Source organism: Eubalaena glacialis, chromosome 1, assembly GCF_028564815.1.
Source record: "Eubalaena glacialis isolate mEubGla1 chromosome 1, mEubGla1.1.hap2.+ XY, whole genome shotgun sequence".
Classification (NCBI taxonomy): Eukaryota; Metazoa; Chordata; class Mammalia; order Artiodactyla; family Balaenidae; genus Eubalaena; species Eubalaena glacialis.
This window is the reverse complement of record NC_083716.1, coordinates 178,836,420-179,124,777: the sequence shown is the minus strand read 5'-3', so window position 1 is coordinate 179,124,777 and position 288,358 is coordinate 178,836,420. Positions and strand designations below refer to the sequence as shown.

The following is a 288,358-nucleotide window of genomic DNA, read 5'->3' as shown; positions in this document are numbered from 1 at the left end:
CCAAGGAAAATGGTAGATACTCTTTTTTTTTTTTGGAAGCTCTTTTCCTTTGAAGACAGAAAGTTTTATGGGCTGACCTGTGGAATATAGCCTGCAAACTGAGTCCAACATAAACTTTGAGGGGACAAGTTATAATACCATCAAGCTTAGTGAGAGAAATATAGTGGCAATTTTTCAACATGCAGATCCTCTCTTCTAAGGAGAAACCAGCACAAATGGAACCAAATCCACAGGAGGAAAGCAGCTAACTCCTTGCCACCACACGACCACTGCTGTCCCTGATCTGCCTTTTGTCTCCAAGTCCCTTGGCAGACAAAATCCACTAAACATTTAGTTTGTCGGATTAAAGATTTGTCCCATCCAGCAAAACTCTTTTTAGAGATATCTGTTGAAAGATTAACATGTTAAGAGAAAATCTACTATTGACATCTTGGTGAGGCTGAGTTGATAGATTCTTTCTTCCTTGAAAGCTATCCAAGAGCAGGGCACAGAGAGAATGGGAATGTAGTTGGGGACCACAGAAAAGAAAGGAATCAGTTTTGAGTACAGGGCAAGGGCTAAGAGGGGAGGTCTTATATAATGCCAGGAGGCAGGGTTTTGGCATCAGGGAGGAGAATAATGACAAAGAGAGCCTGGGAGAGGGCCACCCAAAGGACTTGTTGAGAGGACCTGAAGACAAAGCCATATGTCTTGGTGCATTACTACCTTAGTCCCATGGACATAAGGCCTTTTGCTCAATGATCTGTGTGGTCTCTTGAATCTTGCTAAATAATTTCACATATGCTTTTCTACATAAAGCAAAGAAGTATGGAGGAATACACACAAAGTATAAATGTTGATATACATTGGTTATGTCTAGGGAATTTTTATGTTCTCCACTGTTTATTTCTTCATGGTCGAATTTCTACAGTGACTACAGTCATCACTTCTTAGGAAGCTGCTTAACTCCCCCAAATTTCTGCTTTTCTAAGAATAGCCCCAATATGTAGAGGAAAGTACCTGGAGATTTTGACTGCGTCATGTAACACTGTCTCTTTTCCACTGCTGATGGATCCAGGGGTGAAAATTAAATTAAGCTCCCTTTCCTTAATTATCTGTTAGGAGTATCTGGGCTACAAATAACAAAAAAATCCAAATTCACTGCTTTAAATATGAAGGGCAATTATTATCTCATATAACAAGATATTCAGGGCTTCCCTGGTGGCGCAGTCGTTAAGAATCCACCTGCCAATGCAGGGGACACAGGTTTGAGCCCTGGTCCAGGAAGATCCTACATGCCGCAGAGCAACTAAGCCCGTGCATCACAACTATTGAGCCTGCGCTCTAGAGCCCACGAGCCACAACTACTGAGCCCACGTGCCACAACTACTGAAGCCCATGCACCTAGAGCCCATGCTCCACAACAAGAGAAGCCACCACAATGAGAAGTCCGTGCACTGAAACAAAGAGTAGCCCCCGCTCACCACAACTAGAGAAAGCCTGCGCAGAGCAACGAAGACCCAATTCAGCCAAAAATAAATAAATAAATTTATTTTTAAAAAAAAGATATTCAGAGGTAAGGTACTACATAATGACATCAAGGAGGTATAAACATTCCACAGTGACATCAAAGACCCAAGTTCCTTCCCATCTTCAGTTTGGACATGGTTATGTTCTCTTTGATTTTGGTTAGCATTCCTCATGGCTGCAAAATAGCCACTATAGCTTCAGGCATCACATGTAGACATGACAACATCCAGTCCAGTATAAGAAAATAAATGATTATTTCTTCTGTTTCTTCTTTCCAAAGCCACTCAGCAGACCTCCTCTCACATATCACTGGCCAGAACTGTGCTCTGTGCCCACCCATAAACCAATCACTGACAACCAGCAAGGGATTATCATGACTGGTATGGACAAATCAGGATTTACTCTTGAGTCAGGCTGGGAAGAGGGGGACAGCCAAGTAAAATTAGACTCTGCCATTATAGAAGAATTATTTTGCAGCCAGTGCTCTAAAGACAATGTCCACAAGTATTTGCTGTTGAATCCCTGGAGTACCCCTGCTTCTTACATTGCTCAGGTTTCACTGTTAGCTCTTCCTTGAAATCCAGAAACATCCTTGGAATATCTCTAAGAGATTCGTTCTCTCTGATGCTTAAGTTAATTCATGTTGATTTCTGCTCTTTGCAATCAAAAGTACCTTACCTCATTCACTAAGCATTTTACAAATTAGGCATATAAAACAAAAAGCAATACTTTGTAAACAGACAAAACAAATACAGAAACAAAAACTTTTATTCAGTTATAGGTTATCAGATAACATAGATTTGGAAAGGACCATTTATTGTTCCAATGCATAATCTATTGTCTGAACCTAAAATTGGGCCCATAATTGACAAATCATAGACGCATTTATAAAACAGAATATTTGAAATCATGACGGACTTGGCAAATGAATATATGGTTGCTGTACTTAACCAAGATTGATTGTATACTTCCTAGAATGGTGCGTCTTAAAATTTAGAGTAATAAGAAGCATGGGCATTGTTTTGAAAATGTAGATTTTAGGCCCAATCTCAAGAGATTCTCATTCAATGAATATAAAAGGAAGGCCTAGGAATGTAGGAATTTTAAATCAGCACTGACCTGAAATGTCTGGGAACAATGGATGTCTGCATTACTGTTATGTAGAGTCACACAAAAGGGTATAGACAATTGTATACATGATCCTAGCTTGCAGCTAAAATCCAAAATGTGCTGCAAACCAACTCCTTCTGAGCACCTTTAAATACTATACAATATGGGTCAATCCTAAAATGGTGTGGAACATTTTCCCTCTGAACCACTTCATTAAGTTACCAGCAACTGACCCATTAATAAACCAATAACAGAGAAAATACTCCTATTTTATGTAGGCAAAGCATAAAAATCTTTGGGGGAAATTGGCAACTGAGTTTCCACTTGGCTGCTCTCAAAGTTAATTCACTCATACACATAACTTTAAAGACTGCACACAAAAAAAGGAAAATATTTTTCAAAGGGTTCTTTTAGAATAAATTTTAAAAGTCACTTTTGGGTGTTTTTCCAATTTTCCCAGAAACTTTGGCCCTCAAAAATAAAATCTGGAAATGTAGGTAAATGATTAATATGAATAAAATAAGCCCAGCTTTAATTGTAAAGGAGTATTAGAGCCTAAAACAAGCCTTATTGGGGTGGAACCGAGATGGCAGAGTAGAAGGACATGCTCTCACTCCCTCCTGTGAGAACACCAGAATCACAACTAGCTGCTGGACAATCATCGACAGGAAGACACTGGAACTCACCAAAAAAGATACCCCACATCCAAAGACAAAGGAGAAGCCACAATGAGATGGTAGGAGGGGCACAATCACAGTAAAATCAAATCCCATAACTGCTGGGTGGGTGACTCACAGACTGCAAAACACTTATACCACAGAAGTCCACCCACTGGAGTGAACGTTCTGAGCCCCACGTCAGGCTTCCCAACCTGGGGGGCCGGCAACGAGAGGAGGGATTCCTAGAGAATCAGACTTTGAAGGCTAGTGGGATTTCATTGCAAGACTTCGACAGGACTGGGGGAAACAGAGACTCCACTCTTGGAGGGCACACACAAAGCAGTGTGCTCATCGGGACCCAGGGGAAGGAGCAGTGACCCCAGGGGAGACTGAACCAGACCTACCTGCTAGTGTTGGAGGGTCTCCTGCAGAGGCTGGGGGTGGCTGTGGCTCACAGTGGGGACAATGACACTGGCAGCAGAAGTTCTGGGAAGTACTCCTTGGCGTGAGCCCTCCCAGAGTCTGTCATTAGCCCCACCAAAGAGCCCAGGTAGGCTCCAGTGTTGGGTTGCCTCAGGCCAAACAACTAACAGGGAGGGAACCCAGCCCCACCCATGAGCAGTCAAGCAGATTAAAGTTTTACAGAGCTCTGCCCACCAGAGCAACATTCAGCTCTACCCACCACCAGTCCCTCCCATCAGGAAACTTGCAGAAGCCTCTTAGATAGCCTCATCCACCAGAGGGCAGACAGCAGAAGCAAGAAGAACTACAATCCTGCAGTCTGTGGAACAAAAACCACATTCACAGAAAGATAGACAAGATGAAAAGGCAGAGAGCTATATACCAGATGACGGAACAAGATAAAACCCAAGAAAAACAACTAAATGAAGTGGAGATAGGCAACCTTCCAGAAAAAGAATTCAGAATAATGATAGTGAAGATGATCCAGGACCTTGGAATAAGAATGGAGGCAAAGATCGAGAAGATGCAAGAAATGTTCAACAAAGACCTAGAAGAATTAAAGAACAAACAAACAGAGATGAACAATACAATAACTGAAATGAAAACTACACTAGAAGGAATCAATAGCAGAATAACTGAGGCAGGAGAACGGATAAGTGACTTGGAAGACAGAATGGTGGAATTCACTGCTGCGGAACAGAATAAAGAAAAAAGAATGAAAATAAATGAAGACAGCCTAAGAGACCTCTGGGACAACATTAAATGCAACAACATTCGCATTAGAGGGGTCCCAGAAGGAGAAGAGAGAGAGAAAGGACCAGAGAAAATATTTAAAGAGATTATAGTCGAAAACTAACCTAACATGGGAAAGGAATTAGCCACCCAACTCCAGGAAGCGCAGAGAGTCCCATACAGGATAAACCCAAGGAGAAACACACCGAGACACATAGTAATCAAAGTGGCAAAAATTAAAGACAAAGAAAAATTATTGAAAGCAGCAAGGGAAAAACGACAAATAACATACAAGGGAACTCCCATAAGGTTAACAGCTGATTTCTCAGCAGAAACTCTACAAGCCAGAAGGGAGGGACATGATATACTTCAAGTGATGAAAGGGAAGAACGTACAACCAAGATTACTCTACCTGGCAAGGATCTCATTTAGATTTGATGGAGCAATCAAAAGCTTTACAGACAAGCAAAAGCTAAGAGAATTCAGCACCACCAAACCAGCTCTACAACAAATGCTAAAGGAACTTCTTGTGGGAAACACAAGAGAAGAAAAGGATCTACAAAAACAAACTCAAAACAATTTAAAAAATGGTCATAGGAACATACATATCGATAATTACCTTAAACGTGAATGGATTAAATGCTCCAACCAAAAGACACAGGCTTGCAGAATGGATACAAAAACAAGACCCACATATATGCTGTCTACAAGAGACCCACTTCAGACCTAGGGACACATACAGACTGAAAGTGAGGGGATGGAAAAAGATATTCCATGCAAATGGAAATCAAAAGAAAGCTGGAGTAGCTATACTCGTATCAGATAAAATAGACTTTAAAATAAAGAATGTTACAAGAGACAAGGAAGGACACTACATAATGATCAAGGGATCAATCCAAGAAGAAGATATAACAATTATAAATATATATGCACCCAACATAGGAGCACCTCAATACATAAGGCAACTGCTAACAGCTATAAAAGAGGAAATGGACAGTAACACAATAATAGTGGGGGACTTTAACACCTCACTTACACCAATGGACAGATCATCCAAAATGAAAATAAATAAGGAAACAGAAGCTTTAAATGACACAATAGACCAGATAGATTTAATTGATATTTATAGGACATTCCATCCAAAAACAGCAGATTACACGTTCTTCTGAAGTGCGCACGGAACATTCTCCAGGATAGATCACATCTTGGGTCACACATCAAGCCTCAGTAAATTTAAGAAAATTGAAATCATATCAAGCATCTTTTCTGACCACAACTCTATGAGATTAGAAATGAATTACAGGGAAAAAAACGTAAAAAACACACACACATGGAGGCTAAACAATACATTACTAAATAACCAAGAGATCACTGAAGAAATCAAAGAGGAAATCAAACATTACCTAGAGACAAATGACAATAAAAACACGATGACCCAAACCTATGGGATGCAGCAAAAGCTGTTCTAAGAGGGAAGTGTATAGCTATACAAGCCTACCTAAAGAAACAAGAAAAATCTCAAGTAAACAATCTAACCTTACACCTAAAGACACTAGAGGAAGAAGAACAAACAAAACCCAAAGTTAGCAGAAGGAAAGAAATCATAAAGATCAGAGCGGAAATAAATGAAATAGAAACAAAGAAAACAATAGCAAAGATCAACAAAACTAAAAGCTGTTTCTTTGAGAAGATAAACAAAATTGATAAGCCATTAGCCAGACTCATCAAGAAAAAGAGGGAGAGGACTCAAATCAATAAAATCAGAAATGAAAAAGGAGAAGTTACAACAGACACCGCAGAAATACAAAGCATCCTAAGAGACTACTACAAGCAACTCTATGCCAATAAAATGGACAACCTGGAAGAAATGGACAAATTCTTAGAAAGGTATAACCTTCCAAGATTGAACCAGGAAGAAACAGAAAATATGAACAGACCAATCACAAGTAATGAAATTGAAACTGTGATTAAAAATCTTCCAACAAACAAAAGTCCAGGACCAGATGGTTTCACAGGTGAATTCTATCAAACATTTAGAGAAGAGCTAACACCCATCCTTCTCAAACTCTTCCAAAAAATTGCAGAGGAAGGAACACTCCCAAACTCATTCTATGAGGCCAGCATCACCCTGATACCAAAACCAGACAAAGATACTACAAAAAAAGAAAATTACAGACCAATATCACTGATGAATATAGATGCAAAAATCCTCAACAAAATACTAGCAAACAGAATCCAACAACACATTAAAAGGATCATACACCACGATCAAGTGGGGTTTATCCCAGGGATGCAAGGATTCTTCAATATACGCAAATCAATCAATGTGATACACCATATTAACAAATTGAAGAATAAAAACCATATGATTATCTCAATAGATGCAGAAAAAGCTTTTGACAAAATTCAACACCCATTTATGATAAAAACTCTCCAGAAAGTGGGCATAGAGGGAACCTACCTCAACATAATAAAGGCCATATATGACAAACCCACAGCAAACATCATTCTCAATGGTGAAAAACTGACAGCATTCCCTCTAAGATCAGGAACGAGACAAGGATGTCCACTCTCACCACTGTTATTCAACATAGTTCTGGAAGTCCTAGCCACGGCAATCAGAGAAGAAAAAGAAATAAAAGGAATACAAATTGGAAAAGAAGAAGTAAAACTGTCACTGTTTGCAGATGACATGATACTATACATAGAGAATCCTAAAACTGCCACCAGAAAACTGCTAGAGCTAATTAATGAATTTGGTAAAGTTGCAGGATACAAAATTAATGCACAGAAATCTCTCGCATTCCTATACACTAATGATGAAAAATCTGAAAGAGAAATTATGGAAACACTCCCATTTACCACTGCAACAAAAAGAATAAAATACCTAGGAATAAACCTACCTAGGGAGACAAAAGACCTGTATGCAGAAAACTATAAGACACTGATGAAAGAAATTAAAGATGATACCAACAGATGGAGAGATATACCATGTTCTTGGATTGGAAGAATCAACATTGTGAAAATGACTATACTACCCAAAGCAATCTACAGATTCAATGCAATCCCTATCAAATTACCAATGGCATTTTTACGGAACTAGAACAAATCATCTTAAAATTTGTATGGAGACACAAAAGACCCCGAATAGCCAAAGCAGTCTTGAGGGAAAAAAATGGAGCTGGAGGAATCAGACTCCCTGACTTCAGACCATACTACAAAGCTACAGTCATCAAGACAATATGGTACTGGCACAAAATCAGAAACATAGATCAATGGAACAATTTAGAAAGCCCAGAGATAAACTCACGCACCTATGGTCAACTAATCTATGACAAAGGAGGCAAAGATATACAATGGAGAAAAGAGAGTCTCTTCAATAAGTGGTGCTGGGAAAACTGGACAGCTACATGTAAAAGAATGAAATTAGAACACTCCCTAACACCATGCACAAAAATAAACTCAAAATGGATTAGAGACCTCAATGTAAGACTAGACACTATAAAACTCTTAGAGGAAAACATAGGAAGAACACTCTTTGACATAAATCACAACAAGATCTTTTTTGATGCACCTCCTAGAGTAATGGAAATAAAAACAAAAATAAACAAATGGGACCTAATGAAACTTCAAAGCTTTTGCACAGCAAAGGAAACCATAAACAAGACGAAAAGACAACCCTCAGAATGGGAGAAAATATTTGCAAATGAATCAATGGACATAGGATTAACCTCCAAAATATATAAACAGCTCATGCAGCTCAATATTAAAGAAACAAACAACCCAATCCAAAAATGGGCAGAAGACCTAAATAGACATTTCTCCAAAGAAGACATACAGATGGCCAAGAAGCACATGAAAAGCTGCTCAACATCACTAATTATTAGAGAAATGCAAATCAAAACTACAATGAGGTATCACCTCACACCATTTAGAATGGGCATCATCAGAAAATCTACAGGGCTTCCCTGGTGGCGCAGTGGTTGGGAGTCTGCCTGCCAGTGCGGGGGGCGCGGGTTCGGGCCCTGGTCTGGGAGGATCCCACGTGCCGCGAAGAGGCTGGGCCCGTGGGCCACAATTGCTGAGCCTGCGCGTCTGGAGCCTGTGCTCCGCAATAAGAGAGGCCGCGGTGATGAGAGGCCCGCGCACCGCGATGGAGAGTGGCCCCCGCTTGCCGCGGCTGGAGGAGGCCCTCGCACAAGAAACGGAGACCCAACACAGCCAAAAATAAATAAATAAATAAAAATTAAAAAAAAAAAAAAGAAAATCTACAAACAACAAATGCTGGAGAAGGTGTGGAGAAAAGGGAACCCTCTCGCACTGTTGGTGGGAATGTAAATTGATACAGCCACTATGGAGAACAGTATGGAGGTTCCTTAAAAAACTAAAAATAGAATTACCATATGATCCAGCAATCCCACTACTGGGCATATACCCAGAGAAAACCATAATTCAAAAAGACACATGCACCCCAATGTTCACTGCAGCACTATTTACAATAGCCAGGTCATGGAAGCAACCTAAATGCCCATCGACAGATGAATGGATAAAGAAGTTGTGGTTCGGAGAGGGGCAAGATGGCGGAAGAGTAAGACGCGGAGATCACCTTCCTTCCCACAGATACGTGAGAAATACATCTACGCGTGGAACTGCTCCTACAGAACACCCACTGAATGCTGGCAAAAGACATCAGACCTCCCAGAAGGCAAGAAAATCCCCACGTACTTGGGTAGGGCAAAAGAAAAAAGAAATAACAGAGACAAAAGAATAGGGACGGGACCTGCACCAGTGGGAGGGAGCTGTGAAGGAGGAAAGGTTTCCACCCACTAGGAAGCCCCTTCGTGGGCAGAGACTGCGGGTGGCAGAGGGGGGAAGCTTCAGAGCCACGGAGGAGAGCGCAGCCACAGTGGTGCAGAGGGCAAAGCGGAGAGATTCCCGCACAGAGGCTCGGCGCCGAGCAGCACTCACCAGCCCGAGAGGCTTGTTTGCTCAGCCGCCGGGGCGGGCGGGGGCTGGGAGCTGAGGCTCGGGCTTCTGTGCTAGCCGGGAGGGAGTCCGGGAAAAAGACTGCAGCTGCCGAAGAGGCAAGAGACTTTGTCTTGCCTCTTTGTTTCGCGGCGCGCAAGGAGAGGGGATTCAGAGCGCCGCTTAAACGAACTCCAGAGACGGGCGCGAGCCACGGCTATCAGCGCGGACCCCAGAGACGGGCAAGAGACGCTAAGGCTGCTGCTGCCGCCACCAAAAAGCCTGTGGGCGAGCACAGGTCACTCTCCACACCGCCCCTCCGGGGAGCCAGTGCAGCCCGCCACGGCCAGGCTCCCGTGATCCGGGGACAACTTCCCCGGGAGAACGCACGGCGCGCCTCAGGCTGCTGGAACGTCACACCGGCTTCTGCCTCCGCAGGCTCGCCCCGCCTCCTCCGTACCGCTCCCTCCCCCCGGCCTGACTGAGCCAGAGCCCCCGAATCAGCTGCTCCTTTAACCCCGTTCTGTCTGGGCGGGGAACAGACGCCCTCAGGCGACCTACATGCAGAGGCGGGTCCAAATCCAAAGCTGAACCCCGGGAGCTGTACGAACAAAGAAGAGAAAGGGAAATCTCTCCCAGCAGCCTCAGAAGCAGCGGATTAAAGCTCCACAAACAACTTAATGTGCCTGCATCTGTTAAATACCTGAATAGACAACGAATCATCCCAAATTTAGGAGGTGGACTTTGGGAGCAGGATATATTAACTTTTCCCTTTTTCCTTTTTTTGTGAGTGTATATGTGTATGCTTCTGGGTGAGATTTTGTCTGTATAGCTTTGCTCTCACTGTTAGTCCTAGGGTTAGGTCCGTCCGTTTTTTTTTGTTTTGTTTTGCTTTTTTTTTACTTAAAAAAAAAAATTTTTTTTTCCTAATAAATGTTTTCTTAATAATTTTTTCCTTATTTTCTATTTTTAAAAAATTTAAAAAAATTTATTTTAATAAGTTTTTTCATATTTTTTATTTTAAAAAATTAAAAAAATTTTTCTTAATAAATTTATTCTTAATAATTTTTTTCTTATTTTTTATTATAATAGCTTTATTTTATTTTATTTTATCCTCTTTCTTTCTTTCTTTCCATTTTTTCTCCCTTTTATTCTGAGCCATGTGGATGAAAGGCTCTTGGTGCTCCAGCCAGGCATCAGGGCTGTGCCTCTGAGGTGGGAGAGCCAACTTCAGGACACTGGTCCACAAGAGACCACCCAGCTCCACATAATACCAAATGGCGAAAATCTCTCAGAGATCTCCATCTCAACATCAAGACCCAGCTTCCCTCAACGACCAGCAAGCTACAGTGCTGGACACCCTATGCCAAACAACTAGCAAGACAGGAACACAGCCCCATCCATTAACAGAGAGGCTGCCTAAAATCATAATAAGGCCACAGACACCCCAAAACACACCACCAGACGTGGACATGCCCACCAGAAAGACAAGATCCAGCCTCATCCACCAGAACACAGGCACTAGTTCCCTCCACCAGGAAACCTACACAACCCACTGACCCAACCTTAGCCACTGGGGACAGATACCAAAAACAACGGGAACTACGAACCTGCAGCCTGTGAAAAGGAGACCCCAAACACAGTAAGATAAGCAAAATGAGAAGACAGAAAAACACACAGCAGATGAAGGAGCAGGGTCAAAACACACCAGACCTAACAAATGAAGAGGAAATAGGTAGTCTACCTGAAAAAGAATTCAGAATAATGATAGTAAGGATGATCCAAAATCTTGGAAATAGAATAGACAAAACGCAAGAAACATTTAACAAGGACGTAGAAGAACTAAAGAGGAACCAAGCAATGATGAAAAGCACAATAAATGAAATTAAAAATACTCTAGATGGGATCAATAGCAGAATAACTGAGGCAGAAGAACGGATAAGTGACCTGGAAGATAAAATGGTGGAAATAACTACTGCAGAGCAAAATAAAGAAAAAAGAATGAAAAGAACTGAGGACAGTCTCAGAGACCTCTGGGACAACATTAAACGCACCAACATTCGAATTATAGGGGTCCCAGAAGAAGAAGAGAAAGAGAAAGGGACTGAGAAAATATTTGAAGAGATTATAGTTGAAAACTTCCCTAATATGGGAAAGGAAATAGTTAATCAAGTCCTGGAAGCACAGAGAGTCCCATACAGGATAAATCCAAGGAGAAACACGCCAAGACACATATTAATCAAACTATCAAAAATTAAATATAAAGAAAACATATTAAAAGCAGCAAGGGAAAAACAACAAATAACACACAAGGGCATCCCCATAAGGTTAACAGCTGATCTTTCAGCAGAAACTCTGCAAGCCAGAAGGGAGTGGCAGGATATACTTAAAGTGATGAAGGAGAAAAACCTACAACCAAGATTACTCTACCCAGCAAGGATCTCATTCAGATTTGATGGAGAAATTAAAACCTTTACAGACAAGCAAAAGCTGAGAGAGTTCAGCACCACCAAACCAGCTTTACAAGAAATGCTAAAGGAACTTCTCTAGGCAAGAAACACAAGAGAAGGAAAACGCCTACAATAACAAACCCAAAACATTTAAGAAAATGGGAATAGGAACATACATATCGATAATTACCTTAAATGTAAATGGATTAAATGCTCCCACCAAAAGACACAGACTGGCTGAATGGATACAAAAACAAGACCCATATATATGCTGTCTACAAGAGACCCACTTCAGACCTAGAGACACATACAGACTGAAAGTGAGGGGATGGAAAAAGATATTCCATGCAAATGGAAATCAAAAGAAAGCTGGAGTAGCAATTCTCATATCAGACAAAATAGACTTTAAAATAAAGACTATTACAAGAGACAAAGAAGGACACTATATAATGATCAAGGGATCGATCCAAGAGGAAGATATAACAATTGTAAATATTTATGCACCCAACATAGGAGCACCTCAACACATAAGGCAAATACTAACAGCCATAAAAGGGGACATCGACAGTAACACAATCATAGTAGGGGACTTTAACACCCCACTTTCACCAATGGACAGATCATCCAAAATGAAAATAAATAAGGAAACACAAGCTTTAAATGATACATTAAACAAGATGGACTTAATTGATATTTATAGGACATTCCACCCAAAAACAACAGAATACACATTTTTCTCAAGTGCTCATGGAACATTCTCCAGGATAGATCATATCTTGGGTCACAAATCAAGCCTTGGTAAATTTAAAAAAATTGAAATCGTATCAAGTATCTTTTCCGACCACAACGCTATGAGACTAGATATCAATTACAGGAAAAGATCTGTAAAAAATACAAACACATGGAGGCTACACAATACACTACTTAATAACGAAGTGATCACTGAAGAAATCAAAGGGGAAATCAAAAAATACCTAGAAACAAATGACAATGGAGACACGACGATCCAAAACCTATGGGATGCAGCAAAAGCAATTCTAAGAGGGAAGTTTATAGCAATACAAGCCTACATCAAGAAACAGGAAACATCTCGAATAAACAACCTAACCTTGCACCTAAAGCAATTAGAGAAAGAAGAACGAAAAATCCCCAAAGCTAGCAGAAGGAAAAAAATCATAAAGATCAGATCAGAAATAAATGAAAAAGAAATGAAGGAAACAATAGCAAAAATCAATGAAACTAAAAGCTGGTTCTTTGAGAAGATAAACGAAATTGATAAACCATTAGCCAGACTCATCAAGAGAAAAAGGGAGAAGACTCAAATCAATAGAATTAGAAATGAAAAAGGAGAAGTAACCACTGACACTGCAGAAATACAAACGATCATGAGAGATTACTACAAGCAACTCTATGCCAATAAAATGGACAACCTGGAAGAAATGGACAGATTCTTAGAAATGCACAACCCGCCGAGACTCAACCAGGAAGAAATAGAAAATATGAACAGACCAATCACAAGCACTGAAATTGAAACTGTGATTAAAAATCTTCCAACACACAAAAGCCCAGGACCAGATGGCTTCACAGGCGAATTCTATCAAACATTTAGAGAAGAGCTAACACCTATCCTTCTCAAACTCTTCCAAAATATTGCAGAGGGAGGAACACTCCCCGACTCATTCTACGAGGCCACCATCACCCTGATACCAAAACCAGACAAAGATGTCACAAAGAAAGAAAACTACAGGCCAATATCACTGATGAACATAGATGCAAAAATCCTCAACAAAATACTAGCAAACAGAATCCAACAGCACATTAAAAGGATTATACACCATGATCAAGTAGGGTTTATTCCAGGAATGCAAGGATTCTTCAATATACGCAAATCAATCAACGTGATACATCATATTAACAAGTTGAAGGAGAAAAACCATATGATCATCTCAATAGATGCAGAGAAAGCTTTCGACAAAATTCAACACCCATTTATGATAAAAGCCCTGCAGAAAGTAGGCATAGAGGGAACTTTCCTCAACATAATAAAGGCCATATATGACAAACCCACAGCCAACATTGTCCTCAATGGTGAAAAACTGAAACCATTTCCACTAAGATCAGGAACAAGACAAGGTTGCCCACTCTCACCACTATTATTCAACATAGTTTTGGAAGTGTTAGCCACAGCAATCAGAGAAGAAAAAGAAATAAAAGGAATCCAAATCGGAAAAGAAGAAGTAAAGCTGTCACTGTTTGCAGATGACATGATACTATACATAGAGAATCCAAAAGATGCTACCAGAAAACTACTAGAGCTAATCAATGAATTTGGTAAAGTAGCAGGATACAAAATTAATGCACAGAAATCTCTTGCATTCCTATATACTAATGATGAAAAATCTGAAAGTGAAATTAAGAAAACACTCCCGTTTACCATTGCAACAAAAAGAATAAAATATCTAGGAATAAACCTACCTAAGGAGACAAAAGACCTGTATGCAGAAAATTATAGGACACTGATGAAAGAAATTAAAGATGATACAAATAGATGGAGAGATATACCATGTTCTTGGACTGGAAGAATCAACATTGTGAAAATGACTCTGCTACCCAAAGCAATCTACAGATTCAATGCAATCCCTATCAAACTACCACTGGCATTTTTCACAGAACTAGAACAAAAAATTTCACAATTTGTATGGAAACACAAAAGACCCCGAATAGCCAAAGCAATCTTGAGAACGAAAAATGGAGCTGGAGGAATCAGGCTCCCTGACTTCAGACTATATTACAAAGCTACAGTAATCAAGACAGTTTGGTACTGGCACAAAAACAGAAATATAGATCAATGGAACAGGATAGAAAGCCCAGAGATAAGCCCATGCACATATGGTCACCTTATCTTTGATAAAGGAGGCAAGCATATACAGTGGAGAAAAGACAGCCTCTTCAATAAGTGGTGCTGGGAAAATTGGACAGGTACATGTAAAAGTATGAAATTAGAACACTCCCTGACACCATACACAAAAATAAACTCAAAATGGATTAAAGACCTAAGTGTAAGGCCAGACACTATCAAACTCTTAGAGGAAAACATAGGCAGAACACTCTATGACATAAATCACAGCAAGATCCTTTTTGACCCAGCTCCTAGAGAAATGGAAATAAAAACACAAATAAATAAATGGGACCTAATGAAACTTAAAAGCTTTTGCACAGCAAAGGAAACCATAAACAAGACCAAAAGACAACCCTCAGAATGGGAGAAAATATTTGCAAATGAAGCAACTGACAAAGGATTAATCTCCAAGATTTACAAGCAGCTCATGCAGCTCAATAACAAAAAAAACAAAAAACTGAATCCAAAAAATGGGCAGAAGACCTAAATAGACATTTCTCCAAAGAAGATATACAGATTGCCAACAGACACATGAAAGAATGCTCAACATCATTAATCATTAGAGAAATGCAAATCAAAACTACAATGAGGTATCATCTCAGACCGGTCAGAATGGCCATCATCAGAAAATCTAGAAACAATAAATGCTGGAGAGGGTGTGGAGAAAAGGGAACACTCTTGCACTGTTGGTGGGAATGTAAATTGATACAGCCACTATGGAGAACAGTATGGAGGTTCCTTAAAAAACTACAAATAGAACTACCATACGACCCAGCAATCCCACTACTGGGCATATACCCTGAGAAAACCATAATTCAGAAAGAGTCATGTACCAAAATATTCATTGCAGCTCTGTTTACAATAGCCAGGACATGGAAGCAACCTAGGTGTCCATCATCGGATGAATGGATAAAGAAGATGTGGCACATATATACAATGGAATATTACTCAGCCATAAAAAGAAATGAAATGGAGGTATTTGTAATGAGGTGGATGGAGTTAGAGTCTGTCATACAGAGTGAAGTAAGTCAGAAAGAGAAAAAGAAATACAGTATGCTAACACATATATATGGAATCTAAGGAAAAAAAAAAAAAAAAAAGGTCATGAAGAACCTAGTGGCAAGATGGGAATAAAGACACAGACCTACTAGAGAATGGACTTGAGGATATGGGGAGGGGGAGGGGTGAGATGTGACAGGGTGAGAGAGTGTCATGGACATATATACACTACCAAATGTAAAATAGATAGCTAGTGGGAAGCAGCCGCATAGCACAAGGAGATCAGCTCGGTGCTTTGTGACCACCTAGAGGGGTGGGATAGGGAGGGTGGGAGGGAGGGAGATGCAAGAGGGAAGAGATATGGGAACATATGTATATGTATAACTGATTCACTTTGTTATAAAGCAGAAACTAACACACCATTGTAAAGCAATTATACTTCAATAAAGATGTTTAAAAAAAAAAAAAAAAGAAGTTGTGGTTCATATATACAGTGGAATATTACTCAGCCATAAAAAGGAACGAAATTGGGTCATTTGTAGAGACATGGATGGATCTAGAGTCTGTCATACAGAATGAAGTAAGTCAGAAAGAGAAAAACAAATATCATATATTAACGCATGTATGTGGAACCTAGAAAAATGGTACATATGAACCTGTTTGCAGGTCAGAAATTGAGACACAGGAGTAGAGAACAAACGTATGGACACCAAGGCGGGAAAGCAGCGGGGGTGGTGGTGGTGGTGTGATGAATTGGGAGATTGGGATTGACATGTATACACTGATGTGTATAAAATTGATGACTAATAAGAACCTGCTGTATAAAAAAATAAATAAAATTAAATTTAAAAATTAAAAAAAAATTAGAAATCAAAAAATTAAAAAAATAAAAAATAAAACAAACCTTATTTTAAAAACACAGAAAACCCACAAAAAACTAGATGCAGTAAATTTACGTAACTCTTAAATGCATTTGGCAAGAATAAACATCTACCCAAAACCTATGTAGAATTCTGTGAGGTGCTTTTGTTTTGGTAATGTCCCATCCCACCCACTCACCCTGGAGGCAGAAAAAGTCTATTCCATTAGCAAAGGCCTGGGCTGCTCTTGAACATTTGATAAATAATCGCTGGAGTCATGGCAAAGTAAGGGTCAGTGATGTGGCCTCAGTCATGTTAGCCAACATTCATTTCCTGTGGTCCTCGGCACACCGCAGTGTGGTCTCATCTCACTGCACAACAGCGGGAGTGAGTGGAGGGGAACAATGCACAGGCCCTGAAAAAGGCACAATTCACATACTGCAGCCGGGCCACCCAGAGGCTCTCAAACACGACAGTCCCTAATCCAGGTGAGTGCAACGCTACAATCTGTAATCTAAACACTTAAACGCTACAGTCTGCAATCTACGTGAGTATAACATGAAGGCCCTATAGATGCTGGTGCAAAAGGCCACTCCAGGCAAATACTGTTCAGCAAACCAACAAACAGAACCAGGAGTGAGAGACCACTCAGACCAGGGTGCTGTTTCCCATTTCTGCCCTCAGCAGTTTTTCCAGCCTGAGAGACCTCACAGAACTGCCATTCTGCAGGGGAGTGGAGGTTTCTTCTTGGGTTCCCCGGTTTCATTCTGGTATGTCACATAGCACTCACTTTTGGTTCCAGGTCAACATTTTCTAACTTGACCTATACATCCAATCAGTGATTTATCCTGAGTTGCTGACCATTCACAATCACTGTTGTTATCTGCTTTGTATTATAAATCATCACTGTTTCTTCTCTTTTGCAAAGAATGTGGCTACACGTAAGAGAGCAACTATCATTAAAGCAACATATATTTTTAAATAACACTAAATTGGCGTTTAAAAAGAAGCTAAGGCACGTCTTGGCTGAGGCGAGAAGTCAGAATTATCAATGTCACTGATAAAGGCTCAGCCTTTGCACACATTCTCCCATCTCTCCCCACCACCCTCACAAAGGTTGTTAAAAAAACACCTCTCAGATTGCTGGGGTTGGTTATAGTGCCCTCTTGTGTCTCTGCCTTGCAATGTCATTTTAAACCTTTCAGAGGACGTATTATTTTCATTCATATAAAATATAATTAGTAATGGCATTTTTAAACAGTAGAAGCAAGTCAAAATTCTCAAAATGTACATACAAGGTTAGACAGCTTTGAAGAGCCATAAATGGCTCAGACTGGTCACCCCTGGTCTCATGGCAAATTTTAAATTTAACGACAGAAAATCAACAAAGATTTGACACCAAGGAAAAATATATCTAAGGGGCAGATGATGAAAATATTACATCCTCCTTAAAAATAAACTTAAAGCCCCTTTAAACCTTGAATTTTTATGGTTTTGAAACCAAGTTGCCTTTATCATCTCTGTTCAGATTTTGAAGAATTCTAATTGTACATTTTGTGAGAAAATGCACGTTTGACAGTAGCTTACTCTTCCACTCCCCAGCAAAAAGTCAGAACTACTTATTTCAGAAAGGTTAATTTCAAGTCAAACTTCACTTTTTGTTTTACAATAGGTCTTAAAAGAGAGTATTTAAGCATAGCCTCAATTTAATTGGTTTAGCACCCGGAAACTCATGTTAAAAATAAGGACATTTATAACAAAGAGAAACTGCCATGGCAGAGAAATTATTACATTCTCTGCTCCCTTCAGATTTTTAACTCATTGTTTTACAAGCCCACCTCACCTTAATTGCTTTTCTTTTTTTTTTGTCTTTTCTCCTCCATAAGCTTATAGCGTGGTCTCAGCCCAGGAAAACTGCTGCCATTTGCTGAAACTGGCAAGTAGGTCATCCTAGTCAGTAATAGCAACCAAGAGCAGGTATCAAAAGACTCAATTTCAAAAACATAGCTTTTAAAAGAACATACATAACATTTTCCTCCTTGCTGAGAGAGCCAGTAAGTGTTAGAAACAACATTTAAATTGAAATTCTCTGTGGACATCATCCCTATTCTTCATCCCACAAATTTTGGAAGAGAGAATTAAGTCCCAGGTCATTTAACAAGGATCAATCTTGGGAAAAAGAAAGATTTATCTCTGACCTTACTTTTTAAAGGACAAGTTCTGAACGACATTACTGCCTCTCTAGGAAATCGCCCTTCTGGCTCTTGGTTTCAGGTTTTATTTCATTTCCTATGTTACTCTCCAGATGACATGGGGATGAACCAAGATCAAAGTCATTCACAGTCTGGAAAAAGGTTTAACCTGTGATCCGAGGAAGAGAGACAAGAAGTAGAGACAAGGAGCAGCCTCAAAAGTTCATGAAGAGACTCTGACAGCTTAGCAAGAAGGTAATGAAAGCCGTACTCCAACAAAAGTCTGAAAGAACACAGTCAGATATCAAGCAACAAATATGTGTTTCCAACCGTAGTCGGAAGCTTACAAAATTTTGCTGAATGGCATTGGACCTGGGAGAACTCCAGAAACTCTTGGCACAGTGACTTCATCCAAACCCTGACACTAAGAGACTTGGCCAAACTCTACCACAGCTGCTAGCAGCTTAAGACCCAAGGAGACTTAGTGATAATTCAGAATCCAAAACCAGACAAACCAAAAACCAAAACAAACGAACCCCATAATGTTTAATTTAAACATTACAGGAACTCACAGCTGAAATAAATTTCAAGGCTTTCCTTTTTGAAAGTCAAAGAAAAGCCTGGTAAATATACAATGAGACATGAGGAAGAGGGATAAATAACTTTTTGGCAAAACCACTGAAGTTCCTCAGACATTGTAGTTGTCAATTATATTCAAATGGTCATAGTGTTGGCTGGAATGAAAGGAATATTTGTTATCATGATGCTAAGAAAATTCAGTTTTAATAATATTGAGGTTCAAAGTTTGGATACAAAACAAGACAAAACCATCTAAAGAATTACAACATTTTTTTCTAATACTTTTTCCGGTGTTAACTTTCCTAGGAAACTTGTCTCAACACCCAAAACTAAAAGCTAATGTGAAGAAGATTTAGAACTGCCTATTGATGAAATGACCTGGAATTCAGTCTAAAGCATTGAATTCATTTGAGGTAGGGGTTGGTGGGGTGAGAATGTCATGTTTGAACACCACGAGGTTTAGAAGAGTATGCTTGGGTGTATATGTTGGTCCATATCCAATCCAGAAATCGATAGTCACATGAAATGGAATATAAACTGTCTTGGGTCTTGGCTCTCAAATGTCTAAGAAGCTCAGCTATGGAAGGTCTGCTGCTTGAACAAAGACTGCAGAATCTGCAGAAATATGGGTGCCTTGGAGAATTAAGAGAAAGGGAAAGGAAAGAGAAACACCAACTCAGCCCTTCAGATGGCTTTTCAGGCATGGGGCTAAATGTTTACACTTAGGTATGAATAAACAAATATGCTGAAATCACCCCTCTGTAAAGTTGAGGTTTTTGTCCTGAGAGAGAAATTTAATAAATTTTAAGCAAGGGGACTTTAGTTTTAGAAATATATTATCCAGGAATTTATTAGTTATTAGCATTTCTAAAGCTACCCCAGAGGTCTACGTCTTGGTGTCTTATTCTGAGAAATTGGGACTAACTGGAGAAGAAAAATGGAAGTAGTTTGAAAAATACAGAATTCTTTAATCTGGCTACTTCTACGTACAAGCTATCCCCAGAAAGTGGTACAGATATACAATTTGACTCCCGGTTTCCTTACTTTAGGTGTTTACATTTTTAAAATGATATATTTAATTTTTTGTGCTCAGGCAAAGAAATTCAGATCTTCTTTAAAATAAAAAAACAAAACACTGTATGGGTAAGGAAAATGTTTAAATGGTAACATGAAAGTAATAAGCTAAACCAAAAGCTATGATTTATTTAATAAATATTTATTGAGCTTCTGCCATGTAAATGGCACTATGATGATTAGCCTAATGACCTGAATAAGAAAATGTGGAAGTGCTTATAATATCAGTGAGGACTCTCAGGGTTAAAAGGGATAGACATAACATTCAAGCCAGCTTTTTTTTACCAAAAGTGATAAAGGGAATTTATTGGCCACTGTTACTGAAAGTTCAAGAGCTGCTTCAGGGACTGCTGGATCCCGGGTCTCAGTGTCTTATCTCTCTCTTTATCTCTTGGCTCTGCCCTCCTCTAAAAGGAGTTAGATGTTAAAAAAAATAAAAATAAAAAAATAAAAAACGAAAAAAAAATACACTGTAAAAAAAAAAAAAAAAAAAAGGAGTTAGAAGAGCCAGAAAGGAAACCCACAATTTAAAGACTTTAAGGTCACGTTTACAATCACCATTATGGAAAATCTCCGTTGAGACTCATATGTCTTGGTCCCACTTTCTTTTCCTTATAATGAAAGATGTGAACTATCATTTCTAACATTTCTTCCAGTTTCAACATTTAGATTTAGCAAATAAAAATACGCACATTTTAATTTCAGATCAACAAAGTAATTTTTTAGTCCAAGTATGAACTGAATATTGTGTGGGACATACAAATACTGAAAAGTTTTCTTTGTTTATTTGAAATTTCAAATTTAACTGGATTTTACCTGGCCACCCTAATCTAGACCTAAATTTCCATCCATTCACCCATTCACTCATTCGTTCATTCATTCATTCATTCATTTCATCCATCCATCCATAGATTTATTCAAATAGCTAGTAACTGAGCACCTGCTATGTGGCCAGATAGGTGCTAGGGATACAGTGAAGAACAAAAACAGACAAGATTTCTGCTCTCATGGAACTTTCAACCTCTCTAGCTGGGAAGAGTGACAATAATCATATAATTGACAAGGTGAATGGATAATTGCTAGCCGAGTTAAGTGTGCTGAAGGAAAGGCGAGCACATTACAAAGGACCAGAGGTCAGAGAAAGCTTCCCTAAGGAAGTGGTATTTGAAATTAAGAGCTGAAGGCTGGGGGAAGAGCATTCAAGATGCAGGAAATAGCCAATATTTCTTGTCTATGTTAGTGACTGCAGAGTTGGATTGAAAGATTGGTTGGCCTGTTATTGGGCAGAGTTGGAGAAAAACATGAGTAGAGGCACCCTCTCACCTCCTCAGTCATTCTGGTTCCTGTTACACCCCCAGCCTTGCTTTGTGACCATAATAGGACACTTTCCATGAGTAGTACCACTGTTACCCTAGGTAACCCTTTTTCGGATGTCATTATAAGGAAACATGGGCATTAGAAGATACAACTTATGATGCCAGTCCTGAGAACACATTACTGGTTCTATTTCACTTCTGCTTATTAATGATGAGTAACAACACACGGAATTGTTTTCTAAGTCAGGAGACCTGGATTCTGGCATTCACTCTGCTGCTAGCTAGGTGAGTGTGGGCATGCCATTGAATCTCCCTGTGCCTCAACTTCCTCAGCTATCACATGGGATTCACATCATGAATTCAGCCTTGCTCACTGGATTGTTGTGAGGAGTAAAATAACATGGAACCTTATGTTTGAAAAATGAGTTTTATTGTTCCTCTATTATTGGTTATACTGAAATAGTTACTACTATTGTTTCTGGTATGGAATAACTTCCATACGATATTCAACAAAATATGTCTCCAGATGTTATGCCAGGTATATTGAAACTCGGACACATATAAATGTGACATGAATAAGTGCCTTTATAGGTTTTTCATCAGTTTAATGAGAATACTAATATAGTATTTGCTAGGTTTCCACCAATGTGGGGTTGAGAGGGTTAATGTGCTTAGAACTTTTTGAAAGTAGGTTGCTTCCTGAACACAAATATAAATCTCACTTGTTATTATTACTATCATTATAGCTGATGTTTCTTTTTTTATAAATTTATTTATTTTATTTATTCATTTTTGACTGCATTGGGTCTTCGTAACTGCACGCGGGCTTCCTCTAGTTGTGGTGAGCGGGGACCACTCTACGTTGCGGTGCGCGGGCTTCTCATTGTGGTGGCTTCTCTTGTTGCAGAGCACGGGCTCTAGGCGTGTGGGCTTCAGCAGTTGCAGTGCGCGGACTCAGTAGTTGTGGCTCACAGGCTCTAGAGCGCAGGCTCAGTAGTTGTGGCGCATGGGCTTAGTTGCTCTGCGGCATGTGGGATCTTTCCAAACCAGGGCTAGAACCCGTGTCCCCTGAATTGGCAGGCAGATTCTTAACCACTGCGCCACCAGGGAAGCCCTGATGTTTCTTTTTTTTAACACATTAACTTCCCTCCACTGAGCAAACTGCTCAATTGTTGGGAAGACTCATGTCATCATTCATCTCTTCTTGATGTGTCTCACTGCTGTTGAGCTAGACAGTTCTTTAGCTCCCAGGGTGCCTATTTAATAAATGATGCTGTGAATTTCCCAAAGAAAGACTTTCAAATTTTCCTCTTGTGTGATGGCTGTGATCAAGCTCCAACACCCTGTGGTCTGGTTCAATGGGAATGTATACTTGGAACTCATTCACTAACTTGCTTGTTGTATTTAATCTGTTAAGTTCTATAAACTGTAGAAGTACCTAATGCTTTTCTTCTTCTCTTGACAATTTTCTCCTTTACTTTCCCCCAAACTTGGAAAAAAAAGGTTAATTGCTATATATTTTTGAGCTAATTTTCTCTGACTTCTATAAGACATTGTGAAATAAGAAGGTTATCAGTATTTTACGTATCTCTTAAAATGCACACACACACACACAATACATCCTGGCTAGAAGCTGAGTGGAAATAATAGCCGATGCACTGAAGTTGCAGAATCATGGAGTTATCAGAGATTTTGAGATCAAGTTCAACTTCTTCATTTCAAAGGTGAAGAAACTGAGGCTCAGAGTTTACATGTTGGTGCCAAGAGCACATGACAAAGGCAGCACTAAAATGTGACCTGAGGACCAAATCCAGCCTGAGGACCAAATCCAGCCAAATCCAGCCATCATTGTATTGTCTATGGCTGCGTTTGCACTCCAATGAGATGAGTAGTTTCCTTTTCGTTGTTTTGTTTCTAATTTTATTTGATAATTGATTTTTTGTTTTACTGAGGTATAACTGACATACAGCATTATATTAATTTCAGATATACAACATAATGATTTGATATTTGTATATGTTGCAGAGTTGAGTTGAGTACTTTCAACAGAGACAATATGACTCACAAAACTTAAAATATTTACTGTCTGGCCCTTAAGGTAAAAGATCGCCCACCTCTGTGTAGGCTTTTGGAGTCTTCTGCCTCCAGCTGGCAGAGGGGGGAGGCAAGCATGAAGCATACATGAAGTGGGGGCTGGGAAGGCGGTGAGGGCAGCCAGGCCTGGAGGCGTGTACATCGTTTCTGCTCACATTCCACTGGGGAGCATTCGTCATACGGCCCCACTTAGGAGCAAGAAGGGTTGGGAAATGTAGTCCTGAGCAGCTGATTCCCAGTGCAAATTCTACTCTATGGAAGTGGGATCATGACTTTTGATGGATAGCTGGTTGTCCATGCCACAGGTGGTCAGAACCTGTTGGTCCCCCATAGTGTAGTAGATACAGTTTGTGGATATCTGCTCAACACTTGGCCCCCATCCCTGAGAACTATAGCCTCCCAGAGGGTGGGCCTCTTTGGCCATGTCTTTACTATCTGACCCCATGCTTGTCATAGCTAATTACTGAATTAAATGATGACACTTGGTCCAAAAGATAATTCCAGAGATTTGGATCAGATACTAAGAGACGATAGTCGGTCTCTGTGGTTTTGTTTGTTTTTTTTAATGTTCTTCATTTACTAAACTTTTAACTGGAATGATATATACAGACTCTCAGTAGAGGCCATGTTTTGCTTTAAATCTATTCCAAATGTTACATATTGCTGGACCTTTAAAAATAATACACATAGCTTATTCAGCTAAGACGGGAGTACAGCATCATAATTATAATTAGTAATACAAAATCTACAGAGGAAAGGCAAAAGATTAATATCTTTCAGTATTCAAGACAATAAAGCATAATAAATTATAAGTATTTTAATTAGACACAGAAGCTGTGGGGCAGCCACATTTAGCCCCCATAGAAAAGCAGAGAAAGCCACACTGCAGAGCAAGTGAAGGATGAAGCAGATACACAGAGAAGAGACAAGAGACCATGTGGCTCCATGAAGAGCATAGATTCTTTAGCTCCTGATGGTTTTTGGATCCCTGGTTCTTGTTTTGCATGAGGCCCATCTGTACTTCCTAACTTTGAGACTTTTCAGATACCCATTGTAGTGGACATATATGGTTTTGGTCTACCCTGCACCTCTTCCTTTACTTAGGGGAACAACTCTTCATCCACCCCATACTTGTGACCCAACATGTGATCATATGACCTTGCTTTTTTATTCATGGTGATTAATACAGGGGAGAGACACATGACCCAAGTCAGGACAATCACAGTCTCCTTCTGGGATGTTTTTGAAATGGAAATGGGAGAAAGAAACACTTTTCTCCAAAGAAGGAGTCAGAAAGCTATGTTCCAGCCAAATTCAGCCTACTACCTTCTTTGCTTTTGTTTTTTGAAATGATTATAGATTCACAGGAAATTGCAAAATTAATAGGGAGATTCCAGTAGCCATCACTCAGCTTCCCCCAATGACAACATCTTATATAACTTTCATACATTATTAATACCATGAAATTGATGCTAGCCCAATGCAATTAACTAGACTAGAGACCTTACTCAGATTTCACCAGTTTCACTTTTTAAAAATGTCTTTGTGTATAGTTCTATGGCATTTTATCGTATGTATAGAATCCTATAACCACCATCACTATCAAGGTACAGAACTGCTCCATCACCACAAAGGAGGGCCCTCTTGCTACCCCTTCATAGTCACATACTCCCCACTTCTTCCCTAATGTCTGACAACTACTAGTCTCTTCTTCATCTCTATAATTTTGTCATTTCAAGAATGTTACATAAATGGGATCAACAGCACATAACCTTTTGAAATTGGCTTTTTTTCACTCAGCATAATACCCTTAGAGCCATTCGAGTTGTGTGTATCAACAGTCCATTCCTTTTCATTGCTGAGTCGTATTCCATGGTACAGATGTGCCACAGTTTGTTTACCATCCACCTTTTGAAAGACATTTAGGTTGTTTCCAATTTGGGGCTATTACAAATAAACATTCATAGACAGGTTTTTTTGTGTGAAAAATTTCATTTTCTAGGGTAAATGCTCAGGAGTGCAATTGCTAGATCATATGTCAGGTGCATGTTAAACTTTTTAAGAAATTGCCAGACTGATTTCCATTTCACATTCCCACAAGCAATGTGTGAGATCCAGTTTCTTTGCATCCTTGCGGAGTTTAGTACTGTATTTTTATTTTAGTCATTTTAATAAGTTTATGATAATACCTCATTGTTGTTTTAATTTGCATTTCTCTAATGGCTAGCAATTTTGAACATCTTTTCATGTGCTTAGTTACCATCTGTATATCTTCTTTGGTAAAGTGTCAGTTCAAGTCTTTTGCCCATTTCCTAATTGGATTGTTTGTTTTCTTACAGTTGGGTTTAGAGAACTCTTTATATATTTTGGATATGAGTCCTTTGTAAGATAGGTGTTATGCAAATATTTTATTCCATTCCATCCGCCACATGTTTTTGTAAACAGTTTTATTGGAACTCTGTTTCATTTTTGTAAATGAAGTTTTTATTGGAACGTAGATAAACTTACTCATTTATTGAAGTATTGTCTGTGGCTGCTTCTACACCACATTCGCAGAATTGAGTAGTTGCAACAGAGACCATACGAGAGACACCAGAGACCAGCAGAGGCCTGCACAACCCACAATATTTACTATCTGGATCTTCACAGAGTTTGCTGACCCCTTCTCTAAAGTGGGGAAGGTGGAAAGATGAAAGCTCAGAACTGCTAGAAGTCACTCCTCACTTAGAGAAAGTCAGTGTAGAGTAAAAGGGAATAAGGTGGACTTGAAGAGAAACTAGAGAAAAGACCAGGACGTGAGAAACCAGGTTCCAGACCCTGGATTCAGTCCATTTACTCGACACTCCAGCACTTGTACGAGAACTAACAAATTCCCCCTCTTGCTTAAGCTGGCTCAAGTGGTGTGAGGCAGAAAGGGAACTTGCCATATGGCATAGGCAGTATAAAGGAAAGTCAGGATGAAGACCACTGACCAGCCCCAAAGAGTCACTTCAGGATTTTTTAAAAAATCTGTCCTTAAAACCCATCAAAGCAGATGACAGCTTCTGATTTCCCGTGTCTTCTCATTTAATAGGAGATCTACTTTTTTTTCATTTACCCCTTTATAATGAGTCTTTTTATAAGTGAGTGATAGTTATGTTTCCTCTGTGTTGTATAGACCTGATAGTAAGTGTATCTATCAGTCAGCATTCTCCAGAGAAACAGATCCAATAGGAGATACCATATATATCCATATTTATAAATATGAACCTATACATAGGGATATATAGATATATATATATAAAGAGAGATTTATCTTAAGAAATTGGTTCATCCGATTGTGAGGCTTGGCAAATCTGAAATCTAGGGCAGATCAGTAGACTGGAAACTAGGCATAAGTTGACGGTACAGTCTTGAGTCTATAGTGTATAGGGCAGGCCAGCAGCCTGGAAACTCAGGCAGAATTTCTATGTTATAGTCTTGAGGTGGAATTCCTTCTTCTTTGTGAAACCCATTTTTGCTCTTAAGATGTTCAGCTAATTGGATGAGGCCCACCCACATTATCCAGGGTAATCTCCTTTTCTTAACGTCAACTGATTGTAGATCTACAAAATACCTTTCCAGCAACATCTAGTGTTTGACCAAACAACTGGGCACCATAGCCTGGCCAAGCTGACACGTAAAATTTAACGATCACAGTAAGATATGACAAAATCACTGCTTAATTCATTTTTTTATTGAAAGCCAATATAGGGATTTTCAGTCACATTTATTTACTAAATATTTATTTAACACTAACTATCTTCCCAGCTGCATTAAGGTATCCACATAGCCACTTCCATCTCAGGTGCTGCTTACAAGTAGGTCCCAGGAGTACAACACTCACAGAAACTCCTATAACCCCAATTCCTCTCCTTTTCCAGTGTCAAGAAAGCTAACACTCTCCATTTTGCACCACCTTCTTTTTTCTAATCAATTAATTTATTTTTATTAATTTATTTTTGGCTGCATTGGGTCTTCGTTGCTGCGCGTGGGCTTTCTCTAGTTGTGGCGGCAAGCAAGGGCTCCTCTTCGTTGCAGTGCACGAGCTTCTTATTGCGGTGGCTTCTCTTGTTGCAGAGCATGGGCTCTAAGAGCACGGGCTTCAGTAGTTGTGGCCCGTGGGCTCAGGAGTTGTGGCTCGTGGGCTCTAGAGCGCAGGCTCAGTAGTTGTGGTGCACGGGCTTAGTTGCTCTGCGGCATGTGTGATCTTCCCAGACCAGGGCTCGAACCCGTGTCCCCTGCAGTGGCAGGCAGATTCTTAACCACTGCGCCACCAGGGAAGTCCCTGCACCACCTTCTTTAACTCACATGTCAGCTACGACCCCTTGCGGGAAGCAGCTTTAGCTTAGCTCCTTCAAAGGCTAACATTTACAACCCTGAGTAGTCCCTAAAACACAGAGAAGCTCTTAACCACCTTCCCTGAAGTGGGGAGTGATGGAGCATGAGGTTGTGGGGTGTCAGAGCTGGACCAAAAGAGGCTGGACCCAAGAATTAGAGGGTTTGGCTCTTCTTGCAGGAGGCAGGAAGAAAGGAGAATGATCGTTTTATTCTTTTGAATCCCCTACAACTCCAAGACAATGTAAAGTTAAATATCTCAATCAATTGCCCTACCCATGATTTTGATTCATTTCTTGAGAGGAGCAGAGCTGAATCAAATGGTAGAAATAGAATGTGGCAGAGAGTTGGGCATTTGAGTTCTAATCCCAACTTTGCTGTTATCTATAAATATTTGTTGAATGAATATTCAAGTTGCTTCAGTGATGTGGGGTTTATCACCACCTCTTACTCCTTCTTGCTTCATTTGTACCTCTCACTTCTCTCAGAGACTCTTTGTGAAGATTTTTAAAAGAAGGGAATGACAAAGAATTTTGAGTGAGTACAGACTGGTTCCTGTGGTGACAGAATAATGGCCTCCTGAAGATGTCCATGTCCTAATACCAGACCTGTGAATATGTTAGGTTACACCATAAAGGGGAATTCAGATTGCAGATGGAATAAATGTTGCTAATTAGTTAACCTTAATTTAGGGTTACCCTGGATTATCCGGATGGGTCCAATATAATCACAAGGGTCCTTGAATATGGAAGAGGGAGGCATTAGTGTCAAGGTAATGTGATGTGAGAAAAATTCAACCAGCCAGTGCTGGCTTTAAAGACTGAAGAAGGCCCCAAACCAAGCAATGCGGGTGGCCTCTAGCTGGAAAAGGCAAGGAAATGGATTCTCCCCTAGAGCCTCCAGAAGGAACACAGCCCTGCCAATGCTTTGATTTTAGCCCAGGGAGACCCATTTTGGATTTCTGACTTCTAGAATTGTAAGATAATAAATTTGTGTTGTTGTAAGCCTCTAAATTTGCAGTAATCTGTTACAGCAGCCATAGAAAACCAATACAGTTACTTATAAACCTTTTAGATGGCATTGGTCCCTAACACCCTAGAATGAAAATGGGTCTCTCTAGATTATTAACCATAGTCAGATGTTTGTCATGCAAACTAAGGTATCCATGGCAAAGGCTCTTGGTTCCCAATTAATCTGAACCGTCAAGTACATTATATTGATATGCATTTTACTTGTTTGTGTTTGCAGTGGATAGCAGTGTTCCTTAAAGTGAAGTGTGAGGGTGCATTAATCTCCTAGGCCATAAGAAACTGGTGTCTTAAAACAACAGAAATTTATCCTCTCACAGTTCTGGAGGCTAGAAGCCTGAAATCAAAGTGTCAGCAGGGATAGACTCCCTTTGAAGACTTTAGGGAAGAACCTTTCCTTGCCTCTCTAGCTTCTGGTGGTTGCTGGCAGTCCTTGGTGTCCCTTGGCTTATGGCAAACTATGCCTCCATCTTCACATGGCCTCCTTCCCGTGTGTCTCTGTCTTCATCTCTTTCTCCTTCTAAGGACACTAGTCATTGGATCTAGAGCCCACTCTAATCCAAATGACTTCAGTTAACTTGATCACTTGCAAAGACCCTATTTCCAAATAAGGCCACATTCGCAGGTACCGGGGTTAGGACTTCAACATACCTTTTAGGGGGACACAGTTCAACCCACAACAGAGGGCTCCTTCCTCAGAATTCCCTGTTGTGCTCGTTAAAGATGCAAATTCTGGGGGCCTACCCCTGACTACCTGATTCGGTTTCTCGGGTTCAGGCTTAAGAATCCGCTTATATACCAAGCTCTTCCCATGGTAAATAAAGTTTAGGGTGACTCAACTTTATTTAGTCACCCTAAACTTTGAGAACGATTGATATGTTTAATGGTTTTATTTTTCATAGTCACCCTAAACTTTGAGAACGATTGATATGTTTAATGGTTTTATTTTTCATAGTCACCCTAAACTTTGAGAACCATTGATACGTTTAATGGTTTTATTTTTCATAGTTTAAAAATGGTAAGGGAAGACAATTTAGCTTAAAGCCTCTTTTTGTCTTCCAAATATTTATTTTACATATTTATTGAGGTGAAAAAAAATGCAGGGAATCCCTCCACCTGTGTACAGTGGCATCCACAATTTCCACAAGATACTAAAGGAGCCCAAGAAAAACATCAGGTGTGCAAATGCTTCCATAAACACAAAACTGACGAGTTTTCAAGCTTTCCCCAAATGACCTCCAAGGTGGGCAATTTCTTGGCTTAAGAACATAAGAGGTGCCCAACAAAAACACTGATCTGAAGGAAAAGAGAAGGTGGCTTTCTAGAGCCCCTGAAACACAACATGGTCCCAAGAGAAGCCCTGCCATGCGTTCTGACAGTGAGTCGGGTGCCTATAGAGGAGGTGGCCCGGGGAGAGGGGAACAAAGGAACGGGAGAAATTCTGGGGAATCTGGCAGAGGCAGTTCAAGTCCCCAGGGAAGTTCTGTGTTGTGCTGTCTCTCCTCTTAGACTGGTAGCTATAAGCCAACACAAGTGGATGGATGTGTCCTAAATACGTAGCCACCCCCAACTCCCGCTTCTGTTTTCTCTAGCCAAGATTTATTCTAACGTTAAAGTATGAGGTATATATAGAAATATGGGGAAAGATGTTTGCCAAAATAGAAACAGTGGCTATATCTGGACAGTAAGATTTCAGGTGGTTCTTATCTTTATAATTTTTGTATTTGATATTTTTCTTCAATGAGCATGTATTATTCACAAAATCAAAAGCGATTTAAATCACTATAACTTTCAAATAGTGGTGCATATAAGTACTTTAAATGTGCATGTGAGACGGTAAATAAAATAATAGCAAATGATTGAGTTGGTGTTGAAAAGAAGTCCAGGCCATTAATTAAGATTCCTTTGTTCTTTGTAGCTGACCATTGTATTGTGAAGTAAGTCAGGAACAAAGAGAGGGAAAAAGAAGGGCCTGTAGCTCCCTAACAAATGGTTTTCTTTTCCCCCTCTTCCCCTCCTGCTTCTCAAATCTGAGGATGAGGAAGAAGGAAGGGAGAGAGGAGGAGGAAGAGAGGAGTGGGAGGTAGCCTGCTGGGCCAGGGTGTAGCTGAGATGGAGGGCAGACAGTGGAGGAAGATGGATGGAGGGCCCCAACACTCCTTCGAGTCGCTAAAGGGGCTTGTTGAGGTTTTCATTTACTCATCAAGTGTGAACCAGACAGAGGGTATTATATTGAGAAACAAATGATTGAACTTATTGGTCTAGGTTTGGGGTCACCCTACTCTTTTTCTACACAGAACCCCATGCCTTATCAGATGTTTTTACTTAACATGGCCGTAAAGGTAATTTTTCTCCAGGTATTGTCGCAGCTCTAAATCATGGCTTCTAGAACATTTCTAGCTAACGGGGAGTTTAGAGAGTTTAAAGTTTTAAAATATAAGCCTACAAAATTTAACATATTTTTATTTTCTATGTTTCCTTCTGACAGGTAAAAAATAACTTTGAAAGCTTCACCACATAGCAATATATACCCATAGTCCACACTTCCAACCACAACATGATTTTCGCTGGGGTAGAGAGATGCCGGAACTGACTAGAGATTTTCTTCAAAACTCCTCTTTACCACAAAGACCCTGTGGAATTTAGAGCATGTGTGGAAGGGAAGGGAAAGAGTTGGGGAGAAGCCAAGATGAAGCGTGATAGAACAACAGAAAGGAGCGGATTTTACTTAAAGATTTTAAAAAAGAGAAAGAAGCAAGCTGGTTAAAACTGGGAGTAAGGGCCTTCCCTGGTGGCGCAGTGGTTAAGAATCCACCTGCCAATGCAGGGGACACGGGTTCGAGCCCTGGTCCGGGCCTCAGATCCCACATGCCACAGAGCAACGAGGCCCGTGCGCCACAACTACTGAGCCTGCGCTCAAGAGCCCGCGAGCCACAACTCCTGAGCCCACGTGCCACAACTACTGAAGCCTGCATGCCTGGAGCCCATGCTCCGCAACAAGAGAAGCCACTGCAATGAGAAGCCCACGCACCACAAGGAAGAAGAGACCCCGTTCGCTGCAACTAGAGAAAGCCCGCGCGCAGCAATGAAGACCCAATGCAGCCAAAAATAAAAACAAACAAATAAATAAATTAATTAATTTAAAAAAAAAAAAAACTGGGGGTAAGCAAGCAGCAGAGCATTTGGAAGCGTAATATGGGCTGGAGGCAAAGAGGAGCCATTCCAGAGCAACATGAAAATTCCAGTGAGGTGAGGAGGAGGAAGAGAGGCTTTGCCAACACAGGCCTGGGTCATCCTGGCATGTAGTTCTGAGCCTGAGCCTGGGGCCCATGTTTGGAACCCCGATTAAGTTCATCCCTCCATTCCTCAGTGTCAGGAACTAAGAGGGCAGTGGCTGGGCCAGAATACGTCAGGGAAAGGGAGCCTGCAGGAACAGGCAAGAGAAAAATCAACACTTTCCACTCTGCTTATTCTAGCAGAGTGTGTGACTCATCCTAGAGCAAAGTTATTACTTGTCACCTAACAGCTGAACGTGATGCTGCTAAGTCTGATTGAGGGGATATGGGAAGGAAACTAACAGTTGGCAAGTTCCCACCATGTGCCAGGCACTTTGCTAAATGCTTTTCACCTTATTTTATTTAATCTTCAAAACCATACAGGGAGACAGCACTGTTGTGCATATTTTGCAGATGAGGAAACTGAGGCACAGTGAACTTACATAACTTGGCAAAATCACAAAATTAGCAAGTGGCAGAACTTGTAGGATCTATCTGGCTTGCAAAATCATTGCCCTTTTTGCTGAATAGAAACACTATGGCACACCAGAGAGTTCAAATCTCTACTTTTGTTTTTGCTTCTGGTCGTCACTGCCACCCATTACAGAAGGATTTTTGGCCTTGAATTTTTAAATTCTTTCTTTAGGGTAGGGGCTGCCAGTGCATGGTGTGTTAGTCCAGGTCTTCCAAGAAGCAGACCTCAAGACAGGATTATATGTGCAAAGATTTTATTAGGGGAAATGCTGATGTGAGAGAATATGCAGCAAGAATGGGAGAAGGCTGAGAGCTGTCAGACTGCGATGCAAGTCTAATCCCGATGAAGAAGAAAAGGAAGGAAGATTGGATGGAAGCATATGAGACCACAGAGCAATCTAAGGAAGGTTTGGTAAAGCCTTCAGGGATCCTTGAGACAAAACCAGCTATGGGAATAATGACTCTTGAGCCAGAATCACCTTGTGCCAAAGTTGAGAAGTCCCACATCTCCTAGGAATGAGCCTGCCTCAGTATCCTTTCCTGATTCAGCCCTTGGCTGGGAGCAGCTATGGGTATCGTGGTCTCTGTGCAACCATTATGATGGACAAAAAAGTGAAAGACAACCCATAGAATGGGGAAAATATTTGAAAATCATATATCTGATAAGGGACTTGAATCCAGAATATACAAAGAACACAATTCAGTAATAAAAAGATGAATAACCCAATTAAAAATGGGCAAGCTATCTGAATAGAAATTTCTCCAGTGAAAATATACAAATAGCCAGTAAGCATGAAAAGATGCTCAACATCATTAGTCATTAGGAAAATGTGAAAACCATCATGAGATATACTTCACACCCAGTAGGATGGCTATGATTAAAAAGATGAACAATAACAGGTATTGGCTATAATGTGGTGAAACTGGAATTTCATACATTGCTGGTGGGAATTCAAGATGATGGTGTTCCTTTGGAAAACAGTCTGACAGTTCCTCAAAAAGTTAAACATAGTTTTGGCAATTCTACTCCTAGATATTTACTCAAGAAAATTGAAAACATATGTCCACATAAAAACTTATACACTAATGTTCATAGCAGCATTATTCATATTAACCAAAAAGAAGTGCTCATTAACTGGTGAATGGATAAACAAAATGTGGTATATCCACAAAACTGAATATTATTTGGTCATAAAAAGAAATAAAGTGTATGTGTATATATATATATATATACACACACACACACATACATACATACATATATACACATATATAGTTGACCATTGAACAACACAGGTTTGAAATGTGTGAGACCACTTATATGTAGATTTTTCAATCAATATACAGTTAGTCTTCTGTATCTGTGGATTCAACAAACTTCAGATCATGTACTAAAGGGACTTGAGCATCCGTAGGGGGTGGGAGGGTGTCCTGGAACCAATGCCCCATGGATATAGAGGGACAACTGTATATATATAATGGAATATTATTCAGCCTTAAAAAGGAAGGAAATTCTGTCATATGCTACAGATGAGGAACCTGGAGGACATTATGCTAAATGAAATAAGCCAGTCACGAAAAGACAAATACTGTCTGATTCTACTTATATGAGGTACCTAGAGTAGTCAAATTCATACAGACAGAAAGTAGAACTGTGGTTACCAGGGGCTGGGGCTGGGGGTGGGAGCTGTTGTTTAATGGCTATGGAGCTTCAGTTTTACAAGATGAAAAGAGTTCTGGAGATTGGTGCACAACAACCTGAATATACTTTACATTACTGAACTGTATACTTGAAAATGGTTAAAATGGTATTCTATGTTATACGTATTTTAATACAATTTTAAAAAGAGGGGGGAAAAAAAGGAATGAAGTAGTGACACATATCATGACATGGATGAACCCTGAAAACATTATGGGAAGCCAAAGAAGCCAGATACATGTTGTATGATCCCATCTGTATGAAATGTTAAGACCAGGAAAATCCACGGAGACAAAGAGTAAGTTAGTGGTTGCCATAGCTGGAGGGAGTGAGGAATGAGGAGCGACTGCTGATGGGGACAGAACTTCCTTTTGGAGTAATTAAAATGTTATGGAATTAGACTGGGAGGGAGGTGCAAGAGGGAGGGGATGTGGGGATATATGTTTGCATATGGCTGATTCACTTTGGTGTACAACAGAAACTAACAGAGTATTGTGAAGCAATTATACTCCAATAAAGATCTATTCCAAAAATGTTATGCAATTAGATAATGGTGATGGTTGTACACCTTTATGCATATAATAAAAACTACTGAATTGTATACTTTAAAAGGATGAGTTTTACAGTATGTAAATTCTATCTGAATGAAGATATTATTTTTTTAAACACTGCAATAGATTTCAGAGCACATCAGTTGCTGGGGCCCCCCAGTCAATTACACTCCCTGTAGTTACAGACCTACAAGGTATATTTTCATGGCTACCACACATAAAGCTCTCCCACAAGTACATTTTTGGTGTTGATCATGATAATAGTTACCTAAGATGCATTAAGTGCAGACCTGAGCAGCGTAATGGACTAAATTATTTCCCCAAATGATTTCTTTTTCCAGGATTCAGCAAATGCATGGTCCTGAATTTCTCACTGAAGGTATATGAGTTCTGATGCTCCTATTTCACTGTTGCAACCATTTTGATTCTGAGAGAACAAAGAGTATATCAGCAGAAAGTATGAAATGGTTTCAGATCTCCTTTGTGACCCTAACAAACATAAAAAGAAGTTTGAAACAACTTGGCATTTTCGACTGCTGACCAGAACCACGCTTATGCAAACTGTCACTAAGTTGTTACTGCCATCATCCTCACTTTGGGCAAATCAAATGCAAAAAAGGAAGAATGGGACAAGCCCTGCTGAAATAAGATGGGAATGCTCGTGACTCGAGGTACATGGTAATTTTTTTAAGTTCCAGATTTATTAGTTTAAGTGGAAGATAAACCAAAATCTAATTTTAAAAAATTTCCCAGAGAGATGGAAAGGACAAAAGGAGGGAATAGTGATAGGAGCCAGACATTTCTGAAATTACTTTACTTAGATATTTGACTTTGGAATTATGTAAATGTTTTATATGATTAAAATAAAGTAACTATGAAAATCAAATATGAAATTAATAAATCCAATTATGGATTGAGTGGGTGGCTTAACTACACAGAGAACTATTTCAAGGTATTTTAAAAATAATAATTTGACTGAGATGTATCCTAAGATAAAAAGAACTGCAAAAATGTACAAACTTGAATTTTTTCCAGTAGTCATATTGCTAATAATAATATTGATATAGTTATTCTAAACTATTAAGTATGTAATAGGATAAAGCAAATAAGTAATTATGTTCATTAGATGCCAAGATTTTCAACATAAAAGAATTATAAATATAAAATAAGAGAAGTATAAAACATGCAATCCTAAATTTGAATTAGAAGTATAAATGCACAATTCATTTTCCATTAAAAAATATTTCCTAGTTCTATCTACTGGAAAGGCCTAGGAACAATGATGAACCCACTCTCATTGATCTACTCTGGCACTCAGACTACAGTCTCTAAATACAACTTCCCACCAAAAGCAACCAAGGCCGCCTGGGGAAATAGCTAATTAACTGGGGCAGGAAATGATTATGACAAGTTTGGAATACCTTGTCATATTAGAAAATCAGGAAGCTATGAAAAACTACTGGAGTCATGACAAAAGGATTCAGAAGCCAATATGAAGAGTCTCCCACGGGCCAAAATTGGGACAATTCAAGCATCAAGATGAATAACTGCAATGAAATGAAACACACTAAAATAAATGAGTTTCATCTTTGGAGAATGCTAGCAACCAAATCATTTTTCTGAAAAAAAAGAAAAGAATCAAGCATTTATTCTGCCTTTCCTGTATAAATTATACCTCAGGACAATCAAATTGTTGATGAGAGGAAGTTTCTCTTGATAAGATTTAGGCTAGTAAATGAAGAAGGAATGATAGAAATAGAATATGATCATTTTGCGACCCTCTAATGAATTAGTGGATATAGGCAACGATCTCATTGGGCTGCTAACATTACAGAGACAACCAGACATTTTTCGCCCCCTAGTGGAAGCTCACCATTATGAAGTATTCTTGATAAACAGGCAAACCTGAATCCAATAAAGTAGCAATTAACAATTTCAATTAACCTAATTCAAACTTCAATTAACCTCTTTGTGCTATCCGATATGGTAGGCACTAGCCATTTGTGTCTAAGTAAATTTAAATTAATTAAAACAAAATAAAATAATTCAGTCCCTCAGTCACATCAGTGCAATAGCCACATGTGCAGATATAGAACATTTCCATCATCACAGAAAATTCTGTTGGGCAGGGCTGAAAATGTAACTACTAGTTTACAGGAAGTACAGGAAACAGAAGAACACTATTCACACAGTATGAGGATTCAATCACCAAATCCAGGATGCAGGAAACTCTATTGGACGAATGACCCAAGTCTTTCACCCAATAAATTACAAGGGGAAAAGCGGGGGTGGAGAGGAAGAGCCTATAGTTTAAAAGAGACTTAAGAAAAACATCAACCAAATGTAAAGTATGGACCTCATTTGAACACTGACTGGATATTTGATGATACTATAAAAGTAGTATTACCTTTTAGTGATAGTGATATTTCGGTTATATCTAATACATAATTATCTTTCAGAGATATATCCTGTAATAGAAGGAATGATTTGATGTCTAGATTTAGCTCTAAAATCCAGTAGGGAGAGAAAGCAGACCGGGGCATAAATGGCATAAGATTTGCCATATGTTGATAACTCTTGAAGTTAGAGATTCCATTAAACTATTCTATTTTTTTGTATAGGTCTGAAGTCTTCCATAAGAAAAGTTTAAAAAATGACTGGTTTATCTTTTAGATTCATAAAGCAGGTCTGAAACCATTTGGTACTATCTGCTGTTGTATCTTTTTTATTCTCCATGTCAGAATGCTTGCAGCACAGAAATGGTGGCATCACATCATGCCACTTTGTTCTCTGACGAGCTCTCTCACCCTTTGACAAGTTACGTGCTTTCCCATTATATTAGCTGTTAAGACCACTTGGGTAGGTGTCCAGCAGCCATTTGACATTCAATGTACACTACGAAGTGATCATTGCATCCAAAGAAACATGTAAGCTGCTGGAATTACAAAGATGAATAAACTATAGTTCTTGACTTCAGGGAAATTACACTCTCACGAGGAGGTGGTTATATAATTCATAATACATAAATTACTACAATAAAGTAGTCACAAAGTTTAGAGAAGACTGAAGAAGGGATTGGTCTATTATATCTTGGGGTAGTGTTGAAGAAAGGCTGTATAAAGAAGGTGGACTTCGCACAACTTTTTTTAAAAATAAATTTATTTATTTATTTTGGGCTGCATTGGGTCTTTGTTGCTGCGTGTGGGCTTTCTCTAGTTACGGCGAGCGGAGGCTACTCTTCATTGCGGTGCGTGGGCTCCTGATTGTGGTGGCTTCTCTCGTTGCAGAGCACGGGCTCTAGGCGCCGGGCTTCAGTAGTTGTTGCATGACGGCTTCAGTGTTTGTGGCTCATGGGCTCTAGAGTGCAGGCTCAGTAGTTGTGGCACATGGGCTCAGTAGTTGTGGCTTGTGGGCTCTAAAGCGCGGGCTCAGTAGTTGTGGCTTGTGGGCTCTAAAGCGCAGGCTCAGTAGTTGTGGCACACGGGCTTCAGTAGTTGTGGCTCACGGGCTCTAGAGTGCAGGCTCAGTAGTTGTGGCGTGCAGGCTTAGCTGCTCCGCGGCATGTGGGATCTTCCCAAACCAGGGCTCAAACCCATGTCGCCTGCATTGGCAGGTGGATTCTTAACCACTGCGCCACCAGAAAAGCCCTCGCACAACATTTTGAAAGAGTGAAAATATACTTTAGAGATTGACAACAGGAGCAAAGACAGGCATGGAAGGGGCTGGCATGTTTGAGAGACTGCACACAGCGTGCCTCACTGCTCTGGAGGTGTTCATTAGTAAAATTCAAGTAATTACTGTCTTACTAATGGTAAATTTCAATTCAGTTCAATAAATTCAATTCAATAAACTTTTCAGTTCAATTTAATTAATACCTAGCAAAGCAAGTGAATAACTGAAAATATTCGATCATTTAAGCAGTTTCTATGCACTTAACACTCCCCCAGAGTCTGTGGAGGGTCCAAAAGAAAAATAGGAAAAATTCCTAAAGGATTTTCTGGTCTTGATAGAGAAGTAGGATTTACATGTGTGGAATAATCACAGAGAATGATGAGAGAATTCCTGAGGAAGGCAAAAAAGCAGGGTTTCAAAGAGACAAAAAAAATAGGCCAGGGTTTTGTTCTAATTTGAGCTAATTTTGTTGGTAATGGCAGCCAACAATGAGGACTCCAGGACATGTCAGGTCTTGTGTGAAGCTCTCATACTACCTCATTTAAGCTCAGATTCATGAACAGAAAAATCGAGGTCCCAGTGACTTGTATAATGGATCTTTTTATATCCATTATATTCAGAAAAATATAATGGATATTTTTCTCCCATGTTTGAACTGTAGGTACTGGGAATGTCATCCCCCAAGTTTGCCTCACTCAACTTTAGTTGGTCTTCATGTATACATGGGGCTTGGGGAGTGCGGGGAGGATGGGGCTGTGTAGCATGGGATGAGACTGACACAGGGAAGTCTTTGGCCTGCCTGACTATGGTGAGACTTGCTATGAACAGATGAGCTGGGCCAATGTGATTCCTTCTCCAGGCAAACTGGTCTGCAAATGCAGAAAGAATCTGCTAGTTGGACGAGGAGGGAAGGGAGAAGGGAGCAAATACATGAAGAGCAAGAAGCTCAATCACATTAATGGCCAAACACCAGTGAGAAGCTCCTATAGCCCAACCTAACTGCCCTTCTGATTTTAGTCTAGATATTTGGATTTTTCCAAGGTCTAGATATTTGGATTTTTCCAAGGTCTCTTTGCACATTCATCCTTTTATAGGTGGTATGAACTTGAGGTCTTAGGACTCAGATGTGCAAAGATGTTTTTCTAACTCAACTGTCGTTTCAACTTTGGTTTCAACTCAGTCTCTTTTGGGTAAATACACATCAAATATGGAATTCTCCCTCCCCCTCTTCTTCCTTTCTCCCTGGAGGGATATAAATTCCCACAATGGAGAGGAATGGGCCCTGGCAGAAAGAGGGAACTCTGGCCTGTGCAATGTTCACCCTCCCCGAGGCCCACGTGGTCCTGGGTGATCTCCTTCCTTTCTACGGCATCCCTGGCTGATGACCTAACCCTGATAGCTCTGAGGCTGGTCCTACACTGTGCCTCTTCCTCCTTCAGTGGCCAAAGTTGTCATCCCCACTTTTTCTTTGAGCGTCAAAGACTCTTGGTTGTGTTCCCTGAACCATGCAGGAGTACACTGGACCTGAGAGGATGCCCTAATCTATGAGACTGACATGCTGCCTACTGCACTAAGGAGGCAGGTTGGGGATGCCCTAATCTAGTCCGAGACAATCTAGGATGTGCCTGGACCCCACCCCCAGCATCACAGTCTACTCAGGAACAGTGTTGGATGCAACACTTCTCTGTGAGGCTTGCACTCTCCCCAGCTACAACCCTGGGCCCAGGCACAGCCCCTTCTGTCCTTGGAGCTCCCCAAATGCTAGCTTTCATTTGACAATCTGCACTCTGCCACACATGATTTAGTCAGGCTGAATAAAACCCAAGTCCTGGATGAGTTCTTCTAGAATCTTCTTTCCCATTCCCTGCTCAAAATTCACTTTGGAAAGATAGGTACCCTGCTCTTGTATGTTCATGCATGCTTATCCTCTCTGGGGGTTGTTGCTTCATGTTCTCAGTACTGAGCCCTTTCAGGGAACACAGACTTGCCTCTCTCAAGTGGTCTGGCTCCTACATTAGAAAATTTACTTACAAGATCAGTTTCGTTTCTCTTCTTAGTTTTAAGAATCTAAATTTGAACTCAGAGGTGAACAATGATTTCTTTTTTCTTGCCTTCACACACTCTCTTCCAGTGAGCATGTAAAGTTGCCTGCTGTCTGAAAGGGAGAGGGAGTGTAATGGTTACAAGAAAGCTTGAGGAGAAAACCTTAATGGTATTGCAAAGCGTTATCTACTATATAACAATACTTGAGTATCTTGGTGAAGTTTCTTACAACCTGTGCAACACACCACCGGAATTCCCTTTAAAATGCTGATATTTGTGCTCCAGGATAATTTACAGTATAGACTTCCTGAATTACAGTACAAGGTTTGCATGACATAATTCTGTCCACGGGAAAGTGTCCAACCCACAATACAACCAATTCTTTTTTTTTGTTTTTATAAATTTATTTATTTATTTATTTTTGGCTGCATTGGGTCTTTGTTGCTGTGTGCAGACTTTCTCTAGTTGCAGCGAGCGGGGGCTACTCTTCATTGCAGTGCACAGGCTTCTATTGTGGTGGCTTCTCTTGTTGCAGAGCATAGGCTCTAGGCACGTGGGCTTCAGTAGTTGCAGCACGCAGGCTCAGTAGTTGTGGCTCATGGGCTCTAGAGTGCAGGCTCAGTAGTTGTGGCACACGGGCTTCGTTGCTCCGCGGTATGTGGGATCTTCCTGGACCAGGGCTCAAACCCGTGTCTCCTGCATTGGCAGGCGGATTCTTAACTGCTGCACCACCAGGGAAGTCCAGATACAACCAATTCTTGAAATAGCTTCATTACTAGATTTTTCTACATAACTAGTTCTTTCAATTTTACATGTAAGATATGTGAAACCCACAGATAATCTACTAAATTCATTTTCACCATTATCTCCAACATCAATCTAAACATACTCTTTTTATGGGCATGAGCAATTACATCTAGTAAAATAATTAAAATACAAGTTTGGAATTTTTCCTTTCCCAATCCTTGAGGAAGATACTAAGGAAGAGGAAACAGAAAAAAAGGCAGGACATGATAAAATGGTAGAGATTTTTAAAACCCACTCCATTTGGAACAATTAATATTATTAAAATGGCCATACTACCCAAAGCAATCTACAGATTCAATGCAGTCCCTATCAAAATACCCAGGACATTTTTTACACAACTAGAACAAATAACCCTAAAATTTATATGGAACCACAAAAGACCCCAAATTGCCAAAGCAATCTTGAGAAAAAAGAACAAAGGTGGAGGTATAAGCCTCCTAGACTTCAGACTATACTACAAAGCTACAGTAATCAAAACAGCATGGTATTGGCATAAATCAGACACATAGATCAATGGGACAGAATAGAGAGTCCAGAAATAAATCCACACAGTTATGTTCAATTAATCTATGACAAAGGAAGCAAGAATATACAATGTATACAAGAATATACAAAGACAGTCTCTTCAACAAGTGGTGCTGGGAAAACTGGTTAGCTATATGTAAATCTATGAAATTAGAACACTCCCTCACACCATATACAAAAACAACTCAAAATGGTTTCAAGACCTAAACATAAGAGCTGAAACCATAAAACTCCAAAAAGAGAACATAGGTGAAATACTCTTTGACATAAATTGGAGCACTATTTTCTTGGATTAGTCTCCTAAAGCAAAAGAAATAAGAGCAAAAATAAACAAATAGGACCTAATTAAACCTAAAAGCTTTTGCACAGCAAAGGAAACCATCAACAAAATGAAAAGACAACTTACAGAATAGGAAAAAATATTTGCAAATGATGTGACTGACCAAGGGTTAATATCCAAAATATACAAACAGCTCATATAACTCAATATCAAAAAACAAACAATCCAATCAAAAAATGGGCAGAAGACTTGAATAGACATTTTTCCAAAGAAGACATACAGATGGCCAATGGGCACATGAAAAGATGCTCAGCATTGCTAAATATAAGCGAAATGCATATCAAAACTACAATAAGGTATCATCTCACACCAGTCAGAATGGCTATCATCAAAAAGTATATAAGTAACAAATGTTGTAGAGGATGTGGAGAAAGGGGAACTCTTCTACATCATTGGTGAGAATGTAAATTGGTGCAGTCACTATGGAAAACAGTACAGAGGTTCCTTTAAAAACTAAAAATAGCAATTCCACTCCTGGGTATATATCCCCAAAAACACTAATTTGAAAAAAATGCATGCACCCCAATGTTCATAGCAGCATTATTTACAATTGCCAAGATATGGAAACAACCTAAGGGTCCATCAACAGATGAATGAATAAAGAAGATGTGGTATATATACACAATGGAATACTACTCAGCCATAAAAAAGAATGAAATTCTGCCATTTGCAACAACATAGATGGACTTGGAGGGTATAATGCTAAGTGAAACAAGTCAGACAGAGAAAGACAAATACTGTATGATATCACTTAACATGTGGAATATAAAAATAATATAAATGAATGTATATGCAAAACAGCATCAGACCCATGGATATAGAAAACAAACTTCTGTTTACCAAAGGGGAGAGGGAAGGGGGAGGGACAAATTAGGGGTATGGGATTAACAGATACAACTACTATGTATAAAAAAGATAAGCAACAAGGATATATTGTATAGCACAGGGAATTATACCCAGTATCTTATAATAACCTACAATGGAATATAATCTGCAAAAATACTGAATCACTATGCTCTATACCTGAAACTAACACAATTATTGTAAATCAACTATACTTCAATAAGAGAAACAAATTTTTAAAAACCTAATCCATGCTAGGATTATGACTATGTAAAATGAATGCATGCAAATTCAGAGCATAAAGGAAGCCTGGAAAATGGAAACCCAGCTGACTTTTTAGTGAGGTGGGATTGTGATTTTTTAAATCTTTAAAATTTTTAGCTAACATTATTGTGTTAAATAGAGGAAACATTCTAAAGCACACAATAATTTGGATTTACAACAGAAAGATCATTGTTAAAGATTGAGAGGAAATAAAAGAGTAGAAAAATAAAGTCTAAATAATCTTAAAATCCTGGTGAATTCTAACTAATCAATTCTCCTCATCTGGGAAGAAATGACAAGAAATCTATGATATTTAGAAATCACGTTAAAACAAATCTCCACCGTCTCTCACATGTAGGCGTTGCGTAATTCAGTTCATTAAATGGGTGTGCAGAATGGAGATAGTTTCCCTCCAACTGAAAAATTTAGATGTCTAATTTGAGGTCGGATCCCTTTTAGCAGAAGATGTTTTTTTTTTTGTTTGGCAAACACAGCAAACGCAGAGCCTCTCCTATGTGTCCTCTCTCTGGATTATTTGCTTACTCTGGGAAATGAAAGGATGGCATGGTTTGTGAATCAGGAGTTGTTATTCTTTGCCTGCATATCATGTTGGCTTTTTTTGGTAAGAAAAATCACAAGAGTATATAAAAAATTTTGATGAATAGAACCCTTTATTTTTAGGAGAAAATGGATGGAACGGTTTGGGGCTTTAGGGCCGCCTGTTGCTCTTGGGTGAGCGCCTCCCACCGCCTTGACTTTCTATTCTGCCGCGTACTTGGTGCCAAGATTTACATGGCCGCGGTGGGGAACAACAGGATTTAGCATAAGTAAGAATAATTGCTTTTCCCCTGGGGAGAGACAAAAAGGATAAGTGCACAAGGTGCAAAGACAATATTATCGGGAGTTATATTCCTGTTCGGCTCTTTTATTCACTCTGAATCCTGGATTCTGTTGCAAATAATAAAAGCAAGCCAGTTGGCTTGGAGCCAAGGTCTGGGATTAGCAGAAGAGACTATTTTATTTGGGGCTAAAAATATGTTTGTCGGTGATGGTTCTGTACATTACAAATATGGCCATTTGGATTAAAAATTGTTTCTTTTTTCTGCAAATTGAGACATTTCCAGGAAAGCACAAATTAATAACGACTTGAATTAGGCAGGGAAAGACAGGTTTCTATGAGTACCTGGGAACCCACACGCTATGCAGGCACACCTGTTACTTCTTGCCACACTTTCTCAGTTTGCACCCGTGTTCTCTGAATTTAGGTTGGATTGTCATTAGTCCCTTAATAACCTGCATCTTGTTCTCTCCGTTAATTCAAATTGTGAGATACTTTTTACGCTAGCACTCTGAAATCAAATGATATCCATAAACAACAAGGTGCTGCTGTAGAGCCCAGGGAACTATAGTCAATATCCTGGGATAAACCAGAATGGAAAAGAATATGAAAAAAGAATGTCTATATGTGTATAACTGAGACACTTTGCTGCACAGCAGAGACTGGCACAACACTGTAAATCAACTATACGTCAATTAAAAAATTGTTTAAAATAAAATGATGTCATTTTTTCCTTTTTACCCTCCTTTCAAATATCCCCCTGTTTTCCCCCATAAAATACATTGAGTTAATTGCAAGAACTCATTTTGAATTCAGGCAAACCTGGGTTGGAATCCTAGTTTCCCTGCATGCTACCTATCTTTGTGATCCTGGGGAAATTAATTTTTTTTCATTTTAATTTCCTCATTGATAAAATGAGGAATCATAATAATACACATCTCGCTGAGTTTTGTGAGGATCAATGAAATAATACATAAAGAGCGTTTTGCATTGCACCTATGCAATAATAATGTTGCATAGTAATGGTAAATACTCAACAAGATTTTATCTTGATTGTTATTGTGGGGTAAAGTGGTATTCAGAGGGAAATTTATAGCTTAAAAATATAAAAAATATGAAAGCCTTAAAAATGAGGTAAGCATTCAACTTTAAAAGTTAGGAAAAGACAAAGAAAATGTTTGTTACAAATATAATGACTTCCATTTCTGATTATATGGAAGACTAGATGTCCAGAGAAGTCTTCCAGTACGGAACTAAAAATTCTGGATAAAACATACTTTAAAATTTTTTAAAAAAATACTTGGCTGGCCTATCAGGAAAAGAAGGAATACCCCTGCTATAGATAGTAAGAAAGTAAAAATTCAGAGAGGTAAGCCTATCCGATGCTGATGTTTGCCATGGAGGTGTCTGGCTGTCTTAGGTGGCGATGTGCTGAGGAGGACAGACAAAAGCATGAGGCCTGTAAAAGCTGAGATGATGGGCTGGAAAACATCCGCATGAAGCCAGGATTCCAGAAAGGTTATACTAGGTACATTCAAGAGCACTGATCTGGGATGTGGTGGTGAGAGTGGGGTGCCCTAGAGAGAGAGATAGTGGAGGGAATTTACCTATCGTCCTTGCATCTGAATGAAACGTAAAAATGGGGAAAAATACTTGGAGAATATCTAACCACAAATTTGTCATCACATGTGTTTGAGGCCAGAATTTATACCATCTGTGTTACCCACACCCCAATCAACCTGAGCCAAATATTTGGTTAAAAGTGCTCCCAAATATTTGGTTAACAGGAACAGAATATCAGAATAAGCCTTAAGAAGGCAGAAGGATGGAAATAATAAGAGGAAAAATTAATGAAATAGAAAGTGAAGAAACAGTACAGTCTTTCGAAAAGACTAATAGTAGTGATAAACCTTCAGAGAGTTGCCCAAGAAAGAGGAGAAAACACTAATAACATTAGCAGTGGAAAGAGGACATAATTTGCCAATAAATTTGAAAACAGGTGAAATGCACCAATTCCTACAACAGTGTTTCTCAGATTTCAGCATGTATGAGAATCACCTGAAAGCCTTTTAAGACCACTGATTGCTGAGACTCCTCCCTAGAGTACCTGATTTAGTAGGTCTGAGATGGAGTCTGAAAATTTGCAGTTTTAGTAAGTTCACAGGTGATGTAACATTGAGAACACAGTCCTAGGAAATATAAATTACCAAACACATTCTGAAAGAAATAGAAATTATTTTCTAATCCAGTGATTAGAAATCTTTCCTACCTTTTTCACATCATGTCACATACACACAAAACCCAATAACACTGTATGGCACGCTGGGGTCAACAGCTGAGGCTGCCCTTGGCTGGGGATAATATGCTCTTGAACTCGGCTTATCCCGGGCCCGCCTTGACCTACCTGTTCTCGGCAGCCCCAGTGATCGAAGGAGCAATATCTGGGCTTACCTGTAATCCATGCTCCATATACCAGTGTGCCTTGCTGCACCTGCTGGGAAGCGCTGTGCTAGGATTTATACTCAGACGTACTAATTATCTATCGCAGCATTAAAATTTTCCCCCGATTCAAACAGCTTGAAACAACATACATTTATTATCTCACAGTTGCTATGGGTCAGGAATCCAGACGTGACTTAGCTGGGTCCTCCGGCTCGGGGCTCTAACGAGGCTGCTATCAAGACGTGGGCAGGCGCCGCAGTTATCTTCTGGGGAAGAATCCGTTACCAAACGCACTCACTGGGTTGTTGGAGGGAATCAGTTCCCCCGGGCTGTTGTGCTGAAGGCTGCTTGGCTCCTCTCTGGTTGCTGGCTGCAGCCCTCAGTTCTTGCCCTGTGGGTCTCTGCGTTGGTTCAGCTTTGCTCCAACAACTTGCTTCTCGCGAGAAAGCAGGAAGCGCTAGCGAACGAGAGCTACGCAGAAGTCAGTTTTCTGAAACTTAATTTCAGGGTGGCATCCCACCACTTTTGATATATTCTATTAGAAGCAAGTTACTAGGTGCAGGTAACCCTTCAGGGGAGGGAATTACACGTGGGCATGGAAACCGGGAGGTGGAGATTATTGGGAGCCGTCTTAGAAGCCTGCTTACTACACCAGAAGAGAAATCACTGGGTGATAGGGTTAATGCACACGCTCAGCTTTACTGGATAGTTCCAGATTACTATTTAATACTGTGTGATGGTTGCCATTATTACAAATTCTCACCAACACTTGCTGTTGTCGGACTTTTTAAATTTGTCAACCTGGTGGGTATGAAACAAGAACTTGTATTTCTCTAGTAACTAATGAGGTTGAACACAGTTTCGTATGTTTATTTATCATCCAGCTATGTTCTTCTGTGCAAGGCTATTCATATTTGTCGATTTCTATATTAGATTTTTATCTTTTTCTTATTGATTCAAAGGAGCCCATATGTCTGGTTATTAACCCCGAGTCCACTCTATGTGTAATGAGTATCTTCCTCCAGTTTTTGGCTTCTGTTTTCCCTCTCTTGATAACTTGATATTCTTTGAGGAACAGCAGTTTTATTATAATGTAGTTGAATCTGTGCTTCCGGTTTTATGTTAAGAAATCCTTTGTTACCTCAAAGTGAGAAAAATACTGTTCTACATATTTTTCTGAAGTTTTAAAATCCTGTCTTTAAGGCCTTTATCTATCAAGAATTGATTTCTGTGTACAGTTGTGAGATAGGAGTTCACTTAACTTTTCCCCTCACATGGTTAATCAATTAACACTTATCGAATAGTCCGTATCCCTCCTCCTAATCTGCAGTGCCATAGATAAGTTTTCCTTATATTCATCTGTTCATGGGTATTACTCTGGACTCTGTTTTGGTCCATTGATCTATCTCAGAATTTATAACATGTTCTTAGTTTTTAATGACTTAATAACAAGTCTTAGTATCTGGTAGTAAGACCATTGCTTCTCCTGGTTCTTCTCCAGGATTGTTTTGGCTATTCTTGGCTCTTTGCTCTCCTGTATCTTAGAAGCAGCTTGTCAAGTTCCATGAATAGAATGTCATTAAATCTATAGGTCATTTTAGCAAAATATTGTTTACATCCTCTTTAATGTCCTTTACTGATATTTTATGATTTTTTTTCCATAAAGGACTTGTACATCTCTTGTTAGATCTATTCCAAGTTGCCTTATATAATATATTTTGTTGCCATTATAATTAGCATTTTTCTTTTAATTGTGTCTTCTATATATTTATTGCTAAAGGGTAGATTTGCAATTATATTTTGTCTGTTGATCTTACAGTAGCCTGAAAACCTCTTTTCCCAGTTCTTGTCTGGTTTTAGTGTCAAGGTTGTGCTAGCCTCAGTTAATGAGCTGGACGCTATTCCCTTTTTTTTTCTGTTCTGCAAGATTTCATGTATGATTGGAACCATCTCCATTATTTGGCTGTTCTTGCCTTTAGAAATAGCTAGGCTTAGCGTTTTCTTTGTTGCAAGATTTGTTACTACTAATTAAATTTCTTTAATGGTAATAGCAGAGTTTTCTATCTGGTGTGCCATGTAAGCAAACTGATGTGTTCTGAATGGGCTTCAGGGTTTTTAAACCCTCAGCCCTGACGAGGCCAAGGCAGATAGGTGAGAAGTGGACGTGGGCTGCAGGAGCCCCTGGACCAATTGCCTCTGGTCATGAGCATCCTCATCCCTTTACCCCACTGTACCTTTGATGTGTATCACTGAAGCTTTTTGATTTCTCCATAAAGATCTTGCACATGTTTTGTTGGATTTATTCCAAGGTGCCTTATCATTTGTTGCCATTACCATTAGCATCTTTCTTTTAATTGTGTTTTCTAATTATTTGTTGCTAAAATATAGATGTGCAATTTTATTTTGTTGACTGCTCTTATTTATGGCAACCTTACTAAACTTTCTTATAAATACTCACAATTTTTCTATATAATAGCTTTTGCATGTATGCCACGATGGGAAAAAGGTTGGTAAGCATTGCCTCAGAGAAAGTTTTGCCTTGGTTTCTTCATCTATAAAATGGGATTGAAAAAGTGTCTGCTTTATAAGATTGTTATGAGGATTAAATGAGTTAATCCAAGTTAGGCAACAGAACAGTACCTGGTAAACAGTAAGTGTTTAATTATTCTTCCTTTACTTAAGACTACATGTTCCCCTCCTGCCAGGTTCATCCTGATACCTTAGGCTTTCAGCAGTAGTTTTGACCTTTTTTGCGTCTTATACCCACTTTTAGAACCTGAGAGAAGCTTTGGATCCTTACCCCAGGAAAATGCAAAAATACATAATTTTGCATATAATTTGAGGAAGGTCAAGATCCCCTTATCTTTGTGCTTAGATCTTCCCCTGCCTCCAAAAGATTTAAAGAACCAGGTTGAGAATCCTGCTATAGAACAATCTTCCTGGATTCCTAGAGGAATTTAAACTGTTCTAGGGGGATACCCTGTGGATTTGGGATTAATTTACTTCGCTCCTAGTTCTGGTTGTGACATTGTGCCCCCATCTGATAAATGGGATTCAGTCCTGCTCCTCTGACCTGCAGCCTAGCTTTGGTACTCAGGGCCAGGTCTTACTTTCCTTCTCGAGCCTGTGCCTTGGCAGACAGCTCAGAACCCCTGACATTCCTGCGATAGGGGCCATGCCCTGTAAATGTTAGTGTCTAAGGCAGGGTTTCTCCACATTGGTACTATTGACATTTATGCTGGATGATTTTCTATTGTGTGTGTCTGTGTGTAGGGGCTGCTCTATGCATTGTAGAATGTTTAGCAGCATCCCTGGCTTCTGCTCATTAGATACCATTAGCATCTCCCAATTATAACAATTAAAAATGTCTCCAGACATTGCCACATATCCCTTGGAGAGACAAAATCGCCTCCAGTTGAGAATCACTGTTCTATCCTGTCCTGTCCTTAAACTTCTGCCTGTTGCCTGGAGTCCTGCTATCTGCTGACAGACTTCCCAAATACCAACTACAAGCTGAGTTCTCCAAATACAGCTTGCTCCTGGATTTCCCAATGCCATGTTCTGCCTTCCTGTAAAGAGGCCACTGTACTTCTTGCAGCATCTTGCTGGTGCCAACAGCTTGCCTGGACTACCAATTGTTTTGTTTCAAGATACAGTTTTCTCTGGCTTGAGTGAATGGCTCTCCACCCATCACACCTGCTAGCTTTCCCTCAGGGATGCGGTGGGGCTGATTTCAGTCTTTGGATCCAGTTGAGATCCAGTTAGTTCTTCTAAGAGTGGCTGTGTCATGAGATATGGCAGTGAGAATGTGTTTGTTTTCCTTAGAAAAGTAATCTTCGCAGTGGTTTTACATGAGAGAGCCTGTCCTTTTACTATGTAAGTGGTGGTAGGGTTTTCTGAAGGCGATAAATTGCCCCATTCCACCGTGCAACAAGTCAGCTGGGAATGAGCAGTAGAACAACAGAATTGCAGCCTTAATAGATGCCAGCAGCACAAAGGTGGTGAGCTTAATAACACAGCCTTAGAGACAGTGAGGAAGATTGATTGATTGACTGAAAGCTTAGAGCAGAGAACAGAATGAGAGAAAGAACATTGTGTAATGCTTTTCAAAGAGAACTTATCTAAGAACCACAGGAGAGAGAGAGAGTCGAGAAAGAAAGTACAGAACAAATCATACCTTGCAGCACCCTAATCCTGCCCTAGTTCATTACAGTGGGGCAGGGGCCGCTGGGAGGGCCCAGAGCCTGAAAGGTGTACTCCACGGGCTGACACTGACATTGACATGGGGAGAAAATCTATTCAAGCAGGTAAGAAATGGTATCCAATGGCTTTAACAAGTTAGAAGTTTATTTCTCTCTCATGTGGAAGTATAGTGGCTTTCCTTTGCAAAGTAATCAAGGGCCCAGGTTTTTCCCTCTTGTTGCTCTATCATCTTTCGGATGTTGCCCTCATCTTTGCAACCAAGATGGTTCGTTCCCCCACCCATATTCCTGCTAGCAGAAAGAGGGAAAGAAGGGAAGACACACCCCTTCCTCTTAAAGGCTTAACCCAGAAGTTGCATACATTACTTTGGCTCACATCCCATTGGCCAGAACTTAGTCATATGGCCACACCATATGGCCACACCTAGCTGTGAAGGAAGCTAGAAATTCTGGAAGGCCATGTGTCCAGAATCAGGGCTTCTCCCTGAGAAATTTCTCTACCACCATTAGCCTGAGTGCTTCTTGGCCTCAGTCTTTCCTCCAAATTCAATTTTCCAAATGCCCGAAGAATCTGTCTGGCAGATCCACCCTTGGAAGACAAAAGATGGAAAGGAAAAAGATGGAGTCCTCTTGAACAAAAAGGGGTTGCTAAGCACTTAGATTTTGTTTAACTCCTAAAAGAATGGCGACTATAAGTGTAACGCCATCAGGCAGGTAAAGTGACTTCATCTTGTGCTAGGGCCCCACTTCTATCAGAAGAGTTGCTGGCTAGTAATTGTGGCAAAGTTCCAGAGAAGCCTGAGGCAATGACATGGGCTCTTGGAAGGCGAGAGGCACCTGCTTGTTGAATTGGGATCTGAAATACACCCAGTGTTCTAAGGCAATCATCCTTAGTAATGCTCATCTTCCAAAGGAGTGAAATTTAATTTGTGGATGCCAGCACATTTCTGAGACTGAAAGAATTAGAAACCTAGAAGGGAAATGTGTCTTTGGCCACACTGGAAAAGACGCTTCATTATACTGACAGCCTCTGGATTATGCGGAATGTGGTCTCTTGGCTGGAAAATCTCAGCAGTCTAGTCGTCAATGTCAAGAGGGCCAGAGGTCTGTGGTTACAGGACACCACAGGATTGTAAAGCAGTGAAGGCAGAAATGGAGATTAGGAAAGAACTATTTATATAAAAGATATTCTGATATGATGTATGTTATTTTAGAAGATTATCTTTTCTTACATTTAAATAAACTTTTTTAGAACAGTTTTAGATTTACAGAAAAACTGAAAAGAGAGTTCCCATACATATCTTACATTTTAATTTAATTTTATTTTCAGAGATAAAGGAATTTATTACAGCACAGCAGGAAGCAAGAACATCTGCATATTTGTCTTGTATTTTTACATGAAGCCTTTTTTATTCTGCAACATTTTAATAAGGAAATTAAGGACAAGAATTGGTCAGTAGCAGAAAGTCAAAAAAGGTAACATTTTCTTTATTCTGCCACTCGCTGAACATGAGATTTTTTAGCAAATCACTTATCATCTTTGAGCCTCAGTTTTGTCACTTATAAAACAGAAATAAAACTAATGTTTCATAGAGTTGCTATGGTGACAACACAATAAAGTACATGTGAAATGTCTGTATATGGACCTATTGTAAACTCTGAAACACTGATCAAATCGTAGTTCTAGTAATTATTCTGCAGCACCCTATGATATTTTAAGTGATTGAATACGGTATGTGAGCTGACACGCAGGGGTTAATGTAGTTAATTAGCTTGTCATAGTATGGGCAGCTGACTCAAGGAAGGGTTGCTAAACTGATGTTGGAAAATAGCTAAAATCATTAAACAATTGAATTTCCACTTGTAAGAACAAGTGGAAATTTTTCACTATGAAAATATGTATCATAAAATTTTAGATGACCTAATAATCATTTTCCCCAAATAAAACATTTAATATGATTGATGAAGGATGTGAAGAAGAAATAGTTCTTAAGTGTCTCGGATTTACTGTCCCTACCTCCTAGGATAAGGAGCAGAAAAAATGGACAGGATTTGTATCTGGAGGGGTTGTATGAACCAGAGAGGAAATGAGGGTTTTCCTAACTTGCTGAGGTACTTGAGCATGTTTGTAATATCCATAGATTATTATCAACGGTTATCTCTGAGTGATGGGATATAGGGGTAATTTTTTTTTCTACTTTTTAACTTGTCCAAATTTCCTACAATGAACATGCATTGTTCTTTTGTAATAAAAGCTGTTTAAATGCTAAGTGTTGTCAATGTTCAAAGTAGATGTTGAGGACTTCCCTGGTGGCCCAGTGGTTAAGAATCCACCCGCAAATACAGGGAACATGGGTTCAATCCCTGGTCTGGGAAGATCCCACGTGCCGTGGAGCAACTAAGCCTGTGCACTACAGCTACTGAGCCTGCGCTTTAGAGCCTGCAAGCCACAACTACTGAGCCCACGCACCACAACTACTGAAGCCCACGCACCTAGAACGCATGCTCCACAACAAGAGAAGCCACCACAATGAGAAGCCTCTACACTGCAGCGAAGAGTAGCCCCCACTCGCCACAACCAGAGAAAGCCCGAGCGCAGCAACGAAGACCCAACGCAGCCAAAAATAAATAAATAAATAAAAATAAATTAAAAGAAAAAAAGTAGATGGTAGGTTAGCTCACCTTGTTAAAACAAAAACTGTGAAGCATTTGCTTAGTTTTTTCTGGTTAAAAAAAAAAAGTCATGGTTCCTGGAAAATCCCATCAACCACAAAGCATGTTCTTTACACTTCATGTTTCCAAGATAAGCCACCCATGAAGGTGGAAAGATTCCTATAACGAGTGGACGAAAGGGTATGCTGCCTTAGTCACTCTTGGGATCCATTGTATGCCATCAGTCCCAGCTATAAAACCTTGAATTTTCTCTTTCATATAATGACTAACATTGAAAGAAAAGCTGCCTAATAGTCACCTGGAAATTAGAGCACTAAAAATCACAAACAAAAAATTTTTTCTTTCAAAAGCAAGGTCCAAGAACTGGCCTGAATCAACACATTACAGTATTGAAAGTAGATACTCACTTCAACCCTACCCTTTATTTGTGAAGTCATCGTGTGTTAGGTAACTGGGAAAGAGGAGACAGGGGGGTCCTCAGTAGTGGGGAATGTAACCTTGGTCTTTGCTCTTCAAGTGTGGTCCACTGACCAGCCACAGCATCACCTAGGAGCCTGTTTGACAATCAGAATCTCGGCCTCCACTCCAGATCTGCATACTGACAGGCTCTGCATTTGCCAGGTGATTCGTAGGCACATTAAACCTTGAGAACCACTGATGTGTTGAATGTCAGGCTATTTTGAGCTGCCCTGACAGTATTGGCTAAGAGATTCAGCTGTTCTGGAGGCACTTATAGAATGTGGAGGTAGGTCACTGGTGTCAGCACTTCCAAGAAGCTCATCTTCGCTGATTCATCGAAAAGCCTGTCCAAACTGGTCAGGAGTAAAGATGAAAGGTGGGGTAATTATTCAAAGAAATTATCAGGGCATTGTGCAAAAAAACATGTTACAGGAATTCGTTGCAATATTTTTTAATACAATAGAATAATTGAAAAGAATCTAATGTTAAACAACAAGAGATTAAAGAAATTATGGCTGCAAAGTAGCCATTAAAAACCATGTCACAGAAGAAAGTTTACTGGCATGGGAAAATGTCCGCATTGTATTCCTGAGTGAACAAAGCTGGCTACAAAACATGGCCTGATTCCATTTTTATGTTTTAAATACACATATACGCACAAGGAAAAAAACCTTCAAGGGCATGCTCCAATGTGTTAACAGTGGTTACAGATTTAGAGTGATTTTTTTGTTTTATTTTCACTGTACTTTTCACATTTTCTGCATCAAAGCAATTTTTATTTTGTACAAAGAGCAAGAGTGTTATAACCAAAAAAAGTGATCAAGACACAACCCTGTATTTCTGGCTGTAAGTGGTAGAAATTTTTATCAAATAGAAACTCATTTCTACTATGAATCAATTATAGCCAATATTCAAAATGACACTGACTTTTGCACTAGAGCCATAGGTCTCAATCCTGGCTACGTGTTATTATCACCTGGGGAGCTTCAACCAACCAGCCAACCAAACAACAATACAAAAACAAGGTCTGGTCCCCCCCCCGACCCCCCGCAAAAACCCTGGGCACTGGGAATTTTAAAAAGCTTCTCAGAGTTGAGAACCACTGCTAAGTACGAATGGAAGGATATTCATAGTCAGTTCATTCCTGAAAACAATTCCTACATTGTCTGTTTCAGTTATAAAACCCTATGGTTATATATTTTGGGTTGTTTATGAAAGTACAGTTTTTAAAGTCCTCCCACCACCATTTAGTTTTATTTATTTATTTTTTTGGCCATGCCGCACGGCTTGCAGGATCTGATTTCCCTGACCAGGGCTTGAACCCGGGCCCCGGCAGTGAGAGTGCTGAGTCCTAACCACTGGACTGCCGGGAATTTCCTCCACCATCATTTTATTTAACAATATTTAACAAACATTTATTGAGCATCTAGACTATTTGTTCCCTGTGAGTCTCACAATAACCCAGGAGGTCAGTAGGAGAGATATTAAGATAATGGTATCCCCATTACACAGAGGGCATAGCTCAGATCCCACAGTTCCTTAGGGAAAGGGCTCAAATCTGTGTTCCCAGAAGCAAAGCCAGTGTTCTTCCTGTCACCACATTGCTCCTAGTGTTCCACATTTATGTTCAGTTTAGAGAAGGCACTTTTCTAGTTCATTCATTCTTTTTCTTTATACATCTCAAGCATACTTAGAATGTTTACATCTGAGGGATGTGCAAGAGTCTTCCTTTACACTACTTTGAAAATTAGGCAGTGCCAGCTCAGAAATTTCTGAGGACCACTCTTATAATCATCATTTTGTTGCCAGAGCTGGCACCAGATCCTTGCTCAAAACTCACCAATCCCCACCTTTAACAGAAGTTAATATAAATCTTTAAATCACAGAGTCTGAAGATAAGAAAGGAAGCTATAGGAAGAGAAAAACAAAAACCAGATGGAACCAGCTGGAACCAAGATGGCAATGAATCTGACCTCCAACAGACCCTGAGTCTCATTATATGCTGATTTTACTACATTAGCATATTAAATGACACACTTACTGGTGACCATAACTGGAAGTCAAGGACCAAAAAAGGATAAAAAGAGGGTGTCACCCCACTCCCTCAGAAAGCCCTGTCCCTTCCCTGGAAAACTAATGCATATGCCTCCCCATCATCAGCCTCACTTCTCCTCCCTCTCTCTTTACTCTTTAAAATCAAATCCCTCTCCCCAGGTGGGTGAGACTACTAAATTCCCACTTCTCCATTCTCTGGCCGTTGAATAAGCTTGTGCTGTTTTAATCTCGGCTTTGGTTTCATTTTTGGCTGCACCAACCCTAACAGAAAAAGAACCTTCCCCACCAAAGCAGAGGGCCATGGCTGGACTAGGGTCTGAGCAGGGGTCCATAAGACTTAATTTGTTAACACTTTGGGGCTTAGGTGCTAAAGGGTTCAGAGCTTCCGGATCTGGCAATGTAAGACTGAGTAAGAAAGCTAGAGACTTGGTGTGACATTTCCTAGCTGAATCTGGATTTTAGCAATAGTGTCCTACAAGAAGAGGCCACTGGAACCAGCTGTAATTTACCTGCTGTCAAATGATTCTGCCCTTTGTAAAATGCAAATTGTTTGAAAGACTCTTTCTCTGAATATTTTAGCTGTTGACTTCCACTGTACCTTCACAATATAAATGTATGTCTTATTATGTGAAATTATTCACATGACTGGTACGCTTTGGGAAATAGGCGTGGTTTTAAAATAGTAAAGCATTTCACCAAGTATATTGAAAAAAAGAAAAAAAAGGAAAGAAAACAAGGTGAGGCTGTTTATACTAGATATCAAACTATTGTTTATGTTACTTGTGATTAAACTTGAATAATTTTTAATTGGAAATGGTCACAATGCTTTTCTAAATCCCAGCACTAAAAGAAACAACCAAATCTGACAAACTACAACCGCCCTGTTGGTGGTGAGGAAGTCAATGGCAGCCTTGGTTGCCCTTGGAGGCCGCTGGTTGACAGCCGTGCAGTTGCTGCCACCTCGTGGACAGTCCAGATAGCACAGCCAGGGAGGCGGCCTCAACCACCCAAGGGAGCAAGGGCTCCACAGCCCAGCTAGTCAGTGACACTTTGATAATGCTTCAGCTGAGCTCACTTATTACCTTGGAAGAAGAAGGGCCTGTGTGGTTTATTACGGATTTGTGGTGTTTATTAATCCACAACACTATTGTTTTTGATAGACAACCTAAGATTAAGGCCAATAAAGGACTCGGAATGTGGACTCAATAATTTTGTTGGCTTGAGAACAAAGAAGAAAGTCAGCAAATAGTACCTGGATCCTCCAATAATTACTCCATCTTATAAATTACTGTTTTCTCTTATTCCAGCCCACAGTCTGTCATTCTAGAAAGTGTGATATATTAATTTTTAGCTAAACAATATCCACAGGGAGTAATCAGAGTTGACACTGTACAGGTGTTTTTCCAGTGAAAAAGGTTACTATTGGAATTATTTATAAACGACATCAGAACACTGAATATTAACGAAGTGATTTTCATCCATTTATTAAGTATCTGCAGATATATATGTACCAAATCATGTCCTGGCTGACATTTGAAAGGTCATGTGTTATCCAAGAAAGAAGCTCCTGCCTTCAAGGTGCCATCATCGACTTTCCTTCTTGTCGTTTTTCCTTTTCCTTTTAAATTTTATTTAAAATTTAATTATTATTAAATAGTTAAGTCCTACACAACAACATAAAAATATGAAATTGATCATGCCTGACTGTAATACTCAGCTTAAGAAACACAATGTTATCAGTACAGGTGAAGCCCTCTGTGAAACCCCATTGTGTCCCCTTCCTTCCCATCACTTCACACTTTCCACTCCCCTAAATTTGGTGTTTGTCATTCCCAGTTGCTTCTTTATGGTTTTGTCAATATATATGTATCTGTAAGTACTATAAAGCATCAGCTTTCATGTTTCAAAAACTTCATTTAAATTTTTTTTTCCTGTAACTTGAATCTTTTTTCCTTCAATGTTATGATTTGTGAGATTCATCCATTGCATTACTTTCCTAGGGCTACCATAACAAATTACCACAAACTTGGTGTCTTAAAATAACAGAAATTTATTCTCCCACAGTTCTGAGAGCTAGAAGCTGTAATCAAGGTGTCCTCAGGGTTGTCCTCCCTCTGGGGTCTAAGGGAGAATCCATTCCCTGCCTCTTCCAGCGTCTAGTGGCTCCAGACGTTTCTTGGTTTGTGGCTACATAACTCCAGCCTCTGTTTCCACCTTCACATGTCCTTGTGCACTCTGTCTGTGTCATTGGATTTAGGGTGCACCCTTGTAATTCAGGATGATTTTCTCTCAGAATCATTACTTACATCTGCAAAGACCCCAGGTATTATATGGTGGAGGCAGACTCCACCATATGCATTTTGACAGGCTCCCCTGATCATTGGATTACATGCCTCTAAGCTCAGATAGCTGGGACTGCCGGTTATTTAAATACAGGGCATCTCATGTGGCATTGGTTCTAATGCTTAGCCCACATAGATGAAAGTAGTACTGAGGTTACAGGTGGAAGAAATGGCACGCTAACTGGGGAGGTAAGAAATCTGGGTTCTGGAGTCAATCCTCTATTGACCCCCAAACTCTAAGGGACGAGAAGCCATTTTGTCCCTGTTCCTCTTCCTAACCATTTACCTGATTTAACTGGCAGGGAGGTTGAGAAGAAATAACCACTGACTGACTCCCTGGGTTTGGGCTGGGAGTGCACAGTGGGATTTTTGAAAATACTTTTTTTTAAAATTATTATTACTGAAGTAAATAATCTTATGGAAATTTGGAAAATGGAAGGAAAAATGACTTTTAAGCCTACTAACCTAATCCATCTATTTCTCATCTGCACATTTTTACAGTTGCAATCATTGGAATCTAGTTTTATAACCTATAATAACATATCATCATTTTCTTTGTTGCTATATAATCATAAATGATTTTTTTTAAGACATGTATTTTCATCTCCATTTTACAGTTGCAGAAACTGATGCTCAGGAGACTGACTTACTAAAGGTCTCACAATTAGTAGGTGATAAAAGCTGAGAACCATAAAGAAATTGTAGTTTATAATGCCTAAAATCTTGTAACTGTTACAAGGTTGTATTTACATATGTGGATATTTCTAGTAACCATTTACACGTCAACATCCCATTATCTCTTGCCACGTGACAAACCACCCCAAAACTTAATGCCTTAAAACAATGATTGCATTTATTTTTCTCGTGAATTTGTAATTTGGGCAGGGCTTGGCAGGGACAGTTTGTCTTTGCTTCCCAGGGCATATCTGGGGTGGCTTGAGACTGGTGGCTGGGACCATCTGCAAACTCGCTTACTCACAGGTTGCCAGGTGATGCTGGCTGAGAGCCAGGACAGCAGCTGGGCTGTGGCCAGAACACCTCCACACGGCCCTTCCCTGTGGCTGCTTGGCCGCCTACCACAGTGGTGGCTGGATTCCAAAGGCAAACATGCCAAGAGAAAAGAAACAAGTCAAAAGCTGCCTCTTCTTTTGTGATCATCTGAGAAGTCATACAGGATTGCTTCTGCCACATTCTATTTGTTAGAAGCAAGTCACTGAGGCCAGCCACTTCCAAGGGAAGGGGAATTAGGCTGCATCTTTTGTTGGCAAGAATATCAAAGAATTTGTGGACATGTTTTAAGACCTCACAATCTGCCCATTGAACATGAATTATTTACATCTCCCCCTACATGTAAGATATACTTACTCGCCTCTCTCTAGATCCCTAAAACATTGTACCTACAGTAGCATCAGGCTTGAGGTCCATGATCTGGACACGTAAATCAGGGCCAGGGGTGGCTGAGGCTCCTTGGGTCCTGTCCCCTGTGTGCAGCTTCTCCCAATCTGAAGACCTGTGAATCAAGAGACAAGCCGTCTGCCCACCACACCCAATACACGATGGCATGTCAAGCTATAGACACTTTTGTTCAAAAAGGAGAAAAATGGGACGCACACGGCAGTCCCCGGTTCACAGCTATTCTGAAATCCACCTGAGTGTGTGTTGCCAGTTCCCTGATTTGGACCCAGTCTTCCTTCCTGGAAGTTGTTCACCATAGCCGGACTCGATTCCACCCTTTGAGTCATTTTTCCTTTTCCACTAAAAGTAGTCCATCTTTGCAGCCAAGTAGTTCTCTTAGACTGCTTCGTGCCCTTTGGGAATTCAAAGGCCTGAATGTCCCTCTTGGTCTAAGCTGATTATAATTCTTAAAAAAAAAAATTTTTTTTTTGTAGGTTTCTTATGAATCAATTTATAACCAACTCTATTTGGCAAAAGCCACACCCACAAATCTCATTTAGCCCTTCTCTACCTCAGTGTCTCCAAAGCTGCTGAGGACATCCTTACGGTTTGCAGGTCTTTTGTATGCTTGAAAGGGTCAATGAAGCAACACCTTAAAACTTCCTGAGGTCTTAACAAAGAGTTTTATAGTCACAACTCTGACTTCACCTTTGGGCCGTGTTTCATGACAGGACTCTGGATTTGATCTTCACTTGGAAGCCATTTATTTTGCCATATGAAGAGATGAGGAAGGAGAAACTGTTACTTCAAACCTAGCAATTCTTGCCTGCTATATATGTAACAGTTCTTTCTTTAGTTTCTCTCTCTTCTTGCATTCTACTGTAGTCAGTAAGAATGACCAAGCAGCACATTCAATGCTCTTCCTGAAAATCTCCTTAGATAGGTCATTTGGGTAATTTGGTATATTTTTTATCTTCCATGTTACCATAGGTGACACTGTTGCTAACTTTCTACCACTGTATGACAGCTCCCAATAACATTTCCTCACTTTCCTGTCACCCCTAACCAATAACATCTTCAAGAACCATAAGGTTTTCTTTAACAGTCTCTTGAAGACCCTCCCAAATTCTGCCTGCTGTCCAGTCCTGAAGTCATTGCTGTATGTTTTCAATTCTCATCGTGATACCAAAATCTGTTCCAGTTATCTGTTGCTGCATAACAAACCACCCCAAACCTTCATGGCTTAAAACAGTAATGACATTTATTTGCTCATTAATCTACAATTTTGGAAGAACTTAGAGAAGACAGTTTCTCTCTGCTGTACTCAGTGTCAGCTGGGCTGGCTACAGGACTGGGGGCTAGAATAACCTGAAAACTCACTCACTCATTCACATGTCTGGTGGCTAATGTTTGGCTGTCCGCTGGGAGCTCATCTCTAACTGTTTTTGGAATACCTACACTTGACCTACATGTGACCTACATGTGAACTTTCCCTGCAACAGCTTGGCTTTGTCACTAAATGGTGAAGTGATTAGGCTCCAAGAGCAAGCATTCCAAGAGAGAGAGCCAGGGGGAAAGTTGTCTCCTCAGAAGTCACATAGTATTATTTCTGCCACATTCCATTCTTTAGACGTGAGTCACTGAGTCTGGCCCATGTATAAGGGGAGGGGAATTGGACTCCACCTTTTGATGGGAAGAATGTCAAAGAATTTGAGGACTTGTTTTAAAACCACCAATAAAAAGGTATTCTTAGCTCCATTTTACAGATGTAGAAGCTATAATTCAGAGAGACTGACTTGCAGAAGGTCTTACAATTAGTAAGTGATAAAGTTTGGAACCACAGAGTGTACTTTCCATATTTAATTACATAATATGTAATGTACAATCTGTAAAGCATTATAATGCTACAACATTTTACTTAGGAAAGCAGAGCTGTAGATGTCTGAAGGAGAGGGAGGCAAGGGCCAGAAGCTTTCTAGTAGGTCTTTGCACACATAAAATACTCCAATAATGTTAGAAAATACACAGAGCACTAGGCCATGCATGTAATATCTGCAAAAATCCTCAAATGGCACATTTCTGGATTCATATGATCTCAATTATTAACTGAGTGAACATTAAGATGATCTCAGTTGAGCTTTTTCTAGCTTCTTAACACAAGGATGAGAACCCATCAGCCATACGGGTTATTAATCAAGGAACTTGATTATTTCTTGTGTGTAATGAAACAGGAATTTATTTTGCTGTTAGTGTTCTTTTAATGAATCAAACTGTCATAATGGCCAGAAACATCTTCAGTCCTGACGTCAGAGCACCTAACTAGGTTCTACATTTCTATCAACCACCGTCTAGTTTGACATACAGTACACTGGCTCCATATTTAGTTAAGATAACTGAGCACAGGGGAGCCCTTTAATGTAACATGACATTGGGCTTTTGGGATTCTCATAAAGAGGGAATATGCTCACCAACTTTTGCCCAAAGTTATTTTTGGTCTCAAAGTGAAAGTCTGATTAGTGGTCAGTTTTCCTTGCTGAATGCCTCGTATTTCTTTTTCTCGATGGCCTTTATTCATGTCTGTGTGTGTTTGCATTTGAACGTGAGTGCATGTCCTTATGTGAGCGTATTCCAACTAGTTTGTTTCTCAGTTGTTAATTACTGATAGGCCTTTGAATTTTCTTGGCAAGCACCTTATTGTGCAATGAGGAAAAACAATCAAATGATGATATATTAAAACCAAAATAAAGTGCTGTGTCTAGCAATGTAACTAAATATCTTCTGAGAAGTATAAAAACAACTTTCCATGACCTATTATGTCCTTTATGATCATGGTTAGTCTGTGTAGTTTTTCTGGAACAAAACACCAGTTCCTACTGATTTTGGCACATGTTCCCTATATTGGTCAAAATCTATGATCTTACCGATTAGGTACAGTATTTAATCTCCAAGGACAAAGATGTTTAGCTTAATCTCTCCCTCTCCTGCAGTAATTGCAAACACAATCAACATTGTTTGGTTCAGATTGTGGTTGCCTGAAAAGAATAATGTATTGTACTTCAAGGAAAATAAGGCATTTAGACAATCATGCTTAGGAATTTACCACCATGATCTGCAATTTTCCCCCGTTGCTTTGGCTCAGGGTTTCTCCCTTTTGCTCCCTTCCCCCAGGCTGTTCTGAGCCACGTGGGTTTGGTTCTGGTCCATCTCCAACTCTTTCCTACATTTATCCCTTACCACAGTCTCGCCTTTTCGTTACAAGGAGCCACTCACTTCCTCTCCTTTCTAGAGTCCTCCATATCTAGATTACAAAGTTTTACTCCACCCTTAAACCTTGAGAATTCTAGATAATTCCATTGCAGAAAGATGGAAATGGTGGTGTAAATTAAATTGAGTGCAAGTCTGTAAAATAACATAGACTCACAGCATTCCAGCATGAGCCTAGGTCAGTGCCTGTGCACACAAGAGAGCTTCAATAAATAATTTTTTTTAATAACTTTATTTATTTATTTATTTATTTATTTCTGGCTGCGTTGGGTCTTCGTTGCTGTGCGCGGGCTTTCTCTAGTTGCGGCGAGCGGGGGCTACTTTTTGTTGGGGTGCGTGGGCTTCTCATTGCGGTGGCTTCTCTTGTTGCAGAGCACGGGCTCTAGGCGTGCAGGCTTCAGTAGCTGTGGCATGCAGGCTCAGTAGTTGTGGCTCACAGGCTCTAGAGCGCAGACTCAGTAGTTGTGGCGCACGGGCTTAGTTGCTCCGCGGCATGTGGGATCTTCCTGGACCAGGGCTCAAACCCGTGTCTCCTGCATTGGCAGGCGGATTCTTAACCACTGCGCCACCAGGGAAGCCCCAATAAATAATGACTGAGTGAATAAGAAGGGCCTGTTTTTGGAGAGGATAGAGATCAAGGAACTTTTTCTTGGCTACACTCCTGGACAATGATAGCGTTCTTACCAGAATCCAGATCTTCCTGTTTTGTCCAGTTCTCACGCTTCTACATTGCCCAGATTCCAGTAATTTGCATTACCTTCGGAAACTTTCAACATTTATGCCTCTGGGGATCTGGGGGATCAACAGTGCTGCAAAGCACGAGGATCCTTGGGCCAGTCTGGTGTCTGACCAAGTTGGGCTTTTAGCGGATGCTTTGGTTCCTCTTTCCTGATGTTAACAAAGCATTTATTTTGATTTTAAAAATATTGTCTTTGATTTCTTGTTAAATTAGACTAAACCAAGATTTGGATGATGTCAACCAGGCAGATGAATTTCTAATAAAACATAATTTTAAGTACTTGTAAATGTTTATCTTAGTACAAAAGTAATGCATGTTAATTATAGGAAATACAGATAAAACAAAAAGAGGTAAATTTTAAATGCCCATTATCCTACTCTGACCCAAAGAGAACCATTATTAACTAATTAACTCTTTGGTATATTATGCTTTCAGTTATGTATATATGCATATATATATACACACACACATATATATGCACATTCACATTTACAAATTGTTTCATATATTATTTTACTTAATAATATTTTTCCATATTGTTAAGTATTCACCTACAACACAATTTTTGACATAATTTTTTTATAGCATAACATTGTATTTGTCCATTCTATTGGACATTGTTTCCAAAGACAAGAAATCTTTAAAGATGATTTGCCATACAGATAGTCATGACAAGAATGATTCTCAGTCTCCACTTGCACCTGCTTCCAATCCAGTGCTCTGGCAATATGAGAGCGCAGCGGCCAAGCACTGGGTTGCCTCTGGGAGCAAGGATCTAGCAGATTGCCAGAGGAAAACGGCTCTCGACCACGGATGCTCTGGGCTCCTCTTCTCGTCCTCCTTGAAGGACCAGAGATTTTCACAACCTGCAGAACTTGTGGGCTTCCTTCTTGAAATCAATCAAGTATTTGTACTTGGGAAGGTCATGAACCCAAGAATTGAACAGGGAGTGAGGAGGACAACTTTATACATTTAATATAATTATGGAGGGTGGAAATAGAATTGTTAAAGTCTTTTTAATGAAGCAAAGAAACATGTATGCAGGTTTTTGTTGTTGTTGTTGTTTGTTTGTTTTTTATTTTTGGCTGTGTTGGGTCTTCATTGCTGCGCGCGGGCTTTCTCTAGTTGTGGTGAGCAGGGACTACTCTTCGTTGTGGTGCGCGGGCTTCTCACTGCGGTGGCTTCTCTTGTTGCAGAGCACGGGCTCTAGGCACGCAGGTTTCAGTAGTTGTAGCACGCGGGCTTCAGTAGTTGTGGCTCGCGGGCTCTAGAGCACAGGCTCAGTAGTTGTGGCGCACGGGCTTAGTTGCTCCGCGGCATGTGGGATCCACCCTGGACCAGGGCTTGAATCCGTGTCCCCTGCATTGGCAGGCAGATTCTTAACCATTGCGCCACCAGGGAAGCCCACATGTATGCAGTTTTGCATGCTGATTTAAACTGACAAACTGCAGGTTAGGGAGACGTGTATGTGTGTGTGTGTGTGTATGAGAGAGAGAGACAGACAGAGACAGACAGACAGAGAGACAGAATATGGGAGTGGAAGGCTAGGTAAGGAAGGAATGATTTTCTATCTCGTGGGAACTGAATCTTAATCACCACTCCACACTCTTGCACACACTTGAGTTGTGTTTGTACTTTTGCTCTCCCTGGGATGAATAAAGTCACTTAAAAGTTGTCACTACTCCCCTTGCCTCAGCCCTCTTTTACTTTCCTTCCTCCTCCCTATCTTGCCACATATTAGTGTGAATGGCTTTTGATGAGAGAAAAATAGAAGGGTTAGGGCACTGAGAAACTAGGGAGGGAAGACACTAAGAAAAAAGGTAAGTGAGGACTTCTCTGGTGGCGCAGTGGTAAGAATCCGCCTGCCAATGCAGGGGACACAGGTTCGATCCCTGGTCCAGGAAGATCCCACATGCCACGGAGCAACTAAGCCCGTGCACCACAACTACTGAACCTGCGCTCTAGAGCCCGTGAGCCACAACTACTGAGCCCGTGTGCCACAACTACTAAAGCCCATGCACCTAGAGCTCGTGCTCCGAAACAAGAGAAGCCACCGCAATGAGAAGCCCACGTACGCAACAAAGAGAAGCCCTGGCTCACTGCAACTAGAGAAAGCCCGCGCGCAGCAACGGAGACCCAACAACGAAGACCCAACGCAGCCAAAAAAAAAAAAAAAAAAAAAAAGGCCAGTGAGCCAGGAAGGGAAGTTTAATTCAGCCTAGGACCAGCCCCACAATCCCACTGTCCAGGCACAGAGGGAAGCAGCTCTCAGCAATTCTGCGGCCCCACCCCAGCTTCTCTTTCCCACCACTGGCCATCTCTCTTGCTATCTGCTTATCTTGGTGATTAACCCTTCATAAACATTCAACATCTATCTATCTATCTGGCCCTACCATAAGCCTGGGGATGCAAATTCAAACTCTCTACACTTACAGAAATCAGGAAGGGAGAGCCAAAGAGCAACAGGTACAGTCTGATAAGAAGGGCTCGTGGCAGGAGCAGGGTTCTTTGAATGCTCTGAGGAGAAATGCTCCACCCAGACCAAGGGGTGGTGGGAGCAGGAGCCAGAGAGGGGTTTTCCTAGGTGATGCCTGATTCGAGTTTTAGAGGAGATGCTGAATTTAGCAAGGCGCAGAAGTTGGGGCAATGTTTGGTCTGTTTTACCAGCTCCCGACCATCCTGTAAGCTATTTCAGGGAGGTGCTTGGTCCTAAGCCTCGCAGGCAACCACTACTTAAAGCAGTTAATTTGCCATGTCAATGTAGTATTGTAAACCAGAATAGAATTGCAGAGACTATTATGCTATACAATAGGACCTTAGGTACTGTGTGTACTTTACATACTAGTAACCAGTATTAGCTTCACAAGATCTTTTCCACCCTTTTTTCCCTCTGTTTCCCTCTTCTACTTCACAATCTTTCTCTTTCTGAAAAGGGATATGATTTCTGTACTAAGGAAGGAAATTAACTTATCCCAAAGACATTACCTGGGACAAGATCTATAAGCTTTTCTCAAATGGATATTAGATGATATTATGCAATTAATTTATTTTTAGGAGATGCAAGCTGAAGTATCTATGGGTGAAGTCTTATGTTTGCAACTTACCTTAAAAACTATGGTGGAGAAGGAGACTGGGAGCGACACAGAGAGAAAGAGAGAGAAAGCAAATGTGGGAAATGCAAAATGTAAATCATTATAGAGGATATATGTGTTTACTATACTATTTTTCAATTATTCTACAGTTTAAAATTAAAAAATAAAAAGTTGGGAAAATACAAATGGGTTGCTCACTTGGAACAAAGTACTGAATTGGTCAGTAGTAGATTCCTTTCAGAGTCCATGTAAAAAATGCCTTTGCCTTCACATGGTGCATATCACCTCATGTACCTATCTCTGTACATATTTGTTTTGTCTGTATTCCCATCTCTAAGTGTCAAGCTGCCAGAACACAATCTCATATTCAGAATTTTTCTCTTGTCCAGTGGCACAAACCTAGATGCTCAGACATTTTTAAGTGGTGAACACAATCACTTAATATTACCTTACAATTCTTACCTTATAACGAAGGTCAAACTCATCTTAATTGCAAGGTATTTAAAGCAGGTATGTTTTCTACAGCATTTAATTAAGTGAGGATTAAATCTAAGTGGATGATAAGCAAGGTCTGGATTTGGCAAGAAGTTGTAAGGGCACCTTGAATAAGGCTGTCGTCTGAGCAGCTTTTCCCAAAGCAAAGCAGTCATTCTGCAGCTGTTCCATTAAAACAAACAAACAAACAAACAAGATCTTTCTGGTCAAAATCAGTTAGTAAAATACTGCACATTATATTGTCTGTCTTGGAGATTCATATTATATATTAGCAATTAAAAGTGTTGCAAAGTTCTAGTTTCTAGTAATGGAGGAGTAGCTTTAATTGGATAAATGCTTCCACAGATAACAACTAAAAGTTCTGGAAAAAATATTTTTTTAAAACTACCTGAAGACACTGGAAAGCAATGAAAACCAGACAGAAATTGGAGTACAGCCTATGCTCGGAAAAAGGGAATGGCACTAGATAAGTTTCCATTTTTAGCTTTTTTGCTGAGGGAAGGCCCTGGCCTCTGTAAAGCAAGGCGGCTGAAACTCAACAGAAAACTCTGTTTTACTTGGTTGAAGAACCAGAGGACAAAATTCAGTGTGACCACTGGAGCTTGAAAGAAGGGGGAGGATCCTGGGAAGAATAGAGCCTATAAGGGAGAGCCTTAAATTCTGCACATAATCTCTACTCAAATCTTTGGCTGCCCTTGAACTATATATGCATGGGTAGATTCCAAGCAACTCATCTAAGCTAAAAGAATTGAGCAGAAACTTCAGCTGCTGCTTGCTGCAAGATAAATAGTGCATAGTATCAGTCTGACCAAGTTAACTGCCTATTAAAACACAAGGGCAATACTCTTTAGAGGAATATAACAGAACCCAGAGTCTCTTCAACCATTCACAATGTCTAGGATACAATAAAAACTGGTAGACATACAAAGAAATACCTAAACGTGTCCATATTCAAGAGAAAAGGCAATCAATGGGAACTCATTTCAAAATGATCAAGACATTGGTATTAGTAAACAAAGATTATAAAGTGGCTATTGTAGTTATGCTCAGGGATAGAAATGGAAACATGCTTGTAATAAATGGACAAAGAAATTCATGCCAATACACATCACAATCAAACTTCCAAAAACAAAAGACAAGGGAAAAATCTTGAAAGCAACAAGAGGGAAAACAACCTGACCTATAAGGGAAAAACAATTCAAATGACCACAGATTTCTCATCAGAAACCTTAGAGGCCAGAAAGGAATGGGGTAACATTTTCCAAGTGCTGAAAGAAAAAACTGTCAACCCAGAATTCAATATTCCCTGGGAATATCCTTCAAGAATGAAGAGGAAATAAAGTCATTCTCAGACAAAGGAAAACTAAGAGAATGTGTTGCCAGCAGACATACCCTAAAAGAATGGTTAAAGAGTGTTTTCTAAAAAGAAAGGAATCTTGGAACATCAGGAAGGAAAGACTAACAATGGAGAGAGTAAATATATAGGGTAAATACAATAGATTTCCTCCTTATCTTGGGTCTTCTAAACTTTGTTTGATGGTTGAATCAAAAATTATAATACTGAGGGCTTCCCTGGTGGCACAGTGGTTAAGAATCCACCTGCGAATGCAGGGGACATGGGTTCGAGCCCTGGTCCAGGAAGATCCCACATGCCACGGAGCAACTAAGCCCGTGCACCACAACTACTGAGCCTGCGCTCTAGGGCCGGCGAGCCACAACTACTGAGCCCGCGTGCCATGACTACCGAAGCCCACGCGCCTAGAGCCTGTGCTCTGCAACAAGAGAAGCCACCGCAATGAGAAGCCTGCGCGCCACAATGAAGAGTAGCCCCCGCTCACCGCAACTAGAGAAAGACTGCGCACAGCGACGAAGACCCAATGCAGCCAAAAATAAAATAAATAAATAAATAAATAAATAAATTTATTTAAAAAAAAATTATAATACTGTCTGATGTGATTCTCAATAGGTAGAGGAAATATTTAAAACAACCATAATAAAAATGGGTGGGGAGGGAAGGTAGAGAATATAAATGGTGTGGGGGGAGAGGAAGTGGATGAGAATATAAAAGAGTACCATGAAAGATCTTTGTGGTGTTGTAATAGTTCTGGATCTTGATTGTGGTGGTGATATCATGAATCTACACATGATAAAGTGGCATAGAACTATATACTCACATTGTTCCAACACCAATTTTATATTATACTATAATTACGTAAGATATAATCATTGGGGCAAACTGGGTCAAATACCTCTGTACTACATTTGAAACTTCCTGTGAGTCTATAATTATTTCAAAATTAAAATTTGGGTTTTTTTTTTTAGTAGAAGAGGGGATATAAAATATAGAAATGTAAAATGACTTAAACTCTTATTTACTAAAAATGTATATAATTTTAAAAAATGAACAGAGCCTCAGTGACCTGAGAGCAATATCAAAAGCTCAAACACATTGTAAATGGAGTTCTAGAATGAGAAGAGAGAATGAGGCAGAAAAATATTTTAAGACACAGTGGCTAAAAATTTCCCAAATTTGATAAAAGATGTAAACTTATAGATTCAAGAGGCTCAGTAAACGCAAAGCATAATTAAAAAAAAAAAAAGTACACGCAGGTATATCATAATTAAACTGCTGAAAAGCAAAGATAAAAAGAAAATCTTGAAGCACTGAACTGATCTCCCTGTGCTATGCGGCTGCTTCCCACTAGCTATCTATTTTACATTTGGTAGTATATATAAGTCCATGCCACTCTCTCACTTCGTCCCTGCTTACCCTTCCCCCTCCCCATGTCCTCAAGTCCATTCTCTACATCTGTGTCTTTATTCCTGTCCTGCCCCTAGTTTCGTCAGAACCATTTTTTTTTTTTTTTTTTAGATTCCATATATATGTGTTAGCATACAGTATTTGTTTTTCTCTTTCTGACTTACTTCACTCTGTATGACAGACTCTAAGTGGCCAGGAACAAAAGACACATTACCTACAAGGAAACAATAATACGACTGATTATTGTCTTCATTTGTTTGTTTGTTTGTTTTTGGCCACGCCTCCTGGCTTGTGGGATCTTAGTTCCCTGACCAGGGATCAAACCCGGGCCCCAGCAGTGAGAGTGCCGAGTCCTGACCACTGGACCACCAGGAAATTCCCCTGACTACTGTCTTAACATTATAAATTATTGAGGCCAAAACACAGTAGAATGACATCTTTAGGGTGCCAAAATGAAAAATCTGTCAACCCAGAATTCTACGTCTAGTGAATATATCCTTCAAAAATGAAAATTATATAAACTATTTTTAGAAAAATGAAACCAAAGAAGAATTTATCATCAACAGACCTGCACTAAAGAATTTCCAAAGGAAGTTCTTCAGGATGAGGCTAAATGATGCCAGATGGAAACAGACTTCAGGAGGGGATGAAGAACACTGGAAAAGAAAATATGTGGGTAAGTTTTAAAAGGTTATTTTTTTACTTCTGCATTTCTTCTTTCTTTCTTTCTTTCTTTTTTATTTGTAAGAAGATTTTTAATTTGAAATATGGTCTGAGCAACATGAGTGTAGTATGTCTTCATTTCTTTAAAATACTTACGATTATATAAAGCAAAACTTTTAACACTATATTGTGGGTTTATAATATATCTAGTTGTAATACAGATGACAAGAGTGCAAAGTTGGTTCAATATTCATAAATTCATCAATGTATTTCACCATGTTAACAGAATTAAGGAGAAAAATAATATGATTATTTCAGTTGATGCAGAAAAATCATTTGACACAATTTAACAATTTCACTCATGACTTTCAAAAAAAATTAAGCAAATTAAAGTTCATCAACTGGATGAAGGTCATACATGATATATTTAATGATAAAATATTGAATATTTTCCCTTTATGATAGTGAACAAACTAAGAATGTCCCCCACACCAATTTACTGATGTTTGCAACCTTTTGAAATGTATAAAAATTTAAGATTGAGTATTTGATGAATAAAGGGATGGATACATAGAAATATGATAAAGCTAATATAGCAATTGTTAATTATAGACTCTAGGTGGTAGGTATGTGAATGTTGTTCACTCTGTAATTCTTCAACTTCTCTGTATGTTTGAAAATGTTGAACAACAAGGTCTTATTTTATAGCACATGGAACTATATTCAACATCCTGTGATATATATATGAATAACTGAATCACTTTGCTGTACACCAGATACTAACACAACATTGTAAATAAACTATACTTCAATTAAAAACAACAACAACAAAAAAACACAATAAATTTTGGCTTGCCTGCCCCCGCAAAAAAATGTTCATAATAAATGTTGAGGGAAAGTCTGCAAAGTCTTACATTAGAGGAATATGTTTGTTTGTTTAACTCTGTTTCCCAAACTTCTTTTTTCAACAAAACAAAATAAACAAAACCCCTAAGGAGAATGTAATTAGCCCTGCAGAACATACTCTGGAAAACACTTCCTATTTAAATTTAGTTTACACCCATTTAGATTTTTAAAATAAGAATGGTGTTTCACATCCATTGATCTGTAACAAACCACCCCAAAACATAGTGGCTTAAAATGAGGACAATTTGTTATTTCTCATGATTTTGTGGGTTGACTGGAGCTCACCTGGGTGGTTCTGTTGATCTCACCTGGAATCTCTCATGCATCTGAGCTCATCTGAAGCTTGAACATCCAAGGTGACTTCTCACCCTCCAAGGTCTCTCTTTGGGTAGCCTTCAGGTGGTCTAGTCTAACCTTCCTCAATAGCATAATGGCTCAACTCCGAGAAAAGAAAACAGAGTTGTGAGTTCAGTAAGATTTTGTGGATCTTCACTCTAGTACCTACCATTAATTTGAGTTGGCCACCCCCCTAAGACTCCTCCACTGTCCACTTGTGTTTCTTGTCATCTACTATCAATTCTTCCTCTCTACCATCAGCATTGTCTCTTTACCACATTGTTCTTGATTTCTCATCATTTCAGCCTGCCATGAAATATCATGGCCCTACCTCATGATCTAGACCAGGGATTGGCAAACTTTGGGCCTATGGGTCCAATATGACCTGCACTGCTTTTGTAAATAAAGCTTTATTGGAACACAGTCATATTCATTTACTATTGTCTGTGGTCTCTACTGGCTACAATGGCACAGTTGAGTAGTTGCAACAGAAACTGTGTGGTCCACAAAATCCATCTGGCTCTTTATAGACTTTTTCCTGATCCCTTATGGTTCCTGTCTCTAGGCATTCATTTAGCTTCCATTCTCACTGACTTATTCTTGAAATATTTCCAAGTTCCTAGAAGAGAGAAAACCAAAATCCTCTGAAATGCTTATTCCTCAATCTGGAATGAAATGAAAGAGAACGTTCTCATTTCATGCCAGGCCACTCCATAGTGTGTTGGCCAGCTACGGAGAGGCTGCATGTCGGCAACGTGTTCTGTCCCCACCTCATCCAATTAGCTGTGACTGAGGAAATGCAGGTAATATGTAGTCAGTAAAATGGAGCTGCCTGGAGGGGTCGGGGCATGGTGGGCACTATTACATGTCTAGCACAACTGCAAATTGAACTGAATGAGCTGATATATATAAAATTACATGACAATGTGCTTGAGCCATACATTTAAAAATGTCAAAAGTACTTGCCAATTAAGATCAATCTGAAATGAAAGAGTACCCCTGAAATTAATAATATAAATCCGTGACAAAATATGATGTAACTTATACAAATTCAATTCACACAATATCATGGCTCTATTGCATAACAGGACATATACTATTATGGTGTGATTATACCTACACATCATAAAATACCATTAACATTTCCCAGGTGGCAAAAAGTAGGTGAAAAAAAGACTAAATGAGGGACATCCCTGGTGGTCCAGTAGTTAAGAATCCGCCTTCTAATGCAGGGGATGCAGGTTCCATCCCCGGTCTGGGAACTAAGATCCCACTTGCAACGGGGCAACTAAACCCGCGTGCTGCAACTACTGAGCTCGCGCGCTATATGGCCTGCAAGCCACAACTAGAGAGACACCCACACTGCAATGAAAGATCCCGCATGCCACAACTAAGACCCGATGCAGCCAAAAATAAATAAATAAAATTTTTAAAAAAGACTAAATGAACAGTTAAATTAAGGTTCGATGAGTATTGGCACTACTTAGATGCTAATTATCATTTTTTATTTGGAAAAAAAATCCAACAATTCATCCATTATGAATTATGTATTTTCTCAAGGATACATTACTATGAACACAGAGTTCTGTAATAACCAGCACTTTTAATAGGTTTTTTCCCAACTTAAACTGCGTCTGCTTTGATTGCCTACATCTTGGCTCCCTTCCACACTACAGAGTATAGTTCCAGCTCAGATCCTATATGGAGAACACCATGACAGTTTTGAAACAGTCCTCTGATCCTTCTAGCAATGTAAAAGGTATGGTACTCAGAGTACAATTTATAGAGAAATCTGACAGCATTTTCAATAAGCAAACTTTTAAAAAAAATTTTCCCCATTGAAAAACAAACAAAAAAACCTGGGAAAGAGACTTTCAGAGCAACGCCTACAGGGACTTCCCCGGCAGTCCAGTGGTTAAGACTCCGTGCTTCCAATGCAGGGGGCATGGGTTCGATCCCTGGTCGGGGAACTAAGATCCCACATGCCGTTTGACGTGGACAAAAAAAAAAAAGAACAATGCCTACAACTTCTTTAACTTCTTGTCTGGACAAATTGCAACATACACAAATAGCTTCCAAAATAACTTTTATTACTATATAAAAACAAGTCAAGAAAAAATAGATGCATTTTTTTCTACAAAATTATAAAATATTCAGGCTATTTAATATTTTTCCATAAATGTGTTGAGATAAAAAGGCAAATTTAAACATAGAAATCTTTTCCACTTAAAGTTTTCAGGTACCTTGTAGGGGATAAAGAATAGTTTTTCTTCTATACTTTCCTATGTGTAGCTCTAATACATAGCAGTTACAGCTTTCTGTCAGAGTTATCTAAAAAAGGACATACAAAGATAAAAATTCCATCATGTTGCAATAAAATTAGCAAAGTCTTTACTTTGGGCTTTCAGATTTGGCAGTTGTAGTCAACCGGTATTGCACTGGAATTTCCAACTCAGCAGGGTAAAGAGCCTAATTAAAAACAAGGCATCCTCTTAATTTTTGTCCTTTAGAAAAGCGGTCCCCAACCTTTTTGGCACCAGGGACCAATTTTGTGGAAGACAATTTTTACATGGAAGTGGGGGGGTGATGATTCAGGCGGTAATGTGAGAGATGGGGAGCAATGGGAAGCGGCAGATGACGCTTCGCTCGCTCACTCGCCTGCCGCTCACCTCCTGCTGTGCAGCCCGGTTCCTAACAGGCTGTGGAATGGTACTGGTCCTCGGCCAAGGGGTTGGGGACCCCTGCTTTAGAAAACAGAAACCACTTGTCAGTATTCCTTAAAAAGTGCAATTACCTTCTTTGTCATTTGATCGTAAGCTCTGAGATGCTGTTTCCAACCCACACAGCTTAAATGAAACCACGAGAGGAAAGGGAAGAAGGTGCTTTGGAGGGTGGATTCAGTTTGACACAAGGAGCACAGGAAGCTGTACACTTTTGATAACATTAATTCAAAAAGTATATTCATCTGAGTTTCTCAATAAACCCTTTGAGACAAAAGGCTTTAGTGTTGATTTAGATGAATGTTAAAATAAAGCGTTTTTTTTCTGAAATTAGATTATGGGGTAAGCCAAGCCATACTATCTCTGCAGGTGATATAAGCTATAATTATTTGGGAAGATTTCAATCACTGTTTTAGAACTGATACCTAAGGCTTCCTTCTCCCCTGTTCTTTTTTTTAATGAGATATTCTGGGGGGAGATGCTTTAGGCAGGACATACCAGCTTTTGAAAGATAAAGGTACAATTATCATTAGAATAAAAAGCCCATTAAAAGAAGAGTCTCAAACAGAAAGGTTTTCTAGATATATTTGACTATGCATTGTTTTCATAAAGGTTGAGAAAGAAAGAAAGGAAGTGTCTGTAATATCTGTAAGATTACCCTCACGTTAGCCCACAAGAGGGATAAAATAAAGGGCTGAGATGAGGGGTGTTCAGATACTTCTCAGTGGAGCAGAATAGTCTAGTGCCAAATCCATAATTAACTTTTAACTAATAACCTCTTTCTTGGCCTATGTGAAATGGAATGGCAGCTTCAATCCTTGGGGCCGTCACTATTCCCTTCCCCCTAAAAAGCCCTGGAATTTTGTGCACCTCTACGTAATGAAATATCCATTCACCAAAATATGTTTGTGTGTGACAATGCAATTATTCCTTCCACTTAGCACCCTAATTGTAGCATGCTCTACTTATACTGAATTTATGTGTCTACTATGTGCCAGGCATTGGGCTGGGCACTAGGGATTCTTATGACACTATTGCCAATTTTGGAAATAGAATTAAGTAAGAAAACTGTGTTTTGGTGAGGGACTCTTGAATGGATATTGTGAAACTTCAGGGATGTGACGGAGTACAGCTTGTACTCAGTCTATGGAAGTAATTACCAGTTACCCTAAAAGGAAATTCACTAAGCACCAAAAATGTTAAGTTTATTTGGTGTAAACTGTATGGTTTAAAATTGCAGGGAAACCAAAAATCAATCCCAAATGAAAAGCAACATTTCAGCATAGGCGCCACTCTAGGTTTTAATTTAAGTCAGCCCAGAGCCTAGACAGAGGTCTCATGCATGAAAATTGTCATCTCTGAGTCTTAATTCGTTACTGAGAACCAAAGCACAAGATGTCCCCTAAAATTCCACCCAAATCAGGAGGGACCCTAGCTTTTGCCCCAGGGAAGGGCAGACCATGAAGTCCATATCTCCTATCTCCAAACCCAAAGCTGTTCAGCAGCGATGTTCTCGCCTAAACCTTTCTTTGTTACCAAGACAGTTTTAAGATCAAAGGGTCATCAAGGTAAGCCATGACTTGTTGGCCGTGGCAGGGTGCCCATGATGAATTTCCAGGTAAGGGTAGGCCTTTTTCCTTGGTTATTTGGGAAATCTGCCTTGGAAACAGAGCCAGAAGGTAAATTTTAACAACTCTACTGCATTCCACCAAACGAGGTTTATCCAGGGGTGGGTCAAAACAGGTATAAATTAGCATATAACAGAAAAAACAGCATAGTGAGGTGGTTAGGATCATGGACTGACCTGAGATGCCAAACTGCCAGGTTTTGAATCTCAGTTTCACCACTTATGAGCTGTGTGACCTTGGGCAAGTTACTAACCTCTCCAAGCCTCAGATCTCTCATCTGTAAAATGGAGCTTTTAATGGTGCCTACCGCAAAAGTTTTGTCTGGGGATTGAATTAGCTAAGATTTATAAAGTGCTTAGAATAGTGTCTGACACTTAGTAAGTTCCATGTTTAAAAAAACCAGAAACTTGGGGAAAAGTGCTCTTTAGGGTTTGTGGAGTAGTTTATACTGCTTAAGCATTCAGGCATATTCTCATCATAATTAAGTTTAGAATCTGGATCATAAAGTATACCAAACCCAAGGAAGCCTTGGGATTAAGTCAGTTTCGGAAAAACTTCCAGGTCCGACCAGGCAAGATCTTCAGCTACCTACAGCCCTATCACTGCTCCAAAACGCCCTAATATAAACCCTGGTCTCCAGGGCCAATCTAAGGATAAAACAGCTGGGGAGGGAGCAAAGGGTAGGCACAGGGAAAAGGGAACCAGTTACTTTCCTAAATTTTTTTCTGTGCTCTAGTCATGACATCTGTGTAGCATTAACCCTGTCCCACATATTCATGATCTGATTCCAAAACTTTACAACTGGACTCCCAGAATTAACAGAAAATGACTGCATGACAAGAGGCCAGGGAAGCTGCCAGTTTATCAAATTTACCAACCGATAGATACATTTTGATCATTTGTTCTATGCAAGGCACTGTGCTAAATGCTTTGGTCCTCAACAAGAACAAGGTAATATAACCACAATTTACACCTGCTGTTATTTACATTGATCATCTCCCTTCCAATTCAGGTAAGTTCATAGGCCTCAATCAATACAAACGCTTTCAAGAAATCCTACTTTATGATTAGAATAAATATTGACTCTGTGGAGCTCAATCATCTTACGGCTAAATAAGAGAAGCTAAACTGTAGAACTAATTGAAGTTATATGGCTACATCTCTACCCCATTTTACATGGTGGATCTCTGTCCAGCCTCATCAAGGGTGATGTTTCTTTTCCTTGCTGCTGCTTCACTGTTTAACTCTGAATCTGATTTGTCCATATTGCCAAAGTTCACTGCCATGGAACTTTCCATTCCCTCTGGAGCGCCTCCGTTTGGCTGAAGAAGGACAGAATTTGGTTCTTTAGGACGTTTCCATTGTGGTCTGGTGACTATCCAAAAAATGAGAGCCCCAAACACCAGAATCAGAAGGCCGAGGGTATTTGTGAAAACACCTTCTGGTGGGAATGTACTGTATGCAGGATTTTTCCTACAAAAAAGGAGAGAGTGTGTCCAATTACAAATAGGGTGATACACCAAGGGGGGAAAGCTGCGGGGGGGGGGAGGGGGGATGAATTGGGAGATTGGGATTGACATATATACACTAATATGTATAAAATAGGTAACTAATAAGAAACTGCTGTATAAAAAAATAAAGTTAAATTTTTAAAAATTAGGGTGATACAGCAACATGCCAAACAGTCTTGAATTTATCTGCTCAAAATGCACACTGGTACAGCTTCAATGTAAATTCCCTTAAAGCTTGACATTAAGAAGAAATTTAAGATATGCTATAATTCACTCAATGGATTAGTATGAAATTGTTAAAAATCATAAGTATGAAAATAATATAGCATCTAAAACACCTGTATCACTTAAAATTTAAAAAGTGATACAAAAATGTAGGTATATCATAATTACAGTTAATATAAAAACATACACATCAAAACGATTGAAAGGGCATGCATAACTTCAATAGCTGTTTTGTAATAGTACAATTTGTTGGACTGTTTGGTTTTTCTTCCAAGCATTATTAATGTTATATCACATGTATAATATAATACATTTTTTAAAATAAATATTTAAATTTTTTATTTTCAACATTTAAAAAATTTTGTTACATTTATATTATATTTGTCCAATGAACAAGTATTTAACATTTTGTAGCTTAAGAATTGCAATTAGGAAAACTATGCAACTTACAGGGCAAAAATCAGTTTCTCCGTCACTCCCATAAGTACTGTTGCAATCACTGTTCCAAAGACGAGAAGTCCAGAATAAACATGTATGGGCATGAGAAGTGCTCGGAGAGAAAGTGGAGCCCAAGGAAGCAGAAAGACAAAAAAACCTAGGAGAAGCTAAACATCAAAAAGTACAAAAGTTATCAATTAATTGTAAGTTTTAACTAATTTTAAAATTATTATAGAAGCAATATGTACAAAATGAGAAAACATTTCATATAGAACCAAGGGCATAAAATGAAAGGTTTCCCCATTCCAGTTCCACTCACTCTCTCGAGTATCCTTCCAGAAAATTTCTATGACTAAACAAGCATGTGTGTGTGTGCACATGTGTGTTTAAAGAGAAAGTCAGACATAGAAAACAAACTTATGGTTACCAAAGGGATGAATTAGGAGGTTGGGATTAAAATATACACACTACTGTATAAACAGCACAGATAAACAACAAGGACCTACTGTATAGCATAGGGAACTATACTCAATACCTTGTAATAACCTGTAATGGAAAAGAATCTAAAAAAGAATATACATATGTGTGTGTATGTGTATATAGTGTGTGTGTGTATATATACATACATATACATATATATATATAAAACTGAATCACCTTGCTGTACACCTGAAACTAACACATTGTAAATCAACTATATTTCAATAAAAATTTTAAAAAAAGAGTGAGAGAGAGGGACAGTTTTTTAAAGTACAAGTGGGATTTTACTATACATATTTGTTCTGCATATTGCTTTTTTCCCTGAATAGTGTATCTTGGAGATCTTTTCATATCGATGCATGTATCTAGTTTATTCTTTTTAATGGCTGACATTCTAAGACTGTAACAAATTATTCAGTTCCCTATTAATGGACATTTCTGTTTCTAGTTTTTTGCTATCATTAACAAGGCTACAGTGAACATTCTGATATTTATTTGTTTTTTTATCAATTTCCTTAAGGTTGCCAAGTAGGAAGGGAAGTAAAAGATTTTTAAGTCACTAAATCCAAATACAATAGAACACATTTATTCAGTTCAACCTAAAAAACTATGTGGAAAAAACCTGGCAATTTTGTTTTATGAGGAAGAAATGAGTTCTGCAGAAAATTCTCTCCATTTCCTTGATAATTAAATCCCTAGTGGGATACTTCTCTGCAGAGAAGACAACAAGATTATTACGTAAACTAAAGTCTGTTAATGCTTTCACAGTTTTGTTTTGTTGCCCCAGACCCCTGCCCATTAAGTAATCTCTTCTCCTCCAGAAAATAAAGATGACTCAGTGACCACTGAGTTACTGAGTTTAAAGGGACTTTTTTTTCAGGTGTCTCTTTGGTATCTACCACTCTAACAAAACAACTATGAGAATGAGGAGAAACACTAGCATCACTGTTCATTTTTCCTGATTGATAACAAAGGACTAATGGGGGACAGAGAGGAATGAAGGCAGAAGGGGTGTGATGCCCTAAAACACACTTAGAATCAGATTAAAGGCAACAGTAATGGATGGAAAGTAACTGAAAATGCATGCAATAGGCTGGTTTGCATATTTTATTGTCCATTAATACCATAAATGCCTGAGTATATTAGAAATGGTTCAGAGAGTCCCCTTTGGTGGTTCAGTGTTCCTAATTCTCCTTCAGTGATCTTTAGTGATTCTTTTAGTATCAAAGGGTAAGCATCCTGATGTACAGGTTGTGCTTTCTATACAAAAATGGGGCTCAGGTGAGTGACTGTCAAGGATTTAGCACAAATACATTTCTACGAGTAAGTCACCATATCTTTTCTGTGACTTACCCATGTAAATATATTTTTTTCCCATATTCCTGTTCTCCTGCCTCTTCTATTCCTAAGATTCTTATTGTTTTGAATGATTCTTACTGTTTCCTCTTATTTCTTTCAGGATTTATCATGTGTGTCTCTTGTAATCCCATAAAGCTTAATGATCTAAGTAGATGGGACACCAGAAGTTTGCGTACAGGACCCCAGGACGATTTAACTCTCCTAAATCTTACTTTCACCATGAAAACATTTTTTTTTCAACAACAGAAAATTACTTTTAAAAGGAAAGGAAAAAATTACAGAATACTTAACTTTGATTAAAAGTGTTCCAAATTATGCAAATGTATAACTTATAAAAAGTTAAAATTTATATTAATCATTCTTTATTTCCTTTTAACCATCTTAGCCTTACTATCTTACAAGTAATATGGCAACTTAAATCCTAGTGGACTGAATATTACAAAATCCTTAAGTCCCTTTAAGTCAGTGTTTCTTGAAATGTTGTTCATAGAAGACCTGTATCAGAAACTCTTAAGGTGTTTATTTAAAGAGATCCCTGTGCCACATCCAAATCTGCTAAATCAGAATTTCTGGAAGTAGGGTTTAGGAATCTGCATTTTGATGGAATGCCAGGGTGATTCTTACTACATGTTGCAGTCTGAAGACCACTGCTTTTGATTCGCTCAAATTATTTCAGAGATATGGGTTAAGTGCATTCTGGAAAATCCCTAAAAGTGAAGGCAGTAGACTGTTACCTTCAGTCTACAAACACTTACTAAGTGCAAACGAAGTGCTCCAGAGTTTAGGAACCATCACCTACAGAAAACTGTTCTTCACCACTATGGAGTTCTTAGGAGAGCTAAAGAAAAGTAAAATCTCATTTAAAAAGCTATTATTTAGATATGAAAGTGAAGATGTAGTATGATTCTAATTATGCTTAAAATTTTTTCTTAACTATATATTCATGGGCATGATAAGAGCCTAAAGGAAATAAACCAAAATATAATGATATCTCTAGATTATGGCATTATCAGTGATTTGAGGATTTTTCTTTCCATTTTTCTGATTTTATAAAATTTTAAATAAATGTATATTACTTTTATAATTAGAAATAGACAATGAACGTTTACTTTAAAGTTCCTGTGTTAGATATCTGGGCTTTTCTCAGTTAATTATTATTGTCCTTTAAAGATACAAATGTATTTTACTATGCCAGTTTTATCTCACTTTATGAAACGGATGAGTTTTTAAAAAAAAGATATGTGTAAACTTTTAGACATAATAAAAGCTTTTATTTGCAAAAGTCATTAATGAGACCAGGAAACATCTGCTTAGCTAGCTTTTGTATTAGGTATGATTTGCTTTTTTTTAAGGGTAGAGGTGGATTTAATGAGAATCAAGTGATTTATAGATTATTATATGGAGGCTCCTCCCAGCTCCTCTTCATTTTTCTGCTATTGTATACACAGCCAGCAGGGATTCAACCAACTGCTGATGGAAAATATTTTTTAAAATTTCCAGAAAGTTCCAAAAAGCAAAATTTGAATTTGCCAGGCAATTTTTTACATAGCATTTACATTGTATTAGGTATTACAAGTAACCTAGAGATGATTTAAAGTATTCAGGAGGATATGCATGGGTTATATGCAAATACTACACCATTTTATATAAGGGACTTGAGCATCCACAGATTTTGGTATCCATGGGGGTCCTGGAACCAATCCCTCGTGGATACTGAAGGATAACTATATTCACTCATTCCTTCATTTAAAGCACATATTTCTGGGCCACATCCTTAGAGTTTCTGACTCAGTAGGTCTGGAGTAGAGCCTAAGAATTTATTTCTAACTCCCCTGGTAATGCTAATGCTGCTGTCCTAGGGACCACTCTTTGAGAAGCTCTGTCTTAGGTTATTTGCAAGCTGTGTTTTTCAAACATAACGGCACGTTTCTTCTAGGGGTAAAAACATCTAATCAGAACCAACTAGAATATGTCCATAGTTTTTTGTAAAAAGAAATGACAGACATTCAAATTGAAGTCTCCTGTCAATATCCTACATTTTCTTGCTGCACTGTCTTTCATCAAGTCCACCTGGCAATACCTCAACCTGGCTCAGACATCCTCAGGACTACCCCTGGTGTGCTAGGTCCCACTGGAGTAAATCACGCAGTCAAGGGGACTAGCATTGCTATAAATTCATGGTTATGATGCTCGTGGCTATAAGCACTTCAGTGCTGCTCAACAATCCTTCTACTGTCTGATTTATCAACTGGCCCTCCATGTTTCTCCCATGCGCAAACCTCTGGCTCTCTTGTGTGCCTCCCCACTATTGGCAGATGGTCCTACTACCACCTCATGGGAAAACAGAGGCAACTTCAGAGAAGAGCCTCATTTTTCTGCCACCAAACGAAACAAACCAAAAATCCATCCCAAGCGAACAATTCCTTTCCTTCTTCAATTGCAATGGAGTTGGTGTCCTCCAACTTTCCAGCAGTCTCCACAACCTACTTCTTGAAGACATAGCTACAAATTATTGCATCTCTCCAGTATTCACTACCTTTCCTTCTCTATGGTCCTATCCAGTGAGCATTTTAACATGCCCAAAATTCTCACAACAAAATGAAGTAAAAAAGAAAGCACCCAAGCACCTGACTTGACTCTTGTCTCTGACCAGTTACCACCCTCTCTCTCTTCCCCTTCTTACCCAAACCTCTTTATTGAGTTGTCTCTATTTTCTCACTGTAAACAAAGGAAGAAAAAAGAGAATTTTGCTCAATACCCAATTTTACAAGGATTAACCTGCTGCAGTCACTGACCAACAGACAGAGGAAAGGAAGACATAAACAGGATGCTCTGTTCTTTGGACAAATAGCCCCCTTAGATAGTTAGATGTACATCTCAAGAAGAATTCTAATGAGCTCAGACTCTTGCATCTTCCCATACACTAGAAAAACACTAAAGTCATAAACTTGAGATATCTGTTCTTTGGGACTGGCAGTAATCTTTTACCAAGATGTTACTTGACTGCATGTATTCCCAAGCCCCAAATCACATATATACTTACTGGCTTCTCTCCTACCTCTTTGGAGCAGTTTACTCAGAGCTACTGAGTGATTGTCTCCCACACTATAGTCCTCAGTAAGACCGTGAATAAAACTTAAATTCACAGCTCTTATGTTGTGCATTTTCTTTCAGTCAACATCACCTTCTATTTCCTGTTCAATTTACTGAAATCTGGCTTCTGCCCACCAAGAAAACTGCTCTCCAGGGTCATCAGTGACTTCCAGATCACTAAATCCAATGGATAGTTTTTAGACCTTATTTTCCTTGACTTCTCAGTAGCATTTGGCACTCCTAAAGCCCTCTCCTCCCCCTCTAATGTTCCCTTTCTCATCCCCCCCTCACTTTTTCAAGCCTGAAAGTGACTCTCTCTCATCCCCTGTATCACTGACTTTCCAAATCTCATTAATTCTACCTCCTAAATATCTTCAGGAACTATACACTTTGCTAACTGCTATTGCTACTCCTCCAGGCCACCATCATTTCTCATCAGAACCTTTGTAAACATCTTGAACCTAGTCTCCCTAAATTTACTCCTGTCCAGCCTCCAATTCATCTTCCATACCCCACTCCAGGCAGCTCAAACTCCTTCCTGTTTCTCAAATAAAGCAAATTTTTACCCATATACTATTCCATTCATAGAATACTCTCTCCACTTTGACCACAGACCTCATGACTCCAGTTCTTGATCTGACTTCCTTTATTCTCTATATCATATGAGAGCTCTCCTAGAACACTCCATACCCATCCAATCTACCAAATACTCAATGACCTGTCTTCCCCTGTAAGCTTCATGAGGGCAGAGAGCATATCTCTTTGGGCCCATGTGTGTCTGTGGAACAATGTATCCCCCATAACCTAGACAGGTATCTGACGCATAACAGGTATTTAACTCTGTTGAATAAATGGATGGATTTAGGAATAAAATTTCAATGACATAAAATGCATATTCTCAACCATGAAGGTGTCTATGATCTATAGTTGAAATGGAAAATGCCATCTTCAGGTCATAAAGGAGCCTACCACAAGACTTACACTTCTAATAACAACAGCTTACTTGTGTCATTCCAGTATGCTAAGCCCTAGGCTGAGCCTTTCCATGCATTATTTGTCTTTGGTTCTTATGATGTTGTGAAGGATGTATGAAAATCTTAATTTCTAGGTGAGCAAACTAAGTCCAAAAAAGTTCAATAACATGTCCAAGGTCACAAATTACAAATGAATGAAACTGATTCAAACTGAGGTCTTCCTGGGTCCAAGTCCTGTGTTCTTAAATACTACCAGCTCTCTGGATCTGAGCAAGGAAGAAGCCAGGGACCACATTTTCTCCTGCTAAACAAAAGTCAGAAAGTTGTGACATGACATTTCTGAGAAGCCTAGTTAGCACACAAATAAAACAACTGGAGATAAGAATCTGAATATTTCAGAGGGCAAAAGAGAATCTTGAAACAATCAAAGATGTTTTCAGGGCTTCCCTGGTGGCGCAGTGGTTGAGAATCTGCCTGCCAATGCAGGGGACACGGGTTCGAGCCCTGGTCTGGGAAGATCCCACATGCCGCGGAGCAGCTGGGCCTGTGAGCCACAATTACTGAGCCTGCGCGTCTGGAGCCTGTGCTCCGCAACAAGAGAGGCCACGATAGTGAGAGGCCCGCGCACCGCTATGAAGAGTGGCCCCCGCTTGCCACAACTAGAGAAAGCCCTCACACAGAAACGAAGACCCAACACAGCCATAAATAAATAAATAAATTAATTAATTAATTTAAAAAAAAATGTTTTCAATTCACCCAAGTTTAATATTAGAAAATCTAATGATGTGATTGACTACATTAACAAATTAAAGAGGAAAAACCATATTCATCTCAACATACACAAAAAATATTCAATAAAATTCTACATCCATTCATGATTTCGAAAGAAAAACAAAATGGTTTCACAAACTGGAATTAGAGGAAATGTGAAGCATCTGCACTGAATAGTGAAATATTAGAAGTATTCTCTTTAAAATAAGAACAATTCAAAGATTCTTATCTCTACCTCTATTCTATACCTTGTAAATACTTCTATATACTTCAATACTTCTATACTCTTCAATTCCACTGGCTAGGATGCAGAGGAAAAGACATACGACAAAACTGGCAGTGCAGATAAGTGGCAAAGACAGGGACGATTCAATAAATGGTGCCAGGGAAAGAGTTTATCAATATGGAAAAAAATGAAGTTAGATAACAACATCACATCATGAACTAAGTTAATTCTAAATGAATTAAGTACTTAAATATCAAAGACAAAACTTTAATATTCTTAGAAAACATAAGAGAAATTAAAATTTCCAATAATATTACTGTAATGTAACCTCTTGGCTATTTGTAGGCTTTTCTCTTAGACCAATTGTTCTCAAATATCACTGTGCCTCTGAATCACCTGGAGGGCCTATGAAAGCACATACTGCTGGGCTCGCCCCCCGCCCCCAACCCAGAGTTTCTGATCCAGGAGGTCTGGAGTAGAACCTGAGAATCTCGTTTGTTTTGACCTCAGGGTAGGGAAGGATTTCATACACAAGGCATCAAAACAAAAAATAATAACCTTAAAAGAAAAGATTAATTCGTTTCATTAAAATTGAGAATTCCTATTTGTCAAAAAGTACTAACAAAAGAGAAAATACAAGTTTCAAAAGCTTGAAGATATATGCAATACATATAAATGAAAAGGAATTTGACACAGAACACCTATAAATCTTTAAGAAAAAGGAAAACAAACTCATTTTTGAAATGGACAAAAGACATGAACAGGTTTTTTTTAGAGGTGAACCATAAGTAATCAGTGAAATAAACAATAAAACCACAAGAAGACACACTTTTATACCCACTAGTTTGGCAATATTTTAAAAGTTTGAAGAGGATGCACGTTGGCAAGGATGTGCCATATGGGAACTCTTATTTGCTGCTGGCAGGAACATACTTGGGTCATCCACTTTGGCAAACAAGTTGATGTTACTCTTTTAGACTGAGTATATAACTGCACTCCTAAGTATACCGCCAGAGAAACCTTTGCATATGAGGACCAAGAGATGTGTATATGAATGTTCAGTGCAGCCTTGTTTGTAACAAAAAACAACTGAAAATTGCCCAAATGTCTAATAGCAGGAGAATAGATAAGTAAATGTATGGCTTATTTATACAGTGGAATACAAAAGTAAAAATGAAGGGCTTCCCTGGTGGCACAGTGGTTAAGAATCCGCCTGCCAATACAGGGGACATGGGTTCGAGCCCTGGTCCGGGAAGATCCCACATGCCACAGAGCAACTAAGCCCGTGTGCCACCACTACTGAGCCCAGGTGCCACAACTACTGAAGCCTGCGCACCTAGAGCCCGTGCTCCACAACAAGAGAAGCCACTGCAGTGAGAAGCCTGTGCACCGTGACAAAGAGTAGCCCCCGCTCGCAGCGCACAGCAACGAAGAACCAAAGCGGCCAACAATTAATTAATTAATTAAAAAAAAAATTCTTTGAGGAAAAAAAAAAGTAAAAATGAATAAACTACACCTAGAGGAATCAATATAGTTGAATCAGTAGAAAGAAAAAAAAAGCTGTAATTGAATACATTTGATACTGCTTTTTAAAAAGTAAAAAATAAAAACTAAACATATTGCTTGGGAATTTACAGTATGTGGTAAAATTATAAAGAAAAACAGGAATGAGAAAAAAACTTCTGGAGAATGGTTACCTCCAGGGGTTGGGATGGGTAGAAAGATGTGGGATCAAGTTGGGGGTGAGGAGGTGTCCTATGTTTTCTAAATTAAGTTGGATGGTGGAATCATGAGAGTTAACTTTATTATGATTCATAACTTCTACATACACACAATGGTTTGTTATTTTTTTTAAAATCCCCCAGAGGCTAGATCTCACAAGTAGAAAAAATACCTACAACTTAAAATGCTTTGCAATTCATAGACAAACACGAGGAAGGGTGAAGACTTTTCAGCTTGTATGGGTTGTATTGCTTTGTTGCTAGCCCCCTTTCTTTCCTCCTTTTTTAAAAAAAATTTATTTATCTATTTATTTTTGGCTGCGTTGGGTCTTTGTTGCTGCGTGCGGGCTTTCTCTAGTTGTGGTGAGCAGGGGCTACTCTTCGTTGTGGTGAGTGAGCTTCTCATTGCGGTGGCTTCTCTTGTTGCGGAGCACAGGCTCTAGGCGTGTGGGCCTCAGTAATTGTGGCACGTGGGCTCAGTAGGGTAGGCTCTAGAGCGCAGGCTCAGTAGTTGTGGCTCACGGGCTCTAGAGCACAGGCTCAGTAGTTGTGGTGCACGGGCTTAGTTGCTCCCCGGCATGTGAGATCTTCCTGGACCAGGGATCGAACCCGTGTCCCATGCATTGGCAGGCAGATTCTCAACCACTGCGCCACCAGGGAAGTCCCTGATTTCACTCTTGATCAGTAGATGTAGTTACGTTCTTTGTAACAGCTGTATAATATTCAACATGGATTTACCACAAATTATTTAGCCATTCCCTTATTGATGGACATTTAGGTTGCTTCCCGTTTCCTGCAAACATTGCCGCACTAAAAATCCTTCTTAGTTCCTTTTGTGACAGTATTTTATTTCCACTCTCCCCAAATGTGGGATCGCTAGGTTAAAGAGTAAGTATATATATATATACTTTAAATTTTTACTGGAGTATAGTTTATTTACAATGTTGTGTAAGAGTAAGTATATTTTTAAAAAAAATAATAGATATTAACAAACTACTTCCCTAATTCGGTGGCAATTCACTTTCCCACCAGCAGGGCAGAAGTGCATCCTTACCTCACATCTATGACAGCAATGGATATCACTATTGTTGTTCTGTCAGTCTCATGAGAGAAAATGTTACTTTATTGTTGTTTTAACTTACATTTCCCTAGCTTCTTAGTGAGGTTGGACATTTTATCATATGCTCATTGGTGATTTAATTCTTCTTTGAACTGCCTGTTCAACTCTTTCGTTCATTGTTCTATTAGGTTGACTTTTTATTATTAATTTTTAGGAGCTGTTTTGTATATTAAACACATTAACCCTTAACACATGACATGATTATTCCCCATATCTCCTTGTGCAGTTCCTGCTGACTTGAATATCTTTTGTCACATATACAGTCAGCCCTCCATAGCCATGGGCTTAGCATACATAAATTCCACCAACCACAGATCAAAAATATTTAAAAAAAACAAATTCCAGAAAGCTCCAAAAAGCAAAATTTGAATTGGCCGCGGATCAGCAACTATGTATATAGGATTTACGTTGTATTTACAGAGCATTTACATTGTATTAGGTATTATAAGTAATCTAGAGATGATTTAAAGTATACGGGAGGATGTGTGCAGGTTACATGCAAATACTACACCATTTTATACAAGAAACTTGAGCATCCTCGGATTTTGGTGTCCAACGGGGTCCTGGAAACAATCCCCCAAAGATACTGAGAGATGACTATAATTTAAAAAAAAATTTATGTAGTCATAAATGTCTTTCTTTTCCTTTATGGTTTCTAGATTTCTTGTCAACCTTATGGCCTCCCCTATCTCAATATTATACAGATAATATGCTTCTTAATTTTCTTTTTCTCTTTTCACTGATTTTGGATTTTTTATACTCATACCTTTAATCTACTGTATCTGGAATTTTTTTTTTCTTTTGTGTGATGTACAGAGTCTTTTTGTTTGTTTGGTTTCTTCCAAATGGATAGCCAATTATGATGGTAACATTGATTAAATAAGCATTCGTTCCCTGGTAAATTGAAATACCATAGTGTCATAGAAAAAGTTCTTATACACACTTGGGCTGTTTCTGTCCTCTCTGTTCTTGTCATGGATATATTTTGTTTATTCCTGTATGAATACCTTGTTTTGAATAAAGCAGGTCTCCCTTCACGTCTTCAAAATTTTCTTGGTTATCCTTGGATATTTGTTCTTCTGCATAAAGTTTAAAACTCCCATTGGGTTTAAAATTAGAATTATATTAACTATAAATATTAGTTGAAGAGGGCAGGATGTTTCTATATTAATTTTTCTCTTTCAGTAACATGGTATCCTTCTATTCATACCATGTTTTCTGTTTTTCAATAAGATTTTATAGTATTCTACTATAAGATTTACAGGATTCTACTTCTTATTCTAAATGGTTATTTCTAGTATGGGCAAAAGTTATTGGATTCTGCATGGCTATCTTATATCCAGATACCTTCCCAAATTCTCTCATTATTTTAGCCATCTCTTAGGTTTCTAGACATGTATTATATGATCTGCAAACAGGAAAAAAGTCACAAATTTTCTATTATTTATACAGATTTTTTTCATTATCTTATGCATTAGCTAAAACAAAGTTGAATGACGAAGGTACCAAGCATCAGTGTCTTGTTTATTTAATGGAAATGTCTTCAGTATTTCACAGTTTAACCTGATGTTTGCTGTTGGATATTGGTAACGGTGTTTATCATCAGAACTGCCACCTTAGATGTGAAGTATGTAGTGCACAATGGGGCAACATCTAAGAGGAGTTTGTTTTCTCTCAGTGTACTGGATCAGCTTAAAGTATCTGTTCCTTGTAGGTCAAAGGTATAAAACAATCTGGACCTGATGTCTTTTTTAGTGATAGATTTCAAATGACCTTACCAGTTGCTTATAATGTTATTGGTCTGTTTAGGTTTTCTAGTTCCTCTTGGGTCAAATTTGGTAGCTTACATTTGGCAAGAAAACAATCCTTTTTTCTTTCTTTAAGATTTTTAAGAATATTACCATATATTAATAATTTAATAAATTTAATAAACTGTCCTAATTTTAAAATATTTTTTATATCTATGACTATATTTCTTTCTTATTCTGAATGTTGTATATTGTGCTTTTTCTCAATCAGATTTGCAGTGGTTTATCTATTTTATTCTACTTGTTTTAAAGAACCAGCTTTTCACTTTATTTGTAATTTCTTCTATTTTTAATTTATGGTTGTGATAGGCTAAATCATGCCACCTCCCAAAGATGTCCACAACTTAATCCCTGCAAGCTATGAATATGTTATGTCACATGGCAAAAGATGCTTTGCTGATGTAATTAAGGTTATGGATTTTCTGATTGGGAGAAAACCCTGGATTATCTGGGCAGCCCAATCTAATTACATGAACCCTTTCAAAAACAGAGAACTTTGGCTGGAGGAAGAAGAGATGAAGAGGATAAAGAAGGAGAAGTCAGAGAGATTCCAAGCCAGTGAGACAGAGGGGGCCATGTGCAAGGAACAGAGAGAGGAGCTAAGGACAACCCTCAGCCGACAGCCAGTGAGAGTATGGGGACCTCAGTCTTACAACCGCAAGGAACTAGATTTTGCCAACAACCTAAATTAGCTGGGGAGCTGATTCTACCCCAGAGTCTTTCCATAAGAGCCCAGGCCAGCTAACACCTTGATTTTGACCTTGTGAGACCCTGAGCAGAGAAACCAGCCAAGCCAATCTGGACTTCTGATGTAGAGAAACTGTGAGGTAATATATTTGGGTTGTTTTAAGCCACTACGTTTGTGGTAAATTGTTATGGCAACAATAGAGAATTAATACAACTGTTCATGGATTTTTTTTTTTTTTTTTGGTGTTTACTTTTCCTTGTATGTTTTGCTGTTCTCTTTTAGTTTCTTTTTTTTTCTCCTGGTTTTATCGAGATATAATTGACCTTCAGTTTCTTAAGTGAATACTCCATTTACATATTTTAAGTTTTTCTTTCAATAAATAAAGGCATTTAAGCCTATATTCCTCTGAGAACCATTTTATCTAAGACCCATAGATTTTCCAATAAATATTCTCTTTTTTGCTAATTCCTAGATATTTCTTAATCTTATATATTAAGATATAGAGCACAGTATAAATTGGTTTTTAGAAATTCCAGATTAAAAGGTATATCTAGTATAGGAAACTTTTTTTTTTAGCTTTAAAAGCTTTTATTGTTATACGGAAATGCATGTGTATTTAGAAGATACAAAAAGTGAAAAGAAAAATAATCAACTGGAATCCAGCCACCTAGAGATCATTTCTGTTAACATTCTGATGCACATCTTTCCAGATGTTCAGAGAATGCCTTGGCATATAACTAACGCACTAAAGGCATGTTATCTAACCCATTTTAACTACTGTACTCAGAACCATAGAACCCTCTCACAGGCAAGCTACATAAAGTTTTGGGTAGTCTCCATTCTGTTCCTCAGAAATATGGCCGTCCACTGAGGATGATCAAACACGGGCTGAGTGATGGTGGGGATGTTGTGGAAACAGCAGGACCATGTGGGGAGAGCTCAGGATTGGAAAGACCAGTGCCTGAGTCCCAGCTCTGCCACCTGCTGTGTAACCTGTGCGTCCTCAGCATCTGTAAAGACTATCTCACTTGAAGGACTACGTGAGATAAGCAGAACGCTTCACACTGCGCTCTGGCTCTAATATCCTGCATTCTGGTGTGGCACAAAGGAGGTGAGGCAAAGTGAGGGGAACAAACCGCTGAAAGCAGAACAGAAAGCTGGGAAAGTCCCGAAGAGATGCTAGTAGACCAAGGGGGTCCCCAAAGCAACTGGCAGCATCTCAATGGCCCCTGCTCTTGCCATCCTACTCTCCGAAGGGAGAGGGTCCACCAGCTGGCAGCAGAGGAGGACGCTGTCTCCCAGATGAGAACACTGAGGGAAAATCAACTTTGAGGGCAGGAGATCTGGGCTAGGCTCAGCCACCCAATTTGAGATATTTTCCTTGTTCCTTCTTGATCAGTAAGATCATGTTTGATACAGGGTTCTCCCTATGCTCCCCTTCTGGCACCTTTCAATCCGCCAATCCCTACCTCCAGGCATGCTAATGCAAACTTAAATTATTAATAGTGTCCATATAGATATCAACTTTTACTTAGTTAAAATTCAAAAAGGCTTAAGGGTTTAAAAACCTTACTTTAAGAAGCGGAAAAATGACAAATAAATGTCTGCTAAGAGATCCTTTTTTAAAGAGGTCATACATTCATATATTCTAAAATATGCCTTGAGGTTTTATGAACTCACTGCAGTTTCTTCTCCTATATCCACAGAAAAGTAAGTTCACAATGATGTCCCAATCAGGAGTTGGATATATGTACTAAGGAATGGAAGTGAATTGACATAGTTTGTCAAAAAAATTGACAAAGATTTTTCAACAAAATGGTTAACACCAAAAACATTAAAAATTAACCTTTACTTTTGTGATCTAGAACAGCCAAATTCCTATCTCACTCCGTTAACTTACATTTAAATATAGTGCTCTTAAGAGTATGTGTTTTTTGGGGACTTCCCTGGTGGTCCAGTGGTTAAGACTCGTGCTCCCAATGCAGGGGGCCTGGGTTCGATCCCTGGTCAGGGAACCAGATCCCCCATGCCGCAACTAAGAGACCGCATGCGGCAACAAAGACCTGGTACAGCCAAATAAATAAATACTTAAAAAAAGAGTATGTGTTTTTAGTAAATGAAGACAATTTAATAAATGAAATGAAAATAAAATAATCACTGAGCCTTCAAAATCTAACAAAGACGTAAAAATTCATCTCTTTACTCATAAAGTTAAACCTAGAAAATAGAAGTGACGGAGAATGTGAGAAAGAAATCTATAGCTCTTGCCTATGCTAGTTTATCCAGCACATGGAATTTAAAGTCCAAACAATGGCAGCCTAGATATTATGAGATGGCAATTTCTCTACATACATATGTCCATATTTAAACCCTTACATTCAAGCTCATAACTGAATTCTGCAGTTCTGATGCCCCCTCAGGGGGAAATACTTATAACGGAAACAAATGGAACAGTGACTAGTGGGAATGAGATGATTTCCAAGAAACTATGAATGAATGGAAAACATCGAAAGTATCTGAATTGTTTTACTTTTTGTATCTTGTTTAGAAATACACTGAGATACTGACCTGTAAGATGTAGAGAATGACAGCTGTCAGTCCAACCCAGCTGTGCAGACTATACATATTGGGGATGTTCCTGGCATTGTGGAAATCAAAAACAGCCACCAGAGAAATAATTGCAAGAATGGCAGCAACAGCGTTTAACCCTGCGTGGATGGATTTCATCAGGAGCTTGCTGCATTTCCAGGTCCATGGCAGTCTGTATACGATGATGGCTAAAAAGAGACAAAAGGGGACAGAATGTAGTGGTGCTGTTTTTTCAATCAACACAAGATGAACAGTTCGACACAGTGAACACCCCCTTTTGTGAAACCCTTTTCTCTTGGCTTCTGCTTCCCCCCTCTTCCCTGCCTCTCAGTGGTTCCTTCTTGGGCTCTTTGCTGGCATCTTCTTTACTCCCAACTTATGAACGAACCTTGCTGCCTCTCAGGCTCAGTCCTAGGTTTTTTTTCCTCTCTCTGCTCTCTCTCTGCGTGATCTCATTCACTCTTTCATTAAAATGCTACCTGCATGGTAGGGACTCCAAAATTCTCATCTCCAGCGCAGAACTTTCTTCTGAACTCCACACCCACATAATCCAATGGCTTCTTGACATCTCCACATAGATACCTCTCAAATATCTTAAACTCAACATGTCCAAAATGAAATTCTTAATCTTATGAACTGGTTTCTTCATATAAGTATCTTAATTTGACAAGAAAAAGACAAACTAAACAATAGAAAAATATGCGCAAATATTTAAATAGACAAAGTATATCCAAGTATTTCACAAAAGAGTATATCCAAGTGACTAATAAACATAATAAAGATATCAACTTCATTGGTCAACAGAGAAATGAGAATACCTCTACCACATATCTGAATGGCTAAATATGGAAAATACTGAGTATTGGAGAGGTTGTGAAACAATCAGAACGCTCATGTTCTGCTGATAAGAGTTTAAATGAGAACAAACACTTTGGAAAACTAGCAGCACCTACTTAAGCAAAACGTATTCATACCTTATGATCTAGTAATTCTACTCCTGAGTATATGCCCCAAAGAAGTATGTACATAAGTTCACCAAAAGACAAGTACTAGAATATTATTACAGCACTATTCATTGTAGCCAAAACCTGGGAACTTCCCAATGTCCATCATAAGAGATTGAATAAATAAATTGTGATATATTCACACCATGGAATAATATACAGCAAAGAGGATGAATAAACTAAAACTAGAACTTCACCCAATGATATGGACCAACCTATAATGTCAATGCCAAGAAACCAGACATAAACAAGTATATACTGTATGATTCAATTGATATGAAGTATAAAAACAGGCAACACATATCTCTGCAATAAGAAAAGTCAAGATATTGGTTGCCCTTGTGAGGAAGGGTTATAGCAACTGGAAAGGAATGCACGAGGGATTTCTGGGCTCCGGCTAATAATCCGATTTTCAAACTAGGTGTTGGTTACGTAGGTAATCACTGAGGGAAGATTCATTAAGCTATACATTTATATGTATACTTTTCTGCATGTAGATTAAACTTCAACAAAAAGATACTTAAAAAGCTTTTTTTTTTTTTTAGTGTCCTGGCTTAAGCAATAGGTTATATACCCACCTTACCCAGCATGCAATTAATTTTTGTTCTGAAGACAATATCCTGCCCCAACCCACCCTCATTCCACTGCTTCAGTCCATGTCAGGGAAAATTTAGATATCTGGAAATATATGGCGGATTGAAAATGTTCCTTGAAACTTCCTTGGAAAATGGATTCTATTATATCAGCAGTGAATCATGTATATTTCTTAATTCCAGAAAAGAAGAAGCAGACACTGCTGCTGCCTTTTCCCTTCAAAGACATTTATAATTTGAATATATGAAACTTAATTGGATCATAAAAATGTAAAAGATTATCTAGTCCATTTTCAGGCAGAAACACAAAAAACCTACAAAGATAGATGTGAATTCAGCCTCTTTAGAGCTTTCAGCACAAGATGTCAATCTTCCTATTATTTGGTTCCATTCCAACACTTGACAGGCCTCACCATTCGGACAGTATTCCTTTTATGTAATCCAAATTCTGAAGGACTACCACTTACTAATTTTAGTGCATATATGGCTATCTTATAAATGTTGATTGATTATATTTCCTTGAGGATATGGAAACTTTGTAGACAATCATTTCTATATTCAACAAATTTTTTCAAACCATTTAACACAACACCTTAAAAGGTACACTTTGCTTTTTTTGGCCGTGCCGCACATCTTGCGGGATCCTAGTTCCTCGACCAGGGATCGAACCCTGGGCCCTGACAGTGAAAGTGCCTGAGTCCCAACCACTGGACCACCAGGGAAATCCCAAAAGGTACACTTTTAAAAGCTAGTTCAGGGAATTCCCTGGCGGTCCAGTGGTTAGGACTCAGCACTTCCACTGCCACGGCCTGGGTTCAATCACTGGTCCGGGAACTGAGATCCTGTAAGCCCTGCCGCATGGCCAAAATAATTAATTAATTAATTAATTAAAAATAAAAGCTAGTTCAAGGCCCCTTCTCATCCCTACTTCATCCTCTTTGAAGGCAAAAATGTGTCTTGCTGTTTCTCCTTGTATCCCCAGAGCCTAGGACAGCCCTGGGCTCAAAATATGTATGCAGCTCCATTAGTATTTTTTTTAAAATTATTTTGAGATACTGTAGATTTACATACAGTTGTAACAAATAATACAGAGAGATCCCATATACTCTTCACACAGTTTCCCCCAGTGGTAACATCTTACGTAACTACAGTATAGTATTACATCCAGGAAATTGACGTCAATATAATCCACTGACCTTTTTCGGATTTCAGTAGTTTTATTTGTGTGTGTGTGACCCTTAAGTATTTTTTAAATAAATAAATGTAAAGCACTTTCTGCAGACTGATCAAAGTCCAGAAATCAAATTGATGTCAACTGTAACACTATGGTTTCCCCTTCTCATGCTTTTTCTCCTCTGATAACTCAGCGGCACACTCAACGGCACCCTATATGATCTAGTGGGTTTTTTGGTTTTGGTTTGTTTTTTGCATTTTAAATTATTTTTATACTTAAAATTATATCATGAACATTTCACATATCATTAAATTATCCTTGAAGACATGAATTTAAGGACTGTACAATATTCTCATACATATTGGATTTTCTAGATAATAATCAATTGTATGTTGACATACAATTGACATACAGATTATTTCCAATATTTACTAACGTCAACAAAAAGTTGAAGTAAAATAAATTTCACTGTCATAATTATATGATTCTTTAGTTTTTAAGGAAAGCAAATGCCTCTTTACCCAATGACTTAGTAACCTTTTATCTACACAATCGAGTTTTTTGCAATCAATCTGTGATCAGGCAGCAGTAAAATAAAAATCTACAAAATATTAAAACCTAATAACTTCCCTGGTGGCGCAGTGGTTAAGAATCTGCCTACCAATGCAGGGGACACGGGTTTGAGCCCTGGTCCAGGAAGATCCCACATGCCGCAGAGCAACTAAGCCCATGCACCACAACTACTGAGCCTGCGCTCTAGAGCCCGTGAGCCACAACTACTGAGCCTGCGTGCTGCAACTACTGAAGCCCGTGCGCCTACAGCCCGCGCTCCGCAACAACAGAAGCCACCGCAATGAGAAGCCCGCACACCGCAATGAGAAGCCCACACACCGCAACGCAGAGTAGCCCCCGCTCGCCACAACTAGAGAAAGCCCACACGCAGCAACGAAGACCCAACGCAGCCAAAAATAAACAAATAAAATAAATTTATTAAAAAAACCCAAAAACCTAGTAACGCATTTCCCTTTCTCCTGGTTTAGCCTCATTTATTACACACACACACACACCTGAGCCCTTGCAAGGTAGTAGGCACCATGCTAAGTGCTTTACATGTTTACATTATAATCCTCGACTCAACTGTGTGAGGAAGGTATGGTTATTACTACCATTACACAGAGCAGGAAGCAGAGGCACAGAGATGTGAAGTAGTTTGCTCAATATCATTTAGTGTTTTTAAATTAATATCACATTGTTATCATCATCGTGGTCACCATCATTATATCCTCCAGGCACCACCCCAGGGGAAGGAATCTTAGATGAGGGAACTTGAACATCCACATGCGAAAAGGAAATACTCAGGATGTTTGCTCAAATAGCAAATTATAAGCAATAAATCAAAACAGCTTTTCCTCCCCAATCTGGGTCATATTATATCAAAAACTTCCAAAATCAAAACTAACCTCGGATATTAGAAATCAAGAATAGTTATCATGACTGAGGAGAGTTACAGGGGTTACCAAGGGGATTCTGGGGGTGCCTGGAATGTTGTTTCATGATGGGTACATGAGTGTGTTCATGTGATGAAAACACGTCACTTATGATTTAGGTACTTTTCTGCATGCATGTGGTTCTTCAATAAAAAGTACCTTAAAAAGGTTGCCCAAAATTCAGAGACAACTATGCTCCCAATGAAGAATTTTCACTCTTCTCAATACTATGGGCACCACAGAGAAATGTGTCAAATTTTCCAAAAAACTGAAGTCTACCCTCTTTGAGTGCCAAAACTTGATTTTTAAACTTTTCACATTTACTCAAATGTTCTTCAAATTGGTTGCACACTAGCTTTCCTTCTCTAGCAGTAGCATGAGTGGAACACAATTTAATCTTTTATTGATGGTTTGGGGGTTATCAACAAAACACAGTCCTATTACTATAAGAGAAAGCCCCTAGGGACTTTTGAAGCAGGAGAGGTAATTGCCTCTGATCCAAACGGGCCCAGACAATTACGTTTCTCTTTTAGTCCCTGGGTCTAGTGTAGAACTTTTCTATCTCCTCTTTTAGTTTCTTGCTCAGGTTAGGGTGCCTGCCTCCAACCTCTCCCCTCCATCAGCCTGCATTATCTATTATTCCTACCAGTTTTAAGTTCTATTTAAGTTTATAAACTTTTATGATGGCAAAAATCTTAACATCTGTTAAATCTGGGCGATGAGTACATGGGGATCTGTTATATTATTTTCTGTATGGTTGAAAGAGTTCATAATAGTTTTAAAGTTAGAACAATATTTCTGTAAGCTTGCAAACCCAGTAGCCAATTAGTCTCAACTGCTAAGTAGGCAGCTTGTGGAAATCTCAGCAGCTCTCATAGGAGTGAGGCATGGAGTTTTCAGCACCTATCCTGGCAACAGAGAAGTTCTGCGGGGTAGCTGACTATGTTTCAAAACGCTCTCTGGATAGATGGAGGATAACTGCAAAATGCTGCATTTGCATAAGGTGTTTACATGCTTTTTAAAATGCGTAAGTAACCAAAATACGGTGGACTTCAGGAGAAAGGGCAACCTTAGCAAATCAACCACATTTCTTAAACAAGTAGCTCTTCTCAACAGTAGTATAAACTGCCTGGAGAGTGGAATTTAAATATTTCTTGCTTCTTTGGCTTGGCACTTACCTAGACACCATTCCTGAGGTTCAGTGAGAAGGAAGAAAAAGGTCTCATAAGCCCATGAGGAGGGAAAATGCTATCAAACAGCTACTTGTGACTGAAACAAGGGTTTTTCTGTTAGAGGCCCTAGTTGGCAAAAGGGCCAGAAAATGAGGGGAAAACATGAACACATATAATGTGAAAAATACATTTTAAATCTTTCTAAAAGAAAAATTATTGGTGGTGGAACATGCTATTGTGATAAACTTAAAAAGGAAGGAAGGAAGGAAGGGAGGGAGGGAGGAAGGGAGGAAGGAAGGAAGGAAAGGGAAAAGAAATCAATATCTGTGTACAATTATTTTTTCAACAATGAAGGGAAAAATGAAGTAACTTGAATTGAATTTAATTATTAGAAATTTTCTCAGTTCCTAGCAGCATAATCAACTCAGGAATATGTGAAATATATATTCTTCAAGATGTAATCTCTGGTTTGACACCAGCTTTCCGTCCATATACCATTACAAAACAGCTTTCCATCCATATACCATTACAAAATCCACATATACAAATTTGTCTCACAGCAGGCAATGCAAATTTAGAATTTGTCAACGTGAATGTGGGGAGAAGGGCACTTGGAGGGAGAGAAATGTCCCCAAACATAGAAAACAATTTGAATCCAGTTCTTCTGTGTTTAAATCTTGTGATTTACGAAGGTAGGAGTACGTCAGTCTTGTTCACTGTCAGATCCCAGCATTTAGCACAGAGCCTAGCACATAGTAGGAATTCAGTAAGTATCTGTTGAATATACAAATCTTGATAAAGTATAGTAATTTATTATTTCCCAGAAAATGAGCAGATCCTCTTTTAAAACGCACAAATCAAAACCTCAACTGCTGACCCAAGTGTTAGTTCATATAAAACCAAATGGTTGGGCTTCCCTGGTGGCGCAGTGGTTAAGATTCCTCCTGCCAATGCAGGGGACACGGGTTCGAGCCCTGGTCCAGGAAGATCCCACACGCCGTGGAGCAACTAAGCCCGCGCGCCACAATTACTGAGCCTGCACTCTAGAGCCTGTGAGCCACAACTACTGAGCCCGCGTGCCACAACTACTGAGCCCATGCACCGCAACAACTGAAGCCCACGCGCCTAGAGCCCGTGCTCCTCAACAAGAGAAGTCACCACAATAGAAGCCCGCACACCACAACGAAGAGCAGCCCCCGCTCGCGGCAACTAGAGAAAGCCCGCGCGCAGCAACAAAGACCCAACGCAGCCAAAAATAAATAAAAAAAAATAAATTTATATAAAAAAAATGGTCCTTTCAAATAAGTAAAAAGTATTCTGCACTCGGCCCCACTTAATAGCTTTAGGTAAGCTTTAAGTGAACCCCAAAATAAAATAAGAGTAAGTTATTGAGACTGAAGTACACTGGAATTTTAAAACACTTATAAATTCTACTTAAATATGGTGTGCCCATTACACTTTTCTTAACACTTTGAATAATGTATTACTTTGACCTCCTTGGTAGAATGTTCCAAGCACGATTATCAAGATTTACAACTTATTTCCCTGTGCACCTAAGAATTCACCTGACTCAGTCCAAAGGACCTCAAGTTTAAATGTAAAAGCAGAGAACCCTCTTTAAATACACTTCTTGAAAAGATTCCTGCAGTGGCTACCAAAGAGAATCTGAGCTCTGAAACATGCCTGTGCTCTCAGACTGTCTCACAGCATGAATATCATGAAACTGAAAACCTTTGGAGAATCCAAATGAAAGAAGTGATCTGGATGATTTGGAAGATTTGTTTCAGCAACTTGGCACTAGAAGCATCTCTTTGAAGTGACTAAAACCCTCACAAAGGCACCTACTTGGTATGAAATAGTGTATGAAAAGAGAAAAATTCAATTAATTGGCTAGACGTTTACAAATACCCAGAAACACCAGCTATATTTTCTTATGCCTCATATCAATATTATGACATTAGAACTAGTATTGGCTATGAAATCATTGGTGGTTTAACCCTGGTTAGGCATTTGATCTCTAAAATTAGGAGTTGAACTTCAAGTCCTAGACAGCTCTAAATATTTAGGGCTCGGGCTTCCCTGGTGGCACAGTGGTTGGGAGTCTGCCTGCTAGTGCAGGGGACACGGGTTCGAGCCCTGGTCTGGGAGGATCCCGCGTGCCGCGGAGCAGCTGGGTCCGTGAGCCACAATTGCTGAGCCTGCGCATCTGGAGCCTGTTCTCCGCAACAAGAGAGGCCGCGATGGTGTGGGGCCCGTGCACCGCGATGAAGAGTGGCCCCCGCTTGCTGCAACTGGAGAAAGCCCTGGCACAGAGGCGAAGATCCAACACAGACAAAAATAAATAAATAAAATAAAATAAAAAATTAAAAAAAAAAAAAATTTAGGGCTCAGGTTTTCTAAAAGAAAACCATAACTCGCCTCTAACAAACTCAAATGAGAACAACTTGTAGATAGGGCTACATCTTACTTATTTGTTTTACACTGTCTGGCATACAGTAAGTGCTTAATAAATGCATGCTAATTAAATAAATAGGATAATATATGAAGAAATCGAATGAATGAATTAATGAACAGACTTAGAAAAGTACAACTGGGACTTCCCTGGTGGAGCAGTGGTTAAGAATCCGCCTGCCAATGCAGGGGACACGGGTTCAAGCCCTGGTCCGGGAAGATCCCACATGCTGCAGAGCAACAAAGCCTGTGCGCCACAACTACTGAGCCTGCGCTCTAGAGCCTGTGAGCCACAACTACTGAGCCTGCGTGCCACAACTACTGAAGCCCACGCACCTAGAGCCCATGCTCCACAACAAGAGAAGCCACCGCAATGAGAAGCCCATGCACCGCAACGAAGAGTAGCCCCTGCTCGCGGCAACTAGAGAAAGCCCGCGCCCAGCAACGAAGACCCAACACAGCCAAAAATAAATAAATAAATAAATAATTAAAAGAAAGAAAAGTACAGCTGAAGTCTGCAGTCATTTCAAAGCCTGTTTTGATCTTTGAAGAAAGTTTCTATAGGAAGAAAAACAGTTATAACAAAGATTTCTGGTTTATCTTTCTTAAAAGGGAAGATTGTTCTACTCTTTAAGGGAAAAGTTTAAAACCCCACCAAGTCAAGATAGAAAACTCTAGAAGTCACTGGAAGATATATACTGGATTTGGTCCACAGATGTGTTTTGTTTGATCAGCACGATTTGGGGGTTATATTTTGGTTTTGTGGCTTGTTTACTTTTAGACTGAACCAGTTTTTTAAAATCTAGATTCTCCTGGATAATGAGAAACTCTGGCCACTGTGGGCATCCCCACATAGCCACAATCTGCTGGAGCTAAGAGGTTCCTATTTTCCCAGAAGTAGGCAATCTCTGATTCCCTACCTATACCCTGCTGCACGAGGATCTGACCTTTGGTCAAATGAGCTAGTAAACAGAGAGGTTTCTCACCAATGCTATTAGGCAACACTGCTTATAATAAAATTGGCCTCTGATTGGTAAACTGTGTCCGGACTGGGAAGAACAACAAAAAGTCTGTAAAAACCTGATGGAAATACCATACTTTGGGCTTCCCAGAGTGCAGTGGTAACTGTTATATCCTGTATTGGTTTCCTAGGGCTACCATAACAAAGTACCCAAAACTGAGTGACTTAAAACAACAGAAATGTATTCTCTCACAGTTCTGGAGGCCAGAAGTCTAAAATCAAGGTATTGGCAAGACTGGTTCCTTCAGGAGGCTCTGAGCGAGAATCCATTCCATACCTCTCTCCTCGCTTCTGGTAGCTGCCGGCAATACTTGGTATTCCTTGACTTGTAGACAGATCACTCCAATCTCTGCCTCCATCTTCACATGGCCTCCCCTCTGTGTGTCTGTGCCTCAAATCTCCTTCTCTTTTCTCTTACAAGGACACCAGTTATTGGACTTAGGGCCCTTCCTGACTCCAGGCTGATCTCATCTTGAGATCCTTAATTACATCTGCAAAGACGCTAAGGCCCTATTCACAGGTCATTGAGATTAGGACTTGAACATATCTTTTGGGAGCCACTGTTCAACTCACTATATATCTTTTTCAGGGATAAGAAAACCAGGTCCATAGAGTATTTGCAAGAGATACACAACTAAGCTTGTGCGCTACAACTACTGAGCCTGTGCTCTAGAGCCCGTGAGCCACAACTACTGAGCCCACATGCCACAACTACTGAAGCCCACACACCTAGAGCCCGTGCTCCACAACAAGAGAAGCCACCGCAATGAAAATCCCATGCACCGCAACGAGGAGTGGCCCCTGCTCACCACAACTAGAGAAAGCCCGCGTGCAGCAACGAAGACCCAACGCAGCCAAAAATAAATAAATAAATAAATAAATAAATTTTTAAAAAAAGATGACAGAAATTATAACACATTGAAAATAATCCAATGGGGGAGAAACTTGATGCACAAGGAAAAGGGGAGAATTGATGGAGTGAGGAGGCACAGGTGGTAGTTAGGCAGTAACATTCTAATGAGCTTGAGGCCTTTAGAGTAGAGATGTGCTTCCAATATAACATGATGCCCATTCTCCCCTGAGGCTGACTAAAGCAGTGCTTCCAAACCGGCTGTAAACAGCAGAACCACTGAGGGGAAGGGAGGGCACTTTTTCTTTGGACGCTACTATTATCACCACAAATGAGTGGCTGTAAAATTGCATTTTGTTACTAACAATTGATGAAGGTACTGAAATAATCACTCATTTATTCAACAACTATTTATTGGCCTACGTTGTGCCAGTTCCAGGTGTTATTCTAGATGCTGGGGATACAACAGTGAGCAAAATAATCATGTCTAAAACATTTTTGTTAGTTGTATTACAAAGAGATCTGCACGTACTTATTTATAACAAAAAAAAATGTGCTTGGGGTTGTCTTGAATTGCGTCTTTATGCTTTGTAAAAACCCTCGTTTCTTTATGAATGATAGGTTTAATTATCTATGGTGTCCCAAAGGCTGGTTTTGGAGTAGGTATTTGGGGCACTTTCTCCATTCTATTCCTTGCCAGGTTTTACCCCAAGAGCCTTTCCAAATATATTTAAGTGGTCTTGGAATTTGGTCACTTTTAGATACATTAATAGGATATCCCATTTGCTTTTTAAGAACTACTCTTAATTTCTTTTTGTTATTCTTTTAAATGACTTAAATGAAGTTATATTCTCTCACAAAACCAACTTGAGATCATTATACTATTGAATTTCTCTTCCTTCAGTTTATACAGTCAAAAGACTTCTACATGTGGAAAAGTAAGGAGTATAGAATTGCTGAGACTTCTTCTCTCTAAATTTATACACTTGAATTTTCTACCTTTTCCTAAAGAACACATTCCACCTTGCTGAACCTTTTAAAAGATCAACAGCCACTTTGAGAGCATTTATTTGTTTCAGTCTTTTCTGTGGCCTTTTCAAGTTTTGTTTCTCTGATTCCTGGCAGTATACTTATTTCATGGGAAACAGTCCTTTCAGAGAAGCACTAAGCTCTTCTAAAGTTCTCTTTGAAACTTCCTCATTCATGTTTGCTGGATTTCCTACTAGTTTAAAATTTTATTTCAGTTTTAACTATCCTGTAGTCTCTTATACTTTATTTTAGAACACATATATTTTCCAAAAGACACATAGATATTTATTTTGTAACTTCTATGTTACCCTTGCTTTCTTCAGCGCTTACTTCTTAAAGGTGTTTCAAAGGACACATATTTATTCTCACATAGTTTTAAATATCGTTTACTGTTTGCATTTGTAAAGCATTTTATGTTCAGAGTAATAACGGTACTTTGGCCTTCCCTTCTCATCTCTGAACATTTGTGTATCACAGAACTCAATTACATCACGTTCACTATTAGAGATCTGAAATAACATAGCCTAAAAATTTGCTCCCTGAAGCAATTATACACAGTAAAAAAGCTTTTATAACATGGCTAGTCTGTAACATGTGTGTTTGCCCCGGCCTATAAAGTCAACTATTTACTCTTCTACCGGAGGCTTCCTACTGCTGGATGTGAGGACATGCAGGTGGGCCAAGACTTGCCAGAACTCATGAGTGCTATGCATGTGCCTATATGTACAAGAAAGCTTACGTTCATGTCAATTAAATGTGTCACCTACATAGAGAACAGACTTGTGGTTGCCAAGGGGGAGGGGAGGTGGGGGAGGGACGGATTGGGAGTTTGGGGTTAGCAGACGCAAACTATTACATATAGAATGGATAAACAACAAGGTCCTACTGTATATAGCACAGGGAACTATATTCGATATCCTGTGATAAACCACAATGGAAAAGAATATGAAAAAGAATGTATACATGTATTCCTGAATCACTTTGCTCTACAGCAGAAATTAACACAACATTGTAAATCAACTATACTTCAATAAAATAAATTTAAAAAATAAGTGTGTCATCTGATTAAAGTGCTTTTCATATCTGGAATCCAAATAGTAAACAGGATGGGTAATGTTGACTGAGAAAAATTCCAAAACTAATACAAATACAGTAGTTAAGCTCAAATAAAAGCAGATGAAAATTTCCAAAATATCCATGCACACATTTTTGCCCCAAAGTGAATATAACCAGATTAAGAAAAGTCCAAAGTTTAGACAAATTATAAATTCTTTTAGGAAAACTGTAATGGACTCTAACATGAACGAAGAGTTTCAAAGTGTATTTTACATGAAGCTTTTTGCTTCTCTAAAAAGAATATCTTACAGAAAATAAGCGTATTGCCATAAAAGCAGAGAAATGAACCTTGAAAATAAAGCCCCTGAAACACACGTCTGTGTAGTAGTGCTACACAGAAGTAGCCCCTGCTCTGTGCCTCAGTTTACTCTTATATATCTGTGAAATAGTGCACTTAGTGGGCACACAGAAGGCACTCAATAAGTGTTAGACCGTCTCCTCTTTAGAAGTCAAGAAACAAGTATTATCACCTGTGTTTCCCTTACCCTCCATGGTGCGGAGAAGATATTCTAGCCCCTCCGGAAAGTTTCTTAGTATTAGAAGCTACTCTGAGGAGTTGGCTTGAAGAGACTGCTCCTACTGCTGTGAGCAAACAAAAGGTGTTGACAGCTCTGGCCAAACTTAAGGGCTCCACCACAGAGGAAAGAGTGCTTCTGCCAACAGCGACTTCGGAACTTGAGTATGTTTTTCTCATTTTAGTTTAGTGGCAAAACACGCAACGAATAACTTAGCCAGCCAGTGGTACTCACACCCGGGTGCCAATCTCACACCAGGGAAGCCTCGGAACCACAGCTGGGCCTTGGCAACAGCTTCCAGTACCTCCCAGAGTGGGAGGATGCCAGCCACGCCAGCCACACTGGCCAAGGCTGCTGCCCACGTTTTAAATGGAAACAAAAATCTTTTCTTCAGGAACGAGGTCGGCGCTTTTTTGTTCTCTTGTTTGTTTGTGGAAAGTTAAATACTGGTGGAGAAAAGGCAGCTTGCTCAGAGGCAAGGCTAGAGGTTTCGGCTGGTGGGCACCTCTTTCCCAAGTCCTTTCCACTCCTCTCTATTACTTTCTACGACATAACTCCAGTCCACTACTTTCTGCCTTGTTCTAAATACTTTCTCTGCCAAGGCCTTGACTTCACTTTTTGGAGAGCGGTTACAAATAAATGGCGCTTGCACCACTAGCTAGAGGTTCCTCCAGCTCAATAGCAGCTGAAGGAAAGGAAGCTGTCAGGACATAGTGAGCAGCACTAGACAAAGACAACAAAACCGGACACTGACGGAGAGAGGAGGTAAGGGGGGAAATGCGTGAAGGTGGTCAAAAGGTACAACCTTCCAGTTATAAGTCCTGGGGATGTAACGTACAGAATGATGGCGGCAGTTAATAATACTATACTGTAGATTTGAACATTGCTAAAGAGACTAGATCTTAAAAGTTCTCATCCCAAGGGGGGATTAAATTGTAACTATGTGAGGTGATGGATGTTAGACATTTCCACAGATAATCATGTCATACACCTGAAACTAATATGTCAATTATATCTCAAAAACAAGAACAAAAACTGCCATCCGCTGAGCGCTCCCTCCGTGCCAGCCTCATCCCAGAGGCTGCAGGCCGAGGCAGCAAACCCCAAAGATGTTCCAAGCAGAAGCATCTCTCCCAGCCCAGCAGCCGCGGGCCCCCCTCGGGCATCTCTGGCCCCGCATTCCGGGCTAGCGCCCAACAGGAAGCCCCGCAGGGGAACTTTCTCTGGGCAGCAGCCACAAAAACAAGTCGGGCTCAAGACTGTCCAATAACCAGGCAGGGCAGCGAAACACCCTTCTGAGTCTTGGCAGCTTCTCGGCTCGACTGAGTTTAACGCTCTGGGAGTGAAACCAGAGCTGATGCTTCCTTCACTCACCCCGGCTACCCGCTGACGGGCCCCTTTGCTCAGGGCTGAGGATGAGACAAGAAGAGGCAAATTCTCGCCCCTCCATTCTCACCGCACCACCCTTCGCCCCCGTTGCCTTCCTCTCCTAACCCGCAGCCTTGAAGCAAGTTCAACGAAAAGGGTCGCCTAAAGAGGCCTCCGCGCCTGTGATGGCGCAGGCTCGGTCCACAGGGGGCGATTTTCGGGGTCTCGTGGGCTGCCGGGCCGCACCACGCTCCCGCATCTCTCCTCCGCTCCCGCGTTTGGTGTCGTCTGGTGTCGCATCGCAACCACTCGCAGCAAAGAGTTAATAACCAAGCCGGGCCGGCGCGTCCGGCCAGCCCTCCGCGCCGCGGCAGTGCCCAGCCGACCCCGCCACGCGTCTCACCGCAAACCCCGGCCCCGCGCGCTCCGCCCCAGCGCTGCAGCTCCCGCGCTCGCCCAAGTCGGCCCGGCCCGCGGCCCCCGGGCCTCGGAGCCCGCCCACCTCCCTCCAGCGCCGCGCCCCGCCGACTCCGCTCCCGGGCCGCCGCGCGCTGCTCCCTCACCCCCTCCCTCGCCCAACCCCACTCGGTTGGAACTCGGTCGGGAACTCCCGGCCCCTGCCTCCCCGCCTCCTCCCAGGAGGTGCCAGTACCGATGCCCTGGATGAAGACGAAGCCGGTGACCACGAGCACAGGGTGCCAGTTAAACTCGAGCGCGGTCCCGTCCCAGCCGAGCCCCTCCCGGTAGTGGAGGACCCAAATGAGGGTGAAGATCACAGACAGGAAGCCGACGAGCAGCGCCGACACCAGCAGCCCCAGGAAGCCCCTGTAGCCCTCCATGGCCATCAGCGCCCCATACTCCGCGCGGTGGTAGCCACAGGAACTCCGCGACGGGGCAGCGGCGGCGGCCTCTGGATACTGGCACAGCAGCGGGACGCGGCGTCGACTTCTAGGAGCTGTCTCCGCCCGGGGGAGGGGCTTTCTCGCGTGCCTGTCTGGGAGGCGGGGCCTCCAGGGGGCGGGCAGCTGGCCGGTGCTCAGAGACTAGCCCCACCCTCGGGCTCTAGTGGCAGCCCGGAGCTCTCCCTGCGGGGTGGCCGCCCCTGGCCCGGCGTCCGTGCTTGCAGAGAGCTCGAGTAACCGATCCGGTTACTTGTTGAGAGCGAGAGTCCTGAGGGTTCCATACCCACCACTTTCTTTTAACTCTTCCCGTGTCTCTTTCCTTATATGAGGGGAGGCAGTGGTGCGCACTCTCGGTGAACAGAAGAGAGGGTTCCGTTGGGTGGCTTTGTGTGTGTGATTTTGACTAACGAAGCCTCATGAGCCGCAGTTCTAGAGGACTGGCTGTCTTTGATGCCAAGGAGGAAACTGTGGGACTGTGTGGACCTGGCCTTACCTAGCAAGGAAACTACTGGCAGTGTGTGCTTAAGAGAGAGAGGCAGATACCTCCTGGACCCTGGACTTGTCCATATGTGATAAAAATGGATCTTAAAAGTGCCACCTGCTCAAACCTATTTGAACTAAAGCCCCACCTTGGTGGAGTGAAGCTCACTCACTCCCTGCCTTCTTTCCAACATTAAGTTCACCCTTCTCCATTGGACAAGAAAAGTGTCAGTGTTATCAACTGCTGTTAAAGAAAATGGGGCTCTGGCTGTTAGGGCTCCTAGAATGCACTTGGGAACGTTCACTTCTAGCTCTCTCCTGTAGCTCACCTCCAAGGACTAGTTTACCAAATTGTCATCTTGCCATTTTGAAAGGCCTTAGAATATGCAGGAGGTGTATGGGAGTGATTTTCAATGGAAAAGACAGGTTTTAGGCAAGGAAGTAGGAGTGTCAAGCACTGGTAGTGGGGCAAGATTGAGGTCTAAGAGTAAGGGGCTGCAGACTTCACTGATGTCACTATTTTTCCCTTGTTGGTAAAAAGAAAGGGAGAAAAAGAAAGAGTAAACAAGTAGAAAAGAAGGACCCCTACCCACAGTATAAGGCTTTCTACAGTCTGGCCCTGATGTCTATGGCTTCTCTCCCATCTCCTCACCACTCCCTACCCATATCCCTGCCTCTAAAATTGTCCAACCCCATCTCCACCAAGAAACCTTCCCTGAGTCTGCCTATGCCCCTATTTTACACTTCCACCCACCTCCCCATCCAGTGCCTCTCTGCATCACTTATCAAGATGTGATATAGCCATCTGTTCCTGTGGCTGTCTCCACTCCCCAGACAGCCTCCTTGAGAGGAGTAACTGTCTAATTTATCATTTTATTCTTCCTTGAAATATAGTAGCTACTCAGTAAATGTTGGGAGAAGAATGGGACTGAGTGTGTCAGTCAGGGTGCTGGCAGGAAACAGATGGCTCATTCCAGTTGGGCAATTTAATAACAAACAGGGCTACTTACAAAGTTGCAGGCAGGATGTGGGAAACCACAAGGGTTTTGCAGTGCCCAGGCCTGAATGGGAGAGGGTTACTGAAATCCAGAGAGAGAAAGAGAGACAGAGAGAGAGAGAGAGAACAGTGTAAAAAGGGCAGGCTGACTGAGGCTATGGCCTTGAGTTGAGGGATGCAGTCAGCCGGCAGGGACCCCACAGGGAGGAAGAACGGGAGGCAGCATGAATATTCCAGCCTTACTCTCTTCCCCTCCAATCTCCTGCCTGGTCCCAAATGGCTGAAGCTAATCTGAAACCCAGAGGGAAGACGATGTAGCTCATATAGGTCAGCCTCCAGGACACAGCAGAGTGGAGAAGGGTGAGAATAGGTCCATAGGAATAAACAGAAACTATCACTGAATCTTCCAGTTTTATTTTTTCAGACCTTTTGGGTTCCTGAGTGCTACAAAGATTCCCTGTTTAATTTTATGCTGTTTCTCTTCCTCTTCGACCTTTAACTAGTAATTCTTTAACAACAATATCATTGTGTCCCTATTCTTCTCCCTAAAAGTATCTATTTCTTGTCCCCAGGTAACTTCTTCACCCCCTTAGCCCAACACCTTCACTCCACCCTCGAATTGATTTTACTCTGCAGCAGCAGCAAAGAAGAATCTGTGGGATTCCAGACTCCATTTAATAAAACACCTCAGGAGAATGAAAACATGGCCAAATAGTACGGATGATGTTGAATCATCTTGAAGTTACCAGCTAAACTGAGAAAAATTTCAACTTTTAAGTTGTCCTTTAAGGACCTAACTTTGATAAAACTTGTCACTTGAAAGAGGAAACTTTTTAATAAAGTTTGTTGTGGCTTGGTATTAACAACTTTTAAAAAACAGATTTGTCATACAAGTTTCCCTCAGGGGGTGGTAACCAATTTGCCACCAAAGTACTTACTCAGATACTTTGTGAAGTACTTTGTAAAGTTTACAAAGTTACTTTACTCAAGTACTTTTTACATCAATGCTATCAAAGGGCTGCCTGATGTGTGGGGATGGGGTGGGGCATTGAACAAGATAGCCTTCTGAAAAACCTATGATTCTAGAAACATGTATATATTAGCACAGATTTTTATTGTCCCTGACAGACACAAAATGCAGAGTGAGGAAAGTTGTGAAGGGCCAGGGAGAGAAAATCTAAACCCCACTCATCAAGAGATCAGGAACCAGGGGCCCTGTTTGCCATTTATCTGCTGATCTTCCACGAGGCAGTGTTGCATTTCTTTGGCGCGTACAGAAGTCCAGTATTCTAATGTAAAGTCTAATAAGTTGTACTTAGTGGTTTGCTTTCTGGAATAAGTGGACCATTTTTTAAACATTCAAATGTTGACTGTGTGTTGGCTACTCTGTTTGCCCCTCCACTCTCCACCCTTCTTGGCCTTGCCCTGTGCCCTGACAGACTCCTAGTCCTCTGGCTTCCAATTGACTTTGGTCAGTGGGTGGTGCTGGAAGATCAGAGGTCAGGAAGAAAGAGGAGTCATCGACCTATTTATCCCACCATGCCCCCTTGCCAGACCATGGTTTTTACAGTGGTTGTGCTCCTCTTTGCATGGGGACTTTTGAGTGTCCCCTCTTCCCCAGCCACAGCTCTCCCTGGGACCAGTAACACCATGCCCCCTCCCTTCTACAGGCCTGCGCGTGGTATCGGCTGCCAGCTCGTGCTTGTCCCTGGTCCTCACCATTCCTTGTGGGGTTCGTAACCCAAACAGACAGAAGAGTCTGTTCGCACCCCTGTAAATAGTCCCCTTATTAAACTCTCTTGAATGAAAGACCTTGTGCAAACCAGCTGTTTCCTGCAGGACCGTGACAGAGACAAGTGGAAAAATACTCTTGCCTAATACTACTGTTTCCCCAGCCTTGTCTGTGCCTTCTTAGGACATACTATGAAAGGAGGAATATATGAAGCAAGAGAAAAATCACAAGCAGGAGAAGTGAGCTCACACATCTTCCTCTCTGCTCTTCTACTAGACCAGAGATTTGGGGATCAGAAAGCTGTCTCAGATGACTAAGATAAAGTGACTCACAGCTCACGTCGTGACTCATGCTGTAATCCAAGCCCAGGCAGTGCTCAAAGGCTCCTTAGGGAAAGAAAACAAGGGTTACAGTTTTGAAAAGAACACAAATCCACGTTAATGGGAGGAATATTCTTTCCTCCTGTGTTGTCTTCAGGGCACAAACCAAATGTCTGCTTTGCTGAGGTGTTTCTCCTCCGAGGGAACTGCTGAGGAGATTGGCCCCCCGCTCTGACGGTGGAGCCCACCTCTACCACCTCCCTCACCTGAGGCTCCCAGAGTCCAGCCGCCCTAAGAGGGCAGCGAGGAAAGATTTCATCTGTATCTGGCACAGCCTGAGGAGCCCCAGTGTGGGAAGAGGCAGGAAGTAACTCTCTTCCAGACTTTACCAGACTAGGGACACCATCCCCTGCCCCATCACTACAGGGCCAGGTGCCAGCCAACTGAGGACACCCCTACAAGCAGAGCCCGCCGACATTATTCAAACAATCCAATGGTAAGTTTGTTCCACCTGCTTGTCTTGCTTCGCTCATTCTTTCTCTTGAAAACCACAACAAAAACTCCTGCCCGCAGTTCCCTCCTCTGCCTGCTCATCTGTGGTGCTTCCCTGTGTGGCCCCGTGTGGCGCTGCATGGCGTGCTGTGCCTCTTGCTCCTAGGGCACTGTGAATACAAGAAAATAACTTCTTCCTTCGTGGCAATCATTTTTGTGTCTGTGTGTCCTACTACACCTGCTCAAAACAAATCCCAGCACATTTTTAGAACACAGACCTTGGAAGAACAGCAACAAATAAGACAAAATCCTCACCTTGAAGGAGTTTATGTTTTAACCTTGGCTTTATAAATTTGCATGGGGAGGAGGGCTCTAGAATAAACAGAACCTAGGTGGGATCAAGCCCCTTTCCTTTCTTCTTCACCTGGTTATTTCCTGCTAACCTATGGAATAAAGGTGGTAGATGAAAATTGGGGAATTGAGGAATTTATCCTATTTCTCTTCTGTCTGGATGAATGCCTCAGCTAAATGCCACTCCTAATGTCTGGGCTGAGGAGATAGGGCCATTGTAATTTTATCTTGCCAGATGATTAGGGAGGTGCAAGATGATTAGGAAGAGATACCAATCTCTTTCCTAAGTGATTCCTGTTTCACCAAACTTGGATGGGATGATGATGGAAGCGATTTCAAAAATTAAGTTGGGGGGGCTTCCCTGGTGGCACAGTGGTTGAGAATCTGCCTGCCAATGCAGGGGACACGGGTTCGAGCCCTGGTCTGGGAAGATCCCACATGCCGCGGAGCAACTAGGCCCGTGAGCCACAACTACTGAGCCTGCGCATCTGGAGCCTGTGCTCCACAACAAGAGAGGCCGCGATAATGAGAGGCCCGCGCACCGTGATGAAGAGTGGCCCCCACTTGCCGCAACTAGAGAAAGCCCTCGCACAGAAACGAAGACCCAACACAGCCATAAATAAATAAATAAAAATTAAAAAAAAAAAAATTAAGTGGGGACTTCCTTGGTGGCGCAGTAGTTAAGAATCCGCCTGCCAATGCGGGGGACACGGGTTCGATCCCTGGTCCAGGAAAATCTCACATGCCGCAGAGCAACCAAGCCCGCGCGCCACAACTACTGAGCCCATGCACTCTAGGGCCTGCGGTGCCTCAACAACTGAGCCCATGTGCTGCAACTACTGAAGCCTGTGCACCTAGAGCCCAGGCTCCACAACAGGAGAAGCCACCACAATGAGAAGCCCGCTCACCGCAACAAAGAGTAGCCCCCGCTCGCCACAACTAGAGAAAGCCTGCGTGCAGCAGCAAAGACCCAATGCAGTCAAAAAGTAAATTAAATTAAAAAAATAATAATCAAAGGGTCAGAAAGATCTTACAAAGCAGTGTAGTGGGGAAGGAACAGAAGCAATGCCTTGGTCTAACCTACGCCCCCTCCCCTGACATGGGGAAGAAGCTCTATCAAGCTGGGCCTTTCCTTGGGCACCTCTCAAGGTGCTCTCCACACTCCCTCTGCTCTCCCCACACCTTCCTCTTCTCCTGGGTCTAATAAAAGGAGCCGAGTGGAGGGATAGACTCCAAAGTGGTCAGTCTGCACAAAAAGGCGTGCTGGCAGGCAAATTATCTCCAGGAATTACTTAACCCTGGGAGGGGTGGTTTCCAGTCCACAAGGCCCCAAATGCCAGAGCACTAAGAATACAGAAAAGATGCTCAACATTGCTAATTATTAGAGAAATGCAAATCAAAACTACAGTGAGGTACCACCACACACTGATCAGAATGGCCATTGTTAAAAACTCTACAAAGAACAAATGCTGGAGAGGGTGTGGAGAAAAGGGAGCCCTCCTACACTGTTGGTGGAAATGTAAGTTGGTGCAGCCACTATGGAAAACAGTACGGAGGTTCCTCAGAAAACTAAAAATAGAAGTACCATATGATTCAGCAGTCCCACTCCTGGGCATATATCCAGACAAAACTATAATTCGAAAAGATACATGCATCACTATGTTCATAGAGGCATTATTCACAATAGCCAAGACATGGAAACAACCTAAATGTCCTTCAACAGATGAATGGATAAAGAAGATATGGTACATATATAAAATGGAATACTACTCAGCCATAAAAAGGAATGAAATAATGCCATTTGCAGCAACATGTATGCAACTAGAGATTATCATACTAAGTGAAGTAACTCAGAAAGAGAAAGACAAATACCATATGATATCACTAATATGTGGAATCTAAAATATGACACAAATGAACCTATTTATGAAACAGAAACAGACTCACAGACATAGAGAACAGACTTGTGGTTGCCAAGGGGGAGGAGGAATGGACTGGGAGTTTAGGGTTAGTAGATGCAAAGTATTACATATGGAATGGATAAACAACAAGGTCCTACTGTATAGCACAGGGAACTATATTCAATATCCTGGGATAAACCATAATGGAAAAGAATATAAAAAAGAATGTATATATATGTATAACTGAGTCACTTCACTGTACAGTAGAAATTAGCACAACATAGCACTTTGCTGTACAGTAGAAATTAGCACAACTATACTTCAATTAAAAATTTAATTGAATAAAAGAATACAGAAAAGAATACAAACTTCCAGTTATAAGATAAATAAGTACTAGGGCTGTAATGTACAACATGATAAATATAATTAACACCACTGTATGTTATATATGAAAGTTGAGAGCAAATCCTGAGTTCTCATCACAAGAAAAAAAAAATTTTTTCTATTTATTTAATTTTAGATCTATATGAGATGAGGGATGTTCACTAGACTTGTGTTAATCATTTTACGATGCATGTAAGTCAAATCATTATGCTGTACACCTTAAACTTATACAGTGCTGTATGTCAATTACATCTAAATAAAACTGGAAGGAAAAAAAGAATATGGAAAGGAAGAAAATATAGTTAATACAGTCTAGAACAGTCATTGACAGAGAAAAGGCGTTTAAAAACACACTCCTGGACTGACTGACAGACTGACAAGGTTAGAATAGAGAGCCTAAAATCAAGTCAGAGAATTAGCAAAGGAAAGAATGCTCTGGAACACTTTTCTTGTGACCAAGCTTTCTTCCACATAAATCAAATTTTACAAGCACATTGGACTATTTGGATGGGACTTTATAGTACGTGAAGAACAGGGTTATACTATTATTAACGAGTAGCCAAAAACATTGTTTACTTTTGGAGAACTTTTATGGAATGCTTCCTTGTTTGGCTATGTAATAATAGGAATAAGTGCTCTAATTACAGGCTTCTCTGTCACTGATGCATTTTTTTAAAGGGTGTTCACAGACGGAGTGTCTCAGAAATATATTTCCAGAATTTTGGCTCACAGATGTCAGGATTTTATTAAAGTATGAAGGGATCGTGTCCAAAAAAGAACTCTGAAAGCAGACCAGAGAGGCTTTCTTAATTGGCCAAATATTTCACTAAACAAATTTTATCTGCAAACAGCTTAGACAGACCTCACTGAATCTTGGGAAACCTTGATTATAATTTCTGGTAGCAGGTAAAGCTCTTTTTTAAAGAGAAAACCCAAATGGTATAAGTCCAAATTTTACTTTTGTACCAAAATAAATTTAGCATGGCTTCTGTCATTTATATGTTGCTCCAAGCCTAGAGCCTTGAGATTCCAGTCAACATGAAGCAGTTTGGAATAAGTGAACATACATTGTTCCAGGATTTCAATCTGCTGTGTAATCAGACAATTTACACAGGCCCAAAACTGGGAGGCAGTTTGCTGATCTGTGACAGGACGGCTTCAGACTAGTCTGGGGTTCTTAACCTGATGTCTATGGATAAAACCTGAATGGGAGAAAAATTGCACCTATATTTTCATTAACTTGTAACTGAAATTTAGCAATTTCTATAATTATGAATGCAGACAACAAGCTCCACTACTATTCGCAGTGGCTGTGATTTTGTCACCAAGAGAAATCACTGATATTCTCATGTCCCATGGAGAGCTGTTGCAGGTATCTCAACTTTCCATTTGTGCTCAGCACCTCTTCAGAGTAACAACAGTTATTAAGCCTGCAGCTAGATCTTGTAATGCAACAAGAATGAAGCACATATACTATTGTATCACAAATTGTTCTTTTTTTAAATTTTGATAACTCCTCTTCAGTGTAGCTGGTTTCCTTTGTAATCCCATGTTTTAAAAAAGATTGAGAAGGCCAGTAGTGACTATGGATACTATAAGGAAGAATCTTCAAATTATTTAGTATAAACCTAACCCTTTTTTATTTTTCAGTATTTCCACATTATTTTGAACACATAGAACTAGAACTCCTAATAAAGATAAAATGATGTGCAAATGACTTTTTAAAAATTGAAGTATAGCTGATTTACATTGTTGTATTAATTTCTGCTGTACAGCAAAGTGATTCAGTTATAAATACATATACATTCTGTTTCATATTCTTTTCCATTATGGTTTATCCCAGGATATTGAATATAGTTCTCTGTGCTATACAGTAGGACCTTGTTGTTTATCCATTCTATATATAATAGTTTGCATCTGCTAATCCCAAACTCCCAGTCAATCCCTCCCCCACCTCCCCTCCCCCTTGGCAACCACAGGTCTGTTCTCTATGTCTGTGAGTCTGTTTCTGTTTCATAGATAGATTCATTTGTGTCATATTTTAGATTCCACATATGTGATATCATATGGTATTGCAAATGACTTTTTTTTTCAGGTTTGTTATATTTATCCAGAGGGTGAATCAACTACAGAATAAAGCATTTTTAGCATTAAGAAATCCAATGTTTTAAAATCTTTTTTCCTTGCAATTCTGTTTATTACAATTTTGTAATCCTGAAGAGATTCTCTTATCTGAAGTTTTTCAGGAATTCAGGTATTTTGCATGATGTCTGATGTGATTGGTAATAAAGTAGTAGCTATGCAATGAAGCTACTTTGCAGTGAAGTAGTAGCTATGATCATAACCCTCTTGCAATCTGAAAACAACAGGGATTTTCTTTTCTGTACAGGCAGCTATGAAGTTTTCAGGTAGTAACTGTCCATCTGAAGGGAACTGGTCATCTTTTCCTTGATCAATTAGTATATCCAGCTGATAACGTGGATAGGACTTCACAAGATGGGTAGCATCATTAGCCTTCCAGCAAATGACTTTTGAATCCCATTTTTTTAACTTTTCTGTTCTATATTTTATTTATTTATAATTTATTTTTTATTCATTTACTATTGATATGTAACATTGTATTAGTTTTAAGTGTATAATAGAATGATTTGATATATGTATATAATTACAATATGATTACCACAAGTTTAGTTAATATCCATCACCACACATAGTTGCAAATTTCTGTTGTTTTTAGATGTGTCTTTTGTAAGCAGCATATAACTGGATTTTTTTAAAAAGTCAGTTTGTGGAGAGACAAGTGATGAAGCAATTACAGCAAATGTTAATTGCAGAATCTAGGTGGTGGGTATATGGGTGTATACTGTAAAAGTCTTTCAACTTTTCTGCATGTTTGAAAATTTTCATAATAAAATGTTAGGGAAAAAGTCACTCTGCTAGTCTTTATCTCTTAATAGGTGAGTTAATCTATTTATATTTATTGTGATTATTGATATATTAGACTGATTCCTACCGTTTCCTTTTGTGATTTCTGTTTACCACATAGGGTGGAGAAAAGTACCTTATGTAGATAAGCTACTGAGACATTTGGAAGGCTCATTTCCTCCTGAAGAAAAGGACTTTACCTGTAATATTATTTTTATCAAAAAAGTGATTAAACAGAGGCACAGAATGTTTAAATAGTTTACCACTTTCAAAAATTACTTTTTCTCCACTATCATGGGACAAAAGCACCTCCTGCATGTGGAAAGAGAGGTCAGTGTTCTAGGTCCTTGCTACTCAAAATGTGGTCCTTGGACCAGCTTGTTAGAAATGCAGAACTTCAAGCTCTACTGCAGTCTTCCTGAATCATAATCTGCATATTAATAAGCTTCTCAGGTGGTTAGTAAGAAATTTAAGTTTGAGAAGCGCTATCCTAGGACAAAAGCACTACCTCAAGATGCTTAACACCTGACAATCACAACCTAATGACCACAGCCTGGCCAGCTGTGACTCTCCCAGATGCTTATCTAGTGCCAGGGACAGGGGTCTGTGTTTCTCCAAGGATCTGTATCTCAAATCAGTGAGATTTTAGGAAGGCTAGCAGCTATCCTGATAGGCTTCCTTTAAGAAGTCTGACTACATTTCTTGTATAAATGCTATGGCTTTTTTAAAAAAATTGACTCATGTTGGAAAACGGTGAGATTTGGGGTTCTTAAATGGTTTTATCATCACTGGAGACCCTGGTAAAACTTTAAGGTTCTTAGTGAAAATGTATGCACCGGACAATGACCAACACATAGAAGGTAAAATGGAGTTTTACAATAAGCTGATTATGACCCAACACCTCAAAGTAGAAATCTGGTATGCTGAGCTAGAATCATGTGGAAGTCTCCTTTGTCCTAAAGTATGCTTTGAGCTCTTTCCACATTCATTCAATCAAAACAACCTCTCTCTATAGAAAGATTTAGAGATTCTCTCTCTGTATATCTGTCTATACCTACCTATCTACATCGATCTGTCTCTATCATCATTATCTATCTATCTATCTATCTATCTATCTATCTATCTATCTATCTATCTATCTATCTATCTATCTATCTATCTATCTATCTGAGAGATGCCAGACACTATGGTAGGTGCTGAGAATATAACTGAGCAAAAATTGACAAAGGTCTCTGTCCTCAGGGAACTCACAGTCCTCTCCAAATACTAAACTTGAATTCTGGACCTGAAATCAGTTCAGATATGAGGAAAAGTAGATCCAGTGCCTGCTTCTAGCAGCAGGGGAATGGAGCCACAGGGTGAGAGAGAATGTGGAAGGGAGATACTTGGGCAAGGGTCATTCCTCAAGAACTGACCTTTTACTGAGCTTTAAACATATGAAACCTCTATCTCTAGAAAACTCAGCCCAGTCACTGTTCAGGTTTCTGACTAACCAATCAGCAACTTCTCCTAGGGGATGAGATAAAGATGGAGATTGAGGGAGAAAGCATAGGAGACGTCCTTGTCTAGAATTTAAAAATAAGAGATTGCTGTGTTGTCTATAAAAGACTAAGCCATTTGCTATACAGAAAAAAATTAGTTCAATGTTCTAAGAGTCTATTATGTGCCAGGACCTTGGGACCACATCTGTGAACCAAAACAAAAACAAAAACAAAACAAAACAAAAACCAGTCCAGTGCCCTTTTAAAGCTTACATCCTAGCTTACATCTTAGTGACGAGGATTGAGGGAGTGCAGGTTTCCCCTAAAGAGTGAAATATGTTATGTTAACCTCCAGGTTCCTGCCAAATACCTGGAGAGAGGTCAGTCTCTCGGACGAAAGCCAGGGTTATTGCTGTAAGGCAGTCCCAAGCAGACAATGTCATATTCAAAGATATGGAGCCTTGAGTTTTATATTGGAGTCCAGTTCCCATCTGGCAGGTCACAAGAGAGTGCCCTCCATGTGGGTACAGAGTAGAGACCAGAGAGTGAGGAATCTGGGCCAGGTCCCTACTAAGTTATACCCATCCTTTTAGGCTCAGGCCTTCTCACAGAATGTGATAGGGACAAGACTTGTGAACTCAGAACGTAAGATAGGTAGGATCATTATTGTATAAACTCAGGTGATTTTTTTTTTCTTGCTTTCTTTCCACAGTTTTAATTTTTTAAAAATTAATTAATTTATTTATTGGCTGCGTTGGGTCTCCATTGCTGCGCACGGGCTTTCTCTAGTTGCGGTGTGCGGGCTTCTCATTGCGGTGGCTTCTCTTGTTGCGGAGCATGGGCTCTAGGTGCGCGGGCTTCAGTAGTTGTGGCACTCAGGCTCAGTAGTTGTGGCTCACAGGCCCTAGAGCGCAGGCTCAGTAGTTGTGGCGCACGGGCTTCGCTGCTCTACGGCATGTGGGATCTTCCTGGACCAGGGCTCGAACCCGTGTCCCCTGCATTGGCAGGTGGATTCTTAACCACTGTGCCACCAGGGAAGCCCCTACCATAGTGTTTTAATCAAAACTTTGTATTTATACAACCGGGTACAATGATAATTGTGTTGTGAACATAGGTTTATGGACATAAATATTCTTTTACATCCTTCGTAATATATTCTAATGTGTGGATATACCATAAAATTTTAACCATTTCTGTACTGTTAGACAGTTAGGTCATATTCTATTCTTTATCGTTATAAATAACACTGCAGTGAAAATCTATGTAGTTAATTTTTGGCACACATTCTATGGTGACTTTGTACTGTGTCAAGTAATCTGGACTTACATTTCCCAGAACCCCCTGCCCTGCATGGTTCTGAGTTAGTGAGAGCCATAAAATTTTTTTGCATGAGATTTAGACGGTGGGAATGAAGCAGCAGTCATACTTATACCTGGAAGACTGGTGTAGGGTCAGGCACTGTCAGAGCTCATGCACACCGTCATGGATCGTCTTGTTAGAGGGGCCAGCAGCCAGGCCTGTGGCAACTCCAGCTAGTTCTTCATGGGATAGTACCTGGGCCTCACAGATCCAGCTCCCACCAGATCTCCTCTTTCAACTTCTCCAGATCTTGGCCCAGGCACATGTGCAGCCCTGTGGTGAAGTGCAGTCGATCTTCTAGAAGTCTTCCACATCACTGAAGTTGGATGTTTGGAAGCAGTGAGAGGCAGGTGCAAGTTCTGGTTCCATCCTTTTGGTTTTAGCTCATCCTGTGGGTTCCAGTTTGTCCCCCCTCTCTCCTACTTCACACGCATCTTCCTGTCCTAATAGCTGCCCTGCCGACTTCAGGCTTGGCACCAGATGAAGAGCCGCAGTCTTGCACAGACTGCACAACCAGCTTCCACAACTGTATAAGGTCTAATCTCTATACAGATCTCACTATATCACTCATAAGTGGTTCTGCTTCTCTGATCAAACCCTAATTGACACTCATTCATAACTATTTCTTTTGGATAAATTCCTAGAAGTGCAAAAGCTGGGTGGAGATAGTTCTTTTTATGTTCCTTAAATATTTTTTTTGTTCATGTTTTTTATTTAGTGAAATCTTTTTTGGAAAAATTCTAGCTTGTTTCTACTTTATTGGGAAGACTCAAAATAAGGTATTTTTGTCCACACTTGCACCAGAACTTTAATGGCAGAGCACTGGACCAGTGGGCTACAGTGCCCATGGCAGTAGCAAGAATCCAGAGGAGGTGAAATTCAAAAGGAGGTGGTCAGACCCACTTGCTGAATCACCTCCTGATGACACCCCAAGGTGACAAAACCTTTAAGATTCTCTTTTTCGTTAAAGACATGACAATTTCCTTTATGGTTTATCTTCTTAGGCTGGAGACCTGTCTCTGAATCCTTAACCATTGGTAGACTTTGCCTGTTCCACTATCTCCATATACCTATTTGGACAACCATTTATTTATTATTCCTGCATTCCCAATATCTATGTTTGGTCCACCTGCTGGGACATACCATCGATGCAAATGGTATCATCTAGGTTTGTGCAGTGCATGATCTGAACAGCTATATTCACGAGTTTTACATTACCCCAGGTTGCATCTTCCTGTTGCTGACATAATCTTTCTGTAGTTTGTGGCCATAGCTTTTGGATAACATGTGCTGTCTGCTGGCTGGACATCCACCCATAGCCATCATCAGGTCAGTTCCCTCAGTGTTTCCCCCAGTGTTTCCCCAGCTAGGAAGGCAGATTAACTCTAGGAATCAGCAACTATAAAAATCAGTGCATCCCAGACCATCGTGGACCAGGCCACTCCAGGTCCAGCTGTGTTCCAAGCTGCAACAAACTTAGCTTCTAGAAGCTCCTCCAAACCCATCTCTTAGGTAATAAATTTGCATTTGAGGTACATCAAGATGATTACTTAAGTCTAAAGTGCTAAAACAAGATTCTAGTAACTTCCTGGCTCCCCTCCTGTGACATCATAAAGGCTTTCCTTGCTTATGTACAGAGTCATAAAAGCCACTGGGTTTGAGGACCTTGATTTGGGCAATCTCCCCTATAACAGCAATTTCTGGCAAAGACAGTACCTGCCAACGATGAAGTGAGTATGGTATTTCTTTTTCATGTTTCTCATGTTTGCTCTGACTCAAATTTTGCCCATATCTGTCTGTGTGGGAACAGTCTTTATTGGGGGGGGGGCAATTAGGTACTAATAATTTTCTTTTAATTTGCATGATTCACCCAGGCTAAACTCATGGGAAGGTGTTTTATGGAAATATATAAGGATCTGGAAGTCCAGCCTTAGCTCTCTAGTTTGACATAGACATTAAAACTGAGAAGAATAACTCCATTTACTCTGTCCCGAAGTAGTTTTCCAAGATTAAACTTAGAACACTATACATTGATTCTAGAGTGGTATGGTTTGGAGGGCAAGGATATTTGCCATCAAACTTAAATTTTTGGTGGGAACCTTTTAAGTGATGCTTCTCTGTAAGCACTAGAATGACTATTTTAGTTATTCAGAATGTCCTCTTTATTACTAAAAGCTAGCTCCAAAGAATGAGGGGCTAGTTTCTTTGGATGGTCTCCATCACTTGCATCTTTCATACATCAAAAGTGAAACTTAGAACAGAATGATAATTCTATTAATATCCTGGAAGCAGACTTAATCAGAAAGTTTTGTACATTTGAGCTGCTTTTATCTGTTGGGCAAGCCACAATCTTTCTGTGCCTCACTTTTTATCTAGGATGAAGTAGGGGAATAAACCAGTTATTCTTTGCAATTCCTCCAATCCTAAAATAACTTCATCTTTAAAAAATGGTATTTACCTGTGGCCCAAATGTTTAAAATGTCTGTTAGTGTTTTCCAAGGGCAAGTGCTAAGGAGTACGTATATTGCAAAGTCAATAACTTTAGATTAACTGTCAGATTTTTTAAACATAGTGTTAAGGCTATATGCTTAGTTTGGATATATTCTATAGGAGAATTGTTAAATGCTTGTGCAGTTTAATTAAATATAATTTAATCAGTGGCTCAAAAATAGGAAGTATAAGAATATATTCTACTGGTCAAATACACATAAATTATCAAGTCCCCAAAGACACCAAAAGTCTTTGAAGTAATGTGAGAGTGTGAACTTGCTTTACTTTGAAGATATTCTGCATTAGATATGCTAGCGTCCTAAATCAGAAAAACTGGATGACATGAAAATCCTTTTCCCTTGTTTGCTTCCAAAGGAATTTACTACTATTATTCGAAAACAAGAACAGAGTTCAGTTTCAATTAACAGTGTACTAAGTTAATGATTAGTGTTTATATTCTTAAATTTCAGCTATATTAAAGTTTATGAATGCTGAAGAAGCTGGGCTAATATTCTATCATAAAAATATCATTGAAAGTGCAATTAGCTTTAAGTGCAGAGGAAATAAGATAATGGAATCTGTTGCCCATTTTAGCTGTGGACCTTCAATTCCATGACGTCTAATCTATTAAAGGACTTCAGATTTGCATACTTATTTAAATTAATTTACAAATTCGCAAATTAATTGAGTAGATTAAAATTTCAGCAGTAATAAATCTTTGTAAAGCTTGGTTCTTCATAGAGAAAGAAAAACAACATAATCTTTCATATGTAAAGAATAACACTTGGGACAGTTCAGACTTGCATTATGGTACAGCACTGAACAGTTTTACTTAATATTCCCCGTGTACTTACAAAGTTCTACTTTTTCTCCAAACCCCATAAAATCTTCTTTTTAATGAGTTCAGTAAAATATCTAAATTGCAACACTGCATTTATATACTTTGTCAAAGAACATTGTGGTATATTTCCTTAAAGTTGCATAAAGCAAATATTCTATGCACATTTCAGTACAAGACCTTGCAAACTTTTGGATTCTTAAAAACTACCTGGAAAACCCAACAGAATAAAAAAGGCAAAGACTAGGAACATTATAGTTCCAAGAAAAGGAAACACAAATTTCTCTTAGATGTATAAAAAGGCACTCAATCTCACCCATAGTAAAAGATACAAATTGAAATTATGAGATATTATTTTCAACTATCAGATGGATAAGTATAAAAGTTTTATAATGCATTTGGTGAGAATGTGGAAATATAGGCATGCTCCTACATTTCTGGAGTTTAAATTGATACAAACTCTATGCTGGGGGTTGGGGGAGGGTACAGGATCTAGTAGTTCTATCTCTAGGAATTTATAATACAGATATACTCAGGTGTGAAATGACACTGCAGTATTGTAAAAATAAATAATTGGATAGGATCTAAAGGTCCACCATTGGGGACTGGTTAAATAAATTTCATACAATAGATCATTATGCAGCCTTTTAAAAGAATGAAAATGCTCTATATGTACTGACCTGGAACAATATGCAAAATATATCGTTAAGGATTTCCAAATGGTGTGGTGACTGATTAGGTGCACAGAGGCGCCCTTCTGCTAAGGAACAACTAGACCTTGGATAGGACCTGTCTCTTTGAGGCATTGTTGGTCTCTCAAGAGATAGGGGAGGTCTCTGAAGGCCCTCTCACTCCAAAAATCAAAATAAAACCAGAGTTGTTCTGAGGTAAATGAAGATAGTGGTAATACTGCTATCAGGATACTGAGGCTTTGGCCAACACAAGGTTGGGAAGGATGAACTGAGCCAAGACCCTGAAGTGATCCCAGAATGATGGCTTCTTTGGCTACACAAAAATCAGTTCCAGATAGATTAAAGCCTAGATAAGAAAGGCAAAACTATAATGCTCTTAGAAAAGAATTGAGGAGAGTATCTTCATAGCCCCAGGACAGTAAAGAATTTATAAAAGAAGATGCAAACAGTAACAACTATAAAATAAAGATTGATAAATTTAACCACATTAAAATTAAGAACTTTTGTTCCTCAAAAGACTCCATTATTATTAGGTATTAGAGTAAAAAGAAAAAGAAAAAATAGGAGAAGGTATTTGCAATACATATAATCAGCAAAGCCTAGTAAGCATTACTATTACAAACTGACAGCACAAATCAAACAGAAAAATGGGTAAGACTTTAACAGATACTATACAAAAGGTGATATCCAAATGATCAATAAACAGACATCCTCCTTAGTAATTAGGGAAGTACACATTAAAACTACAATGGGATACACACCTATCAGATTGGGAAAAAAGTTAAAAGTCTGACAAAATTAAGTGTTGGAGAGAAAAATGGAACAACAGGAACATCCAAACAATGCTGGTGAGATTGTAAACTGGTATACTCTTCCTGAAAATATCATGTGGCATCCAATAAAGTTGAACATATATGTACCCCCGACCCAACAATTTAAATCCAAGATCTATACCTTAGAGAAATACATGCAGATGTGCATCTGGATGTATGTACAAGAACGTTCACAGTAGTATTGTTATTAATTGGCCTAAACTGGAAATCACCCCAAAGCCCATCAACAGTAGAACAGGTAAGTAAATTTTGACACACCTGAATGTTATACAGTAATAAAAATCAACTGAATGCAACAAAAGGAACAAGCTGGAGATACATAAATGAATCTTATATACCTAATGTTGAGTAAAAAAGCAGAACACAGAAGAGTATATACAATGTGATTATATACTTAAAGTTCAACAAGAGGCAAAAGTAAGCCCTTTTGTTTCGAAATGCACACAGAGGTAGTACATTTATAAAGAAAAGCAAGGAAATTAATCAGGATAATGGTTACATCCTGGGGAGAGATACAATTGTGATCAGAAAGGCACACACATGTGGTTTCTCGAGTGCTAATAATATTCTATATCTTGACCTGGAGGATGGGTTTTGTTGTTTTGTGGTTATTTTTTGAATTATGTTTTTTTCCACGATGCATGTTATACTTCACAGTTTAATTTTTCAAAAAAGGAAGTAAAGGAAACCACTACTAAGATAAACAAGCCACAAGAGAGTGCCAGGAATGAACAGGCAAATTCCAGGGGAAAGTAGAACTTTTCAAGTATACATGGAAAATTAAGCAAAACTGACCAAATGCTGGACCACAAAGCAAGTCTCAACAAATTTCAAAGAACTGAAATGATACTGAGCATATTCTCTGACCACAGCAGAATTAAGCTAGAAATAAATAAAATTTTAAGTAGAAAATTCACACAATTGTAAATTAAGAAATACATTTCTACATAGTCCATTGTTCAAACAAGAAATCATTAAGGATATTAGAAAATATTTTAAGTGGATTAACACTTGAAAGTACAACCTGTCACAAGTTGGGAGATGCAGTAAAAGCCATGCTGAGAGGGAAATTTACAGCATATAAAATGCACATATTAGGAAAGAAGGAAGACGGAAAAACTTATGATCTAAATATCTGTCGCATGAAATTAGAAAAACAGCAGAGGCAGGTGCGGAGCACCTGGCGGCAGGCACGCGGTTCCAGTGGGCCAATGGCGGCCAGGCGAGGCCAGGACGCGCCCGGGGTAGCCTTAGCGTAGGGTTGCACCGCGACAGTCCCGCTGATCGGTTCCTTGAGGAGACTTCGTCTTGTTTGAGACCTGATGGCCAAAAGAGAGGAAGAAAACTTCTCTCCTAAAAAGGCCAAAAGACTGAGACAAGAGCTAGAGGATTTTGATAAAGTGCGGAAGATGAATGTACAGTTTCTTTCACTAATGATACTTCTACTTTGCAGGAGAAATTGGGATAATTGAGAGTATTCAGGTAATAAACTTCATGTGTCATTCCATGCTTACACCCTTTAAATTTGGTTCTAATATCAACTTTGTTGCTGGCAACAATGGAACTCAGCAGCTATCTCAATAACATTAAGGAACAGCGGAGGTGATGCCTATAAAACAAATGTGTATGGTCACTCTACAGCTGTGCGACGTCTCATCAGCATGGACGGAAGTTGACCTTATAAACTAAAAAGTGAAACGGAAACGTGGCTTCTACTAGGAAAGAAGAGCTAATTGCAGTTCTTGATCATTTTAACATGCAGGTGGATAATCCAGTTTCTGTTTTAACACAAGAGATGAGCAACCAGTTATAGCTGTCTAAAACTGAGGGAGACAAATACAAATTCTTCATGAAAGCAACCCCACTTGAACAGATGAAGGAAGATTATTTATACATTATGGAAACAAAGAACAAAGGAGTAGATAAATCAAGAAAGAGTAATTTACTGAACTAAAGTGCCAGTGTTTAGAGAAAGAAGACGTTTACAAATTATTGCTAGTGTAAGTACAATGAAGGCTAATTTAACATACTTGAAATGTGAAATGCCTTGGGCAGTGGTCAATTAAACTGAAAAACAACTGAATGCTATCAGAGATAATATAAAAATTGGAGAAGATCGTGCTGCTAGACTTGACAGGAAAATGGAAGAACAGCAGGTCAGACTTAATGAAGCAGAAAAAATACAAGGATATTCAAGATAAAATAGAAAAGATTAGTCAAGAGACAAATGCATGAACACCAAAACGTATGGTATTGAAAGGAGATGTTACTCCTAAGAAAAGGGCCTATAATGTAGCTGAAGTGTTATATAACCATTCCCTAAATGCATATTGAACATTAAAGAAAGATGATGAGTAGCTTTGCAAAAGAATTGAAGAACTAAAAAAAAAAAAAAAAAAAGCACTAATCAATCTTTGGAACTTGAGCAGCTGAAAAGGCAAAAAAATTATCTTAGTTAAAAGAGAGTGTAACCTAGAGATTGTCATACTGAGTGTAGCAAGTCAGACAAAGACAAATATCATATGCTATCGCTTATATGTGGAATCTAAAAAAATGGTACAAGTGAACTTATTTGCAAAACAGAAATAGTCACAGATGTAGAAAACAAACTTATGGTTACTGGGGGGAAGCGGGGGAGGGATAAATTGGGAGATTGGGATTGATATATAAAATAGATAACTAATAAGGACCTACTATATAGCACAGGGAACACTTCTCAATACTCTGTAATGACCTATATGGGAAAAGAATCTAAAAAAGAGTGGATATATGTATATGTATAACTGATTCACTTTGCTGTACAGCAGAAACACATTTTAAATCAACTATAATCAAATAAAAATTATATATATAAAAGGAGAGAGTGTAAAGGCCTTACAGGATCAAGAAAGTTCAATCAAGAGATTGAACAGTTTTAGCCATAGAAAAGAACAAAGAGGAACATACTAGAATTAAGAGAGAAGAATTAGATGTGAAGTATATGCTGAACTATAATCAGCAGCAACTGAAAGAACTGAAAGTAATACAGATTGACTAAAAGGATTTGGCCCTCATGTTCCAACTCTTCTCGAAGCCAGAGATGATGCTTATAGATGTGGACATTTTACCTATAAACCCATAGGCTCTTCAGGAGCTTGCATTCATCTTTGGGACCCTGAGCTTGCTCTGGCTATTGAATCTTGCTTAAATGGACTTCTGCAAGCCTACTGTTGCCATAATCATGCTGAAAGAATGCTTCAGGCACTGATGAAAAGGTTTTATTCACCAAGCCACAGATAATATTTTCTGAGTTTTGGAATAAGACGTATGATGTTAGACACAGAGCTGCTTATCATCCAGTTTCCAACAGTTCTGACAGATTTAGAAATAGAAAATGCAGTTGTTGCAAATAGCCTAACTGACATGAGAGGCATAGAGACAGTGCTACTAGTCAAAAATAATTGTGCAGCTTGTGCAGTAATGCAGTCCCAAAGCTAGCCAAGAACTGTAGCTTTTACTGCTGATGGTGATCAGGTTTTTGTGGGACATTATTATTTATCTGAGAATATAAGACCTAAGTTTCTAAGCAGAGATGTGGATTTATTTCAAACTGACTTGGAGAAGGAGGATGAAAATAAGTAAGCCCAGATATTAAATCTTCAGCCCATTTGTCTACCCTTGAAAAGCATATTAAACACAATGAAAACTTTCTTAGAAGGTGCCAACTACATTATAAAGAGTTAAGATAAAAATAAGAAAAAGTATTTCTAAAATGTGGGAACTTGAGAATATAGAAGAACTCCAGTCTGCAGATGTTGCAACTTTGGAAGACGAGGCTCAAGAAAATAAAATAAAAATGAAAATAGTTGAGAAAAATATGGAACAACAAAAAGAAAACATGGAGCATCTTAAAAGTCTGAAAATAGAAGCAGAAAACAAGTAAGATGATGCAATTAAACTGAAAATTAATCAGCTAGCAGATCCACTTAAGGATGAATCAAACCCTGTTGATTCTGAAGTGGATAACCAAAAACAAGAGAAATGGCATTTTGAAGAAAAACAAAAAGAACACTTGGATACTTTAACTAAAAAGAAACAAGAGCTAGATATGAAAGAAAAAGAACTAGAAGAGAAAATGTCACAAAAAAGGAAGATAAATCTGCCCAGAGCAGACAGAAGAAAAAAACAGTGCAACAGACGATACCATTTACCCTTTCTTTACCTCTTACTTGAAAGCAGAATCACAAAATGTTTAAATGGCTTTTCTCTACTAGTCTAAAGGTGGAGCTCATTTACCACGGAAGCCTTATCAAAAAGTCTATTTCGTAACAACCTCATAGATACTGTACCTAACAAAACATGATTTGTATTAGCTCTGTATGAAAGTATTTGTGGCTTAGGATTTTTTATACATATATCTTTTTATAACTTTCCCGGAACTGAGCACATTATCTGATACTGTTGTAAATTTTTTTTCTGTCAGTGCTTTGGTTCAGGATTGGCAATAAACTATTTCTACAGGAGGTCTGAAAGTGGAAAGAATGGTTTGATTTGATAAAATGAGTTGCTAGTCATCCAGGCTTTTTACTTCTGTACATATTTTGCAAAAATTTTGCCTCTTGCTATTATTATTTGCTTTGTAAAAATTACTGACGTTTAATAAACATTTATAAACTAAAAAAAAATCTGCATCGATTCTAGACAAAGAAATTAATAGATTAAGACAAAAGATATAGGCAGAACATGCTAGTCATGGAGATCAAGAGGAAATAATGAGGCAGTACTAAGAAGCAAGAGAAAGGTATCTTGATCTGGATAATAAAGTAAGGACTTTCGAAAGGTTTATTAAATTACTGGAAGAAATAAGAACCCATAGATATGAAACATATCAACAGTTTAGAAGGTCTTTGACTTTACAATGCAAATTGTACTTTGACAACTTATTATCTCAGCCAGCCTATTTGTGGAAAAATGAATTTTGACCACAAGAATGAAACTGTTACTATATCAGTTCAGCCTGGAGAGGGAAACAAAGCTCCTTTCAATAACATGAGGGCCTTCTCCAGAGGCGAATGTTGTTGTTGGTGGTGGTGTTTTGTTTTTTCCATGGCTTGCTTCATTCTTTCCCTGTGGTCCACTGCTGAATCTCCTTTCAGATGCCTGGATGAGTTTGATGTCTACATGATACGGTTAACCAAAGAAGTGCAATGAACATGAGACTCAAGACAGCAGACTCCCAATGTTTCAGTCAATTTATCTTGCTTACCCCTCAAAGCAAGAGCTCACTTCTGTCAAGTGAACCGATCAGAATTCTTTGAATGTCTGATCCTGGAAGAGGACAAATCACATTGCCTTTTTAACCTGTGACTCAATAGCAAGAAGACCAAAGTTGATTTGTAACTTAAATGCCATGTCCTCATGTTGAAAGATTTGCAAAGGGAAAAAAATTCAGGATTATTTGATGAAATAAAATGAAACCAAAGATATTCTAAAAAAAAAAAAAAAAGCTCCTTTATACATCTGACCACAATAAATTATGTAAATAAGCCTAGAAAACCAACTACAATCAGCAATTTAAAATTATTTTTACTTTACTTTGAGAAAATCAATTTCATAGTACTGGTTTTAAATCTTTTTGGTTTTTTAAACTGTCTACTTTTATAGATTTTTTTTCAGAAGTAAAATTTTGTACATACTTACATATCTGTTTAGTTTGGGTTCATTTCTATAATATTTTGTAAGAATTAAAAGTTTGAGCACCTGGGGGGAAAAAAGAAAGAAAAATAGCAGAAATAAAACCGAAAGAAAGTGGAAGAAAGGAAAAAATAAAGATAAAAGTAGAAATTCATGCAATAAAAACATACATACGATGAAGAAAATCAACACAGCTAAAAGATAGTTCTTTGAAAAAAGCTAACGAACATAATAAACTTCTTATGAGACTGATCAGGAAAAAAGAAAATATCTTACCTTACCACAGCCTGGATCAGCTGTGAACTGAACTTTCTGGCGTTTTACATGTGCTTACCATTATTACAAATCCTTTAGATATTAAAAGATCACAAAAGGATATTATAAACAAACTTTATAATTTTGAAAAATTAGATGAAAAAGATTTCTAGCAAGACCCAATTCTCCAAAATTGACACAAGAAAGAGAATACCAGATAATCCAGTAACTCTTAATTAAATTGAATCTGTAATTTAAAGCCTTCTCAATGAAAGGAAGGGTTTGCTTCTATTATTAGTATTTTGTCTTTGTCATTGGTTACCTTTTTCTTCTTTACAGGTCTAATAATCTTTTATTATATGACAGACTTTGTGTGTAAAAGAAGAAGGCTCCAGCTGATATCTTCCATTAGTGAAGGGTCCCCCTTTCCTCAGTTAGACAGATAGATTGAAGGACAGATCACCTCAATCCAATCAGTGATTGAGTTGGGTCAGGGCTTTTAATTGAGAGTTTATAAAGTCTCTGATTCTTCAGCCCTGTAGTTCTGTCCTTCAGAGGTTTGAGCTTAGCTCCTTGCATACAACCCCATTGTTATGGGCTAAATTGTGTCCCCCATCCCCTCTCACCTCCAAATTCACATGTTGAAGTCCTAACCCCCAGTAATCAGCATGTAACTGTATTTGGAGATAGGGTCTTTAAAGAGGTAATTCAGTTAAAATGAGTTCATTAGGGGGGGCCCTAATCCAATATGATGGATGTCCTTATAAGAAGAGGAATTAAGACACAGACACATATATAGAAGGAAGACCATGTGAAGACACAGGGAGACCACCATATCCCAAAAGCCAAGGAAATAGGCCTCAGAAAAAACCAACACTGCTGACACTTTGATCTTGGACATATAGCGTCAGGAGTTGTGAGAAAATAAACTTTTCTAGGCTACCCAGTCTGTGGTACTCTGTTATGGCAGCCCTAGCAAGCTTATACACCCATGTACGTATACATGAGGGAGAGACTAGTTGTGAATTTGTGAAAGCCTCCTTTCCCTAGTAGGATTTTTTCCCCCAAGCACCACAAGACAATGGGAGATCACAATCTGCCTTTCTGGCCAGCACCCAGCCTCACATCACCCTCAGGAAATGTCTCATGGGGAAAACCAGCCTTGCATTTGGGCTCTTCCAGTTTCTAATAGGTCACACCAGCTCTGTGTGATTGTCAAAAATTCTGCTGGCTTCTTTTTCTTCTAGTACAGTCTCCCTGTTTAAGTCAAGCCCACCAGGGAAGAAAACAATCATTAGCTCACCTAGGATGGGTTCTTACTGTTCTGGAATTTTAGTTCACCCATTCCTCTTTGTTCCACGACTCTCTGATATCTTTACAAATATAAATTTGCAATTTATCCATGTTATTTTCTAGTTGTTGCAACAAAACATTGGAATACTGCAAATTAATATATCCTACCGAGAAGTTAAGGTTTTCATTAAACAAACAAATTGAATCCAGCAAAATATAAAAGGATACATCACAACCAAGTTGAGTTTATTTCAGGAATATGACTGTTTCAACATACAAAAATTAATCAGTGCAATTCACCATATTAACAGAAGAAATGAGGAAAAATCATGATTATCTTAATGATGTAAGCATTGATAAAATTCTACATGTAGTCATGAAAAAAAAACTCTTAGCAAACTATAGATAGAAGGAAACATCTTTAAATTGTTATAGGGTATCTACGGAAAACAAAACTACAGGAAACATAGTACTTAATGGTGAAATGTTAAAATTGTTCACTCTGAAATCAGGAACACACTGGCGATCCTAGCCAATACAATAAGGCAAGAAAAATAGATAACAGTGTTAAAGACAAAGGAAATAAAATTGAATTCTTGGGACTTCCCTGGTGGCGCAGTGGTTAAAAATCTGCGTGCCAACACAGGGGACACAGGTTCGAGCCCTGGTCCAGGAAGATACCACATGCCATGGAGCAACTAAGCCCGTGCGCCACAACTACTGAGCCTGCACTCTAGAGCCTGCCTGCTGCAAACTACAGAGTCCACGCGCCTAGAGCCCATGCTCTGCAACAAGAGAAGCCACCGCGATGAGAAGCCTGCGCACCGCAACAAAGAGCAGCCCCTGCTCGACGCAACTAGAGAAAGCCCGCGTGCAGCAACGAAGACCCAATGTAGCCAAAATATAAATACATAAATTTTTTAAAAAAAGAAAAAAGCAGACAATTATGTTAAAAAAATTGAATTCTTTGCATTCTTAGAAAATAAAATCCAGATATTAGAATTATTAGATGAGTTTAACAAGTTTACAGGATACAGATTAGTATGCAAAAATCAATGGAACTTCCCTTGTTGAGCATCAAACCATTAAAAAACAAAATTTAAAAAGATACCATTTACAATAGCATCAAAACATACCAAACAGCTAGTAATAAATCTAAAGAAAGATGTGCAATACCTCTATACAGAAAACCTAAAAACATTTCTAGAGAAATTGAAAATGATGTAAATAAATGGAGGGATATACTATGTCAATGTATTAGAGGACTCAAAATAGTAAAGATGTCATTCCTCTCTGGGTTTATCTATAGAGTCAATGTAATCCCAATCAAAATTGCAGTGAGTTAATTTTTGTGGAATTGACAGGTGGATTCTTTTATTTATTTATTTATTTTTGGCTGCGTTGGGTCTTCGTTGCTGTGCACGGGCTTTCTCTAGTTGCGGCAAGCAGGGGCTACTCTTCGTTGCGGTTTGTGGGCTTCTCACTGCAGTGGCTTATCATTGCAAAGCACGGGCTCTAGGCGCACGGGCTTCAGTAGTTGTGGCACATGGGCTCAGTAGTTGTGGCTCGCCGCCTCTAAAGCGCAGGCTCAGTAGTTGAGGTGCACGGGTTTAGTTGCTCCACAGCATGTGGGATCTTCCCGGACTGGGGATTGAACCCGTGCCCCCTGCATTGGCAGGCAGATTCTTAACCATGGCGCCGCCAGGGAAGTCCCTGACAGGTAGATTCTAAAGTGGAAGAGTAAAGAGTATGTCAAGGGTCAAGAATAACCATGACACTCCTGAGAAAGAAAAATATGTGAGGACATACTCTACTAAATATTAAGATATAAATCTACAGTAATTAATACAGTATGATATTGGTGAAAATATTGACAAATAGACCAGTGGAATGGAGTAGAGTCCTTATATAGACACCTGATTTATGACAAAGGTGTCATTACAAAAGTGGTGCTGGATTAATTAGATTTTTCTATGAAAAGGGAAAGAAAAGAGACACCCTGCCATCTCACCCTATAAGCAAAAATCAATTCCATGTGGATTTTAGCTCCAAACGTAAAAGATAACGATTAGAGACAGCCCAGACACAGACTCAGAAAGTGCATGAGAGATTGATTTACTTCTCACTTTTGAACATGTTTAAATTCATACCTGCAATGGAACAGTGAGGTGCCCTGTTACAAAATATCTGAGTGACACTGAGATATAGAGGCTGACAGTAACTGGTTCTTTGAAGAGATCTAGACCCCTTTCTTGAAATACAGACTCAGATTTAGGAGAGACACCATCAGAAACTACTTCAAACTAAGTTCCTTCCCTTGTGATAAGGACCTTGAAGCCAAGGAGCTTCAGTGAGCTGGGATTCCCAGGTTTCCTGTCCTCAGTCATATACTGACACAGACCAATCCCAAACAGGGCATTTCCAGCTTCTTCCAACACCTTGGATCCTACTTCACTAAGGACATTCCCTACTCCTCATAGTGTTTCGTGAGTCTGTACTATTTTGCTGCTAAAAAAGGAACTCGGCAAATTCCCCTCCCTCCTGATTAATCTGTTGATTTTCCTTGGAACACCAATATATTTTTCAAAACTTCAAAGATGAGTAAATGTTCTAGGTATTAACTCTAGTACTATACCCCAAATGATATTGTTTATTAGAATGACTGTCAGTGACTATGCACTTTTGAACTCACCTAAATATAGCATTTTCCATCATTAGAATTTTAGATTAACATCAGCAGACACAAAGTCTTATTTCATGAATCTGTATGCAATTTTAGTATTCATTGACACGGACATTTTATTATTACCTGCACTTCCTTGCCTAACATACGTTTCTTCTAGCAGGTATCAATAGCTGTTAAAATGCATCTTGTTTTATTCCTATGTCATTAAAAGCACAATTAACAATGCTGTTCTTTGAGGATAGAGCACCTAATGAGTTCAATGATCAAACTCATGAGATAGCCACAGAAACTGCTGTGTCTCAATGTTTTAGTCCTTATTAGCAGTCACGTCCCTGCGATGACTCAAACGCATTCTTAGATACTTCTGTGTAGTCTACTAAGTTTAAAATGGGTAACAGGGGGACTTCCCTGGTAGCGCAGTGGTTAAGAATCCGCCTGCCAATGCAGGGGACACGGGTTCGAGCCCTGGCTGGGGAAGATCCCACATGCCGCGGAGCAACTAAGCCTGCATGCCACAACTACTGAGCCTGCGCTCTAGAGCCCGCGAGCCACAAATACTGAAGTCCATGTGCCTAGAGTCCGTGCTCCTCAACAAGAGAAGCCACTACAATGAAAAGTCCGTGCACCACAGCAAAGAGTAGCCCTTGCTCACCGCCAACTAGAGAAAGCCTGCACACAGCAACAAAGACCCAATGCAGCCAAAAATAAATTAATTAAAATAAATAAATAAATAAAATGGGTAACAGATATTTATCATAATACATTATCAAAATTCTAAGATAGATTCTGAGACAGAAAAAGTTAATAATTGCTCAGAAAGTCATACAAGCTTATATCACAGACACTATTTTGTTGTCACCTATTAGAGTCAATATTTATAAAACAACAGGTGTTAATCTCACTGATCATAGAATGTGTATTCACTCACTGTAGGAGCATGTGAAAACCACAACCACCTCAACTTTGGGGAAGTAAAAATATTTAAGATAACCCACCAGTGGGCCTGAACTGATATGTTGGCAGTACCTCGTTTCCCCCGCACTTCCTTTTAGGAGTGGATGAAATCTTATTCCTCTAGCTCTAAGTGAGGCCAGTGGCTGGGGCCTGTTTCTCTCACCAACTCCTACTGGGAATGGACTCCCAGCAACATCCCTCCTAGCCCTCATGTTCACCCCTCCCAGGGCAGTCCCCCGCCTCGAGTTTGTGAATAAACTTAGAATGAAACTGCCATTTGTTTTCCAGGTAATAGATGGAGGAATAAAAAAGTAAGTAGTGTTGGGGCTTCCCTGGTGGCGCAGTGGTTGAGAATCTGCCTGCCAGTGCAAGGGACATGGGTTCGAGCCCTGGTCTGGGAAGATCCCACATGCCGCGGAGCAACTGAGCCCGTGAGCCACAACTACTGAGCCTGCGCATCTGGAGCCTGTGCTCCGCAACAAGAGAGGCCGCGATAGTGAGAGGCCCGCGCACCGCAATGAAGAGTGGCCCCCGCTCGCCACAACTAGAGAAAGCCCTCGCACAGAAACGAAGACCCAACACAGCTTAAAAATAAATTAAAAAAAAAAAAAAATTTTAAAAAAACAAAACAAAAAAACCCCCAAAAAACTAGAGTATCATTTAAAAAAAAAAAAAGTAAGTAGTGTTAACATTAAATTCCATTCATCCCAAGATTATAGATTTAAACAGTCAACTTAAATGATGAAAAACTCTTGGAAAAAAAATAGGAGTAAATTTTCATGACCTTAGATTAGGCAATTGTTTCTTATGACATCAAGAGCAAAAGCAACAAAAGAAAAAACAGATAAATTGGACTTCTTCAAAATTAAAAACTTTTATGCTTCAAAGGACACCATCAAGAAAGAGAAAAAACCACCTACAGAATGAGAGAAAATATTTGCAAGTCACACATCTGATAAAGGACTTATATCCAGAATATATAAAGAACTCTTACAACTCAACTATAAAAAGATAATCCCATTAAAATGGGTAAAGGATTTGAGTAGATATGTCTCCAAAGAAGATATAAATGGCCAATAAGCACATGAAAAGATGCTCAACATCATTAGTCATTAGGGAAATAAAAATCAAAGCCACAATGAAACACCACTTTACACTCACTAGTATTGCTATAATAAAAAATGGAAAATAACAATTGTTGGCAAGGAGGTGGAGGAATTGGACCTCTTGCATACTGCTGTTGAGAATGTAAAATGGTTCAGCTGCTGTGGAAAATAATTTGGCAGTTCCTCAAAAAGTTAAACATAGAGCTACCATATGACCCAGTAATTCTACTCCTAGGTATGTATCAGGAGAATTGAAAACATGTAGCTGTAAAAAAAGTGTACATAAATGTGTATAGCAGCATTACTGAAAATAGCTAAAAATTGGAATCAACTCATCCATCAACAGATGAAATGATAAACAAAATATATTACATTTATACAGTGAAATGTTATTTGGCCAAAAACAGGGATGGAGTACTGATACATGATACAACATGGATGAAATTTTGAAAACATTACACTGAGTGAAAGAAGTCATATACAAAAGGCCACATTTTGCATGATTTCATTTATATAAAATGTCCAGAATAGGCAAATACACAGCGACAGAAAGTAGAGTAGCAGTTGCCAGGGACTGGGGGAAAGGAAGAATGGGAATCACTGCAAATGTGTACAGGGTTTCTCTTTGGGGTGATGAAAATGTTCTAGAATTACATAGTGATGATGGTTGCACAACTTTGTAAATATACTAAAAATCACTGAATTGTACACTTTCAAAGAGTGAATTTTATGGTATGTGAATTATAGCACAATAAAGCTGTTATTAAAGATCAATACCTTACTGTACAGCACAGGGAACTATATTCAATATCTTATAATAACTTATAATGGAAAAGGATCTGAAAAATAATATATATATTTGTAACTGAACCACTTTGCTATATACCTGAAACTAACACGTTAATCAACTATACTTCAATTTAAAAAAAATCAGTATCTCCCAACTATTAAAATCAAAGAACTATCCAAAAAATCAATAAGGCTTAATCTTTTAGAAAGAATAAACAAGTTCTATTATCTGACATTATTGAGGAAGGCTGGTCAGTTAACTTAAAAAGTTAATTAAAAAGGAAATCATTGTATAAAGATATATACAACTTGTAAACATTTTATTCCAACTTAAAATATAAAAGGGTACATTCACTTAACTATCTTAGATATAAGGCCAAGAAGTTTTCTTTAGGTTTGATTTTGCTGATTGGTGTTCTCTGCCATCTTTCTGGCATAAACCACACTCACTGGATATCATTTCCAGAACTGGTATTTTTAAAGCAGACCAGAACCCAGAGATACAAGTGAAGAAATCTGAGTCCAGAATCCTTCCATTTTTTTCAGTTCCCCCTTTTATCAGACACCTTGTACAAAATCAAATTCTCTTGGCCTCACCCCTCTTTTTTTTTTTTTTTTTTTAATTTTTATTTATTTATTTATTTACTTATGGCTGTGTTGGGTCTTCGTTTCTGTGTGAGGGCTTTCTCCAGTTGCGGCAAGCGGGGGCCATTCTTCATCGCGGTGAGCGGGCCTCTCACTATCGCAGCCTATCTTGTTGCGGAGCACAGGCTCCAGACGCGCAGGCTCAGTAATTGTGGCTCACGGGCCCAGTTGCTCCGCGGCATGTGGGATCCTCCCAGACCAGGGCTCGAACCCGTGTCCCCTGCATTGGCAGGCAGACTCTCAACCACTGTGCCACCAGGGAAGCCCCCCTCACCCCTCTCTTGTTCCAGCCACTGCTACCAACACCATTCTGTGTGGACTCTGCAAACTTCATGCTGGCACAACCTGCCTAACGACCTCACTCTTCACGTTTCTCTGAGTTCCCCTTGCTTTCTGTCCATTGATGTCAAGGTGAACTCAGCCTTGTGCAGTCTGGAAATTCAGGGGAATGATGTTCTGGGGGTGAGCTTTGAAGAGTGGCAGATGATAAGAACTGGGGGATAGATTATTCTCCATTTTTCCCCATCTTGTCCCTCACATACTGCCCAGGGGCAGTTCATGTGCCTTCTCAGAGGTTGATCCATGAGATTAAGCATTTAGTTGCACTTAGCCAGCTTGATAGTGGATTTCCTTCTGTATCTGCTTCATTCCTCCTGCTCTTCATTCCTGCAGGGATTTCACTCCTTATCACAGAAGTAGCACATACATACGCTTTGCTTCAGGCTCTGTTTTTGAGGGAACCCAAGGCTAAGACATCTCTCAATCTTTCACAGATACTTTGTCCACTCCTTATTTGACAGAAATTTTTAATGACCTGATTATAGCAAGTCTTTCAAAGCATTTAACTTTTTAATAGTAAAAGCAAACTTTTCTTTTTAATACTCATATTTCATGGATTAATGTAATAAATTATATAATGACAGTAAAACATGTAACTGGCAAAAGAGGTTCTTTAGAAACACTGTTGGCCCTTGGTATGCTGAAAGCAGTCATGAGTTTGCAGATTTTTTTTGGTCTTTGTCCACAGCAATTTACATTAAAAAAAAATAGAAATATAGTTGATTTACAATATTGTGTTAGTTTCAGGTATACGGCAACATGAGTCAGTTATATATATCTTTTTCAGATTACTTTCTATTATAGGTTATTACAAGATTTTTTTTTAATTTTATTTTTTTGGCTGTGTTGGGTCTTCGTTGCTGCATGCAGGCTTTCTCTAGTTGCGGCGAGCGGGGGCTACTCTTCGTTGTGGTGCACGGGCTTCTCATTGCAGTGGCTTCTCTTGTTGCGGAGAACAGCTCTAGGCACGCGGGCTTCAGTAGTTGTGGCACGCGGGCCCTAGAGTGCAGGCTTAGTAATTGTGGAGCACAGGCCCAGTTGCTCTGCGTCATGTGGGATCTTCCCAGGCCAGGGATCGAACCCGTGTCCCCTGCACTGGCAGGCGGATTCCTAACCACTGCACCACCAAGTAAGTCCTATTACAAGATTTTGAATATAGTTCCCTGTGTTATACAATAAATCCTTGTTGTTTACTTTATTTACAGTAGTTTGTATCTGTTAATCCCATACTCCTAATTCCTCCCCCCATTTCCCCTTTGATAACCATAAGTTTGTTTGTGAGTCTGTTTTGTACATAGATTCATTTGTATTATTTTTTAGATTCCACATATTAGTGTTATCGCATAATACTTGTCTCTGTCGGACTTACTTCACTTAGTATGATATGTTCTAGGTCCATCCATGCTGCTACAAAAGGCAATATTTCATTCTTTCTTCATAGCTGAGTAATATTCCATTGTATATATACTACATTTTCTTAAACCAATTGTCTGTTGATGGGCACTTAGGTTGCTTCCTTGTCTCGGTTATTGTGAATAGTGCTGCTATGAACACTGGGATGCATGTATCTTCTTGAATTAAGAAGATTAAATTAATTTTGTCTTTTCCGGATATACGCCCAGGCTGCCCCAATTTACATTCTCACCAACAGTGTAGGAGCGTTCACTTTTCATCACACCCTCTCCAGCATTTATTACTTGTAGACTTTTTGATGATAGCCATTCTGACTGGTGTGAGGTGATACCTCATTGTGGTTTTGATTTGCATTTCTCTAAAATTAGCAATGTTGAGCGTCTTTTCATGTGCCTATTGGCCATCTGGATGTCTTTGGAGAAATGTCAGTTTAGGTCTTTTGGCCGTGTTTTTTTTTTTTTTTAATTGAGTTGTATGAGCTGTTTATGTATTTTGGAAATTAACACCTTGTCAGTTGTATTGTTTGCAAATATTTTCTCCATTCCGTAGGTTGTCTTTTCATTTTGTTGATGGTTTCCTTTGCTATGCAAAAACTTTTAAGTTTGATTAGGTCCCATTTATTTTTGCTTTTATTTCTATTGCCTTGGGAGACTGATCTAAGATAATATTGCTACGATTTATGTCCCAGAATGTTTTGCCTATGTTCTTTTCTAGGAGTTTTATGGTGTCATGTCTTGTATTTAGGTCTTAAAACCATTTTGAGTTTATTTTTGTATATGGTGTGAGGGAGTTTTCTAATTTCACTGATTTATGTGTAGCTCTCCAGCTTTCCCAACACCACTTGCTGAAGAGACTGTTTTCTCTCCATTGTATATTCTTGCCTCCTTTGTTGTAGATTAATTGGCCATAGGTGTGTGAGTTTATTTCTGGGCTCTTACTCTGTTCCATTGATCCATGTGTCTGTTTTTGTGCCAATACCATGCTGTTTTTTTGTGTTTGTTTTTAAAGGAATTCCTTTATTTATTTATTTATTTATTTATTTATTTTTGGCTGTGTTGGGTCTTCGTTTCTGTGCAAGGGCTTTCTCTAGTTGCAGCAAGCGGGGGCCACTCTTCATCGCAGTGCGCGGGCCTCTCACTATCGCAGCCTTTCTTGTTGCGGAGCACAAGCTCCAGACACGCAGGCTCAGTAGTTGTGGCTCATGGGCCTAGTTGCTCCGCAGCATGTGGGATCTTCCCAGACCAGGGCTCGAACCCATGTCCCCTGCATTGGCAGGCAGATTCTCAACCACTGCGCCACCAGGGAAGCCCCCTTTTTTTTTAAAATTACTTATTTATTTTTGGCTGTGTTGGGTCTTCGTTTCTGTGCGAGGGCTTTCTCCAGTTGCGGCGAGTGGGGGCCACTCTTCATCGCGGTGCGTGGGCCTCTCACTGTTGCAGCCTCTCCCGTTGCGGAGCACAGGCTCCAGACGCGCAGGCTCAGTAGTTGTGGCTCACGGGCTTAGTTGCTCTGCGGCATGTGGGATCTTCCCAGACCAGGGCTCGAACCCGTGTCCCCTGCATTGGCAGGCAGATTCTTAACCACTGCGCCAACAGGGAAGCCCTACCATGCTGTTTTGATTACTGTAGCTTTGTAGTATAGTCTGAAGTCTGGGAGAGTTATGCCTCCAGCTTTGTTCTTTTTGCTCAGGATTGCTTTGGCAAATCTGGGTCTTGTTTCCACATAAATTTTAGGATTATTGGTTCTATGTGAAAAATGTCCTGGGTATTTTGATAGGGATTGCATTAAATCTGTAGAGTGCTTTAGGTAGTATGGCCATTTTAACAATATTAATTCTCCCAATCAAAGATCATGGGATATCCTTCCATTTCTTTGAATCATCTTAAATTTCTTTTATCAATGTTTTATAGTTTTCAGTGTATAGGTCTTTCACCTCCTTGGTTAAGTTTATTCCTAAGTATTTTTTTGATGCAATTTTAAACAGGATTTGTTTTTAAAACTTTCTCTTTCTGATATTTCATTGTTAGTATAAAGAAATGCAACAGATTTCTGTATATTAATCATGTATCCTGCTACCTTCCTGAATTCATTTACTAGTTCTAATAGTTTTTATGTGGAGTCTAATTTAGGGTTCTCTATATAGAGTATCACATCATGCAGATTAATTTTGTTTGGCCATTTTGGAAAAACAGTTTGGAAGCTTCTTAAAAAGTTAAGCTTATACCTAAACATATGACTCAGTCATTCCCTCCTTGGTATTTACCAAACAGAAATAATGTATACATCTGTCCATAAAAATCTGTACGCAACTGTTCATAGTACCTTTAGTTGTAGTAGCCAAAAAAGGGAAATAACCCAAATGTACATTAACAGGTAAATGTATTAACAAATTGTGATTATATACATATAATAGAGTGCTACTCAGCAATAAGAAGAAATGAACTATTGATACATGCAACGCAGATGGATCTCAAAGTAACAACACTGAGTGAAAGAAGCCAAAAAAAAAAGTACTTACTATGTGACTTCACGTATATAAAATTCTAGAAAATTCAAACTAATCTAAAGTGACAATAACAGATTAGTGGTTGCCTTGGGAAGGGGGAGGGGAACAGAGAGGCAGGAGGGAGGGATTACAAGGAGCAAGAGGAAACTTCTTGGGGTGATGGATGTATTCATTATCTTGATTGTGGCAATGGTTTCATGGATGCATATATGTCAAAATTATCAAACTGTATTATTTAAATATGCATAGTTTATTGTATGTACATTATACCTCAATAAATTTGTTAAGAAAACTAAAAATTTACACATGGCAAGCAAACACATAATGTGCTTACTATCATTAGTTAATAAGGAAATATAAATTAAAACCACACAGAGATCTAATATAGTTACTGGGGAAAGGATAAAGGTTGTTTAATATGCTTTCCTATTAGCATCAAAAATTCACCTGATTTAGAAATAACATGAACTCATAATCATTATAGGGAAAGGTCATATACTGTTTTATTACAATGTTTTGGGGCCATCCTGCCCAGCTCCAGCAGTCATGTGGAAACAGTCTGACATGTCCCTTTAGCAACCCAGGTTTTTCCTCGGATGTTGGTCTCCATTAAAGGCAAAAGGGTTCCTTGGTGAGCAATGTATTCCATGTTTGAGAAAGAATAACTCAACCTGAGTTTTAGGTTACCTTAACTATTATCACAAAGAAAGAATGTTTTCAGCAGTTCCTTGTGGGGGGTGGTGTTAAAAAAGATGAAGGGATATAGATCTGACAAGAGGGCTACTAGGCACAAGTATTATAGAAACAATCTAAGTATCAACTGGAAATGATTACACACCCACCAAAAATACTAAGATAAAAAAGACAAACACAAATGTTGGAGAAAATGTGGAGTAATGGTTAAGTCCCCATTGTTGAAGGCATGTAAAATGGTACAATCCTTTGGAAAAAAGGTCTGGCAGTTTTTTTATGAAACTAAACATACACCTACCGTAGGACCCAATGATTCCATCCTTAGATGTTTCCTCAAGAGGAATAAAGACATGTGTTCACAAAAAAATTTGTATAAGAATGTTCATAGCAGCTTTATTCATAACGGCAAAAAAAGAAAAAAAAAAAAAGAGAGAGAAAAGTGGAAACAGCCCAGGTGTCCATCAACAGGAAAATGGAAAAAACTGACATATTCATACAAGAGAATACTCAGCAATAAAAAGGAATGAACCACTGATACAGGCAACATGAATTAATCTCAAAAACATGCTGAGTGAAAGAGGCATTATGCTTTGCATTATTTCATTTCTATGAAGTTTTAGAATAGAAAAATTTAATCTGTGAGGCAAAATAATCAGAACAGTAGTTACATCTGAGAGTTGGGGTAGGGAATGACTGAGAAGGGGCATGAGGAAACTTTCTGGCATGATTGCAATGTTCTAAATTTTGAAAAGGGTTTGGGTTACACAGGTGTATGGATTTGGGAAAAATCAGCAAATTTATACTTAACATTTGTGCATTACACTGCATGTGAATGTACCTTAAAAATTAAAAAAATGAAACCATACTAAACCCTACTTAATGATATGCCTTTTGAAGTATTAGGGGGATATATACTGATGTCTGCAATTTGTTTTGAAAAGCATCATAAAAATAACATGGATGGATAAGTAATAAAACATGTAGAATAGAATGTAGAATCCACGTGGTTGGTATTTGGGTATTTACTGTAAAATTCTCTCAATTTTGCTGTATGTTTGAAAATTTTTATAATAAAATGATTAGGAAAAGCCAGTTGGTCTTATCTTTCTATTATCTATCCTTGGCCTGAAATAAATTATTCTTTCTATAGGATAGAGACTCTATAGAAACACAGGGACCGGAAATTAGCCCTGCATAATCGCTGGGATTCTAAAAGGTAAGTCATACATGTAAACATTGTAAGAAAGGTAAGAAAATATATTAATATTGAAAAGAAAGCCAAGTTACATTAAGAGTAATTACTAATACTGGTGTTTATTATCACCACAAACAAGAGGAGAGTACCATTTTTTTGTACCTTTTTAAAAACTGACTTTTTTCAGCCATTGCATGAAGAGCCATCTTTTATGTCAAGTTATATACATGAATAGGCCAATTGTGTCTCATCCAAACTTTGTCCAAAATTTGGATACCTAATCATTTTTTAAAAAGACTTTTAAGCATTTTCCTATATACCCAATGTTATCATTGTTAATATGCTACATATGGGATAAAATAACATCCTTTGCCTTTGAGAGCTTTACAGGAAATTTGGCATAAGTTTGTGTCAAACAAATCTGAATGTGTTTTCCATCTCTGCACTTATTAGTTGTAGGCCCTTGGGCAAATTAACTTCTGTAAGCCTCACTTTCCTCATTTTACAAATGAGGAAGAAAAATGGTAGTTCATACCTCATATGGTTATTTTGAATTTTAAGTGAGACAATTCATTTTACATGTATCACAGTGATTGGCAGATAGAAAGCACTCAATAAATATGTTATCATTAAGAAAAAAGTATGGGGGGATTAACCAAGATGGCGGAGTAGAAGGACGTGCTGTCACTCCCTCTTGCGAGAGCACCAGAATCACAACTGGCTGCTGGACAATCATCGACAGGAAGACACTGGACTTCACCAAGGAGGATACCCCACGTCCAAGGACAGAGGAGAAGCCACAGTGAGACGGTAGGAGGGGCGCAATCAGAGTAAAATCAAACCCCATAACTGCTGGGTGGGTGACTCACAGACTGCAAAACACTTATACCACAGAAGTCCACCCACTGGAGTGAAGGTTCTGAGCCCCACGTCAGACTTCCCAACCTGGGGGTCCGGCAACAGGAGGAGGAATTGATAGAGAATCAGACTTTGAAGCCTAGTGGGAATTGATTGCAGGACTTCGACAGGACTGGGGGAAATAGAGACCCCACTCTTGGAGGGCGCACGTGGAATAGTGTGCGCATCGGGACCCGGGGGAAGGAGCAGTGACCCTGGGGGAGACTGAACCAGACCTACCTGCTAGTGTTGGAGGGTCTCCTGCAGAGGCGGGGGCTGGCTCTGTTTCACTGTGGGGACAAGAACACTGGCAGCGGAGGTTCTGGGAAGTACTCCTTGGCATGAGCCCTTCCAGAGTCTGCCATTAGCCCCACCAAGGAGCCCAGGTAGGCTCCAGTGTTGGGCTGCCTCAGGCAAAACAACCAACAGGGAGGGAACCCAGCCCCACCCATCAACAGTCAAGTGGATTAAAGTTTTACGGAGCTCTGACCGCCACAGCAACAGTCAGCTCTACCCACCACCAGAGCCTCCCATCAAGCCTCTTAGATAGCCTCAACCACCAGAGGGCAGACAGCAGAAGCAAGAAAAACTACAATCCTGCAGCCTGTGGAACAGAAACCACATTTACAGAAAGATGAAAAGGCAGAGGGCTATATACCAGATGAAGGAACAAGAAAAAAACCGCAGAAAAACAACTAAATGAAGTGGAGATAGGCAACCTTCCAGAAAAAGAATTCAGAATAATGATAGTGAAGATGATCCAGGACCTTGGAATAAGAATGGAGGCAAAGATTGAGAAGATGCAAGAAATGATTAACAAAGACCTAGAAGAATTAAAGAACAAACAAACAGAGATGATCAATACAATAACTGAAATGAAAACTACATTAGAAGGAATCAATAGCAGAATAACTGAGGCAGAAGAACGGATAAGTGACTTGGAAGACAGAATGGTGGAATTCACTGCTGCGGAACAGACTAAAGAAAAAAGAATGAAAAGAAATGAAGACAGCCTAAGAGACCTCTGGGACAACATTAAACGCAACAACATTCGCATTATAGGGGTCCCAGAAGGAGAAGAGAGAGAGAAAGGACCCGAGAAAATATTTGAAGAGATTATAGTCGAAAACTTCCCTAACATGGGAAAGGAAATAGGCACCCAAGTCCAGGAAGCACAGAGAGTCCCATACAGGATAAACCCAAGGAGAAACATGCCAAGACACATAGTAATCAAAGTGGCAAAAATTAAAGACAAAGAAAAATTATTGAAAGCAGCAAGGGAAAAACGACAAACAACATACAAGGGAACTCCCATAAGGTTAACAGCTGATTTCTCAGCAGAAACTCTACAAGCCAGAAGGGAGTGGCAGGATATACTTAAAGTGATGAAAGGGAAGAACCTACAACCGAGATTACTCTACCCGGCAAGGATCTCATTCAGATTGGATGGAGAAATCAAAAGCTTTACAGACAAGCAAAAGCTAAGAGAATTCAGCATCACCAAACCAGCTCTACAACAAATGCTAAAGGAACTTCTCTAAGTGGGAAACAAAAGAGAAGAAAAGGACCTATAAAAACAAACCCAAAACAATTAAGAAAATGGTCATAGGAACATACATATCGATAATTACCTTAAACGTGAATGGATTAAATGCTCCAACCAAAAGACACAGGCTTGCTGAATGGATACAAAAACAAGACCCACATATATGCTGTCTACAAGAGACCCACTTTAGACCTAGGGACACATACAGACTGAAAGTGAGGGGATGGAAAAAGATATTCCATGCAAATGGAAATCAAAAGAAAGCTGGAGTAGCTATACTCATATCAGATAAAATAGACTTTAAAATAAAGAATGTTACAAGAGACAAGGAAGGACACTACATAATGATCAAGGGATCAATCCAAGAAGAAGATATAACAATTATAAATATATATGCACCCAACATAGGAGCACCTCAATACATAAGGCAACTGCTAACAGCTATAAAAGAGGAAATTGACAATAACACAATAATAGTGGGGGACTTTAACACCGCACTTACACCAATGGACAGATCATCCAAAATGAAAATAAATAAGGAAACAGAAGCTTTAAATGACACAATAGACCAGATAGATTTAATTGATATTTATAGGACATTCCATCCAAAAACAGCAGATTACACATTCTTCTCAAGTGCGCATGGAACATTCTCCAGGATAGATCATATCCTGGGTCACAAATCAAGCCTCAGTAAATTTAAGAAAATTGAAATCATATCAAGCATCTTTTCTGACCACAATGCTATGAGATTAGAAATGAATTACAGGGAAAAAAACGTAAAAAACACAAACACATGGAGGCTAAACAATACGTTACTAAATAACCAAGAGATCACTGAAGAAATCAAAGAGGAAATCAAAAAATACCTAGAGACAAATGACAATGAAAACACGACGACCCAAAACTTATGGGATGCAGCAAAAGCAGTTCTAAGACGGAAGTTTATAGCTATACAAGCCTACCTCAAGAAACAAGAAAAATCCCAAGTAAACAATCTAACCTTACACCTAAAGAAACTAGAGAAAGAAGAACAAACAAAACCCAATGTTAGCAGAAGGAAAGAAATCATAAAGATCAGAGCGGAAATAAATGAAATAGAAACAAAGAAAACAATAGCAAAGATCAACAAAACTAAAAGTTGGTTCTTTGAGAACATAAACAAAATTGATAAGCCATTAGCCAGACTCATCAAGTAAAAGAGGGAGAGGACTCAAATCAATAAAATCAGAAATGAAAAAGGAGAAGTTACAACAGACACCGCAGAAATACAAAGCATCCTAAGAGACTACTGCAAGCAACTTTATGCCAATAAAATGGACAACCTGGAAGAAATGGACAAATTCTTAGAAAGGTATAACCTTCCAAGACTGAACCAGGAAGAAACAGAAAATATGAACAGACCAATCACAAGTAATGAAATTGAAACTGTGATTAAAAATCTTCCAACAAACAAAAGTCCAGGACCAGATGGCTTCACAGGTGAATTCTATCAAACATTTAGAGAAGCGCTAACACCTATCCTTCTCAAACTCTTCCAAAAAATTGCAGAGGAAGGAACATTCCCAAACTCATTCTATGAGGCCACCATCACCCTGATACCAAAACCAGACAAAGACACTACAAAAAAAGAAAATTACAGACCAGTATCACTGATGAATATAGATGCAAAAATCCTCAACAAAATACTAGCAAACAGAATCCAACAACACATTAAAAGGATCACACACCACGATCAAGTGGGATTTATCCCAGGGATGCAAGGATTCTTCAATATACGCAAATCAATCAATGTGATACACCATATTAACAAATTGAAGAATAAAAACCATATGATCATCTCAATAGATGCAGAAAAAGCTTTTGACAAAATTCAACACCCATTTATGATAAAAACTCTCCAGAAAGTGGGCATAGAGGGAACCTACCTCAACATAATAAAGGCCATATATGACAAACCCACAGCAAACATCATTCTCAACGGTGAAAAACTGAAAGCATTTCCTCTAAAATCAGGAACGAGACAAGGATGTCCACTCTCACCACTGTTATTCAACATAGTTCCGGAAGTCCTAGCCACGGCAATCAGAGAAGAAAAAGAAATAAAAGGAATACAAATTGGAAAAGAAGAAGTAAAACTGTCACTGTTTGCAGATGACATGATACTATACATAGAGAATCCTAAAACTGCCACCAGAAAACTGCTAGAGCTAATTAATGAATATGGTAAAGTTGCAGGATACAAAGTTAATGCACAGAAATCTCTTGCATTCCTATACACTAATGATGAAAAATCTGAAAGAGAAATTATGGAAACACTCCCATTTACCATTGCAACAAAAAGAATAAAATACCTAGGAATAAACCTACCTAGGGAGACAAAAGACCTGTATGCAGAAAACTATAAGACACTGATGAAAGAAATTAAAGATGATACCAACAGATGGAGAGATATACCATGTTCTTGGATTGGAAGAATCAACATTGTGAAAATGACTATACTACCCAAAGCAATCTACAGATTCAATGCAATCCCTATCAAATTACCAATGGCATTTTTTACAGAGCTAGAACAAATCATCTTAAAATTTGTATGGAGACACAAAAGACCCCGAATAGCCAAAGCAGTCTTGAGGGAAAAAAATGGAGCTGGAGGAATCAGACTGCCTGACTTCAGACTATACTACAAAGCTACAGTCATCAAGACAATATGGTACTGGCACAAAAACAGAAACACAGATCAATGGAACAAGATAGAAAGCCCAGAGATAAACCCACGCACCTATGGTCAACTAATCTATGACAAAGGAGGCAAAGATATACAATGGAGAAAAGACAGTCTCTTCAATAAGTGGTGCTGGGAAAACTGGACAGCTACATGTAAAAGAATGAAATTAGAATACTCCCTAACACCATACACAAAAATAAACTCAAAATGGATTAGAGACCTAAATGTAAGACCGGACACTGTAAAACTCTTAGAGGAAAACATAGGAAGAACACTCTTTGACATAAATCACAGCAAGATCTTTTTTGATCCACCTCCTACAGTAATGGAAATAAAAAGAAAAATAAACAAATGGGACCTAATGAAACTTCAAAGCTTTTGTACAGCAAAGGAAACCATAAACAAGACGAAAAAACAACCCTCAGAATGGGAGAAAATATTTGCAAATGAATCAACGGACAAAGGATTGATCTCCAAAATTTATAAACAGCTCATTCAGCTCAATATTAAAGAAACAAACAACCCAATCAAAAAATGGGCAGAAGACCTAAATAGACATTTCTCCAAAGAAGACATACAGACGGCCACGAAGCACATGAAAAGATGCTCAACATCACTAATTATTAGAGAAATGCAAATCAAAACTACCATGAGGTATCACCTCACACCAGTTAGAATGGGCATCATCAGAAAATCTACAAACAACAAATGCTGGAGAGGGTGTGGAGAAAAGGGTACCCTCTTGCACTGTTGGTGGGAATGTAAATTGATACAACCACTATGGAGAACAATATGGAGGTTCCTTAAAAAACTAAAAATAGAATTACCATATGACCCAGCAATCCCACTACTGGGCAGATACCCAGAGAAAACCGTAATCCAAAAAGACACATACACCCGAATGTTCATTGCAGCACTATTTACAATAGCCAGGTCATGGAAGCAACCTAAATGCCCATCAACAGACGAATGGATAAAGAAGTTGTGGTACATATATACAATGGAATATTACTCAGCCATAAAAAGGAACAAAATTGAGTCATTTGTAGAGACGTGGATGGATCTAGAGACTGTCATACAGAGTGAAGTAAGTCAGAAAGAGAAAAACAAATATCGTATATTAACGCATGTATGTGGAACCTAGAAAAATGGTACAGATGAACCGGTTTGCAGGGCAGAAGTTGAGACACAGATGTAGAGAACAGACATATGGACACCAAGGGGGGAAAACTGCGGTGGGGTGGGGATGGTGGTGTGCTGAATTGGGCGATTGGGATTGACATGTATACACTGATGTGTATAAAATTGATGACTAATAAGAACCTGCAGTATAAAAAAACAAACAAACAGAACAACTAATACTAAACTTTCATTGGGTTATTTGTATGGAAATATGTTAATATAAATGTTTCAGACATTACATGAAATTTCTAAAAATCTTATATGTTCTGGTATAATGTTATAAGTCATAATCCTAGTTATTACTTTAAAATGTATATCTCAGAAATAACTAATTTTCTTGTCAACTGCATTATTATGAACTTTCATCAAATCTTTAACCGTGGTCATTTTTAAGTCTTTTGTCATTTACAGACAGTTCTGGGTGTACTCTGATGCTTTTGCAAATATGTTCCTATAAAAGGGTTTCACCTTCAAGAAATTCATGGAAAAGACTCTGACAAGTACAGGTTTCTGGTACCTGACTATACTGCTGAACTGAATGAATAAGCATTTTCAGAACTCTAATGAAAAACTGATGAACTCATAAAAGTGCTAACAAAAGATCAAGATGAAAAAAAAAATTAATTACATGGGACTGAGTGAACTGATGAGGATGAGTATAATTTTTGTGACTTTCTGTTTGAATTAAAAAAAGAAAAAATCCCACAAGGACTCAGAGGCAAAGAATATACAAATCAATTTTCACTGCAAAGTAAAGGAGCTGTTACAGTGGAGGATTACTGGACTGAGTGTCAATATTATGACATAGTATGAGTGTGTTTCATGTTTGGTAATTGCAATCATTGTTGCTTTTGTTGTGGTCTTCCATGTACAATGCTTGGTGTCAGTCTATTTATCTCTTGTAAAAATAAAATACAGTGTGTGTGTGTGAAAAAAAAAATAATAAATTACTTAAAAAAACCCCATAAAACAAAACAAAACAAAACAACAAAAAAAAAAGAAAAAAGAAAAAAGTATGTACAAGAAACAAAACATTCAATTGATGGAAAAATGTGGAACAAAACTTTAGTTTTTTTAAATAGAACAGTATCATTTCCTCACATGGTAGTTCAAATAGCAACTACGATAGGGTTTGTTTTGTTTTCTGAGTTGTGAGAAATGTTTTAGAAAGTCAAAGAACAATAATCTTGCTGCACTGATACTGTGAAAATTCAGACTCTTAGATCAAAGAGAGAAATGCAGAAATATACCTCTCATCAGCTTAATATCTGGACCTACTAAAAGAAGCTACCCTGTTTCACCCAATCTTGCATTAAACATTCAGAAATGTCACCCATGATGTTTTATGCCTGTTACTAGCACCTGTTAAGTAGGCTGGCACATAGTTAAAGCCTCTAAAATAGTCAGGTAGAGAGGGGGGTTAAGGAGGGGCAGGAGGATATTAACTACCACTTCCATATACCCTCAGGAGAACAGCAGTCTCATGTCTGGCAGGCGGCGGAATGAGCAGCTGCATGTCACTGTGGGGAGCTGGGAAGCCAATAATTTTGGGGGAAGCATGCTCTATTGTTTCCTGCTATGTCTGTTACCTGTGCATTTCCCACATTCTTTGCTATCTTCTTTATCTTTTGGCACCCTTTTTATTAACCTTCCTGTTAACAATCGTGCAGTCCACATTCCCACATGGTGTTACAACTGGCTGAAACTAAGCAGTAGCAGCTTAATTCACTAAGCAGTAGCAGCTTGTCCCTTTAGTTGGGGCATAGCTCTCCTATTTGTTACACTGTCCACAACTCCCTATTGTTTTTCACACTAGGTGCATTTCCTGCCTGGCCCATATGGCATGTGGATCCAGGTCTAGTTTGATTTGGGCAGCAGTGAGACAATAGGCATTTCTTAGTGGTCAGTTCCTGTCTTGACTGGAAGTATTCCACCCAACCCTGCCCCCACCAAAAAAGCAGCCAGGAATCTCAGATAGTTCTCAGATGCCTTTCTGAACAGATGAGTTCCTTCGTCAAAAGAAGGCAATGACTTAGAGAAAGGTAAACTCAACAAACCTGCTTTTTTAAAAAATCTGACAGGATTTAAGTCTTAAGACATCCTTTTCTGAAACACTTTTGGAAATGGAGAGCAGGCTTTCTGCCTTTACATAGCACTGCATCTGCTTTGAAACCCACCATACTGGTTTCTTTTCTTTTCTCTGATATTTATCTATTTTCTCTTATCGAACTTGTGTTTCAAGATATAAATTCACTGGGCAGGACTATTTAGATATAGCTCATGTCTAGTTGGAAGTTTGGGGCAATATCTAGCACATCATAACTATTCAGCTATTCATAACTGTGCTTTGTAATCACAATCATGTCTCCAAAATACTCTGACTTCAAATATTATATTAAATAGTACTATTAAATATGCATAAAACGAGAATGGATTTTTCAACTAGTAGATATAAAAGTATTAGAATTTAATATATGAAGACAGTTTTATCATCTTGCTCATGAGGTAATCACTTTTACTTTCCCAAGTGGTTATTATACATAAGTGCAGATTCGGAAAGATTTATTTTTAGCCAACATATAAATATTTTCCCTTATTCTAAAATGTTAACAATCTTCTTTTCTATTGCACAAAAGACAGTTTTAGGTTTGTTCCCTTTACTTTTTTTTTATTTATGGACTCTGCTACTAATTTCTAGACTTTTGGAATAGCTAACGCCTTTCTCTCATCAGCCCTGTTGATCATAATTAGCTTGAAATTTATCCGCAAACTTTAAGGGCAGAACAGGGCAGAATTCACATTGTTCTTAACATGGGATCAGGCCAAAACTGAAGGAAAAACTGGAGGATTTTGATGTAACTCATCCAAGCTAAAATCCCGTATTTTAATTTTAAATTTGAATCAGCAATGATTTTTACTGCTGTCTCCTCCCCTTCTATTTTTACTAGTTATTCTTTTGAGCCTGAATCAGAGAAATGTGCTAAACATGTGGATTGCAAGCAACTGGATTTTTCAAACAGGAACCACAAAGAAACATTTTTCTCCCTTTACTTGGGTTGCTTTTATTTAACATTCTGAAGAATGATTATCTGAGTTCAAGGATCATATTTTCATCAGTTCTAATAAAGAAGAAAAAATACTCATCTCACAGCTAAGATAGAGCCAAAACCTTTTTCTAGCTGCCAGTCAGTTTCCAAGCTAGTAAGAACTCTTGGGACTTTATCTACTCTTCTACAGGGAGCAGAGCTGGTACAACCCAGGATACCTTTATCTTATTGCCTACGTATGAAAATATTGCCTAAGCAGAATTGGAAGACTCACCAAATAAATAGAAGAGTGAAATGAATACAACACTCTTAGATGTATTAACAGCTAAACAGCCTACATATGAGAAAAAAAATTTCACTTACAGTTTGCTTGAAATCTTTTACATTAGCCTAACAGAAACACAAAAAAAACAATGGGAACATCAAACCAAGAGAATAAAACCATGGAAGAAAAGATAATTGGGGAACTATAGCCAATTCCTGATACTATATACAAATACAGAAGATATATACATATATATTTTTTTAAAACTGTGATGACACATTTTTGGCTCAAAGTATGCTTTCATATTATAGATCTCATTTTCCATCCTTAAAGTTTGGGTGAGCGGATACAGGATTTCTTGATTTCTTTCTGTATCTTTTGTATCTTTCTTTTTATCTCTCCCCCTTAGTTTTACCAATCAAAATCCCAGGCCATCCTTTAACAACCACGTTAAACACCTACTCATCAATGACCCTCTCCCAATAATTAGAATTAACCTCCTTCTCTGTTCTTCAATGTTTTATATTTGCATCACCACCCGCCTAAAAACTGCAAAATGCTAGACTTCTTGGGATGTCATTGTAAAAAATCTCTACATAAAATGAAGTCCTCACCACCTTGTATGGCAAGAGTTTAAAAAAGAAGTCACAGTGATCTGAAGTCAACACAAGACCTTTTCTGGAAAATACTGGAGAATACGCTATGCAGATAATAAAAAGGAGGACTGGACACGGCTGCTGAGGTGTTTGGCTAGAAGTCTCAGAAGTTACATCTCAAAATTTAAAACTATTGCAATCTTTTTTACAACTTCTGTTTGTGGTTTCTTCTTCTTCCCCAGGGTCACATACCATCTGGTAAACATAGCAGCTGAAGACCCTGCTGGGTTTTTGTTCTATGTGTAGTACCAAGTCTCTGTCAAAGTAAACTTCGTGGCTATATGTCTGTAATGAAAACACAGGCAAATGGAATCTCCTCTTCACATAATCATATTCACTACTGGGTCATTAAAATGTCACAGCGTCTATGCTAGGGATGTTCAAATATACACTTGGAGGCAACACAGCTGCCAGAAACAGTTTATTTTTCATTATTTGTGGATATGCAGACGACTTATGAGAAAAGCATTACACAAAATGTTGAGACTGAAAAGAGCCCTGGACTTAGGAGTCTGAACACCCAGATTCTATTGCCAACATTGCCACTATTTCACTTGTGACCGTGGGCAAGTTGCTAAATCTTTCAGGTTCTCCATTGATAAAACAATGATTGGGTAAAGTAACATCTACTGTTCTTTATAACTTTTATATTCTATAATACTTAGAAGAGCAGACAAACGCTTCCAAGAGTGCTTAAAAACCCTACATGCTTAGATTTGTCTCTATTAAATAACTGTGGGGATTCGATACAGTGTATTTTTATTTTTAAAAACATTACCAAACTTATGGGAGAAAACTAGACTATGGTAAGGAAATAGACAGCATGTCTCATGAAAAAAGCATAAAGCTTTATCTTTAAAGCCACTGGTAAGGAGGCATCCTCTGCTCCCTAGAGGAGAAAGTCTAAAGAAGTACTCATTTTGTCCTGCATGTAGGATGATAACCTCTTCCATGTGGTCACTGGTATAGGTGAATCTGGACTGACATGAACACAGTAACATCTGTTCCAATAAATGTCACCTATAAAGGAAAGTCTTACAACTTTGTATTCCATGGACTCTACTCACCACATCCCATGACTCCACGAGTGGAATGCTTTTAAGTAAAGTTCCATATTCATTACAGTGGAAATCCAGGTGAGCTTTTCCTTCAGCATCTATTTGAGTAACAGCTACCACAGAAAGCAAATCCAACTCATCTTCATAGTCCACAATTTTGAAAGTCTTGGGGAATAGATGATAAGGCAAAAGAAGAGGGGCAAAATCCAGTTAGGATTATTTCTACATTTGTGGCTTAACTATTATTTATAAAAATATGTAGAAAGAAAAATGAATGGGTGGGAGCATAGATAGAAATGTGTCTCCACTTATCTGCCTAGTAAAACATCAGTCTCAAGATTTTTAAGACTCAAGAAGTATCCTACAGATTTTGATGAACACAACCAAGTCTATGCAGGTCTCAGCCAAAGTATAACTGAAATTCTCTATTATGACAGCAAGCCAGAGTGTCTCCAAATGTGAAAGAGGTATTCAACTGCTGACACTGATAGGTGTGTTCACTGGTTTCCAGATAGGACTAAATATATGAAACTCAGTTCTGAAACCTGAAGACTGCCCACTGTGCTCGGAAGGTTCTCATACCAGAAAAACACAAGTCATTTCAAGAAGAACTGATAGCCCATCATATACTATTTATGACCCTATTTGCCATCCTTTTTTAAAAAAACCCTTTCTTAGGGAATTCCCTGGTGGTCCAGTGGTTATGACTCTGCGCTTTCCATCCCTGGTCGGGAAACTAAGATCCTGCAAGCCACGTGGTGCAGAAAAAAAAAAACCTTTTTGGTTCCCTAAAGAAAGCAAAAATGGCTGCTTATACTTGAGGGAGAATATTAGGAACAGAAATCCAACCCACAGAACAGGACTGGGATAAGAGACGTTAGTTAGAAATGATTAATGATGGTAAAGACATTAAGAGAGAAAAATCTAACCCCAGAACTCTGTCTCAAGGAAGAAAACCTGGGACTCCAACAGCCTCATGGGGAAGCAGATCTATGCTCACCCATCCAGGGATGGCACATCTTGACAGGCACAGCAAGTTTCTCTTAATCACCAAATACTAACCCTTCACTCACACTTGGTCAAACTGCTTTTTAATCCATTTACATTTTCTGCCTTTACCACCTATGACATAAAAATTTACGTAGATTTATTACCAGTGATTCCTTTTAATTTACTTTTTGCCTTTATCTTACATTGGTCAAACTTCAAAAGGTGACTTCTTGCCTGAGTGTCAGTAATTTTATAGATTTTAGTCACAACCCCTTTCAACTTTTCCTTTACAGGTGAAAAGTTTTTGTTTCGTAATCTCACAATGTAGAGTATCTTTCTCTTTGCTACTACCTTCTCCCTTCTTAATTATTCTTGCTACCTTTTGGTAATTTTGGTATGTTTTTCTTGAATACAGTTTTACATACAGGGTAGGAAGCTTTCTGCTTTGTTCTCAATGGTTCAAAAGAATAAATATATATTTGGTTCCAAAGAATATGTATTTTTTCTTTTTTGAGAGTAGCCACATACTGTGCCACCTCCAACCTATTTTAAGAGATTTTCAAAAACTATCCTTAGAGGGCTACTCAATATTTCTACCTAGAAATGGTCATACGAACTATATAGTTATATAGAGTCTAAAGGGATTCAGTATTTACGCAAAGGCTATATATTTGAAGTACGAACACTTTGAGTTGATTTCATAAGTAATTCCAGTGCTTTTTTTTTTTAAAGAAAAGGATAAAAATGTATTAGCTTAGTGACTGGCAACGTCAAGTTGAGGCCAAAGGCTGAACTGATTTACCACACCCTTACACCCTCCTCCTCTGGCTCATGAACATTAACAAGTACATCTATGTCTAGTAAGTGAAAAACAAGGCAAAAGCCATAGTTATCAAGATATAACTCAATAATTTTCTATTAAGAGATTTCCCTAGGAAGTGTGCACATCAACAAAACAATAAGCTAATAATAGTGTTTTCAAATTATTTCGGTCCTATGAAATCTTCTGCAAACAAAATCTTAACAATAATTCCAATATGAAAAGAGAGGAGACAGAGACACATCGGTTCAAATAGCACACACAATCCTACAGACTAAGGTTGCATGGAGCTTCCCAACCTCTACCCCAGGGCAAGTTCATACAAGCTTGGTTTATTATTTCTGGCTAAAGTAATACCTCTTGTTCTGGGTCATCATCCAGAAGGTTAAAGCTTTTTTTTACCACCCGTCCAGAAGCTGTAACAGTGGGTAAGTTTTCATTCTATCATATGGAGAGAAATAAAAATATATGACAAGTCCTATTATGTAGTCAATGGCAAAACTGTATTAACGAATTTGTTAACTAACCAACCCTTCTCTAACATCCACAATTCTTTCCTCAACTGAGAAAATTCTGAACCAGATTTTGGATCCTCCAATTAATAAAAATACTTTATTATGATAAAGTTTTTAATGGATAAAATACCAAAATAGAAATACAAAGGTTACAGATTTGCTATTTCACCTGCCCTTCTGATTTTTGCCTTAGTATAGTACAGCAAATAAAGAGTCGATCTGCTTTTGGAAATTTCCCTCTGCATGATTTTCTTCAGGCTCTTAATTTGTATGCTAAAGGCAAAGAACCATTTGGAGTTAAAGAATGGTGTGTAATTTTTTAAAGTTTATATCTAACCTTTCTTACCCTAAGTTTGCACAATTAATTAAACCCAAAGGTTGATAATTCATCAATAAAAACTTAAAGAGAAATCCAGAAAGGAAACAGAAATAAGCAAAAGATAAAGTCAATATAATCAACTCTCTTCAAATCTCATAGATATTATACATGGGGCTAAGACTAGCTACCCATGTAGACAAACTGAACAGACTTTTATAGGACTGTGCTTTTCTTTTCTGCCACACTAAAAGATAAATACATTTGCATATTATATTCTTATATAGAAAGACAGTGATATACAAAGGATTTTAAAGTACTCCTGACTTACTTTGTTCTTCTCCCTGTTGGCCAAAATGACAAAATCTTCAGAGATCTGATGCTGGGCACTATTATTTTCTACTTCACTTAGCTTTAAAACTCTGAAAAGGTAAAAAGGATTCTAAGAACCTAAGACCTCAACACACCATCAAAGTGTCAAAGTTGAACTACTGAAAAGAAACTTAACAAATGAAAATTGAGTAACAACACCGAGTTAGTTCTCTTCTCCTCCTGATTAGTCCAAAATATTAATGTCTGATAACTTAAGTGTCCATAAATTTCTTCAAATTTAGAGATTCTGTTAAACAGAAAAACAGGATATGTGACAACAGGTGCTATTGAAGTAGGTAATGCAGCAGCTTGCTGATAGTCCTTACACTATCTTCCAAACTGGCTTAATAAAAGTGACTCTAAAGAACCTCCTCTCTACCATCCTGCAGCAGGTCTTCAACATTTCAGCTTTAACAATGGCATTATAGTAGATATTTACATTTTTATTTCTGAAGATAGAATGAGGTATCAATGAACAACACTCAGAGTTAAATATAATATAGACTGGATTAGCAACTAAGTTCTAAACCGAGAGTTTTCATGGTAGAGTAATATTTTAAAACTGCAAATGACTTAATACTTTTCTTTTTAAAGAATTTACATTTTAGGGCTTCCCTGGTGGCGCAGTGGTTGAGAATCTGCCTGCCAATGCAGGGGACACGGGTTCGAGCCCTGGTCTGGGAAGATCCCACATGCCGCGGAGCAACTAAGCCCGTGAGCCACAACTACTGAGCCTGCGCGTCTGGAGCTTGTGCTCCGCAACAAGAGAGGCCGCGACAGTGAGAGGCCCGCGCACCGCAATGAAGAGTGGCCCCCGCTCGCCGCAACTAGAGACAGCCTTCGCACAGAAACGAAGACCCAATACAGACAAAAATAAATAAATAAATAAATAATTTTTTTAAAAAAAGAATTTACATCTTAAATTCCTTAATTAGTTATCTTAATTAGTGCCAATATTTAAGAGTGCCTATCTTTTAAAACCTAGCAAAAGGGCACACACTCTTTGTGGACCTTATTTTCTTAAACTCAAACTAATATAAAAGATGTGTGGTAACAAACATTAAGAGTAAGGTTTATTAAAGCTGACCATACTTTTTATGACTTTTTATAAAAGTTCATAATCTTTTTTCATTAAGTCCCTTCATCCTCCTTATAACTGATCCAGAGTAGACTAATTATCATGAAGCATACGAAATAAAGAATGCAGACACTACTCTTCTTATTCAACAAATACTTACTGAGCACCTACTCTGTACTAAGACCTGTGCTCAGTGCCAGGGTTACAGGTGTCAACAAGACAGACTCTTTCCCTGTCATGGAGCTCATGATTCCCAACCTAGATATTTAAACAGATAATCACACAAATAATTAATTTAAATTGCTGTAAGTGCTACAGAAGATTACATAGTTGGTACAGTGAAAATATGATGGGGCAGCTAATCTAATGAAGGGTGCCAGGGAAGCACTCTTTGAAAAAGGGACATTTAAGGGGGCATAAAATATGAATAGAAATTAGGCAAAACAGGTAGGGGAAACAGACTTCAAATAGAGGGAACAGGTCCTCAGCTTTGTGAAAAGACAGCATGACTGAAGTAAACTGAGTGGGAGGAATCTTTTAGACCAGCTAAGTATGTTGGTCTTTATCTTAAGTGCAATACGAGGTCATAAAAAGGTTAAAGCAGAATTCACTTGGTTAGGTTTTTGTGTTTGTTTATGTTTCTAAAAATCACTCTAGCTGCTGGGAAGAAAACAGACTTAAAGAGTAAAAAGTATATTCTTGGAGTCCTGTAAGAAGGCAACTATTATAGTCTAGGCTAGTGATGACAATGGTCTGACCAAGGTGGTGACAGTGGCCAAGGGCAGAAAGAGGCAGATTTAAGAAATGTTTAGTAGCAAAATAAACTGGATTGATGGGATATATGGTGCGTGTGAGTGTGTGTGTGTGTGTGAGAGAGAGAGAGAGAGAGAGAGAGAGAGAGAAAATGCAAGTGAGTGTTTAAGTACACGTATACTGATGAAAGACAAGAAGGTAAGAAAGTGTCAAGAATGATTCCAGACTTATGACATAAGCTTAGATGAGAGGTTTGTGCTAAGAAAAATTTTGGAGTTTTGGTGTATACATGATCTTTAAAGTCAAGGGAATAAACAGGAGAATCAAGCAGACAGGGAATGAAGGGTGAGAAAAGAGTGTCTAAGTCCTGAGGACTTAAAGTCTGAGTAGAAGAGGAAGAACGTGAATGGATACTAAGAAAGACAGATCACAGAGGGAAGAAAATATTCAGGAGCACTGTGGTGTCAGGAAAGCCAAATGAAGAGTGTTTCAAGGAAGGAGAGGTCAACTGTGTGGAAGATGTGGGTAAACCAAATATAACAAGATTTACTTCAAACAACCTGCTGCTTCTCCAGCAGTAAGGCTGTCTTTTAGAACAAAGATAAATCATCTCTCTCATTAATCTTGGAGAATGAATTAAGACCTGATGAGGATGAACCAATATGTAATCTCCTTTTCCTCACATGTCATCAATCATCCAACAAAGAACTTACTCAAATGTAATATTTACAAACAGTAATGATGAGGTTGAAAGAATAAAGTCAGGTTTTCTAGATGCCATTCTCTGAGGAAGCACCCTACAACAAGCTAATTATTTCCACAATTTGCTCAGTAGTTAGCTGGCAAAAATAAAGATGCCAATAAATACTACCAAAGGCTACTTTTAACTTTAAAGTAACTAAGGAAATACTCACTTGACCTGATTTGGGCCAACATGTATTATTCTACCAGAAGCATCAGGATGGAAATAGATCCAGTCAGATTCTAGAGAACAACACTCCATTTCTTGGACCCCGTTTTTTGCCTGAAGTTGGAAAAAAATATTGAAAATAAAAATTAAGGAAAAATAAAATAATTTTTCAAATCCAGCATCAGTGATAGATCAGTAAGTCAAAAGTGAAGGAAGAGAAAACATTAACCAGCTGAACTGGGATGTGTATTAGGGCTGAATTAGGACACTCAAACTTGAGAAATCCAGAACATTTAAATTCAGAAATTTCATAGATGCACCATGCACTATATAATATAGCTCACAAATAAGAAGTTACCATATCTCAAGCACCTAATGTATGTCTGGCACTGCATTAGATGTTTTATACTCAATATTTCTTTTGATCTCAGCAATACTTGAAGCATATATTGCTATCCCCATCTTATGGATGAGGAAACTGACGCACAAAGAGGATAAATCATTTGCTTAGTATTCTGCACCTACTAAACAGCAGATTAGACTCCAAAGTCCATGGATTTTCCATTATTTAACTCTGCCATAATTATGTACATGCAGTCCCCCACAACATCCTTCTCCCTTCCCTATCCTCAACAAACTGTCAATCAGAAGAGTAGATAGCACAAAAATAAACATGCAACCAAACAGGTCATATAATCTCCTTGCAAAAGTCAGATGTTAAACTCTAATGCTGACGAAACGGTCTAATACTGCTTAGCACTTAAGGTAAGTAGAGAGATTGATTTCATAGTAGTATATTTAGACATTAAAATAAAGAAAAAGATACCTCCATATGTGATCACATACGTAATAAATGTTTTACCTTACACACAGGAGCACTGGGGACTAATACCAGCATGGATACATTAACTTCACTGGCTTTATCCAAGTCATTTAACTTAATTTTTCCAATGTAAAATGAAATGATGTCATCTTTCCTATTAGATACTCATAAAAGTTTCTGACATATAAAATTATTAATTCCATTAGCATATACTGACAGGACACTATGTTTAAGGTATCACACTAGGCACTAAACATAATCCTTGTCATCAAGAAGCTCATATTCAAGAAGGGAGATATTGAAACAGAAATAGAATAAGGCAGTGTAGAAAACAAAGTGGTCAAGCTATGCACAGGATATTATCAAGCATCCAACCCAGGTAAGCAGAATTTCAGGAGCCTGAACTCTGCCTTGAAATGAGAATAAAGTGGCTAGAAAGAAGAGACAGCAAAATCAAAAGCACAGAAGTGTTGATCCATTTAGCATGTATATGCACAAACACGAGTAGCAGATAAAATTAAATTGAGAAGTAGAGTGTCCAGCCATGAGACTGGAGAGGTAGGCTGGGGTTACATCACAAGTGCTTTGTATGCCATGCTTTTTTAAAAATTGGAATTTAACACATTTTAGGTATCAAATTAGCACATGCATTTTAATTTTTCAAGAGTTTTTATAAGTATCCTAACGATTTCTAATAGAAATGGTGGTATTACTGCATTTTACATATAAGAAAATCAATACAATTAAACATCTTGGTTGCAACCACTAAAACTAATGTGTACATTTTGGCATTAGCTCCAAAGGCTCCTTTGTTTAATATAAAACTTTTTTATGCTGTGTGTGTATGTATGTGTGTGTGTGTGTGTGTGTGTGTGTGTGTATATATATATATATATATATATACACACACAAAAAAAACCCCATATCTTTCTTTCTTTAGGAGACTATTCTCTTCATTATAATATCTAAATACAACATGCAAAAGAAACGTTATCTCTCTTTGTGTTAAATACTAGGCAGCATTATTATCAGCTTCTGTAGTTTTTATTATTTGCTCAAATGCTAGTTTAAAGCTCAGTTTAATAGAAAGCTATGAATCATTTTCTGAATTCTTCAGTTTGCCTACATATATGTTTTTGGGTTATCTATTTTTCTGACAGGTGGGGAGGTAATGCACATATGCATCATTAAGGTAATATCACTTCAACAAAGTTGTCCAGCAAAAGGACTGAAAACTCCCCTGGATTTAGCAATTATTTATAAATATGTTGAAATAAGATCTGACTAAATGTTATAATCAGTAATCATACAAGGAGAATACTTGACAGGCATGCTTGATGTAGATGTTGAAGGCCATTTCGTACACACACATAAAAGAATATGTATTATCAGTTCTTATATAAGAAGAATATCTACTAAATGTCTAGAATGTGAACTGTGCAGGGTTTGACTATATAGAAAAGTTCAGCAAAAAAGAGATGTGACAGGTCCTGGTGGCTGAAGGATGTCCACTGCTGGGAGGTGAATAATCAAACCACAGACTTGCGGGAAACAGTCCCCATTTGTAAAAGAGGATGCCACTGGGCTGGGCCAAACAGGAGCTCCCACATGTGATAGGTTAATGAGAAAATGCAAGGGAAGAAAGCTCCTGCAAAAAGACAAAAAAAACAAACAAACTAGAACACACTATACACCATGTTCCCTGGTGGCCACGACATCAAAGGAAATAGATAAATGGACCCAAGACTGTGTACGTCTTCGGTGTGGTGAAAGGTGACCTGTGACTCTCAAAGCCACTGGGTCCAACAGTGACTGATGGAGAAAGATTCTGGAAGAGAAGGGTGTGGAATAAGCTGAGTCTGCCTCATAAAAAGTTCATTTGATGTATCAAGAGGCTCCAGAAATAAACTAAACTAAATCAGCAATATAAAACAAAGATAGAACCCCCCTCCTCTGTGCACTCACTCTTGCACTCATCTCAATCACTGTACTTAACGGACTGCATCTTATTTCCCTACACATTTGCTTTCTTTTGAGAGTGTAAGCAACTTGTGGGAAGGGAATGTGTCCCCAGCCAAGTCTGGCACACAGTAGGCCCTCAATAATGTTTATTAAATGATAAATCAATGCCTAAGTCATTTTAAAAAAGAAAAAGAAGAAAAATTAACTCAAGGGGTAATTTTTTGTCTATTGTCTTGCCATATACCCTTTCTTTCTATTCTGCCATATATAACTTTAAAATATCCTTGAAAACTCAAAGTGTTTCAGTGTTTATACTGTGACCAACAGAGTTCTATCTGGTTCTGCTCTGGAAAGCCAAGAGCAACAAACCATGAAGAAGCAGAACCAACTACACATTCCACCAGTAATTTCAGAGGCAGCCTGAATACATTCCATCAACGATTCCCACTATGCAGCTTCAGAGATGTTTAAATGGGATCAAGGAGCTGGTAAGGAAAAAAAAACTAATAAATCTTTGGTGCCCTGAGAATTTTCAAATGTTAATGTTTCAAATTCTGGGTAGCACATACAAGTGTTTGCTATATTCTTTGTACTCTCCTGTACTTTACGTTGTTTACAAATTATTAATACAAACAAATAAAAAAGTAATTCTTAGGAATGTGGACCTATTAGAGAAGTAGAGAATAAAGAATTTCTGATAAAATTTACTACTGAAGTCTGACCACCTTGATTTACCAAGGAATTGTCCTTTAGGGCACAAATATGGAAAACTCCTTTTTGTTTCTTCTTATTAGGTGTGATGATGTAGTGCCAAGGATGGCCTCCAATCTGAAAAGCATTCTCCAGGGAGGACACCTCAAAGAGCAGTGGTGGTGTATCTGCAGAGATGGGCAAAAGGAATGTATTAGCTTCTTTATTCTGGTAGCCTTGGAACATTCATTAACCGAACTCAACCTTTCTTTGCACGCATCATCTATGAACTTCCACTAATGAAAAATTACTATGTTCAAGGCAAGAAAATACAATCAGGAAAGAGGCTTATTGCTTATTTCTATAGTCTTAAGAAAAGAAAAAGCTGGTAGGAAACAACTGTTAGGTTATGAGTCAACCTTCTAGACATCCGTTTTCAGGATATGTGTGACATGCAGCTGAATGGAGATAAAAAATGGGCTGAAGGTGCTTATGATGGCAAAAATGACAAAGTATACCTAACAAAAGCAGCTGCCATTTAATAAGCACCTGCTATCTACAAGGCTTGGTTAGATACTATTTCCAACTCTCCTAACAATCCAACAAGGTATTAGGTCTAATACTTCCTTCAAATGTGAGGAAGAGAACCTTCATATTCTAGACTAACAGGTTATACTTAGCAAACTTTACAAAAGAAGTGTTGTTTAAGATTTCCACTTCAGAAATAATGAAAAGTAACCACTTAGGATGGGTCCTGTTACAGTGGAAGCTTTATCAAAGGATAGCCACTACTACTAGTATAATCATTAGACAAGTTAATTTTAAGGTAGTTTAGATACATCCAGTCAGTCACTGTCTGTTGGAGACTGACAACACAAAAGAACTATCTGTTAGTGCTTCCTAGTCTTCTTCTTTGATGACAATTAATTTTATATAGAGCATAACAGACTTACTTTTGGAGACATGTATAAATGGAAGGTAGTGCTGCTTATGAAGTCCAGAATTCCTTTGGGGCAGCCCTTCTGAAATACCACATGGTCTGTTTGTGAAGGTGACTAATCAGAGTCCTTTGTTTATGCCTCTAACTTGAGAGTTTAATCTTTGGCTTATGAGGCCACCACTGTCAGTAAAGGGACTTGTCTTAGGGAGACCATTCACTCAAAAAATCACATGTTACATATAGAAGTGTGTGCCTTATTAGGTTTCTTCATAAGGGCAATTTACTACTTAAAGCTATACAAAGGAGAACAATAAATAATGAAAAGTGAGTTCACAAACTGACAATCTTGAGGAGAAAGAAGAGATAGGTATAAACATATCAAGTATATTTAAAGTACCTTTTTTTAAAAACCTTCTAAGAGAAGGGTAATATTCTTAATATACAAAGAAATCTTTTTTAAGTAATAAGAAAATTATGGACACCCCAATAGAGAAATGGGCAAAGGACATCAGTCGGTAAATTGTGAAAGATACATAAACATCATGTGTGATACTATGGTGGCTACCAAATGATGGTGGATGACGAAAAGAAGAATTATAAAGAGAAAAAAATACAATTAGAGTTTGAATTTGGGGTTAAAAATTTAAGTAGCTATGTTGTAGAGAATATAAAATAGGAATTCAAAATAGAAAAAAAAAAAATCAATGCAAAAAGATGTATTTAAAAAGAAATACTTTTCCCAGCAGTTGCTAAAAATCGCCCAAAAGCAGCAGCAGGACTCTGCTCACCACAACCCTGGTGGGTCCCCATTAGCCCCAAGAGCCCAAATTTTGATCTCTAATACTATTCTCAGTTGAAAGGGCCTAGGAGTTCTCAGAGAATGGCTGATTCCATGTCTTGTGATGAGGAAAATTTAGGATCATTAATAATTACAGGAACATTCTTATACTATTTATAATCACAGAAAATTAAAAACAACCTAAATGTCCATTGTAAACTGGTTAAATAAATTTACAGTTCATGCATATAATGGTACATAAGTCGAGATCTTAAAACCTCGAGGAGCTTAGCGTGTGCACACATATACACAGGACCACTCTTTGGCAAAGGTAATATAAGTACTGCATTCAAAAAGCATCAGAAGAAATATAATGAAAACTAAGTTTTCCTTCCATCTGTATCCCTCAAAGATAACTACTATTTATCAGTTTTCTGTGTGCCCTTCCAGATATTTCAAGCAATTCTAAAGGCATATACTCATATATATCTATACTTTTAATATATGCATATGAATACTTAACACAAATGAGGTTTTTTACATACATAGTTTTGCACTCCTTTTTTTACTTACTAATATATATTGGAAACTTCTCTATACCAGTGCAAAAAGAATTCCTGTTTCTTTTTAACAATTAAGTTAATGACAAAGGCAAACAATGAAAGAATACTAATGTCACCTATCAATGTATCAATATACATTGTTTCCAATCTTTTGCTGTTAGAAACAATGTTGTAACTGTACATTTGTCATTTTGTACACATGTGAATGTATCTGGGATAAATTCCTAAAAATGGAATTGCTCAAGGAATATATGCATTTAAAATTTTGAAACATACTGACAAATTGTCCTCCACAAGGGACTCCAATAATAAATGACAGTGCCTCTTCTATACTTTCACCAACCCTGTTACCTAACTTTTTGATATTTGAGAATCTGAAAAGAAGTATCTTATGATAGTGTTAACTTGCGCTTCTCTTATCAGTGACGTTGGGCTTTGTCCTCCCCAAATTAAAAGTCATTTATATTTCCTCTTCTTCTGAACAATATCCTTTGCTCATTTTGTTGCTGTTGTTGTTGTAGTCACTTCTTCTTACTGGTCCGTAGAACTCATATATAAGGAGGAAATTACCCCTTTACAGTGTATGTTGCAAATATTTCCCCTGTTTGTTGTTTGATTTTTGAGTTGGTTTATCTGTGTGCTTTTGTTTTTGTTTTTTACCTTGCAGCACTTTATTTTTATGTAGCCAAATTTATCAATCCCTTCTTTAATGGCTCTGCGTTTGTGTCAGAAAGCTCTTCTCAACTCTGAGATAAAAAGATTCTCTAAGTTTTCTTATAGAACTTTAAATCTTTGATCCATCTATTATTTCTTTTGATGTAAAGAGTAAGATAGAACTCCAACTTTGTTTTCATAAGACCATCTATTAAATAATCTAGATGGAAATTAATATTTGTAATACATTAACATTTAAAAGTGGGTTAGGCTACAGATATATGCAATAATATGCAATGAATCTCAAAAATAACATGGTGAGTGAAAGAAGCCAGACAAAAAAGTACATATCATATGCTTCCATTTATACGAAACTCTAGAAAACTAGAGTGAAAGAAAGCAGGTTCATTGGTTGCCTAAGGCTGGGGATGGGGAGGGAATTGACTGGAAAGGGCACAGGGGAACATTTTGGAGTGATGAAAAGATTTTAAATCTTGATTGTAGTAGTGGTTTCATGGATATAAACATTTGGCAAAACTCAAATTGTACAGTTAAAATGAGGGCATTTAAGTGCATGTAAATTATACTTTGAGTTGTTTTTTTAAATTATTTTATTTATTTTTTAATTATTTAATTATTTCTTTTCTTTTTTCTGTTTTTGGCTGCACCGTGTGGCTTGAGGGATTTTAGTTCCCTGACCAGGGATCGAACCTGGGCCCCCAGCAGTGGAAGCACGGAGTCCTAACCACTGGACCACCAGGGAATTGCCATTATTTTATTTTATTTATTTATTTATTTATTTTTGATTTTTTTAAAAAGCAAGTTATGAAGGAGTATTCACAGTATGATTCTTTTTTGGTTTCATACATATATACGTTACAAGATTACCAAAAAAACACACTGAGGTGATACTAGTTAATTCCATGCAGAAGGACTATGAGTATCTTAAACTTTCTCTATTTTGTTTATCATTATTTCCTAATTCTTCTGTAATGAAAATGAACTGCTGCTGCATTTCAAAAAAACGTTATTTAAAGTTAAAAGGAATATTATTTTGTACAGACCTTAATGATCCTGAAAAACAAATCTGGAGAAATGAATAGGATTTCAGTCAATATAGTTTGAAAAAATACTCAAAGTTTCCAACATAGTATGCTACTTTTCTAAGCTAAATGTCCAACAATCGCTGTATTGTTTTACAATGGCATGTGATTTCACAGATATTTTCCAATGTTATTATTTTAAAGTTGATAAAAGTGAGGCCCAGAGAGGTTAAGTAATTTGCTCACTATCATAACCACCAGTTAGTAGTGGGATTTCACTCTTACTAGTAGCAGACCAAGATTGTGATCTCAAATCTAGTCTTCTCTCTACAAACAGGGACCAAAATCACAGCACAATCAAAGGCTCTATGAGCTTTCTTTATCACCCTGTTCTTTGTTTTACCTGCTTATTATCTGCATTTCAATGAGAACAATGTACCATTTGGGGAAACTCTCTTCAAAATAATACATTGTAGTTACCACTGGAGCCTGTAGTTTTAAAATTCTTAATAGATTTCCTGCTAGCGTATTTGTATCAAATATAGGAGGTATTGCTGAGGCTGAGTTATCACAGAACTGCCTAATTCAGCTTGTCCAAGACATCTAAAACCCCGAGTAATTTTTAGAATTATTTATTTTGAGTTTCTTGGATAATGGCTATACTGGACTCTGTTTTTATAGTCTGTCATTTACTAAGAAAAAGAACATCTCCTTTCTCACAATTAAATCTTTCATTTGTTTCTTGATTTGTTGATGATGTAATGTTAAATAGTAATAATAGAAAAAAATTACTGTCTTATTTTGACTCATGTTAGAAAAACCTTTGGAGTTTCACCTAAATACGTGATGTTTATTGGTTAGAAGTAAAAGGAAATGTCCTCAATATGATAAAGAATGATTCTTTTTTCAAAAAATATTTATTTATTTAAATTTATTTGGCTGCCCCAGGTCTTAATTGTGGCAGGCGGGCTCCTTAGTTGTGGCATGTGGGCTCCTTAGTTGTGGCATGTGGGCTCCTTAGTTGTGGCATGCAAACTCTTAGTTACAGCATGCATGTGGGATCTAGTTCCCTGACCAGGGATTGAACCTGGGCCCCCTGCATTGGGAGCTTGGAGTCTTAACCACTGTGCCACCAGGGAAGTCCCAAGAATGATTCTTAATGAACCAAGACTAAAGATAAACAAATATTAGGATAACAAAATATATTATCTTTTTAAATTTATTGATATGAGTTTTACATCTGTCTGCATTAAATAATTCTTGTATTGCTGAGATGAACTCTGGTCAGTCATGGTTTATCTAACACACATTGCTCAATTTGAGTAGCAGTTCATTTCCTTTTAATAAACTGCTGAATTTGATAAGCTAATTACATATAGAACATTTTTATTATATTTATAAAATTATGTATAATTTTTTTTTGTGCTTTGTTGATCTTTAAGTTGGGTAAATTTCACAGAATTGTAAAATTTTAAGCTATAAAGGAACTAAGATGGTATCATTTGCTGCAACTTATTATTCTGCAGATAAGGAAATCAAGACCAGAGAGGTAAAGTAACTTGCCAAAGGTAACAGATCTCTGGCGGAGCAAGGTCCAGCATCCCCAGGCCTTTATCTAAATGAATAACAGATTTTTGTGAACGCCTATTCAAAAGCAAAGAATACTCTGCATAGAAATAAAATGAATTAATTTATAATTAAATTATGCAAACAACATTTGGATGATTACAATTAATAACTATTAATATGACCACTTAATTTTTAAGGTGAAGAAAGTACTATATAGTAGCCATACCTGTGACTTTAATATTACAAGGAATGCCAAAAGGAGCCTCTCCTACAGTTCCAGTAGTCCCACCCCATCTGCATGCACACCCTAAGTCAAGTTTCTGTTGCATGAACTAAAAATAAAACAAAACAAAACAAAAATGGTGGCTTTAGCACCTACTTATTTGCTGTCTGGAGAGAGAAAAAAATCAAATTCACATGTATATGACAGAGGAAATGTCTTTATTTATTCAAGGGCCTTTCTGTTTACCTTCCCACCCCTCTTTTAAAGGTTACTTTGTCTTTCTCCATTTGTACAGTTTTGTAGAGTTGAAATCTACACAGTGCCTTACTTTAAAAACATCTCATTAAAAAATTCATACCTCAGTCCTACCAAGGGGGGGTAAGTGGCGGGGGGGGGGTGGTGGTGTGATGAATTGGGAGATTGGGATTGACTTGTATACACTAATATGTATTAAATGGATAACTAATAAGAACCTGCTGTATAAAAAAATAAATAAAATTCAAAAAAAAAAATTCATACCTCAGTCCAAATCTCAAGTTAATTTCAATATGGCAAATTTCAGTTTTCTCTACCTGTTCAGTGATGGCTTGGAAGCTATAAAGTCTGACCAGTCCCGAGCTGTACATCACAATCAGTATTCCATGAGACAAGGTGGCATCTGTTACGCTCCCGAAAATCTGAGGGGAAAGGTAGATATCACCTGAGAAAAGACCAGAAGGCCAATCCTCTGAGTTTCACAGTGGTTTGTGCATCTGTTTAATATTCAGGCCACCACTACAACACTGCTGCCTAACATTATAACTTAATTATAATTTAGAAACTGGAAGCTAAGGTGTTATTAGGGGAGAGTGGTAAGCCACTGGGGTCTCAAACTGAAGCACTAATGGGAGTGTAACACATACCCCTCAAAATTATGCAGCAGCATACATTTGCTTCACAATTTTGTCAATATCTTTTAATAACAAATCCTTTTCCTCATGGACGTAGGTGTAAACTGAGTCCATTTAATTCTACCACGCAGGATATACATGGCAGAATAAATACAGGGACCTATTCTTCATAAAATGTTATTTATGAAGGGACATTTTTTAGCTGGAGGTGAAAAGATTGGGTCTAAGAAAGTAATTCTAATAAAAAATAGCCAACTCGAGAATTTTATCATTACCTTGTTCTTTAAATATCTAATACTGTTAAAACCGAACATGTTAAAAACCAAATACATACAGAAACATTTAGCCTAGCTGACCTTGAGAAGCTTTGGCTCATTGTTCCCTTTCTGTCTCTGTCTCTGTTCTATGCACTGGATCCTGTCATGATGCTCCACAGAGCTCTAAAAAGAACTTGATTCTGTGCCTATTTTAATATTTAACAAAAGCCAACTAACATAAACAAATATTCACAGCAATGAAAGAACAAGTACCCCCCGCTCGCCACAACTAGAGAAAGCCTGCGTGCAGCAACAAAGACCCAACGCAGCCAAAAACAAATAAATAAGAAAGAAAGAACAAGTAGAAATTAAGTGAAAATCTGTTTCTGTTTCTACTCAAGACAAATCATTTAGTAAAGATTTACTACCCCAACAAATAGCTTCAAGTACATTCTGAGCCTGGCCCCTAGGTAGTCTTATTATGCATGGTAAGTGAAAGATATACTTCAAATAACTGTAATCAAAATCAAATCCCTCAAATGATTATCTCGAACATGTAAGAATAAACAGAAACAATTTATGACTTTGCTAAGTGTTCATTCCTATTGTAGACTGTAATAAGTATACACAATTACTTAATCCACAAGCACAAAGAGAACAATTACATTTATGAGCTGTGTTTTTTGTCATCTCTTAAAAGGATAATCATGGTTTGCTTTGCTCTTGACTAGCCTATGACTTTTTATTCCCTGATCCTCATTCTCCACTTTGAAAGGAGGATTTCTTTAATTCAAATGTATTGTCAAATGATGAGTGCTATAATAAAGTAGCCACTCTTATTTTAAAATTTGGTTTAATCTCTGGAGTCAAATCTAAGTTCAAATTCCAGCTTCTCCATTGACTACCTTTAGGATTTTGGTAGCTGCTTAACCTCCTAGTTAAATACTTTATATATTACACTATTATTATATGTTGTAAAATATTCAAAGTGCCTGATACAAAACGAACAATTAATAAATAATTAATTCTTTAGTCTTTATGCAGTTTAGTATATTATGCTTATATAAAATTTTTAAAATACATTCATCTTGTTTGCTTATAAGTATTAGTGGACCCTCAAGACCTGGGCTCAATAATGCTTCAGGTGCTTAATTAAAGACTAGTAGAATAGACCAATAAATAACTATTCACCCAAACTAAGTAACAATTTTTTTAAAGGAAACTAGCAAACTATTGATTCTTTTACTCAAAGGAAATATGTCCTTCCTTTCTTCCCAAATAACCACCCCACAAATCAAGAACAATGGCAACAACAATAAAACCCAACACTGAATGAGTTGAAGAACTTACATATTTAATTATAAGACTTGTTTATATACCATAAAACAAGTTTTAGATCTATACTTTGCAATTAAAATGAGGCACTTTGTTGCAGCTTTTTACCTTTCTTTATGATCATTTTTAAGAAGCTTTGGAATATTCCCAATGAAAAAAAATATTTTACTCATTTCACAATTTTATACAACAGTGGTTTGTTAATGACTGGTACTCAACACTATCCACTTGAGAAGCATAAAAACATGCAGAAAGGGACTTCCTTGGTGGCGCAGTGGTTAAGAATCCTCCTGCCAATGCGGCGGACACAGGTTCGATCCTTGGTCCGGGAAGATCCCACATGCCATGAAGCAACTAAGCCCATGCACCACAGCTACTGAGCCTGTGCTCTAGAGCCCACACGCCACGACAACTGAGCCCACGTGCCTAGGCCCGTGCTCCACAACGAGAAGCCACCGCAATGAGAAGCCCACGCACTGCAATGAAGAGTAGCCCCCAACACAACTAGAGAAAGCCCATGCGCAGCAACGAAGATCCAAAGCAGCCAAGAATAACTAACTAACTAACTAACTAAATAAACATGTAGAAAGATGAAGGGACTATTAGACTCTCTTCCCACATCAAATGTTCTCATGTATTTTGATATGAAATAAACTAAATCAGCAAGCTTTGTACAGTCAAGGGAACATTTCCAATCCAAACACCTAATAAACAAATAATTAAAAATGATATTACATCTTATTGTCAAAAAATTAATATTACAATTAAATCAGAAATGAGTTCCTACCTTTTTGTTGATCTCCAGAATCCCTATGAGTGAAAAAGGTAGCACATGGAACACTGCAAGGTACAGCAAAACAGGCTGCTGAATGCCTGCCTAAAAGGAAAGACTAAAATCATAGGCAGCTCTCAAGAGTATTTTAAAACTGCTGTTTTCCTAGTGGTTACCAGTGGGGAAAGGGAAGTGGGGGAGGGGCAATATAGGGGTAAGGGATTACGAGGTACAAACTATGATGTATAAGACAAACTACAAGGATATATTGTACAACATGGGGAATAAAGCCAATATTTTATAAGAACTATAAATGGAGTATAACCTTTACAAATCATGAATCACTATATTGTACATCTATAACATATAATATACTTATATTTATATAAGTATATATATACTTATATATATACTTATATATATAACATATAGTATACTTATATATTATATTATAATATAATATATAACATATAATATATATAACTATACTTCTATAAAAAGTTTTTTTAATTAAAAAAATAAAAACACTCTGTTTTCATGAATTAAAAACATTCCTCTATCTATATTGCAAAGTTACTTAAACAGGAAGGCCTGCATGTTCAAAATATGTCCACTAAACCTTTAGCCCTTCAGATACTACAAACTGCATATACACACAAAAATCTATAGAAGTAAGCATAACAGTAAACATTTCTTAACATCAAAATATATTTTACAAAAACATACTTTATATACTGTATAACAAAATATATTTATCTACTATATAATGGATTATAATATAAATTAATATATTGTATTATATTATTATACAACATAATTTATATTGTGAATTGGAATTCTAATAATCAAGGGTCTAATCAAAAGACACAGCGTTATCATGGTCATATCATTTAGCATTACAAAACAGTATTACACTGACATGAGAAAATGGAAATAGAAAAAAGTATCAACAATTAAAACTTGAGTGATTTCTCTGCTTGAAGAAGATAGCTCCTTTACTTTGAAGAATAAGGTTCAGATTTCTTTCTGTTATGGAATATAAAATAATCTGTGGTACTTCCCCAGAGTGGCTTGAAGGGAATTGCCTAAATTTGTGGTAAACAACTTTTATAGCATGCTTCAGGAATCAAAGATCATTAGTTCTTTCATAACAAATTTTCAGACAAATTCCTCTGGAAAAAATGCTTTATTTTATTGAATGTTTAAAGATGTCTACCTGCTGGGCCAATGCTGAGCCTTTGTTCTGAGCTGACTTGACTGCAATGACTTCTTGAGGAGTGTCCCAGCTCAAGTATCTTTTAAAAGAATAAAAAGAAATTTATTCATTTGGGTCAATTTCCTTCTACTTAAAATAAAAATATAATAGATATTTTATAAGTGAACAGTTTTTCAGTTACTTAAATTATAAAAGCAAAGCAGTTTATTTAAAAAAAAAATAACTAAAAGAATTCCCTTAGATCCTTATATGCATTTATTCCTATTTTTAAATATATATATAATTTTAATCCTTCTAGAGTCTCAGTGAACAAAAATTATGTTTGATCTGTCAGTATTCAAAACTTAGAAAACAAAAAACCATTCCTGATTTAAAATGGAAGTTACAAAAAGCATTGAAAATGTTACATTCACATTTTGCATGCACATATTCATTCCAAAAATTTATATCTAATTTATAAAATTACTAGTTAAAAATTAACAGTTCTTAGATTATATTACGTAGGTAATTGAACTGCAACAGACCAGCCTTCAGAAAAATCTACCATAAAATACATCCTACATATAAAATACTATTTGTAAAAAGTAAATTTTTTTAAGAAAGGGTATCTGCCAACTACTAGAGGTTAGTTACTTATGAAGAATACAAAGATAAATGATAAAGGGTCTCCATCCTCAGATCTTCAAAAGTAGTCATGAGGAGAGAAAAATAGAATAGGTTTTTAAACTGAGATCCATGTATACAATAGAAAACTTAAAAAAAAAAATCTTGAAATATCCTGGGCCACAAGTCTCAATTTTTCATAATAAAATTTTAAATAACAAAGTCACAGTTAATACCTGAATTTGCAATATGAAGCAAGATATATTTTCTCAAGGACTTTTCCTGTAGTTGCTGATATACGAAGTAGCCAATTATGAGCAGTCAGTGCTATGAGTGAGGATTTATAATCTGATGTATTGGGAAGCATTTCTCCCTTAAAAAAAAATGAGGTATAAAACTGAAACTGCATGGTCATAAACAATCTGCAGTAATCCATATCCAAAGAAAACAGCTAAACACTTAAAGAAATAGTCAAGTAAGTATATTAAAAAAGAACTATTAATGCACAAATAAAGAATTAAGACAAGGAAAGGTTAAAATCATGAATAATTATTTTCATCATTAATTTATTAAGTGAGTTTGTTCACATAGAGTGCTTCAACAGTACCTGAAATAACTGATTACTTATTAAGTATTAATCATTAAGTATTCTACAAATGTTAGCCAATCATTATCATAATAACAACAGTAACAGGAGTACTACTGATGCTGCTGTGATAACAAGAGCAACAATAACAGTTCTTAAAACCATGTATAATAGCATAAGCAATTAAGAGTCACCTGCTAGAATAGATGTTTCTTTATTCCAAGACTTGTTTTCCTTTTGATAGAAGTTAAAATGGCAAAAGGGCAAATTATCCCATTAGTCACTGTGGCTCTACTCTAACCTCAAATGAAAAGCTAAAATCCAGAATCAAGGCAGCCAAAGAAGAAAAGAGTCAGACCTAATTTTAAAGAGAACCTGTCTCCAATGAATTACCCCCAACAAAGGGAGAGGATAGCTGCTTCGGTGTACCTGCCACTGAGGAGTTGCCATAAGGTAGAAGACTAAGGCAGAAAGCGAAAGAGAAGCCAAGGGTTCTACTTTGATTTATAGAATAAAAAGGATGTTCTAAGAGGAAAGTTAAGAATAAGGAAGTTGAAATTACTCTTATATTGCTTGGGCTGAAGAGTGAATAGAAAAGAATGTAAACGTAGTTATTTTATTTATACTCCTAAGATTTGTCTCCCCTTTCAAATGTTAGGGAAAGAAACAAGGTTTTTTTGTTTGTTTCTTGGGGGTGTGTGTGTGTGTGTTTAAGCTTATTAGCTACTGAAGTCTTACACTAAAATCACAGGCAATGATGTAAATATTTTTATTCTTTGGTGTCTTACATAAGTATCACCTCATGGAGTTTTTAAAGTTTTTAAAAATGTACCATTTATACCTTGCTTACTTAAAAAAAAAAGGATTAAGTAGCATACTAATAGGTTCAAGCTATTTTCCTAAACTAAAAGTTGTATTTCACACATTATCTCAGAGAAGAAGGGTGCTAGTTTAAATGTAGTTTCACATCAGTATGTTAATACAATATGCTTTTTAGTTTTTCTTAGTGGAAAATCTTGCTCCACTTCAAATAAGAATAAAATGTTTAAAGAGAATTGAGATTAGGAATTCGGTTACTAGAAACTTTATTTTTGCAGGATTGCTCTAAATTTTTGGTGTTCTGCACTGGTGTCTTCAAAATTTTTCTCAGTTAGGAAATCTGTCATCCTCTTCCCCTCACCAATGAGACTGGATTAAAAGGCTTTAGATGTAGGGACACAATAGTTATTTTTAACTTTCAATAGGGAGTTGGGGAAGGGAACGCAGATTTAAAGCTTCCTGATTTTTAAAAAGGAGACTTCTATGAAAAGAAAGCAACTGTCCAGGGAAAAAGAAAGCAGCAGCTCTAGAAAACTACAATTTTATGTAAAAACAAGTGTTTAAAAAAAAAAGGAATTTTAATAATAAATGCAAAGCATAGTCTCTTAACCTTTAATCATTATTTTTGGTCACATATTCTATTTTTCCTAAAAAACAAACAGCCAGATTCAGAGACCTGATTAGTTTGTTGTAGTACTTTTCTTTTTTTTTTTTTTTTTTTTGGCCACACCACGCATCATGCGGGATCTTAGCTCCCTGACCAGGAGTCGAACCTGTGCCCCCTGCAGTAGAAGCAAGGAGTCTTAACCACTGGACCACCAGGGAAGCCCCTGCTGCAGTACTTTTTTTTTTTTTAAAACATCTTTATTGGAGTATAATTGCTTTACAAAGGTGTGTTAGTTGCTGCTGTATAACCAAGTGAATCAGCTATACGTATACATATATCCCCATATCTCCTCCCTCTTGCTTCTCCCTCCCACCCCTCTAGGTGGACACAAAGCACCGAGCTGATCTCCCTGTGCTATGCGGCTGCTTCCCACTAGCTATCTATTTTACATTTGGTAGTGTATATATGTCCATGCCACTCTCTCACTTCGTCCAGCTTACCCTTCCCCCTCTCCGTGTCCTCAAGTCCATTCTCTGTCTGTGTCTTTATTCCTGTCCTGCCCCTAGGTTCATGAGAACCATTTTTTTTTTTTTTTTTTTTTTAGATTCCATATATATGTGTTAGCATACGGTATTTGTTTTTCTCTTTCTGATTTACTTCACTCTGTATGACAGTCTCTAGGTCCATCTACCTCACTACAAATAACTCAATTTCGTTTCTTTTTATGGCTGAGTAATATTCCATTGTATATATGTGTTGCAGCACTTCTTAAGTGTGTTTCTTAGAACACTGATCCTATGGAAAATTAATATTTAAAAATATATCTCAAAACAGGAAGTTCTATGATCAAGAAAGTTGGGAAAATGGTTTGACAATCACCATGAACAGTAGTATTATTATAAGTATTAATAGTATTAAAGGCTCTGAGAAGTAATTCTATAAATAAATTTGTTTAACCCTTTAAAAAAACCTAATTCTCCCAACTCCTCTAGCAATTATAAGATGTTAATATCTTATGAAAACGGTGTTCTGAAAAAATACACACTGGGGCAATGCTGATCTGACGGAATGAGCTTATCTATTATTTTATTTTTTAATTTTTATCTTATTATTTTCCTAAAAAGATTCATAGAGGAAACCCATAAGAATCCACTTTCAAAGAGTCACGTAACATAACTGTTGCCCTAAATAAATATTTTATTGTCTCAATATATTAAGTAGAATAACCTCTTAAACGCTAAGAATAACTATAAACTAGCTTACATTGCTTATAAAACTTTTAATCAGTTCATAACTTTTTCTAGTTTTCAAGATTTACAAATGGTATTAAAAGTTAAAAATATATTCATAGTATTAATATATAATTTTTTAGGACAGGAATTACTTCATGAGGAAAAATGATAATCAAAAGATATGCTCTCTTCTTGATTCCTTTCAAGGTTTAAGAATCATTATGATACTTAAGTTTTATTTCTTTATGCAGTATATTAACAATAATCTGTTCTTCTAGGCTAAAAATGCTTTAGAAATAAGTGCTCTAAAAACAAATCTTACCACTGGGCATTCCCATAATAAAGCATCCTCTATTTTTTCTGATTTGGAACATTTTGGCATTTCATAAAGTTTTCTTGGCTCTGATGCAACACTGGGGAAAAAAAAAAGATTATTCTTCTTCACAAATGAGGTAGTGTTTGCTCAGATTTGAGGGATTTTTTTTTTTTAATTCAGAGATTTGGAATACCAAAAATACAACTTGCTACTTTGCTTTCCTCTTCTTGATTAAATGTTAACATTTTTTTTTCTGATCACAAAATTCATAATATACATTCATAGAAAAAAATCTAAAATATATAATAAATTAAAATAAATTATAATAGTATAAAACTACCCAATATTAACATTTTGGCTCAGTATTAATATCTTGGTTCATTTCCCTCTAGCTTTTCTTTATATACACATACCCACCTGCTGATCACTTTCCAAAACTGGAGCATATTGAATTCTTTCCTTACCCTTTAACATTTATTATGAATATCTCTGTTGAATTCCACATTCATAAACTGTTATTCCAACATCGTAAAATGAAAATTAATTAGATAAAGAGTTCCTTTATTTGTGATGCAAATTAGTAGATAAAAAAGGAAATACCCTTTAAGGCTTTTTTTTTTACTCCCAAGTTGTGTTTCAGAAAGGTTAATAAGTTTATACTTCTGCCAATACTGAACACTATATTTTTGATATGAAAAATAGTCTCTTACCTTTAATTTATACTTCCCTGATTACTGAGAGGTATACATAGATGTTTTCATTTTTTTAAACTCATGAACTTTAAAATTAAACTACTATTTAGAAACAATTTTTAGGGTGACAATTTTATTCAACTTTGATGTACTCTCACTGACTCAAAGCTTTAAACCAAACAGAATTTCACAGGAATGAAAGCAACCTCATATATGATTCTAACCTATGGGTAAAACACCCCTGAATGGCATATTAAAGAACTCCAATGGTATTTACCATTGGATCACCAATCAATGCCACTTACTCTGATTTTTTTAAAATTTTCAATTAAAGCAGCTACCTCTAAATTGGAAAAGTTACAATATGGGCATTAAATGATACCAAAGAATTACTGTTAATTTTGCTGGGCATGATAATGACATTATGATGATATAAGAAGATGTCCAGATTTCCACTTCTAGCATGAGAGTATGAGGAGCTCTATGGACATGTTCCCCAGGAAAATGGTGAGAATTATAAAAGGACAACTAATTAAAGTCTCTGGAAGTGGTCCTAGAGGCATATAACAAATGAAAAAACATTTACTCAAAAAAATCTACTAGAACTCAGTAAGAACAGTAAGAGTCTATGGTGTTTGAAATAATATGTGCTCCCTCCCCACCATTCTTAGCTCTGCAAGATGAAAACTCTACTCCAGACTGGTACAGCCAAGAGCACAGGGCTCCCTCAACCCCCGGCTCCCAGAGGGTTACCTTCCCTCGAAGGGTAGAATGACAGCATTTTCCATCCAGCATCCACCTCCTCGTTGCTGGGCCTGGGTCCTAGGTTAGTGCAGTCAAGAGGTGGGACTCCCTTCTTCTGCCTAGCCCCTACTCATGGGATGGAGGCTCTACCTTGGGCCTGCCATGCCTAAGAATACTGGAGCTCTGATTACCCTTACCCCACCTCATAAAGCAGTGGTTCCACATTGAGAGTGGCAAGAAAATCCAAGGCTAATGTCTGCCCCAACCCCATGTGCTCAGCTAGAGTAGGGGAGTCATTCAGAGGCAAAAGTGCCACTGACCCTCTCCCCCTGCCAGCTTGAGAGCCTTGGCTTGAAGATTTTGCCTGGTGGAGAAGCAGGCCATAAAGCAGATAGCCCCAAGTCTCTTCCCAGAGAAACTGACTTCATTTGTAACAGAGTGAGGAGAAGTTCTAGCCTAAGAGCACTCTCACAACCAGTGGAGGCTGTGGTGAAAGGCAAATGAGTAGAGATCTGTAGATTCACTGGCCATACAGGCTAAACTGTAGGCTGGCTAATTTGCTGGAGAGAACCAGAAAAAGATTGCTGGGAGGAGCCCTCCAGGGTCAGAACAAATCTCAAACACTACCTAAAACACCATTGTCTCTAACTTCTGGTTTCTGGTCCATCAGTCATGTCCTCACAACAAGAAAATAGCTAAGCAAACTGTAAATCAACAACTCTTATTAGTTATATCAGATAATTGAGGTCAGAGGGCAAATTGCTGCCCCCAAAACTGGAGAGAGAGGTGGATACCAAGAATCACAGCTTACTAGAAGCAAAAACCTAGGAGCAAGCCGCTGGCGTCAGTACTGGGGAGACAAAAACAAGAACACCAGAGAAAATTTTAGGCTCTGACACCTACAGCGACAGCAAGCAACAAACACAGCCTAACTCCTAGCCAGAATAACATTAATCTCACTCTAAAGACCTATTTACTGCAATTCCTTTTACCCAATACATCATGTACGACTTTCAACAAAAAATCACAAGGCATGTTAAAATGCAAAATACGAAGTTTAAAGAGACAAAGCAAGTGTGAGGACCAGACTTAAGTTATGGTGGAGATTTTGGAATTATCAGATTGGGAACTTAAAATAAATATGATTAATATGCTAAGGACTCTAATGGAAAAAGTGGACACATGGAGGAACAGATGGGTAATTAAGCAGAGAGACAAAAATCCTAAGAAAAATCAAAAGGAAATGCTAGAAATCAAAAACACCATAATACAAATGAAGAATGTCTTTGATGGGCTTATCAGGAGACCGGACACAGCCGAGGAAAGAATCAGTGATCTTGAACATACGTCAACAGAAACTTCCCAAACTAGAAAGAAAAAAGAATGAAAAAAGTAGAACAGAACATCTAAGAACTGTGGGAAATTGGAAAATGTGTAATGAACACATAATGGGAATACCAGAAGGAGAAGAAAGAGAACAAAACAGAAGAAATACTGAAATAATAATGGCTGAAAAATTTCCAAAATTAATGACAGACACCAAACCACATATATAGAAAGCTTACAGAACACCAAGCATGATAAATACCAAAAAATCTATACCTAGGCATACCATATTCCAACTGTAGAAAATCAAAAACAAAGAGAACATCTTGAAAGATGGCAGAGGGAAAAAAATCACCTTACCTACAGATGAACAGGTTAAGAATTACACTGGACTTCTCTTCAGAAACCATGCAAGCAAGTAGAGAGTGGAGTGAAATATTTAAAGTGATGAAACAAAATAAACTCCCACCAACCTAGAATTCTGTACCCTGAGAGGTTATCCTTCAAAAGTTGAGGAGAAATAAGACTTTTTCAGACAAACAAAATTGAAGAAATGTGTTGTCAGTGAACCTGCCTTATAAGAAAGTTCTGCCATAAGAACTCAAAGAAGTTCTCCAGAGAGAAGAAAAATGATATAAGGTCAGAAACTCAGATCTACATAAAGAAAAGAAGAATGTTAAAGAAGGAATAAATAAAGATAAAATAAAATCCATCGTTTTTCTTATACTTAATTGATTTAACAGATAAAAATGTGTTTATAATAATGTATTCAGCAACAAGGTATTCAATGATTACAGCTTATGGATAAGTAAAATGAATGACAGCAATATTATAAAACACAGGAGGGAGGAATTAGAAACACTCTGTTATAAGGTAGCTGCACTACTCATGAAGAGAGTAGGAGAGAGTGACTTGAAAGTGACTTAGATTAGTTGTAAATGTATACTGCAAGTTCCAAGGCAACCAATAAAAAGTTTAAAAAAGAAATATAATTGATATGTTAAAGTGGAGAGAAAATGTAATCATATAGGATGCTCAGTTAAAACCAGAGAAGGCAGAAAAAGAATAAAAGACAAAGAAACAAAGAACAAACACAATGAATAGAAAATAGTTACAAATATGGGAGGTATCAAACCAACTACATCAATAATCACTTTAAATGTGAGTGGTCTGAATACACCTATCAAAAGACAGAGTGTCAGAGTAGATTAAAAACAAGGCTCAAATATATGTTACAACATGTAAGTATACCATGCAAATATTATCCACAAGAAAGCTGGAGTAGCCATATTAATTTCAGACACAGGAGACTTTGACAAGGAAAATTATCAGGGATAAAGAGTGACATTACTTAATGTGTATGCATCTAACAACAGAATGTCAAAATATGTGAGACAAAAACTTATAGAACACAAGGAGAAATAGACAAATCCACTAATACAGAGATTTCAAAACAACCTCTATCAGTAACTGACAGATCCAACAAGCAGAGTCCATAAGGATATAGTTGAACTGAACAGTACCATCAATCAGCTGGGTGCAACTGACACCTTTAGAGTACTTCATCCAACAACAAGGGAATACACATTCTTCTCAAGCCCACGTGAAACATTCACCAAGATAGACCACACTCTGGGCCATAAAGTATACTTCAACAAATTTTAAAAACTAGAAATAATACAAAATATGCTCTCAGAACACAGTGGAATTAGATTAGAAATCAATAACAGAAAGATAGCTGGAAAATCTCAAAATATTTGGAGATTAAATGACACATTTCTAATTAACACAAGGGTCAAAGAAACTCTCAAAAGAAATTTTAAAATGAATATACAATGTATCAACATTTGTGGGATGCAGCAAAAACAGTCCTTAGAGGGAAATGTATGGCATTAAATATATATATTAGAAAAGGAGAGGTGTTTCTGGGTTGGTGAACACATGGAGATTCAGGAAGAGTGGCGGGCTCAGAGAGCACAGAAGCTCTGTGCTCCTTCCCATATACATTGCCCTATGCATCTCTTCCATCTGGCTGTTCCTGAGTTATAAACTTTTACAATAAACTGATAATCTACTAAGAAGCCAGTCACACACAAAAATCACATACTATGTGATTCAATTTTTTGAAATGTCCAAAACAGATGAATCTATAGAGACAGAAAGTAGACTAGCAGTTGCATAGGGCTGAGGGTGATGAAGGTATCCTGGTGATAGCTAAAGGGTACAGTGTTCCTTTTTGAGGTAATGAAAATGTTCTAAAATTAACTCTAGTGATGGCTGCCTATATGAACCATCGGTGGTTCATCAAATTCATTTTCATTGAATTTCAAGGAAGTAAAAATCATTGAATTGTACACTTTAAAAGGGTGAATTACAAAGCCGTTAAAAAAGAAAAAGGAAATAACCATATTTTTTAAGAGAAGCAAACTTAAGTACGGCATGACGTTTGGAATATGCTTTAAAATATTTAGCAAAGGAATAAAGGAAAAGGGGGTGGGAAAAGATAAGCAAATGTGGCAAAATCTTGATCCTTTTTGAATCTAGGTAATGAATATATGGGGTTCACTATGCTATTCTCTACTTGAGCAAGTTTGAAAATTTTCTTCTAAAACAAAGGCAAGTAGTTTCAAAACAAAACACAGAAAGTCTTCTCTAAAACAGCATCTAATTAGTAGGTACCTGAATCTCTTGACTCTGGTTTCTTTTAAGCAGAATAAAATACTACATTGTACTCAGCAATCTGTCATTTTGCCTGCAATATAAATTTGCTTCAAATTGGTGTTTACAAGGATAAAACCTCAAACTTTAGATTTAACAAGATTTTAAAATTACATGCATTTTACCCCCTATCCTTATTTTGGACCGATTTCTCCATTCTCCTATTTCACTAAGCACTAATGTAGGCATGTGTTTCTATAAAAATTAGAGTTAAGATCAACAGTCAAATGAATTACAGCAAAAACTTTCACCAAAAAGATACCTGCTGACACAGCACCGATAGTTGTCAAAATATATTCTTCCTCTCTCATAGGCTATTGGTGACTTGGAATGAGTTGTCCAAACATTCTTGAACTTAGTACTTTCCTAAAAGACACAAGGAATTTCGATTTAGCAAATAACTCCTAAGTTTCTACTGTGCACCAATTTTAAGTTGGATAGTTACATTTACAGTTTTCAAAGTAATTTCATGTACGTTCTTAAAAAAACATTATGTTCAATTCTTCCTCACTCTGCCTTCACGTTTTGGCTTAAGTGGGGTGACCAATTTTTAGAAAAAAACTGTCTGTAAGAAGATATAAGAAAGTTAAAACTAAAAGCATGTGGCGGTTCTATTAAAGGCTATTTACTAATCCTCCAGGTTCAAGGCCTGGATCACCCTGCCCATCACGGGTGATCTTCTTAAAACGGGGCTGTATTGCGTGAAAACTGCACCCCGGCCGGAATCTTGACTCCCACCCCTAGCCCCACCCCCCGCCAGTCGCCCCGCTGCCCCTGGTTCGGCTCCCGGCCGGCGGGCGGTCACCTGGCACACCAGCGCCCGCAAGATACCCAGGTTCGTCCTCTGCACCACGCCCGCGTCCCGAGAGAAGAAGCCCAGCGCCCGGCGACTCAGCCTGCGGCACACGTTGGGCTTCTGGCTTGGGCCCATGGAGGTGCGGGCCGGTGGCGGAGTTGGCAGGGCTCAAGAGGGGTGCGCCTCTCACTCCGGCGCCGGGCAACGGCCGCTACCTTCGAACCTCCAGGCCCCAACTCCCCGAGGGGGCCAGGAAAAGCTGACACCCGGAGCCGGGCCGGGGGAGCACGGCAGTGGGGCGAGGGAAGGCAGAGCCGGCGTCGCCCGAGAGCGGGCAATTGAGAAGGAGAAGAAACTCCCTTCCTGGCTGACCCCTCAAACGCTCTCCGGCTCCGGACCCGACGGCAGACACTGCGACGCCCGTAACGCGCGATCCGCCGGAGCCGTTCCCTCACTGGGAAATGTAGTTCCCAGTGTCCTCGGAGGGATCTTGACTTGTTCCCAGAACTACAACCCCCACAAGGCAGCGGGGAGCGAGCGCTTGCCCTGGCCCCGCCTCCAACCGGCCGTGGCCCCGCCCTGCCCCGCCTCCTCTGGCCCCGGCGGAGGCTGCGCCGTAGAGCTGGCGCGCCTTTCCGGCTCTGCACGCGGCGCCGCGGGAGAACCCTGGGGGCGCTGTGCTGCAGCCTCTTGGTTCCCGTTACCTGTTCGAGCCCTGCATTCAGGGGTCCGTCCCTTGCCGCCCCCGTACCCTTACGTCTCTCAGCCCCCGACTTTTGCTCTGAGAGGCCCTGACAGGGCGCCGAGAGGCGGGTAGTGTCGTGTGCTACCCCCCCTCGCCCCCGAAGGCAGCGTCCTGTGCTAAAGAAAGGTACGCCCTCGGCTTTCACTTCAGTCACGCGTTGGACGTTGTGGATGAGGTGGACGGTTAAACCCTTTGGGTCCGTAAACACTATGCTTTTGTTATTATGAGTTAGTGGTGAAGGTGCTGGCATTCCCACCAAACTAAAGTTGAATTACTTTCCTGGAGGCCCGCCCTTTTGTGGTCCGCGGAGACGCAGGCTGGTTTTGCGATAATTGCTGCATTGTCCTTACTCTCGCCTTTTTCCCCCCTCCTTATCGGGAATGAAATATGAAATATTTACATTGTTATTGAACTGCCTAGGGTACTCCACGTTGATTCCTCTAAGTAAAAGATAACTTTGTGACTAGCCCTGCCTGTAGGGTCAAGGTTCCTGTCATATCCTCAAGGGCTGGGTCATTGAGGATATGACATTCCTACCACACTAAGGTTTCAGTAATCATGCACCAGACGAGGCCCATTGCTTTGCTTTTAAGTGCCTTGAGGGTGGTGTCTTTGCATCTCCCACGTGGCCTCTGGTTCAGACGTGGGCTAGGGAGTGATTGCATTTGACTGACAGAGCAAAAAGTACAATACTGGGTGAGTGCATTGGTTTTAAGTGTTTAGGAAAATTTTATCATATCTCTTTTTAACTCTGCTGAATTTCCTTTAGGGCCTGGGCTTTTGCTGATTTTTTCATGACTTATTTACAGCATACTGTGGAGTGCTTTGTATATTTTTAGAGAGCGCTATAATAGTTAATTTGGTAATTCATGAATGCAGCTGTCACTGAGAAAACGGACCCAGAAAAGATAACTGGGTTTTCTTTGGCTGAAATGAAATTCAAATCATTGCTGAATTGAATTGATCACCTCATTTTTTCTCCTTCCCCTTCACCCCAACTTGTTTGTCTCCCAGTGGTCTGTATCTCACCACCAAGTCACCCAAGGGACAGTCATCCTAGATGCCCTCTTTTCTGTCACCCTCAACCAAGTGCTTTTGATTCTGTTATCCATCTCCTCTTCATATCCCCCCCGGAGTAATTTAGGGCCTCACCATTTTATCACATTATTATGTTAAGTAGCCTCCTTTCTGCCTTACTTGAATACTTTGAATTCCAACCCTCCACACTGCTGCCAGAGTGATTTTTCTAAAGCACAAATCTGTCATTTCCCTATTTAATCTTTCAGTGGCTCCCAGTCACCCAGAGCAGAATTTCTCAAACCTAAGTAGATACCTAGGATTCTCTATGGTGAACTTAAAATATGTTCAGTATAAACGGTTGTACATTACATGAAGCAAAACTGTAAAACAAATAAATTCTGATGAATGCTTATTCATTGTTACCGATGAGACTGTTTTTGCTGGACCTATCATGCGCTAAAAAGTAAACCTTCACTGTCCTCCAGGGCATAAATTCCTTACAGAAAGGCCTGTCCGAATTGTCCTTGTGTAGAGAGATTACTCAGTGACTTCACCTCTTTTCTTTATTTAAACCAATGTAAAAATCTTTCTTTGTTCATTGTGTCATGATTTCATTTGACCTTCACTTGACAAACATCATTTACGTAAAAGTCTCCATGTCTCTCATTAACCTGTGCCAATGATAAACCACTTGTTTGCCAGTGCAGTCCTAAACACAAACGTGTGAACTGAAATCTGGTGACAGTACTGTAATCAATTAAAAGGTAGTCATCCAGGTGATCCAGAGTATCCTTTTGTTCAAAAAAATTTTTTATTTAGATTTTTAACAAATTATAAATAAAACGTTTCTCTGGAGAAATCTCATAACCTCGAGGCTACATATACGAATTCCTCGAGGTCTGTATAGGTGCCTTGCAGGACAAAATCTGAATGCCTTAGTGTAGTATGCAGGGCACTTTACTATCTGCATCTTGCCCGCATTTTCAGCCTTATCTTTGCCCATTCTTCACATTTGCTCCTTTTTTTTTTTTTTTTAGAGAGTCTGTGCTTTTTTTTAAAAATTTATTTAATTAATTAATTTATTTATTATTTTTGGCTGCTTTGGGTCTTCGTTGCTGCGCGCGGGCTTTCTCTAGTTGCGGTAAGCAGGGGCGTCTCTTCGTTGTGGTGCGCGGACTTCTCATTGCGGTGTCTTCTCTTGTTGCGGAGCACGGGCTCTAGGCGTGTGGGCTTCATTAGTTGCGGCATGCAGGCTCAGTAGTTGTGGCTCACAGGCTCTAGAGCGCAGGCTCAGTAGTTGTGGCTCATGGGCTTAGTTGCTCTGTGGCATGTGGGATCTTCCCAGACTAGGGCTCGAACCCGTGTCCCCTGCGTTGGCAGATGGATTCTTAACCACTGCGCCACCAGGGAAGCCTCACATTTGCTCTTGTGCTTCTGACATGTTGCCTACTTGATCAAGCCAGGGTGCCTTTACATTTAAAATTTTCTTTGTCTGGAGCTCCCTTCCTCTCCTCTTATCTGTTTATCTCAAGACTCATCCCAGGTATCACAGCTCCACTCACACACTTTTCCTGACCCCTCCATCTTCTAACATGTTAGAAGAGACAAGGCAAGTTATAGCCTTCCCTCTTCTAACACGTTACTCTGCATATACTGGTTGTGGCACTGTATTAGAATTGTTGTTTGCCTGTCTTCCCAACATTTGTGTTTAGAGAGGTCCATTCATTCATTCAACATACATATGCAGTAACCACATTTTAGGCAGTGTGCTAAGGATGCATATGTATGTTGAATGAATGGGCTATTCTAAAAACAATGTTGTATAGATTCTATTGTCAGCAACTAAGTACTTTTAACATAGAATCAGATTTAGTCTTCATTCTTTAAATAAGTAGGAAACCACAATATTAATAAAAAAATAACTTTTTGAAAACTTTAATCCGTTGTTACAAAGCAGAAACTAACACACCATTGTAAAGCACTTATACTCCAATAAAGATGTTTAAAAAAATAAATAAAAAATAAACCTATGAGAATCAATCAATAAATAAAGATTCTTTTCTTCAGAAACAAACAAACAAACAAAAAAACCACAAAACTTTAATCCCTAACAGTTCTACCTATAAAGTAGATATTTTCTTGTTGAAGGTAAAATGTCATGAACAGATACCCCTAGGTTAAGATTTGGAAATGACTTCTCTTAATTTGGGGCATAAAACAAACATTAGTTCTTTTTTTTTTTTTTTTTTCATTCTGTGTCTGTGTGATGTTTAGAGAATACTTAACCATCCTTGCCATGATATTTTAAAGACAGAGAAGAGGACATATGAGTTCAGAAGTTAATAAAATGCTTTTTGTTCACATACGTCATTTAAAGAGGCATAACAGAATAAATATATAAAACACTCCGGTTATTAAACCTGAACATTTGTTCAGAGGCAAAGAAATTTGAACCAAGGCCACAAGAGGTCATTCATTCAACATGTAATTATTTTCATCTACAATGTGCTGGCAGCTATTTCGGCATAGGGTATAACAATGAACAGGGAACAAGGTCCTCACGTGTTGGGAGAGATAGACAATACATAGATTTTAAAAATAAGATTTTCAGGTAGTGATAAAGTGCTGGGAAGAAGAGAAAACAGAGTGATGTGCTCGACAGTGAGTGGTTGAGAGCCCTGCTGTACCCAGAATGGTCAGGGAAGGCCTCTCTGAAGAGTGGAGTTTGAACTGAGCCCTGAATGATGAGGATGAGCCAATCTGCATGAACTGAGGTTAGAGTAGTCCAGGCAGAGGGATGCTCCAATTCAGGGTCCCCAAGGCAGTCACAACGTTGGATTATTCTAAAACTATGAGAAGGCTAGTGTGATTCTTTAGTGTGCGTGAGGGAAGTGAGCTTGCCGAGGTAGGCTGGGACCAAGTCACATCGGGTATAAGGAATTTTGGATTTTATTCTGTTGTGATGGGAAGCCATAGGACACTTTGAAGAAGGAGTGTAACATGATCTAATTTGTTATAATAAGATCATTGTGGCTATAATGTACTGCAGTGGCGCAAGAATGGAAACAAGGAGATGGTGGCTGTTGCATTGGTCCAGGTAGGAGATGATAGATGGACTAGAGTGGTAGCAGGAGAGATGGAAAGAAGGACACAGATTCAGGATATATTTATTTTGAAAGTAGAACTGACAGGACTTCTGATGTAGTGGGTATTAAAGATGAAGGAAAGAGTCAAGTGAAATCATGATAAAGCAGAACCACAAATCAACATCCCCAAATTCCCCAGAACAAATGGAAAGCAGGGAAATACTCACGATGTGCTGTCAATGAAAAGATGCCAAGATTTCATTAAATGTACACATTAGCATTATAGACATTAATGCTGGAGAATGTTAGGATCTGTTCTGTGTCTGGGGCATGTGGGAAGAGAGGAATAAAATCAGGTCCCAGAAGTAGGCAGGGGTCAGAGCATGTGAGCCCATGGCAATGTGATGGGAAAAGTCTCTGGAGTGATATTACATTCCCTTAAAGAGATAGTTGGGTACAGCATCAGGACAAGAGTGAAGTAGAGAGACCAGTTAGCAGGTAATTGTAGTAGTTTAGGTGAGAGTGAGTCACTTTTGGAAATTTATTTTGAAATTATTGAGGCTTTTAACCATAAATTTGGTTCTTTTATTTTTTCTCTGTATATTTTGATGATATATGTCTGAACATGTAGTAGATTCATTCATATAAAAATCCAGAAAGATTTAGGTTTAAAGGATTGATAGTAAAGTTTACAAACTATTCCCTTATTTAAAAATATATTTTATTTATTCAAAAGAATATGTATAGGTAACATAGCATAATATATAAATAATAATTATAAAATGAATACCCAGATAGCTATCATCAACTTTAAAAAAACAGAACATTACCTAAAACTTTGACGTCTCCTATGTGCCCATCGTTGTTCCTGGATCCTTCTTTCCTCTTTTTTTTTTTTTTTTTTTTTTTTCTTTCCTCTTTATATAAATAAAACATTAAGTTTTGAATGTTTTTGAACATCATATAAATTGAATCATACTGCATATATGTACTCTTCTACAAGTTGTCTATTTTTGCTTCAACATTACACTTGACAAAGTACCTGTAGTTCATTTCATTTATTTTTACCAATATATAGTATTTCATTGTGTGAATTTACTACAATTTATTTATCCATTTTCTACTGGCTGGGCTTTTGTTTCTTTTGGGCTTTTTATTCCTAGAAAAGTGCTTCTATAGACCTTAAACCTGTGTTTTGGTACACACATTAAAGAAGGTGTTCTTTTTCTATTGCTGTGTAACAAATTACCCCAAACTAAGCACCTTAAACTAACACCCGTTTATTGTCCCTCTTTTTTTTGTACACCGATGACTACTTGTCCCAGAGCCATTTATTGGAGGGGCCCTCATTTCTCCACAGATCTGTAATGCTAACTCTGTTATATATCAAGTTTACATTCATAGTGTATTTCTAGGCTCTATTTTCTGGTCTATTCTATTTTTCTCTCCCTGGGTTAATGAATACCTGACCACTTTTATAATAAGACTTTCCAGCTGGTAGAGCAAGTCCTCTACCTTATTCCTTTTCTTCAGGAGGGTCTTATTTCTTTTTTGCAATTGCACTTTCATATACATTTTTAAATCTGCTTAAGTTCTACAAAAACCTTACTGGAATTTTGATTGGGATGACATTAAATCTACCTATCAATTTGAAGAGAACTGACATCTTTACCATATCAAATTATCCTATCTCTGAAGACAGTATGTCTCTCCATTTATTTAGATCTTTTTTAGTGTCTTTTAATGAAATTTTACAATCTTTTTCTTAATGGATTGCATATTTTGCAACTTTCTAAGTACATTATATTTTTGGTCAGTGTTGTAAATGGTATATGTATTTTTTTAATTAATTTTTTTTTTTGGCTGCGTTGGGTCTTCGTTGTGTGAATGGTATATTTTTAAATTAGGTCTTCTCACTATATTTTTGCTAGTACATAAACATGCAGTTGTCTTTTTGTATATTGATCTTATGTTTAGCAACGTTGTTTTTGTATATTGATCTTTTGTTTGCCAACATTTATCTTTAATAGCAATAATGGTCATTTGTAAGGTTTGGGGGATTTTTCTACATAGATAATCATGTCCTGTGGAAACTGTGACAGTTTTGTTACTTCCCTCTCAATTTTTTTACTTTTTTTCCTCTTTCTTTTCTTACTATGTTGGCCAGGACCTCCAGTGCAGTGTTGAATAGAACCAGTGATAATGGACATCCTTGTCTTATTCATGTTTATAAATGGAATACTTCTAATATTTCACCGTTAAGGATGACATTGTAGGTTTTTGGTAGCTACCTTTTATCAGGTTAATGAAATTCTCATCCATTCCATATTTGCTAAAAGTCTTGTTCATTTTATTTTTAGTCATGAATGGGTGTTGAATTTTATCAAAGACTTTCTCTGTAACTGCTGAGGTGATAATATAATTTTTTCCCTGTAATCTGATAATGTGGTAATTACATAAATATATTTTCTAATGTTAAACCAAACTTGAGTTTAGATAAGTTTTTGTGATGTGTTTTGTTTTTTAAACACTGTGGAATTTGGGCAACTGCTGGCTTCATTGCTCTCTCAGCTCTTTGGATCTTTGCTAGCTTTTGGTCTCTGAGAGTTTCTCTTTCTTTTTTGCTGGCTCACTGATGTATCGATATTTAACAAGATATATTTTTTAATGTATTTGTCCAGGCTTTTGGGAATATTTTATAGCAGAAAGGTTTTTGGGGTATCAGGTTCACCAAATTACCAGAACAAGAATTCCACTTTCTCATATTTTTAGTGTAAAAGCTTCCATTAATGTAAGATACGATCACTTAGCATCATTTCTGTCTTCTCTTCTTCTTGTCTGTGTGCACAACCATGCCTCTCCCTGCTGAAATCAAGGAAATGGAGTTGTGTGGTAGAAAGAGCATCACATCAGGAGTCACAAGGCACAAGTTGTAGCACCATCAGCATCACATAGTGAAATTTTGACCAAAACACTTACTGTTTCCTTCAATCATCTGCTAAGTGGAAACAGGATTGAAGTGAATCACATGAATTTATAAACATGAACACACTGTTGTAGAGAGTTTGGGGAGGAGGGAGGGTTGATTAAGTAGCACAGAGCATTGTTTTTTTTTTAGGGTGGAGAAATTTCGTATGATACTGTAATGGTGGATACATAACACTCTGCATTTCTTTTTTTTTTTTTTCTTTTCCTGTTGTGCCATGCATGGCATGCAAGATCTTAGTTCCCCAACCAGGGATCGAACCCGTGCCCCCTGCATTGGAAGCGTGGAGTCTTAACCATTGGAGTGCCAGGAAAGTCCCAGACTATGCATTTATTAAAACCCATATAGCTTTACAGCACAAAGAGTAAAACTTAATGTATGCAAAATTTAAAAAAGAAGGGGAAGAGGGGGTTCCAGGATATAATGCAGACGGTGACAAAAGAATCTAACTGTATTATAAATGTATGCGGTGACCTCACTGAAAGGGGCAAGAGAAAAGGTGCTGACCTAAGTAACTTTGGAAATGAGACTGTAAGACTGAAAGCAGTAGGAACTATACGTAAGCGCTGTCCTCTAGTTGATAAAAGTTTCCCGCAGAGGTATGGGTTAATAATTCTGAAACTACTACACATGAGTACTGGAATTAAACAATTAATAGCTGCATGGTGGATGATGGCAACCAGGTTTCTTACTGTTGGAGTGGGAGGTTATAGACAACCAAGTGGGGAAGCTAGAATGATCCATGTGGTAATGGATTAGAGTTGGAGACAGTATAAACTCTAGTTAGCTTACTATAGATACAGATGGATACATATGAAACATTTATAGATAAAGATATGTGTATATACATGGTTTAGTATACACACATATGTTTCCTTGCTTTGTCAGTTGAGAGGGCCTAGAAGCAAGGACAGCGTAGTAGCAAAGAGCACACCCAGCGCCCAGACCATTCTCCAATAAAAGGAACAAACACTCTATTTATTTATTTAATAAATTATCTTATTTATTTTTGGCTGCGTTGGGTCTTCATTGCTGCACACGGGCTTTCTCTAGTTGCAGCGAGTGGGGGCTACTCTTCGTTGTGGTGCACGGGCTTCTCATTGCGGTGGCTTCTCTTTGTTGCAGAGCATGGGCTCTAGGTGTGCGGGCTTCCGTAGTTGTAGCACGCAGGCTCAGTGGTTGTGGCTCGCGGGCTCTAGAGCGCAGGCTCAGTAGTTGTGGCGCACAGGTTTAGTTGCCCCGCGGCATGTGGGATCTTCCCAGACCAGGGATTGAACCCATGTCCACTGCATTGGCAGGCAGATTCTTAACCACTGCGCCACCAGGGAAGTCCCAACACTCTTTAGAGGAAATGGCTGATTCTAGGACTGGGTCAAGGAATATACAAGAGTCTGCAACATCTTGTAGTGCCAGAAAGTAAAGAAGTGCTCAAAAACACAATGATGGGAATGTGTCAAAAGGATATAGGAGCCAACAGAAAGAGCTCTTAATGGGCAAAGCAGGAATAGTTTGAACAACAAAATAAAGTAGTATTGGGTTATAACCCAAAGTTTAAAATAAATATCTATGAGTCTGTACTGATATAAGCAAGTGATTGAACAAATAAATGGGGGAGAAGAAACAAATCTCCCTTGCAAAAACATTCCAAATAATTTATGTAGACACTTCACCCTCAGAAAGGTGGAGCATAACTCCCCCCTCCTTAAGTGTTGGCTGTGTATAGTGACTTCCTGCCAAAGCATATGGTATGGAAAAGAGGGGGGTTGGTAACTTTACAGTAGAAACCTGTCAGTCACTACCTCAGCCAATTTATCAAGGTTAACATCAACAGTGGTGAGTCATGTTCATATCATGTACCCTTGATATGATGTGATAAGAATGGCACTTTACCTCTGTGGTTTTCCTCCCTAAAGCCCATAACCCCAGTCTAATCATGAGAAAAACATCTGATGAATATTAACTGAGAGGCATTCTAAAGATAACTGATCAGTACTCCTCAAAACTGTCAGGGTCTTCAAAAACAAAGAAAGTTTGAGAAACTGTTAGAGCCAAAGAGAAGCCTGAGGAGACTTGATGGCGAAATGTAATGTGGTGTCCTAGATGGAATCCTGGAAGAGAGAAAGGACATTAGGGAAAAATGAAGGAAATCTGAATAAAGTATGGACTTAAGTTTATAATAATGTGTTAATATTGGCTTATGAATTGTAACAAATACACTATACTAATGTAAGATTTTAATAATGAGGAAACTATGTCAGATATACGGGAATTCTTTGTACTGTCTGCAACTTTTCTGTAAATCTAAAACTGTTCTAAAATTAAAAGTTTACTTTAAAAATGCTACAGGAATATGGTAGATACCACTGAATAGAGGCAGCATAGCTTTAGTGGTTAAGAAGATGAACTCAGGTACCAGCCTGCCTGGGTTCAGATCTCAGCCTCACTACTTATTAGTGTGTGAACCTGGTTACCCTAAGTAACTAGAATTACTTAACCTCTATGTGCCTCAATTTACTTATCTGTTAAATGGGTTCTTGGGAGGACTAAATGACTTAATACATGTAAAGCACTTAGAGTAATGCCTGGCACATAGCCAGCACTATATAATTGTTTGAGTCTATTATTACTACTTTGCTTTGCTCTTTAGCTTTGGGGATCTCTGTGATTATAGCTGAATTTCAGTGACTCTCCTTCAGCATACTGAGTTTTAGCTTGGCACTCTGACAAAACAGTATTCATAATGTTTTGCTTATAAGGGAAAAATCATCAAGATGGTAAACATTCAAGAGAAAGTAGGACCAGAACTTGAGGATTCCCAACCCCAGTTTCCTGCTATATATATATATAGTATTGACTGAGTGAATGCAGAAGCCATGAAACCTGACAGGATACTTTTTATGGGCCTAGACATGCCAACATAGAGATTCTGAAGTTAACTTTGGTTTTCAGTAGATTCCTTATTAAAATATCCACTTCCCTTGTTAAACTGATGTTCTTTTAGGACAAAGCACTGCCTGCAGTGCAAACCCCTCAGATTTAGAGTTCAACACCTAAAACTTTGGTGATATTTTAAACAAAATGGAATGAATGTATTATAGAAACATATGTTTTAGGCCTTTTACTTCTGTGCCTAGAATACATACCAACTCTTCAGAAAACCCCTTATAGATCAGCAGCTCAGGTAGAATAGAGCTCTGAGAAGAACGTAGAATTTGGAGTCAGGAGACCTGCTTGGAGTGTGGGTTCTTGTAGCTGTGTGATCAAGGCCACTCATTAACCCCTTTGAGCCTCAGCTCCCATCTGTAAAATGGTGATAACAGAAATGCTTGTCCTGCCTTCCTCCCTTGCTTATAGAATTGTTGTAAGGATTAGGTGTGAAAATGAATGTGAGAGCTCTTTGTAAGTTGTAAAACCTATACAAGTATTATTTGTTATGATAATCTCAGGTTTTCAACCAGAGTAAAATTCTAATGGAGCTTTATAGTCATATTAAGTGTTGCAGTCATCTGCACACCTTTACTTACTTATTATGTAATAAACTGAAGTCATTCGAATTTAAGATGCTTTAGATGGTATATTTTCTCATAGGACTTTAGTTTTTATGATGTTTTTCTTTGGTGTAACAAAGGAAGGCATTGTTTTAATCTGGAATTGTCTCTTTGAGGTGGCAGTTTCAGGAAATGTTTTCCAAACTGTTCATTGAAATTGGCTGTATAGAGAACACAAAAGTGTATTCCTGTCATTTAGAAGTTATCTCCTACAGACACAGACCCTCTTGTCCTGGTGTGGAGCTGACCAGCAGAGGGTGCACAAGCTTTCCCAGCAGCTAGGCTGGGCAGACCTGACTGGTGCCATCTGTGTGTGCTGCCTGATGATTAACAAGTACTATAAATGAAAAGGTTCTAGCACATCGGAAACACAGTTACCAAATGGAAAGAGACAGCAGCCATAATGTCACACAGCAGTGTAGGAAGTACCTCCCTAGCTGGTGAATAGGAAGTTTCTGGATAACTGGAATTTGATATTCTAACGTGGGTTTATTTGTCTGTTTTCCACCTTCTCCTGCTACTCTTTGCTTTTTCCAATTTCTTTCTCTTTCCGGGTTTTTTACCCCACCCTCTCAGCATCTGCAATTGTCTGCCTCACCTGGTCTAACAAATTGGGGTCTTTTAAAAGTAGCCTGTCCCTGGACTTCTTTGACCTTAAGGTATTTGGGTCCTGAATCCAGCCAACTACAGCATTCTGTCTGGGTCCCACTAACCAAACTCTTACAAACTCCATGGCATCTTTTCCTCCATGGAAATGAGTGACCATCAGAAAATTTTGTAACCTTTTAGTGTTACTGTCACTACTGCCCGTATCATCTTTTTTTCCCCCTTCCTTCCCAAGCATGGATAGTATATAGAATGTATATAGTTACTGGTTTTTAAAATATTTTTATATTTTCTGATTATAAAAGTAATTTGAGTTTTCTCGAAAAGAACATTTTGAGACACATTAAGAAGAAAATATAAGGATCTCCTTGAGCCTTTCAGTCAAAGGGAACTACCATAAACTCTTCCAGACTTTCTCTATGCATACACGTAGGTGTTGGTATGTATATTCATTTTTTAAAATGAGATCATACCATGGATACTCTTTTGTACCTTTTTTACTCTACCTAATAAATCATGGACTTCCTTCCATATCAACAACTTCAGGTTTTTAGCAACATTTTAAGTAACTACATAATTTTCCTTTATATAGGTGTACAATAATTTAGTCAGTCCTCTAAAGATGAATATTTGGATTGTTTGCAGTTTTTCAGTATAATGCTGTGACAAATCCTTAATATATTCTTCTGATTATATTCTTAGGATATATTTCTAGAAATGGAATTTTCCATCAGATTTCTTCTTTAAAAATGTTCATGTGTATTGCCAAAGTTCCCTCAGGAAAGGTATCTTGGTACAATCTCCCTGGCAATGTGTGAGGATGCTTGTTCTTGCACACCACTGATCACATTTCACCTTTGCCAAAATGATGGTGAGTAACCCATTGCACCAATTTTTTTAAATTGGTGGACTTTCCACTCTCCATGTCACCCCAGAAAATTAATCTATGGCAGCAGTTCTCAAGTTTTCTGGTCTCAGGACCACTTGACACTCTGAAAAATTATAGAGGCCCCCCAAGAGCTTTTGTTTATGTGGATCATAGTTATCATTGTTTGCTGTATTAGAAATTAAACCTAAGAAAAAACTTAAATATTTATTTAAGTCCTTTTAAAACAATAATAAACCTATTGCATATTAGTATGAATACCCTTTTTATTAAAAGTATTTTCCAAAAGAAAAAAATTAGAAGAGTAGCATGGTTTTACATTTTTGCACATCTCCTTAATGTATGGCCTAAAAGAAGATGGCTAGATTCTTTTTTTTTTTTTTTTTTTTTTTTTTTTGGTATTTTTAATTACTGAAACAAGACAGACCTAAAACCGCAGCTTCTGAAAGAACCATTTGTTCTTGCCGGTCTTGTATCTCTCCTCAAACTTGACCTTGGCCTCTCGTCGGGCCTTGCGTTTGAGAGCAGGGTCTCTGAAGACATCCTTGTTGACAACAGTTTTGTCCAAGGGGATATCCACAGAGTACCTTGTGGGCATGAGGTGATTATAATTATAAACTTTCACGAAAGACTTGATCTTTGACCTCTTGGCAATTTTCTTCTTGCCCATGGCAGCTGTCACTTTGCGGGGATAGCGATCAATTCCAGCCACCAGAGCATGGCTGTAGGGTCGGTCTGAGGTGCCATCGTCAATGTTCTTCACGATGACCGCTTTGCGTCCGGAGTAGCGACCGGCCAGGACCAGCACCACCTTCCCGGGTTTCATGAACTTGCCCATTTCGGCAGCAACCTCTCGGGACTACAGCAGAGAGCTAGATTCTTATATTTGCTTTTGCACTGTCTATTATGGTATGTTGTTCTGGTTGATATATATGAAGAAAATCTGATCTCACACAGATATATAAGTAGTTAGAAAGGGGCGGAGTACTTTAAAAGTCTATTCAGATGAGTGTGAAGAATCTCCTTTAATACTACACTAAATCCCAGTAAGTGGTAGCTTCTTTTTTTAATTAATTAATTTATTTATTTTTGGTTGCGTTGGGTCCTCATTGCTGCGTGTGAGCTTCCTCTAGTTGCAGCGAGCTGGGGCTTCTCATTGTGGTGGCTTCTCCTGTCGTGGCTCGCGGGCTCTAGGCGCACGGGCTTCAGTAGTTGTGGCACACGGGCTTAGTTACTCTGCATTATGTGGGATCTTCCCGGACCAGGGCTCAAACCCGTGTCCGCCTGCATGGGCAGGCGGATTCTTAACCACTGCACCACCAGGGAAGTCCATGTGGTAGTTTCTTAAAGGTTAATTGCAATATAATATTTGAAATCATACCTGTGAACTTTTTCTACTCTGTTACATTAAAATCCATTGGTCTGTCTTGCACTTTGAGTGGATCTTTTACCCATGCATGATTTTGTGATATCATATGTTGGCCATCTGGAAAATATTGGTTCACTGAGCTGTGCAGGTCTTCCAAATGTTGACACATTTCATTTTACAATATCAAAAATACTTTATTCTCATCAGAACAGTGTTTAAGTGTCAGCAAGCTGTTAAGCTCACAGTGGTGGACACAGGGTTTCCAAAATTCTAATTTTTGCTTGAAAGCTTGAATTTTATCAATGGCAACAAATGCTGTCAGTTGTTTTCTTGACAGGCTTACTTTGTTTTTGAGAAAATGCCAAAGTAAAAATGGGGTTCTATGAAAACAATCTTCATTGCTTCATCAAGGATATGCTTAAGTGAAACTGGTTTTTTTCTTTTTTTTCTTCAAATGCATGGTTGGTAAAGAAGGCATGACCTCTAGTATAGTTTGGTGCCACTGCCTTGTTTCAGACCAAGGTCCCAGCAATTTTATCCACCATTGCCTGTAAACCATCAGTGCAAATGTCACCACAGTAAAAAAGGCAAATAACATGTTGATGGTATTATGAAAATAATTCTGACCTTTTGCAGACCCACTTAAAGTGTCTTGGGGGCCCCTAGGGATCTGTAGACCACACTTTGAGAACCTCAAAAGGTCTAAGGTAATCATAGGAACTCATTCTCTTACCAGGGACTGGTTTAGGAATTGTTTGTGACCCAATTCTGGCCAGTGACATCTGAGAGCAAGTCTGTTGAGGAACTTGTGAAAAAGTTTCCTCATCACTAAAAAGAGACATAAGAAAGAGATGGTCCTTTTCCTGCTCTGGATATTGTCATGCCAGTGTGATGCCTGGAACTGCTGCAGCTGTTTTGTAATTAACAAAGCGAACCAGCCTTAGAATGAAGGTGATGCTATTTAGAGCAAGATGGAGAAATGGCATGAACCTGGGTCCTTGATGACATTATAGAACTGAAACCATACCTGGAACTTGCCCAACCTCTGGAATTAGTTCTGAGAGATAACATGCTCTATTTATTTGAGCTAGTTTGAATAGTGTCTTCTGTTACTTGCAGTCAGAAGCATCCCCAAAAGTTATTTATTAGTGTGATGAACATTTTTAAGTGTTTAGTGGCCATTTGCATTTCTTTCGTGAATGCTTATTGATGGTATTAGCACATTTTCTACTGAGGTCATTTCTAATTATTTTCTAAACATTCCTTATATATTAATCATACCAACACATTGTAATATTTTGCATTTATTTCCATGAGTGTCTTTTATAGTATATCATCCTGTACATTCCTATAGCAATCAATTAGTCTTTTTTCTTTTATATTTTATGGCTTTGGTATCATGTTTAAAAGAGTCTTTTCTACCCCACTTTTTAGTAAGTATTTGCCTATATTTTTTCTAAGCCTATAGAAAGTATTTTTACATTAAAAACTTTAATTCATCTGGAATTTATTTGGTGTTAGATAGAGTAGGGATATAACTTTATTTTTTCTAAATAGGTAACCCCAGTACCATACTGTCTTGATTACTGTAGCTTTGTAGTATAGTCTGAAGTCAGGGAGCCTGATTCCTCCAGCTCCATTTTTCGTTCTCAAGATTGCTTTGGCTATTCGGGGTCTTTTGTGTTTCCATACAAATTGTGAAATTTTTTGTTCTAGTTCTGTGAAAAATGCCAGTGGTAGTTTGATAGGGATTGCATTGAATCTGTGGATTGCTTTGGGTAGTATAGTCATTTTCACAATGTTGATTCTTCCAATCCAAGAACATGGTATAGCTCTCCATCTATTTGTATCATCTTTAATTTCTTTCATCAGTGTCTTATAATTTTCTGCATACAGGTCTTTTGTCTCCTTAGGTAGGTTTATTCCTAGATATTTTATTCTTTTTGTTGCAATGGTAAATGGGAGTGTTTTCTTAATTTCACTTTCAGAGTTTTCATCATTAGTGTATAGGAATGCAAGAGATTTCTGTGCATTAATTTTGTATCCTGCTACTTTACCAAATTCATAAAGAAGATGTGGCACATATATATAACGGAATATTACTCAGCCATAAAAAGAAACGAAATAGAGTTATTTGTAATGAGGTGGATGGAGATAGAGTCTGTCATACAGAGTGAAGTAAGTCAGAAAGAGAAAAACAAATACACTATGCTAACACATATATATGGAATCTAAGAAAAAAAAAAAAACAAGTCATGAAGAACCTAGTGGTAAGATGGGAATAAAGACACAGAGCTACTGGAGAATGGACTTGAGGATATGGGGAGGGGGAAGGGTAAGCTGTGACAAAGTGAGAGAGTGGCATGGACATATATACACTACCAAACGTAAAATAGATAGCTAGTGGGAAGCAACCGCATAGCACAGGCACATCAGCTCGGTGCTTTGTGACCACCTAGAGGGGTGGGATAGGGAGGGTGGGAGGGAGGGAGATGCAAGAGGGAAGAGATACGGGAACATATGTATATGTATAACTGATTCACTTTGTTATAAAGCAGAAACTAACACACCATTGTAAATCAATTATACTCCAATAAAGATGTTTAAAAAAATTTTTTTTAATTAAAAAATAAATAAATAAATAGGTAACCCCTTTTCTTAATACGCTTCTTTGAATAGGCCGGTCTTAACCTACTGATTTGAAATACTAGCTTTATTACAAATGGAATTCTTATATATAATTTGACTAGTTTCTGGACTTTCTATTCTGTTCTAGCGCTTTGACTGTATATCCTGGCACTATAGACATGGCCAGGATATATTTGCTTTCTAGAGTATTGTAATGTATGGAAGGGCAAGGACTATCCCAACCCTCCTTAACCCTACCCCACCACAATCAACAGCACTCATTTCCCCTGCAGTATTTTCTTGGCACTTCCTGCATGTTTATTCTTCCAGGTGAACTTTAAAATTATTTGTTCAAGTTCCCCAAAAACATTTTTGGAACTTTGAATGGAATTACTTTAATTTTGGCGAGAATTTACATTTTCTTTACAATATTGAATCTTCAGCTCCAGAAACCCATGTACTGTCTTCCTATTTATTAAATTATTTTCCATGCTCCTCTGTAGTGTTGTATAGCTTTCTTAATATCAGTCCTGTACATTTCTGGCTAAATTTATTCCTACGTATTTCATATAATTTTTTTGTTGTAATTGTAAGAGGGCTCTTTCCCCCTGTATATTTTCTATTTTTATCAATATTAAAAAAAAAAAACTTTAAAAAATCTAGCTCATATTTCCAGATAGTTTTGGCTTCTCAAAACAGAATAAGCACAAAGGATACTATCATTTGTGGCAGTACAGTGTGTACTATGTGGACTTGATTTATGAGGTATGACTGTTTGAGACTGTTTAAGGAAACAGAACATACCAGAAGCTATATCTTAATGAATATGATCCTTCCAAGCTGGTTATGTTGGGAATCTGTACATTTATGGCAACAAGAACAACTTACTCTAGAAACAACAAAAGGTATATATCCTAAAGCAAAAAAATTGCCACCACTGAGGATATGAAAAAGAATCAATTAGCTTGCTATGAGGACATTATCTGAAAATAATGTTTTCAAAGATGTTTTACTGTTATTGGAATAAATAGTAATCTCTTACGGTGATTTATTTGAAAGGACAACACTTATTTTGATGTAAAGTTGTAATTTTTAGTTAAACAACATAACTTTATAGGCACACCTTATGTTATCAGGTGGCAAAGAGATGGCCGACAGGTTTTTTGTGTTTGCTATTGTTGTTTTAAAAGAATCATTTAATCAGATTGTTTTTTGTATTAAATAAGATTCCAGTTGCCCCAGGCATTATGGATTGGCGGTGTTTCAGCTGTTTGGGAAAATGGAATTTGCCAGTTTTCTAAGATCATCTAAAATAAACAAACAAATTTCTTTTCATCCACATTATGGATTTTGAAAGCATGTGTAGTCTAGCCTGGTATCTTAATCACCAATTAAAATGCTCCTGTGGAAAATGTGGTTCTGAGCTCTTAATAGCTGACTTACAAATGGTCTTAGAAATAAGACCTTTTATAGATTGAAGATTACTATGGTTTCTCTACATATTGTGGTCCTTGGAAGTTAAGACTATAATTAACATTCTCAATTATTCTCAAGCAACTTGCTGTGGCATTATTATTCACGGGCTATTTGTTTTAATCATTCTTAAATGTATTGATATTTTAGTTTATGTAATTTCTGAATAAGTTTATTATATGTTAAGTAAAGAGTGCTTGTGCTTTTTTTCTTTGGGTGAGGAGTCTGACTCTAGGTCAGAATCATATGTGTGATCTTTCAGGCCTGGCAGTTAGCAATTAAGACTTTTCCTGCAAGGCCTCATCGGGAGAAGCTGTCATCCACACACCAGAATTGGTGTACAGCCAGTGCACTGCAGTTTTCTGTAGGGATTCCAGTCAAGCCTTCCCCCGCCCACCCCCCGCCCTGCCTCTCCCCACTCTGTGTGGCCATGCTTTTATGTATATCTGCATTCTGATAAAGTGAATGCATATGTGGGGACCCACAAAATGGTTGTCACGCCAGTGGCCTAGACAAGGTCACATTTCTAAACCTTAGTCAGCCTGCCCTTATGGGAAACACCTGTCAAGGAAACCTAACATACTACAATCACAATCCTCCAACCTAATTTTAGCTAGCTCACCTTATCCTAGAAAACAGGACCTGCTAGCCTTATAAGGAAATCCCTGACCTCCTAGGCAATCATGCTGTGTTTCCACATTGCCTCTTCTAATGTACTATAAAACTTGCTCTTGCCCAGAATCCCCTGGGAAGAGTGTTCCACTGCTAGTTTTTTCATTTGACAATTCCTAGACCAGATGCCTGCATTCAGAGCACTCCTTATTGGGGGCCTCTGCGGAGACCCTTTCTCCACTTTGGCTCAGTACCATTCCTCTCTTAGCTCTTCCCTTCCTCCTAAACCCCCCACGCTGCGCCGGTCCGTGCGCCCACAAAAAGGCATTAGCCTCTTTTTCAGGGGTCTGGGGCAGTGAGACAGTTTCCCCCATCTTTGTTGCATCCACTGATCCTTGCCTGGTGTCATTCCACAGGGGAAAATGGAACACTGGGGAGCTGGTGCCTCTTTTTGCCTCTTGTTTACACTGTTACAGTAAGTAAAAGGCTTGATTGTTACTTTCAGTTTGCCTTTTTGTCCTAATGGGCCACCTCAATACCTGATTGCTCAATAGAGGGAAGTGGGAATGGGGTTCCTAATTATTTGTGATTTTTTTTTTCCTTTTCAAGCTTTAAGGGGTGTCTTTTAGAAATGTTTCTGGAATTCACTGAATAATAGTTTGACTTTACATTTGTGAAACACTATGTCGTTTATAATGTTCTTTGTAAAACCTTTGTGACTTTGGAATTTTCTCCATTTAAGAAATGAGCCTTAGGCAAAGAAGTGACTTTCCCAAAAATCATGATGAATGGATTGGCTGTACCATGACTTAAACTTGAGGCTTATTCTGTTCTCAGTTCAGCACTTTCTACTATACCACCCCACTTCATTGGTAAATTAGTCTTTCACTTTCTTGGGAAGTTGGGACTACTTTAGGGCTGAATAATAAGCATAGCAGATCAGGTAGGAAGCTTGATCCTGTGGTATTCATGAAGCCCTATGGAAATTGTAAGGAGAGCCAGACTAACGGTAACAACAGTAATATCAACTAAAGTTTATTGAGCACTTATCATGCACCTAGCACTATGCTACATTATGCTAGATAGATCACCTTCTATAACCCTCCCATATTTTGCAATAATCTTATTAGTCACATTTTATTGAGGAAATTGAGGTTAACAAAGTAAAGTATCATGTTAGAGGTTATATGGTAGTAAGTGGCAGATCCTGGACTCAACTTAATCCAAACCCTTTGCCTCTTCACCTGAAATTGTTTTCCAAGGAGAATTGAGGTGATTCTGCCCTACTTGGAGTATTTCTGCTGTTAAGGAAGAGTGGGAGAAGAATTCTCTGGAACAGAATCTTCTAATACTGTATTTCTCAATGTTGAAAAATACATAAACCTTCATTTAAAGGAAAAAAATTCTCAGACCCCTGAGTTGATATTTTACTATATTATTAACACAAATCTGGTTATAAGCTCCTTGTACATAGAGCTATTATTCAACTATAAAATCAAAATAAGCACAAATACAACCACAAAGCCAATAAAATTCAAATTAACAACATTAGAACGTGACTGCTGATGTTTTACCAAAATTAAATTGCAGCTCTCATTATAAACAAGGTACTGACCACCACCACACAGGTTCTTTGGACTTCATCCCATCTGTACTGTGTGTGCTGTGTGTCTTCTCAATTCCTTCACCACTTTTCTTAACTCAAAATACTGCAGAATCTTTTTACAGTGTGCTGTATACTCAGATGCATCATTTCTATCTTATATCTGTGCTGCTTGTTGCAACAAGATCATAAATGCACATATAGGCACTGAAATCAAGTAGCAGTTATACATTTGCTCCTACTGATTTTATTTTTTAGATTATCATAATAAATATACAATTTAAAAAGTTGTCATAGGATCTTAGATGTGTCCAGTGGGGGATTGTTCCTGAGGAGCAAAGGATGGAGATTTATTATAATGACCTGCTGAAGATTAAAATGAGGTGGTAGTTGGGGGTCCATATTTCAGCTTTTTGTCCATGCTATAAAGTTTCTTTTTCCTAGGTGTTCATGGCCTTGTGGTTCTCCCACACTGTAAGCATCTCTCATTCAAATAGGATTTCCTTCTCCTTGTTACAGCATTACTGTTTTTGTTACTAGGTGACATGGGTTAAACTCAGAAGGCCTAATTACTAACCAGTACCTTCTGTCTGCCTTTCTTTCCCCTTATTTCTGTTAAACCCAGACTTCAACCACATCAAGTCCATCAACCTTCCCCAATCCCTCCTTCTCCTCTCTCCTCTTTATTTTTAAATTTCTAGTCATTTTGGGCTTTTATGGTCATTTGTTATATTCTCCCTCAATTCCACATCCTAAATCACCTTTACTTTCTGTACTACAAGCCTAGGCAGGCCTAATCTAGGTAAAACCACATATTTTCCCTCAGACTGCCTGGTGGTAGAGGAAATCACATAACTGCTATATTATTTAGGTTACTTTTGGTTGGAGATAACAGAAAACTCAGACTGGCTTAAACAATTAAGGGACTATATTGGCTCAATAACTGAAAAAGCCAGATGTGGGACTGGCTTCAAATGAAACTTAATCTAACTAATTAACAGTGGGACCTAACTTCTTTTTATTTTCCCAATTTTCCTTCTTCAGAGTTGGCTTCATCCTAAATGTGTACCGTGCCATCATCCTTAGGCCAGGTAGCTTCAAGATAGCTTTTGTCATGGACTGAATTGTGTCCCCTTCCCCCAAATGCATGTGTTGAAGCCCCAAACCCCCCCATGTGACTATATTTGGATAAGGCCTTTATGGAGGAAATAAAAGTTAAGTGAGGTGATAAGGGTGGAGCCCTAATCCAATAGAACTGTGTCCTCATAAGAAGAGAGATACCCGAGATCTCTCTGTCCACAAGCATGCAAGATGGAAGGCCATGTGAGGACACAGCAAGAAAGCAGCAGGAAGGACCTCACCAGAAACCAACCCTGATGCCACCTTGATCTTGGACTTCTAGCTTCCAGAACTGTGAGAAAATAAATTTCTACTGTTTAAGCCACCCAGGCTGTGGTATTTTGTTAAGGCAGCCTGAGCTGACTAATACAGCTTTCAGTAGCTTTCATGTGTAACAGGTATGAGAAATCATCTTTGTCCCAAAATCTCTAGCACTAGATCTGAGCGATGCACTCTGTTGGCCAGATTTAGTCCGATGCTCACCTCTCAACCAGTCACGATGCCCACAGATTTGGAATGTACTGATTGGCTCAATGTAGGTTATGCAGTCCATCTCTGGCTTCAGCCAGGTCCACTGTGGCTTCTCTGCAAACTCATAGATCCCAAGTCCATGAGCTATTGGAAGTGGGGAGTGAGTACTCAGGAGGCAGCTAATAAATGATCACTAATTTGAGTTGCAACTTCATGTGGGCCAATTATGTTGTTGACATTACTTTACTCAAATGTTGTTAGTTTCCTTTCTCATTTTTTTTTTTCCTGTTCCTTCTTTTCTCAAGTTGCCTACCTTGCAGCCTGTTACTTCACAAAGAAGAGAGCATTGGGAAAGGGCTCTCTTAACAATCTTCCCTTCCACTACAAACACACCTGTTCTCACTCATCAGAGGATGAGATTGTTCTTGATGCCTTACACGGATAACATGTTTTCTGTGTACTTATTCCCCCTCCCTACCTCCCAGTTCTCGAAACATGTTTGTCAACAATCCATCTCTTTCTGGTATCTTCAGTCTATTTTGTTTCCGACACTGGGTTTTCTCTCATCCTACAAAGATACTTAGGATTCTTTGCATCTAAACAAATACTTCTTTGACCTAGGGAATCCCTTAAGATAAGGCCCAAGTTCTCTCTTTTCTTCGCCACTGCCTATCAGAGTCATCTACATTTACTACCTCCCCTACCCCAGTGACCTACTTATTCCTAAAGTCTGCATTCTGCCAGCCCAGCCAGGATTCAAATCACTTTGATAAAGGTCATCATTGATCTGTGCCTTCAAAACCAATTATTTATTTTTAGCTTCTCCTTTTTTAATGTTCTTTAGTATTTGATCACATAAACTGGTTCCTCTTCCTCTACCTGCCTCCTAAGTATTGTATTCCCTTGAGTTCTATCTATCTCCTTTTTTTCTTGATCAATTCATCATGACTTCACCCACCAACCTGTAGACCAGTGACTTGTCTCTGAAATCTATATCTCTAATGCCTACTAATTACCTGAACTCATTTCCAACTATCTTTTGGGGATATTCATTTGAATGTATTGTGGGATCCTTAAAATTTGTCATGTGCAAACCGACCTTATTCTCTTCCCTTCCCTACCCACATCCCACCATTATCCACCTTTTTTGAACTCTGTCGTCAATAGTGTCATGATCTACCCAGTTACCCAGGCCAGAAATCTTGGCTCATATTTGACTTCATCCTGCTTTCACAGCTAGTCATTTCAAAAAATCTATTGGTTCAGCTTCTAAAGTGTGTCTTGACTTTGCCCCTTCTTTGATTCTCATGCCGCTATCTTTGGCTCTCATGATCTGTGACAAATTCTTCTTGAGTGTAGCCCTCATCTAATCAATTTTGTATAGGAGTGGTTCTCAGTCATTGATGTGCACCAGGATCATATGTGAAGATTTAAGAAGCTGTAGATGCCCCAGTCCCAGAGCTTTGATTTTTACTGCTCTCGTTTAGGGCGCAGTGATTGGCAGGATAAGACCATCATAACAATCTTTATAAAATACAATCTGATCATGTTGTTAACCTGTTTAGAACTCATCAGTTGTTGACAGTGTCTATAAGAAAATATTCAAACTGCTTAATTTGGTATACATAAAGATTCCTCATTATCTGGCCCCTGCCTAATTTTCCAGCCTTATAATCATTTCTCCACTCCAACCTCCATCTGTCCCTCACATCGTAGGCTCTAAGCATATAAAATTACTTTTAAAAAATAAACGTTTAACTTTAGAATGGTTTTAGATTTACAGAGAAATTGTGAGAATAGTATAGTTACCATATACTCCATACCAGATTCCCCTATTATTAACATCTTACGTTAGTATCTATATTTGTCACAATTAATGAACCAATATTGATACGTTATTGTTAACTAAAGTCCATAGTTTATTCAGATTAAAAAAATTTTTTTCACCTAATATCCTTTTTCTGTTACAGGATCCCATCCAAGATACACTACATTTAGTTGTCGTGTCTCTTTAGGCTCGTCTTGGCTCTGACAGTTTCTCGGATTTAACTTGTTTTCGATGACCTTGACAGTTTGGGGGAATACTGGTCAGGTATTTTGAAGAATGTTTCTCAGTTGGGGTTTGTCTGATGTTCTTCTCATGATTAGACTGGAGTTATGGGTTTGGGGGAGGAAGAAGAATACAGAGGCGAAGTGCCATTCTCATCATATCATATAAAGAATATATACTGTCAACCTGACTTATCATTGTTGATGTTAACCTTGATCACCTGACTGAGGTAGTGTTTGTCAAATTTCTCCACTGCAGAGTCACTCCCCCACATCCCATGCTGTACTCTTTAGAAGGAAGTAACTATGCACAGCCCACATTTAAGGAATGAGGAGTTATGTTCCACCTCCTTGAGGGTGGAGTGTCTACATAAATTATTTGGAAGTCTTCTGCATGAGAGATTTGTCCCTTCTCCCCCATTTATTTATTTATTCAATCAACCATTTCTATCAGTATGAACACATGGATATTTATTTTATATTTTGGGTTATAAGCCAAAATTATTTTGTGGTTCAGAGTATCAGTATTTCAGCTTTGGCCATTGGGAGTGCTTTCAGTTGGCTTATGTGTCCCTTTGACATATCCTTATCATTGTGGGTTGTTTTTTTGTTTTTGTTTGAGCAGTTCCTTACTTTCTGGCACCATGCTACAGGCTCATTTTATATATTCCCTGCCCCAATCCTAGCATCAGCTATTTTTCCAAGGAGCCCTGATGCCTTTTATTAGAGAATGGTATTAGAAACCAAGATGGTCCCTGGTGTGCTTGTTGCTACAGGGGTATGTTTGCCTCTCAACTAACAGAATAAGGAAATATATGTGTGTATGCTAACCCATGTATATACACACATCTATATGTAACATCTGTATTTATATTAAGCTAAATATGAGTTCATACTGATGACTCCAATTCTAACTCATTACCATATGAATTATTCTAGCCTTCTCCCCTCACTTATCTATAACCTTCCACTCCTGGTGAGAAACCTGATTCCCACCATCTGCTTCTTAATTGTTCAATTCCAGTGTATTTGTATAGTGACTTCAGAATTGTTAACCCTTTATCAACTAAAGCACAGTGCTTATTACAGTTCTTACTGCCCTTAGTCTTACAGACTCTACTCATTTCCAAAGTTACTTAGCATCTTTCTTCAAATTACTTTTGCTTCCCTGAATATGCCATATGTTTTCAAACTTCTTTGTCTTCATTTGTGCTAGTCCCTCTGTCTGGGGTGCCCTGGCTTTTACCCTTATCTCCTGGAATATTGCCACTCACTCTTCTAGACCCAGCACAGATGTTGCCTTCACCAGGAAGCTTTCCCTAGCCACAACCAAGAGACTTAATCACTCATGCCTCTGTACTTTAATAGCACTTTATGCCCACCTCCATTACACATTTATCAGGACTCTGTTTGTATCTCATTCTTCTTCATTTGATGGTAAGTTTCTTTTTTTTTCTTTAATTTATTTATTTATTTTTGGCTGCATTGGGTCTTTGTTGCTGCATGTGGGCTTTCTCTAGTTGCGGTGAGCGGGGGCTACTCTTTGTTGCAGTGCGCGAGCTTCTCGTTGCGGTGGCTTCTCTTACTGCAGAGCACGGGCTGTAGGTGCGCAGGCTTCAGTAGTTGTGGCACACGGGCTCAGTAGTTGTGGCTCACAGGCTTAGTTGCTCCGCAGTATGTGGAATCTTCGTGGACCAGCGCTTGAACGGGTGTCCTCTGCATTGGCAGGCGGATTCTTAACCACTGCGTCACCAGGGAAGCCCTGGTGATAAGGTTCTTAAGGACAGGAACCAAATAGATTTGTCCCTGGATTCCTAGGACTCAATAGTAATGGATGTTATGTTAGAATCCTCTTGGGTGAAAATTACAGAAAACCTAGGAGTGGCTAAAATATATAAGGATTTATTTTTCTCATCTAGCAGGAAATCCAGAGGAAAGTGGTAACTATCATTGGTTTACCTGTTCAATGATACCGTCAAGAACCAGGCCCTTTCCCTCCCCTGTGCACAGCATCACTTTCCTTTATTCAGGAAAGAGGCAGAGTGAGGGTGTCAGCAAGCCATCCTCTAGCCCCTTTCCCTTCTGTATGGAGGCAAAGACTTTTGCCCTTTAACAGACTTCTGTCATCTAGAACATGGTCACATGGCTTCTCCAACTGCAAGAGAAGATGGGAAGGTGTATTTTTAGGAAGGCTAATCTTTTCAGTAAGACCAAGATGTTGGAATTAAGCTCCAAGTAATCACAAGGCCACAAGGAGGTCAGGGATCTGTTTCCTATTGGATAAAAGGCCTGAGGGTAGACAGAAGACCAGGCCAAGAAGACTCTTTAAGACAAGAGGAGAAAAGGCTTGATCCCAGTGGGAGCAACATCTGTTATTGGTAGAAAGCACAAGTGTACCTAATGAGGAATCTAACATACTCTGACCACCCACTCTATATTCCTAGCATTCTGTATTGCTCCCTGGAAACTTTCAACTTGTCTGTTTTCATGTGGAAATTGTATCATTCTTGTGAATTTTACTTTCCATTCTCTGGCGCCTTTTCTGACTGTGTCATGCCTCCTGTGATGTGACAGTCAAAATTTTACCTGATAGACCATGGTGCAGTTTGCCTTGATTTTTTGCAAGTTATAACTAATTGTAGTTCTTTAAAATAGAATTTACACAGTTCTATAATTTCTGCCTACCTAAATCCCACATTCTTTTGAAATTATGGAAATACATTCATTTGGATGCTTTTATTCATTAATGTTATATTTCGAGTTTTTTTTTTAAAATTATTTATTTATTTTTATTTTTGGCTGCATTGGGTCTTCATTGCTGCGTGCGGGCTTTCTCTAGTTGCGGCGAGCGGGGGCTACTCTTCATTGCAGTGCACAGACTTCTCATTGCAGTGGCTTCTCTTGTTGCGGAGCACAGGCTCTAGGTGCTCAGGCTTCAGTAGTTGTGGCATGCGGGCTCAGTAGTTGTGGCTTGCAGGCTCTAGAGCACAGGCTCAGTAGTTGTGGTGCACGGGCTTAGTTGCTCCACGGCTTGTGGGATCTTCCCGGACCAGGGCTCAAACCCGTGTCCCCTGCATTGGCAGGCAGATGCCTTTTTTTTTTTTTTAAATTAATTAATTAATTTATTTATGGCTGTGTTGGGTCTTCGTTGCTGCTCACGGGCTTTCTCTAGTTGCCGAGAGCGGGGGCTACTCTTCATTGCAGTGTGCGGGCTTCTCATTGCAGTGGCTTTTCTTGTTGCGGAGCACGGGCTCTAGGCATGCAGACTTCAGTATCTATGGCATGTGGGCTCAGTAGCTGTGGCACGCGGGCTCTAGAGCGCAGGCTCAGTAGTTGTGGCGCACGGGCTTAGTTGCTCCGTGGCGTGTGGAATCTTCCTGGACCAGGGATCAAACCCGTGTCCCCTGCATTGGCAGGCATATTCTTAACCACTGTGCCACCAGGGAAGTCCCCAAGGTTTTTGTTTTTTTTTTTAAAGATGTTCTTAAAATTTATTTATTTTATTTATTTATTTTTGTCTGTGTTGGGTCTTCGTTGCTGCGCGTGGGCTTTCTCTAGTTGTGGCGAGCGGGGGCTACTCTTCGTTGAGGTGCGCAGGCTTCTCATTGCAGTAGCTTCTCTTGTTGCGGAGCACGGGCTCTAGGCGCGCGTGGGCTTCAGTAGTTGTGGCACACGGGCTCCGTAGTTGTGGCTAGCGGGCTCTAGAGTGCAGGCTCAGTAGTTGTGGCACACGGGCTTAGTTGCTCTGTGGCATGTGGGATCTTCTCAGACCAGGGCCCGAACCTGTGTCCCCTGCATTGGCAGGCGGATTCTTAACCACTGCGCCACCAGGGAAGCCCCCCCAAGGTTTTTATATATAACATTCATTTATGACTTGAATTCTTTATAATATTCCATTTTGTGCCAGGACAGCCTTATTGATACATTAGTCCAAACATGACTGGGTAAATCTGCATACAGGTGCAAGCATCTCCTGCCGTCTAGGGTACCTAAGGTTAGAGCCATTTGCAATGAATCAGAAAGCAGAAGTCTCATTAAGTGTAGAACTCCATTAACTTCATTCATGTGAGTTTTTTACTAGAATTTGTAAGGATTGGTAACACATAAAGTATGCATGTAACTTAATACCTTTTCTCAGCCCGCCAAATCTGATTACTACTTCCAGAAGTTACTGTAGTGCGCACAAATGTGAAATGGCAGGTGAATGAGTTAAAACAGATTTCATTCTGGTCCAGCATGTTTTTGGAGACAACTTCCAGAGCAATTAGAATAGAATACCCTTCAGATATTCAGGTTTAAGGCAGCTTTGAGATGGGTTTACATGAAATCCTTCATATAACGTGTGAGTCCCAGTAACGTCTTGTGTGTGTGAGTGCATGGTGACACCTTTAAGGGTGGTCTTAGAGAGCAAACACAGCATGAGGTTCCCATTTTGAAGCTGCAGAGTGACTGACGTCATAGTGTGATCAAAGTGCTCTGCAAACACTTACTGTAATTATTGTTGTTGTTCTGTTCTTGCTAATAACCTTATTTATTCTCTGAAATTATAATCATCCAAAGAAGGATGAAAACAAGATGTACCAGTTGCCTGAGCTCTTTGCCTCACAGATGGTCACCCTCAGAGTTCTCTGAAATTGACAGGGTTAATTGAAGCTTCAGTTTTCATGCCTGTAGTTGATATTTACGTGTTTCTTACCTGTCGCTTTCACTATCCAAAACAGTACAACAATAGCACTTTAATTTGCTCTCATTAATGGTAGCCTCTCAGGTAATGTTAGTGCAGCTTTATCTAGATGTTGTTTGTTCCTCTGAATGAAACCTTTGTACCAGCTTCCCAGCCGAGAAGGAAAGCTAAACAGTTACAAAGGTAAAAACATGAATGTCTCACTAATTTACTCATTTAAAGGATGCTCAGAACCCAGGAAACATCCAAGGGAAGTTAACTTTTAAACAAAGGGAAGGCATTTAGTGTATGATTAACGGCAGTTTCTTTCTCTGAGATTTCAGTGAGCTGAGACAACTGGGAATCGTTCTTAAGGAGGCAGCTCAGAGCCAGCAAAGTGCTCCAAGGATAATCATTACAGATTCACACAAACAACAGTACTATTTGCTCTAGTTCTTTGGTGCCCTTCCAATAGTATTGAGATGTGAGGAAGCAATCTTAGGCTCAAGCTTAAATGGTAAGGGAAAGAAGTCCTTCTTTGCTTCTACTCCTCAACTGAAGAAAAGTAAAAGACCAGTGAAAAGAACAGGGTGTTAAAATGTTATGTTATTTAGGTTATGCAAGAGCACTTTGCCTGTATCTTGAGATTTGAGTACTGAAAAAGAGAATGACTGTGCTGCCCTACATCTGGGGACTGGTGTCTCCCAGTGGCATTGCTTGCTATTTGATTAAGGCCCAAGAGAAAAAACAGAATTGAGAAAGATGAAGGGAGGGAAGACATTCTGGGCTTCCTTAAATCAAATACAACAAATTAGCAACCCCAGTAAAGACTGGGGAATCAATACTGTGATCCTTCTTGTATGTGTGGTGTACAAAGGTAGGGCGCAAATTGTATATATGTGCATAACAAAGATGTTTTTTTAAAAAGGTAGAGCATAGGCTCTCCCGTTCAACTGCTTGGGGTCAAGTTGAAGCCCCGTTAGTTATTGGTTGGGTAACTTTAAGCATGTTACTTTACTTCATTCTGTGTGAGGTTTTCCTATGTAATATGGGTATAAAAATAGGGCCTCTTGATAGGGAAATAGAGGTTAAATAAGATAATACATGTAAAGTGCTTAGAACAGGGCCTCAAACATGGTAAATACTTAACTTTTTTAAAATTAATATTTATATGAAAAATAAATTGGGATTGGTGATTTACTTCTTCAAAGATTTTTTCAAATTGCAATGTATAGCATGCAGTATTTCCTTTTACTAAAATCATCCCTTTTATTTAAGAAGTACTTAAAACAATTACTCTACAGAAATAACATTTGCAGTTACTTAAAACATGAAATATCCTATATACATCCTACCTATTCCAGAAGAATATGATCTAGTTTGTTAGTATGGTAAGGGCTGTGAGTCATTGTGAAAAGGGCCACATTTTAGTGGAAAGCAAAGCATTTCGCCAAAATTTGGAGGTAGGGCAGAGATCTCTTCCCTACAAGTCATCCTTCTACACCAAGGCTGCTGTTTTTGTTGCAAGCATAATGTGGTGTTAGTGGTAAGCTCAGAAAACTTGTGAGTATTAAAACTACCTTCTCCTTGGCTTGTCATATGGTATATATGTGGAACCCAAGTCATTTTATACATTTGTTCGTTTCCTTGTATTCTAAAATGGGCGCACACTTACCTACATCTGAGAGACTGACAGACCTCCTGCCAGCTCTTCATGGCATACCAATGTAGTTATAGCATAATAAATGCTATTGATAATGAAATTCTCTCACTCTGATACCCATATGAGCTTCAGTTCCTTTCTGGATCTGTTCCTTAGTGATTGCTTTAGCCAACTGACTATTCATGACTGAGTCTTGGTGTTGAGATCTCAGAGGGCCATGGCCCTAAAGCCATGCTCCTTCTTCATTCTGTTTCATTTTGACTTTGATAGGACTTGAGAGGAAGAACCACTGTAGGATGGTGAGCTGAAAGTGAGAACCTATAGGCAAAGTAAGTAAAAGAAATACCACTTGATTATATGGACTAGAATTTGATATGGCAGAATCAGTTTGAGCTAAGTTAAGTGAAGCATCAGGACCACAAACCTTTTAAGGTGCTTCCAACAGTAAACTAAAACTCAAACACCTAACAAGGATTTGTGGAGATTCTTGTTGCCTTCGTATTTCTCTGCTCTGGACTGTTGTAACTCAAACTGCCTTAGCAATTAAAGCACACCAAGACATGCCTAGAAAACTCTTACCAGGCTTCCCTCCTTTGGATATCTGCAAGTTTTATTCCTGACAAACACCTGATAACTAGGAACTATAATGAGAAGCCCTAAGTCTGTGGGAAAACTGCATTGTAATAATGTGGCCAATATTCAGACCTTTATTTCATACAAGTGTACTACTTTTCCATGTATGCTGGCCTCATAAAACAAATTGAGAAGTGTTCTCTCCCCTATTTTCTGAAAGCGTCTGTGTAAGATTGGTGCTATTTCTTCCTTAAACATTTGATAGTCACTAGTGAAGTCATCTGGGCCTCCAGTTTTCTTTGTAGGAAGGTTTTTTGGTTTGTTTTTTTATTGTGGTAAAATATACATAAAATTTACCATTTTAACCGTTTTTAGGTGTAGAGTTCAGTGGCATTAAGTTTATTCACATTGTTGTGCAAACATCACAACCAGCCATCTCCAGAACTTTTTCATCTTCTCCCAACTAAAGCTCCATACCCATTAAACACTTAACTCCCCTTTTTCTCCTCTCCCCAGCCCCTGACAACACCATTCTACTTTCTGTCTCTATGAACTTTATTGATCACTCTAGGAACTTGATTTAAGAGGAATGATATAACATTTGTCTTTTTGCAATTGGCTTATTTCACTTGGCATAATGCCTTCAAGGCTTATCCATGTTGTAGCATGTTCCAAAATTCCCCTATTTTTAAAGTCTGAATAATTTTCTATTTTATGTGTATATCACATTTTGTTTACCCATTCATCTTTGATGGACATTTGGATTGTTTCCACCTTTTGTATATTGTGAATAATGCTGCTATAAACATGGTGTGCAAATATCTCTTTGAGCCCCCACTTTCACTTCGTTTAGGTATATATCCAGAAGTAAAATTGCTAGATTGTATGGTAATTCCATGCTTAATATTTTGAGGAATTGCCATACTATTTTTCACAGCAGCTGTACCATTTTACATTCCCACCAGCAATGCACAAAGACTCCAATTTCTCCATATCCTTACCAACACTTGTTATTTTCTTTTTTTGTTTGTTTAATTATACCTATCCTAATAGATGTGATGTTTGTTTGCTTTTAATTATAAATTTTATTTACTTAATAAATTTAGAGCTCTTTAGATTTTTTTCTTGTGCTGTTTTAGTAAGTTATTATTGGTAAACTGTATTTTTAAGGCATTTATCCCATCTAATAAATGGAATAAAATTGTTCATAATAGCTCCCTATTAGCATTTACAAGGTCTATAGGGTCTATGGTGATGTCTCCTCTTTCATTCCTATTATTAGAAATTTGTATTTTCTGAAACACAAATGTTTGGTATCAGTCTTGTCAGAGGTTTATCAGTTTTATTAATATTTTCAAAGAACAAACTTTTGACCTTGATCTTCCCTGTTTTGTTCATTTTCTATTTCATTGATTTATGCTTTTATTTTTTATTATTTCCTTCTTTCTACTTAATTTGCATCAAACTTACTATTTTTCTAGTTTCTTGAGATTGAAGCTGAGATCATTGATTTGAGATCTTTTTTCCTTTCTAATAGAAGCATTTAAAACTATAAATTTTTTCTAAACATTGCTTTAGCTACATCCCATAAAATTTGATATTTTAAGATTTGATTATTATTCAGTTCAACATATTTTCTAATTTACCTTAAGATTTACTAACTCATGTAAATCTCAGACCCATAGGTTATTTAGAAGTACCTTGCTTAATTTCAAAATATTTGGGAATTTTTCGAGATATCTTATTATTATTTTATGTTTGGATAAAAAAGCAAGAATAAGCAATACGCTCCTTCTTTAAAATGTAAACACAGAAATATATTTTTTAAAAGATGTATCATACACAACACTGCATAAGACAGCTGGTGAGGTTATATTAATATTAGACAAAGCAGACTTCAAGAAAATGACTATTGCTAGAAATAAGGAGGGGTATTTATTAATGAGTCAATTCATCAAAAATATTAACATTTAATATTGCTATTGTGGTCAGAAAACATACTCTGTATGATTTGAATACTTTGGAATTTATTAAGACTTGTCTTATAGCTCAGTATATGTGGTCTGCCTTGGCAAATGTTTCATGATCACTTGAAAAAATGTGTATTCTGCTGTTATTAGGTATATTGCTCTTTCTATAAATGCCATTCAGGTCAAGTTGATAATGTTCAAAACTTCTATGTCCTTATTGATTTTTTGATAGTTCATTTCTGAGTGTTGTTCTGTTTATTACTGAGAGAGGGCTATTAAAATCTCCAAGTATTGCCGTGAATTTGTTAATTTTTCCTTTTAAAAAATTCTATTTTTGCTTCATGTATTTTGAAGCTCTGGTATTAGGTACATGTACATTTAGGATTTTTATGTCTTGATGAATTGGCTCATCATTATTAAATGTAATAGTCTTTTTAAAAGTCTATTTTGTCTATTATTATACCTACACTAGATTTTTTCATGCAGTGTTTGCATGGTATCTCTTTTTTTTTTCTTTTTTTTTCAATGTGCTACAGAGCCCAAGAAGACCCAGAAGATATAAAGTAGGATCGCCATTTATATAAGGTTCAAAAATAGGCAAAATAAAACAGTGTTGTTTAGGAATGCATCAGTAGATGGCAAAACTGGGGACACACAAGGAAGGAAATGAGCACCAGGCGGGGTGGGGGCTTTTGTCTGAGGTGGGAGCAGGGGCTGCTGAGCACAAGTATGCTGAAGGGCTGCTTCTTTTATGACTGTTTATTAAACATCCATGTTTTATGCACTTGTCTGTATGTATGTCAGGTTTCACAACTGAATATGTGAATTATGAAAGACAAAAAAGTGGAACTACTAAGTTGCTTCATTAAATAAGTGTAATTTCTGATTCCTAACCCTGTAACTCACTCCTATACCCTCAAATGCCAGCAGGTGTAAAGGGCAGCTTCCCAAGTTTATTGCTCCCTTGTATCTCCAGAGCAATTAAAACACTGGAGGTGAACTGGAAAGATCTGGAAAGACCTAGATCCCACCACCTCAGATCAGAAGAAATGTCAGCAACAACCGCTGCTCACCAGAAGGAATCAAGAAAGGACTGCTCTCCTGCTCAAATATTTGTCCTGCTCTTTTACCATCCCAGTCATCATTGCATAGAGTTTATGTTTAACACCAAATGCTTGTAGGGCTACCAGGTCCCATCTCTTTTTTTTTTTTTTTTTTTAAAACACTAGTTATTTAATAATTCTTTCTTTATTTTTATTTTTGGCTGTGTTGGGTCTTCGTTTCTGTGCGAGGGCTTTCTCCAGTTGCGGCAAGCGGGGGCCACTCTTCATCGTGGTGCACGGGCCTTTCACTGTCGCGGCGTCTCTTGTTGCGGAGCACAGGCTCCAGACGCGCAGGCTCAGTAGTTGTGGCTCACGGGCCTAGTTGCTCCGCGGCATGTGGGATCTTCCCAGACCAGGGCTCGAACCCGTGTCCCCTGTGTTGGCAGGCAGATTCTCAACCACTGCGCCACCAGGGAAGCCCCCCCCGTCTCTTTTTTAATTGTAATCTATTTGTATCTTTAAAGTGCTTCTCTTATAGACAATACAGGTATGCCCTGCTTTTTGAAAGTTTGCTTTACCTCCTTCACTTTGATGAAAGACCTACACTGGTACCTGTTGTCGCTAAATGAAAGAAATCTTAAGAGGATTTTCACTTTTACGAAAAAAGGTGAAAACCGAAAATAGCTTTCAGTGTTTGTTTTGCAGTGAGCTGTTATAGAGGCGGTGCAAACCCTGAGCATCAAGAGTGGCACCTCCAAGCTCCTTCCCTGGGAACTACACTCAGCATCCCAGCATTAAGCCGCCATAGCTTTGAGCACCTGTGCTTTATCTTGATTTATTTTGTGCATCTATTAACAAGATATGTCCTAAGGTAATTGCTTTTTTGCTTTACGCCATTTTGGCTTACAAAAGGTTTCACAGGAATCCTCCACTTTTGGATAGTGGGGGAGACCTGTATATGGTTGAGTATTGCTTTTTCATACAAATTAACAACCTGTGTCTTTTAACTGGAATCCATTTACACTTAATGTAATTACTGATATGGTTGGATTTAAATATGTCATCTTGGTATTTGTTTTCTAATTGTTCCATCTGATCTTTAGTTTCTCCTTCTTCCTTTCCTGCCTTCTTTTGGGTGAATAGAATATTTTTAGCTATGCTTCTTTGTGTTATTTCAAATAAAAGTACTACTTATCTGTACAATTTCATTATGCAAATAATATCTTAGTTAAACTTGTATTCAAATTAGGGTATGCCAAAGACCTAAACAGACATTTCTCCAAAGAAGATATACAGATTGCCAACAAACACACGAAAGGATGCTCAACATCACTAATCATTAGAGAAATGCAAATCAAAACTACAGTGAGGTATCACCTCACACCGGTCAGAATGGCCATCATCAAAAAATCTACAAACAATAAATGCTGCAGAGGGTGTGGAGAAAAGGGAACCCTCTTGCACTGTTGGTGGGACTGTAAACTGATACAGCCACTATGGAGAACAGTATGGAGGTTCCTTAAAAAACTAAAAATAGAATTACCATACGACCCAGCAATCCCACTACTGGGCATATACCCCGAGAAAACCATAATTCAAAAAGAGTCATGTACCACAATGTTCATTGCAGCTCTATTTACAATAGCCAGGACATGGAAGCAACCTAAGTGTCCATTGACAGATGAATGGATAAAGAAGATGTGGCACATATATACAATGGAATATTACTCAGCCATAAAAAGAAACGAAATTGAGTTATTTGTAGTGAGGTGGATGGACCTAGAGTCTGTCGTACAGAGTGAAGTAAGTCAGAAAGAGAGAAACAAATACCGTATGCTAACACATATATATGGAATCTAAAAAAAAAAAAAGGTTCTGAAGAACCTAGCGGCAGGACAGGAATAAAGACGCACATGTAGAGAATGGACTTGAGGACACGGGGAGGGTGAAGTGAGAGAGTGGCATGGACTTATATATACTACCAAATGTAAAACAGATAGCTAGTGGGAAGCAGCCGCATAGCACAGGGAGATCAGCTCGGGGCTTTGTGACCACCTAGAGGGGTGGGATAGGGAGGGTGGGAGGGAGACGCAAAAGGGAGGAGATATGTGGATATATGTATATGCATAGCTGATTCACTTGGTTATAAAGCAGAAACCAACACACCATTGTAAAGCAATTATACTCCAATAAAGATGTTTTAAATAAATAAATACACTTTGCACTCCAGGAAAAAAATAAAACAAATTAGGGTATGCCAAAAGAGAGTTAATAGAGGGTACATAAAGAGAGTGGGACTCTCTAGTGGCAGAAACCAATTTTCTCTACCAGAATTCTTTTGGGAGCTGACCCTGCCCTTCTCTTTTTTTCTCATCACAAAATGGAACCATGACCTAGTAAACATTAAGCTAACATGATTGTCATAACATAAAGCACATATTTATTAATCGTTGCAGTGACTATAACTGGATAGCTGCCTGTATAGCGTCAACTCTTCAGTCACTTCCTTCTTCCACACTGCAAGGATCTAAGGAGCCACCTTGGGAAATATGAAGTAACTTCCTTCCAATTAAATTTATGTCAGACAAGTACCATTTTTGTGTAGTCAGTCAAACAATTAATTCACAAGCAGCTTGGTGCTGCCCTTACAAGTTTGCGATTTAGTTGAGAAAGCGTTTATGTAGTTTTATTATGTATCTATGTTTATTATACAGTTTACTATATATTTATATAATAAAAAAGATAAAGAGCATTGCAAGGCTATTGTAGATAATACATAAATGAAATAAAGATGTTTGTGTGGTTAATTAGAAGAACAGCTGCCTAAGCTGGACAAATTGCCACATGTTTAGGCCCTGGCTACACCTTGTTTTTCTATGGGCTAGCAGTCTGCAAGGCACACACTTCCCTGACATTTTCCTGAATTGCCTAATATCCAATCTGGTTATGCCTTTTTGTCTCCAGCTGTCTATAGATGTTCTTGGTCATTTATAGTGAGAGAAACATATCTTTTTTTCCCTTCTCTTCCTTTTCTATATATAGATAGATATAGATAAGTATCACGTGATTATTTGAAGGATTGAAATTTCATTTTGATTTGGCTTTCCTGGGTGGAAAACATTTACATCATTTCATACTTTTGAGCATGAATTGCCTCTTTTTCTAGGTGTAATCCATTTCTACTCTTCAGCATACAGAAGATTTTATGAATAATGTTCAGTGCAGAAAAAGAGCTCTAAAAATAATTGTGCTGGTAGGGTTTTGTTAGTCTTTTGTGGAACAGTGACAGGAGAAAAGAACAAAGGCACATCAGAGGAAAGGTAGTGGTAGGCAGAGCATTTGATTTCATTTGCCTCCACCAAAGAGCTTGCATTTAGTGGAGAAGGAAGAACAAATAAGAAACAGGAGATCTGCACTAGCTATTGAATGTTTCATTTCTCATCACTGTTAGTCACATTTGAATGGAATCATTGCAGTCTTTTTGGTGTGTATAACTAAGCCTTTTTTTCCCAAAAGGAAAATCTTGAATTTTATGTTTAAAAGCACAATGAGATGTTTTTGACATTCAGCAGTTTGTTTTGGAATTCATAGTCTTAAAACCCATTGACTTTCAGTAAGGTGGTAAAGGGTGTACAATAGATGTCATTTTTATGCTTGATAGCACCTGGGATAGTCTCTAATGCATATTATATATACACACCTTTTAGCATCTGTTTCTACCTGACAGCTTACAGCGTTAGGCTGAATGTTGCGATTAACAACTGAATGGGGGTGAAATGCCAAGTGGTATTACAATGGATTCTTATTGGAAAAAATAAGCTCTTTAGAGCTTATTTTTGATACTTTTCCATGAAGGTTTTAAGCCGACATATACGCCAGTACATAATTAAAATAACATACTCTTTAAATGTTTAAGTTATTCTCCAGAAATGGAGATAGATTTGGCTAGTCAAATGATGATTCTCCTCTTGAGCTGGGATTTAAGCATGCGTTTTGTACAGGGAAATCCATTTTGCAAATGCATTACTGATTATTCTTTAAAATGTATGTATACAGGGTTGTTAGAATTAAGAATTGTTGGGATCATATCTTAATATAGTATTTACTTATTTATTTTACCAATATTCATATTATTCAGCCCAGCCCAGGGAATGAGATTTAAAAAATTTGTTTTCTTATTCTACTCCTATACTTGGGTTTTTGGTCTAGTGGTCATCAGATATTCCCTAGAAATACATTTGCGTAGAATTCCCAAAACAAAATAATAAAATCACTTAAAAAAACTTTTTAGTGTACAAAATCCAGATTCTGGGCTTACATGCTTTGGCCATGTGCTAAAAATTATATAAGCAAATACCAAACAAAGCAAAGTTGGTCAAGGCTGTGACTTATAAAGAACGCCAGGCAATGTTGCACACTCCAAATATTCTTTTCCTTTCTCTTGGCCTGAAAAATGCTTCAGGAAAGAAGCTACCATGCCCATCTTTCATTTCAGATATTTTAGTTTTCATGTCCTTTCTCAGCTTGTAAACCTTTTAGACCAGTTTTTGGCTCTTAGGTAAATAATATATTGTTTAATCCATATTGACTAATTAACTGTTTGTAACTTTCCAGGTACTGATGAGGATGAATGTGATTTGGAGAAATTATTTTTCTTGTCTAAGGATAAGAAAGGTGCCTCACAGATACCAAAGTAGTTATCACCCAGTGGCCCCTCTGGGATCAAGGATTTTAACTGATCCAGCCAAAGTTTTTGAACACAACATGTGGTAAGTTATCTTTTTAGGTGTGATATAATGTATGTACATTAAGCGTCACCAGTGTTATTATTTTCATTTAGTGCCAGAAAAGGATTTTTTAAGTTGAGCACTTATGTTGTTGAAGTTAAAAGCAAGGGTAACTGATCCTAACTTAAATGTTGCCAATTCTGAATTTCTTTGCAAAGAGAATTAGAAAAGTGAAGTTTCCCAAGTGCTTTCCTCAGCTTTGTGTTCTTGCAGGCCCTCCCTGCTCACCTCTGATCCTGATTTGGCAGCATATCACTGAGGGGGCTTCTTTTCTAGGTAGAGCCCTCCACTTGCCTCTTTTACAAGTACTTATCAATCAGCAAATGTGTACTCAGTACCTGCTGCTTACTGAGCACCAGGGAGAACACATTGGTTTGACCTTAATTCATGCTTTTAGGAAATCCACCCTCTATTTGTGAAGATAGATGGGTATTTATAGGAAAAACTGATAATTAGGAATACAAGGCAACAAATTGTTAAGGGCCCAGAGTGTTCTTATAAGGCATAGGTCTATATAAGAACAACTCAACAATGCAGAATCACTTCTATTTTGGCATAGTCAGGAAGATTTTTTTTTTCAGCTTTATTTAGTTATAATTGGCATATAAAGGAAGGTTTAAGTGGGGAAACTGAGATATTTATTCTTTCTCCAGTACCCAGTATGGTGCCTGACACATAAATATTTGTGGAATAATAGTTAGGTAAAGCTGGAGTAAGGGCATTCTAGGTGGGTAGACAGTCATATCCACCTAGATGAGGAAGTATAAGGCATATTCAGGAGAACAGGATAGTTTGCCTAAAATAAAGGCTCTTCTAGGAGATTGGTAAATGATAAGGTTGGAATGGTAATAGGCCAGGTGTGGGGTAGGAGCAAGATAGTGTGTGGTCTTAAATTCACACCTGAAGTGAAAGGTATTACAGAGCCACTAAAGAGAAATGGCATTCATTATACATGGTATATTAAGTATAAGTATTTGGATAACAGTATAAAGATAGATAAGCAGGTAGAACTAGAAGCAGAAAAGGGCCAATAAGAGAGAGATTGTAAGGGAAGAAAAAATAGAACTTGGTGCTTTTGTAGAATATAGGAAAAGGAAACATTTGACTCTGAAGGTTTATTTATTTATTTATTTATTTTTGGCTGTGTTGGGTCTTCGTTTCTGTGCGAGGGCTTTCTCTAGTTGTGGCAAGCGGGGGCCACTCTTCATCGCGGTGTGTGGGCCTTTCACTATCGCGGCCTCTCTTGTTGCGGAGCACAGGCTCCAAACGCGCAGGCTCAGCAATTGTGGCTCACGGGCCTAGTTGCTCCGTGGCATGTGGGATCTTCCTGGACCAGGGCTCGAACCCGTGTCGCCTGCATTAGCAGGCAGATTCTCAACCACTGCGCCACCAGAGAAGCCCCAACTCTGAAGGTTTGATCCTAGGTGACTAATAGAAGTAGGAAAATCAAGAGGTAAATTGATTTTTTTTTAAAATATAATAGAAGAAAAACAGGTGGTTTATCTTCTTTTTTTAAATTGAAATGTAGTTGATGTACAATATTATATAAGTTACAGGTATAAAATATAGTGATTCATCTTCAGGAAATTCATGGAAAAGACTCTGACAAGTACAGGTTTCTGGTATCTGACTGTACTGCTGAACTGAATGAATAAGCATTTTCAAAACTCTAATGAAAAACTGATGAGCTCATAAAAGTGCTAACAAAAGATCAAGATGAAAAAAAAAATTAATTACATGGGACTGAGTGAACTGATGAGGATGAGTATAATTTTTGTGACTTTCTGTTTGAATTTAAAAAAAGAAAAAATCCCACAAGGACTCAGAGGCAAAGAATATACAAATCAATTTTCACTGCAAAGTAAAGGAGCTGTTACAGTGGAGGATTACTGGACTGAATGTCAATATTATGACATAGTATGAGTGTGTTTCATGTTTGGTAATTGCAATCATTGTTGCTTTTGTTGTGGTCATCCATGTACAATGCTTGGTGTCAGTCTATTTATCTCTTGTAAAAATAAAATACAGTGTGTGTGAAAAAAAAAAAATAGTACCTTTGTCTGGGTCAGCCCACATCAAAAAAAAAAAAAAATATATAGTGATTCACAATTTTTAAAGGTTATACTCCATTTATAGTTATAAAATATTGGCCGTATTCTCATCCTTGTAGCTTATTTTATACATAATAGTTTGTACCTCTTAATTCCCTACCCCTATATTGCCCCTCCCTCTTCTCTCTCCCCCCGGTAATCACTAGTTTGTTCTCTGTGTCAAACAGGTGGTTTCTTATAAAGTTAAATATACACTTACCATATGACCCAGCAATTCCACCTGCTCCTAGGTATTTACCAGAATAAATGAAAACATATGTCCACATAAAGACTTGTGTATGAGTGCTCATAACAGATATAGGAATTTGACAAAATAAGAGGTAAATTGATTTTTTATTTTGGAATAAAGATGGTGCATTTAATTTTAGATATTTTGAATAGGTTTTGAGAGAGGGACATCCTGAGAAAAATGTCCAGAACATAGACTCCACTGCTAGGAAGCAGTCAGGGCTGAAGATGTGAGGTGGGGTATAATATCTGCAGACAAGATTGTTATCTGACTAGCCTTGGGAGCAGGACCTCTAGGGCTGGGAAAGTAATTCATGGACTTTCTGTGTTTATATTGCAACAGAATATCAATTTTAAAAGGAAATAGATTGACTTTTTATTAATTAGTCCTGCACTATACACTATGGTGGCCACTACCCACATATGGTTTTTGAGCACTTGAAACCTGGTTAGTCTGAATTGAGATGTGCTGTAACATTTTGAAGACTTATTACAAGTAAAAGGTAAAGTATATCATTAATAATTTTTGTACTTAGTTATTCAATAACTGTTAAAATGATATTTTGGATATATTGAATTACAGTATATTATTAAAATTAATTTCCTTTCTTTTCACTTTTTTTATCATGGCTACGAGAAAATTTTAAGTTACGTGTGTGGCCGACATTATACTTTCTTGGACAGTTGCTAAGTTAAACCATTTTGACTATCAACACCAATTTGGACATTTATAATAGGCTGTGAGATAATTGTCAAACAGTTAAACCTCCAGAGGAACTTCTCATCCTAGGCAAGCTCCTCGTTTGCCAGGTTTTTTGTTTTGTTTTGTTTTGTTTTTTGTCAGTAGACTCTAGTGATTTAGTTGTCTACATCTCTTTTTCCATTTGCTATCACTAGCTTTTTTGCCCAAGATTCCTGCCTGCCCATTTAAGTTCTGTTTTGTCATAGGCTCTCAGGGAAGCAAGGGTCATCTGGTTCAGTGCCTCTCAAACACTGTGGGCTAGCTTAGAGCTGCTGCACAAGAATCCCTTGAGGTATGGCCCAGGAATTTCTAATTTGAAAAAGTTCTTTTAGTAATTCTGTTGAGCTACCAGGTTTAGGAATCCTTGATGCAGTCCAATGGTTTCAAACTTTAGCAGAATTTTTTTTCCAAGTGAAGGCTTAACATAGAATCCCAATATTTAAAAGGTAAGAACAAACCTACTCTGAGTGAAGTGAAGTGGTCATAGAGGCTTGGGGCCTCGACAGCTCCACTTCCCTTTTCCTCTTCCACCTCTCCCTCCCTCCCTCTAGCAGCCTAGAGGACCTTTAGGGTTCAGCTGACCAGAGTTTGAAAAACCTTGATCTGGTCTCTACAGCCATCCTCCTCCATAGCAAGCCCCAAAGAAGTTACCCTGCCTGTGCAGGATACCTCTAGTGAACTCTCTCCAAAGGCAGATACATACTGTGATAATAAAAAAATAATAATTTTCTCCAAGGGAAGAGGAAAGTAGTTGCTTCACATCACCTCCCCACGTCCTCCACCCCAGTTCCCCCCATTTTTTTGCTTGAAGAGAAGATAAGTAAATTAAACTGAAAACCAGAAGACTGGTTTACTTTCTCCTTACTTCAAGTCCAAAGTTTTGTCTAGAAGTTCTCACTTCCTTCCTTATTTCCTCCTTTATATTTAAGAATAATGTCTCCTCATGCTGAATTTTGATTTTTTAAGAAGTTTCTTAACAAGTACATGTCAGTTTTCTCTCAGAGATGTTGATCAGAATTGTGTACAGTTCATTTTTCCCTTTAGCCTCTAGTTTAGTTAATAAGAACTATTTATATATGAACCTCTTGTTAAAAATTTTTTGAGAAAAAATAAAAATACCCTTTTTCTTCAATTCCTATATCCTGAGTAATATTGCCTTCCAGATTCTGGATATTACTAGTATTTACATCTGCCTATAGGCTCTTAATTCTTAATAGTTTAGTTAAGTGAATTTCACATAACATAAAATTAACCATTTTAGGTGAACAGTTCAGTGGCATTAATTACATTCACGATTTTGTGAAACCAGCATCTCTATCTAGTTCCAAAACATTTCCATCACTCTAAAGTAAAATCCCTTATCCATTAGACCTCTTATACTCATGCTACAGTTCCCAGCCCCTGGCAACCACCAATCTGTGTTTTATCTCTAGAGAATTACCTCTTCTGCATATTTCGTATAAATGAGATTATATAATATATGATCTTCTGTGTCTGGCTTCTTTCCCTTAGCATAAAGTCTTGGAGAGCCATCCATATTGTAGCATGTATCGGTACTTGATTCCTTTTTATGACAGAATAGTATTCCATTGTGTGTATATACCACAGTTGGTTTATCCACTCATTCACTGATGGACATTTAAGCTATTTCCACCTTTTGGCTCTTGTGAACAGAGCTGCTGTGAACATGTGTGTACATGTACTTGTTTGAGTCACCTAGGAATGGAACTGGGGGGTCATGTGGTAATTCTATATTTAACTTTTTGTGGAACCGCCAAACTTTTCCACAGTGACTAAATCATTTTGTATTCCACTTATAGTCTTTTAGTTATACTTAGTACATTTATCAATTTGGGGGGCACTGACATGAAACTATATTCAGAGTGCTTGTGAGACATGGCCCAGACATCTGTCTGTATTGAGCAAATTACACAGTTACTTGGAAAAATCATTCCTTATTCCACGCTGTTCCTGGTTTAAGTGTATAGGAACTTTTCAGGGGATCCCTGAAATTTATAAGGAAGCAGTAAGCACTTGTATTATCATACAACTAAATCAGCTAGGCCAACAGCTTTCAAGCTTTTTGGCATGACCCACAGTAAGGAGAACAGTTTACATCATGGAACAGTACCTGTATGTATAACACATGCACATATATGAAACAGGAACAGAAGTTTCCTATGCAGTTTTACCATGTAAGACATGCACTCATAGTTTCCATTTGTTCTTTTCTGCTCCATTTTTGTTTATTTCTCTTTTTAAATGTAGATAGACTAACTAAATTGATTTCATGATTCACTAAAAGTGTCATGACCTTTAGTTTAAAAACACTGAGCTAAGTGATTCTCTGTAGATCCAAGGTAAGACCTATATCCTGTAACATGACTTTCTATTACATAACCCATTTAAATAATTGACTGTTTCCAGCATCCCAGTAGAGTTCAGGTATCAAGAATTCTTTCTTACTATATAGTCTGAATTTTCTTTATACAATAATTTGTCATGAGAGGCAGTCTAGATGTTAAAAGAGGCAGTCTACATGTCTAACTTTTAGGAAGTTACTTAATCTCTCTGTGCCTCAGTTTCCTCATCTCTAAAATGGGATAATAATAGTAATATTAACCTCATAGAGTTGTTGTAAGGATTGAATTAGTATATATATATATAATAATATAAATTGTATATACATGATAAATAAGCAACACATAAGAATTAACTGTATTATTATTATTATTACCATTTCCTAACATGTACTTTAGTTACTTATGTATCTGTTTTATCTTCATTATTAGATTGTATGACTCTTCAGAGAAGAGCTTAGCTTATATTTCTTTCATTGCTATATTCTCTATATTTTAGGCACCCAATAAGTTTGTTTGAATAAGTGAATCGGTGTAGAGAAATAGGAGATCCAGTTCATGTCTACTCAAAATTTACAGCTAGACTGAGAGTTAATATCGTAGCTATAAAAAATAAAATTAAATAAATAAAAAATAAATTTAAAAAATATCATAGCTAAACATGGGCTTCAGAACCCAAAAAATCTGAATTTAAGCCCTGACTCTACCCCTTTCCAGCTGTAGGAATTTGAGCAAGTTTTTTTCATGAGGTGTTGTGAGTATTAAAGGAAATAAATATGTAAAACACTTAGTAGTAGTAAGCTCCCTAAAAGGCATCATTCTTGCTATTATTATAAGATGGAGAGTTGAGATATATACCAATGAATAAATAAACAGTATAGAGGACTGTGCAGGGTCATACAGTGAAGACTGTGAAGACCATAGGAATAGTCTTCAGAATAGGAAGAGATTTTTGAGATGGGGATGTAAGAAAGTCAATAAGATTTCATAGAGTAGGTAGGATTTAACCTGGGCTCTGAAGGATGAGGAGGATTTAAATAGTGAAAACCCTTTTGTTCTAGACATGAGCATGAGCAAAGATCTGCATTGTAGATGAGGTAAATTTCGTGTACAAAAGCAAGTAAATAGACCAGCCCACTTGGAAGAGAGGTTTCACATTTTGAAACCGGGTAAATGGTGTGACAAAAGAAGTATTTTAGGAGAATTAATCAGGCTCTGTTGTTCAGGACACCTAGAGTTAACCATTATAGAACATGAAATGATACCTTTTTTCCTCATCACTTTTGTTTTATTGACATGTACCCATCACTGGGCTAGGTTCAGAGCAGTACTCAAGAGACGAACAGCAGATGATCACTGCTCTAAAGGAGCTCTAGTCTGTTTCACTAAGAAGCCTGAGTCCTCCAGGTAAAGAAGATGGGATGAATCTGAAAAACAAAGTATTCCTCCTCCAACAAAATGAATAAGAAGTAGTAAAAGCAAGCAAAAACTATGCCAACAGCAACTACAAGAGTTCATACTGATCGTACATAGACAATTAGTGACAAAGGAAAGAAACTGTAGATTCGTGTGTGGCTCAGAGTGGCTCCTAACCCTATCTTTATCCCTCAGAAGCAGTACTAGGGAAAGGTCAGCTGACAAATCATTACTAATACTCATTAGGCAGCCCTAGCAAAGGTTGAGAAAGAGCCCTTGAAAATAAATGTTCTTACCTATCACAGAAGAATTTGAGGTCTTAGTAGAGCAGGGAAAATCATGGGGCTCACCATTTCCCAGAGGTCCATGCTGAATTGAGGAAACTATCCAAAGCCCAAGGGAAACCCCCTTGGGAATAGGACACATCCTAACTAGGTAAGTGAAACCTAGCATAGATAGGACTTTATAAATCTCAAAAAAAAAAAAAAAAAAACAGACCCAGACCCTCATAAAGTAAAGGCTGCCAACTACCCAGTGGAGTTCCCCCTTCTCCCCCACCTCTGACACCCTCAGATTACAGAAAAGTGCAGAGGATACGTAACACCCAGCCTTTAAACTAACCTTACAGAGTAAGATAAACCTGAGTAAGGTTTGGTGTCAAGAGAATTTATCTGCCAACAAACCAGAGAGGAAAGAAGGAAGGAGGGGAGAAAGAACATAGCATGCACTATGGTTTAGTTTGCATTTTCCAATATTTTATGTAAAGGGAATCACAATATATACTCTCTTTTTTTTCTGGCCACTTTTACTAAGGATCATTATTTTTAGATTTATGCATGTTGTTGCATATATCAATAGTTTGTTTATTTTTATGACTGATAAAAGACAGAATAAAATCAGAATATATAAAAAGCTCTCAAAATTCAATAAACAAATAACCCAATAAAAATGGGCAAAATATTGAACAGACACTTCACCTAAGAAGATACATAGATAACAAGCATATGAAAAGATGCTCAAACATCAGTAGTCATTAGGGAAGTGCAAATTAAAGTCACAATGAAATACTACTACACATTTATTAGAACAGCTAAAATTCAAAATACTGTACCAATACTGTTGGTGAAGATGTAGAGGAACTGGAATTTTCATACACTGCTGGTGGGAATATAAAATGGTGTAACCACTTTGGAAAACAGCTTGGCAGTTTCTTAAAAAATTAAACATACAACCTCTATATGATTCAGCCATTCCATTCCTAGATATTTATCCAAGAGAAAAGAAAGCATACAAATACTTTTGCATGATTGTTCATAGCAGCTTTATTTGTAATAGCCAAATTTGGAAACAACCCAAATGTCCATCAACAAGTAAATGGATAAACAAATTATGGTATATCTAGATAATGAATACTACTAATAAAAAAGGAATGAAACTATTGATATACACAACAACATGAATGAATTTCAAAATAATTATGCTGAGTGAAAGAAGCTAGAAATAAAGAGTATGTGCTTTACTTTTACTGTACTAGAAAATGCAAACTATAGAGGCCGACAACAGATCAGTGGTTGTTAGTGAAGCAGGAGGGGGTGTGGTGAGAAGGGGAGAGGTGGAAGGGAGGGATCACAAACGTGCACAAGAAAACTTGAGAGTGATGGATATATTCATTAACTTGGTTGTGGTGACGTTTTCATGCATATTACATTTGTCAAAATGTATCAAATCATATACTTTAAATATATGCTGTATGGCAGTTATACCTCAATAAAGCCATTAAAAAATATGGTTACATCCATACATTGGAAAACAATGTAGCAGTTAATAAAAATAAGAGAGATCCATGTGTATTGATATCAAGAGATGGCTACGGTATGTCATTAAACAAAAAGAGCAAGTTGCAGAAAAGTATCTCTAGTATGGCCTCATTTTTATTAAGGAATTTCTATACGTGTGCTACAGTATATACATATCTTTGTTTTTATATACACAGAGAAATGTCTGGAAAGGTCCACATCATACTGATAACAGTGTTTCTCTCAGGGATGGACATGGGGATAAGAAGTAGGGTAGAGATGAAACTTCGTATTTTATAAGCATTAGTATTATTTGAATTTTGATTTTTTTAAAAGAATGCCCCCCATTAACATATTCCCATCTTACTGTCTATCTGATAAAGTCTTTGTTCTTTAATAATCAATTACAACTCCTCATCTTCCTAACAGTTTTGAGTTCTACCAAATCTTCTTCATTTTCCTGTCCCCAGTTCACAGCCCAGTGCCTAATAGATATAGGTTGTCAATAAATGTCTAATGAGAGAAGTAAATATTGTTTTTTTTCCAGCAGCTGTGACCTCTATTCCCTTGTATGCAGAAGTGGGAAGGCATTGGTTCTTTCTGTGTGTCTTTTGTAAGTCATTCATTCCTAAGTAAGAAACTGATTTACTAATAAAAATAATCAACTGAAATATTTATTACGGCCAAAAAAGATAAGTGGAAAGCCAGGACTCAGAAATATAAATTAGTGTCAAGAGTAGAAAAGATTTAATTGAAGTTAGTTCAATTATTCTCTGATTTACCTATAACAACTATATTTTATCCATCTGAGACATTTTTTTACCGATTAACATCTCTGTGAAGTCATGGCATTTCTTAAAATTGATGGCATCTTACAATTGTAATTGGAAGTGTTTTTTTCTTTCTTACTGGTACAGAAAATAATGGTATCTTAGATTTGATGAAATAGGATAATTATAATTTCAAAGTATGTAGTCTTAATTGTACACTGTTTTGAGAACTATTACATTTATTTTACTAATACAAAAACTAAGAGACATAGAAAATATAAATTACTTTCCACTGCCATACATCAAGGTTAACATTTGAATATTTGTTATATTGTTAGAGAAGCATGAAAACCTTTTGTTATATGGATAAATAGGCAACAGACATAAAAGATTGACCCAGAAGGAAGTACCTGTGAACATATGGGAAAATATACTACAGTAAAAGAAATACAAATCAAAACAATTTGGTACCTTTTTAGAGCTACTAAAATAACACCAAAAAAGAAAGAAAAAGAGAGAGAGAGAAATTTAAGATAACGCCCTATCCTGGTAGCATTGTAAGTTAATACAATCTGGTTATATTTCTGTTTATTTTTTGTCTCATCTGTTCTTTTATTTTTCCCTACTGGCTTTTTGGCTATACATCTTTCGATTATTTTTTGTATGTTATTTTACAGCAATAGTTTCAAACATTTTGGTCTTAGGACCCCTGTACACTGTTAAATCATTGGGGACCCCAAAGACCTTTTGTTTATGTGGATTATATCTATTGATATGTTCCATATTAGAGATTGAAACTGAACATTAAAATATTAATTCATTTTAAAACAACAATAATAAACTCATTACATGTTAACATAAATTACATATTTTCATGAAAATATCTATTTGCTCCCAAAAAATATAGTGCAAGGAGTGCATTGTTTTAAATGTTTGTAAGTCTCTTTAATGTCTGGCTTAATGGAAAAAGCTGGATTCTCATATGTGCTTCTTCATTTAATCTTTTGTGTAATGTTGTTTAGGTTGAATTATATGAAGGAAATTTGGCCTCACACAGATATGTACTTGTAAAAGAGAGGAGTTTTATAATAGCGTCTTAAGATAATTTTAGATATTTTTCTTTTTTTTTTTGGCTGTGCCCCACATCTTGTGGGATCTTAGTTCCCTGACCCGGGGTTGAACCCTGGCCCTCGGCAGTGAAAGCGCAGGAGTCCTAACCACTGGACCTGGACCACTGGGGAATTCCCCATATTTTTCTTTCCTTTTTTTAAAAAATTTATTTATTTTTGGCTGTGTTGGGCCTTTGTTGCTGCACGCGGGCTTTCTCTAATTGCGGCAAGCAGGGGCTACTCTTCATTGTGGTGCACGGGGGTCTAATTGTGGTGGCTTCTCTTGTTGCAGAGCACGGGCTCTAGGCGCATGGGCTTGCTTCACTAGTTGTGGCTCACAGGCTCTAGAGCGCAGGCTCAGTAGTTGTGGCGCACGGACTTAGTTGCTCCGCGACATGTGGAATCTTCCCAGACCAGGGCCCGAACCTGTGTCTCCTGCATTGGCAGGTGGATTCTTAACCACTGTGCCACCAGGGAAGCCCCCCCATATTTTTCTTGATACTACATTAAATCTCAGGAGCAGCAGTTTCTTAGTTGCAATATGGAATATGAAACCATATCAATGAACTTTTGGTATTGTGCTATATTATAATCCATTGTTACACCTTATACTTTTTTTTTAATAAATTTATTTATTTTATTTATTTATTTTTGGCTGCGTTGGGTCTTCGATGCTGTGCGCCTGCTTTCTCTAGTTGTGGTGAGTGGGGACTACTCTCCGTTGCAGTGTGCGGGCTTCTCATTGCGGTGGCTTCTCTTGTTGTGGAGCATGGGCTCTAGGCGCGCGGGCTGCAGTAGTTGTGGCTCATGGGCTCTAGGGCGCAGGCTCAGTAGTTGTGGTGCACGGACTTAGTTGCTCCGCGGCATGTGGGATCTTCCCGGACCAGGGCTCGAACCCGTGCCCCCTGAACTGGCAGGCAGATGCTTAACCACTTTGCCACCAGGGAAGCCCACACCTTATATTTTGAATTTTTTTTTTTACCTATGCATCATTTTATGACATCATGTATGGATAATTTGGAAAGTTTAGTTCCCTGTTTTATGTAGATTCAGATGACACATTTCATTATACAATATTCAAAAATCACATTTGTTAATACACCATTATTCCCATCAGGAAAAATCTCTTAAGTATTGGGAGCTATCAAACTCATGGTGGTGGACACAACCTTTCCAAAATCCTAATTTTTGCTTGAAAGCACAAAATTTATCTTTGACAGCAAATACTTTTTCTTTTCTTAAAGTGATAGGCTCATTTTGTTTACTTTTAAGATGCCGAATACTCAAGTCTGAATAGTTATAGTTTGTCTACAGTTGCTCTTTCAAGTAAAAATAGCATTCCATGAAAAAAGCATATAATTTAGTTCACAATGCAAACAATCATACAAGTACTTTTCTACAAGTCAGTCATCAGACTTCAGTGTGCAGCTTTTTGCATGCCTCCCATTTTGTCACATAGAATATTAAAAATATATTTACTGAAGGGTAATACGTTATCCTCCTCCTTCACATGCTAAAAGTTTTGATTATATGGTGGACATTATGGGTGATATCTTATGTGGAATCTGGATTATGTTGTCTTCCTTTAAAGGTGTTGAGTTTTTTTTCCTGGCAAGTGGTTAAATTATTGCCAAATCTTCTTGGTCAAGTCAGATTTAACTTTAGGTGCTGTTCAGGTGAAATTATTTTGATATTTTCTGAATCTAGCGTGGTTCTTATTCCTATAGGATGGCATTTCTGGGGTCTTAACTGAATACCTGAAGTGTTCAGAGAGGTCTCTCCACTCTGGCTTAGCCAGAACTCCAGTATCTCCAAGCACTGCACTGCACTGCACTGCCTATGCAGACTTCAGGGGCCCTCCCCTTTGTCCAACCCCCTCTTGTTCAGTATTCTGCTGCACAAAGTCTCACCATCTCAGCAGCTCTGAATCTTGATTTCTGCCTTCTCAACTCACAAAACTGCCACTCAGTGAGTCAGCCAGGCTCTGCTTGGGCTCTACCTCTGCACCACAGTCTAGAACATGTCCCAGACAGAAAGCCAGGGTAAATGTGGGAGCTGACCTTTTGTGTTTCTCTTCTTTTAAGGATCACAGTCCTGTGCTGTCTGAAGTGTAGTCCAGTGCCTAAAAGCAATTGCTTTATATACTATTTTATCCAGTTTTATTATTGTTTATAGCAGAAGGATAAGCCTGTTTCTAGGTACTCTGTCATGGCGCAAATCACAAGTCCTATACAGCAGTTTTAAGCCATAATTATGAAGATTTTGTAGCTATGTAGAAGAGTGTTTTTGTGTGTGTGTGTATCCATAAATACAGGAAGGGAACTTGAAAAATTAAGAACTGTTAATTAATTAGGATATTTCAATGAAAGGTAAGACTTTTTCTCTTTAAATTTTTCTATTAATATAATTGTAACTATGTAATACAATGACTTTGTTATGGAATTAAAGATTACTGAAATAGTTTTAAGGTGAAACTAATAAACTTTATTTCTTCCTTTTACCTAACAATATTTTATTTTTAATTCACTAGGCACCTAATACATTTGTTAAATTTCTCTTTAAATTTTGTTCTATAATGACACTTTTTCATACACAGTAAATGACCAAGACAGAAAAACATTTTATCTGCATAGCTTACACTGGGTACTTTGGTTTATATCTGATTGTTAAAAATTATAATAGGAAGTGACACCACATTCAGCAGTTTTCTGTAAGTAGGAACCTCAGAAACATTAGTACCCAAGCTAAATGATTAGGGAGAGAGTGTGTGTGTTTTAACTTTTCAAAACCAAACCAAATGCATGATTATTTAGACTGTTATTGCCATCACCTTAAAGCTAAAGTAAGGAATCATCATTCAATTGCACTATACATTTAGAAGGAATATGAAATCACACACACACATGCACACATATGAACTGAAGCCATAGGACTCATGGCCACTCCAAAATTACGACTTAATTCTACTAGCCTTGGTGTGAAAATTTCTTACTAAAAATCCTATCTTTTATTTTTAAGATTTCTTTTTCTCAAATTCAAGTTTTCAGGAAAAATATTCAGCATATTTTATATTTTCTTCTCAATTCTCTTTTTTTAAGAAAACATATATTCTTTTTTATTATAAAGATTGCTGGGTTTTCCCCCAAGAAGGATAACATAAAGTTTTAATGACCATTGTTATATGTCTTAAACATGCAATATAGTTTTTTTATAAATATGGTTTTTAAAAAGATTATCTCTAGTTGAAGCAGCTTTACAATATTAAGGAAATTTTAAGGCAGTTACTCTTAATTCCACTATTCTACTATAATTGTTTTTATTTCACCCAGTGTGTATATTATTTTATATAGTTGTGATTATAATACATATACAGTTTGGGGATCTGTTGTTTTAACCTCATGCTATTTCATATATACTTTTCCATGTTGTTGCATAAACTTCATATCTATCATTTTAAATGTCTGTATAATATTCCTTTGAGTTACCATACTTTTTCCATTATCCTATCACTGAGGTTGTTTCCAGTTTTTTGCTATTATATTTGGTATTCCAGTAAATACTGTTGTACAGATACTTCTCTGTACAGAACTTCTCTGGGTTTTTTTTAGTGGCTTCGTTACAATAAATTCCCAGAGTATAATTTGCAAGTCAAACAGTATGAACCATTTTCTTCCTTCAGTAGTGGTGGTGGTGGTAGTGGTGGTGGTATTGTTAAATACCTGGTTATTTTCAGTTTGTTTGTTAGTTGTCTCTATGCTTAAATTCTATTGTAATTGTATTTGTTACTTATAAACCTGAATGATTCTTATTGCTGTCTGTTGGGTTTGGGTATACATGAATCAGACTCTTCTAATATAAGAACCTCCATAAAGCAGCTGGTCTGGAGGAAGTCCCCATAAATACAGTAGAAACATTTTATAGGTTTCTATGGGGATTCTGTAACTATATAGTGGAAAATCTGTTCTCTTGGGGCTAAGGGTATAATATCCCCCTCACCTAGCAGTTAAGAAAATGAAGCAACATAAAAAACAGTGTAAGGAAGTTAGAGCAATTTAAGAAATAACTAAGTCTATTAAATACTCAGGAAGAAGCAAGTTAAACTAACAGTTTAAAACAAATGCGTAAGGCTGAAAACCATATACGCTCTCTTTGTCTCAGAGCTTGATTTTTTTACAGGGAAATGGACTGTTCTATTTTCCTTCTTATATTTTTTAGAAATTCATAGATGAGAAACTTGTCCCCAGCCTTAGTAATACTATTTTTTCAATAAGTGATTTATTGCCTTTAACATCATAAGTGTCATATAATAATATTCTCTATATATTTATAGGTACAGAATATAAAATGTAGTTACCAGCTCCAAGTTATGTATGTGATTGCTCACATATATTAAAATAAGTCAAAGCAAAAATTTGTTCTAAACTCATTCATTAAAGCAAGTGGTAAAGCTGTTTAGTGATTATTTGGGTTGTAAATGATTGGGTTTTATTTGAAATAACAGTGGTTAAATTTTCATCTGTGAAACTCTGATTTTTACATTATCATATACTTTTCCTGGGAACTTCACTATACCAGTTTTGATCCTTCTTAAATGTAATTTCTCACCTTTCAGTGGTGTATTTATAGCCAGGTCACTGGAATATACCTTCTCATATCTGATTGCATAAACATGACTTAAAATAGTACCGAGCTTATCATCATTCCACCCAAAGCAACTCCTTATTCTGTCAATGTTGCCCCCACTTTCATCAGTACTCAGTTTTAATACCTTGGAATCATTCCTGACTCTCAATTCTTCTCCCTTCAATATCTAGTTAATCTCCAGGTCATAACTATAGTTTTCTTTCATAGTGTCTCTCCCTCTACTCGCCTTTCTGTTTCCCATTGCCACCACCTTAGCGCTGGGACTCATTACTCCTAGACTACTGCAACAGAGTTGAATTTTGGGTATGTGATTTCTTTATTGTTAAGAAAAATGGTTTATTCCAGGAAACTACATCACCTACTTATAGTCTTACCTATTGCAAAAAAAGAAACATAGACTTTGTAAAAACAAAACAAAACAAAAATCACCTTTTTTCTATAAAGATGTTGCTTCTATTCCAAGAAAGATATTTGGTGGCAGGAAATAATATCCTCTCATATAGAGTAAATTCTGAAACTGAAAATACTTATAGAAAGTGCCAGATCTTAGAAAGATGACCTTCTTATATGCTATATCAAGTAGTCTATCATTTAAACATAAATGAATCCATATACAGAAATTAAGGCAGCTAATAAGAATAGTGCAAAAGGAGTATGAAAAAACTATTAAAGAATTTCCTGTTCATAAATTAACAGAAAAGCAAATAAATTTAGCCTTAGAATGAAACACAGCAAACCATACCAGCACCCAGATAAACATGCACCATGGTGCTCCTGGGACACCACTTCAGCAGTTATCTCCAGAAGGTGTCTGGGGCTTGCAACACACCCAGAGTTAGAAGAACCGTAGACGCTCCAGGGTTGCACCGGCACTGTCACAAGGAACATCTGACACAGAACGTATTCATTTGCCTTGGAATTTGTTTGTGTCATTTGCCTTTGACTAACCTAGAATGAAAGAGGTATCCCTTGTCACTCCTTTTCTGCCTTCTTCAATTATAAAGCATGTTTTATAATCTTCATTTTTTGAAAGGGATCACATGCAGTGGTCAAAAGAAGAAGAAGAAGCAGCCAGAAAAAAAGTAGAGGAAAACTCAGCTGTGCGAGTCCTTCTGGAAGAGCAAGGTAAAGCAACTACATGTTGTATCTCCTGGAGCCTGGCTTTCCTGTTTGCCCTTCCACTGATTCAGTTCACACCTCAGTCTCTTTTCCTCCTAATCGTGCCACTACTTTAGAGAGTTCTTAGCTTCTACCTTTGCTAATCTACTTGTTCCTTTGGGAGAATTCCCAGTTATTCCAGTGTAGTGGAACCAAAGTTAAAGAAATAAATTATGTATTCACCCTATAAGTATAATCTCTTTCGATAGTCATATTATTGCTTTCTCTGGGAGATACATAAGGGTGACATTTCAAACAAGATATGAAAACATAATTTAAAAATTTTCCTTTGGTTATGCATCTTTTAGTATGCTGTTGTGCACTTGACCTGCTAGGAATATTCAACAGATTCAAAAACTTTGAGCAAAGAAGGTAAAGTCATATCAAAATGTTTCTGGTCTTTTATTGAACATAAAGTTTCAATAAGGATTTGAGGTACTTTTCTTGGAGGCCTTTGATATTTAGAGTTTAATTTAGGTAAGGCCTTGCCAACCTTCAAAAATGGCTTCTAGGGACTTCCCTGGTGGCACAGTGGTTGAGAGTCTGCCTTCCAATGCAGGGGACACGGGTTCCATCCCTGGTCAGGGAACTAGATCCCACACGCATGCTGCAACTAAGAGTTCACATGCCACAGCTAAGGAATCCGTGAGCTGCAAACAAGGAGCCTGCCTGCTGCAACTAAGACCCAGAGCAACCTAAGGAAAAAAAAAAAAAAAAAAAAAAATGGCTTCTAAAGTATTGGCCTATGCTACAATTACAAAACCAGAAAATAACAAGTGTGGGTGAAGATGTGTAGAAATGAAACCCTTATATGCACTGTTAGAGTAATTACAAAATGGTACAACCTCTACTGAAAACAGTATGGACGTTCCTCCAAAAATTAAAAATGGAACTACCATATCATCTAGCAGTCCCACCTCTGGATATATAGCCAAAAGAATTGAGAGGGTCTTGAAGAAATATTTGCACACCCATTTTCATAGCAACACAATTCACCATAGCAAAAGGTAGAAGCAACCCAAATGTCCAACAGATAAATTGATAAACAAAATGTGGTCTCTTCATATGGAATATTATTCAGCCATAAAAAGAAATGGAATCCCTGTCACATGCTATCATCTGGATGAACCTTGAGGACATTATGTTAAATGAAATAAGCCAGTCACAAAAAGACAAATACTATATGATTCCACTTATATGAGGTACCTAAAGTAGTCAGATTCATAGAAACAGAAATTAGAATGGTGGTTAGCAAGGGCTGAGGGGAGCGGGGGGAAACACAGAGTTGTTTTTTAATGGGTATAGGGTTTCAGATTTGCAGGATGAAAAAGTTCTGGACATCTGTTTCACAACAATGTAAATATACTTAACACTACTGGGCTCTTCACTTAAAAATGGTTAAGATGGTAAATGTTATGTGTTTTTTACCACAAATTTTTTTTAAAAAGCACACTAAAAAAAATTTGGCCTCTGTCCTTCTCAATGTATAGCTGGGAACCGACAGGCAGTTGGCCCAACACTTACACTCTCTAGAGAGGATTTTCCTACCTTTTTTTTCTTAAATGATTTCTCCTTTAAAACAGGTTGATTTTTTTTTTCTTAAAAAAAAACAAAAACAGCTTATTGAAGTACCAGATACCCATAGAAATTAACACAATTCATAAATAAGTTTTCATAAAACTCAGTGAATTTTCCCAACACCCACTTTAAGAAACAGAATATTACCAGTAACCCAGAAACTTCCTCATGCTCTGTCCCAATTACTTTCCCAAACCCCTAAGGCTCTACAAACAGCAACCACTATTCTGGCTTCTAATACCATAGGTTAGTTTTGCCAGAACAACTTGGTTCTGGTCATCATCATTTCTCAATCACTCATGTAGCACTGTCAGTGTACCTGTTAGATAGAATGAAAGGCAGTAAACTATGGCCAGGGGCCAAATCCAGCCCACTGCCTATTTTTATAAATAAAGATTTATTGGAACACATACTCATTTGTTAACATTGTCCGTGGCTGCTTTTGAGCTATATCTACAGAGTTGAGTAGTTGCAACAGGGACCTTATGTAGCCCACACAGACTACTTACTGTCTGGCCCTTTACAGAAAAAGTTTGCCAACCCCTGAGATAGAATTTTGTTTCCAGATTGATCAGCTGTCCTGAAACTCCCCAGAGAAAGATGTTTGCATTCCTCTGTGCAAGCCAAGCGTAGTGAAAAGCACTAATCCCACTGGTAGTTAACTATTGTTCTGGTGACTTTAGTCCACACTTGAGGCTAAAGTTTGAAGCAAAGGTAGCTGTTGAAACTTGAGCTAATGAGACAGCCCTCATGAGCTGCGCTTTGCCAGTGAAGGGGGCAGTGTGGCCCTGTCTTATGCTCTGGCATCATTTGTTATCCCTCAGAGCTAGTTTTCCTTCCTTACTGTAAGCATGAATATGTCCTGGAGGATAGACGAGAAAGAAGAGCACCTGGTCCACAGGAGAACCATTCTATTTTTATGAGCTCCAGCCATGCAGTCCCAGAGTGGGATGTGGCCAGGGAGCGCTGGGGCTGGATTTGAGAGTGCATACCGGTGGCAGTTCTGCTCCCAGATCAGCCCGCACTGCATTCCTTTGCAGGAACTCCGTCATACTGTTTCTGAGGAAGTATAATTCTGCTTCTTTGCCAGCAGCTGCACAGGCATATTTTCCACATTACTCAAGCTTCTGCTAGCGGCCACCTGGATGTGACAGAGAGAGTCAAGCCTGAACAGAATTAAAAGATATCAGTCATCTTAATTCTTTTCCAGGAAGTTAAAAATGATCCACAGTATATTTCCTGAGAATATGAAAAACCAAGGATTTTTTTTTTTTATTCATGCTCTTTTGAGTATTTCTGTTTAGAATATAAATAGATGAGCAGTGCTGATAATGTTCCCTTAAAGGGCTCTGTACGTGGCTGCCTATTTTGGCCTATTTATGTTAACAATGAACTTGAGTGAAGCTAATGAGAAGGTTATTTTCAGGCCTTGGAAACCACAGTAAAGGAAAATGACAGTTCCCACAGAACCGTAATGTGACTGAAATAGAAAGGTGGTGACTGGCCTCTCTCTATAGAAGCGGGAAAAGCAGGCTGGAGAGGGCTAATGGTACTGCTTTGAAGCATTTGGTTTGCTTATTAGCATGTGCAGTCTGTTTCTGAGCAAGTTTTCTGGCTGCCGTGGAGACACAAAACAAGAGTTCATTTTAAAATGACTCAAAGTGATCAAGGCTTCCGCTGGGTCCCCTCTGCGTCCTCCCTTCCTACCTCCCCCCACCCCCCCGTAACGCCACTCAGTGCAGTGGACTTCACGCATGTCAGAGAACTGCTACAAGGAGAGGAACACACCCAGTGAGGGTGACCCTTACATCACACTTAAGCAAGGTTGCACAGAGCAGCAGTTGAGGGTGGCAAAGAAAGAAAACTTCTGTCCTGAGGAACTGTGTTGAGTGACGGGACATTACAGTGAGAGTAAATACCTACCCAGACACCCAGTCCAGTCTCCACCAGTGATCATCGACCTGCTAGTCTGCAGAAGCCTAGGTGAGGCTTCTAATTGGATATCTAATGTCTCTGATGAATATGGGTCAAGGTGAATAGATCCGTTTAAAAGCTCTATTCCCAAACGTGAAAACCCAAAGGAAGCTGTGACCCAGTTCTTCTCCCACTGCGCCTGTTAATCACCATCTCTTCTTATCCAGGAGGGTCCTAAGTCTTTGAAAGAGCCAGTTTTCTCCCATCATAAAGTATTCCATTTGCAGAATAGTATATGGCATGAGCACTGTCTACTGATTTTATCTTACTTATTTTAATGCCACTGGGAGGAAATACTGGTTCTCCCATGCTGGCCAACTCTCTGGCAAGTTTCTTTTGGTCTCTGTGTGTCAGTCTCTCCTGTCACTCCCATTTCCCATTTGTCACCTATTGTTTCAGTCTTTGATGAGAACTGAAGTCCGGAAACACCCTCACAATTCTGAAAATAAGAACTTATCCATCACAAATAAGACAGTCTTTTGCTGTACAATGGTTGACATATTCATTCCTGTGATTAACATGTAAAGCATCTGGGCTCTCATTAGCAATATTTCTTTCAATTAGATGCCCAGATTAATGAGTTTTAATTCCACATTTCCTTTTGGTAATTTATTTTAAATTTTATAATAGCTCAGATTTCTTTTTAAAGCAGGTAAATTCAGAGAAATGAGAAAGATACATTTGGCAGTTTTTGAGTTAACATGATTATAATTTCCTAAAAGCATCTCCAGTGTGTTATATCTCAGCTGGTAATTTAGCAAATGTAATGGGTTTTTAAAAGTTAATAACAAATGCAGCTGCTATTTTTACTTTAAAATACCCTTGTAAATAACTATCTACCTAGGATGAGTTACCTATGTCAAGGAAAATAGTAAGAGAATTCCACTATACCTTCCTTTGTGAATACCTTACCACTTGAGAGTGTCCTATGTGAGAAAAAAGAATAGAGTAGCTAAAAGTTTTGTGTGCTGATAAATTTAGGGTACTTGTTTGTAGGTCAGCTTTGGTTGTTAATTTCATACACTGCTCTTAGAAGTATACTTTAAATTTCATAACTTTAAGAGTTTTCTTTTATTAGACAATTAACTTTATCAGTGACATGTGGAAATTTCCAACTTTGAGAGCTCAGGTGTTTGTGTAATTTCTGTGCAAAAATAGCTTTAAATTGCTTTTTGTTACATTGCAACTTAGAATAAATTTTCATAATTCATATTAATCATATCGTATATGTCAGATACATATAAATGGTTTAATTCAATTTCTTAGTTATATTCAGTGTGATTCAGGGTGAATTCTGAATATTTAAGTATGGTTAGTGTGTCATAGTCCTTCTTCCCCTCAGCAGTATTGAATTTAATAAATGAATAATTGAAAAGTTGCTTCATCTGGCTGTGGTTAAACAGATCACTACATCCCTTTTACGCCGTTGGCAGAGAGCAATTAACTCTGAATTGGCAACCTTGGAGAGTAAAGGGAAAATTTTCTCCTCCAAGAAAAATTGATCATTAATCTACCTGTTTAGAAAATCAGTTGGACAAGATGAAGACAGGGCAGATTTCTCTACACTATATTCTTTTATCATTATTGGCCTGAACTTGAGTTGAGTGAACAGCAGGATTAAACTAAATTTTTCACTCATGGTCAGAAAAGTTGCTCTTCCAATTCCCCTGTTATCACAGATACTCTTGCAGTTCAGGAAATTAAATTATATGCTGGAGGTGTTTACCTTGTCTCATAGCCATAATTATGAGTTTGACTGAGCTTCCATGGGGTCTCAGAAGCTGTTATACATTACTGGGAACTGTGGAGTTGCCAGCATTGATTGAAGGTACTGCTAAAAGCACCACTTTAAAAAGCAAAAAAAAAAGTTCCAGCTCATTAGCCTTTATCCCAGCCTATCCTGTTTTGTTTCTGTTTTGTTGCTGTCCCACAAACCCATCTATTCTCATAGAGCATTTTATGTTCCTGTTGCTCATCATAATTTCATCATACAATCTTGCATAGTTTATTTTTTATATAATTCAAATGGGGTTTAATTAAGTCTATTTTTCTGATCTGTCTTTATGTAGGTTCACTCCAATCAGCATTATTTTAACTATTTGGTTATACTGATTATAAGTCATACTGAGGTTTTAATTTCAGCTTGATGCTTCATAATGAGAGGAAAGTACAAAATCAGAAAAACAGATTATTTTCAGAGATATTTTGGAGGGGGTTAATCTTGATTTTGTGTTAAGAAGGCAGTATAGTATAATGGTTAAGAGCATAAAGTCTGATAGAATTGGTTCAGGTCCTGGCTCTGCTGGGGGACCTTGGGCAAATTTTTTTATCCCCTCTGACCTTGAACTTCTTTGTCTGTAAATCGGAAGAACATGTCTATCTGAGAGGTATTATTAGGATTAAATGGGAAAAAAATCCAAGTAACATTTGACATAGTGCCTGGCACAAACACTTAGTATGTACTATTGTGCTGATGTTATTGGTACAATGATTTATGTGATGTTTGGTTTTTTCCTCCTAATTCCTGAGTGGGAAATACTTGAAAAAGGCTTGAAAGTGTATATATTAGCAGACCTTGACCATCATCTTTTAATAGTACTCAGATCCTTTTTAAAGATTGGATAAGCTAGGGTTGAATTTAGGTGCTTGGTATATTTGGGACCTGAACCAGATTCTAGTCACCTCACTGCAAATTCATTTTCTTTATAAACTGTAGAAATTAAACAGTAGTACAGGCTCATACTTATCACAGCAATCTGATCCAAGATTTTGCAGTTTGTAGAACTGAATGTTTAATGTTCTCCATAAATTCATGGGATTTAATAGGAAAGTACATAGACTTTTTAGAGCTTAAACATAGAGATACTCTAATTCGGGGGTCCTGCCCATGGCCTGTTAGGAACCAGGCCGCACAGCAGGAGGTGAGCAGCAGGTGAGCGAGCGAAGCTTCATCTGTTGCTCCCCATCACTCCCCATCGCTTGCATTACCTCCTGAACCATCCCTCCCCCCACCCCCCGACCTCCGTGGAAAAATTGTCTTCCACGAAACTGGTCCCTGGTGCCAAAAAGGTTGGGGGCCGCTGCTCTAATTCAACCCCTCATCAAATGAGGAAACTCTTTGGGCAAGTAGAATGAAGAATTCAACCACGACTCTTTATCTTCATGTAAGATGTAGATAAAACTTTGCAAAAGAAAGAACTACCTAATAATCGTTAAATTGTTAACCATCACTCCAAATTTCCATCTGATGGTTATAAATGAATATAAAATAAATTTTAGAGTTGCAGTCAGTGTATAGACCATTCTGTGTGAATATTTTCTCTTAATATTATTATCCTTTAAATTTTAATTGCTACATAAGATTACTCTGTTTTGACAGGCATGGTTTGCTTGGTCATTCCTATGTTGCTGGCTGTTTGAGTTATTTCCACTTTGTCTTATTATAAATAGCACTGCTATGAACATCTTTTCTTTCAAGTTACTCCCCTGCTGTTTATCTCTTCCCCTGCCAATTAATTCCAAGGGGAATATTCCCACAACTTAATCACTTATATTACATTCTAGTTACTTATAGTTAGGTTCAAACTCACTTCAAAAGTAACTTGGTATTGGAAACTCAGATGCTAGAGATTTGACTAAATATAGGTCTTATTAGGTGGGTCACTTTTTATTAAGCAGAAAAATCTTTTACCAACATAGAGTGAGTTACAAAGAGAGTTCTTAAGATAAAAGGAAGAAGAGAAGGTGCGAGAAGACCCTGGGGAAATTTGACGGTTTCCTAATTCCTCCTGAGTCTGATTTTTGGAATGTTGTTTTGTTTTCTTACACAGTATATCAGGTACACTCCAATTTTTAAAAGTAGAGATAGAACTATTTTAAAGATATACAGCATTTTTAGATTAGTGATAAATAGGCTTCCTCCCATTAGCGCAGATGAGAGCATGTTTTGGACTTCAACATCACATAATTCTTTTGTTACAGAGATCTACTTTCATTTCTCAGACCTTAAATACAGATGGGAGTTTCTGTCTTTCTAGCAGTCCTGCTGCCAGATACAATTCAGCCCTGATGGGAAGGAAGTCTTGTGGCCAGATGGGTGGAGATCCATGGTACAAGGCCATAAAGATAAAAGTGGAAAGAAAAGAAAAAATATAAGGGCTTCAGGACAGGGTTCTGTAACAGAGACAAACCTGACTATAGGCAACTGCTTGTTCTGAGGGTAAGGGCTTCTTTAAAATTCTCAAAGAAATGAGTCTGTTGTTTTTAGTTTTAGTTTGTTTTTGGAATAGATTGTAATTTCACATGGATCAAAATTCAAATGAGAATTCTTCCTCAAACTCTGGTCCCCAGCCACTCAGTTCCACTCTTTAGAGACAACCAGTACTACTAATTATGTGATTATCCTTCCAGAAGTATTCTGCCCATATAGCAGTAAATATGTGTATATACATACATGACTGTTTTTCTGTGTATGTACACACATGAATTTTTTTTCTTCTTTTGTTTCTAATAAATAGTTGCATCATATACTTACTGTTCTACATTTTGCTTTCTCACCTAACATTAAGTCTTGAAAATTATTCTATATTAATGGAAGGTTTTTTTAATTTTTTGAAGGCACTTTAGAAATGGCACGTGTCTACACTGGGTGAAAGTAATTCCTAACCCAGGGATTAGGTCTGGTATGTAATAGTATCCAAGAAATGTTTCTTGTGTGAGTGAGTGAGAAAGTGAGTGAATTAATGATTATACTAATTTAAGCTGCAGATAGAAAGAGGCAGAAAGCTAAGAATTGCCTGAAGGTCTGAGACTGTTGACCTAACCCTGATGCTGGGACCCAGGGTAATCGAAGGGATGACATCACAAAATGCATATCTCTTTTTAAATTGCATCAGAAATTCTCTTTAAGGCTTCATATTAGGAGATGTCAGTAAGAAGAGGTGCCTCTGGAGGTGGGTGAAGAATGGAGTTACGGGATGGCCCCTAGACCCCAGGAGTCAGAACATATGGTCCTGCTTCTGCTGTGACAGGGCTCCAGGACCCGGACAAGTGGGTTCATTTCTCTGTGTGTCCTTTCTTCAAACGTGAAACAAGGGGGTTGGAGTAGATTATTTCAATGGACTGTTCTAGCTCTAAGATTATGTCATTTATTATTCCACAATTTCCTGTTTGATTACCAGTTTGCTCAGACATTTGTGTTGAAACTGCATTTACAGAGATATAAAAAATGAGGTATCATTTCTCTAAGATAATAAAGAGCCTTACAGGTTATTGGTAAAAATGTGATCATTAAGATTTCAAGATTAGACTGTAGAAAGCAGTGTGCAATGATTATATTCCTCACAAAAATTTATTGGCTAAACTATTGAGACAGAAGCAGACTTACCAGGGTAAGCCCAAATACCCCACACATTGACACATTTTGTGAGGATTAATACTCTGTAGTTTTAACCTTTAAAAGGTTAAAAAAAAATCAGATAAATAAAAATTATTATAATATTAAAGTTATTCAATAGTAAATATAATTGTTATAAATGAATAGTATGTGTAATATATTTAACAGTATTTAATTATTAAATATATTTCGTTATTAAAATAGTAACTAATGATAAATATAATTCATAGTAAAATAAATCTTTTTTCTTCTCTTTATTTTAGTGAAGTATGAGAGTGAAGCTAGTAAATATTGGGACACATTTTATAAGATTCATAAGGATAAGTTTTTCAAAGATCGTAATTGGCTGTTGAGGGAATTTCCTGAAATTCTTCCAGTTGGTCAAAAAACTGAAGAGAAGGTAAAAGAATTATCATGGAATCATGTAAAAGTTCATGCTGCAAATTGTTTCTCAAGAATGCACTGCCCTACTATGCCTGAAGAAAAAAATCATTATAGAGAAAGTTCTGGCTCATCAGATGGTCAAAACAAAGCAGGATCTGATTTTTCCAACCTAGACTCCAAAGAACACAGAAAAGGACCTCTGAAAACTGAATTGTTTCCTGGTAGCAACGCCACTTTCAGAATCCTAGAGGTATGGTACTGCAGGGGCAAAAATTTTTAAATGTACATTCCATATTACTTTAATAATGATCCAGATTTTTTAGGGGGGAAAATGATCAAATCTAACTATTAAATAAGTGTTCATATACTTTTGTGCATAAAAATTATTTAAGGGACTCATATCTTTAATTAGTCAGGTTTTAAGTTTGTGATTTAAATTTTTTTTAATTTGTCTACTTTAATTTCTAACTTGAAGGAAGTTTTAAATACCAATAAAGTTTTGGCCTTAATTTCTATCTCTTTCTGTTATTACCCACTTTTAGGTGAAATAGAAATAAGTGAAGTATGTAATTTGCTATAATCTGGTGTAGACCTTGATTTTCTATTTTAAAAAATAAACCTTTTCCTTCTGATTGTAAAGATAATATATACTGATTACAGAGAATTTGCTAAAGAGAAAGAATAAAATAATCTACAGTCCCATAAACAAGGGATTTAATTTAACCACTGTTAACATTTAACTGACTTTTTTCTCCTTTTGTTTATACTGTTTTGTATAGTTGAGCTATACTCTACCTGCATTTTGGGGTTTTGCTTTGTTTGTATTGAACATTATAACATAAACAGTTTTCCCTATCTTTAAAAATTCTCTATAAACATTTTCATGGCTGCAAAATACTTTACTATGTGGAATACTATGATTCTACTTACCTGTTTTCACTTGACTGGGCATTTAAATTGTTTTCAGATTTTCAACAGCAAACATCTTTGGGTATAGACTTTTCTGCATTTTCTTTTATTATTTGGGTTCAATTTACTAGTTCATAATTTATAAAAAAATTTTAATACTGTTAAAATATATTGCCAAATTGCTTTCTAAGAAGTTGTACTAATACCAATTCACAGCAGTGTAGGTCTGTTTCATCACACCCTTACTGATTGGAATATTCTTATTTTAGTGCTTTCTGCTTTGTTAGACAAAAATTATACCTTATTTTAATTTGCATTCCTTTGATAAATAGGTCATATAGTTCTTCAAACGTTTAGAAGTCATTTGTACTTCTTTTGTGTTCTGTTTATTTCCTTTATTTATCAGATGCTTTTTAAAAAATGAGCTCTGCCCTTTATCATATTTAATGCAAATGTTTTTTTCACAGTGTGTTTGTCACCTTTTAATTTGGTTTATTTTGGGTTTTGGTATGTAAAAATTTTAAATGTTTCCATAGTCAAATTTCTCAGTGCATATTATTCTTGTGATTTATTTCATTGCTTTTGAGTTTAGAAAACTCTCCTATACCCAGAGATCCAGTAAATTTCTTTTAGTTTTTTTTTTTTAATAAAAAAATATGACATTGGTGAGGAAAATTTAACTTTATTTTCATGATATTTGTTTATTCTTTGATTTTAGGTTGGCTGTGGTGCTGGGAATAGTGTTTTTCCAATTCTGAACACTTTGCAGTGAGTTTTAGAGTTTTCTCCTACAAAATTCTACATACATATGGGAGGTTGAGAAATTCTGGGAAAAAGTTGTCATGTATATGCCAGTAGTGTTCTTGTTCCCATATAAACAATGACTAAATGAAATTTCAAAAGAAGTGTCTTGGTCTGAGTGTCTAATTTCAAGTGAACTGAGAATTACTCTGAAAATAATGTTTCACAGGCATGGGTTGTCCACCATGAGTTGAAGTAATTTTTTAAGCTTGTGTTTATGTGGATGAGGGAATAAGAAGAGAGTAAGAGGTTTGATCCTTCCGCTAAGCTGGGAATTGCTGAACTTTAGAGATTTATTTACCCCTCCAGGTTATTTAGGTGTCATTTTACACATAGAGAATTGAGTTTAAAGCTTACACAAAATAAAGTGTAAGCTTTAAACTCATTTTATTTTGTCATCACTTCTGGAGCCACACCCAGTATAAAACCTTCCTATGTCAAATGACTGTATCTAGACTTGAAATTGTTTGGAGTTATAGCACCTAACCCTAAGACTCAAAAAGGCAGAAGTAGGTGATAGGAACAAAGATGTTCTCCTGACCTGCCCTTCCCGTTCACCACCTCACCTATGCGTTTTAGTAGGTGAGGAAGAAGATACACCTTACAAAACTTTAACACCTTTTACCTATGGCTGGTCTGTCAAGTCCCTATTTTTTTTAAGTTTACATGATAGCTTTCCCATTATTTTTCCATTATAAAATCAACATAAGCACATTGTAGAACGTTCCCATTAGAGGAAAATGGGTTGGGGGGAATCACCCATTATTCCCACCACCATAGCATAGGTGCTGACAGAATTTTTGTTATAATTTTGTTATAATTCCTTTCAGTCTTTTCACTATGCCTATTTTTAAATTTAAGAAAGTCTTTTTTTCTTAACTTTCCATTGTGAAAATGTAAAAGCATTCAGAAAAACTGAGTAATACAGTGAATTCTCATACACCCACCACCTTGTTTCAACAGTTACTAACATAAGGCCAACATCATGACACTTTAAGTACTTATGATGGATCTCCAAAAAGCAGGACATACTTCATTACTATTATAAACTTAACATAATAAAAATTAAGTAATTCCCTAATATCATCAAATTACCAGTTAAAGTGTCCAGCCAGAAGTGATGCTGGCCAATTTGCAGTTCTGAATGGTGTTTCTCTTTCGGGACTTATTTTCTTTGTTTTCCCTTTTCCAATTTCTGGGCCAAAATTTCCTGTTCTTTTATACCACATAGCCAGATTCCTTCACCCCAGTGATCTCTGAACTTGTAATACACATAAATCTACTACACTGGCAGTTGATTATGTGTTACTTTATGACTCATCTCAAGTTATTATTTTGCATGTCATTTCTTTATGTCTTATTTCTTCAACTACTATTCATATATTCCTTGAGGTAAAGAGCATATTTTACTCTAATCTGATTTTTCAGGTAGCCTAACAATACAATATAGATAGAGCTTGGTACATACTGACTGATTAATATCTCTGGTTCCCCACTTGTTAGTTGTATTTTTCCCTCTTCTACTTCTCCCTCCAACTAATAATTGCAAGCCCTTGCCTCCTCACCCCCTGACTCTTTCTTTGTGGATGTGTCTTTTTTTTTTTTTTTTTGCCTCATATTCATATTTTAGAAATCACTGTAGCTCAATAACCTGAGATAATTAATTCATCTTTAAAAGGCAACCAGTGATTAGCCTGCCAAAGGGAGGATTAGACTTCTTTTTCCCACCACAGAAATTGTGTTTTATTACTTTTTGAGAGGATAGGATTAATGTTTTACATTTTTAGAATATTTTACCATAATTAGACCTCTGGAATTGAGAGGTCATATCATTCTCCAAGGATCATTTAATTCTTAAACCCCTTGCCAAGAGAGTGCTTGGTGGTGTGGTGGTAGTGGTGGTATTTACACCTGTTTGCTGGGAGAAGGGCCAAGGCAGTCAGCCGATTTTACTGAAAAGCTCTGGAAAGTCATTGGGTGATCACAAGACCAACTTGGGTTGCTGATGCAGTGGGAATTCAGTTTCAGAGGTCAAGCTGCCGTCTGGTAGGACACATGGCAAATGGCACATGCCTTCCTTTAGCTTACTAGACTGTTCTGTATCTTGTGAGTGTTTAGTAACTACTGCCCAAAGATAGACTGCATACCTTTCATAATAGCTAGATGTGCCAGTGTCCAGAGAAGCATTTTGAGCTATATGGAAGTATTTATAGAACCATGTTAATTTCTTAAGTTTTTAAGTTCCTGGAAGGCAGAGGCAGATCTTCCTTTAATGATGATAACAATGATGATAATGATGATGGTGATGATGACAGCAACAATAATAAGAATGACTAACATTTATTAGGTGCTTACTCTGAGTCAGCCACCTTTATAGAAACTTTACATATATGAGTCCATTCAATCCTTACAACCAACTTAGATGCTATATTTATCTCTATTAGGAGTTTGGGATTGACATATACACACTACTACTATATTTAAAATAGATGACTAACAAGGACCTACTGTATAGCACAAGGAACTCTGCTCAATATTCTGTAACAACCTAAATGGGAAAAGAATTTGAAAAAGAATAGATGCATGTATATGTGTAACTGAATCACCTTGCTGTACACCTGAAACTAACACAACATTGTTAATCAACTATACTCCAGTATAAAAGAATTAATTAAAAAAAATAAAGATGAGGAAACCAATTACAGAGAGATTAGATGACTCTTCCATGGTCACCCAACTAAGTGGTAGAGCCAGGATTCAACCCTGGGCAGTCTGGTTTCAGAGCCCTTGCCCTTAGCCATCATACCACATAGTACTATATGTATCTGAGTGTTTTTTGAGACATTTCAAACATGTGTGACCAACCAACAATTACAAGTCACAAATATATGGATTTCATAGGAAACAATAAGGGTATATATGCTGCAATAAAGCACAATTTTTATATGGGATGGATGAGAAAAGACAAGCAGCACAAGTTTTAACTTTGATTCAGTACTGGTTAACTTTTCATAACCAAATCCTATTCATGATACATTAATTTATTTGGACAGATCTTAATTTGAATGCAAACCCCTAGTGCCACAGAATGGCACTATGTATGAATACTATACTATATATGAATATTATACATGAATGTAGTATTCATCAATGAGTAGCATTTAAGAGAGTAATGTGAGCCTGGGTGAGATTTTGCTAAATGCATATTTGTGCTTATATTCCGTATTTATTTAGAAGTCCTCCTTGCTTGAAATGCCTCCCTGAATCAGATTAGAAGTTCTGATTATGTGCTTCAAAGCCCATATATCCTGTCACACACTGAGCTCTCAGGATCAACTCTGCTTCTCATCCCTAGCATGTGACTCCCACTTCTAAACCCTTTCCCCTTCTCCCCACTTAGCAATGCCATCCCCCTCCTTCAAAATTCTTAAGACTTTCACCTGAGGGTGCCTGCCTTATGCACACTTCTATAGAAATTGTATATGTCCCCAACTAGGCTATAAAATCCACAAGAGCCAGGACCATACCTTTAATTACTGTTTAGGACATACTGATCTCTTTCTGTGATTCAGACACACTACTAAGCAAGATGATGCAAGGATCCTTTGCTAATAGCATATAAGGTATGATTAGGAAGGGTACTGACCCACAAAATTCAAAGTACAGTTGACCCTTGAACAATGTGGGGGGTTAGTCCACGAATAATTTATAGTCGACCCTTCGTATTTGTGGTTCCTTCTGTATCTGCAGATTCCATCAACCACGGACCATATAGTACTTAGTATTTACTATTGAAAAATATCCATGTGTAAGTGGACCTGCGAAGTTCAAACCTGTATTGTTCAAGGGACAGCTGTATGTGCCTGCCCATTAGTAACCATGGCTCAGCCATTGTTACTGAATTTCAGGTAAAGACCAAATAGAACTTGTCTAAGTTCAGTGGAGGCCAATTAAAATTAGTCAGGATTTTCATATGGGTAAACATCCCCCCCCCAAAAAAAAACCCTGAATTTGCTTACTTTATTTACATATTGTAGGTAAAGCAACTGAGTCTCGGAGAAGTTAAGTCAAATTCAGTGTTAATAAGTGGCAAATCCAGGATTTAAACACAGGTGTAATTGGCTCCCATATCCCATACTCTTACTAGACAGGTTTTATTAGACAGTTTCATTTACTACTTTGTATTCTAATGCTTGGTCCATATATAAGGCTCAATAAAAGTTTGAAAATCACTTGAAAAGATAAGAATATATTAGTGTTTTATTATTTTTTAGAAGTTGTATTTACATGCTGTTAATATAAACATATTAATATTATATTTTACAGCACATAAATGCAACTTCTAATATATATATATATATATATATATATATATATATATATATATATATATATATATATATACATACATCATCATCCGTGCATCAGAGCCTCTGTGAGAGGTCCAGGAGCAAATGAGGAACGTACACACGGGAAGAGAAACGAAGCACCAAAGGACACAGGGGGTTGAGGGTCCTTGGAGAGGATAGAACTTGGCTAAGCTAAGAGGAGTTACAGGCCATGCTGGCTGGAGGCAGACAAGAAAGAGTGCCTGTGAGGGGTAGGAGGAAGATTGAGCAATGCTGATGGATGGCTTTGGAGGTTTCCCATGGGAGAGTATGATGGGATATAGAGCAAGTAGGCCCACATAATGGAGGGCCTTAAAATCAGGGCAGGAATTTGAAAGTCACCCTGTAATTGATAAGTGTTTGAGATAATGTTGGTTCAGAAACAACATGAAGGCATCCACACACCACTGCAGAGAACAGTGTCTAAAAAGAAGAAACAACAAGCCAAGTGTCATCCAAAATTCTGTTAAAGAAATACTAACAAGTTCAAACCTACACTTTCCTTTCTTCTGTAGCTTCAGCATATCTGGACTCTAGATTTAAATATTTCTTTCATTTTCATAGGAATGCTCCAGAGTTCTTTCTTTATTGTTGTGATTTTGCTTCTGGAGCTGTGGAGCTGGTAAAGGTATACCTTATATTTTCTTTAAAGAGAGCTATATTAAAAAATCTAATTTTTTGCTGTTGAAGTGATTTTTTTTTAATGTAACTGCATCAAATGTAATCTGTGACCATTTTTAACTGAGCTTTTACAATTTTGCGAATCATATCATCAACTGATGCCTAAGATGTTACCCTAAAACAATAGAAGTTGTTTGGGATTTAATATAGAGTTCAAGGGAGTGGTTCCTACAAGGTGGTATTTATATTTATGTCCCTAGAGCTTTACACACAGTTTGGCACATAGTAGGCACTCATTAAATTAAAAATTTTGAAAAAAAAAAAAAAGGTCTGAAAAGGCATATATTACAAATCTAAAATGTCCTCAACTGTAAGGAAAACAGTGGTGGGAACCGGGCCTTATTTGACCAATTCCCAAATGCTAGTAAGCATTATCATAGCAAAAAGAGGTAATTTTAGGAAATGGAAAAGGAATGGAAATTCTAACAAAAATGTATAGTAAACACATGGAACATAATTTCTGATAATAAGAGTTAATAGTTTTTCATTGTAGACATTTTCTAAAATACTGAAAAACCTAAAGGGGAAGATAAAATTTACCTATAATATGCTTTTTTAGAGTCCTAGAGTGAATCACTGTTAGTATTTTGGTATATATCCTTCTAGTGTTGTTTTTATAGGCAAATTGTGTGTGTGTGTACTCTAATGAGGTTTTTTAAAATAGCGTCTTTATTGAGTTATAGTTCACATACCATAAATTTCACCATTTTAAAGTATACAATCCTGTGATTTTTAGTATATTTAGAGTTGTACAGCCATCACCATTACCTAATGTTGATTATGTACTATAGGTTATTTATATATTAATGCCAAAGGAGGCATAGAATAAGCAGTGAGAGAGAGAGCCGAGGACCATCTCAGTGCCTCTGAAGTAACACAGGGTGGGCTTCCAACAACGCTGCCTACTGACTCAGAAAGACTGCCCTACTCCACTTTTCAAGCTAAAGAGGGATTGCAAAAGAATGTTTGTTATCAAGTCCAAGTGCTAGACTTAATTTTTTATGACAGCTTGAAATAACCTAACAGAATACCTAATCCAAAAATCAAATTTATAGAAGAAAGGCACTTGAGAGAAGTTAAATTGACCTTTTTAATTTGAGAAAAATACTAGAAGTCTGCTAACAACTTTTTTTGTCTTTTCATTCCTTTATCATGACAGTCGCACGCGTCATACAGAGCAGCCCAGTGCTGTGCCTTTGTTCATGACGTTTGTGACGATGGCCTACCCTACCCTTTTCCAGATGGGATCCTGGATGTCATTCTCCTCGTCTTTGTGCTCTCTTCCATTCATCCTGACAGGTAAATGAAGACGAAAGGGCAGAGCAAATATGTACAGCCCCTTTATCAGGAGTGGCTTTCAGAACTATCAAAGCAAAAATGACAATTCTTGAATTTATTATTTAATGAACTACATTATGTATAATATGCAGCCTTTTAAATGCAATTTTTCCTTTCTTCAGACTTTCAGAAAGAAACTGGTGACACTACTTCTTTAGTGAGCTTTCTGTCACTGTCAGAATGAAGTAAGCATCTTCTGGCAAGACACATACCTATTAAAAGTGACAGAGCTTCAAGGAAATTACAAATTCAGAACAGCCTAATAGACTCCCAAGAGGGAAATTGTACATGGTGATCAGAAACAAACATCTTTGATTTAGCATCTTGCTGAATGTTCATGAAGAGGTGGGCTGTAAATCTGTTTGGCTTCACACTGGTCTGTCGATGGGCTTTAAAATATTTGTTTTAAAGAAGCCCACTAGGGAATTAGGGGTTATCAAGATTTGCCAGATTAACCTCGAACCTTTATAATCTAAGATTGGCCTAGTGCCATCATTTAAATATTCATGACTTAAATATTTTTGTTCACATAAGGTTTTGAAAAAATAAATACAGCTTTTCTCCAAAGAGGAAGCACAAAGAGATATTACCAGCAATTAAAATGATCACTTTTCTTAAAATTTTGCCACCTTGTATGTATTAAGACACATGTCTGGTAAGTGTCAGGGGTTGTGCCTTCATAACGTTTCTTAAAATTGGGTTTTCGTGATCTTCTGGTAATAGGTACAAACTTGGCATCAACCGCTTTTTGTTTGGTGAGTGTGACTCTTTCCCAAAGAAATCGAGTATTGTGTCCTTTCTTTGCTGTTATAAGGTCACTAGGACCCTTTACAGTCCTTTCACTTCTCATTCAGAGATGTGCACTTTGATTACTTATGGAAAAGCAAGTTAGATTTCCAAATAACGAATGAAATATATAATTGCACCTGGTGAGATATATCAAGTTCCATGAAGTTACTTCCTCCCAGTTTCTATAACCTATTTCTTTCTGCTAATCTGTTTATACTGTTGGCATTATTCAGGTACTGGTAGAAGGATGTCATCTATGTATTTTGTTTCACAGTTAAAAGGATGAATAGTAAAAAGGATAGAGTAGGTGGATAGTGAACAAGATTTTCTATCTGACACCTATAACAGGAAATGTTTAAATTCAAAATAAGACCTCAAAAAGACTATTTGAATTAGTTTAGATAATGTATTTTTGTCATGATTTGAATTGAATGTTAAAGAGAAGGGGAAGCAGATATCTTGGAAAGATTGTTTTTATAGTACATATATTCATTCTATTTATTTATTATAAAATAAGTTCAGATGTATCATGTCAGTAGCTACTTTCTTACCTACGTGGAAATGATCTAAAAGTGAGGTGAATGAGTAGAAGTTGGGTAATAGTAAGTGAAAAGTAAGGCAGTATCTTTAGGGTCATCTAGCACTGTGGTAGTAGATTCAGCCCCAGGAAAATTCTAGAAAAATGGCTTATTGCCAGCTTGGAAAAGCAATTCAGCTAGACCTTGAGTCTTGGGGTCCCAGCTTAAATGGGAATAAACCATAGAAGGCTACAAAAAAAGAGGTAGCTGTCCTTCTTGTTATTGAAATAAAAGTATAATATGTTTTCTAAAGATCTAAGCATAGAATAGTCAATAAACACTCATTTTTTTTTTAATCTCTTCTTTTCCTTCTCCTCTCCCTCCATCCAGCGATAGGTGAGGATAGCAGAGTTGGCCCAAGTCAGATAAAAAAAGAAAAGGAGCTTTCCCCCATTCTTGTCCATCTCACCTGCAGGCCACTCCCACCTGCATTTCTCAGGAACTGGCTCTGGAATTGCATTATGAGCCAAGATGGGCTGATAAGAGAAGCAGCTCCCCACCTCTTGCCTTCACCTGCAACGCAGACTTTAAAGGATAGTTGGGAGGAGAGGATTTGCAGAAGGAGGCTACATTTTGAAGTGTTTGGCTGTTTGTTTTTTTTTGTGTTTTCGTTTCATGCTTGTTTTGCTAATAATTGCAGAAAGAGATTTTTTTTCTCTGTACATAAAACATTTATCCGGAAAGTGAATATTTTAAGGTTTAGATATGGTTTTCTTTAATTGCCAAATTCTAAGGATATAAGCACAGTGTGAAAATAACCTGTAATAAAATAAACAAGGAAAAATACTTTTCTTTTTCTCTTTCATGTACTTATGTTCCAGTTTTTTTAAAGAGCTTTTTTTCTAACCATGGCACCTTTTTCTGTCATTTCTCTCTTGTTTTCATAGTTACTTTCATTTTCTTACTACCTACTTCTTTCATAACCTGACATACTGTTTCACCCTGTTATTCCACTTAACAGTGTTTTAAATTTTTATTTTTTTTTAATTTTTAAAAATTTTGGCTGTATTGGGTCTTCGTTGCTGCCTGCCAGCTTTCTCTAGTTGCGGAGAGCGGGGGCTACTCTTCGTTGCGGTGCGTGGGCTTCTCATTGCGGTGGCTTCTCTTGTTTCGGAGCACAGACTCTAGGCGTGTGGGCTTCAGTAGTTGTGGCACACGGGCTCAGTAGTTGTGGCGCATGGGCTTAGTTACTCCACGGCATGTGGGATCTTCCCGGACCAGGGCGCTAACCTGTGTCCCCTGCATTGGCAGGCGGATTCTTAACCACTGCGCCACCAAGGAAGTCCCTGAACAGTGTTTTAATTGGAAAGATTAATTACAGATTATCTGATCAAAACCCCTCATTTTTAAAATAAGGAATGCTCAGAAGCTTTAAGAAGCTTGGATAAAGCAGAGACAGCAAGGACTTAGTACACAGGCTGCCATTTACCATTCGCTGCCCAGGGCAGACATTGATAATTGATTTTGTAGATTGTCATTCCCTGTGAGTCTTAAGAGTCCTTTTCAGTAGAGCTCCGTTGGCAGCCAATGTCAGTCACTTGGTTGATATGAGATCTGAAATCTTTGTCATCTCTGTACCATAATCACATATAAGGCCTTGAACACTTAACCAAAAACATTAAATCAAAAGCAGTCACAGGCTTCCCTGGTGGCACAGTGGTTGAGAATCCGCCTGCCAATGCTGGGGATACGGGTTCGATCCCTGGTCTAGGAAGATCCCACATGCCTCGCAGCAGCTAAGCCCGTGGGCCACAACTACTGAGCCTGCATGCCACAACTACTGAAGCCCGTGCGCCTAGAGCCTGTGCTCCGCAATGAGAAGCCACCGCAGTGAGAAACCCGCGCACTGCAACAAAGAATGGCCCCCGCTCGCCGCAACTAGAGAAAGCCCGCACGCAGCAGCAAAGACCCAACACAGCCAAAAATAAAAAAAAAAAAGCAGTCACAAGGGGTCATGTTTGGGAGCCAGGTGGGTAGAATAAGCAGTAAAAGAAAGAAAGTAAAAAAGTAAAAGCTTCCCAGTATTGAACTGGGGCTTAGAGAGTGAATAGAATTTAAATAGGCAAATAGTAAGGAGGAGAGAATTCTTTGAGGGGAAACCACGTGAGCAAAGGCATGGACTGCTCAGAGCCAAGCATGTAACAGTTTGGCTAAAGATGCTTCAGATTAGGAAGTAGTGGGAAAGATGTTGGAAAGATTGAGGTCAGTTGTAGGTGATCTTAAGGGCTCAAATAAGAAACTAAGATTTTATCCTATGGATTAAAATCATGAAAATTTGAGCAAAGGGATGATTTGACAAAACCATCATTTTAAGCATACTAATTCATCAATAATATGCAGGAAGGATTGGCAGGGAGAATAATAACACCTGTTAGGAAGCAATTCTGTTTCCAGCCTCAGGATGTTGGAGTTTGTATACTAAGGGAGTACCAATGGGAAACGAGAGAGAGAAACTATCAAATATGTAGTTTTTTTAAAAAGACGTAACAATTTGGTGACCAAATGGTTGTGCTGAGGATAGTGGAAGAAGAGAAAGATAAAAGGAGTCAAAGATTTCTCTGAGGTGTTACACTTTGGTGAATTTAGTACCTTTGAACTAAATAAAGAAGTCAGGAGGAAAAGCAGCTAGTTTTGGAGGAAAGGTGATCCCCGTTTAGTAGGTATGTCTGATTGGGACAGTTCTGGCATATTTTTTATCTTGCAAGGAAAATGAAACGACTTCATTTTTTTCTGCCTTGGAACTACCTTAATTTGCTGTAAATACCAGGAATGTCTACGTGGTTTTGCAGTTCAGCTTTGACATCACACATCAAGCTCTGTGAAGTTACCGCTCTGGTCATTTGGGTGATTTCTTGATATTCTAGGCTTTTTGAATCTGATTATTTAGCAAGTTGGTGTCCTTTTTTCTTTCTATACAAAATATTTTTGGTTTTGTTCCCCTTATATTTGTGGCTTACATTTCTTTGGCCCTATTGAGCTGTGCTTATTTTATCATTAAGGAGGTTAAATGTGACGTATAAAACAAGACTTCCACAGAGTCTCTTGCTTTGTTTTCAAAGGATGCAAGGTGTTGTAAACCGACTGTCCAAGTTACTGAAACCTGGGGGGATGCTGTTATTTCGGGACTATGGAAGATATGATAAGACTCAGCTTCGTTTTAAAAGGGGTAATGGTATATTCAGTTTGGAGTTATTTTCTTGTGTTTCAAAGAATGCTGTGTTAACATTTCATGTCAATTTTGGTGGTGGTGGTGGTGGTGGTTTTCTTAAGGAATAGTAAGTTTCTCTTGTCACACTTTTTTTTTTTTAGGGCATTGTTTATCTGAAAACTTTTATGTTCGAGGAGATGGTACCAGAGCATATTTCTTTACAAAAGGTATGCTTATCTATAAGAGGAAATAATTAGCTGTAAAAACTTTCCTTGGGTATTATTTGCAGGGAGAAACTCAAAAGCTCTAAAAATGAGGCTTCAAGAATTGAATAAACATTAGATGTCTTTACACTTTAGTGATTATAACTGTTCTGTGTAAAAGCTTGAAAATGGCCCTTTTGCCTTTTAATCTTTTTCCAATTTAAAGAATCACTTGTTTCATCCTCATACCCTAACGAAGTTTCCATTTCGGAGGTACTGTTAGCCCAGATATGAAAAAATTGATGACATGCCACAGCCAAAAGAGGGAATGTGATTTTAAGAGTCCATAGAAAATTACTTATCTCTTGTCAATTTCTCATTTTAAAAAAGCATTTAAAATGAATCCTGCATTGAAGGACTTTCCCCAAACTTATGTGAGTACTTTTACAATGTGCCATTTGGGGTCTCTGCAAACCAACAAAAACTCAGATCTGGGCACCTTTCAAAATATTGAAAGCTGCAACCGATAGTGTTGTAATCTGTTACACCTGCTGTGTTCAACTGTTTATACTTGGTGTGTTTGTGTGAAATAGAAGAAACCCACTTGGTGTCATGGGTTTCCTTCACCAATTTGCACTAGAGAATGTTTCTTGGTATAAATGAAAATTCAGATGGTCATCCATTCCATTAATGTTCCATTGTTCCTGACTGCCCCTCCCCCCAAGTCACATATCATACATTTGACTGCCATTCTTGTCTCACAGGGGAAGTCCACGATATGTTCTGCAAGGCTGGGTTAAATGAGAAGCAAAATCTGGTCGATCGTCGCTTACAAGTTAATAGGAAAAAAAAAGTGAAAATGCACCGAGTGTGGGTTCAAGGAAAATTCCAGAAACCATTACCCTTCACTTAAAAAAGCTCCAAATTGGTATTTTCACTCTTTTCTCATGGCTGAACTATGTATCATGTTAAGGTACAAACCAGAGGATTACACTATTCAAAGTCTTCTGTAAATCTTTCATTTTTGAAAAGACAGAAGAAGAGAATTTGTACATCCTGCTGTTTACCATGGGTGGGCTCTTTTGTGCATTTTAAGCACATGTAAGTGATTTGGAAGAGAGCACAATATTCTGTGTTTTCAAAACTTAATATGCTAAAACTTGTTTGGATTTATTACATCTTAACCATTTTGTTTGTTCTTTGAGTTTTATAAGCATTCAGTTAAATTACCGATATAAGTCAGATGATTCTGAGAAGTGGAAACCTGCCATTTTTTACAAGTGAAAAAAACCCATCTACTTTATTTATACATTAGTTGAACACAGTTGAACTCTCCTCCATTGTTAACTGATAGCAGAGAGGCAGCTCACCTTGTCTCCAAGGAAAGTCACAAGACCAAGACAAAAGTATATATTTTTTTGTTTTGTCATTGTTCGTCCCAAAACTTTTTTCTTCTTTAATTCACAGACTAATGTCTGAAACAGAATTTTAGTTTCTCTTTCCTTTCCTAAAATTGGGGAAGTATGACCAATGCTAATATTATTTTCAGGCTATTCTTAGGTGTACAAGTTGGAAGCCTTCTTTAAGACAACTGTCATACCCAAGAAAATTCTTAAATCGTAGCAGTTAAAAATTTATTTACCACCTTGCCTCAAAAAAGACATAAATTGGCTTGCAAATTGCACTTGGTAAAAATGGAGTTTCTAAAACTGGTCTGTCATTCATTATACAACATATACTGAGTACTTACATTGTGCTGAATTATATGGAATAATACAATAAATAAAGACCCAGCTCTGTCTTCTGAGAGCATAAATAGGCTCTAGCTGGCAAAGCAAACTGTGCACATCCCAAGCCTCTAAATCATGATCTAAGATAATATGTGAGCAAGTACTCAAATAGGGAGCTTATCAGCTAGCTGATATGCTTGATTGATTATGAGCCACAGAAATCTGGAAGACATGGACAATCTCTTGAAAGGACCACCGTCAGAATGATCAGTTCCAACTATTTTTCCTTTTTGAACTCACTTAAAATTCAGCTTCCTGGAAGAATATGATTGGTCCGATTTGGATCATGGATTCATCTTTTGACAGACTGGGGCAGGACAGGTTATTTGATGGCACCACCAGACTATATGGAATGGAGGCAAGTTCCTCAAAGGAAAATCAAGACACTGTTATCAAAAAAGAGGGGAGGGTTGCTGCCCAGTCACAGACATCGTGTGGTGGTAGCAGTAGTAATAATGGTTCTGAAGAGAGAGAAAGATCAGCTATGGGATGGAAGGGAAAGAATCAGGGTTCTGGGAGGAGGTAGGTCTCAGGCTAGTCCTAGAACATATGCTCTCAGAAGATGGTGAGAAGACAGGTATGTTTGGTGGGGATATTCATGATTCGGAATAGTGGAGAAAAGATGGGGAGGGCGTCAGCTTATAGACAGCCTTGAATAGAGGATGCATTGGGTTCTAGTCTCTGGACTAGAGCCATCTGAGGTTGGTTTGTTTCTGTTTTATCCTAGCCATGGCGTATTATAAATATATTTAGAGAGATTGATTGAGGAGTCGTCAACAGAATGGAATGCAGTGAGGTCAGAGATCGGGGCAAGGAAAACCACGGAAGGTTTTTGCATACATTTGCCTTGATAACAAGTCATCAGAAGTACAATATCAAGGTTTCTGTTTAAACATGCAGTAAACGTAAAAGTCAAAATTTGCCTGAGACTCTTAACTCAGTTGTTTTCCTAATTAAAGTGTATATTTAAAAGCCAAACTAGTAACGAAAGTATTACGTACAGCAAGGGCAGTTAGATAAGTTAATGTTGCTATGGGAACCCCGGCAGATCTTCTTGTGTCTGAATTTAAAAATCATGGCCCAAGGTGGTTTTAAAAACAACAGAAGGTAAAATTCTTCCCACATTCTCATACATGTAAATTGTACTGTCTCTCTCTGTCCTAAATAGCAGATTCAAGCCAGCTTCTTGACTGGCACAGTAAAATTCTGCTCCGTGTCTTTCTATAATGTATTACAGCATGTAGTTAACCTTTAGAAACTTCAAAAATACATCAACCAAATTTGGACTGTGAGACACAAACTGGGCTCTTTTGGGCTCTGTCTAGCATAGACCTCCTATTCCACATGGCTGCTCAATGGGCCATTTCTATCAGTGTCTTCTGCTTGTCTGGTCAGTCTTTCTCTCCCTTAGCCTACCTGAATCAACCCCCTACTTAGAGTTTGCTGCCAGACAAAATGTAGATTTTTTTTGGCAGAGGAAAAAAAAGAGAAAGACCTGATTTGGAATATTGCCTATAGATATTAAGAAATCATGAAATGTTGCAAGTGTATCTGCTTGGGTATTAGTTTAAAATATTTGATAACTGCATGAAATTCTCATTTTTTCCCTCACATCCATGGAGCTAGGACTAGTTAGGCAGAGTTTGATATTTAAAAATTCATCTGCTGAGGGAGCTGAATTTCAAAAGGACTATTTTCTTTCTAACAGAAAAAGATGTGTTCCTTCATTTTATAATACAGAAACAATGAAATATGCTATATTAAAAATGCACCCTCCATTTTCCTCCATTTATAAAAATTCACTTTTGAACATTTTCCAAATGTAAAAATTCTCACACACATGAAGTACTGTTTCATAAGGTTGTGAGAAAGCCAAGGTAACGGTTTCTATTATTAAAAGTTTTGCATTTCGGTATGACACATTTGTCGTATTGAAACACCCAGTTAATGTTGACTTCTGAGAACTTATTTGCTTTGCTTGTCTCAGTTCCATATGCGTTGTCTCTAAATTATGAACACATCGAGGTTTCCACCATCATGCAGTCTAAATCGTTGCTATACTCATTTGTACGTGAAAATTATTCACCCATATGCGAAGAGCTGCCCTCCGGGGCATCAGGACCACATAAACCGTTCAACATCAGGTAACTTAAATTCTTGTCCCCAGACTCCTATGCTGTATTTCTCTGGTTTTCCAACTCATCAAAGCCCATTTCTGAAGCCAGAATATATCACGCATTATTACTTCTAATTGGTTTTAATGTTTGTTATGCTCCTCACAAGTGCAGATAACTTCACATTTGCATCATTAATAGGCCTTTTTCTGAGCCTCTGCTCCTTCTGCCTTCTGCCTCTGTTAGTCATCAGTAGACATGTTGGTGTGGGTATTCACCTCCCCTCCTTGTGAAAAGTGCATTGTAAAATCTAAAGCACTGAATATATGTGAGGTATTGTTATTAATAACAGCATTTACAGTCTACAAGGCAGCATATAGAGTACTCCAGCAACAGAAACTTTTTCAGTGGTTTTATGAGACCTTGTGAGAAAGACAGTAAAATGCATGGAAAAATATTGCCTGCAAGTCAGACAGGAAGCATGGGTCCTAGTTCCTGTTGAACCGCTTAGCTGCTCTTAATTTACCTCTGAGTGCTAAGTCTTCTATATACTACACTTTTATATACCACATTATTCCTTCATTTAATCCTGAAACTCCTATGAATTAGTTTTTATTGTAACCATTTAACAGATAAGACTGGAGCTCTGAGGTATTGGGTAATTTGCCTAGGATATCACCGCGAGTCAGTGGCAGAAACACAGTTTGGGCCCAGAAGTGTCTGATTCCAAAACCTCTAGTCTCATCAGTACACTTTTAATTGATAGACTCAAATGCTGTTCGGGAAAGCTGCTGGAGAAGAAAAAGAGCTCCTGAATCAAGTGGAGAATTATAGCAGTGGGTGGGAGTTTGGATCAGACGATCTTCAAGGAGACAGCTCATTCTAGATCCAGTGATTCTATGAAATAAGTAGGTAGTACTTATCCACAGTTACAAACTGGGAAGAAAGAGAAGGAAAGGAACGGAGAGGAATGACAAAGCAAAAGCTTGCAGTCAGCTCTTTTCAGCATTCTGCATATGTTTACTTCTGCTCTCGCCCCACCCCCCTTGGGCTTCAGCCTTCCACTTGGCTTCCCTTCGAGCACACAGAGCACCCATCACTTGCATACTCCTCACTAAAAGAAAATAAATCAGTCTGTACTGCAAGGGGGTAGGGGGAACCCTCAAAGGGATCAGCTCCAGCATAATCTAAAATATGTGATCAGGGAGTGTCAATAATAAAATGAGTGAAAACATCTCTATTTAAAACACTGTATGTACAGTAATGCCAATTCAAGCATGACATGTTGAGCATTTCTTGGAATATGGCTTGGGATTTGAGAGGCACAAAGTTACCTGCAGGTTGGCTTTGGTGTAGTTATAAATATAAATAGAAGTAAAATAACAGTTGCATCTTCATTTATAATGAATATATACTGTGGCCTCAAAGCTGCAGAGGAGAGTGGATGCCAAAATCTGTCTTTCATTAACATATGCCTTAAATGACAGGGAAGAGGTGTTAAGACAAAATTACTTTTTCCTCTGTGTATGAGTCAGCAACATGCAGTAACAAGCAAGTAATAATAGTTCTGCGTGTGAGTCCCTACAGAGGGTAAGAAAAACAGCATTAAATTGAAAATGCGAGTTCACCTGCCGGAGGGGCCCAGGTGGCGGTAGAGCACAGCTCCCTTGAGCACCATCCTGAAGTGTCTCAGGGCACAGTGACCCCAGCTCTGGCAAGCCAGGTTGGCATGATCTGCATGGAGCACATTAAAACCTCCAGATGGTCAAAGACAGCTCACACTCAGCTGCTCCCGGAGCTCATCAAAAGCAAGCTACAAGGCACCACCACTGTCCAAGAGTTTAAAACAGCTGCTTTGGATTCTACGGTGCATGTGGTTTCACAGCCACTTAACCTTTAGTCAGGAACAGCTAGAGGCAGGTGAATGGATAAATACATGTTAACATTACATAAGGAGAAAAAAATAATATTTAGGAACACATGGACTTTCAAGTAGTCACAAATGGCGTTTAGTTAGCTGTGTCCTTGGCATCCCAGTGATTTATGTCTTTATCTTTGATTTTCTCCAGCAGGTAGGCACTAAGTAGAGCCTGGACTCCAGAAAATATATGCTTTTCTATCAGGTGTTAACTACTAAATTAGGTGAGCTGTTCATTGCCTCCTAAAAAGCCCCGAACATCTCTCCTACTTGGGCTGGTGGGGTTTAGTCCAGGAAAACTATGAGTTTTGTTATCCTTACACAAATTCTTTGGCAGTGTTTTCAACCCATTGCTCCTTTATGTGACACTTCCTAGTTCATTGCAGAAAAAGAAATTCGTTTTCTTCTTAATCTTTATATATCAATTGTTGGTTGTTTCAGAAAACTTCGGGGAAGGGCAGTCACCCTTCAAGTCTTTAAGCCTTTCTCATTGAGAAAAAGCTCTAAAACTGTGTAACTTCCTAAAATTAATGATGAGATGCTGTTGAGTCTCTTGCATTAGTTTGTTGTTGGTTTTGGTTTTTTTTTTTTAATGCTGTGTACTTAACACAAGGAACACTATGCAATTGCTGCCTCATTTCTCTCACCTCCTGCCTTTTGAGAGTAACGTCTTTCTCCTGAGGCTGTCCTGCTGAACAGACGTGATAGCTCTCCATACATTTTTAGTTACGCCGCACTCCCTCAGATGAGCTGGAATGGCGTCCCCTTAAGCAGCATTTGGAACTTGCACTGAAAGAGAATGGCTGAAATTGCCAGTGTCACATGCCGCATTGAAGCAAGGAAATTTCTGCCTCTAAGGATAATAGCTTTTCTCCTTGCTCATACGTCTTCCTTCACAGCCCTCATTTATTTTAATGTATATATTCCACTTTGACTCTCTGGAAGATATTTTTCAAGGTTTTTTTAAAAATCCAAATGAAAGATGAAATTCAGGATCCAGAAAAGCATTTACTCTGTTTATCCCCTCCATGAATGTATTCTTAATCAACCAGTCTTTCTGAGCATCTCTTCATTTGCTGCTTTGTTTCATAATAGAATACTTGGGCTCTGGAGATTAGTGAGACAAAGACAAAGCTTCATTATAACCATCCTTGTTTTACTCCCTTGTCTTATAGGCTTTCTCTTCCTAACTCACTCTCCAGGTGCTTCTTTCTCTTGCCAAATAGCGCAAGGAAATACTTTTGCAGATCTTTTGTTTACTTTAGAAAAAACACGGATCCAGCCTTTCCCATTCGGGAGTGCTGCTCATTTCCTGACTGGCCTTTAAAATTTGGCTCGGTAGCAACTTGGGGATTTGTTTTCTACCCAGAGTGAAAGGAGCTGGGTGCCTAGCAGCCCCATGCTGGAATGAGAATTAAATTCTGCTCATTCCCTGGATAAGCAAGCTGATGCTTTCCTTGTAGGTTTCTTCCCCCCATTCCTCAAAGCTTTAATGTTTAGTCATTTAGCTTTAGCTTTTTAAAAGACATTTTAATAGGGTTGTCTCTCCTCCAAGTGCATGCAGAAGCTGATCATGGGCACAGGGAAACTCTCAAGAATAAAGAATTCCCTGTTTGCTGGGTTTTACCTACAATGAAAACGATGTACAACACATGCAGTGCTTACCCCTACTGCAGTTCCATTGCCAGTTGCCTGGCCTGGGACAGCAGGAACTGTAACACCCAAGGAATTTGGCTTGAACCACCTCACTTTCTAAGTCCCCAAGACTGCCAAGTTAATGAAGCTTTGCTTATTACTCAGTTGAACATTTTCTGACTTCATGTAAGCTTTATAAATCTCGTGCTTTCTTCTCTTTGGCACGTTTACATTAAATTTTATTCTCGTTATGCAACTTTATCTATACTATAGTTATGTTTATGTATGAATGTAAGTTACTCTTGATTCATCCTGCCTTGGGGTATTTATTAATAGTTTGTTATGAAGTGTCAGTAACTTTCCAAAGAGAGTGGCTTTCTAAACCTGGAGCCTATATTTTTATATATTAATGCATTCTTTACATTAAAAGATGTTTAATGTAAAAGGATAGTTGAATGATAAAAATAGAAAACCTTGACTGACAAAGGTCTTAACTACATCAGGGTGGGCACTGTCTTTAAGGACTTAATCTATAATATAAAATAATATGGCAAATAAAATACCGTATGGGGGGGAGTTACAGACAAAGTTATTGGCATAGACAAGGTCCATTTGAGGAAGCGTACCATGTCAATATGACAATGGAATCTAGGGTCAGTCATTCCTCTAAAGCTCAGCCAGACACATACAAACAGTCACCATTAGGAAAGGCTACCAGCAGAAGCGTCTGGCACACTGGCCTAGAGAAAGTAGGCAGTGTTCACAGACAGAATAGCCAAATACTGTTCCAGTGACCCAAAGAAAAATGCGAGGTCAGAGAAGTTTGTAGCAAGAGTGACTTGAAACTGAACCTCAGAGAACTAGACTGTAAGCTTAAATGCCTCCTAGCCTGGCTCAGGAAGAACCAAAGAAAGAGACTTCACTGAGCCTTGGGAATAGGAAGGCTGCAGAGGCCATGAGCTCTTTTTCTGTTTACCTGAATTATATCACAGAAATAGCCATTAAGACATTTTGTTCTTGATACTTTTTTTTTGGTACTTTTTATTTTTATTTTATTTTATTTTTTTATCTTTGGCTGTGTTGGGTCTTCATTGCTGCACGCGGGCTTTCTCTGGTTGCGGCGAGCGGGAGCTACTCTTCGTTGCGGACACGGGCTTCTCATTGCGGTGGCTTGTCTTGTTGTGGAGCACGGGCTCTAGGCATGCGGGCTTCAGTAGTTGTGGCACTCAAGCTCAGTAGTTGTGGCTCGCGGGCTCTAGAGCACAGGCTCAGTAGTTATGGCACACGGGCTTAGTTGCTCTGCGGCATGTGGGATCTTCCCGGACCAGGGCTTGAACCCGTGTCCCCTGCATTGGCAGGCGGATTCTTAACCACTGCGCCACCAGGGAAGCCCCTTTGATACTTTTTAGAAGAGCAAAGACTTGCCTTTATCTGATTCTTACTTTTGATTCCAGAGCCCTTGTGTTTGTTTTCCATCATGACATGTCACAAAGTATGAGTCTATTGATGTTCATAAACCTGGAAAGATGGGGTGCAGCTTTAGGATAAACACGCCCAGAGAGGTGCAGGCAGAAGGGGACACTGGCCAAGCCAGAAGATCGTCCTCATTCCCCAGTGTGACAGAGGAAGGTCTAGCTCCTACTTTGCACAAGGGAACAGATTAGGTATCAATATAATAGAGTTACCAAGTGATTAAGATCTGCTGACCCTCTGCAAGGAAATAAATGGAGGGCAAGTAAAGAATACAGGCCAGAATAGCCTATGAGACAATACCATGATATGCAGTCACCACCATCTGGTGAGGTTTGAGAAGCCCCCCAAAGTATTATTCCTGTGTTCCCTGCCCACATTTTAAACCAACTGAGAGACTGAGGTGCCAACAGATGAAGATTAAAACATGAGCTTAATTACTGATGAAGCTGGTACAGGAGAGAATGGCTCAGGGTGCATGGAAACAGTTGCCCCCCAGTACTGAACCCCAGAATCAAGACCCACAGCTGGACAGCCACGAGACTCTACCCATGGGGGGTCTGCCCCTGTAGAGCCTTTTACAGAGTAGCTGGCTTCCAAGAGAGAGTGAAAAAGGACTAGGTTAAACATGCCTAATTCATTTCCCAAATTCACTTTTTAGCTAAGTCACTTCACCTCTCCCAGGAATGAGGAAGACAGGACTGAAGAGACCAGTTGCTGTCCCTCCACATGGCGAGAAACAACAGGAGTGGGAATTACCTGAACGTTTTGTAAGTGCTGGGTAAAGCATACCCCACATCTACCGAGACTAGAGCAATGTGGAGTGGACTCTGTTTTGTCCTTTTGTCACTTGCTGAGTCATCTGCTCAGCATTTACCTGTAAGCCTGTGGCAGCTTACCTGGTCTGTAAGCGTCTGCCTTAGTGATGGGTGGAATCCGCAGGGTTTGCACTGACACTTGTATGTGGTTAGAATACCGGGGACTGCAAACAGAATGAATTTCCAAAGTTACAACCAGTGACTTATTCTAGGAACCCTACTACACTTAAACCTTTACTAGATTGCTAAATAAATGGCCAGGAGGTCTAGCAACTTTGCCAAGCACCGCTTCTACATTGACGCACTGTACACCAGCACTTCTCAAACTATCCGAGGTGAAGGACCAATAGTTGCTTTTTGTTTTGTTTTGCCCGTTTCCAACCTGTCACAGACCAGTACTTTTGTAAAACACAATAAAGATGAATTAGTAGGAAAAAAAAAGATATACTCTAGTTTCTGGCATTGTCTCCTGGTCTCTGCCCTCTCCCCACAATCTCTCCTTGTTACTGCCCTGTCAGCCAGTGCTTACCAGCTACATGTCAGGCATTGCTCTAGGTTTTGGGAATGAAGGGTTGAACAGGAAAGAGGAAAGACAGACAAGCCCAAGATTTTTACTAGATTCATCAGTTACAAACTTACTCGGTCTCTCTGCTCACCCTGTCACAGACTGGGAATGAAACAGTTCCCAGACCAGCACCCAGTCACAACCCACCCCTTGAGCTGCACTGCTCTAAACCACAGGGAGACTTAAAATCCACGTCACAGTGTTTCTCCAGCTTTGCCTCCTGAACCCTGTTGTCTCTCTTCACCTCAGAGTGTACGATGCCAGGGCCTGGGCTCTTGCACCTAGAAATGCTCGGTCCAGGTGCTCAGTGCTTTTCGCTGCTGTCCTTTTCATACAATTGTCTGTGTTAAGTACACAAAACCACATCTCACCACCCAGCTGTCACCAGGATTCCTGGTGGTTATTGTTCCTTTTATTTGTTCACTTTTTAAAATGTTGACTTTTTGTGAATATGTGAATCAGTGCAAAATAGTTTCTATGCCAATGTAAAATGGAAAGGGAGATGATTCAGTTCTTTTGTTGAAGTCAAAACTTGTAATTTTTTCCCCCACTCAATAGTGTTTAAATGCTGGATTGATGCCAAACTCAAAGAACGTGGAGAACTTGGGGAAAGGCCAGAGACAGATAAACGATTAGTAATAGTTTGTTATAAGGGCCATGATTAGAGGCTGAAGAAAATGTGTTTATTAACCCTAGAAGAAGAGCATGCTAGAAGATGAGAATGATAGCTCCCAGGTAGAAGCAGGTAAAAAGGGTTCTCAGAGAAGAAACATGGGGCCCATTTGGATGTAAATCCTAGCTTCGCTCTTGCTGGTTGTGTAACCTTAAACAAGACACGTAACATCTCTGAGCCTCAGTAATTGGAGATGATATTGCTTACCTGAAGATTGTTGTAAGGACTAAATATAATGCACATCAAGTGCAAGACATGATGCCTGGAGATAATTGGTGCTTAATAAGTGGTAATTAATCGTTTTTTTTTTTAAAGAAAGGATGGTGATCAAGTCTATCTTTTTTTAAGGGAGGAGAAATGCACTCTTCCTATAATATACATATTTTAAATTAGCCATAAGAAATTTTCCTAACTATGAAGAGTTAAGTTTTCTTATTTCAAATTATTGCTGTTTTCTTGACTTAACATTCAATTCAGTTCAAACATACATTAAGCCTCCATCCACTGTGTGCCAGAAATTGCCAGACACAAGGCTGGAATGAATAAGACTCGGCCCTTGCTCTTTAGATGCCCACAACTTAGGATGGATGCCCATTTGTCTGAGATGTGGTATCTCCTACTTAAATCTCTTGGCTTCAGCTGGCCACTGCAATTCGACCACCATAGTCTACCCAACCCCAGCGTATAAATTTGCATCCTAGTTTTTGAGACCCTTTTCAAAGCCCTCCGTGAATAAATCTAGTCACGTACTACCCAGCAAAAGCCAAACAAATCATGTGAAACAAGGTGTAGCCCCTGTGTCACAGACCCTCTTGTGTGTAAGTTCCCTTTTAATAATTCTGCCCATACCTCTACATAGATCACCTCCTGCCACAGCATTTAGGGCTTCCACTTATAATACCTCTCAGCACCATTCTGCATTACCACAGCCCATCCAACCTGTCACAATTGAGATGAGGTCTGAGCTGCCTTCAAGAGAGCTGCAAACTCCCGCTATCAGTGCTACAAAGCCCCACCCCACACACCGTTCACCTGAGCTGGTCATCCAAGCAAGAAACCTGGCTCATCTGGCTCATCTCTTGCCACAGTCATCACCTGATCACATAAATTCAAAAACTAGCCCTTGTGGAGCCCAGAAATAAACCTCTGCATACATCCTCAAATGATTTTTGCAAAGGGTGCCAAGACCATCCAATGAGGCAAGGACAGTCTTTCCAACAAATTATGTTGGGAAAACTGAATTTTCACATGCAAAAGAATTAAGTTGAGGACTTCCCTGGTGGTGCAGTGGTTGAGAATCCGCCTGCCAATGCAGGGGACACGGGCTCGAGCCCTGGTCCGGGAAGATCCCATGTGCCGCAGAGCAACTAAGCTCGTGAGCCACAACTACTGAGCCTGTGCCCTAGAGCCCGTGCTCCGCAGCAGAGAAGCCACCACAATGAGAAGCTGGCACAGCACAACTAAGAGTAGCCCCTGCTCACCACAACCAGAGAAAGCCGGCACGCAGCAACGAAGACCCAACGCAGCCAAAAATATATATATTAATTAATTAATTAATTTTTAAAAAGAATTAAGTTGGACCCTAACTTTATACCACATAGAAAAATTAATTCAAAATGGATAAAAACCCAAATGTAAGACCTAAAACTGTAAAATTCTTAGAGGAAACCATAAGGGAAAAGCTTCATGACATTGAATTTAGCAGTGATTTCTTGGAATATGACACCAAAAGCACAGGCAGCAACAACAAAAAGATAAATTGGAATACATTAAAATGTAAAACTTTTGTACATCAAAAGACAATCAGCAGAGTGAAAAGGCAACCCACAGAACACGAGAAAATATATGCAAATCATATATTTGATAAGAGGTTAATGGCCAGAATATATGAAGAACTCCTACAGCTCAACAACAAAAACATCGATTAAAAAATGAGCCAAGGGGACTTCCCTAGTGGCACAGTGGTTAAGAACCCGCCTGCCAATGCAGGGGACACGGGTTCGAGCCCTGGTCCAGGAAGATCCCACATGCCGCAGAGCAACTAAGCACGTGCGCCGCAACTACTGAGCCTGCGCTCTAGAGCCTGTGAGCCACAACTACTGAGCCCACGTGCCACAACTACTGAAGGCCGTGTGCCTAGAGCCCGTGCTCCGCAACAAGAGAAGCCACTGCAATGAGAAGCCCGCACACCACAATGAAGAGTAGCCCCCGCTCGCCGCAACTAGAGAAAGCCCGCGAGCGGCAACGAAGACCCAACGCAGCCAAAAATAAATAAATAAATTTATAAAAAAAAAATGAGCCAAGGACTTAAATAGATGTTTCTCTAAAGAAGATATTACAAATGGCCAGTAAGCACATGAAAAGATGTTCAACATCACTAATCAAAACCACAGTTGCAAAGCACCTCACACCTATTAGGATGGCACATCAAAAAACAGAAAATAATTGTTGGCAAGAATGTGGAGAAATTGGAACCGTTGTGCCCTGTTGGTAGGAATGTAAAACGGTGCAGTGCCTATGGGAAATAGTATGGTGGTTCCTCAAAAAATTAAAAGTAGAATTACCGTGTAACCCAACAATCCCACTTCTATGTATATATCCAAAAGAGTTAAAAGCGGGGACCCAAAGAGGTATTTGTGCATATACATTTATAGCAGCATTATTCATAATAACCAAAAGGTGGAAGCAACCCAAGTGTTCATCAGCACATGAATGGGTAAGCAAAACATGGTGTATACATACAAAGTGATATTATTCAGTCTTTAAAAGGGAGGAAATTCTGACACATGCTATAACAACATAGATGAACCATGAGGACATTATGGTAGTCGAAATAAGCCAGTCACGAAAGGACAAGGTATGATTCCACTTACAGGTACACGTAATTCACAGAGACAGAAAAGCTTCATGACATTGAATTTAGCAATGATTTCTTGGAATATGACACCGTATTCAAATTCATAGAGACAGAAAGTAGACTGGGGTTGCCAGGGTTTTAGTTTTGCAAGATAAAGAGTTGTGTGGATGGATGGTGGTGATGGTAACACAGTGTGAATGTACTTAGTGCCACTGAGCTGTACACTAAAAATGGTTAAGATGGTAAGTTTTGTGTTATGTGTATTTTTACCACAGTTAAAAACAAACAAAAACTAGCCCTGGTGTTCAACCTGGCCTTCCCAAATCGTGAACTTGCTGCCTTCTGTCTCTAGCTCTCTGCCCTTCCCGTCCACTTTCCATACACACCACCCTGCCTTCCACCAGTCTTCACTTGCCCAGCCCACTTGGCCTCAGCCTGGCATTTTGCATACACTCTCATTGCCCACTCCCAGGAGAGAGGGCTTAAGTACAAGAGATCCTGGGCTCCCACCACCACAGTACCTTCTCATAACACCCACCACTAAGAATGTACCATCAAATCCTTCACCAAGCAGACCTGGAAAAGTTTCAGACCTGCCACCAATGGGTAGGTTGGAGATGGCCTAAAGCAATGTGTTACACTTGACTCTCCCCGCACAGTGTGCTGGCGCAACAGAAAAAAACCACCCCAGCATTTGTTGAGGGTCTTAGTTGGAATTCTAGACACTGCATTTACTCCAGCTCTCTGCCTCCTGCCTTCGGACAAAAATGTTCATTTCCCTTTTTCTGATTCTTACATCTCCCTTCAGAGTTCATGCTCATCTTCTTACCTATTACCTTGGCTTCCCTGATATTTCAATCCAAATATCCCAACTGTGCTCCCTAAGGCTTGGTCTTAAGGGGTGTCACAAATATGACACACATGGCAAACCTGGGAGGTAGGAGGCAATATAGAAAGGTCCGTGCTACCAATTTCAGTATTTCCTTGACTTTAAGGAATATCTAGATTCTTTAGAATCTGTGACCAAGTTAAAAGTTTTGGTCATATAAAATGAGGCTATACACACTTTCTGTTTTGCCCTTTTTTATTTAAAAAGTTTATTATTTTGTTAGTTGCTTATCTCTGCCCGCTCTATTCTGGACCTAATTATCCTAGATCCTTTCTGTACTCAAAGGTGGTTTGCAGCATCAGCATCACCAGGGAGGTTGTTAGAAATTCAGCTCAGTCCCCATCCCAGACGTTTTAAATCAGGATCTGCATTTTAACAAGATCCCCGGGTAATTCATATGCATATTGAAACTAGAATTGTTCTAGAAAGCTTCTAACTACTCCTGTTGGAGCAAGGGATCTCACAACCTTGGCTGTTCATTAGAAGCACCTGGGAAGCTCTTAACACATTTTGATGCTTCGGTCCCACCACCTGATTCTGATTTTATCCACCCACGGGGGCCCTGGGAATTGGTGTTTGTTTGTGATTCTCTCAGAGATTTTGATACTTAGCCAGGGTGGAGGACCATTGAGGTTATGACTTAAAGGAAACTATCGCATAGAATTCCATGGATTTTGAACTGATTTGGAGTTGTAAAAAAGTAGAGTCAGATTGTTAAATCTGAATAGGTTTTGAACCTACATATTTGAATATTAACTTGAAACTACAGATTATATACTCAGGAAAGGTTTTCTTAGTATATCAAATCTCTTAACTTCCTGGGACAAAAAAAGAAATATAGTGAGGGGAGAGGGAGACAAAGAGGAGGGGGGAGAGAGGCAAAGAGGAGAGAGAGAGAAAGAACAAGAGAGACTAATAAAATCCTACATATCAGAAAACAAAAAAAAAACCCTACCGATTGTATGTATAAGCAATTTCTACTTAAAAGTCTTCCTCTCTTATTCCTTATCTGTCTCTTATTGTCTTTTTCCTCAGTCCTTAGAGTGTCTCAACAGCTCTCTTCTATTAAATGGCATCCAGCGCTTTCCATCCAGCCCATGCTCCTGTTCCAGCGCCCAAAGCTGGTGCTGCTTCCTGCTGCCGCCGAGGGCTCAGGTACAGGGTACTGGTGGGAGCAGCCGTTACTATCACTTTGGCTGCTGGTGCTATTTGGTTGATGCCCCCAGAAACTCACTGTACTAGTGCACTCCGCCCAGGCATGCTAGAATCCCAGCAGTGAGGACCTCATGACCTCAAGTTGTCCTTATACACACTTCTTGCAAATCAGCCATGGGGGCATGACGTAACGGCCCCAACACACATGCACTAGAACAACTTTAGTATCACCCCACCAATCTGCAACTTCCAAAATTTCTTTAGCCTCTTCCCATGTTTTTTGTTTTTCATTTGTCCTTTCAGAGGAGCCCAGCCAGAATGGATCATAATCTAAATGGGTTTATGAGTAGAGAACTTCACCTGCCAGGTGGGTTTTACTTTTCCTGAAGACATGTTTTTCTTTTGTGATCATGCGTGAGTAGATGGGAGCCTCTTTACAAGGCCTGTGTAAACATTTATATATTCACCTATAGTCTTCATTTTTATCCCAGAACTTTGTTGTTTTTGTTTGGTTTTTTTTTTTTCTGGCTACGTTGGGTGTTCATTGCTGCGTGTGGGCTTTCTCTAGTTGCGGTGAGCGGGGGGTTACTCTTCGTTGCGGTGCGCGGGCTTCTCATTGCGGTGGCTTCTCTTCGTTGCGGAGCATGGGCTCTAGGCGCGCGGGTTTCAGTAGTTGTGGCTCGCGGGCTCTAGAGCGCAGCCTCGGTAGTTGTGGCGCATGGGCTTAGTTGCTCTGCGGCATGTGGGATCTTCCTGGACCAGGGCTCGAACCCGTGTCCCCTGCATTGGCAGGTGGATTCTTAACCACTGCACCACCAGGGACCCCCTATCCCAGAAATTAGTTTTTAAGAGGTTTAAATAGATTTTTAGTCAGTGTTAGAAAACATTTTTTTAAATGCTTTAAAGTGAAATTCAATTTAATTGATTTATCAAATCTTGATTGAATTCCTGCTGTTACCATCAGAGGAAAATGACTAGCAGCTTCCCTATTGTTATTGAAATACTCATCTTCTTGATAAATATTTTGACATTCTTTGAAATGCCAAAAATATGCCTGATGTGTACCATACAGTCAAGAATTAGAGCTCTTGCTTTGGCATAAAGCTTATTTCAGGTGGGGAAAGGAGACAGTTGATAATGCAGATAAGAAAGTAGAATTAGTAAAATAGTCATTTTTATGGATATGATATATTTCAAGATAGGGTCCTAATAACTTAATTTCTCTGCAACAGATGTACCCTAAATGATTGTGAGTCATTTTGGGTTTGTAATTTCTAGCTCCTAATTAAATACGAGCAATTGAGCAAGTCAATCTTTTTCTGCCTCAGGGTATTTATTTGTAAAATCAGGGAGTTGAACCAAGAGTCCGATAAGGTCCCTTTCAGCTCTAAAAGTCAGTGGTTCTATAAATTCTCAGCTAAATTATATATTATCAAAAGGCAAAGACAGCATCTTCTATTCTGTCCCAACTCCTGGTTTTGCCATCATATGGGAAATAACAGAAATAAAGGCAATCAAAAATAGGAAAAAAAATTTTGCCATCCTAACATTTACAAGTGTTTTCATTTTATGTTCCATTCTGGTCCTTGAGCATATGTATACATAATTTTATATAATTACAAATAGGTAAAATTTTATATTTGACTTACCTTACTTAACATTATCTAACGTTTTTATATTATCATTATCACTCATAATTATAGTTTAAATGGCTACATAATATTCCATTTCATTGATGTACCATAGCTTACTTAAGTATTTCTGTATTTGTAAATTTAGATTTCTTTTAATATTTGATAATATAAAAATGCTGCAGCAGGGCTTCCCTGGTGGCACAGTGGTTGAGAATCTGCCTGCCAATGTAGGGGACACGGGTTCGAGCCCTGGTCTGGGAAGATCCCACATGCCATGGAGCAACTAGGCCCGTGAGCCACAACTACTGAGCCTGCGCGTCTGGAGCCTGTGCCCCACAACAAGAGAGGCCGCGATAGTGAAAGGCCCGCGCACCGCGATGAAGAGTGGCCCCCGCTTGCCGCAACTAGAGAAAGCCCTTGCATAGAAACAAAGACCCAACACAGACAAAAAAAATAAAATAAATTAATTTAAAAAAAAATTAATTATAAAAAAAAATGCTGCAGCAAACTTTATTCATATGAGTCTTCTTTTGAATAACTTTCTAAGAATAAATTCTAGGGATGTGATTACTGAGTTCAAGAGAGTCTCTTTACAGTTGTTTATAAGTACTGACAAACAGATTTCCTAAAAACTTACAATGATTTACATTGTTTTCACTATATCTGAGAGTGACAGTTTAACCACAGCCTCATCAAAGGTGTAGTATGAAAGGATACTTACTGTCAATGTACATTTCTTTGATTACTGGCAATCTTGAACATTTTTCCATTTGTGATTGCAGTTTATCTTCTGTGAATTTTCTCATTGTCCCTTTTTCCATTTATCTGGCTGTGCAACCCTGGATGAGTCACCTAACCTCTCTGTGACGCTCTGTTTTCTCATTTGTAAACAGACTAATAATAGTACCTATCTATAGAGTTGTTGTTGGATTAAATGGATTTCTAAATGTAAAGCATATAGAAGAGTACCTGACACATGGAGGGCCTTCAAAAAAAGTTAGAATTAGAGCTAGTAGTAGCACTGGTATTAGTTATCTAATAAGATATTAGTGATTTTCTTTATAATTTATATGATTGTTTTTAGTCCTTGTATAAATGCATACCTATCTTTGATTAACTTATAGAAGACCTCTTTATATAATATAGATGTAAGTCCTTCGGTCTACTGGGTTTGGTAAGGTAGTTTCCCGTTTCTTGTTTTAATTTCTGTATTTTGCATGTGTATGTGTACACACACACGAGCATATGAGTACATACTTTCTCACAAATCCAGAAACACAGTGTCTATGCAAAAGGGGCAGCTCATAAAAATGTTTATTGCAGACAGTGCCTAGAATGGCACGCCCAGCTCACTTGAAGAACTGTTCAACCAAGTCATTTAGAAAAATAACAAATAAACAAAACCAGAAGCAAAATCAAACCACATACATACACTCACTTATAAAAACAAAAACAAAAACAAACCATGTAAATACATGCACATTACAAATAAACAAAACTGTGGCGGTTTTAAGCCAGAGAGATGAAAGATAGCCAGATGTTAGCCATGGAAATTTCTCTTTAAGAGTAATTGACTCTTTGTGTGCAGTTGTTGCCTGATTTCTGGCACACTGAGATCTGACTTAGACCACTCAGGAAAAACAAAAAGGTGGCATCAATAAATAAATTGCCTTTGGGAGTAAGAGAACGCAGAGTCCACATCAGCATGGACGGAAGAAATCCTTAGGGGGGGAATTCAGAAGGGATATAGGGAGCTCAGAAGAGCAAAGTTAGCCATGTTCAAGACCCAAGTTAATCGTCTATACAGTGAATGAATTGAAAGAAAAGGATAAAGAAAAATTTAAAAATAGTAATATGAGTAGTGGGAGGAACTGAAAAAGCCCGCTGCCCAGATGAGGATTGGAAACTATTTAAACTGGATAATACAGTATGTGTTTTGGCTCTGAAAAAACAGAAGTTGAACTTTTGAATAGTAATAGGACTTGGTCTCAAAGTATTTGCAAATAGTGCTGATATGAAGAACAGATGCTGACATTATTGCCAGTGGAAATCGCAACGTGATAGTTGGAGTGTGAGACCGACAGAAACCACAGGGAATTTTTGTGGAAAGCTCGGCATCGAAAATGATTTACGGTTGACTTAAGAAGGAGACAAGGAAAATAAGGCTGCAGTGTATATACCATCTGACTGCTGCAGACAAAGGATGTAAACAGCCATAGCTCTCCAACCTCTTGGAAATCAGAGCTCTGCTCATACAGAAAGGCTCCAGAATGTTTGTCTGAGTTAAGCACATACTTCTTTTTTAGTATCTAAGAATAGTTATCCTCCTTTCCTCTCTCATTACTGTTTGGGTATCCTTAAAAATCCTCACCAGCCATTAAGCACTGTGAAATTACCCAAAGAGATCTGCAGCGTACTTTATGACCTCCTAAACAGGATCAGAGGAACCTCGCACAAGGCCCTAGGCTTGAAAGGTGAGCAGCTCTATTTTGTTATTGTTATATGTGTGAAGTACTTCTATGCTAGAAAACAAGTTGGGGGATTCAGGAGAGTCAGGTGAGTCTTCCAGAAATATCTGATGAAGTATGCTGCGAAGGTAAATTGAGGCAGAAAAGATGTGACCATTCCTTACTGTCACTTAAGTTATATCCTCTCTTCAAAGGGCAGAGAACCAGCAGTGCCTCTCAGATAGGAAATAGGAACTTTTTGAGCTGCCCTAAAGGGAGTCTGCATTTGAAATGGGAAAAGACAGATATATTTGGCTAAAGGCAGTAGGGTTTTCATATGAGACACAGACTTCGGGGATGTTGATGTTGAGCCTTAAGTCCTCAGAACCGCTGAAGAAATGAGGCTCATATAAGGAGAATAAATGAACAACCAACAACAACAACAACAAAGAAGCATCTCCAAAAGATAGGAACAGTGAGTTTTAATATCTGTCCAGTGACAACACTTATAGAATAGCAAGGGAAGCAGATGAGATAAGGAAAAAAAAACTGGGCTCTGTGCCCAGGAACCTGAACCAACTAAGCCAATCAGTGGCCAGATTTTCGTTACCTTGGAAAATGGATCCAGGTTCTCTCAATGTGTCTGTTTATAGGCATTCTCCTCACACACATATCTCACCAGCACCATCCCCATTATTGCCTAGTTGAGTTTCCTTTGAAAACTTTTCATCCCAAAGCCTAAGACTACAGAGATCTATCCAAATCTGTACCAGAATAACTAGGGAGATTCAAGTGTACTCTAAGTGGTCAGGATGTCCATTTCAGATGTAGTCCAAAAGGCCTGACATAGCTAGGGCAGATGGAAAGGTGAGGACTCTCTATCCGCTTGCATTGCTCTCTCCACTCTCCTTTCCTTGGTGGAATCCTAATCAGTGTTCAGGACCCACTCAAGTGTTCCCTATTATCTTCTCTCCCTAAACCCCACAGGTAGAGAGAACTCTGCTTCCATAGCATCTTATGCATAGCACTGATTATGCATTTACTACATTATTTTGTAATGGTCTGCTTGTCCATATTTTTTACTGGAGCATCCACTCCATGATGGGAGGGATAAGATCTTTCCTCTCTGTATCTCCAGCCCCAACACAGTATCTAGAACTGCACTATCCTGTAAGGTAGCCACCAGCCACATGTGGCTATTGAGCATTTGAAATGTGGCTAGTTCAAATTGAGACATGTAAAATACACATCGGGTTTTGACATATGAATAAGAGAATGTAAAATATCTCCTAAGTTTTTATATTGATTACACATTAAAATGATAATGTTTTGAATATGAGTTAAAATGTATTATTAAAATTAATTGTATCTGTTTCTTTTTACTATTAAAAAGCTTAAAATTATATTTCAATTGGACAGGACTTGTCTAGAACATAGCAGAGGCTTGTTCAAGTCAGAGCCTTAGCAGGCAAAAGAAGATATACTCAGTTTAGATTTTGAAGAGATGTTAATGAAGGGATAATTCACAGAAGTGTGGTTAAAGAAATCCACAAAGGAGGCCGAAGCACCAAGAGACTAGCAACAGAGGGGAGCAGTTAACAGTCTAAAAAAGAAGGGGAGGAAATGATGTTACTAGAGTTGATGAGCACTGGAGGTGCCATAGAGGATCACCTAGCAGCAGTTCTAGTTACAGAGGGACCCAGTCACTGCCAGAACCAGGAACCAAGCAGGGAGAGAACTCACCTTTGATCTCCTGCTCTGCTCCCACCAGCTGTAGGGAACCAAAAGCCTAAGGGCAAGGGACCCTGAGTGATGTGCCTCCCAAGGCCCTCAGCAGTGCAGAGAAAAGTGGAGAATAAATAGATTAGAGCAGGAGGGGGCAGAGGTTGAAGAATAACTAGCACAGAGCTCAATAAATATGTTAAATGAATGAATGAAATAAAAGTAGCCAATGGGGAGAGAATGGAGGACAGTGATAAATTAATTTTTTCCCACCTGGGATATTTTTGCAACAGTACTTTTCAAACTGTCTGTGACACTGAGTTTAGTGAAATTAGGGGTTCCATAGACATTTCTTCCTTTGTTTTAAATATATATATTTCCTAACTATTTAAAAGACTCTGCTAAAACACAACATGCACACACACACACACACACACACACATGTGTTACATATCAAAATTGTGACCACACTGGAAACAAGTCATCATCAGCTTGTGCTGCCAGGTAAATTTGTTTTTGTGCAAGCCTAAAAATAAGAATCCTCCTGCCTCTTCTGTACCTTTATTTGAATGTCTTAAATGATCATGAATTAGGAAGGCTTAGGTCTGCATTAGTCTTTTATAAAAATTCAGATCTACACATGTTCTCATATAAAATGGTGCACTTTAGTAGACCACTGTAACACACGTGCATAGCTCAAGGAAGTGCCCAGCAAGGTTCAGGCATGTGAATTTGGCACATGTCCTCACATCTCATCATGTTACATCATTTTACATCATGCTTCTGATATAAACAAGATACATAGACATGATATGTTAAGGAATGTGACGATTGCAGATATTGTTAGGAATTCAGTTTGAAATACACTTCTGGCCATTGCTGCTTCTGTTCCCTATGCTTAAGAGGCTTTTCCTTCAGTTCTCGGCAAGGTTGAGATTGGAATGTTCCTCAATCCTTTCCTCCTTTAACTGTCAGCTCAAATGTGTACTCCTCAGGAAGGGCTTCCCTGACCATCTGATAGCTTAATTAGGTGTCCCTCCCCATTCTTTATTTCAGCCTTATTTTATTGCCTTCATAGCACTTACCACAATTTGTAACTTTTGTTTAATTGTCTCTTTATGGGTTTTTGTATGTTGCCTTAATAAAAATTTAAGTCTCATCATTGCAGGGACTGGCTACTTAGCATGGGAAGGGCACTATTGTAAGAGCTTTGCCTATATTAATTCATCTACTCAGAATAACCTTGTGCGGGTCTTTTTGACCCCGCTTTTAGAAATGAGAACACTGAGGCACAGAAAGGTTAAGTAATCTGATAAAGGTCAAATAGCTATTATGTGGGAGAGCAGGGATTCAAACTCAGGAAGGATGGCTCCAGTTCCTTTATTCAGGGGGGCATACATACAGCAGCATATTTGATATTGAAAGCTTCAGACTCCAGGCTCCAAAGTGCTAACAACAATACCTGCTAACATTTATTGAAAGCTTCCTACGGTGCTGTGTTTTATGTGATTATTATTATTACTACAATAACCTTATGGGATAGCTACTATTATTATCTCCATTTTACAAAGGAGGAAATTGAAACCTAGAGAAATTAACACCTTTCCCAAGATCATACAGCCAAAAACATGGCAGAATAGGAATTTGAACCTAAGCCCCTAACCATGATGCTCTATGGCCTGCCTGGAATCCTGATTCTGCTATGTGCCATGCCTTTCCGTGTCTGGGATCATGTGTGATTGGACATATATTTCATCTATATTTTGGAAGAATATTCACTTGCTGAACACATCTGTGTTCTCTGGGTGGAGAGCTGAAGGGCAGGTTTATATCGATAAGTTCATCCTGAGCAGAGGTTACCAGGAAATCTTGTGCTTTTTCTAATCTGTACACTCATGTCCTCTCCAAATGGTGTTCTTCTTGGGCCTCCCAGACTAGGGCAGTTTACAGTATCATTTTCCTATGGAAAATCTGGGAAACTCACATGTATGTGGAAATTAAACAGTATGCACCTACATAGTCAGTGGGTCAAAGAAGAGATCAGAAACTACTTTGAGATGGATGAAAATGAAGATACAACTTACCAAAACTTACGGGATGCAGCTAAAGCCTCCGGTGCACAGAATACATATGCATGTTGAACTTATTTCTGTCCTCTCCTTCACTTGATTCATTTTCTTATCTATTTAACCAGCACTTACTGAAGGCCAACTCTGGGCCAGGCACCCCGCTGAGGTTTAGCAATACGGATGACCAGAACCGTAGTCACAGCCCCCTAGGGATTAGCTAGGCAGATGGAGCACATAAACTGATTACTTGGTTAAGTGCTTACACCAGTATTCTAGTCAGCAAGGCTGGAAGAAGAGTGCTGTTCTTTTGGTCTGTTACTATCTGACTTTGTCTTTTATTTTACTCTCCTCCAGCTTGCCTTTTCTCTTGAGGACTTCCTTTCCTGGCTACCTCATGTCCCCTTTCTTTCCCTACCATCCCCAATTCCAGATGATCTCTTTTGTGGGTTTTGTACAGTTAAAGTTTGAAACCCGACTACTGGAATCTGGATTTAATCTTCGCCACCAACCTCCCATCCCCACCCTGTCCCCAGCTGATGAATGTTCAGGGAACAAGGATTAGTGATAACATTAGCCTAAGGAAAATTGAATTAGACACTCATTAGTTCTTCACCACTCCCT

General features: G+C 38.4%; 4 protein-coding genes and 1 pseudogene across 9 annotated transcripts; 2 read left to right on the top strand and 3 right to left on the bottom strand.

Moving 5' to 3' along the window:
• Window positions 1-74,553: 74,553 nt before the first annotated feature.
• Window positions 74,554-108,513, bottom strand: LOC133087519 (plasma membrane ascorbate-dependent reductase CYBRD1). Of its 2 annotated transcripts, XM_061184807.1 has the most exons (4): window positions 108,223-108,513; window positions 93,770-93,978; window positions 78,974-79,128; window positions 74,554-78,260 (listed from the first exon to the last, which is right to left on the bottom strand). In XM_061184807.1, exons 1-4 carry the CDS (start codon window positions 108,413-108,415, stop codon window positions 77,960-77,962), a joined length of 858 nt encoding a protein of 285 aa, XP_061040790.1. In that variant the 5' UTR covers window positions 108,416-108,513; the 3' UTR covers window positions 74,554-77,959. The 2 variants fall into 2 exon arrangements, with proteins under 2 accessions (XP_061040790.1, XP_061040800.1); XM_061184817.1 differs by lacking the exon at window positions 93,770-93,978 and having other exon boundaries at window positions 78,045-78,260.
• Window positions 108,514-126,989: 18,476 nt separating this feature from the next.
• Window positions 126,990-187,032, bottom strand: DCAF17 (DDB1 and CUL4 associated factor 17). 3 transcript variants are annotated; one of them, XM_061201873.1, is made up of 14 exons: window positions 186,591-187,000; window positions 186,048-186,151; window positions 180,312-180,402; window positions 176,982-177,118; window positions 176,143-176,221; window positions 174,942-175,031; window positions 172,245-172,349; window positions 171,676-171,781; window positions 165,948-166,090; window positions 162,432-162,541; window positions 159,646-159,736; window positions 158,841-158,924; window positions 156,683-156,838; window positions 126,990-127,066 (listed from the first exon to the last, which is right to left on the bottom strand). In XM_061201873.1, exons 1-14 carry the CDS (start codon window positions 186,714-186,716, stop codon window positions 126,998-127,000), a joined length of 1,491 nt encoding a protein of 496 aa, XP_061057856.1. In that variant the 5' UTR covers window positions 186,717-187,000; the 3' UTR covers window positions 126,990-126,997. The 3 variants fall into 3 exon arrangements, with proteins under 3 accessions (XP_061057856.1, XP_061057865.1, XP_061057849.1); XM_061201882.1 differs by lacking the exon at window positions 126,990-127,066 and adding an exon at window positions 155,251-155,900 and having other exon boundaries at window positions 186,954-187,032; XM_061201866.1 differs by lacking the exon at window positions 126,990-127,066 and adding an exon at window positions 155,251-155,900.
• Window positions 127,070-129,520, top strand: LOC133077721 (structural maintenance of chromosomes protein 6-like; annotated as a pseudogene).
• A 192-nt stretch (window positions 187,033-187,224) lies between the features above and the next one.
• On the top strand, window positions 187,225-264,927 carry METTL8 (methyltransferase 8, tRNA N3-cytidine). Of its 3 annotated transcripts, XM_061201818.1 has the most exons (12): window positions 187,225-187,452; window positions 205,957-206,015; window positions 221,400-221,565; window positions 225,309-225,463; window positions 241,691-241,782; window positions 251,026-251,396; window positions 252,774-252,823; window positions 257,809-257,872; window positions 259,085-259,224; window positions 263,690-263,796; window positions 263,940-264,005; window positions 264,746-264,927. In XM_061201818.1, the coding sequence occupies exons 4-12, from the start codon at window positions 225,315-225,317 to the stop codon at window positions 264,892-264,894; spliced, it is 1,188 nt and encodes a 395-aa protein (XP_061057801.1). In that variant the 5' UTR covers window positions 187,225-187,452; window positions 205,957-206,015; window positions 221,400-221,565; window positions 225,309-225,314; the 3' UTR covers window positions 264,895-264,927. The 3 variants fall into 3 exon arrangements, with proteins under 3 accessions (XP_061057801.1, XP_061057811.1, XP_061057821.1); XM_061201828.1 differs by lacking the exon at window positions 205,957-206,015; XM_061201838.1 differs by lacking the exons at window positions 205,957-206,015; window positions 221,400-221,565.
• Window positions 199,846-200,323, bottom strand: LOC133098735 (large ribosomal subunit protein eL27). Its single transcript, XM_061201805.1, has one exon. It carries the CDS (start codon window positions 200,294-200,296, stop codon window positions 199,886-199,888), a length of 411 nt encoding a protein of 136 aa, XP_061057788.1. The 5' UTR covers window positions 200,297-200,323; the 3' UTR covers window positions 199,846-199,885.
• Window positions 264,928-288,358: the final 23,431 nt, after the last annotated feature.

Excerpts from the sequence above, each read along its gene's own strand:
- DCAF17 (XM_061201866.1), bottom strand. The coding sequence starts at position 186,716 with ATGGGCCCAAGCCAGAAGCCCAACGTGTGCCGCAGGCTGAGTCGCCGG. Across the intron at positions 176,222-176,981 it reads GCTTCATATTGCAAATTCAG|ATACTTGAGCTGGGACACTC; the intron begins GTATTAACTGTG and ends TTCTTTTAAAAG. Across the intron at positions 172,350-174,941 it reads TTCTGGAGATCAACAAAAAG|ATTTTCGGGAGCGTAACAGA; the intron begins GTAGGAACTCAT and ends CTTTCCCCTCAG.
- LOC133087519 (XM_061184807.1), bottom strand. The coding sequence starts at position 108,415 with ATGGCCATGGAGGGCTACAGGGGCTTCCTGGGGCTGCTGGTGTCGGCG. Across the intron at positions 79,129-93,769 it reads TCATTCTCTACATCTTACAG|CTTCTCCTAGGTTTTTTTGT; the intron begins GTCAGTATCTCA and ends TTTGATGTTTAG. Across the intron at positions 78,261-78,973 it reads GAGAAACTGATTTTTGCCCT|GAAAAATCCTGCATACAGTA; the intron begins GTAAGTTGCATA and ends CCTTTTTTGTAG.
- LOC133098735 (XM_061201805.1), bottom strand. The coding sequence starts at position 200,296 with ATGGGCAAGTTCATGAAACCCGGGAAGGTGGTGCTGGTCCTGGCCGGT.
- METTL8 (XM_061201838.1), top strand. The coding sequence starts at position 225,315 with ATGAGGATGAATGTGATTTGGAGAAATTATTTTTCTTGTCTAAGGATA. Across the intron at positions 259,225-263,689 it reads TCTTCCATTCATCCTGACAG|GATGCAAGGTGTTGTAAACC; the intron begins GTAAATGAAGAC and ends TTGTTTTCAAAG. Across the intron at positions 263,797-263,939 it reads TCAGCTTCGTTTTAAAAGGG|GGCATTGTTTATCTGAAAAC; the intron begins GTAATGGTATAT and ends TTTTTTTTTTAG.